The sequence below is a fragment of the Lynx rufus genome, unplaced genomic scaffold (genome assembly GCF_022079265.1).
Source record: "Lynx rufus isolate CCGP_SWC_20201006 ecotype Redwood Valley unplaced genomic scaffold, mLynRuf1.p SCAF_10, whole genome shotgun sequence".
NCBI lineage: Eukaryota > Metazoa > Chordata > Mammalia > Carnivora > Felidae > Lynx > Lynx rufus.
The window spans coordinates 40,038,288-40,326,645 of record NW_025814824.1 but is presented as its reverse complement, the minus strand read 5'-3'; the positions used below and the strand labels follow the sequence as shown (position 1 = coordinate 40,326,645).

The 288,358-nt window shown below is 41.4% G+C and overlaps 2 protein-coding genes across 2 annotated transcripts; both read left to right on the top strand.

Moving 5' to 3' along the window:
• The first annotated feature begins 116,923 nt into the window (after nt 1–116,923).
• Nucleotides 116,924–254,142, top strand: FREM1 (FRAS1 related extracellular matrix 1). The gene is made up of 36 exons (XM_047098120.1): nt 116,924–117,199; nt 121,796–121,890; nt 124,022–124,323; nt 125,695–125,891; nt 132,833–133,156; nt 135,838–135,946; nt 139,283–139,414; nt 141,660–142,004; nt 142,624–142,766; nt 151,046–151,239; nt 151,934–152,024; nt 155,045–155,212; nt 159,969–160,177; nt 163,132–163,225; nt 166,132–166,384; nt 171,565–171,759; nt 172,858–173,043; nt 179,779–179,975; nt 184,256–184,478; nt 188,966–189,110; nt 192,965–193,106; nt 195,459–195,654; nt 200,477–200,741; nt 208,230–208,644; nt 214,848–215,049; nt 215,775–215,919; nt 226,213–226,342; nt 229,479–229,551; nt 236,377–236,526; nt 238,275–238,513; nt 239,566–239,613; nt 239,897–240,061; nt 240,246–240,398; nt 240,806–240,921; nt 252,032–252,117; nt 253,937–254,142. Exons 1-36 carry the CDS (start codon nt 116,924–116,926, stop codon nt 254,140–254,142), a joined length of 6,609 nt encoding a protein of 2,202 aa, XP_046954076.1.
• An 18,352-nt stretch (nt 254,143–272,494) lies between these two features.
• CER1 (cerberus 1, DAN family BMP antagonist) lies at nt 272,495–275,252 on the top strand. Its single transcript, XM_047098106.1, has 2 exons — nt 272,495–272,992; nt 274,938–275,252. Exons 1-2 carry the CDS (start codon nt 272,495–272,497, stop codon nt 275,250–275,252), a joined length of 813 nt encoding a protein of 270 aa, XP_046954062.1.
• Nucleotides 275,253–288,358: the final 13,106 nt, after the last annotated feature.

Sequence of the window (288,358 nt, the reverse complement as noted above, 5' to 3'; positions counted from 1 at the left end):
CCCCGGTTTGTTATCCTTTAAAGGATGCTTTGTAAAATGCCTGTCGCTGACTACCTGATAATGACTTATTTTTCTACTTGCTCATTGTCATTGTCCTGCTCTCCAACCTGCAAATTCTGGGCTGGGTACCTTTGGGCCCTGCTTCTGGGTTCTGAGTTCTTTGTTCTTCTGATGTTGCACCAGTGGTATTGCATGGTAGTGACAGATGTTGCTTGGGTGATTTCTATGCCTTTTGGTATAAAGAATAACTTCTTAGCTAGAAATGATTTTCCCAGAAGCATAGACAACATTAAACATCACCTTAGACTTGAGCAGGTCTGCAGGATTTTTCCTACTTTCACAGAGTCTGCGTATGCATATTCCCTGTTGTAAGCAATGTGTGTAACTCACATCAACTAGAGCCCTTGTTCCTTTCATATCTAGTAAGTTTACTTGAGTGCCTTGAAACCATGGTCTGTAGAAATCTATCACCAGCAAGATTTCTGAAAATTCACAAGGAGCTTGCATTTGGAAGGTCTCTGACAACTGCATCTGTGTTTTTCTTCTGGCTACGTTGCTACAGCCTAGATGTGAATTGAGACCTCTCCAAATTCCAAAGCACCACCCTCACTCAAAGCATCTGTAAGTATTGAATTGAAAAGGGTTTTCACTGAGTAGAGAGTGACTTGAGAATAATTTGATTTGGGGAGAGGTTGAGTGGAGAAAAGTTTGAATTGTACAGAGATTAAGTTTCATTAAGATTGAGTTCTGCAGAGAACTAATTGAATAGCATGGTAGTGGATTTGAGTAACATATGGTTGGATTAAGGGTCATATTTCACATAGTAGAGTAAACAAACAAAAGTCCACAATAAATTCTCCAGAATCCTTTTGGGCCCCTCCTTTTTTGGCTGGCAGGGGGCTTTCTGTGTCTTTCTAAAGGGAAAAGGGGGAAGGGCTTTATCACAAGTATTCTCCTTGCTCTCTTTCTTTTCCCTTTCTTTTTCTCCTCTGCCCCCTCCACTCATTCTTTTTTCTCTTTCTTTTCCTTTTCCTTTTCCTTTTCCTTTTCCTTTTCCTTTTTCTTTTTCAGAGAGAGATAGAGGGGGGAGGGACACAGAGAGAGGGAACAGAGGATCCAAAGCTGGTTCTGAGCTGACAGCAGAGAGCCCGATTTGGGGCTTGAACTCCTGAACCTTGAGATGAACCATGAGGTCGTGACCTGAGCCAAAGTTGGAGGCTTAACCAACTGAGCCACCCAGGTGCCCTTCCTCCACTCATTCTAAAACAACAAAGAAACTCCTTTCCTTGTTTCTCTTACAGCAATTTCAAGCTCTTCTTGGACAGCCATATCCTTACTGTTTGAATTGATACTGTGAGTGCTCATCAAAGTGTTTCTCAGAGACTATTCCATTTCTAGGAGGGTATGATAAAAGCTGCTACAATGATACTTTTTTCCTACCCTGTTACATTAAAGTTAACTAGTGATAAATTACTCTCCCTTCTTTCTTTCTGGAGTTCATTGAACAGAATGCCAGGAGTGTATTAGTCAATATTGACGTGGAGGACAAAAAAGAAAGGTCAACGTGTGCTCTTTGGAGAACACTAAGGCAGATATACTTGTCTGTCAGCCTGTATTGGTATAGTCCTCTGTGGTTCCAATCAGTGAACTGGTCAAAATAACAATGGTAGTTTTTTGTTTTTGTTTTTAATGGAAATATAATGAAAAGATGCTGCAATACTTTACTGTCACTATACCACACATGTAAGCCTCTGCATATGTATTTATGGAGTTATAAAATCCCCCTGGGTAAGCCGGCAAGTAGCTGAAGTAACAGTTCCCACATTAGATCTAAAATTCCAAAGCAAATTAATGTAACAGGCAATGAATGTTTACTAGGTGCTTAGCACTGTGCTGGATAGAAAAGATGTATGAGTCCCAGTTCTTTCCTTCAGGGAATTTCAGAATCTTACTAGTGGAGTAAGACATAAGCAGAACTAATTTTAGATAATATGCAAGAGCATAAACTTAAGGGTAAAATCGTGGGGGTAAAGCTCTATGTTATGGGACTTTGGAGAAGGGTTGTTATGGTTTCCTCAAACTGAAAGCCTGTGGGAGGGAAGTGGGGCTTCAGCTGTGCCTCAGTGAGAGGTGATGGGCGTATCAGGAGAGGACAGGGTTTGCACAGAGCTAGGTTTGGGGGGATGGTTGAAAGAGGGTGAGGAACAGTTAAGAAGATGAGATCTGTGGGGGAGGAGTATTTCTTGGGGAGCACTAATGGTTGAGGTCAGCTAGGTCAGGGGAGCATTGACCGGGTTCTAGGGCAAAGAGACGGCATTGTCACACAGAGAGGAAGAAGCCGCCAGGATCGGACTATACAGGAAGAACAAGCAATGATGAAATTAACTGTATAGATACATTTCCCAGTGTTGCGCAACTCTGTTTGATTCCACAATGCTTACAGGTCTTCCTCAGCAGAAGGAGGGAGAAGGAACTTTTCCTTTCTCAGCAAGAAGGATGTGAAAGGAAAACATTTTTTTAAGAACTTAAATTAATTTGTTTTGCATAATGATGTGGATTAAAATAAAAAATTGCTGTTGACTCTGTGCCAACTGTGCCTGCCTGTGTCTGTTGAGTTGTCAGTCCACCTTGCAATGAAATCCATTTAAAAACTTATTTTCTCTTCAAGAGGAGCGGGCTCGTGAGGCTTATTCTGCGATGCTGATGAAGTCTCCAGGGAGGTGCTCGTGCCATCGGAGACCAGCAGCAATTAGTCCCTCAGAGTGAGGAAGTTTCTCCTGTTCGCTCTATTCTTTGTGTATATTCTAATAGTTCTTTAACAAAAGGCTTATCTTGTTTTGTTTTTTTGAAGGACTGAAGTGTATTTACAATTGCATTTCAGTCTTTTCAGATGAGTCTGGCAGACTGAGGAGGCTGGAGATGGTCGGAGGAACCTGGCTGCAGGGATGAAAGGCCAGTTTTGACCTTCAGAGGCTCTCAGAGCTCTTATTTTTTAAGAACCCATCCCAAGTCATTCTGACACGTGAAAATGCACCCGTGTCCTACGATACATTTCCTTAATGTGGAAATATTATTTGAGCTGATGTAATGTTACATTTGGTAAACATTTTATTTGAGTTTATAGATTTTAATTTTGCAGGTTTGAAAAAATTTTGGAACAAATACCTTTAAAAAAAAATTTTTTTTTTAATTTATTTTTGGGAGAGAGAGAGAGAGCGTGAGCAGGGGAGGGGCAGAGAGAGACGGAAACACAGAATGTGAATCAGGCTCCAGGCCCTGAGCTGTCAAGACACAGCCCGTCACGGGGCTCGAACTTGTAAAGCTGCAAGATCATGATGTGAGCCGAAGTCGGCCGCTTAACCGACTGAGCCACCCAGGCACCCCCGGAACAAATACTTTTTTTTTTTGTCTGTGCTAGGTCTCAATATTTGCAGAGGCTATTGGCCAGATAGCTGGAAGGCCATGGGCACTGTGTTTCTAATGCCCAGTGGCTAAAAAGCCCTGCAGGGAGGGCCCTTTGCGAGAGTTTTCTGTGGAGGAGGAGGAGAGGGCTGCCATCCCAACGCAGACGCTAGTAGTGGGCATGAGGACCCTGGGGCTGGCACTTGTACCCCTCCCCTCCCAGCACCACCTCCCTGAGTTCCCATGGGCTCAGGGAGAAAGAGGAGAAGTGGCTTCTGTGTGTGTTCCCTGAGAAACCCGTTTCAGCTCTCTGACTCTTCAGCCCGCACCCCCCACCCTCAGCCCCAACCCACTTCCTAGAGTTGCACATGGTGGACACAGAGCTTGCTTCTCCCTCCTCACTTCTGTATTCCTGTATTCCTGCAGCCAGAATCAAGAGTCTGTGCTGGGCAGATCCTCAGGGATCTGGGCCCGGGCGGAGGGGCTGTTCCCAGTGCCATGGTGTGGCTGCCGAGGCAAAAGTATCACAGGGGAAGGAGTGGGCTTAGATTTAGCAAGGAGGAGGAGAGGCGGTGGTCAGAACGGACTTGAGAGCATGCGAGAGCCCCTCTGGAGAAGCGCAGAAAGAATTCAGAGGAACTTTGTGAGGGATTGGATTCCTGCCCAAGTGGTATGGAGAGGCTAACAAGCCTATCACCTCTTGACACTGAGATGTGAATGTTGGTGAGATCTCATCTGTAGCCATTGGCTGGGGAGATTGGGGGCACGCTCTGGGCCCATTTCTACTGGCCTGCTTTCTTGACGTCTTTCCTTCTAGCACTTGGGGCTCATTCATTCATTGAACATGCTTCAAATTACATGTTAGATGCACAGATGAATAGTCTGTATGCCTCGCTTTTAAATTATTCTTGAATTCACGGGCAGGGATCTGGGAATGTAAGTCTGTGCTTGGAAATTGTTGGCAGAGTAGCTCCAAACACTGCCTGGGGCAGGAAATAATGGCTAAAGGATTTTAGGGGAGTTTTGAGTTAGCTCTTAAAGGAAGGATAGGAGCTCAACAAGTTCTTGGGTGGGGTACATTGTACCCAGGAGCACAGGTTCATCTCCATAGCAACCATAGTAACAAGCATGTATTGAAAATTTAGTAGGTGCCTGGCATCTTCCTAAACCCTTTACAGACATTATTTCATTTACTCTATCAGAATTCATAGACTGGAAGGTACTTTGCAAGTAAATGTTGACTGAGATGATAGATATTTTCTCTAACTTTTTAAAAAATGTTTTATTTATTTTTGAGAGAGAAAGAGAGAGACAGAGTGCGAGTGCAAGAGGGGCAGAGAGAGAGGGAGACACAGAATCCAAAACGGGCTCCAGGCTCTGAACTGTCAGCACAGAGCCTGACACGGGGATAGAACTCGTGAACCGCGAGATCATGATGTGACCCGAAGTCAGACACTTGACTGACTGAGCCATCCAGGTGCCCCTCTAACTTTGCTTTTGAACCCTTTAAATGGCTTAACCAAGCCATTACTTTTTCTGTTACCTGCCTGTAGCATTGCATTTTATTCGTTTTCTTACCAACATACTTACACATCTGTGTTTTATCCATTACTGTCTAGCCCACTCCGCTGGCAATTAGCCACACTCTCTCTTGGCACCTCTCTTGGATGGTGGAATTTGTCAAGTGTATGTCTCTTCCCTGCAGTAAGACCATAGGTTCCTTCCTTTGTGACCCCAATTAGAGTCACATCCAAAGTAGGTATTTTTTTTTTTTTAGGACTTCTTACCACTTTGTCAAATTTTGTCTAAAAACTGTAAAGCAAAGGAGTGTGATTTTTTTTTAAGACACAGAACAAAAACTTCACATGTCTTGCACGGCAGCCATGTGGTGTACATCCAGTGCCCAGTTTACAAACTCTAATATAGAACATATTTGAAAAGGCTCCCAGCTAATCCACACTGAGAATATCTATGCGCTTTTAGGGGGATTTTGGCAAGGGTGTTTCTTTTCCGGAACAGGTGGTGAAGCTAAATTTGTGTGGTGTGCCTGACATACTTGGAGCCTGATATTAAAAGACTTCAGTGGCTGTAATGAACAGTTCTTCCCTTCTTTGTTTACAGGGAATCGGGACTTTCTCTGGGGTGTTGGGTTTCTGTTTCTGCCCACGGGCTGGCTGGAAACTGTTCTCGGCCTTACATTCTTCCACAGGGACAAACAGCTGGGCTGATGGCGTTGGGAAGCCTTGCTGCTTGGCTGTGACACGTGATCCTTAGTTCTGACATTGGGGTCAGACTTGATTTCAGTGATTCCTTCAGGTCCACAGGAACAAGAGAAATTTCTGTAATTTCTCCCAGATCCCCCTGTTTATGTTAGAGTGCTTCCGCACAGTGTTCCAGGGTGGCAAGGTGTCAGGGAAGGGGGTGAGGGTGCAGGCAGGGCATCAGTTAAAACAGGGGAAGAGTGCTTACTTGGCTGGATTTGAAAATCTTTCAGGGCTTTGTTTGTTTCCGCTAAAGCAAACTAACGCCCCCAATTCCACTCATGATGGAAAGTGAGGCTTTCCTGCTGACGAGTGCTGCTTATAAGGACTCAGGTCCTTGAAGCAAGCCAGATTTGGTTCTTTCAAAGTGTAGATTTTAGACAGGCTTCCTTCCAAGGTCAGGCTCCAGGGTGCTACTGGGAACCGGGTGGTAGCAATGCCTTTGGTGAGTGGGATGAGAGGTACCCACAGTCCCGGTGCTGCCTCTTGGGACTTCAGCTGGGAAGTGTCAGAGACACAGTGTTATCTCCATGGGCTATTGACAGTGAGTGGTTGCTTCCCACGGCAAACCTGAGTCCAGCTCTGATCTGCAACTGTCAGAATCGTGCTTGCATAAGAGGGGTTTGTGGGATGCCTCTCTGTCCTTCTAGCTGTTTATTGGCTTTTAATTCAAGACCAGGAGGCCTGAGCTTTCAGCATGACGTGGCACAGGTTTCTTCTAGGCATTGAAGAGTGAACATTCGTTTGCGTTTAGCACTCTCTGGACGCCAGCCTGACCTCCTTCTGATACACTTTCTCCTTTTGGTTTTTGTGGGCGGCACCGTGTGGTCCATAAGTACCTGGGCTTTAGATCCATACAGATTGGGGTTCACGTAATGGACTCTGGTATTTCATGATGTGACCGGATCACGAATTAGTTGTGATACAGATTCAGCTGTTGTAGCAAAGGACACAGTAAGGTGGCTTCAACAGGATAGAAGCTTGTGTCCCTTCTGCATAACAGAGTACGTGCTTCAGGGTTGATGAGACAACTTTATGGCATCTCCTTTCTTGTTGTTCTATCAGCTTCTATTTTCTGGTCCAAGACATTGCTCCAGCTCCCACTGCCAAATCTGCGTCCCAGACAGTAGGGAGGGTTGAGTGGTTGTGAATCGCAGAGTCAGGAGATGGATGCTAGAACATCTAAGAAGAAAGGGGCTCCCGGCACCCTTTGAGGGTGTTGTGGCCTTCAGCAATCAGTGAGGGACACTGACGTTTGGTATGTGATAAAGCTAGAAGTCTTCTACTTCTGAGTTGCTCTGATTTTTAGAACAAACTAATTTTGTTGCATCTGAGACCTTGATGTGAAATCTATGCCTCTTTCCTGACGGTTTTCATTATTCTGGTTGATTACAGTTGCCATCCATTCTCACTGCGTAAGTTTCGTCTTTAATAATTAAAGGTTTATTGTCATTGCATGGCCTAGAACCATAAGCCAGACTGCAACACTGGTCTGGGGTGCCAAATATTGCCTGGATCTGTGGCCTAAGGAAACACGGGCACAGCAGTGAGACCACACAGAATGAAAGCATCCTCCACAGACGTGCCCACATGGGGAGGGGCAGCGGAGGGTCAAGGAAGGTCTCCCTAACCCCTGAAAGGTATGGGAGCTGACGGCCTCTGAGGCTGCCACGCAGCTTGGAGCCAGTTCAGATCCTGCCCGGCTGAGTTGTTTTCCGCATCTTATATGGTGAAATAATTTGATGACTTGTAATGAACATTCTTTAAAAATGGAAATAGAATAGAAAACACCAGAGTGCATCATAGATAGTAAGAGAAATGTGTGGTATTTATTTTTATTATATATCTCTATATGTGTGTGTGTGCTGAGTCATGAGGGAAATGTTTTTCTTATCATGGGTCATGGTCAAAAGAAGTAGGAAAGCTCTTGCTCTAGCCTACGATGTACCATGTTATCACTGCAGAGCCGTTTTTCTGTGGTTTGTTTTAATTTTTCTCTGATCCATATAAGACTCTGATGATGGGGAGGTAGGCATTTCTGAGTTTTGTCATCTGTATCTGCCTCTTTTCACAAGATGGGCTGATGTCACCATAAAGGCTGGATAACACAACCAGCTGCATGCCACAAATAATTGTTGAGCATGAATTGCACGCAGACACTGTGCTTGGTGGTAAGGGAGGTGCCTAAAACCCTGTGCTTCCCTCCAGAGACTCAGAAACTAGTGATGGTGGCAATGGAGAATTCAACCACAAGACTCACCCAAGTAGAAAATATAATTAAACGTTGATCTAATTGTCATGACTTCGCTTTCACATTTTAGTTTAGAATTAAAAATTCAGTTAAATGAAAATTTTAATTCAGGTAATTAAAATATTCTTATTGCCAAGATATCAATTATTTTTATCAGATACTCTTTCAATTTGAAAAGGTTTGAAATTTGGCGTGGGCAGAGGTTTGGTACGGTAGGTACTTATGCATTGCCGATGGGGATATAAGCTGGTATTGTCCTTTTGGAGAGCAATTAATGGACAATAATTGGCTTAAAAATACAGTCTTTGTAGTAATTCCATTTCTAGTTTTCTGTTAAAAAAATCAGATATTTGGGGGCGCCTGGGTGGCTCAGTTGGTTGAGCGTCCGACTTCAGCTCAGGTCACGATCTCGCGGTCCGCGAGTTCGAGCCCCGCGTCGGGCTCTGGGCTGATGGCTCAGAGCCTGGAGCCTGCTTCCGATTCTGTGTCTCCCTCTCTCTCTCTGCCCCTCCCCCGTTCATGCTCTGTCTCTCTCTGTCTCAAAAATAAATAAACGTTAAAAAAATTAAAAAAAAATCAGATATTTGGATAAAAATTAATATGTAAATATATTTATTGAAGCTGTTTTTTACAGTAAAAAATTAAAAACAACCAATGATTCATAAAGGGAATTTAAGTTAAGAGATACCACGTATTGCTAAAGTCATATTTTCAAAAAGTGTGTAAAGATACTGGTGTTTACATGTAATATAAATGGCAAAAGTAGGGTCAAATACTAAACAGGCCGTATGATCACAGTTCTGAAAACCAAATAAAAAACAACTCTATTTGTGCACAGGAAAAAACCAGAAAGCCCATCAACATGTTAGGTGTTTAGCCTCCACAGATTGTAGGGTTTGGGTGATTTCTGTTATCTTCCTTCAAAGTTTAATACATTTTATGCAGTATACACTTTTTCATTTTATAATCATAAATAAATAGTATTTTACAAAAAACTACAAAATTACATCAATGCTAACATGCTAAGTCAAGTATATTAATTTTAGAAGAGCCTTCCAAGGACTATAATACATCTTTTTGGATTTCGTGGGTAGCCCTAATATTTGCCTCCTTCCTTCACCTTGCCATTGGGGAGATGTTTGCCATGGCAAGAGAGATGGTTAGGACAGTCACTTGTTTCCTTTTCTAAATTTAGCTTTTAAGAAGAATAGAATGTGAAATGTCTGCTAAGCAGTTGGCCCCATCTGTATACCTACTTACATTTCTTGGAATCCATTGGACTTGGATGGCTAGACCAGGACTAACCTTCACATGTCATGGGACCTTCACATGTCATGGGACAAAAACAAGCACTGGGACCAAGCACGTGTATAGATTATTTAATTACTCTCCACCCAGGGCAACTTTGACCCAAGAAAGGCTAAATTGCCTTTGAAAGAAGATTACATATATACAATATATACATGATATCTGTCTATCTATCTAGATATATGACATATGTAATATATGTTATATATTTTTGGCAAACTCTCTAAAGACAGAAAATGACAACTTCTAACAGTGATTAAGCACTTCTTTAAGGTCAATACCCTAATAGTTCAACTAAATTCACTTGTATTACCTCATTTAATTCTCACAGCATCTAATATCTAAAGAAGCTAAGTAACTTATCCAGAGTCCTATGAACAGCAGGTTCCAGAGCCAGGCCCAGGCCCAAGGGAGGCTAGAGTCCAAGTTCTTGGACTCTGCTGTTCAGCATTCCTGTGTGTGCCCTCTTATGCCCACTGAGACCCACGGCAACATTTGCATATGGGCTAGGTAATCGTTTTTAAGAATTTCAGTGTCAGAAGAGACTTTCTATCATGAGACTATTGCTATTATGACTAAATTATTCTGAATTGATTAGTAATGCCAGATGCCTTCAGGTTCATTCTATTAAAATTAGCTTTGCATATTTCTGCCCTATACTCAGTGAAACTCCTGTTTTAATCTCCTTTCAAATCCAGAAAGAAAAAAAAAAAAGCAAAATCATTTTATTGCCAGTAAAAATCTTCTAGGTTTAGTCAAAGCAAGTTATAATTTCTGGTGCTCCTGGGCTCATTAGTTCTTCCAGATGGTGCATGTAAACATGGCAGGAGCTGCAAATTGTGTGGAGGCCGAAATGTAAATCAAGAAATAAGTATTCATTATAATTTGTATGACAAATGGAAAGGCTATAAAGCGAAACAGTGCATTGCTCAATGAATTTCATTCCATTACTTTTGGGATCCTCCAGAGACTATTTTTGGAAATGGACTTCCCTGATTTTGTCAAGGTCAATTGTCATTATAGTGTTTAGAGGAGTCCTAACCATAGTTCAGATATATTTGGGATATTGTAGTTGCTTTTTTTTTTTTTTCCTGCTCTTGATGGTCGATGGGCTGATTATAGTTCTATGAGAAGAAAAGGGAGAGAGGAAATGTTACCCTAAAATTTTGAGGGTTGTTTGAAAAGAAATAGGAGGCTAGTTGCAAATGTTTCCAAGCCCACTGCAGCGGAAGTGATGGTGTCCTGCCCAGAATCCCCCCTCCCTAGAACAGAGGTTCTCATTCCACTGTCCTGCTGGGAGTATTGATGGCTGGCAATTCTCAACCGAGGCCCTGAAGAGTTCTTCCTAGTCCAAGGTCACGTGTCTTCTAGGCAGCTCATATCTATTGATATGGAAGATAGGGGTCTAGGCTACCTATCTCACCCTCCACCCCTGCCTCCAGTGAGGACAACTATGAATGGTGACCCTGGTTCCAGAGTTCCTTACAGGGTTTGGCCGAGGCCTTTGTTGCAACTGAATCACAGTTCCACTTTCTTCCCAATTTTTAATAACATTTTATCCTCCAACATAAGCAAGAACATGAGGTGGTAGAAAGGGCACCAGACCAGGAATCAATCAGGAGACACTGAGTGTAATGCAAGCCTTGCCACTGTTAAGTGTTAAGATCTTGGACAAGTAATTTGTCTTTTTTTAAATGTTTATTTATGTTGAGACAGAGTGAGAAAGAGAGAGAGTGTGCAGGGCAGGGGCAGAGAGAGAGAGAGGGAGAGAGAGAATCTTAAGCAGGCTCTGTGCTGTCAGCATAGAACCCAGTGGGGGGCTTGATCTCATGAAGTGTGAGATCATGACCTAAGCTGAAATCAAAAGCCGGACACTTAACCAACTAAGCTACCCAGGCACCCCAGTAATTTGTCTTTATGTTTCTTATTTTTCTTACCTCTCAGGGGTAAAGCTTGGCCTGGATTAACATTCTTACCCATAGGACTTCCCCCAGTGGGTGTCCTTTGACTCTGAAATTTTACATGTAAGATCTATACATTTTTTTTTTTTTTCTGGCGAGAGGAGCCATAGCTTTCATGCATTTCTGAAAGGGCTCCACAGACGTTTAAGAACAAAAGCCTTAGGTGATTATTGAATCATCCCTGACTCTAGCTAAAAACTGATGCCTCTATGCACAGTATGTGAGTCAAGATGAAAAGTATTCAGCATCAGTGTTTCTGTGTAGAATCTGTAGCAAAGAGGAACCTTTACTGACTTTGGCTCTGAGATAGCAGGACTAAGGAGATGTAGACAAGAAATTTCAGGGTAGGGAGAGTGGGAGCAGCTACAGAAATAGGCAGTATTTTTGTACTTCACGGAGGGCATTTGTAGAGAAAGCTTCAGAGACCTCTTTCATTTGATTCTCGGGAGGTGGGGATTGCGAAGCTCTGCTTTAGCAATCTGAGCGTTATCTGCCTGCATCTCAAAAATCATACCTGTAACGACAGCAAGCTGGCCTCCAGCCTAGGGGATTTGAAGAGTACCTCTTTACTTGGTAGCTTATAGAGAGAAGAAATATTCCTCAGAAAGTAGTATTGTAAGGGATAGGACTTATTCTACAAAAGGGAAAATGTGAAAGGATGCCTCAGAATGTAGCATGGGTAGGATTGTTTCCCACCCTTGGAAGTGGTAACCAGAGGCAGAGAAATCACTCGACGAGGATGTGGGAGGGATTCCTGCCCTAACCCATGGTGGGACTAGGCTATCTTACGGTTGTCTGGGTCTGGGTTTTTCTGAACCTGGTGAAGGATTCTGGTCCATGATCGTTGCATGCACAAGCTAAAATCAATAGAAGGGCGACAACATTTAAATGCCATGCAACAATGAAAAAGAGATAATGAAACTAGTCAAGAAATAATATCCAATGTCCTCATGTGGAAACATCTGTCTGTGTCTGTATGACACAAATCTGACAGATCCAGCTGAAATAGAGTTTTTCTGTTCATTTGTGTTTTTTTGTTGTTGTTTTTGGTATACATCAATACCTTGTGAAGAAATGTTTTGGTGCACACCCAGAGGTGGCTGACATATCTTACTGAAAAGCAGGAGGCATGGGGCAAAATAGATAGGAGAATAACTTTTTTTTTTTCCTGCATAAATAACACTGAGCGCTGTATGCCGATGAGCAAGCACCGAGATGAAGCTGTCTTGCTTTATGTTAGAGAAACATTTCTTGCCAATGTGTACCATGTTGCAGTGTTCGTGATCTCTGCCAATCTCCCAGTGACTTCTTCACTTACCTTGAACAATACAGTGAGCCTACTGAGTTTGTAGGAACTCGTTTCTCCAACTGGAGGTGTGGGGTGCCTGGGTGGCCCAGTTGGTTAAGCGTCCGACTTTGGCACAGGTTATGATCTCGTGGTTCGTGGGTTTGAGCCCCGCGTCAGGCTCTGTGCTGACAGCCCAGAGCCTGAGCCTGCTTCAGATTCTGCATCTCCCTTTCTCTCTGTCCCTCCCTCACTCATACTCTGTCTCTTTCTAAAAAATAAATAAACATAGAAAGATATTTAAAAAAATAAAACTGGTGGTTTGGTTTTAGGGGCCCAGTATTGATACCTTGGTACAATATTGATACCTTGGTACATTGATCCCCTTGGTACATGGTCTTAGATCTCTTGGGGTCTCTCTGAGGCATTGTATTAGGCTTTCTACTTGTGTCAATTATACCTAATTGCTGGTATTTCACTGAAATCAAACTGTCTTTTTATTTTTTATGAATTTCCAATACTTCTGTCCATTAACCTTCTGTTAGCAAATTCATCTAAGAGCAGGCACGAATGGTTTTCCTTTTCTTTTTTTAAAGTTTATTTACTTATTTTCAGAGAGAGAGAGTGCGCAAGGGGGGAAGGGGCAGAGAGAGGGAGAGAGACAGAATCCCAAGCAGGCTCCATGCTGTCAGTGGGGGTTGAATTTACAAATCATGAGATCATGACCTGAGCCAAGATCAAGAGTTAGATGCCCAACTGACTGAGCCATCCAGGCGCCCCCCTTTTCTTATTTTTGAAATGAGGTCTACAAGAATCTCTAGAAGCACATCATTTATTTTTACTGAACCTGATTCTTTTAGCCCTGGGTATTACTTTATAGTAGCTTAAGTTAATGAAACTGTCTTTAAAAATTTTTTTAATGTTTATTTATTTTTGAGAGAGAGAGAGAGAGAGAAAGAGCATGAGCAGGGGAAGAGCAGAGAGTGGGGGGAGACACAGAATCTGAAGCAGGTTCCAGGCCCTGAGCTGTCAGCATAGGACCTGACGCGGGGCTTGAACCCACAAACCGTGAGCCCATGACCTGAGGCCAAGTTGAATGCTTAACCGACTGAGCCACCCAGGCACCCTGAAATTGTCTTTAAAAGCAAGTAGTTCTCAATAGAATGTGTTTCTTCTAAATTATGAAGTCATTATGAATATCACATCATCATATATAAGGAGATGGGCTTGCTGACAGATTTGGAAAAGAGTTTCTTCCTGAAATATTCATTAGATCAATTCCTATTTTTGTAACTTTTTTTTGCAGGATACCTCAAAATGCATCAAGCAATACTGGAATAGAAAGTGACTGGGAAACTGCCTGCAGAACCAAAGACATCAAAATGTAGCTATCATAACTCAAGTTAGCTCTTACACTGACCCTGGTTACTGGCAGCAATGGAGGCCTGTTCTTTATATGTATCAACTCGTTGGATTCTCACAACTTCCTCCTGAGGTATTTGTCCCATTTTATGCACAGTAACCATTCCATGAATATTTGCATAAATCTGGTGATTCTTTTTTTCTTTTGCCATCAGTCACCTCCGAAACATCATGGTGAGGCCCTTCTCTCCTGTCTCTCTGTCTTTTATCACCTCCTCACCATCTTCATGGCCTAGGTCCGGCCTGCATTACTGAGGTGGCCTCTGAAATGGTATGTCATTCTCTACCCTGCAGTTGGCTTGGTTTTTCTAACTCCCAATAATGCTCCTACGTTAGTCAGGTTTTTTGTTTGTTTGCGGGCGAGTGAAACTTAAACTATATTAAGCAAATCAGGAAATTTGTTGGCGCATCTCACTGGGAAATCCAAAGATAGGAGTTTGGTGGGAGCTCTGGCTGGACCTAGAGTTTCAGATATACCCACTGCTGGGTATGTTGGTCACTGGCAGGCCAGGACTCAGATTCTACCAGCGGCATGACCAGGCAGAAACAGAACATCTTCCCACACGGTTTTGGCAACATGGTCCCAAGGAAGACCACAGGCCTATCCATGACTCAATCACTCATGCCGCAGTCACGGGGGCCTTTCGTTGGGCTGACCTGGGTTACCCATCCATCCCTGTGGTGTGGAGGATGGAGTCAGCCCCACCCAAACCCCGTGAATGGGTTCCCTTGTTAGCCAGAGAGGAAAAGGGAGCCTTGGCAGGCAAACACAACAGATGTCCATGACATTCCGTGTTTAAAGTCTCGCACCAGCTTCCAAATGTCTTTGGATAATCACCAAACTCCTTAGCATGCCATATAGCCTTGTCTACCTGTACGGTTTTATTTCTGCCTCTCTTTTCCTTGACATCTTTCCTAAGGGTCAATTTAAGCAGCCTATCACAACTTCCTTCTAGCCTGTGATACCTTGTCTGTGATTCTGTAGCATCCTAAACCTCGGTATCCTAGCCCTGAACACACTTTTTTTGTGTAATCACTGTTTATCCGCCCTGAATTTACTAGCGAATTCTCTGCCCAAGAGCTTAAACTATACTTATGCCCTAACCCTACCCTAGTTCAAGTCCATCAGATTCATGGGGGTGGGGAATGGGAGGAATGTCTGTCTGTCTGTGTGTCTATGTGTCTATGTATCTATCTCACTCTTCCTAATCTCTTCAGGTAATTTTGAGATGCAAGTAGGCTTGAGAACCACTGAATTATACCATTAATGTTCTATTTAGATCTAATATTCTGTGATTCTAGCCCAAGATTTGGTAGGATTAGGTCTTCTGCTTTCCTCTTTTCTCCCTTCCTCTTTCTATTTCTGGCCATTGCATTTAGAGAGGTCAAAGCCATAGTTCTATTTAAAAAAATCAATACAAAATGGCCTCATTTTAATTTTAATTTACCTTCGGTGCTTTGAAGCTGTCTCAGTGACACTGAGATTATCTGAGGTATTCAAGAATGAGTTACTTTGTCAGCTGCCCCTTTATACTAGCTCAGCCCAGCCTCTGCTCGTATGGGGCCCAGCTCTGGAGCTGTGCCTGTGGGCCCTTTATAATTATGTCTCAACAGCATGGCCAGTCAGACCTACAGTGAACAGAGTCATTCAAGGCGCTTCCTGTAATGTTTCAAACTGTTGTGTTGTTGACATTCAGTGCATGTGTTTGTCATTGACACATAGGCTCTCATTCCAGCTGGAAAGCCTTGCCTTTCATGTAGAAGCTGTTTAAAGGAAATGTTTCTACTTATCTCAAAGCCAGAGAGAGAGTGGATGGGAGGGAGGAGTTGTTTGCCCACATCTTCAAACACACTGCATTTTGGGGATGCCAACAGAACTGTTTTAATTTGCTCCCCACAAAGGCAGACTTCTGCTTTTCCTGAGATCCTGACAGAAGAGTGTTTGTCTTTAATGTCACAAGACGAGATAGTGCAGCTGTGTTTATGGTGGGAGTTACCTGTAATTTATGTTCTAACTGAAACATTTAAGAAGATTAGCTGTTTCCTTTCATTTAAAGACCTGAAATCTGTTCTTCCCTTCCCTTCCCTTCCCTTCCCTTCCCTTCCCTTCCCTTCCCTTCCCTTTCTTTTTTAAGCTCAACACTCCTACAAATATTTAACCACCAGCAAGGTGGTTAGAAAATCAGGACTTTGGTTCTCTGGCACAGAGTTGGAATTATTAAAATGGCAGCATTTCAGAAGGTAAACATATACTTGTACTTAGTTTCAATCTAGAAAAGTATAAGCAAATGAGGCAAAGCTAACCATACTGGCTATCTAAATGAGAGGAGGACATTTTTTTAGGTTTCTGAGACCCAAGCTGATCACATCACGTGCCTCTCTTCTCCCTTATTCATGTCCCTTACTATCTTGTTATAGTTCAGATCATACTAAATCTTATTATCCTGAAAAATTGACTTTTCCAAGGATGTTAGGGACAGTGAGCTGGGTTAACACCTCCCAGGGTTTGGGATTTAGAAAAGGGGTGCAAGTAATTGTGGACTGATTGACTATACTGGAACCCCAAGTGTTTGTTTTATAAGCACTAACAGATTCCTCCCCTCATCTGACCCAGTCTGAAATATATTTTTTTCTCATCTAGGAACTAGAGAGGAAAACTCAATTTCCCCTTCCACTACTAAAGGAAATCAGAGCCCTTTGTTCACAATTATCTTTTAGGACCTTTTCTCTAAAACTCACCTTCCATTGAAGCGTTTACTAGAATTGCCAACAAAAATTAATATGTAGCATCATTTACTCATTAACTTAGCAAGCATTTATGGAGTACCTACTGTATCTGCACATTGTGTAAGGAATAAAAAGATGAGAGTGGGCTATGTTGACACAAATACATTTAATAAATTATAAATGCTTTAATAAGTCAATGAGCAAATTTGCTGCTGGTCACAGATATAAAGAAAGACAAAATTCTTCGATGAGATCTAGATTTAGTGTAACTGATAGTTTCTTGTTCTATGACTCCTGAGGCCCTCTGTCAAAAATCAAAGAGGTTTATCTGGACTGATTCATTTTTGTTAGCCCATGTTGTCTTACAGTGGTGTTATCTTTGTAAATAAAATTGTCCAAATTCTCAGCGATAGTCAATTCTAGAATTTTCCTGGGCATCGGTTGTCAATTTCACTGGTTTGTACTTTTCCAAATCTTTATCTGAACATTGTTTGATCATTTATGTTTCCCCAACTTTCCTCTACAGGCAGCAACACCGACAATATGACTATTTTATAATGAAGCCATCAGCAGTATGGGAGTTCACGGCCTTACACTAGTGTGGACAACGTCAATATGACCATTGGGTTACTGAGCATGTCAGAAGTGCACTTCATCCACACTCTTCCCACAAAAATGATCCAGAATTGGTAGGTAGATTCCCCTTGGCCATTTAGAAATCTCTAACCAAAACGCCTTTCTAGGCACTAGAAATTTAGTCTGAATTTGCTTTTTTTTTTAAGTTTATTTTTGAGAAAGAGACAGAGAGAGAGTGAAGGGCAGAGAGGGAGGAGACCGAGAATACCAAGTGTGCTCCGTATTGTTAGCACAGAGCACAAACTCGTGAACCAGAACCATAAGATTGTGTGACCTGAGCCAAAATCAAGAGTTGAGTGCTTAACCGAATGAACCACCCAGACACCCCCGGAATTTGTTTCAAAGTTATTATAAAGACCTCTTTGTTCTGTTAAACAATTTTTTGGTAAGTCTAAAATTATTTCAAAGGAAAAAGTTAAAGATAATATAATTTATTCAGTTCATTCGTCACTGATTATTGGACATTTAAATTGTTTCTAAATATTATTTTCTTTTAAAATTTATTTACTTTGAGGGAGAGAGAGAATAAGCAGGGGAGGGGCAGAGAGAGAGGGAGAGAGAATCCCAAGCAGGCATCGTGCTGTCAGTACCAAGCATGATGTGGGGCTTGATCTCATGAACTGTGAGATCATGACCTGAGCCGAAATCAAGAGTTGGATGCTTAACGAACTGAGCCACCTGGGAGCCCTATAAATTTTCTTTTTTGAAAAAATACTTTTGGAGTGAATATCTTTGCCATAAATTTTTATGTATATCCTTATTAGTTTCCTTATAATACATTCCTAGAAGTGAAATTGTTGGGTCAAAGTGTATGCATTTTTTACACCTATTATCAAACTATTCTGTAAATTTCCCTTAATACTACCATTGGCTCTTATAATTTTTAAAGTATTTTTCAATTTCATAGAAAAAACAGTGGTACTTCACTGTTTTTGTTTGTTTGTTTGTTTGTTTATTTGGAGGGGGGGGGAGAGAGAGAGAGAGAGAGAGAGAGAGAGAGAGAGAGAGAGAGAATCCCAAGCAGGCTCCATCCTGTCAGCATAGAGCCTGGTGCAGGGCTTGAACTTACAAACTGTGAGATCATGACCTGACCAAAACAAAGAGTTAAACACTTAACTGATAGCCACCCAGACACCTCTATTGTTTTAATTTACATTTCTTCTATTACTGAGGAAAATCCTAATCTTTTTATGTTTATTACACATTTATACTTTGTGTGTGTGTGTGTGTGTGTGTGTGTGTGTGTGTGTGTGTAAATTACCTGTTCAGGACTTCTACATGTTTTACTTTTGGAAGTGTTCCCATTTATCATAGTGATTTGTATTAAGTCATTGATGTAGTTCCAACGTTTGCCCTTATGTTGAGAAACTCTCCCAGTTGACAACCTTGGAGATTTTCTGCTTAATTTGTTAAGATAGTGTGAGAGTTTTATTTGTCTTTAAAAAAAAAAATAAACATCTCTTCAGGAATTGAAAGAATAACAATGTATGAGCCACAGGATCCAAGTAACATCCAAAAATCAGTTTGCTCCACTGGTAATCACGCTTTATTTTTAGATTTTCACTTCTTTTGATCAGAGGGAGAGTTTCTGGTCAATACTGCTCTCTCAGGCAGTGGAAGGGCATGAGAATGAAACATGCCATCTATGATCTACTAGCTCATGTCCCCATGAGGACTCTTCTGTCTTGCCAGCCCCCCTTTTCTCTCACCCATGGCTTTCTGGGAATTCAAATAAGACCTTTCATCTTTCTTCCTATCAGTCCTCCTCATATATGGACACCTCCCAGGGGTCAGGCTCCTTTTTGTCCCTGCATCTTTTCTCTAAGAACCCTGTGTCATTTCCACCACCCCCGCCACCTTCAGTTAATTTGTCCAGAAAAGTCTCCCATGCTCCCAGCCCAACTTATCCACTTAGAAAGTTCCTACTCATTTTTAGGACTTAGGCTAAAGGCCCAACTGTAGTCATGCTGAGAGGTGATGTGATTGCCAGGGGGGTGCACAGAGTGCTTAGATATGGCACTGGTAGATTTTAAGTCCCTTATAAGTAGAACTGTGACTTACATACAGCCCATAGTTTATGCAGCTGATTTTTGTTACTTTTGACACTTCTCTCATATTATAGTTATAATCTGTTTTTTCCTGTGAGAAGTTGGGGGACATGTTTCCTGATCCCTGTGCCTCACACTTCCGTCCACTTCAGTGTGGATTCTTCTCTTGCTTCCTGGGCAGGCTCCAGTCTCTGGTGGCCTCGTATAACATTGTATGCGTGTCTCTCTTAAAATACTCCCTTGATGTCTTGACACTTCTCCCTTTATACTATTTCCCCTGCCTATTAAAATGTAAGATCTGTCAGAGCTTGCTGTATGTCTTATTCATGTTTATGTTTTCCTCAACCCAGGTGGTGCCTGATAAATGGAATGTGTTCCGTGAAAGTTTAGCATTGTTAGCATTGTGTCTATCTCTATAGAAATGATTATGTTTGTTGCATGCAGCAATTGAGAAATGTGAATTTTACTTTAATCCCATAGTTTGTGAACCACACAATACATATATATTATGGAGAAAGTAGGAAGTGCTGTTAAATGAAAAGAAGAAAAGGAAGCTCTTCTTCTGTGATTATACCTTCTAGAGAGTACCACTGTTAATATTTGGGCATCTATTCCCCCAGAATTTGAAGATGATGATAATGAAGATGATGAAGGTAATTTTTTTGAGTACTTCCTGTGTGCCGGGTATTACACAGATTTTCTCACCAAATCCACATGTTAACAGTATGTGACAGGGTGGCTACTGTTTTCTGCATTTCAGAATGGAAGATGTGAAGGCTTAGGGAGGTTAAATAACGTGCTCAAGATCCTATGACTGACAAATAGCTTAGCCTGGACTTGAACTCACACAGTATGAGCCTAAGCACACGTGAGTCAAGATAGCACGTTGTTCAAACTGCACATCTCCAGAGCCAAACTTCCTGGGTTTAAATCCCAACAAGCTGTGTGGTTTTAGGCAAGCTAATTAATCTCTCTGTGCCTCAATCCTCATTCTCTTGTTTTAAAAATGGACTTAATATGATATTAACCCCAAGCTCCGCACAAAGTTGGACTGAGGATAAGAGAAAATCATTTATGTGAAGTATTTAGAACCTATAGTAAAATTCGAATAATTTTTCTGTAACCACAACTTTGATACCAAGAATTCTCACAAATAATTGTTACCTCGTATGTTACTATATATATTAAATAAAAATCATCACATTGTAATCCTCTGTTATCTATGTATTTACTATGCTATGAATGTCGCTTTAATTAATAAATATATTTGTACCACATCATTAATAGGATCATACAGTATTCTACTCTTTGAATACACCATAATTTATGTAACCAATTTCCTATTCCTCTAGGATGAGAGCTTCATGAGATGGGGACTGTTCTAAGCCCTGTCCTGTGGTTTTCCTGTGCCTAGAACAGAGCTAGCACAAGGTAGGCACTTATTGAGTGAATGAATGAATACTCTTGAAGTTATTTTCAATTTTTCACTATTAATAATATTTTAAAAAATTTATTTACTTCTAGGAGGTTTTGAAGTTTTAAAATTTTCTTGTAGTGTAATATACAACCTTCTGGTTACTGCTTAAGAACCAAAATGTCATTCCCACAGTGATGTAAAAACATGTTGTGTCTAAGGATGCCCATTTGGTTGAAGAGCAAAAATACTGAAGCTGAAGTAAAGATGCATGGTTATGTTTAAAATAATAACTTTAAAAAGTCTCTTTCATGAGATTGTTTTCAAAGAGTGCTTTACCATGTGGGCAAATTTTAACAAAAATTGCTCAAATTAGCTCCAAGTACAATGACATGCATAATGCTTTGATTACACATATGAAATTCATTTAGTCAAAAGAGACTTTGAGTAGGAAAAATGCAACTTTGTAAGAAAAAAAAAAAAACAAACCCATTACTATAATGATAGAGTAGCTCCCCCAAGATCTAATCACATGCACATTTAGAAGAAAGCATTTTATAGTCTCTGTAACAGTAACATCTGGTGACTTCCTGACTGTTCCACAACATCTCGACTCTGCTTTCAAAATTCCATTTTGTGTCATACAAATCTGTAAACTTGCCTGCAGAGATGTACTTGGACTGAATTTTCCACTGAACTTAAAAAGTGTGCTACTATTCCTCAGTACCTTGAGTTAGGGTGGAATATAGTAATGAATGGGAAGCCAAGATGAATGAGGCTAGGAGAGCCATGTTGCTGTTGTGATGTAGTTAACATCTTGGAGATGTTAAGGAGGTGGTGAGACTGGCCAAAAGAACTTACCGAGCAGAGAAGGAAGATAAATAGACTCTGACTAGCTTGAGGAACAGACGTAGCAAAGGGAGGAAGTCTAGAATCCAGCCAAGAGTATGCCTTTATGTGAGAATGCGTCACAAGTATATTATGCTTCTTGATGGCTTTAACTTAATTTTATTTTTTGGCATTGAACCGAAGTGTGAACCGTGTAATCCAGTTCGCTTCCTCACATAGTATTGAAGTTGCTTCAGACTTGGTCAGTTTGTCTTTCATTTTGATTTTGTTCAGTATGAAAATGATAGTCCCTGGCTCCCTGCAAGTGGTCGGAACAATATTTTTTCCAAATAGCTGCTGTAGTTAGATCAGTTGGTGCCAAGACTCTGAAAACGTAATAAGAGACATTAGAGACCTGTGAACAATGGTTAAGCAGTTAACGAGGCATTGTAGAAGGAAATAAGCCATTGACATTTTGGCCTAAAGTTGCACTCACAAGCTAACTGAACAGCAGAGTGTGAAGTAAAAATAATCTTACTATGGTGTTCTGGTGCACTTGGGTGGCTCAATCAGTTACATGTCTGACTCTTGGTTTCGGCTCAGGTTATGATCTCATGGTTCGTGAGTTGGAGCCCCGCGTCTGGCTGTGTGCTGGTGGCGCGGAACATGCTTGCGATTCTTTCTCTCTCCTTCTCTCTCTGCCCCTCACCTGCTCACTCTCTCTCTCTCTCCTACAATAAAAAAAAATAAACTTAAAAAAAAAATCTTACCATGGTTTCCTTTCCTTTGTCTTTTCTCTTCATTAGTTTGCTTCTCCATTTTTCCTCCCGTTCTCTCCTTCTGAGTCTTTCTCTCTTCCTTTCTCCCCTTTAAATGTGTTTCTCCTTTATTCCTATATTCTCCTTACTCCCGCCTCTCCACTGCTGTACCCTTGCATCGCTTTTATTATTTTCACTTTCTTCACCCACCCCTCCACACAGTTTTTTAACTGCCCATAGAGCTAAAGAATTAGTGAAATAGAGGTTTATGGTTTGTAATTTAAAAAAATAGTTTGAGGAGAGTGTTTACTTTTCCAAGGAAAAAATTGTGCTTCGCTTTTTTCTGATCTTCGTTTTATTCCCTAATGGAAAGCACTGGAATAAAATCTGGCACAGAAGAACCAGTACCTTAAATCTTAGCAATTAGTATTCCCTTGATTCAGTTTTCCCCTTTGGATCAGTTGACCTTGAAAGAAGAAAGATCTCCTGTGTCTTCTCTAAACAACTAAAGATGGGCAGTTGCTGTTGCCTCTATAGGTGCTCTTAAAGATGGAGTGTCGCTGGTTTCCCAGCTCCCTGTTTCAGTGTGTCGTTATTATCATGTCTACCCAAATTTTCTTGCTGTGTAGTTTGCGCTCACGTTCTTTTGTCTGAGCCTTAGCAGAAAGAGCAAAGGGACAATGACCTCCCAGAGGTAACAGTTCAAGTTCTAGAAAATGGCTTCAAGATCACCTTTGGATCTTTTATAGCACAGTCCATGGACAGAGCATGGGCTCTGGAGCCTGACACTTGGGTCCCTGGGCGAGGCATTTACACCCTCTCTGCATCCGATTCCTCAACTATTAGAGAACATTCAGGGGACTGTTGTGATAACGAAAGGTATGTAAACTGTCGGAACACTTAGCATGGCGCCCACATGTGGTGAGATACTGAGAAATGGGGGCAGACACCTCTGGAACCCCCACAGTAGGAGGCTCTGGAATGCTCCAGATTGTCCCTCCTACCTCTACATGACCCATAAACAGTGAGTGTGATCTGAGAATATTAAAATCAGAGAGATCAAAGAGCATTAGATATTGAGAGGAAGGGAGAAGCAGAGATAGCCAATTGGCCTCCATACCTCGTGCCTCTGTGCATAGGGACCAGCCCCCCTTTTTGGTAGATGTGTGACTACACTTGGGAGCTTCCCAATATGGATGTAGGAGAAATGGTGGACCTGTCATTTGCCGAATTAACTTTTTTCAAAAGAACTATGGAAGAAGGCCTGCCCCTGGAGTTGCCCCTCCTCTGCCCCCCCCCCACCCCGAGGCATGGCACAAATATCTGGTTGGTGAAGAAGCCAAGCAAATGTGATAAACTGACTCTCTCGCAGTTTGTGGTTTCGGCCTGTGTCAGATTCTGTGCTGACAGCTCAGAGTCTAGAGCCTGCTTTGGATTCTGTGTATCCCTCTCTCTCTGCCTGCTCGTGCTGTCTCTCTCTCTCTCTCTCTCTCTCAGAAATGAATAAACGTTAGGGGTGCCTGGGTGGCTCAGTTGATTAAGCATCCGACTTCAGCTCAGGTCGTGATCTCATGGTCTGTGAGTTCGAGCCCCACGTCAGGCTCTGTGCTGACAGCTCGGAGCCTGGAGCCTGCTTGAGATTCTGTGTCTCTGTCTCTCTCTGCCCCTCCCCCACTCACGATCTGTCTCTCAAAAATGAATAAATGTTTAAAAAATGAAAAAAAATGAATTAACATTAAAAAAATAACAAAAAGAAGAAAAGAAAAAAAACCTGACTCTCTTTCAAGTATAAGAGTTACACAAGACAATGTTCTGTGTGTTTGTGTGGTTGTGCATGTGGGTGTGTGTCATAAAGCTCATAGAATCAAATTCTTCTCTTAGCAATACTTGAAATGCTTCTAAGAGTTAAAAAATCTCAATTACAGTTTCTTGGTGCTTTCATTAAATTAACCTTAAAATAGACTGAAACCAATGCAGTCAGGAAATGTTTTTATGGAAATTTATGTTGGCTAAACTCTGAAGGTTTCAGTAGGTCTTTTTTTTTTTTTAATATTTATTTTTGAGAGAGTGCATGTGCGTGCAAACGGGGGGAGAGGCGGAGGGAGGGGGGGACATAGGATCCAAAGCAGGCTCTTTACTGACAACGGAGAGCCCAGTGCGGTACTGGAACCCATGAACTGTGAGATCATGACCTGAGCCAAAGTCAAGCACTTAATCAACTGAGCCACCCAAGGGTCCCGAAAGCGATTTACTTTCTAACCAAATAAATGGGAATGAATTCAAAAATTTCTCTATAATGACATCACTTTTACTTGCTTTTATTATGCTTTCCTGGGTAAAGGAAGGAGAGTTGTATTATGACTGGTGGCTGGGAATTTCCCCTGACCCAAGATTTGAACATTATTGGTCACAGCTATTGTGAGCACTTTCTATGAAGACAAAACTGCAGAAAATGGAACGCATTAGGCCAGTGTTGTTTCCAAAGTAGAGCCATAATGCTTTCATAAATCGATGTTCTGTTTGCTGAAATTCATCTCTCTCAGAAATGCTGATGGATGTAGGGTCTCGATGAGTGACAGAGTGAGAAAATGGATCTTTTGAGGGATCTGTATATGGTGTAGTACAAGATCATTCCAGTGCTGTCAAGACAACAAGGAGATAGAAGTTAGACACCAAAGTGGGGGGGGGGGATATTAAAGCCGTAGACAGCTAGTCTTTAAGGAAACCAAGAGAGGATGATACTGGTCCTCAGAATCCGAAATGGTATAAGAAACTGAGTTTGAGGGGCTGTCTTCAGGCCATAGACCTTAAAGATGTGATGAGCTAGGCTGGGGGAAGGGTCTGAGTCCATTCAGTGGTATTTCCTTTGCCTCACAGTTTTAGGAGAGGAAGGAGGGTTAGGTAAGAGAATGGGATAGTGAGAGGAAATAATGGGAGACATAGTGTCCGTAGTTATCCTATACTCCTAAACATCTTGCTGAGTAGCCCGAGAACGCAAGGCCAACATCACTTTATACCCAGGCCATTTCTCAGGACTGTGTTTGCACTCAGCAGCCTTGAGAGATAAGTAATGTCTGCCTCTGGGACAGAGTGGAGGCTTGCTTCCAATGGAATGATGAGTTCCACAAGTTCTGTGTTCCTTGCCTTTAGTGCCACCAATGTGTGCAGAAGTCCCTCTGGGACCTCTGTCCCTCTGTAGGATTTGGAAGACAAGTGACTAGTGCCAAATACTAATGCTCATACTGCATGCTTTGCCATGAGTAAAGTCCTTTGTCTCTAACCTAGAGATCTCGTATCTTCTTCCAGCATCCTGGAAACAGTAATGAGCTTATTTATTATTTTGTAGATATGTTGAAATCAAGCCTCAGACCTAATGGAAAGGAATACAAATGTTTACAGAAAGGTTTTTTAATTCTTTTTAATGTTTATTTATATGAGAGAGAGAGAGAAGCAGAGTGTGAATAGGAGAGGGTCAGAGAGAGAGGGAGACACAGAATCCAAAGGAGGCTCCAGGCTCTGAGCTGTCAGCACAGAGCCCAATATGGGGCTCGAACTCACGGCCTGTGAGAACATGATCTGAGCCGAAGTTGGATGCTTAACCAACTGAGCCACCCAGGTGCCCCTCCAGAAAAGTTTTGGAAGAACTTGAGTCTTCACTAGTGTATTCTCTTTTTCTCTGTCCCTCATGAAGTTGTTCAACCATCTTTAAAATCATTCATAAACTCTGAGGTTCTTGGCAATGCTATAGATAGAATTCTTGGACTCCTTAATTTTGACCTCCAAAGTCACTGAACTTCCTGAATTCTTCTGAGGCACATGAAAGACTTGATGAGAGCACTGATGTTTTTGATACTAGACTGATGGGGTCTTGGAGGTGGTCCAGCTATTCTTGCCTTTAGGCTATACTGAAATCCGGCTGTTTTTCCAATATCTCCACAGAATGAGTGAATTTAGCCACATACCTTCAGGATTTTTTCCCTCTTAGGACATTTTTTCTACTTTATAATTTAAATAGAATAAAAAGAATGAAATGACTTATCATTTAAAAATTTTCCTTTTGTGGCCTTCTGTGGGTATTTAGAAACGGATCATACCCTGAGAGAAAAAAAAAAAAAAATCTTGAAGTTCACTGTCATTGTCTTTTCTCAAGGCTGAATGGTGTTCCAATTTTCTTTAAAAATCTTTCACTGTGAATCTCATTCCTGTAACTATTTTCTGCTGGGTTCCTCAGGGAAAATGGGAAAAGAGCTTTACTTGTATATGCTCAAGATCTTTTGATCTTGCTTAACCCTTACATACATTTTCGTTCTGCCAGAGACTTCTGTGAGTACCATTTTCTAGGGGTTGTATTAAGCTGATTCTTCAGTGGGGTCATTGAGATGATTAAGTTCTAAGACTACTTCCAATGTAAGGTTTTTGAATTTATATTATTTGGGGATCCTATATCCCCAGTGCGTGTACACTTCTGTAGAGTATCATCATCCTCTATGACCAATTTACCATGACCAATTTGCATGACTAATTTGCCATGGTTTGTCTAAAAGACAAAGTGCTTCCAAAGATGCACTTGAACAGGAGACCCCGCCATTTCTACAAGCTTCCCTTATAGATAAGCCTTGTCTTGTGCTTCAGTTTCTGGTAAACTCGTTACGATTGATATTGTTGCAGTTAAGAAAAATCAGTTTTTATTTTAAAGGTCAAAACAGGAGCTCCTGTGTGGCTTAGTCAGTTAAGCGTCCCACTCTCGGTTTTGGCTCAGGTCATGATGATCTCATGCTTCATGAGATCGAGCCCTACATCGAGCCCCACATGCTGTCAGCGTGGAGCCTGCTTGGGATTCTCTCTCTCTCTCTCTCTCTCTCTCTCTCTCTCTGTTTCTCTCCCCCTACCCTGCTCATGTGAATTCTCTAAATAAACAAACAAACAAACATTTAAAAATATATTAAAAAATAAAGTTCAAAACGGAGCACATATGTATAGGGTCCCATGTATTAACTTTCCACCATAGTCTGATAGAGAAATACTGAAATCGAATTCTTTTCTCTCCTTTTCCCTTGAATTTTTCAAGCTGTGCAGCCAAAAACAGGTCATGGTTTTCCTTTTGACTTTCTCAGTCATTCACTCATCAGTCAACAAATGTTTATTTGAGACTTAGCTCGCGCAGGCAGCTGAGATTTAATCATCTGACTGAGTATAGTAACTGATCGTGTCGCTGTTTGCCATCAATTCTTTATTTTTTCCCTTTCATTCCTTAGTGACCTTTCTGTGGTATAGGATTTCTTGGGTTAGTGTGGAGTTAACATGAATAATTATGCAAGCATGGCCTTTGAGACTATCTTGAGAGAAGATCATTAAAACTCTGCTCAATTAGCTACTTAGTCGGGAAGTTTTTTTTTTTTTTTCTATGAATTTTATTTCTGCTCTTAGAAACATTACTTTGGCTGTTACTGTAATCAACAGTTTTAAGAGTTATAGCTAGCAATCTACTGACCATTAAAGCACTGTATTTTGCCTGCAAATCATATTTAGCCAAACTTTAATAGCTTAAATGGAGTCAGAAAAATGATGTTGTAGAATGGCTTTTATTTATATGAAAAGATATTTACCAGTGATGATTTTCATTTTCTTCCTCTGGCTCATATTAATTTTCTAATTGTTTTATTGTTAATGCCTATGAAACTGATGTGGAATCTATTGCTTAGAGTTATGGGTTTTTTAAAAAAAAATTTTAATGTTTATTCATTTTCAAGAAAGAGAGAGACAGAGACAGAGCATGAGTTGGGGAGAGGCAGAGAGAGAGAGGGAGACACAGAATCTGAAGCAGATTCCAGGCTCTGAGCTGTCAGCACAGAGCCCGGTGCGGGACTCAAACCCATGAACTGTCAGATCATGACCTGAGCCGAAGTCTGATCCTTAACCAACTGAGCCACCCAGGTGTCCCTAGAGTTACAGTTTTTAATTGTTGAAAGGGTCAATACAATCCGATAAGGCTTCCTGTGATCTTGCCATATTTTGAAAAAACCCAGTGTCACTGATGTTAATATTGGAGTATGTGAAAAAACCACATTCTTGTTTATACTTTAAATCTTCTTGGCCTCCATGGCCACTGTAGAATCAGATGACCAGATGTGTGTGGACTTCGACCAGCTTCCTGCAGGTACAGTCTGACTGCACCTCACCCAGGCCCTGTGCCACATGCCTCTCACTCTCTACCCCAGAGATTCTCTGAGACTGCAGGCTGAAACACTTAGCAGAAGCCCGCTGGGCATTCATGTGTATGTATGGTATCTGGGTGAGGGAACTGTTGCCCCTAGAAATGTGACCCAAGGTTGATCCAATTGGGCATGGTAGCCTAGGACTTTGACTCTTTCTTTTTCCCCAAGTAAGTAGATCTCATTATTTATTTAATTTATTTTATTGAGGTATAGTTGACCTACAATATTACATTATTTTCACGTATACAGCATAATGATTCAACAAGTCTCTACGTTATGCTGTGCTCATCACAAGTGTACTACCCTCTGTTACCACACAGTGATATTACCATTGCATTGACCGTATGTCGTCTGCTGTACCTTTTATCATCATGACTTACTCATTACACAACTGCAGGACTGTGTCTCCCACTCTCCTTCACCCGTTTTGCCAATCCGTCTCACCCCGCTCCCCTCTGATAATCATTAGTTTGTTCTCTGTATTTATAGGTCTGTTTCTGCTTTTGTTTTTTTATTTGTTTTATTTTTTTGATTCCTCATATAACTGAAGTCATTTGGTATTTGTCTTTCTCTGGCTTATTTCACTTAGCATTATACACTCTAGGTCCATCCACATTATAGCATATGGCAAGATCTCATTCTTTTTTATGGCTGAGTAATAGTCCATTATCTATCTATGTATCGATCGATCTATCACTATCTATTTATATCTATATCATCTATATCTATATCTCGTATTTTCTTCATCCAATCCCTTATGAATGGATACTTGTGTTACTTCTATAGATTGGCTATTGTAAATAATGCTGCAATAAATGTAGGAGTTATATATCTTTTCAAATTCGTGTTTTCATCTTCTTCGGGTAAATGCCCAGTAGTTAAATTACTGGATCATATGATATTTCTATTTTTAATTTCTTGAGGAACTCTCATACTGTTTTTCATAGTGGTGACACCATTAGGGTTTCTTTTTCTCCATATCCTATGTTTTCTTCTAGGAGTTTTATGGTTTTGTGTCTTACCTTTAGGTCTTTAATCTGTTTTGAGTTTCTTATTGTGTATGACAAAAGGGGGGGGGTACAGTTTCACCCTTTTTTGCATGTAGCTGCCCAGTTTTCCCGGCAGCATTTATTGAAGAAACTGTCTTTTTCCTGTTGCATATTCTTGTCTCCTTTGTCAGAGGTTAATTGACCGTAGGACTTTGACTCTTGAAGGCATGGTAGAGAGATGCCAGGATAGCCAGTGATTATTTATGTGATGGTGGATGTAAGAGTCCAGTGGTGTTAACGATGAGTCTCCAGTGTTGGTGCCCCCAGTGGCAGAGTCCAAAACCGTTCCCACGGAATGATTTTGATCATCTCTCAACTGGTTACTCCCTTGGTTCCTGCCCGTATTGTCAGTTTTGCTTTTCACTCTTCATCTTAATTCTGTGAGCTATCCAATAGCTTTCCAGAAAACAACTTTTCTGCTTAAATAGTTTCTACTGTTTGCAACCATGAACTCTAACTTTGTGAAATGAGAGAGTTGGGCTAAAAATGACCTCTACACGATTGCCTTCTTTTCCACTCTATTATTACGTCGCTTCTGTTTCATCAATGTGTGTACTGTTGTGAAGTTTTTATTCTTCTTAATAAATAAAAGCAATGTGATATTCAGCTTAAATTTTTAGTTTTTCTTGGGGTTGTCTTTTGGAAAGATGAGTGTCAAGGGCAGAGAACCGTTAAGTATCAGTATGATACCGTTCTAGGATTTGATGCTTAACGGCCATGGGGCTATTTTATGGGTGTTTTGAATTAATTGTATGAACTAAAACTCAACTGGGTGATTTATGATAAAGCTACTGGAGTGCCTTTCTTTCTGTCCCTTCCTGTGGGTCAGTTAGTTCTGGGTGTTAATGATCACAAAGGCGGAATGTAAAAATTTCCGTATGTGAACAAAAAAAAAGGAAGATTTTGTTGCTGTTTTTGTTGTTATATACTATTGACTCAGTTCACACACGGCGGCAGAAGGATCTGATATTTGCTGGTCTTTCCCAGACTGGAAGACAGCAGGAAGGATCTGGATGGATCTAAATGTGTCTGGTTAAAAGATACAGGGAGACCCAAAGGAAAGACCCACGGCCAGGTACTGCAGTCTGAGACTGGAAGTCTACGTCAGGAAGGCTAGAGAGGTGACCTTTGGATGGGAGCTCAGGATGAATTTTGGAGAAATGGAGATGTGTAATGGGGATTTTTGGAGAGAAATACTTTGTGTGTGATAGAAACCGTCTCCATCTCCCCCAAGACATCACAAAATCCATATTGCTTCTTGATGCCTATGGGGTAGATAATCTCTTCATCGTGGAGGAGGTGAAGTATAGGGTGAACAGGGAGACAGCATGTAAAGACAGTCAACACTTGGATGATAGAAATCAGTTTTGTAAAATCTTATAAATGTTATTTTTTACTGTCCTTAACTGGGCTCAGTTTGAGCTGAAAAAGATTCATGCCTGAAGGCTCTTTTCTTATGTTAGATCTATTTTCACATATATTTAGTTTATTTCCATTAAGGGAGGACTAGCATTTCCTAAGGACCTACTGTGCTCCAGTCACTAAGCCAAGTACATACCATGGTGGGGGAGTGGCTCAGTGGGAGTTCCCTACCCTGGTGGGAGAAGTACTGGGTAAGTGGGTTCATTTAGAATCGTCTGTGGATTGTACTAACAAAAGACAAGTTGACTTTTAGTCAGTTTTATTATTGTTTCTAAATTCTCTACGGTAGTGTATCAACTTTTTACCTATACCTGGGTGAACATCTCCTTTCAGTACCCACCCTGGTATGCCACTGCTTTGAACTTTTCATATATTATCTATTTTACTTCTTTTTTTTTAAATGTTTATTTTATTTTTTGAGAGAGAGAGAGAGAGAGAGCGAGCAGTTGAGCAGGGGAGAAGCAGAGAGAGAGGAGGACAGAAGATCCAAAGTGAGCTCTGTGCTGACAGCAGTGAATCTGATGTGGGGCTTGAACTCACGAACTGTGAGATTATGACCTGAGCTGAAGTCAGATGCTCAACCGACTGAGCCACCCAGGCGCCCCTACTTCTTTTTTTTATTATTTTATTTTTTTAATTTTAGACACAGAGAGAGAGCACAAGTTGGGGAGAGTGGCGGGGGGGGGGGGTGGGGAGAGAGGGAGAGAGAGAGAGAGAGAGAAAGAGAATCCCAAGCAGGCTCCACACTCAGCACAGAGCCCGACCCAGGGCTCATTCCCATGACTCTGTGATCATGACCTGAACAGAAATCAAGAGTTGGGTGCTCAACTGACTGAACTACCCAGGTGCCCTTATATATTATCTGTTTCACCACTTAGAAGGATCCTACAAGGTGTTATCACCCACATACTATAGATGAGCCTTGAAGGACACTCAAGGCTCACTCAAAGACATTGATGGACAAGAGCAGAGAGTCAGTATTTCAGCATATTAGGCGTGCAAACCTGTGCTGTCCCCACTACATTGTCCTGTCTCCTCAAGGCAGCCTGGGAAATACATCACGATGCAAGTTTTTTTCTGTTCTAGGATTTGGCAGATTACCTCTGCTCTCACTTCAGCTTCTCCCCTCATGGAGGGTAGTGTACCACTTTGGGCAGTGTCCCTGATGACAAAATACTTTGGTTGTCTTTGGTGTATAAAGCTCTTATGATGTCAGCTTTGATTGTGAAAAGAACCACATACAAGCCTTCACTAAATTCAGAACTACAAGACAGTACAGCTGTCCTACTTCCCTAATGTGCTTGGCTCACCCTCAGGAAGCAAACATAAATAGCATTGTGGCTGCTTTGTGATTAAAGGCAAGTCTCTTGCATGAAAAAATTTATCTCTTAAAAAGTAGCTTGAAGTAATCTAAGTATCATGATGAAGTATCAAAACTAATTTACTCTTAATTACAATGTGTCCTTTTTACATGCCATAGTGAAAGGATGTGTGCACAAGAGCAGTAAATTAAGAGTTCAAAGCCGTTGAGAATGTTTGCTTTGGATGGAATTAAACATTCTGCAGCTATAGAAAGATCTGTCTTGACTGCTTTTGAATTGCAACATTGTTTTTCTGTTTAGCCCCCTGTCTTCAATTCTGAATATCTGTTGTTAAAATATATTTACCAAAGGTAGATTTGTTTCTCTTTGCTGTTTTTACAGTAAAAAAGGTTTTTCTTGCTTCTGTATTAACGCTAAAAACATTTTTGACACAAGTCTAAACAAGACAAATGTATGGATTAGATTTGTTCTGAAATAAACATGGCTTTAAAGCTTGTCTGTGGTAGTGGTAGCATAGGGAGAGGGAGAGAAAAAGGCATTTTGGCCTTTTCTAACATCCAAACACTTAGAAATATTTCTGGGTCAATCACACACTCCTCCCCCCCCCCTCCCCCGCCCCCGCCCCCAGCGGTACAGATATCCTCCTTCTTTGAACAATCCTGCCATTCATCTGGAATCCTACAACTCTTGTGAGTTGGTGGGGGAGGGCGGAAGAGGCTGGTGAAAACTTTCCTGTTTGCTTTCCATCTCCCTCCCACTCTCTGGCCCTCCATAGTTTGGGATGCAAGTTGGCTATGGGCTATCACCCTCTTAATCTAAATTTTTTTTTTTTTTTTTTTTTTTTTGCCAATTAAATTATGCCGCTGCCCTTAGTTTCATTTTTGTCCAAGTTTGGGCCATAGACCACCTGTGCAGGCATGACCCAAGGTGCTTATTAGAAATACAGAGCCTTTATGAATCCATATCTTCATGGGCACAGCGGAGGGATCTGCACTTTGGCAAAATTTGCAAGCGCACTGAAGTTTGAAGTCTTTGTGACCACTCAGCATTAACTAAAGGTTTAGCCATGTTGAATTGTTAGGTGACGACATCTTGGAGCTATATTTAGGTAATAATAATTTTAGCACTGGCTTAAAGTTTCAGTTCCACTAGGATTTATTGATTCCTTATATTTGTGCCAGGCTTCTTCATGTACATCCTTTCACATGACAGTCCTAACTTGTGTGGTGAGGTGAGTATTTTATCCCATGAGTAAAGATGAAGGAATTGAGATTCCCAGATATTAAGTGACTTGACCACCCAAGTTTATACAAGTGGTTAATGGTGAAACTAGGATTTGGATCAGGTTTCTGACTCCATAACCCAACCTCTTACCTTTCTCCCATGGTTGTTCTTTTGCTGAATTACAGGTGTTTATTGAGCTTCTACCATAGGACAGACACTGTTCTGAGTGAAAGGGGATGAAAACTGTTTCCCCAGATCACATCTGAAAGGGAAAAGATAGATAATAACAGCTCAAACAGCAGTACCCATATTAAAGCAAATGCAATAAATGAAGATTCTAAACCAGAAAAATGACATTCTTACAATCTTTATTGTTCCATAAAATGAAATTCAGACATTATTAGTCTTAAGGGCTAACAACGTCCTCAGTTATATCTAGCAGAATGTGAGAATTGTCCATAAAATATTAATTACTAAGGATTGTAACAAGGAAATACGTCCTCTGGAAATTCAATTCTATCTCATAAATAGTCTTGGCTATGAACAACGGGTCAGATGGGAAAGAATTTTGAAGCTTTTTAAGCACTTAACCATGAGACACATTAAGCAAACATTCTTCACCTATCACCCTGAGCATCTCATTCTCCAGATACATACAATGGATTCGGAAGAGAACAGAAGTCATTGTCTCCACTCTTGGCTTAGGTGATGGGGCTACACAGGCCTACTGCTCAGTATATTTTGAAACAAATGTCTTTCTGACATTCGCCAGAGAGCATATTTATTTATTTATTTTACTTCGTTGGTGGTTCTGGCCCCTCCTGGAAGCAGAATTAAAATGAGTGACTAGTGTGAAAAAAAAGAGAGACCGAAGTTTCTAGAACCCCCATGTCTTCCCTCAAATCCAGTGAGGTTACTTGAAAGTAATGCTTGAAAACAATGCACTTAAATTTCCTTCACTTAGTTCCCCGTAGAAATACCTCCTTTGGGATTCACCTCTGGAGGCTTTTGAGGGAGTCGATGAAAGAACCAATCATGTGAGGATTATTTCTGCATCCTCTCCACATGGCTTTAGCATCACTGTTCCTACTCTCCTAAGCTGTTCTGAGAGTTATTTACACCTAATGTTTGAGTGGTTTTGTTCTCCTGACCGACTCTGCCTGGAATGTCTTTCTCTCTGGGAATGCCCCGTTGACCCTCTGTGCATTTAGTTCAGATGTCGCTACTTTCTGGCCCCCTTCATTCCTGTCCCCCTTCTAACGAGCTAACCATTCTGTCTCCCCTGCCCAAGCTCTGCGTCTCGAACCTAGCTTCCGCAGCTGAATTTTGTACTCTTTCCTTGTCTGCTGCTTTTGAGTTATCCTGAGTTATCATGAAGGTAATATTCATGACTTAGCCATCTCTTAGTCCTTGCATTTGTCACAAGTGGGAACCACGTATAACATTTTTTAAATTCAGTCCAAACTGGTGTAAGTTTGAGATCAGTAGCAGGAGTATAGGGAATAGAATTAAGCCTTTAATGCTGAAAGGGGGTTGTTCTAATCCCTGAAAGTGACTAGGAAGGTATGGAATCTGTCCTGGATGTCACTAAGGGATGTACCACTCAGTGTCAAGGGGGCTCACCAGAATTGGAGGCATCTACTGAAAGAAATCAATCTATTTCTTGCTTATACTGCCAAAGCAGTGGTAAATTCATCCAGGTACAATTAAACAGTCTCTTTATGCCTGGGTCTATTTATAACCTCTCACTGACACCCTACCCCATGCCCCTTTTTTCCTACACTATGGTCAAGATGATGTATAGCTGAAGGTTAAGGCTCATCTCTGGACCACGACTTCACCAATACAATGCTAGACTAAGATGGGTCACCAGCTCCAATGTTTTGGATGTTTCCGAAGTCACCTCATCTTCGAGGTAGCTAGTGGAAGAGGAAAAGATATCTGGAGCTTAACCTTCTTGCTTTACCTGAGTTTTCCCTTCTGTTCTAGCCCTTCATCTAGGAAGGACAGATATTTCTATGCCCCTCCCCCCCCGACTGGTTGGGACTTTGTCTCTGTCATTTTCTCCTCCTTCCCAGCCTCATGGTTTATTTACCTTTTATGATAAAAAGGGATCAGGAAGAAAAACTAGCTTCTCCATTAAGGAACAAAATTAGACAATTAAAAGTATTTGCTATATTTGTCCCTGCTTATGAGGCAGAAGCCCCTAGAATAGGTAGCATATCAAGTCACATCATTAATTTTCACCTTAGCAGGAGCAAATGAACAAAAAATTCTTTTTTTTGAGGGTTGGTTTTGATGCAAGGAGGGGAAAAGAAACGTTGAAATCAAAAGTATCTCTGACCAAGAAAGGTACAAGCAAAACGGTAGGGAGATAAACATCACCCACTTCCCATGAAGATACTGAATGGGCCTGATTGACTGGTAAACCTATTCTTTTCACCTTGAGATTCAGACACAATGTGGGACCAACCTTCTTCATTTATTGACTTATGACGGTGCTCCATCCTGGTATTTGGAGCTAAGTCAGGAGATTTTATTCATCCCCTAACATGTCATTGATAAGAACATTTTGTTTTCCTGATACTGGTTTTCACAGACATTTCCATGCTGTGCATCGCCTGGTCTGGCTTTTGTCAAGAAAAGACAGTCCACTCCAGCCCTTGCCAAATGTAAGATAACGATGGATGACCTTCTTTATGCTCCTGGGGGCTTGCACTTTGAGAAGAACTCCTGGGGGAGGCATGGTGTGTGTGTGTGTGTGTGTGTGTGTGTGTGTGTGTGTGTGCGCGCGCGCGCGCGCGCGCGCGTGCGCGCCCACATACACGTGGTCACACATGTGAGGTCTTTGGTTTCTGCATTCTTTAAATCTCATAGTAATACTGTGGTTGGGGAATGAGTGTGGGACTTACCTGGTCATCCGTAGGAAGGGCGAGGAGGCTGGAAAAGTAGTCTTCGTGTGCGTGGGAACAAATAAAGGTCTGGCAGCTCTTCGTGCACTTAGCGGTGGGTTGTTTTTTCTGACTGGGAACACCGCTACTGGTGGAAAAAGCCCTTGTCTTACCAGTGGGTAAAAGCCATCTTTCTCTGGGAGGGAAAGGGAATAATGAATTGCTTTGAAAAATGTGGGGTCATGGCTATTTCTTGTCAGAGGAAAAAGGCGTAGTCTTTGTGGTCAGACCTAGATCTCAATCCAGGCTCCGTTCCATACTAGCTGCGTGATTTGGGGCAAATAACTCACCTCCTCCGAGCTTCAGTTTCTTCATGAGCACAAAGGCAAAAATAATACATACCTCGCAGAGTTGTAAAATAAAGGGGGAGGTAGTTACGGAGCCTAGTACGTATAAGGCGTTCAGTGAGCTCCCTTTCTCCTGTAGATGTTGCTTTTACATCCAGAAAATTAGTAAAGACAAACTCACAAGAGCTGATTTTTCTCTTACTAAGCACCCACAGCAAATGGCAGGTGACTATTTTCGCAAAGTAAGGAAGTTTGTTTTATGAACTCCCCTCCTAAATAATCTTAAGTGGTCTGTCCAAACATTTGGTGGGACACTTCATATCTCATAGAAGCTAGTTTTAGCAAAATGCCAAAAGTTACAGCTTGTATTAAAAAGGAATAAAATGCGGGGCATCTGGGTGGCCCAGTCGGTTAAGTTTCAGACTTCGGTTCGGGTCATGATCTTGCAGTTCGTGGTTTTGAGCCCCACATCAGGCTCTGTGCTGACGGCCAGAGCCAGGAGCCTGCTTCAGATTCTGTCTGTCTGTCTGTCTGTCTGTCTCTGCCCCTTCCCTGCTTGTGCTCGGTCTCTTTCTCTCAAAAAATGAATAAACATTAATTTTTTTTTTAAAAAAGGAAGGCAATGAGAAGCACTGGCATATACATAAACATGGTGTCTTAGTTCAGGCTGCTATAACAAGATACCATAGACTGGGTGGCTTATAAATGGCAGAAATTTATTTCTCACAGTTTTGGAAGCTAGAAATCTGCAATCAGTGTGCCAACATTGTTGGGTCACTGGGAGACCCCTTTTCCCGGTTGCAGACTTTCATTTTCTACTTCTATCTTTACATGGTGGAAAGAGAGCAGAAGAACTCTCTGGGGCACCTTTTATATGCACTAATCCTATTCATGAAGGTTCTGCCATGGTGGCCTCGTTACTTCCCAAAGGTTCTACCTCCTGGTACCATCACATTGGGGGTTAGGATTTCAACATGTGAATTTGGCAGGGGGCGGAAAACACAAACATTCAGTCCATAACAAGTGGTGATTTCATAACAAATTTGTCCAGATATAGTCATTTCTCCTTGGAAAGGAAACCACCAATAACAGAACATCTACTACATGCTACGTATTTTCATATACATACCTTCTAATCTATATGAAATCCATACAATAATTAAAAAAAATTTTTTTTCAACGTTTTTTATTAATTTTGGGGACAGAGAGAGACAGAGCATGAACGGGGGAGGGGCAGAGAGAGAGGGAGACACAGAATCAGAAACAGGCTCCAGGCTCCGAGCCATCAGCCCAGAGCCTGACGCGGGGCTGGAACTCACGGACCGCGAGATCGTGACCTGGCTGAAGTCGGACGCTCAACCGACTGCGCCACCCAGGCGCCCCTCCATACAATAATTTTTTAAGCCTTGCCTGTGATCTTTAACCAGAAATACATTTTAATTATGTCTGTGTATATACTTGTATGTAATATACATAGATAACGTAATTATACGCATATATAAAATGGAAGAAAAATTCATGAAACAATGCTTATCTTATGAATCTTGTGATGGACCCTTGATATTTTCTATTCTATACTCTTTCATTTTGTTAAAATGTCGAGTGTACCTCAAAATGATGTTATGACCTGCTAATGTATAACAACTTGCATTTTGAAAAATTCTGTCCTACCTTCTAGGTACTGTTATCTACATTTTGTTTTTTACATCGGAACTGGACATTCAAAGAGCATGTGACATGTATCCAAGGCCATATAGCCAGGAAGTGTTGGGTTACGGATTTGAACATAGCGTTTTGATTCTGAAATCTGTTTTGCTTCCGTCACACTCCGTGGCCTTTTGTGAAACTTTCCTGTCTTCTTTTTGTGTGTGTGTATCTGTCTCCCAAACATTCTTAGCTGTACAGAGGCCATGAAACCATTAGCTAGGGCAATCCTGGAAGCAGTTAAAATAATTGCACCAGACACGAAAGGTATAGCCTCTAGAACCCTCTTCTTTGCCGGGTTCTCGCTGAGTGCGCCCTGCATGCAGAAAACCTGGTCTCTTTATTCAGATGTTTTAAAATATCATTTTGTTTTTCCTTTCCAAAGGGAGGCACAAGCTGCTGGTTGAAACTGAGGAGAAAAATACCTATTTACTGTTTGGCTTTCCAGTTTGCACCCACTTGGCCTAGAGAATGAACAAAATGAAGGCAACATAAAGAAGGCAATGTTGCACCCCTGGGTTCATTTTGACGATTTTTTACCAACACCTTAAAGCAGACCAGAGAATGTGACACAACCATGTTTTATAGTCTATCTTGTTTTTCCTGTGACATGTTGCTTTCCGGAATTCTTAAAAATAATAAGCTTTGCAAATCCAATGTAAAAAATAGCTAGAGTGTTTAAAAAAATCTTTTTTTTTAAGAGGGGGGTGGTGGAGAGGGGCAGAGGGAGAGAGAGAGAGAGAGAGAGAGAATCTTAAGCAGCCTCCACGCCCAGTGCAGAGCCCAATGTGGGGCTCAATTCCATGATCCTGGGATACTGACCTGAGCCCAAATTACGAGTTTGAAGTTCATCCAACCCAACCAAAGGTTTGACGCCCCTATTTTAAAAAATCTTTTATTCAGAGAGTCTGGAAAGACCGTTACATGGCCTTGCCCCCATTTGCAGTTAAATGGAGAGAATTACCTTATCTGTGAGATTTTTCACTGAAGAACTCCAAGAGTCTGACAAGCCAAAGCCTGCCGATGCCTCAGACAGCAACTGCTTAGAAGCTCAGTTAAGTCCAGGCCAGAGTTAAGCCTGGTTAAGTCAGGCATATATTTTGACATTCTAATACTAAGCCTTCTTATTCAAATTGCCAGAATGTATAAGTGATTACTACAAAATTCTGTAGTTTTGTTTTCTTCTTAAAGAACAGAAAAAGAAAGGAAGAAAGAGATTGCGGGCATTGATAGAACTCAACAGCCACTAAGGATTGGACGACTGTCCAGAAGACCAGAAAAATCTCTATTTTGACCGGTAAAATCTCTATTTTGACCGGTCATGCCTTCAATCAATAAATACGTATCAGGTAGTTACTGTGCACTGGATACAAAGGCAAGCTGTTTTTCTCAGGAAGTGCACTCATTGCAAAATTAATTTCTTTATATGTCCTCTGTTCCGGAAAGCGTTTGGGTGACTGGGCGCTTCTTCTGAGCCAAGTTTCTGGTTCCGGTGCTCTGTGTAATGGCATCTCACGGAAGGTCACTGGAGGCCGAGTTGCGGGGATGGCAAGAACTGGGGTTGAGTGGTCGGACGGGACTTTGTTTAATGGGTAGTTCTTGGGGTTATGGAGACACACCTAGTTTCCTCCCTGCATGTTGCTGAGAACAGTGACTATACAATTGACTTTGTTCTGTAGAATAAGAGCCCTTTTCTTAGACTTATAGAACTCAAAGAGGGTTTGGGATTATGGTGATAAACTAAAGGTGATCATTTATGGCCTGTGTGTGTGTGTGTGTGTGTTCGTTTATTTATTTAAAAAAAAAAAGCATTCACTTACTTATTAAAAAGAAGAAGCATAAAGCTGAAAACCAAAACAAAATATCCTTGCCGTCAAGGAACATCCATTCACTTTTGACACATTAGTGCCTAATCCAGGGTCTATGTTCCTTGAGAAGATTAATTATTTCCTAGGCTTCTTTATAGACTTGGTTTCTCTAGAATGAAGGATTCCAGAGAACTGTGGGCTCCATGTAAGAGAGCCCAGTGGGGCTTTTTAACGGTCCACTGGACTAGCCTTTGTGTTGCAAGTGAGTTTGGGGGCCAGGATCAAGAACTCTTCTTTTAAATAAAAATTTTGGGGGCGCCTGGGTGGCGCAGTCGGTTAAGCGTCCGACTTCAGCCAGGTCACGATCTCGCGGTCCGTGAGTTTGAGCCCCGCGTCGGGCTCTGGGCTGATGGCTCAGAGCCTGGAGCCTGTTTCCGATTCTGTGTCTCCCTCTCTCTCTGCCCCTCCCCCGTTCATGCTCTGTCTCTCTCTGTCCCAAAAATAAATAAAAACATTGGAAAAAAAAAATTAAAAAAAAAAATTTTGTTGAGCACTTGCTTTGTCTGAAACAGACTCTACAAGGGCATTGTACCTGGAATACCACAGAAGCCCAGTGAATATATTTTGAAAAAACGTAGGGATGGTTAATTCTTGGACCCCATCTCAGTGAAACTTGAAATCTAGTGTTGTAAGCAGACACTGATTTTCAGCGAATCGTTTATTCAGCAAATATCTATTAAGTGTCTGCTACTTTACAGGCACTCTCTGGGCTCTAGACAACAAGATCGTGGTAACAGTGAGAAAAGTATTGCCAAGTTGAACCCTCAGTGTCAGAGTAATGATAGTAATAGATGACTACTATTCAGTGCTTATTATGTACCAGCTACCATGCTAAGTGTTTTGCATAATTATCTTACTGAATCCCCCATGATACCCTTGGGTGGTATAGTTATACTATTTTCATTATTGCCTTATGTTTGCAGTTAAGAAAACAGAGGCTGGGAGAGGTGAAGGAACTTGCCCAAAGTCATAAAGCAAAGAAGCAGCACAGCCAGGATTTCAGTCTTTGTGGGGCTCTCATCCCTCTGGCTTTTCACCTAAAAGTTTAACAATAACCCTTTGTCGTTAAAAAAAGTAGCCCAGTATTCTTTTACTGGAAGGATTTCGTAGGAGGAATGAGCCACACATCAGTTGATGGTTTATCTTGCCCAGGCTTATTTAATATGTGGGATTCCTGTTCAGGCCAGTGCCCACATTCAGAGACCTTGGGTAATAAGTACTGTGTGTTTTATTAATGACTGTTCTTTACTTAACCCTTAGGAGTCTGTATAAATCTCATCCTGAATGAGACCTGTTCTGAAATATTTCGTGTTTTTTATGGTACTTAAAGGCTTTTCCTGCCAAATCTAGAGCTTTTAATTAAAAGTGCAGTGCCTCGGAAAGGATGAATGCTCTCCCTGGCCCTGCTCAGACCCACTGTTTACCCTCTGGGTGGAGGAGAGGGCAGCCACACAGCTGTCACAAGAGTCACTGCTGATCAGAGAGAAATGGCTTTCGTTTCCTTCATTTCCTACTCCTCCAGTCCTCGAGCACACACTTCCACTGCTGTGGTGGCTACAAAGCACTGCTGGGGTTGAGTTTACTCAATGGTGGGGGCTGATAAGGGAGGCCGGTCTAACAAGTGGGCACAGTATTGGGACCTGCAGTGGTCTTCCTTCTTGAGAAGCAGAGCAAGTGGATTACTAATGCTTATCATCCTCTGTGCTGAGCTGATAATTATTTCCTGGGTCAGACTCTCGGAAGCCACTTCCTCTACCTCAATCCTTCGTTTCCCTGTCAAACGTCGAAAAAGAGAGAAAGGTCCCACTGAGTTTTCATTTGGGATTGGTCAGAATGCTTCTTGTCTCCGTCTTCTGTCTCTCTGCCTCTAACAGTTACTCCACCGGTCTCTTGCCCCCACCCAGTCAGAGCAAAACCTTTCTTTGTTCAGTGCTCATGTCTTGTCTGTGTAAGTATCCACCTCATGCAGCTGCCATGAGAATGAAATGAAATAAATTAAATAATAAGGGAAGAACTTTATAACAGTTCTGTGGGCGTCACTTCTAGGACTGATGTTGTGGGTGTACGACCTGAGCCTCTGTGCAGGGACCTGTGCTTAGAAGAGCCTGCACTTGCTTTAATGCCCTGCTGTCACTCTCTGGAAATTATGTTTTTTAATTTTTATTTAAAAAAATTTTTTTTTACATTTATTTATTTCTGAGAGACAGAGTGAGACAAAGTGAGAGTGGGGGAGGGACAGAGAGAGAGGGAGACACAGGATCGGAAGCAGGCTCCAGGCGCTGAGCTGTCAGCACAGAGCCCGACGTGGGGCTCGAACCCACAGACCGTGAGATCATGACCTGAGCTGAAGTCGGACGCTCAACCGACTGAGCCACCCAGGCGCCCCTCTCAGGAAACTCTTAATAATTCCTGAACAGGGGGATCCTCATTTTCATTTGGCACTGGGTCCCCCATATTCTGTATTGGTTCCTGCTTAAGCTGCAAAGAGGCAAGACCATGCTTTTCCCTAGTACTGTCCTTCAGCACGATCTTTGTTGCTGACGATAACATGGGCACTTAATATCCTAAAGATATACCTTTGGGAACATATGTTAGGATGCCAAGCTTTGTTTCCCTCTGTTGCCCCGATAAGAAAGCTAAAAAGTAGTTGCCAGCTGGTATGCTTAAGACATAGCTGGCTTTCCCATACCACAAAGAAGTGTGAGCTCCTTTAAAAATCAAAGGATCAACGTTATTAGGGGATTTACAGCATTTTCAGAAAGCATGCCACCAATGTTCACCTGCTTTTCTGATTCCTGGGGCAAAGGAAATTCTGGAGAGAAGCAGTGAGATACTGTGCTCTCACATTTCAAAAAGAACTATTGTAGAGTGTCATTTTTTAATTTTTTTTATTTATTTATTTTTTAAATGTTTATTTATTCTTGAGACAGAGAGAGACAGAGCATGAACAGGGGAGGGTCAGAGAGAGAGAGACAGACAGACAGAATACGAAGCAGGCTCCAGGCTCTGAGCTGTCAGCACAGAGCCCGATGTGGGGCTCGAACTCACAGACCCGCAAGATCATGACCTGAGCCGAAGTAGGACGCTCAACCGACTGAGCCACCCAGGCGCCCCGAGTGTCATTTTTTTTAAAGTTTATTTATTTACTTTGAGAGAGAGACAGCATGAGCAGGGTGTAGGGTCAGAGAGTGGAGTGGGGAGACAGAGATAATCGCAAGCAGGCTCCACACTGTCAGCACGGAGCCCAACGTGGGGCTCAAACTCATGAAATGGCAAGATTGTGACCTGAGCCAAAATCGAGAGTTGGACACTTAACTGACTAAGCCACCCAGGTGCACCTGGAGTGTCATCTTTATTCATGAATCCGTAAATCCCACAACTATGTCCACGGTGCCTATGAGGGTCTAGACACTCTCTTGCTCACCATGAACATCACAAACCTGGCCTTTGCCCTCCTTAAGCTCCTGGTCTGGAGGGAGAGATCACATGTTATAAGAGGTGCTGTGTGGGGCGCCTGGGTGGCTCAGTCGGTTAAGCGTCCGACTTCGGCTCAGGTCACGATCTCACGGTCCATGAGTTCGAGCCCCGCGGCCGGCTCTGGGCTGACGGCTCAGAGCCTGGAGCCTGCTTCCGATTCTGTGTCTCCCTCTCTCTCTGCCCCTCCCCCGTTCATGCTCTGCCTCTCTCTGTCTCAAAAATAAATAAAAACGTTAAAAAAAATAAAAAAAAAAGAAGTGCTGTGTACTGAGTACTGTATAGGCTCATCAGGGAGCATAATGCAAATTGGGAATCAAGGGGGATTCTGGAGGAGAGGACTTCTGAGTTGATGCCTGAAGAATAAAAGGAAAAGAGGAATATGATCTCTTTAGCTGACTTTTGTGAGGGGTGGCCTACGGGTGTGAGAGACTTTGACTAGAGCTACACTAAGGATAGCTTTTAGGTCAGGTTGACCTGAGTTTGGATATTATTTGTGTTGCTAACTAGCTGTGTGACCTCAGAAAAGTTCCTTAACTTCTCTGAGCCTCTAGTTTTCATCTGTGGAATGGGGATGATTATGAGTCCTACTTCACCTGGCTGTGGTCAAGATGGAGGAGTTGATTTCTCCCAAATCTAGCACAGTGCTTGACAAGGGGTAAGTGTGAAATGAATATTGGCTGTAATATTTCAAGACATAGTAGCCATTTTCTCATTTAAGACATGACATTCTGGGGCGCCTGGGTGGCTCAGTGGGTTAAGCTTCTGACTTCGGCTCAGGTCATGATCTCGCGATCCGTGGTTTCGAGCCCTGCGTCGGGCTTGGTGCTGACAGCTCAGAGCCTGGAGCCTGCCTTGGATTCTGTGTCTCCCTCTCTCTCTCTCTCTCTCTCTCTCTCTCTCACCACCCCCCCACCCCAAAATAAATAAAGATTAAAAAAAATAGACATGATATTCTGAAGCAATCCTGCAGAGACTGATTTAATAATAAGCTTGGTTTCTTGTCACTTATAGTTTGGCCAGACATTCACTGCTCTTTAGTGCCTCATCGTATCTGAGCAGCCTTTCTACTCAGGACGGGAAGCAGTTCTCACTTGTCGTCAATGTGGGAACAAAGCAGCCAGGTACCTCAGTGAGAGGGTCAGTGAGGACGTGAGATTTGCTGTGATGAATCCCATCCATTGTGTTCAGTTGAGCTGCCAAGAGGAAATGATGTGGTCAATCTCATAGGATTAAAACCAGAGATCCTTATTAATATGGATATTCAAGAAGTTGAAGTCATAGCCCCGAGGAAGGAACTGGGGACCCTTGTAATTGGTTATATGCAATATTTTTGTGATCATAGCCGATAGCATCTAGAAGATGCTAAAAACATAAACCCCAGGGCTCACCCCTACCACTTGTCTCCTAATTACTGCCATCTGTTCTCACCACTGAGTTCCCTGTGACACGGTCATACTTGCTCCATGATGGCCTAACCAGGTCAGCCTGCACAACAGCAAAATCCGTGACTGTTGTTTGTGGCGCTTTGCCTAACAGTCTGCCGATCGGAGAGTCGATTTCCTCTCAGAAATAGGACGCAGGACTGTTTGGTTTTTCTGGCCTAAAGTTTAAAGATGTTCTGAGCATGGGGCCAGGGGCCTTGGCTCTGATCTGGATCATCAACTTTGCAGAATTCATTCTGAAATAACGCTTTCTTGAAGCCCTCTGGACTTCTGCCCATAGCTTTGTTTGCCTCTCTGATCTATCCATGGATAAGTAATCAAAACCGGTGCCCAAAGCACTCTAGAAAAAGGTGGCTCTAGTCCCTGCAATCAGGGGAGTTACAATGTGATTGCAGAGCTGCGGCAAGCTCATTCGAGAGCTAGATTTGTGTGTCCGTGCCTGGTATGTGGGACGTCAAACCTCTGTGAGTAAAATGGAGGACGGCATTCAGGCTGCAGCTTTGATTACCATAGGCAGTCCTCAGGTATCAATGGTCTAGAAGCCAAGAGTCTTATGGAAAAGCATGATTCGCCATTTGCTGAGTCAGAGTGAGTGCTCACCAGTGGCGATGATGGTGGTGATGCTGTGTAGGGTCCGCTTGTTACCAGTGCGCATCTCAGAACTTATACATGTCATCTTCCCGACAACACACACATACGTTATTGTTCCTTTTCACTGACGAAGAAACCATCTCGGAGAGATTGAATGATTCACCCAAGGTCACACAGCCGGAAAGTGGCAAACGCGGTGTTGGAATTCATGACTACCAGTCGGCGATTTGCGGAATGTGTTGCTTCCTCTCTGTGTGATATTGCACGTGTTGCAGACATCTTAAAGCCTGTGTTTCCTTTTCTATAATATGGGATAAGATGATAGGGTTGTTACAAGGATTAAAGGAGAATTAATAGATCAAAAAGGGCTTGGAAAACTGTAGAGTACTATTAATGCGTATTTTGATAGGATAAAGAAAACTTACAGATAATTTTCCAAACTTGTCTTGGGCTGTTTTATGCCAAAGCAGGCCTGGGATCCCTATATTAGAACTTGCTGGTGATACAGCTCTCCACACATCCAAGTTTTGTTATTTTTTTTAATTTAGTTTAAAAAAATTTTTTTTAACATTTATTTATTTTTGGGAGACCAAGTGAGACAGAGCGTGAGCAGGGGAGGGGCAGAGAGAGAGGGTGACACAGAATCCGAAGCAGGCTCCAGGCTCTGAGCTGTCAGCACAGAGCCTGACGCGGGGCTTGAACCCACAAACCGTGAGACCATGACCTGAGCTGAAGTCAGACACTTAACCAACTGAGCCACCCAGGCGCCCCTTCTTTTGTTATTTTTACCACCAGTTGACTAGGTCACTCGTTTAAAAAACATTTATTGAGCTCATTTGTGTATCAGGCAAAATGCTGGGTCCTCCCTATATGACAGGACATATGTCATCATGACTGCCACCTCATGGAAGTCACAGCTCTAGGGGGAGACTAGGATGAAATACATAAACAAACAAAAAAATATATAATTGAAAATTTTGATGCATGCTCTAAGAGGGAATAATGTTATGAGAGAAAACCAAGAGTGTAGGCATAATTAAAATGGGCCAGGAAATAACTTTTGAGGAAATGATTTGTAAACTGAAGGATGAGTAGGAGTTAATTGGGTGCGCAGGCAGAATGCTCCAGGCATAAGAAAGAGCAAATTTTAAGGCCCAGAGTAAGGAAATAATAATACTTAATTATAGTAATTATAAAAGCTAACATCTAGTGAACTCTTATGTGCCAGCAACTATATCAAATGTTTCACCAGTATTACCTCATTTTATCCTCAAATGCCCTCTGAGGTAGATGCTATTTTTATTCCTAATCTACAAATGAGAAAATTGAAGCTAGGGAGATTAAGTAACTTTACTAAGGTCATGTAGCAGCATGTGAGTGCTGGAACAGGGGTTTAAATCCAGCCAGGATGATTAAAAACTCACATTCTGAACTCAATCTTGGTTCAGCTAAGTAACTAAAAGTTGGTCAGTCCATCTGTTAGGGTTCAGTTGCCAACAACAGAAACCTCCTTAGCTAGTTTAAGGAAGAAGCGGTTTATCAGGTACTCAGCAGTTTACAAAATGATGTTCGGGCATACAGTCCAGGAAGAGCCTCTAGGGACAACATCTGGCTCCCAGAACCACGTTGTTTCTTCTGTGGCTGGGAAACTACTGTTGATTGCAGGAAACCACCAAATCTGGAAGCCAGCGACTGTAGAACCACACCAGTTCTGGCCCAGTCTGCACCAGCAAAATGGATGTTTCATCCTCTGTCTCTCCCCTCCTTTAAAAAAAAAATTATTTATTAAAAAAATTTTTTTAAATGTTTATTTAATTTTGAGAGAGAGAGAGAGAGAGAGTCAGAGAGAGAGGGAGACACAGAATCGGAAGCAGCCTCCAGGCTCTGAGCCATCAGCACAGAGCCTGATGTGGGGTTTGAACTCACAAACAGTGAGATCAGACCTGAGCTGAAGTCGGACACCTACCCAACTGAACCACCCAGGTGCCCCCAAAATAAGTTTATTTATTTTGAGAGAGAGAACCAGTGGGGGAGGGGCAGTGAGAGACGGGGACAGAGGATCCAAAGAGGGCTCTGCTCTGACAGCAGACAGCCTGATGTGGGACTTGAACTCATGAACCATGAGATCATGACCTGAGCCAAGGTTGGACGCTCAACCGACTGAGCCACCCAGGTGCCCCCAATCCCGTCCCTAACTGAGGTCCAAAGTCAAGTGCTTATGATTAGCAGGAGGAAACCACATGCTGGTCTCTAGTCACGAGGGGCATCTGGGAAATGTAATTCTTAGCTTTCCTGCTTTGCAAGGGAGTAGATGAGCATGGGTAGACGGTCCACAGGCTCCACATCATGCAGTGGGACTAGAGTGCAGATAGAGATAGGTGGGGGGGAGATGTAGTCAGGACCAGATCTGGAAGGTCTTTGGACCATGTTAGGGAATTTATTTTCTATACGGAATACAATGGGAAGGAGGGCACTAGCATACTCAGATATTTTTAAAAGAAGATCAGCCCTGGGGCACCTGGGTGGGTCAGTCGGTTAAGCATCTGACTCTTGGTTTTGGCTCAGGTCATGATCTCATGGTTTGTGGGATCAAGTCCCGTGTTGGGCTCTGTGACAGCACGGAATCTGCTTGGAATTCTCTCTCTCTGCCCCTCCCCAGCTCTCTCTCTCTCTCAAAATAAATAAACAAACATTAAAAGAAATAAAAGAAGATCAACCTAGCTGATGTGTGGGAAGTAGATTGGAAAAGACAGGAATGGATACAGGAAGACCATTTAAAGTCTATAAGATATAAAGAACTTGAAAGATTTAAATATGTTTTGGATATTTAATCAATAGGATATGGCATTGTGTTATGGGAATTCGGGAAGGAAAGATGTCAAGGATGACTCAGGTTCAGGCTTGAGAAACTGGGAAGATGGGGAAGAATTTACCAACGCAGAAAAGTTTGGGGAGTGACTTGGTTGGGTGGGTGGGGAAGAAGTGGAAAATTATGAGTTCTGTTTTGTAGATCTCAAGTTTGAGCTATCTCTTAGACATGCCAGTGGGTGTGGTAAGTGGGCAGTTGTAGATGACTCTGGAGAAATATAGGAGTCATCCGCAGATTTATTTAAAGTCAAGAGACTGGGTGGGATCACCCCTGCACAGGGTGCAGTGTAGGAAGAGAAGGGGGCTTGCCCTGAGCCCTGAGCCGCTCCAACCAGTAGAGCTTGGCTAGAGCAGGTGGGCAAAGGAGAGTGAGAAAGAACCAGAATGGCAGGAGAGAAACACAAGCGAGTATGAAGAAGCAAGGGAGAGTATTTCATGAAGGAGAGTGTGGTCTTTTTAAGATAATGGTTTACTAGACTAGGCAGGATGGACACTTTGGTAACTTGGTGTTTTGGAGAGGGCTGAAGTGCAGAAAAGGTCTGCAGGCAACATTTCTGAGTCTTGGCTCAGAAGGAGAACAGCTGATGTCCGTAGGGGACTGTGACATCAAGGGAGGGGAGGTTGTGTTGTATGTGTTTTCAACCAGATGATACCAGAGCCTATAGAAGGTTTCTGAGAATGGCCAGATGAGGAGCAGCCAAGTGAAGGACTGAAGTTCCTGAGAGGGACAGAGGGGACAGGGTCCTGGCCCATAGTGCAAAGTGATCTTGGACACTCTCTCTTACCAGGAATGAGTTAACAAAGGGGAGCCACAGCCACAGACAGCCTGGGGATTCGGTGGTGAGAGCATGTTGGAAGGCTTGTCTGTTGGTTTCTGTTTTCCCACCGAAGCACGAGGCAAGGCTGGGGTTTCAGTGACTGGGAAGAATCATGGTGCATCTGTCCAAAGAGTCAGAGCCTGGGGTCTGGCACAGTCCCAGGGGCTGCTTACATCTTCCCAGCCGGAACAACGTGCATCCCTTTGTGTAATGTTTAGGTAACTAATGGACCATTCTGGTGCCTTGTCCCCTGTAAAAGGATTGCTATATCAACATGAGTTGTCCTTTCCATCTTTGGACACCAAAATCACCCAGCAAAACCCAAATAGTCATTTCCTTGCCATAATAAAAGAATATAGGTTCTTTTCATCAGACACACCGGTCTACACGTGACATGTATTTACTGCGGACACTGAGTTCTCCCATTTGGGTGGGGAGAAACAGGAATAAATAGAAGAGTACAATACAGAATGAGAGGTCCTGAAGCAGGAGGGGGTGAACGTCAGGCATCCAGAGAACAAGGAAGAAGCCCAGCCCATTTATTCGCAAGCATATTTTGGCCCCCAGTTTCTGTGTTCTTTGTAAAATCTCCAGCTGCATTATTCACAGCTTCCTTCTGCTTTCCTGCTGGGTAGAGATACTTGCTAATGAGAAATACTAGAATATTCAGAGCAGAAGGCGAGCATTACAGAGAATCTCCTGGCAGTGGGTCCTAATAGATGGCATGCAGTGTCTCGAAGTGGAGCATACAAATATCACATCATTGGAGGTATTTCAAAGGAAACAGAGCAAGTAGCTAGACTATATAGGATGGGGGCACCCTTGTCTGGCCCCAGACACGATGTCCAAAGGACTGTTTCTGATTGGAAGTTTCCAAGACACTGATTTAGCGCCTGTTAAAGGGCCCATGTGAGTGTGATTGAATATGAGATGGGACACATGGTTTGCTTTATAATCCATTTGAAGCCCTTACAAAGGCCAAATGTTTTGGAGGATGGTTAATGTTCTGGCGAAGGTCACAAAGCTTTAATGGACAGGAAGTTCAGGCAAACTTTATTAAAAGAGCTGTTCTTGTTTCATTCCCTGAACGAAACTGCGGGAGCAAGAATTGGAGGAACCCAGGTAATTATATTTCATTGCTTTTTCCGTTCTCTTCCTTTGATTTAGTCATATTTTTTAGACATTGCTTCTGCTATTATGTTAGCAGTTGGCTTGTCCCCTTAGCAACTGGTAGTGGAAGACATCTCACCTAAGGCTGTCTCACTCTGGATAGTTTCGTGTTTTTTTTCCCTCCCCTGCAACATTTGGCATCGACTTCTTTGCCACTTTTCAGAAGATGTGTCATTGTTTGGTATGTGGGTTTGAAAAAAAAATTCCTTTTGCTTTTTTTTTTTTTTTAGTCTTTATTTATTTTTGAGAGAGAGACAGCATGTGAGCAGGGGAGGAGCAGAGAGGGAGACACAGAATCCGAAGCAGGCTCCAGGCTCTGAGCGGTCAGCACAGAACCCGATACAGGGCTCAAACCCAAGAACCATGAGACCGTGACCTGAGCTGAAGTCAGACGCTCAACCGACTGAGCCACCCGGGAGCCCCATGAAAAAAAATTCCTTTTACTTTTAAGTGTTCCTTCTGTGTCTCTAATTATTGCTGTCGGATATCTCTATGGGATTCCTAGTTTTGCATGTTCCCCCTTTACAATTCATCTTGTGTAGGTTTCCGTTGAGCTGAAATCCCCAGAAACTGGAGTAGAAGAAGATTGCTTTTTTGCTCTTCTTTTCAAGGCCACTACTTTGTCCTTCTTTGAGCTTGTTCTAATCAGTCCAACTTTATTTCAAATACTCCGAACATTTCGTAAGCGGTATATCGGCCACTTTTTGCCATCAACTGAATTTGTTTTAGCACCAAGAACCAAGGGGCTTTGATTATCAAGGTATTGTCCATCTGTATAGATATTACCTTTTTTGAGCCAAGGAACTTTCTAGAATTCTCCTAGAAGGTTAATCAGGACTTTAACTTGGGACAGGGCACTTTGTAGAGTCTCTGTGGGGAGAGGATACCCTTTTCCAAGGTACTCCTTCAGCAAGGAGAATTTATGGTTGAGTTCAGAGTTTGCTTCACAACCTTGTTTCCAGGCCTTGCTATGTCCATCCCAGGGTCCTGCTCGATGATATTCCTCAAATCCCTTCCCTGCAAAAGCTCCCCCAGCTCTGCGTCCAATGGAAAGACGCTATGTTTTGTAACATGCAAAAAGGTACTGTTGTAAGGAAAATATTCTTTCCCATGATCCTTCCAGATATGAGCTGTCTTCTGGCAGATGAGAGGAGGGACAAGGTGACCCAGGCCATAAGACATTCTTCTGTCCCTGTCTTTGAACCCAGTTCTCCTGTTGTGGCAGGAGAGTAGCCTGAGTGCCATTTGAAGATCCATGGAGACTTCCTTGCTGAGCTGTAAATAGCATGTGCCCCTTCTACTCCAGGTTTGCCCTGCCTTCCCTGTCTTGAGGGCAGGTAGAAGTTCTCCACCCACTCAGGGCAGTTGGAGGTTTCTCCTTACTCTTCTGAACTCCGGCCCTCCGAATTCCCAAACCTCCAGTTTTGTTTTTAGGGTATGGGAGGTTCTCTGGGGCTAAGAGGGTAATTCTTGGCCCTTTGTTGCCTGTATAACCACGCCCACTGCACCCCATAGCTGTGTGACGTTCAAGACAATGAGGGAGCAAAGGAATGACTGATTGTTCTAGGTCTTGGGGTCTGGTCTTCATTGACTTTTCCCATTGCTTAAAACTGTGAATGTTTAGGGGCGCCTGGGTGGCGCAGTCGGTTAAGCGTCCGACTTCAGCCAGGTCACGATCTTGCGGTCTGTGAGTTCGAGCCCCGCGTCGGGCTCTGGGCTGATGGCTCAGAGCCTGGAGCCTGTTTCCGATTCTGTGTCTCCCTCTCTCTCTGCCCCTCGCCCGTTCATGCTCTGTCTCTCTCTGTCCCAAAAATAAATAAACGTTGAAAAAAAATTTAAAAAAAAAAACTGTGAATGTTTATAAAGTAGGGTGTTGGTGCACATGCATATGTTTTTATAATAGCAGTACTAAAATTACCAATTTTGAAAATGGGGTATCTCCACAGTTACAAATGAAGGTCACATATGCTGTGCCACTGTCAGACTTCCTCTTGGGCCCTGTTCACTTTCAGGAAGCCAAGGCTGCCTCTCAGAGCTGAAATAAAACCCTTGTTTTCTCTAAGCCTGAGCTCCTGGAGCTCCTAAACCTTCCCCCAAACACACCAGGACAGAAGAAACAAGTAACTAACAATGGCCTGAGAATAAACACTGCTGGACAGGGGAAACACGGACCATCCTCTTCAGAGGATGTGGTAATGGGAGAACGAATTTATTTTCTCTAATTGCATTTTTTTGAGAAAAAAATTTGCTGGAGGTAGAATATGGAGGAGAATTTTCTGGCTGACTAGAAGAAACATACCCCCAGAGACAGAGTTTAGCATGCTGGTGAATATGGCCTGATGGCTGGGGTGTCCTTGGTCTGAGCTTTCAAGGCCTAGCTGGGGACATAAGCTCCTGGGGAGTGTGGAAAGGGGTTGCCTCAAACACAGTTGCTTGTCTGGAATTGTGCAGTTGTTTTGTTTTGTTTTTTTTTCTCTGTGACCTGCATATTAATGCTTAGGGCGTTCAGAGCGGTAGGTTCTGCTCGAAGGCTGTGGGATGTAGTCCTCAGCCCTACCTTTACTCAGGGAAGAAAGGATCCCTGTCATTACAGGAATTTGTATATTTGGCTTTTCTGGGTCCTTGAGTTCCTCCTCTAGTGGACTCTCTTTGCGTGAGCTCCACACACAAGCCCCAGTTTCTTTCTTGGGATCTGGCCCGTGATGGACTTGTTCTTTGGGAGTTTCAATATTCTCTTTGCCCACAGAGGCAACTCTAATACGTGGAGGGCTTGGGCTCTGCACAGAGGCGGACACTCTTTAGGCTTGGAGCTGTAGATCTTTTTGTCTTTTCTCTCTTTTCCAAGGATGAAGCGTCTACAGCAGCTGCCTCCTGCTGTTTTAAAATTTGTTCTTTGATAGAGCCTCTGGAAGGACCTGGGCATCAGGTTGGGCTTTCCTTACTACATGGCTCTCCTTGAAGGCCTCTGCTTTCTGAGGATGGCCTAGGAACTGGCGTCCTTTGTCCTGGTGGCCCTGGGACCTCATGGTGGAGAGATATAAGTTAACCCTTTTGGAACTGGGGGTTGAAGAGCAGAATCTTTCCTTTTCAAGCTCCCATTTTGTTCTTCCTGCCTCTAACATTGATGCTGAGAGACAAGAAGAATGAAAATCTGGGACCCATTTTTCCCTCTCCTCTTTCTAAGCAAGTTGAAGATATTCATTATTGAATGAATTCTGTGACTTTCTGCATTGATTTAATTGTGACTTATTCTTTCCATGTTATTCGTTGTTAAAGTGGATGGATGTATTTTCTACTGATCCTTCCTCGAAAACTCAAAGACGTTTTCTGTATGTGATCATCATTGGTATTTCAGACAGCAGTCCTCTACTGAAGAAGGACACAGAATCTCAGATATTTAAGAACATCTGTGCTCCATTCTATAGGATTCTGCTTTCTTAGGACAGATGCAGTAATATCTGATTAGAAGCTTTCAGGGGCTCAGCATTTCTTACAGATCAGTCCTAACAAAATGGGAAGGCTTGGCTTAGTGACACCTGAGATGGGAACACAGCTGATGAGTGATGTTGAGGACCTGTTTGCTTCAAGTGTTCCAGATTCTCCTAATAAGTCAAACTGAATCATGGTGTTTGGGGTTATTGAGAAGCCCTCTACCAGGTAGTCCTCTCACAGGGAGATGGTCTGTAAGCTTTGGAAAGAAGTCCTCATCACCCTTGCCCTGCCCAAGAGGCTCTCCTAGTTTAGCTGTCCTGATCTTTCCCTGGAGTTTCCATTCCAGGTGTCTGTCTGTTTCAATAATTGATTTAGAGAAATGGGAAGGAAGAGAAAAAGAAAAAACAAGAGTCAATCACTTTTGTGAGCTGGGCCTAGAATTCCCCTACTAGATTGGTGTCATGGTCTTTTTCAAATTTTGGACTCCACTGGAGGCAGTAACAAGACAGAAATAAGAGGCCAATTCCACACAAATTGTAGAAGGTAGAACCAAAGACCCAGGACCCACTAAAAGGCAGAAGAAATCAGCCAGGGTTCTCTACCGTCTGAAACATACTTATGTCTTGGGCAGTGGGGCCACAAGTTTCCAGGCTCCTCATCAGAGGGTTATGGGGCAGCCACAAAGGGCTCTTGAGTACAGATGAGGGACAAAAAGGAGAAGAGTGAACCTGCGACCTCTCTCCACCCAAGCAGGATCTACCACCTGCTCATGGCCACTAGATCTCTCCCCTCCCATGGTCTTTCTTGCTTTCGGTATATCATATATCAGTATATCATATATATGTATACACCTTTAGTGTAATTTTCTCCCTACCTCTCCCCCCTATAACTCAGATGTTAGCTGGTTCCCCTTTACTCTGTAGAGATACAGACTTGGACAGTACCACTTCCATAGCCTTTGGTGGTCTGAAGTTCTGTCTGGAATTTTTACCAATTCCCAGCGACTATTGTCTTTAATAGTTGTGATCCAATCATGTATAGAATCTATAGTGCATTTACTTGGAAATTGATCCTAACCATTAAATTTGAAAGGGTCTTGTATCCATCTTAATAATGACTCTTTTTAATTTCCCAATTTCTTCAAAAGTTTTTTTCTTTAACATCTCCAACACTCCCCACCTCTCCAGACTTTTCCATGATATGCATTTCTTTAATTAGAAAGACAAAACATTTTCTTCCAAGATAGTAAGTTTCCAGAAGATTTAGATATTATTGTTACATTTCCCTGGGTTGGGGATAGAAGTAAATATTTGCAGGTTGTGGAAGGAACTAGGAACAAATTGCTTTGTACAGATGGAGAAATGTCAAGGATGCATTCAATTCTTTCTGGAAGAAGGTGGACGCGCATATGCACATACATAAATACATATTGAGTGAAGTGGGGATATATGGCAAGTCGACATTTTCCTTTCCATGTTTTCTAACAATGTTAGTTCACAGACTCTGTTTTGTAATGAAAAGTATCCACCCAGATCCCATCAGAAACTAGCAGTTCTGAGTGCTCCCCAAACTCGTTACTACATGAAATCTTATGGGATGGGAAAGACTGGATTGTTCTCATTCAGGTGTTCACATGGTGTACCTTTGGTTTCTTTCTTTTTTTAGATGGTACCTTTTATCACTGAAAGACAAAACAATTAGGAGAATATAAGTTCCTAGAAACAGGGAAACCCTGTATATCATGAAAAGGACTATGAGCCAAGATCACATCCATCATCGTGAGTAAAATGTCTTTGATACTGTCTGCGTAATTACGCACATGACTCGGGTTTATGATATTTAGAGATCAAATTACAGTCCTTGGCTACCCCCTTAATAGAGTTTTTGTCGTTGGCCCCACCAGAAAGAAAGTTTAAAGTTCGCGACTTGAATGCGACGTATTTCATAAATTCCACTAGTGATTTTTTTGTCAGTTTGGGTGCAGACCCAACTCTCACTGACTGAACAGGTTGTTCTACTTCTGTTTCTTTGTATTTGTTGGAATAGGCAATGGCTACTAACTTCGCTCCAAGAAGAGTAATCTCAGTTGTAATTGCAGGAAAAATATTGACTGGTTTCTCGTTTTATTATGGTGTGCTTTCCAGTAAAAATTATTAAAACATGTAGATAATGCTTACCAGTGCTAACTCAGTAAGTGGAAAGTAACTGTTATGATTATCATTAAGCGAGGCATCTCCTAGTTTATTGAGCAGTTTTGGAGGCGGAGGCACTTTTCCATCTGTAACACCAGAAGCTATCTGGCCAATCAGGGGTAGATATAGCCCTGTAATGGACTGGGGATGCAGCAAAGGGTTTGTGCAAAATTGTCTGAAAGGATAACATAAAGGGCAGGTGAAAGCCCAGAAAGTCAGCAGGGCTCTGATGAACCCACAAAAATTGTGTTGGCTTTTTCAGGGCTTCTTCTATTGATGACATTTATATCAAGAAAAAAGAAACACGCCAACAAAACAAACAGACCACCAAAGAAGAAACAAAAATAATAAAAAAAAAAAGAACCTACCCACACACATCCCTGCCTCCAACGGGGACGAGGCACTCCTTGGCTTGTGGCCACCAGATTCTGGTGTCTGCCTCTGGTCTCAGTGCCTGTTCCTCTTGTGTGTCTAATCTCCCTTTGTCTCCCTTTTTATAAGAGCATTTGTGATTGCATTTAGGACCCACCTGGATGATCCGGATAAAATAATCTATTTAAGAATTCTTAATTTAATGGCACTTGCAAAGTCCCTGTTCCCGTATAAGGCAACATTCATGGCTTCCAGGAATTAGGATGTGGATATCTTTGTGGGTCAGTATTCAGTCTGTCCCTCTACCTTTGTTCTCTCTTTCTCAAATACCGAGGAGTTGGATCAACTCTCGATTTTTCTTACGTTCTCTCTCCTATTTTCCTCATCTGTCTTTGTGTCCTGCCTTCTGTATTTTTCACTCCTCAGTTATATTTTCTAAACCTTCCTTTTGAATTTTTAATATCTCCTGCCATATATTTAATTTCTAAACATCATTTCTTGCTTTCTTAATACTCTGCAAAATATAGCATTTTGTTCTTATTTCATGGGTATATAATTTCCTCCAACGTCTTGTGGTTCCTGGCTATCCATTTCATTCATTTTTAGGAGTGAGGTGTTTAAAGATCTCTTATGTGTAGGCCTTGTTGCCAGGGAGGAATGTGCTAAGACTTTATGGATAGTTTTTCTTCAGCTGTTAATTTTCCCTGGAGAAGAAACCTCCAATAAGCCACGTGTAAGTTTCATTTACTCTGCTCTGTGAGTCAGCTGCCATTTTCCCATTTGTTTGCCATCTTCTAAATTTTGTATTCATCTCTCATCTGGTGTTGTCACTTAAAAAAATCGAGATAAAATTCACATAATATGAAATTAACCGTTGAAAATGTATAATTCCGTGACATTCAGGACACTCACAATGTTGTGCCCCATCTAGTTCTGAATCATTCTCATCATCCCCCACAAAACCTCATACCCCTTAAGCAGTCACTCCCTATCTGTCCCCCACCCCAGCCACTGGCAACCACTAATATGCTTGCTGTCACGATGGGTTTACCTCTTCTGGCGCGCTCTGATAAATAGAGTCATAAAATATGTGACCTTTGTGACTGGCTTCTGTCACTTAACATAATGTTTTCAAAGGTCTTCCACATTATAGCATGTATTAGCATTTCATTTGTTTTTATGGCTGAGTAATACTCGATTGTATGGATGTGGCACATTTTGTTAATCCATTCATCAGTTGACAGGCTCAGCTGCTCTTGTCTTACTGATCTGGTTGAACAGACTTGTACCATTTTCTTCTTTTATTGACATTTTTGTCAGATTTGGGAGAGAAGCAGAGAAAAATATATGTGTTCAATCTGCCATATTTAACTGAAAGTGTATGCCTTTGTTTTAAATTGATAATGTAAATATATTTCGTTTCTCTTGGCTAACATGTATGTAAAAAAAAAAATTGAGCATGTACATAACAAATTAGAACTGACCTTACCCTCTAACAGCAATAAATAATTAAAAGCAATAAATAATTACTCATAGCGATTCCTTATTAAAAATTCATTTTCGTGTATTCTTTAATGTACTAAAGTTGGCTTTCCAAATGGCCCCTTTTAAATATTTGATTCTTATTTCTTTATTTGTACTATTTAATTTTCTTTAATTGCATATTATGTCTTGATTAACTCTCGAATTAGAGAGAATTGCCTCTAAAATTGGTCCTATCGAAGGAACTTCATGTACTAGAAGTATCAGAGGCTAATTTAAGAGCCCTGCTTCCCCTTCGGCATAATTCTAGATGGTTTAATAGGGTAGGTTCTAGATAGAACCTCTTAGGTTCATTTCACTAGGAATACAACATTGGGTGACCTTAAAGATTTCATACTTATTGAGTCCTTTGTAATCTATTGTCAAGATAATATTGTAACAATAATGGAACTTCTGGAATACCAAAAAAAAAAAAAAAAAAAAAGCCATCCACAATCACTCAATTGAAACTAAGGAGTTTTTTTTAAATTTTTTTTTTTTCAACGTTTATTTATTTTTGGGACAGAGAGAGACAGAGCATGAATGGGGGAGGGGCAGAGAGAGAGAGAGACACAGAATCGGAAACAGGCTCCAGGCTCTGAGCCATCAGCCCAGAGCCTGACGCGGGGCTCGAACTCACGCACCGCAAGATCGTGACCTGGCTGAAGTCGGACGCTTAACCGACTGCGCCACCCAGGCGCCCCAAAACTAAGGAGTTTTTAAATGCTGTTATCTAGTCCTTACATGTTTGCATTCCTGATGCTTACATAGTTACAATCATTTAGATAGGTACAATTCAATATTCTGCTTTATTTCACATACATTAGATTAGAAGCATTTGTTTTTATTGCTTTAAAATCTTCATAATCATCATTTAGTGGCTGAATTATAGTTCCTTGTGTGGGCACACCATAATTTACCTAATCGTTCTCCTAAGGTTAAGGTTAAGCATTTGGACCGTTTTCAGTTTGTGGAGTCACTGTGATACTTGAATGGGGATACTTAATACACATTTAGGGAGAAAATGGCCCTATTTTATAGATCATAGGCTTTGTCTCAGACAAGCCTGGGTTCTGTTGTGTTGACTCAACTCTAAGCTTTGTGGCCTTGAGTCAGATTCCTCCTATTTATTTTTTAATCACAATACTTGATTGAGATCTCTTTTACATGTAATAAAATGCACAGATCTCAAATGCATAACAGTGGATTTTTACATATGTATACATCTATGTGACTGTATACCTGCCTCTTCTTCCCCTTAGGTATAACCACTATTCTGATTTCTAGCACAGGGATTAATCTTGTCTTTCAAAATTCATATAATGGAATCTTACAGTATGCACTCTTTTGTGTCTGTCTTGTTCAATGAAATGTTTTTGAAATTCACCCATGTTGTATGTATCAGTTTGGGAGTTTGTTCTTCTTAATAGCTGAGTGGAATTGCGTGGTGTGGGTATCTCACAATTTGTTTATCCTTTGTGTTGTTTCTATTTTGGGGCTATTATGAATCGAATTGCTGCAGTTGCTATGAATAATTTGTACAAGTCTTTTTTAGATGTAGGCACTCACTTCTCTTGGGAGTATATCTCAGAGTAGAATTGACTTTACTTATTATCAAGTAAGCGTAATTGGTGAGGTTGATAAATGTGAACAATGTGGTGCATTCATGGGGTGGAAAGTATGTCAAGACCTGACTTGAGTAAATCTTTGAATTTTTCTGAACCTAGTGTCATGAATCTAAAGTAGAAATAATAATACCTACCCTGAAGAGTTGCTGTAAAGATTAGAATATGTTAAAGTATAAAGTGCCTGGCATAGGATCTGGGGCATAGTAGAGTATTCACTAAATGGGAGCTATTATGATGGTGGTGGTGAGAAGGTGATGGTAATATAATCTCTTTATATGCTCTGATGGGCTGACTTGTTGAGTTAAAATATAAGCCTAACCTCTTTCTTTTATCCTTGGAAGAATATTTGAAAACGTCCAGGAAGGTCCTTCTTAGATGCTGTAGACCTATGCTTCCCAAAAGGATTCCAGCATCCCGTCCCTGAAATTCTGATTTAATTTTCCAAGGGTGGGGACCCAGGCATCTATTTGCTTTAGATGTTCCTCTGGTGATGTTAATCTGTCGGGGTTGAGAGCCACTGCTCAGCAGAAGAATCCACTTACCTCTTGCCTCCTCAGACTTTGCCATTCTTCAGTTGTCTCAGGGTGCACATTGGTTGCATTCCTTGTACATTCTTCTCTGTGCTGAGAACTTCACCTTAGACCCTGAATCCATCTCTGAGATTTCCGTCTTACTGGTGAGCACCCTCCCCTCCTTTCCTCTTGTTTCTCTGACGAATCTCAAGCCATTGATTGTAGAGCCTGTGCCTCCCATTTGCTGCTTGGTTTCAGTGTGCAAATTCGCCTTATCAATAGTTTCTTCTTGTATCTCCCTCTGTTGTTACTTTTTTTATTTAAAATAAATACAAATATGGCAAACTCCTACAGCCTCTGACAGCTAGCAGCCTACATGCTTGGCTGTTTCTACCTTCAAGGTGCAGATTACTCTGGCAGACTGTTGAAAGTTGTGATTTAGGGAGAAGCTGGCTTTTCTTTTCTTTTTTTTCTTTTCTTTTCTTTTCTTTTCTTTTCTTTTCTTTTCTTTTCTTTCCTTCCTTCCTTTCTTCCTTTCTTCATTTTAATTTTAGTGCATTTTCTCTCTTAATTATCTAGGTAATATATGTTTCCTGTGGCAGAAGATTTGAAGAGTTAAGTCTAAAGCTCCAAACACAAAAACATAATTTTTTTGGCGCAATTTTCTCCTCATATGATCGGTTTCCAGTTTCAGCTCCAACAATTCCTACATGTATATCCTTGGGTTATTTCATTTCCCGGAGTCTGTTGTCTCATATGTTAAAGAGGGATGATAACAAAAACTGGATGGAACAGTGAGCAAAAGACATGAAAGGTAACTCACCAGGAAAAGATTTAAATGGCCACTAAGCATATTAAAAACATAAGAAAAGCAATCTGCTTTACTCAGTCTGCTAATTTAAATGTTAACTACATCCAAAACACCCTCATGGAAATATCCAGAATAATGTTTAACCAAATGTGTAGGCACCCCGTGGCTCGTCAAGTTGACCTGTAAAATCGACCATCACTGGGCCTATGAATAAAATAGGAATTGTAAGTTGATAGTGATAATAAATAAAGAAACGAATAGATAAGTAAGTAAAAAAAACTCTTCCTTAAAGGAGAAAGCCAGGAATGATAGAGGTCACCATTTTATGACCATTATAGTAATAGCCAATTCAGAACAACTATCTGTAAATGGTACAATAGTAGATGAAAGAAAGTTGGATGAAGTGATGCATACATACACACTTTTTTTAATTTAATTTTTTAAAATTTACATCCAAATTAGTTAGCATATAGTGAAACAGTGATTTCAGGAGTAGATTCCTTAATGCCCCTTACCCATTTAGCCCATCCCCCCTCCCAAAACCCCTCTAGTAACCCTCTGTCCTCCGTAATTATGAGTCACTTATGCTGTGTCTCCCTCCCTGTTTTTATATTATTTTTATTTCCCTTCCCTTATGTTCATCTGTTTTGTCTCTTAAAGTCCTCATGAATGAAGTCATCTGATATTTGTCCTTCTCTGACTAATTTCACTTAGTATAATACCCTCCAGTTCCATCCACGTAATTGCAAATGGCAAGATTTCATTCTTTTTGATTGCTGAGTAATACTCCATTGTGTATATATACCACATTTTCTTTATCCATTCACCCATCAATGGACATTTGAGCTCTGTCCAGACTTTGGCTATTGTCGATAGTGCTGCTACAAACATGGGGGTGCATGTGTCCCTTTGAAACAGCACACCTGTATCCCTTCGATAAATACCTAGTAGTGCAATTGCTGGGTCATAGTGTAGTTCTATTTTTAGTTTTTTGAGGAACCTCTATACTGTTTTCCAGAGTGGCTGCACCAGTTTGCATTCCCACTGACAAGGCAAAAGAGATCCTCTTTCTCTGCATCCTCGCCAACATCTGTTGTCGACCGAGTTGTTAATGTTGGCCATTCTGACAGGTGTAAGGTGGTATCTCATGGTGGTTTTGATTTGCATTTCCCTGATGATGAGTGATGTTGAGTATTTTTTCATGCGTCGGTTGGCCATCTGGATGTCTTCTTTGGAGAAGTGTCTATTCATGTCTTTTGCCCATTTCTTCACTGGATTATTTGTTTTTTGGGTGTTGAGTTTGATAAGTTCTTTATAGATTTTGGATACTAACCCTTTATTTGATATGTCGTTTGCAAGTATCTTCTCCAATTCTGTTGGTTGCTTTTAGTTTTGCTGAATGTTTTCTTTGCTGTGCAGAAGCTTTTTATTTTGATGAGGTCCCAGTAGTTCATCTTTGCTTTTGTTTTCCCTTGCCTCCGGAGACATGTTGAGTAAGAAGTTGCTGTGGCCAAGGTCAAAGAAGTTTTTGCCTGCTTTCTCCTCGAGGCTTTTGATGGCTTCCTGTCTTACATTGAGGTCTTTCATCCACTTTGAGTTTATTTTTGTGTATGGTGTAAGAAAGTGGTCCAGGTTCATTCTTCTGCATGTTGCTGTCCAGTTTTCCCAGCACCACTTGCTGAAGAGACTGTCTTTATTCCACTGAATATTCTTTCCTGCTTTGTCAAAGATTAGTTTGCCATATGTTTGTGGGTCCATTTCTGGGTTCTCTATTCTATTCCATTGATCTGAGTGTCTGTTCTTGTGCCAGTACCATACTGTCTTGATGATTACAGCTTTGTAGTATAGCTTGAAGTCTGGGATTGTGATGCCTCCTGCTTTGGTTTTCTTTTTCAAGAATGCTTTTGCTCTTCAGGGTCTTTTCTGGTTCCATACAAATTTTAGGATTATTTGTTCTAGATCTATGAAGAATGCTGGTGTTATTTTGATAGGGATTGCATTTAATTTGTAGATTGCTTTGGGTAGTATCGACATTTAACAATATTTGTTCTTCCTATCCAGGAGCATGGAATCTTTTTCCATTTTTTTGTGTTTTCTTCAATTTCTTTCATAAGCTTTCTATCGTTTTCAGTGTATAGATTTTTCACCTCTTTGGTTAGATTATTCCTAGGTATTCTATGGGTTTTGATGCAACTGTAAATGAGATCGATTCCTTGGTTTCTCTTTCTGTCACTTCATTGTTGGTGTATAGGAATGCAACCGATTTCTGTGCATTTATTTTATATCCTGCAACTTTGCTGAATTCATGGATCAGTTCTAGCAGTTTTTTGGTGGAATCTTTAGGGTTTTCCATATAGAATATCATGTCATCTGCATAGAGTGAAAGTTTGACCTCCTCCTGGCTGATTTGGATGCCTTTTATATGTTTGTGTTGTCTGATTGCAGAGGCTAAGACTTCCAATACTATGTTGAACAACAGTGGTGAGAGTGGACATCCCTGTCTTGTTCCTGACCTTAGGAGGAAAACTCTCAGTTTTTCCCCATTGAGGATGATATTAGCGTTGGGTCTTTCATATATGGCTTTTATGATCTCAAGGTATGATCCTTCTATCCCTACTTTCATGAGGGTTTTTATCAAGGAAGGATGTTGTATTTTGTCCAATGCTTTCTTTGCATCTATTGAGAGGATCATATGGTTCTTGTCCTTTCTTTTATTGATGTGATGAATCACATTGATTGTTTTGTGGATATTGAACCAGCCCTGCATTCCAGGTATTCCAAATCCCACTTGGTCGTGGTGAATAATTTTTTTAGTGTATTGTTGGAGTCAGTTGGCTAATATCTTATTGAGGATTTTTGCATCCATGTTCATCAGAGAAATTTGTCTATAGTTCTCCATTTTTGTGGGGTCTCTGTCTGGTTTTGAAATCAAGGTAATGCTGGCTTCATAGAATGAGTTTAGAAGTTTTCCTTCCATTTCTATTTTTTGGAACAACTTCAAGAGAATAGGTTTTAACTCTTCCTTAAATGTTTAATAGAATTCCCCTGGAAAGCCATCTGGCCCTGGACTCTTGTTTTTTGGGCGAGAGTTTTGATTACTAATTTGATTTCTTTACTGGTTATGGGGTTGTTCAAATTTTCTATTTCTTCCTGTTTCAGTTTTGGTAGTGTATATGTTTCTAGGAATTTATCCATTTCTTTCAGATTGCCCATTTTATTGACATATAATTGCTCATAACATTCTCTTATTATTGTTTTTATTTCTGCTGTGCTGGCTGTGATCTCTCCTCTTTCATTCTTGATTTTATTTATTTGGGTCCTTTTCTTTTTCTTTTTGATCAAACTGCCTAGTGGTTTATCAATTTTGTTAATTCTTTCAAAGAACCAGCTTCTGGTTTCATTGATCTGTTCTACTGGGTTTTGTTGTTGTTGTTGTTGTTGTTGTTGTTTTTTTTTTTTTTTTTGGTTTTGATAGCATTAACTTCTGCTCTGATCTTTGTTATTTCCTGTCTTCTGCTGGTTTTGGGTATTATTTGCTGTTGTTTTTCCAGCTTTTAAGGTGTAAGGTTAGGTTGTGTATCTGAGATCTTTCTTCCTTCTTTAGGAAGGCCTGGATTGCTGTATACTTCCTTCTTATGACTGCCTTTGCTGTGTCCCAGAGGTTTTGGGTTGTGGTGTTATCATTTTGATTGGCTTCCATATACTTTTTAATTTCTTCTTTAACTTCTTGGTTAGCCCATTAATTCTTTAGTAGGATGTTCTTCAGTCTCCAAGTATTTGTTACCTTTCCAAATTTTTTCTTGTAGTTGATTTCGATTTCATAGCGTTGTGTTCTGAAAATATGCACGGTATGTTCTGGATCTTTTTGTACTTGCTGAGGGCTGATTTGTATCCCAGTATGTGGTCTATTCTAGAGAACATTCCATGTGCACTGGAGAAGAATGTATATTCCGCTGCTTTAGGATGAAATGTTTTGAATATATCTGTTAAGTCCATCTGGCCCAGTGTGTCATTCAAAACCATTTTTTCCTTGTTGATTTTTTGATTAGATGACCTGTCCATTGCTGTGAGTGGAGTGTTGAAGTCTCTTACTATTTATAGTATTACTATCAATGAGTTTCTTTATGTTTGTGATTAATTGATTTATTTATTTGGGTACTTCCACATTTGGCACATAAATGTTTACAATTGTTAGGTCTTCTTGGTGGATAGACCCCTTGATTATGATAATGCCCTTCTTCATCTCTTGATACAGTCTTTAAAGTGTAGATTGTCTAATATGAGTATGGCTACTCTGGCTTTCTTTTGTTGACAATTAGCATGATAGATGGTTCTCCATCTCCATCTCAATCTGAAGGTGTCTTTAGGTCTAAAGTGGGTCTCTTATAAACAGCATATAGATGGGTCTTGTTTTCTTATCCATTCTGTTACTTACGTCTTTTGATTGAAGCATTGAGTCCATTGACATTTAGAGTGAGTACTGAAAGATATGAATTTATTGCCATTATGTTACTTGTAGAGTTGGGAGTTTCTGGTGGTGTTCTCTGGTCCTTTCTAATCTTTGTTGCTTTTGGTATGTATGTATGTATGTATGCATGTATGTATATTTTCATCTTTTATCCCCTCAGAGAGTGCCCCTTAAAATTTCTTGCAGGGCTGGTTTAGTGATCACAAACTCCTTTAATTTTTGTTTGTCTGGGAAACTTTTTATCTCTCCTTCTATTTTGAATGACAGCCTTGCTGGATAAAGAATTCTTGGCTGCATATTTTTCTGATTCAGCACATTGAGTATATCCTGCCACTCCTTTCTGGCCTGCCAAGTTTCTGTGGATAGGTCTGCTGCAAACCTGATCTGTCTTCCCTTGTAGGTTAAGGACTTTTTTCCCTTGCTGTTTTCATGATTCTCTCCTTGCCTGAGTATTTTGTGAATTTGACTATGATATGCCTTGTTGATGGTCGGTTTTTGTTGAATCTAGGGGATTGTTACTTGCTCTTAGTTGTTGTGACTTTGGTTATTTTATTACCCTACTTGTAGTAATATTTTGTACCCTCCACCGGATGTGCTTTGGTTTGTTCCTTTGAGTAGTCCTATCTTTTTTCCAGCTTTCCCATTTTCTTCCTAGTAGATTCAGTCTCTTTTCCACCCAGGCTTTGGTGTTCAAAGTCCTTTGGCTTCTACACTTCTTTGTTTGAGAGACATGGGACATACGGATCCTCCTACTTCTCTGCCATGTTGGCCCTCTTCAGAAAGCAACAATAATCTTAATGATACTATAGTGATAATTTCATGTAAATATCCTCAGGTACTTTGAAATTTTTAATTTAACTCACCCCCTGTCCTCCCTCTCATCTCTTGCGACTTCTTCAGTTGATTACATTCACTTTCCTCCTGTCTGGCTCCAGCTCCAGGGGCTCCGTCGTGGTCACCTGGCATCTGCTGCCATCGCTTGTACCCAACCCCACGTGCGGGCACATAGGAGCGCAGTCACACGTGGCCGAAGGCGGGGCACTGAAGGCGTGCAGCTGTGAGAAGCTGCCGACACTGTTGCTCCAGCTCTTCTGGAAGCGCCCCTCCGGTTTTTGTTGAATCTAATGGGAGTCCTCTGTGCTTCCTGGATTTTGATGTCTGTGTCTTTCCCCAGCTTAGGAAAGTTTTCTGCTATGATTTACTGACATAACCCTTCTACCCCTATTTCTTTCTCTTCCTCTTCTGGGACCCCTATGATTCTGATGTTGTTCCTTTTTAATGAGTCACTGATTTCTCTGATTCTTTTTTTTTTTTTTTTTTAATTTTTTTTTTCAACGTTTATTTATTTTTGGGACAGAGAGAGACAGAGCATGAACGGGGGAGGGGCAGAGAGAGAGGGAGACACAGAATCGGAAACAGGCTCCAGGCTCCGAGCCATCAGCCCAGAGCCTGACGCGGGGCTCGAACTCACAGACCGCGAGATCGTGACCTGGCTGAAGTCGGACGCTTAACCGACTGCGCCACCCAGGCGCCCCAATTTCTCTGATTCTTAAATAGTGCTCTTTTGCCTTAATCTTCCTCCTTTTTTCCTGCTTTGTTATTCTCCATAAGTTTGTCCTCTATATCACTGATTCTCTGTTCTGCCTTATCCATCCTTGCTGCTGCAGCATCCATTCATGATTGCAGCTCAGTTATAGCATTTTTTAATTTCATCTGGACTAGTTTTTACTTCTTTTATCTCTGCAGAAAGGTATTCTAATCTATTTTCAACTCCAGCTAGTATTCTTATTTTCGTGATTCTAAATTCTGGTTCAGACATCTTGCTTGTATCTGTGTTGGTTAAGTCCTTGGCTGTCGTTTCTTCGTGCTCTTTCTTTTGGGGTGAATTCCTTCCTTTTTTCATTTTGAAGGGAGAAAAGGAATTAATGAGGTAGAAAAATTAAAATTCAAAAATTAAAATTAAAAAAATATTAAAAGTAAAAAATTAAAAACACACACACACAAAAATCAAATAAATGATGCTAGATCCTAGGTGTGTTTTTTCTGGGTGTTGAAAGTGGCTTGATATATTAGAGAAAAAAAGGGAAAGAAGAAAAAAAAGAAAGGAAATCATTTGAAAATTTGAAAAAATGAATACACTGAAGTAGACTAAAATGAAATGATGGAAGTAAAGTAGAATTTGAAAAAATTTACACAAAAGTAAAAAATTAGTGGAAAAAAATTAAAGAAAAATATTTTTAATAAAAATGAAAAATAAAAATGAGTTTTTCTCTTTCTGTAGTCAAGAAAAAGAAAAGAAATGAAAAAGAGAAAAAAGAAAAAAAAGGAAATCATTTGAAAATTTGAAAAATGAATACACTGAAGTAGACTGAAATAAAATGATGGAAGTAAAATAGAATTTGAAAAAATTTACACAAAAGTAAAAAATATAGTAGAAAAAAATTAAAGAAAAATATTTTTAATAAAAATTAAAAATAAAAATGAATTTTTTCTTTCTGTATTCATGAGAGAGAAATGAAAAAGAGAAAAAAAAGAAAAAAAAGAAAGAAAGAAAAATGAATAGATGGACCAGCTAACAGACTGAAATATGACTGAAATTACTTCGTTTTCCCCTAAAAGTCAGACTATGAAGCGCTTTATAGTGCATAAACTAAGCAGGCGGTGAGACTTCTGTTCTTGAAGAGCGAGGTTGGCCCAGTTGGGCAGGACTTAGTGTAACGGCTCCATTCTCCACTAGATAGCACTGCTAACCTAATGGGGTGGATTGTTGTGGCGCTTGTAGGTGCATATGCACATGCGCGGAAGCGGTGAAAATGGCGTCACCCAGCTACCCAGTCTCTAGTATTGGAACTCTGTTCTCCCCGATCAGCAATCGTGCACCTGTCCTTTGTCTTCAGCTTTCGTCCACTCACTGCTTTTACACTGTCCGTGACCTAGGCCCAGGTAATACCTCTCTCCCGAGTTTTTTCTCAGATGTGGCTGTTTTCCTGGCCCCTTACTCTTGAGGGACTGTGCCGTCCCTGTGCCGTCCCTCTGCGGAGGGTCTTACCGAGAAATGGCCCAGTGCCGGCCCCATCCAGGAACGTTCGCAGGACCATGCTGCTGCCAATGCCTAGAGACTGCGGCCAGGTGCCAGCCCACTCCAGAACAAGTTCTCGAGATAGTGTGGCAGCAGTGTTTCAGGGATTATGGAAAATCACAACACACATCTGGCACCAGTCTTCACCCTTACCGACTTTGTCCCAGCACGAGCGTATGTGCCTGTTCTCTGGAGTCTGCTGGGCCCCAGTTGTCTCACAGCCTCTACCAAATGTCCTTCCAGCAGTGGAACCGCTTGTCCCTGTGTGGCCGGACAAACTCCCGGACCCCATTCTGCTCCTGGGGATTCGCCCTTGCCAGCAGAGCACCGCCAGGTATTGAGCTGCAAGACTGTGAGCTCCCCCTGTTTACAGTCTTAATGGAATTTAAACTCTCTCCTTTCTCCTTTCTCCTTTCTATCTCCTTTCCCCCTTTTTAGTTCAATCCCTGCGGCTGTTTCCAATTTTCCACTTTCACTCCAGCTGCTTTTGGGGAGGGGTGCTTTTCCTGTATTCTCCCCACTGTCTCCATCCTCTCTCCGTACGCAAAAGCACCTCCCTGCCCTCCACAGCTTCTCTCTCCCCAAGTTCACCTCTCCATGCCGCGTACCTGCTGGATTCTGTGGTTCATGTTGTGCAGATTGTTATGTTAATCCTCAGATCAGTTTTCTAGGTGTGCAGGATGGTTTAGCTGGTTGGTCTGGCTGTATTTCATGGACGCAAGACACACAAAAAACTTCCATGCTGTTCTGCCATCTTGGCTCCCTCTCCATGTATACATACTTTTAAGGAATCCAATCAACCAGTGAATTAATTAATCAATAAGTAAACAGGAAAGGTAACTCCACAGTGGAGAAACCTGACATCACCTCATGGCTTCGGCCACATTTAACATACCAATAATGTGATAAGTCGACATCATGTATCTACTGATATGGTGCACTGAGAAAGACACGATATCACCTATATAGTGTTCCATCAAAAGTGAAGACAAACACAAATTGAAGGGAAATCTACAAAATGCATGGCTTGTTCACTTAAAAAATGTCAATGTCATGGAAAATAAAGGCTGAGGAACTGTTTCAGATTAAAGGAAACTAAAGAGACATAACATCTGAATGCAGTGAATGATCCTGGATTCTGAAAAAAGTGGCTATGTAGGACATTACTGGGACAATACAGTCTATAACATATTGTACAAGCATAAAATTTCCTGATTTGATCATTATACTGTGCTTATATAACAGAATGCCCTTGTTCTGAGGAAACACACAGTGAAGCACTTAGTAGTAAAGAGTCATGATGTACACAGTTTACTCAAGTTGTTCAGAAAATATGTATGTGTGTTGGGAGAGAGACAGACAAAAAGAAAGAGAGAGAAAGATAAAGTAAATGTGGCCAAATGTTGATTGGTAAATCCATGTGATAGTAGAGAAGAATTCTTTGTAGTATTCTTGCAAGTTTTCTGTAAGTGAGAAGTTATGTCAAATAGTTTAAAAGTTAAAATAAAGAGGGGAACCTGGCTGGTTCAGTCAGTAGAGCATAGATCTGACCCTTGATCTCGGGGTCATGAGTTTGAGCCCCACATTGGGTATAGAGGTTACTTAAAAAAAAAGTTAAAGAAGCAATAAAGCCCTTAAGTTATTGTCATGAGAACTAAATTAACCCCTAAAAAGATTTTAGTATAGGGCCTGACATAGAAGGGAAAACTTAATTCATTGTTAATATTATGAAACTAATATGAGTGTAATATTAGCATATTAACATTTGATCAATATCAATTGATAATTACTTCAAAGCCTTAATATCAACATATATCAAAATATTTGCTATCAATATTATATTAATATTTGATCAATATATTATATTTACTATATTGACAATAGCATTGCTACGTTAATATTAATTACTAATATTCATACTAATATCAGTATGCTAATAATTATTGCAGTAAATAATTTTATTAAAATAGCAATAATGATAATTATTATATTGTGGCTTGCTTTTTTCAGTTAAAGTATATTATAAGTAGCTTGGTTTTTAATGATGTGTGATATTTTATTGTTTGTATATACCACAATTTAAATTTTTTCTGGTTTTGAGTGATTGTTTTTCTTTTTCTGTTTTATTCTTTTTTTTTTTTTTTTTTCAATGTTTATTTTATTTTTGGGACAGAGAGAGACAGAGCATGAATGGGGGAGGGGCAGAGAGAGAGGGAGACACAGAATCGGAAACAGGCTCCAGGCTCTGAGCAGTCAGCACAGAGCCCGACGCGGGGCTCGAACTCACGGACCGCGAGATCGTGACCTGGCTGAAGTCGGACGCTTAACCGACTGCGCCACCCAGGCGCCCCATGTTTTATTCTTTTATAAATAAGATCTTGTTTATAAATTTATAAAATGATTTATAAAAATTATGAATTTCTGTCTCCTTTCCTGATTGTGTAAGACTGTGTCCTTGAAGTAATATTGCAAAGTCAAAGGGACAGACATTTTAAAACCTTTAGCTGCCAAGTGGCTTTCCAGAAAGACTTTCCCCAATTTCTTTTGCTAGCAGGATATGAATGTGTCTGCCTTATCTCTCCCCACCAACATTTCATATTATCAATTATTCTACTGTTGAGAAAGGGCTAATTTTTAGGAATTAAACTGTGTGGTAGAACTTTGTTATATTTCTGCATTGTACTTTTGTTTATTGCTTGATATTTTCCTAAGAATTACAAAAGAAAAACAGTGAAATAATTCTTTAAGAAAAAAAGAGATGATTTAGTTGCCCAAAGTAATAAAGGCACCTGTGTAGGTTGTATGGTTTCCATGTACAGAAGGAAAATCATGCTGTCACCCAGGAAATTTATTTTTATTGTGTGGCTAGACCTGAGATAGATTTCCCTTGAGGAAAACTGGTTTTGGGCATCAGGCAGACCTGGGTTCAAGTCTTTGTTCTTTCATCTCCTTGCTTCTGACCTTGGACAAGTTATTGAACCTTTGTAAGCCTTTTTTTCTACTGGCAAATGAGAATAAAAGTGCTTTCCTTTTGGTGTTGTTAGGAGGCTTAACTGAGGTAATGCTGGAAGAGTGCTTGGTAACTTACTATGTACTTTCTAAATATTTTAAAAATTCATCATGCAATTAACTATGTTGTCAATTATGATCTTTTAAAAAAATTTTTTTAATGTTTATTTATTTTTGAGACGGAGAGAGAGCATGAATGGGGGAGGGTCAGAGAGAGGGAGACACAGAATCTGAAACAGGCTCCAGGCTCTGAGCTGTCAGCACAGAGCCCGACGTGGGGCTCAAACTCATGGACTGCGAGATCATGACCTGAGCCGAAGTCGGATGCTTAACCGACTGAGCCACCTACGCGCCCCAGTTATGATCTTATAATAAATAGAATAATGGGTATTGTATGCTTATGCAGTGCCCTTTTATCTAAGTCAGGAGGAGAATATTGACAAAGAGCAATCCATAGAAAGCAAATTATCTGGGAGGCTAAAAGTTGTCCTGGGTTTAGGATCTATGACTCCAGTGACTCTAGCTTAGTAATGAACTGAACCAAGGGTCTGCATGTCAAGTGACCACATCCTAAATGTTTGATTATGTTCCTACACTTTTCCAGAAGGCCACCAAAGAACAGCTTCCTGCTAATTAGATGTGGAGCTAAGACTTTTAGATAGGAGAGCCTTCATTTGGTTTGATTCTGAAAGTAACAAAACCAAGTTTTGTTTGTATATAAAAATGCTGTAAAATGGTGTTTAGATTATTGAGAAATCAGACATGTTTGAAAAGATGTGGCCATTTCAAGTTTCTTTAAATCAGTTTTGCCTTGGGGGCAGATTGAAAAAAATATGTAATATATACTGCCACCAAAAGACCTTTTAACAGGGCAGTCCTCTACTTTTGAGTGGATGTAAAGGAAATAACATTTCCCCCAGTGGTAGGTGGTTATCATTGTAAAACCAGATCATTAGTTGTGAAAATGCTGTTAATTTAAGGTTTAAAGGAATGGACATTGAAAAATTAAGTTTTTCCCCCTTATTTATCTCTCCAGGAAATAGTCATCATAAAATGCATTCCCTTGCCTCTTGATAGTTAGCAGATGCTACTATATCCCCACAAAACAGAGCCCAAGACGTCTAAGCCTATGTGGCAGAATCTGCCATAAATCTCTAAAGTTATTTACTTGGCCAAGACTTGAGTTACACATTGAAATTAAGTCTAATCTTAAAAGAAGTAATCCATATATTAATATTTAGGCTTACTAATGAATAACTTGAAAACATGGGCTACAAATTCCTACTATAGAGTGGTAAGACAATGTGCTAAAATTATGCATTGATACATAGAAATAGAGCTTGGATGGAAGAAAGAAGAAATTCCAACCCTATTTGTTTGTTTGTTTTAAGTTTATTTATTTATTTTGAGAGAGCAAGAAAAAGTGCATGTGAAGAAGGGGCAGAGAGAGGGAGAGAGAGAATCCCAAGCAGGCTCCACGCTGTCAGGGCAGAGTCCGACGTGGGGCTTGAACTCATGAACCTGTGAGATCATGACCTGTGCCAAGATCAAGAGTCAGACGCTTAACCAACTGAGCCACTCAGGTGCCCCCAGCCATCTTTGGATTTACCTTTTCTCTAAATTCCCTTTTCAATCTGTGGAGTGTAGGGGACATTAGTTTACATTGAAGATAACTTTTTATTGCCGAGATAAACTCGGTGATGTCTGAGAATAACAATATGAAGGGTCTTCCTTTGCACGAGTCTATGAAAAGGGATGGGGAGTTTTTTCAGCTTGTGCAGTGAAATTGTTTTTTCTCACCCTTTAGCTGTCCGGGAGTGCTTTATTGTGGCAGTAGTTTTGGGAGTGTTTGGAAGCACTGTAGGTCACATTTTCAAAGCTTGCTTTATCTTTCAATTTTTTTGATGATCAAATGGTCCAGTCTGTGACTGTCGTGGTTTATGATTACTCTTGCTAAAGCTAAATTGTTGCTGGTATTTCATAACTTGCTTAGGCAAAAGTCCAATGTGGTGTTGAGTTGCCATTCCCTCGCCATCTACGGGCACTCCACTTAGAGACTGAGGGATTTCCCCCTTCCTATTCTCTTATTTTGTTCTATCATTCTGTTATAAAAACAGCTCCAAAGCATCAGCATTTGGCCAATTGTGATCTTCTCTTTTCATCATTATGTGGTGGCTTAATCCAGGATTCCCTAGTCAAGTTTAAGAAGATGGTTTCAAAAGAAAAATGATCTCACTCTCCATTCTAGCCCACAAACCCTGCCCCTTTTCCCTAATTCCACATAGTTTTCATTGTAATAAAATGACAAATATGATCTGAATTTTTTCAAATGTAAAAGTTGGAAACTCACACTTCAAGTGTCTGAGATTTCTTTGGAAGAGTCAAGAAAGCTCCTTGTTAGTCCAAGGTGTTGACGTATTTTTAAAGTATTTGCTTATTAATTAATATTAATATTCTCTCATATTTATGAATATTCACAGTCTTCCTAACAACCATGCTGTTCACCTATGTTAAAGATGCTTCTAATTACTTGGTTCAGTCACTTTAATTTATTGGTGCTTCTGTGAATATAGAAATAACAGAACTTGTTTTCATGATTTAAATCTCTCTTTTAGCTACTCCCAAATTAAAACTAAGATCCTTGTCTGCTTAAAACCAGATCACTTTACTCAGCAAAGAGAATTAAAATTTTACATCTGTATGCCATTTTTAACTGATTCCTTAAATTAAAAGTTAGCATGCCATTTATTTCAAGCAGAAATGGAAATATCAGGCATCATTTCACCATCCATGTAAGAAATGATTCAAGTCGTGGGGAAAACCCATCAAATTGTGCAGAAAAATATAAAGTTATCAGTAAATCACAAAATAACCATTCAACATCTGATCTTAGGAAATGATGACAAAAATGTGTCTTTCCTTTTTTTAATTTAAAAACTCGGGGATGCCTGGCTGGCCCAGTTGATGGAGTGTGTTTGAGCCTCATGTTGGGTGTAGAGATTACTTAAAAATAAAATCTTCAAGAATGAATGAATAAATAAATAATAAAAACTCACTTGGTTCTCATAAGGTATTTAGTATCAGTTTGTTGTGTTGAAGACAGCTTCCAATCCTTTTGTGGGTTACATAAGCTGACCTCTTAGTTCTGTCCCAGCAGATAATTTTCTAACCTAAATCAGACCATGCTTACTTTTAATGAATGCAAAGACAAAATGGATGTCTGACTTTTTTATCCTTGAAAGGTAAACTTACTTCCAGAAATTTAGCTTCTCTTAAGTTACTTTCAGGTTTAGTGAGAATAAGTTTTAGAGAAAAGATGATCTTGACTTTTTTTTTTAAATTCTTTTTTTTTAATTTTAAGTTTATTTATTTTTGAGAGAGAGACAGAGAGACAGAGAGAGTGAGCAGGGGAGGGGCAGAGAGAGAGAGGGAGAGACAGAATCCCAAGCAGGCTCCACACTGTCAGCATGGAGCCTGATGCGGGGCTCGAACTCATGCACCGTGAGATCATGACCTGAGCTGAAACCAAGAGTCGGAGGCCTAACCGACTGAACCACCCAGGCGCCCCTGGTCTTGACTTTTTTGAAGGAAAAAATGCCAGGGAAATCATAACATTATGAATCATGGGGTTATAAAATACTCAGATTGAAAGTTAATTTGGAGATTATTTAGATTCAGTGCTTCCATTCTGCTCCATGGAAAGCACACCAGACAGGAAGTTAGAAACATCTATGTTTCAATCCTAGTCCAGCGAGTTGGACTTGTGGTCATGGATCAACCACATAACTTCTTTATGTCAGTTTCTTCATCTGTAGAATCTGAAGGATAATGCCTTTACTATTTGTCTCAGAGTTGTGAGAATTAAATAAAACTCTTCATGTAAATGCAGAATCATGAACTGTGACACTGTTTGTGCAAACATAATAAATATATGCCTAGAGGCACCTGGGTGGCTCCATCCATTAAGCGTCCAACTCTTGATTTTGACTCAGGTCATGATTTCCTGGTCTGTGAGATTGAACCCTGTGTCGGACTTGCCACTGACAGCATGGAGCCTGCTTGGGATTCTCCCTCTGCCCGCCCCCCCCCCCTCTGCCCACCCCCTACTGCACACACATGTACAGTAGGTGTTTCTCTTGCAAAGGAAATAAACATTAAAAAAGAAAACAAAACAAATAGGGTCACCTGGGTGTTTCAGTTGGTTAAGTGTCCAACTTTGGCTGAAGTCATGATCTCATGGTTCATGAGTTTGAGCCCCACATCAGCCTCTGCTGTCAGTGTGGAGCCTGCTTCGGATCCTCTGCCTCCCTCTCTATCTGCCCCTCTCCTACTAGTGTGCGCTCTCTCGCTCTCTCTCTCTCTCAAAAATAAATAAAAACATGTTTAAAAACCCCAAATACATGCCCAATGCTCTTTGAGGAGAAAGTATAAGCCCTACATTCTATAATTCAGTTTTTGGCTTTTATAAGCCCTATTTTCTTCAATTCAGTCTTGGGCTAATATAATCATGGCTAAAGCCAGACTATTGTTCCAGGATTTGTTACACAAGAGGATTGAGAATGTCTCCAAGACATTTGCTTAGATCAGTGATTCTCAAACTTTTTGGTTTCAGAGTTGCTTCGCACTCTCAAAAGATTACTGAAGACTCTAAAAAGCTTTTGTTTACTTGAGTTACATTTTTCTATCTGTAGCGTATTAGAAATTGAAACCGAGAAATGTTAAACTATTTATTAATTTATTTCAAAGGAGCAACAATACATTTATACGTGTTAAAATAAATATGTTGATGAAAAATAACCATTGTTTTGAAAACAAAAAATAATTTTAAAAGTGGTGTTGTTTTACATTTTTGCAAATCTCTTTAATGTCTGACTAAATGGAAAACAGCTGGATTTTCACATCTGCTTCTGCATTCAGTCTCTTGAAATACCACACATCATGCAACCTCTGAAAGACTACCTTCTGTACTCAGGAGAGGATATGAATAAATAAGAGAAAAAATATTAATATTATTATAAAAATAATTTTGACCTCCTGGAGCCCCTGAAATGGTCTTGGGGCCCCCAGGTATTCCTGATTACTTTGAGGACTGCTAGCTTAGAAGATACTGAAAACATACACTGTATCCTGTGTTGTGATCCTACCCTGTACCTGATAGGATGAGGTACATCCTATCAGAATGACAACTGAATCTGATTTAGCAATCATAAAAATCTAGGCTGTTGTTTAAAGACTTGATGAGTTAACGATAATCTCCTATGAACTTAACAATCATTCTTTTTGAAAAAAATGTGCTATAATTGAGATACAACGTTGTGTGAGTTTAAGGTGTACAACCTGTTGATTTGATATGTATTGTGACCTGATTACCACCATAGTGTTAGCTAACAAACACTTAACAGTTATTACAGCTAAACATCCTAATTTGTTTTCAGGGGAACTGAGTTTTCTGTACTTCCCTTGTATAGGAAGGAATTAAAGTATCTTTTTGTAGTCAAAAAAGAAACAGGGCTCCTCCTCTGACTTGCTTCTCTACTGGCTTGTTTGTATGAGGGGTGCCTAGATTACAAACTTATTTCTTTAGACAACTTAAGAGGAACAATTTAGTTTGGCACAAGTGTAAAATGGTATTATTATTGCAGGGGAGACCCAGGAAGGTAAGAAATTCGTCTTAGGTCATACAGTTGCCTGATGGGAAAATTGCAAACAGAACCCAATCTTTTGACTCCTTAGTAAGGCTTTTATCACAACTCATTTTCGACCCCTGGTTATATGCTCCCATAGGGACCTGAATGTCTCCTTCATAATACTTATCATGCTCTAATTTCTACTTCCATGTCTGCCAGCCACCAGAAGGTCAGTTTCATGAAGACAGGGTTCACATCTGCCTTGTTTGTTACTGTATTCCTGATACATTGCAGACGCTAAATAATTCTTTATCGTGTGAATGGCATTGTAATGAATCTGCAGAATTAGAGCAGGCTAGGTTTGGCCGGACTTGGAAGTTACTGTTAGTGTTTGGAATCGCGCTTCAAAATGGTGTAGCTAAAATATACACTTCTTTATGACCCAGCAATCTCACACTTGAAATACACCCAAGAGAAATTAGTCTATGGGCGCACCCAAAGACGTGTATTGGAGCATTCAAAGCAACTTTATTCATAATGGCCCCAACCTGGAAACAACTCACATGTCCATCAACAGAGAAATAGACAAATAGATAACTGATTGTTCACACAGTATTATATTTCACAGAAATGAAAAAAGAGAAATTGTTGGTGCATGAAAAACATGAATAAATATCACAGAACTTACATTGAGGGAAATAAGCCAGATACAAGATAACGTATACTATACGATTCCATGTCTACAAGAGCAAGCAAAACCCATCTATAGTGTGGAGGCCAGAATCGGGGTCATCGCTGAGTGGCTGAGGAGGGTGTTGTCTTGGCAGGGAAATGAGGGAACTTTGGGACGCTGAAAATGTTTTACACCTTGATCTGAGTGGTAGTTACGCGAGTGTATACGAGTGTAAATTCGTCAAGCTCTACACGGAAGATTTATGTACTTTATGCTCTTTACTGTGTACATATTTTACCTCAAAATATGTTTTTAAGATATTCTAAAGCAAGTACTTTTTCTAGAAAACATTGTGAATCTGCCTTGTGGAGGAAAATTTACTACCCTCCTTTTTTTAAGTGTCTTGTTTTCTACATAGATGATAGGATTAATATTGATAGTTAACATTTATGGCAGATTTCTTCTGCTGTACTTAGCATGTGAGTGCTTTACATGCATTAGCTAATCTGATGGCATTTGCTCGTCACTTCAGAGGTTACAGAGGACTTTTTGAACACATTGTTCCGTTCGCCATTCATGTCAACTCCTGGAGGTGTCTAAAGGGTTCATCCTCATTTTGTACACCAGGTAATTGACGTTCTAAAAGATGAGGCCACTTCTCCAAGGTCACAATACTCATAAATGCCAAAGTTGTCCTGCTATCAGTAACTCGGTACATGGCTAAGCTACTCTGTTGTTCTTTCATTTCCACCATTAGTTCTGGAAACTTGGGCGTATCCCTGGGTTTTGAAATTCTCTTCTGTAAAATGAATACCACCACCAGTTCATTTCTGTCATCCCTTGAAACTCTGTAAATACACTCTGTGACTAGAAGCCTCAGAGATAGCCTCTTGCTACAGAAGCATAGCTGAAAGTCATTGCTTTTTCTGTCTGTGAGATGGACAGAATAATGTCAAAACTACAGTGATTGACATGATCAAACAAGTTAATGTCTATGAAATAGCTTTGGAACCGGAAGAAGCCTTTAGAACATTATATTGTGTGTATTATTTGCAATATTCACTTAGAGTAATTAATGCTTATCTGAAGTCAGCCACATTGGGGTAAGTTAGAACATTCACATCTTTTTTTCTCTTCACGTGCTAAGTTAAAAGTGATGCCCATTGGATGCTGCTGTTTATGCATTTAAAATCCTAAGTAAGTGTCACTATAAGAACCCAGGTTATAATACACTTGATACAATACACTTTCTATTAAAGATGGTGAAGAACGGGATGCCTGGGTGTCTCAGTTGGTTAAGTGTTTGACTCTTGGTTTTGGCTCAGGTCAGGATCTCCTGGTTTGTGGGTTCAGGCCCCACATCAGGATTCTCTCTCTCCCTTTCTCCCTGGCTCTCCCCTGCTTGTGTGCACGTGCATTCTCTTTCTCTTAAAATAAATAAATAAACTTAAAAAAAAAGGTGGTGAAGAATCAATTCTAGAGATGTCACTGTTTAATAAGATGAAAACACTTGACAAATACCCCTTGGTTCTAAGGTGCTTTTGGAGAAGTTGAGCTAGATAACAGATCAGTGGAAGGGCATGGGCCAGATAGCTGATAAATTCCTACTCCATTCACTATGGCAATGAGCTCTGGTTTTGCTGATGTGTGGCTGGTCAGACGTTTCATGAAAAGAGTGCCTTAAAGAATAAATTTAGGTTTTGGGGCACCTTGCTGGCTCATTCGGTTAAGTGTCCGACTTCCTCCACTCAGGTCGTGATCTCACGGTTGGTGAGTTCGAGCCCCTGTCAGGCTCTCTGCTGTCAGTACAGAGTAAACTTCAGATCCTCTGTACCCCCCTCTCTCTGCCCCTCCTCCTGTCTCTCTCTTTCTCAAAATAAATAAATCAAAACAAAAAAAAAAACAATAAATTTAGGTTTTGAGGTTTTCTGAGATGGAGTTTCTGGGATCCATTCAGATCTTTTTGATCCCTGGTAATCATCATTGTGCAGATCTAGGTGCCATTTGTAGCATTGGAAGATGATAAAGTATCAAGAGTGTGTTTTAGGTTCAAACAATTTCCGGATGTTGTGTGGCTTAAATGTCCCGCCACCTCAAAGTCCAAGAATTCTAAAAAGACTTGCATTCCCATCCCTCATAAATAAATGATTAAAAATTTTATCATACAAATAAATGACAAAAACTTATTTTTCATCCATGGTTAGAAACTATTGTTAGTATTTGTCCCAGGCATCCAGTGCCTCCATCAACAACACTGATGCTAAAATGCTCTGGAGGGACCACAGTAAGAGACACAGAAGATGTCAGGAAATTCTCTGTCATTTTTCAGTGATAACATTTGTCAGAGGAGGATATTAGAGGATAGGGAAATACTGAACTGGATGCCTTTATCACTGACTGTTAAAACCCAAGGGAACAAGATAAAAGTACTCAGAGGCTGATAAGTAGGCTGCAAGAAACAAAAAGGGTGCCTGCTGGAGCCCGGGGCGGAATGTGAGAGTGACAGCACATTTCCCAGGACTGAGAAGAGCGGGCAGCCCCCCCTTGGATTATCAAAGAAACATTCCCAAGGGTGGTTGATGGCGGCCACACATACTGGGTGTTTGTAGTATGTGATCAGGGATTGGAGGGGACTACTGAGGGCCTGCCATATCATACCAAAATCACAACAATGAGCCAGAGACAAGGACTCCCTTTGGTTTGGAGTGATCAATTGAATGCAAATCCAAGATTTGTTTAAACTGTCCAGTGGCTTTCCAATGCCTACAGCACAAAACCCATGCTCCTTGGCAAGACATTAAAGACTCTCGGAACTGTAAGCATTGCTTCCTACCTCAGCATGAGCTCCAATTACCCTTGGCCTCATGCTTAAGCTGCCAGTGACACCCAACTTTGTGTAGTTTTCTACTTGCAGCAAATGACTCTCATCTCCATGCCTTTGGTCTTGCAGAGACTTCTTGGTAAAATGATGGCTACCTCTTTCTATATCTGCCTTTTCCTTTTCATCCTTTTAGAGTCAGCCCTGGAATGAGGTCCTCTGAGAATGCTTTTCTGAATGTTCTTCTTGCACATCCTGGTTCAGAGCACGTCCTTGATTCTCCTGTAGTATCTTGGATACGCATACTATCGTTTTACCTGCCATCTTTTAATAATTATTATTATTTTTACATTTGTAGTCCCTCTTTTAGATCCTAAGCTTCTTGAGAGTAAGGACTGTATTTTGGGGGAGAGACTTCTCCGTGAGTGTCTTGTGTTTCTGCATGTCTCATGAGCAAACGTATTGAGTGTCTTTATTTTGTACTACCCTTTCAAGGTTGTTTGAGCAAATACCTTGCAAGGTAGACATAGCATCTCCTTCCAGAGCAGAAGGTAGAATTGTTTTTTTGTCCAGTATAATAAAGATATTGTCTTCTTCCAGGACAAAGGGCAGGCAGGTTTACTGCCCATAATAAAATATTCAGGTTCCCTAAACTGAAGGTTCCTCTTTTATAATGTAGATCACTACAGATGCAAGTACCCATATGACTTTCTTTACATCGTCTTGTGGGAGCTGAGTTTCAGGGAAGCAGTAAAAATGTTCATACACTGGCTATAGCTATTGTTATGAGTAATAAACTATCCTTTGTCTCAGACCCATGAGTGTTATGACTTCTACCAATATCCATGAAATTGTGGTAGGCTAACTTGTTAGTTGTCAAGGAGGATAGTATCCCAGACTGTTCATAATTCTTTACATGTATTATACTCATTGTTATACTTCCAGCACTGAGATAATGCCCAATATATGTAAGTGCTTAGTAAGTGTTGAATGAATGAAGGAACTGACCTCATGCTAGAGAAAAAAAACAAAACAGGGTAGCACAAGGTGATCATTCCACTCAGATATCTTTGTAACTGCATCTCTGCTTTCTGCTAGCCACCTCCATTAAGTCTACAATGGACTTCCAACATGGCGCCCAGAATCTGTTGGTTTCCTAACTACATTTTTGTTAATGTGAGGAGAGAGGGTCAGACCCTTCTGTGACATTGTTTTGGAGCATGTTCCCAAGTCATCATTGTCATCAATGCCATTTCGTACATGCTTACTGGGGCAAGATCCAGTGATAAGTTTCATATAATTGAAGCTACATAATTTGTATAATCCCTTTGAATTATCAGCCTTAAAAGTAGACAATATCAAAAGCAATGTGTATTAAATATGCTCTGCAAGCCAGAGAATTGTACAGTGCAGGGATTCAACTACGGAAAGACCATGCTGAAATACTCGTAGCCTGTGAACGAGGCTTGATGTGTGTAATTTATGTTGGATATCCTGGAAGGGCTTTCTGAAATTGTGTAGTCTTACCTCATTCCCACATAGTATGGAAAATTTAGTCAAGAAGGTGAAAGAAAATGCATAGGGGCAAGTGCTCATAGCTAAGGAACCAGAGAAATTGTTGGTAGAAAAGCTAACTTGTAATTTTTTTTCAGTGTATGTTTGTGTGTTTGTTTATTTATTTATGAGAGAGAGAGAGAGACAGACAGACAGACAGACAGAAAATCCCTAGCAGGCTCCACACTGTCAGTGCAGAGCCTGGTGCCGTGCTCGATCCTATGAGCCACCCTGGTGCCCCAGAAAAGCTAACTTACAAATTTTTTGTGTCTTACATAAAGCCAAGTTTATTTTATGTGCTTGAATATCACATTTGCTCTTAAATATTACAGGCTATCAAGTTACTACTTTATGTACGAAATTTTTGAGGAGTGTGTTGACCTTATTTCAGAGAAGACCTCCAAAAGATTCCTAGACATGGGGCAGTGTTGCCAATTATTGAGAAAACAATTAATTTTAGAAAAATTTTAAATAAGTGCTCTTAGTTCTAAGATTCAGAAGTAGTAAGAGATAATTTGAAACTTTGAACCAAAGGAAACTTTAAGAAAAACAACTTTTCATTATATCCTTTGCCCCCATCTCAAACGATTTGGTTGGGTGAGTTGATTGTAAGCAGGTTGGGAACCTGTAATTGTACTTGTCAGTAAAGATGTGAGGTTTTTTTTCCCCTAAACAATAATAAAGAATGGTCATTGCATGATTAACCATTCTTCAAATTATGCCAGATCCTTAGTGATTTTAGGCTTGTGGGTTAAGAGTTCCTAGTGGATTTTCGTTTTTATTTACTTTAATGCTTTATTTATTCTTCAGAGAGACAGAGCATGAGCTGGGGAGTGGCAGAGAGAAGGAGACACAGAATCCAAAGCAGTATCCAAGCTCTGAGGTGTCAGCACAGAGCTCAATGCGGGGCTCGAACCCACAAGCCATGAGATCATGACCTGAGCTGAAATCGGACGCTTAACTAACTGAGCCACCAGTAGGTCTTTTTTTTTTTTTTTTCCAATCTGTGAAGAGTTATTCTTTTTTTAAAAAAATCATCTTAAGTCATTTTTGAGTATACAGTTCAGTAGTGCTAAATATATTCACATTGTTGTGAAACAGATCTTCAGAACTTTTTCTTCTTACATATGTGAATCTCTTTCCCCACTAGATAGCAACTCCTCTCTTCCTCCTTCCTCCAGTCCTTGGCAACTACTTTTCTACTATGTGCTTTTATGAATGTGACTTCTTTGGTTAACCTCATATAAGTAGAATGATACAGTATTTGTCTTTTTGTGACTGGCTTATTTAACTTAGCATAACATCCTCAATTTCATATATGTTGTAGTCTGTGACGGGATTTCCTTCTTTTTTAAGGCTGAATAATAGTCCATTGTATGCATACAGCACATTTTGTTTACCCATTCATCTGTTGTTGAACATTTTGGCCGTTTCCACCTTCTGGGAACTGTGATAGGAAATATGTGGGTGCAGATATAGTTTCAAGACCCTGCTTTCAATTCTTTTGGATATATATGCCTTGAAGTGGGATTCCTGGATCGTATGTTAATACTATGTTTAGTTTTCATGAGGAAATTCGATACTGTTTTCTATAGTGGCTGCACCGTTTTCTGATTCCCACTGACAGTGCATAAGGGTCTCAGTTTCTCCATGTGCAATTCTTAACGACTATCTTTCCTCCTTGAGAGATTCTCTGAGGATTGTGATCAGAGGTATCATTGCTTTTTTTTTTTTAACTTTTGAGTTAAAAAAAAACATTTATTAGACTTTACTTTTTAGGTTCACAGTAAAATTGAATGGAAGGATACAGAGATTTCCCTCATACCCCCTACCTCCATATAGGTATAGCCTCCCCATTATCAATATCTCCCACCAGAGTGTTGCATTTGTTAAAACTGATGAACCTATATCGGCACATCAGTATCACCAGAATCTATGGTCTATATTAAATTTTAGTTTTAGAGTTGTACATTCTGAGTATTGGACAAATTTATAAAGATATGTATTTACCATTAAAGTTTCATACAGTGTGGTTTTAATGCTCTAAAAATTCTCTGTGCTACATCTATTCATTTCTCCCTACCCCCAACTTCTGATCTTTTACTGTCTTTATATTTCTAGAATGTCATATAGCTTGTATTAGTATAGTATGTAGCCTTCTCAGAATGGCTTCTTTGGCTTAGTAATATGTACTTAAATTTCCTCCATGTCTTTTCCTGGCTTGATATCTCACCTCTTTTTTAAGCCCTAGAGATCTTAGAGCAGTTATAGACAATATTCTATTATAATCATCGAACTTGCTAAGAGACCAGAACTTAATTATTCCAAACCTCCAAAAGGAAGGATAATTATGTAACATAGTAGAGGTGTTAATTATCACTACAATGGCAATCATATTGCAATATATAAATGCATCAAATCAACATGCTGTGCACCTTAAATTTACACAGTGTTTCATGGCAAATATATTCAATTAAAAAACAACTTCCAGGGGCTCCCTACTGCTTCAAAGATCGAACTAGACCTCTCTCATGGTGCCTGCCTGTCCTGCCCAGCTGCTTCCCCATCCTCATCCCCGTGTTCCCATTTGGAAAAATGTCCCCTCACTCCACATTGTCCTGATGTGTCAACATCTAAAACTCCCACTTCTTCCCCAGTCACCCTAGGATTTTTCTGCTAAAACTGATATGGAAAATTACTCTCTTCCTTTTGGATTCCAAGCCGTAGGAATGCAGGCCTGGGCCGCTGGCTGTCTTCTTTCTCATGAAAAAGCCTGCACAACTACACGGATCAGGGTGAGCATTTCATAATATGTACATAAATGTTGACTCACTGTCTTGTACACCTGAAACTAATATTACATGTCCACTCTGCTTCGGCTAAAACAAATAAATAAATAGAAAAAGAAAAAGCTTGTATGAACCAGGAGAAAATAAGGTTAATATACTGAGTGAAGCAAACCAGAGCTGGTCAACGGAAGGAGACGGAACTGATGTAGTTTGAGCCCCTGGATCCACTCAAGGTATTAGAGTTGTCAGGATTAAATGAGTTAATAACTGCTTATATGTAAACATGTACAGAAGGGGGTACATGTTCAATAATTGTTAGCTGTCTTTAATCACATCCCATTATACAGTATTTCCCTATATTGCATTATAAGATTTTTGAGAGCAGGCACTAGGTCTTACCCATCTCTGTCCCCCCCATGATCTGCACACAACCTAGCTTATACTAAACTTCAGTAATCCTTGGTGCAGATAATTTAATCGATCAGCTCATTCTGATTCATCTGAGACACATTCAGTGTGTGACTTCAGCCTCATCTTTCTAAAAAGTCTGGGATTTTGTTAGATTTGCGCCATTTACTTCTACGATGTGAGAAGCATCTTTTGCCTGTGGGTTTGTTGCTACTTTCAGAGCACAGACAGTATTCTGACTTGGGCTAGGTTGCGTGAGTTTTGTTTTGTTTTGTTTTGTTTTGTTTTAATGTAACAACTCTTTTTATTTTGATTCTTTATGATGCAAAATTCATCATCTTTTGAGAGAGCTGGAATTAGGAGGGTTTTTTTCAGAGTCAATAAGAGAAGACTCCCAACTCCTTATGTTATGCTTGGAAAGAGAAGATTGTTCCTGGTGCTAAGCTCTGAAGGACCAAATCGCTCCCAAATCTCACAAAGATAGCTGAAAAGCAACACCTCTTAAAATTAAATTGCTTATGTTGCCTTTGGTGCATTTTCCATTTTCCTATAAAAGTTGGACATAACAAGGATTCCTGATGATCTTTTCATGTTTTTAACGTGTGTGAGAAAATCCTAATCTCGGTTGACTTTAATGCTAGCATTTGAAGCTGTGTTCAAGTTAATTATTAACGAGAAAAATGCATTGCCTATTTGATTTTCAGTTGTGAGGCCACAGTGGAATGGAATGAGTCAGTTTATTCTGATTTCCTGCAGGAATTTGGTGGGCAAATGTGATAGACTCAGTAAAGCACGTGGTTTGAGTACCGGCGTTCATAAAATGAAAGGACCGAGATCATTAATTCTTTCAGATCTCCAGTGGGACTGTGGGCTCCAGACATAAAGTGCTGGGAGAAGGATTCCTTTGTTAACAGGTGGATTACTTAGTATGTGCTTGGGAAAGTCTGTCCCTTCAGTGTCTCTCCCCTTGGGGTCACCCTCTTCCAGCACCCTCATTCAGAAGATCTTTAATAGATATTTTATAAGGAGACTCATATCTTTGACAAATAATACGGTTATTTTCTTCCTTGCCAATCCTCATGCCTTATTTTTCATTCTTGACTTACTGTATTGGTTAGGATTTCCTACCCAGTGTTGGATGGTGGGGAACGTAGCAGGCATTTTTGTCCTGCTCCTTCTCTAGTGGTTACAAAATTTTTACCACGAGGCATAAGATTTCTCTAGATGTCTTTGATCATGTGAAAAGACTTCCATTCTATTCCTAGTTGGCTAATTATGGCTTTGGTTGTTGTTTGTTTTTTAGTGAATGAGCGTTGAATTTTACCGAGTTCCACTCTTCCGCATTTATTAAGACAATAGTGTGGTCTTTTCCTTTAATGTTATGAAACTACTAGATGTGTTCATTTTGAACCATCCTTGCAACGCTGAAAGGAACCATATTGGTTAGAATATCTTTCAAAAGACTTAGCTAGGCTAAATTCGTAAAATATGTTATTTAGGATTTTGTACTTACTCTTTTAAATGTTTATTTATTTTTGAGAGAGGGAGAGAGAGACAGAGCGTGAGCGGGGGAGGGAGACACAGAATCGGAAGCAGGCTCCCGGCTCTGAACTGTCAGCACAGAGCCTGATGCGGGGCTTGAACTCCCAGACCGCGAGATCATGGCCTGAGCTGAAGTCAGCTGCTTAACCGACTGAGCCACCCAGGCGCCCCAGGCACTTATATTTAAGAATGATATCGGTCTACGTTTTTCTGATTTCGTGGCTCTCCTGCTCTTCTTGCCTCGCTGAGGGGTTATTTCATTCCCCTTTTCAGTTTTGAACCCTGAGCTCAGCAAGCTGCTGCCTCAAACACCCTTGCTGGGTGGTGTTTCTGTTCTCTCCTGCAGTACAGGGTATTTTATTTTGCTTTGATTTTGTTTACGTGTTTGGTTTTAGGTTGATCTGTTTAAAGCGTGACCCTTCGACCCCGGGACTAAAAGTCTCGTTGCAGCTCTGCTCCCCATGGTCAGCGAGTTTTATAGACTCAAGGGAAAACCATTGTCCCAGGCAAGGTGCTTGGTGCCGTCGGGCAATGTTTAATAGCCAGACTCCTAATTCTCTTATGTGAGTTGTTGGTGCGGATGTTTGCATTCGTCTCAGAGAATGCTATATTCTAAACAGTTCAGCCAAAATTATACATGGTACAGTCCAAAAGGGTGTGCTAGTCTCCAACACGAGCTCATCTCCAAGGCACTTTATGTTTTTCACGTCACTCCAGCCCTAAGGGTAGAAATAGAATGAATTCTTTAAAATGCATTTTGTTTCAGCACAACAGCACATGCTTTTAGAAGAGTTCTTTGTTGTTCCTTTGCCTGTTCTTTTTAAACCTTTGGCTTTGCGTTTCAACACGTTTGAAGAGTACTTCATTAAAGTTGATAATGGTATTATTTTAGCAGCCCCTATCCATTTGTGGGAGATTTGAGAGAAAGAGTGACTTACATGTATAAGCAAGCACTTCAGATTTCAAGATATTTGGCTAGCCTAACTCTATCTCTGTCTATTCTAGAAGAAGTTCAGCATAAAGTTAGGCCAAGCATCATCTGTATACTACTTAAACCTAAAGAAAATTGCATTTCCTGCAGACATTTTGAAATGCGTTTCCATCTAAGTTTGCTTGTTAGTTTTTGCTTAGAATGCTGCAGGTATTTTCTCCCCATCGGAGTGATGTAAAGCATGGATTTCTGTTTCTAGACTAATCTGTAAACTTTATTTAGCCCAGACATTAGGAGAAGCATATGCACGCAACTACCTACTGCCATTCCTGTACCAAATGGATTTCGTGTCTCAATGAATAGTGTTTAGGATCATCTTCATTTCTTTGCAGTTAAGATATTCACAAGCTGGTACATTTTTAAATTCAATCTGAGAACCAAATTGTCTATCACACCGTGTTTCCTAACCGTCATCATTAATAAGGCATTTTATCTTGCCCTTTCAGGATTAGTACACGAGTCATACATTGTCACTATATTTTGTTTACTGATGGTGTTTAGCAAACACTGTTTACTTATATAGAGTTTAGTGTTTCTTCAAGAAGCTTCACCCATTTATTATCAGAGCAAATGGGATGAATCAAGAGACTTTTGAAGATTTTCAATTTCTAGTGACTTCAAACAAGTATATACGTATCCATAAAGTCTATGTAAAAGAAAAGAATTGTTTTTCCGTCTTTTGCATTTTTTCCTTCCACTCTTTCCTTCCTCGTGGAGTTTTCTTTCCTTCCATTTCAATTTCCTTCTCTCTTCTTATTGTTCCCAAGGAAGGAGGCACGGTGTGGTGACCTTGTTAAGGGGAACCACAATCTAGGTTGGACTGGATTTATAGGGCCGTGTGCTTTTGGCTAAAGTTTAGAATATCCAGACATGTCTCAATATAAACATTACCCCCAAAGTGAGATACTACTTCAACGTCTCTATTTATGGTCAATTTAAAAGTTAGGACAGATGGTATGCCATTACTTTTTTTTTCTGGTGGAGATGAAATACAGGAACGCACTTTATTATGCAGTTGTTAGGGAACAAATTTCCACCCACCCACGGAACCCTGGCAGCTTTAATGAGATGAATTTCTGAGGGACATTTCTTGACCTGGGATACAGCTGAATCGGTGGGGTCATGAACTCTCCGTAAATGAGATGAGGTTAATGGAATTTTGGTGAATCTTGAAAAAGAATCAAACACGTGAAAAGCCTTGTAGGCTGATGAACTAAGGTGGTGCTTCAAAACTGAAGCTCCTCTTTTTCTTTAAAGGCTGTGGCAAAAGTTAAAGGCCCCCCCCTTCCCCCCCCTCCGTTCCCCTGCCTCCTCCTCTCTGAATGCTGAGCATCTTGTCTGACTTTGAATAAAAACCTTTCCGAAGGATTTGTTTGAAGAAAAGGGATTCAGGAAAAAACAAAAAGTGTCTGAAGAGTTTGAAGGGCCGGGGAGAAAAGTGTAGGAGGTTGCATGTGGTGGGTGTTAGCATGTGTGCGTGTGTCAATATGCGTGGGGGTGGGTCTTAGCCTGTGTGTGTGTGTGACATGTGTAAGTAGGCACACACACGTGTGTGAGGGTGTGTGAATATGTGTGCATGGACGTGAATGTGTCGGTGTGTGGGGATGTGTGTGGGCAGCCTGGGTGCGCCCGGGTGAGGTGTGTTTTGGGCGACGGGGTACATGTCGTGTGTGTGTGTGTGTGTGTGTGTGTGTGTGTCCGTGCGTGTGCTGCATGTGTGTGAGCGGGTGTGCCTGTGTGCTGCGGGCGGGAGAGGCGGCTTGGGCTCAGCCAGTGGCGGAGCAGTTAGTACAGAACTAATAGTGGAAGGGGACGCTGGGGAGAGGGTAGGCAGAGGAGCAAGCGACCTGATTCACAAAAGCGCAGTTTTGTCCCCGCGGGGCCCCGACCAGCAGAAGGGACTGGAGAGCCGTGGCTCTCCGCCAGGGAGGTCGGGCTCCCCGCAGGCACGGCAGGCATCCTTTATCATGCCCTTCGCAGGGGGAGTCCTGAGGCTGGGCAGTCGGGAAGTTTCCGTAGCAGCAGCAGCAGCAGCCTTGGAGAGGACCAGCAAAGACGGTGGAGTGAGTATGTGAACTTCAAGTCTCTATTTTCCTGTGGGGTGGGTTCATGGATTTTTAGCACAAAGAAAGCTCAAACTCAGCTGACCTGAAAGACTGGAATTTCAGCTCTTTCCTTTCCTGGGTTGTTGTCCTCCGCCCCCCCCCCCAAAAACCCTTTAAACCAGAGATTACTAGGTCAGTGACTCTTACCGCCCGCCGGGGTTCGGGTTGGAGGGTTTCTAGCTTTTTAGCTTGGAAAGGAAAACCACTACCTGTAAGTATCTGCTTTATGTACTTCCTCTCATCCTGACTGTGAATGTTCTGGTAGCAGAATGCCCCAGAGGTTGTTTGCCTGGTGGCAATCCCTTCCAGTAACCATGCGAGAAGTATGCAGAGTCGGCTTGCAAAAGTTTAATTCTCATGGAAACTCAGAAGGTGGCAGTTTGTACTGTTACAAAGCCATATGCTCAAGATGGGACTCTCTTTATTATGTAACATGGTTTATAACTCTCTCCTGAATCCATCCCAATGGCACTCACCAATGAAATCACCATTTTAAATTTTGTAATCCAGCCCCACCCCCCCATCAGAATGTTTCTTCTCAGCTAAATGAAATGGCAAAGGGAAATGATGAAAAAATTAACACTGCAGATAATATCCTCATGGTATAAAGAGATAGAAATTTGCATGAGATGATTTTTGGATACCTTGCTTTAGTTTAGTTATAGTTGCATATATATTTTTAAAAGCATGGTTTCTATTTTTATGAGGATGAGAGGGAGTGTTGGAGAGGCAAAGAAATCATATTGTCCCGAAGTTTTGGACTGATTTTTAAGTTCTTTCTGCTCATTACCCAGATTTGGTCCAGAGACTTTCGTGCTATAGTGAATAGCTTCTTGTAGTTTTCATCTGGGTCACAGAAATAACTTTCCAGGCACTTAATTTTCCTTTCTGCTTTTTTTTTTTTTTTTTTTTTTTTTTTTTTTTTTTTTTTTAACTCTTGTGCTCAGTCTTGTTGCCTGGTGTGAATTACAAAGCTTCAAAAGAGCATTTCCGGGGCTGGTTGGAGTTTATGGCCTGGGAATCTTGCTGGAGAGATTAACCTCTTCAGGGCTGCTTCAAAGACCAGACCTAGTGACCCAAATGCTCCTCGGGTTTCTGCTCTGGAAAACTGACACCACCATTCCTAGCTTTAGTTAAAGCTTGAAGAATTGCTTCCCAGTCCCCTGCCTGTGCTTGGTAAACGTGCCTTCAGTCCGATTCTAGGAAAATGTTAACCACCTTTGCTCTTTCTCTCCGCCAGGGATTCTCAGAGCTCAGAGTGCCACTTGGGTGCTTGCTGAAGGGCAGGTGCCTGGGCCACGCCCCCAGAGGATTTTTGGCCTGGGGAGGGGCTGGGAATTCACCTGGGTGATTCTGCAGTAGGTGAGATCATACTTGGAGAAGCGCTGGTCTGTGTTGTCCTTGGCAATTAAATTCTTGCCACGTACTTGGTTAATATTAAACCTCATAGCTAAATACTAAACTTGAGTTTCAGCTGATGTTGAATGTAAGCTATATGCAACATGGCTTTGCATGCTTGGCCGGTAAACCAGGGCTTTTAACCAGCCTTCCCACCACCGTCATCTTTGTTTCCTTGCTCCTCTTTCCATCCTTGCCTTTCCGTTCCCGTGAGTGAGGAAGGGAGTTGGGCAAAGGCGCCTGCATGCCATGTTCCCCGCCTCCATGTGTTGGGATGTGTGGTCTGACCTGACCCCACATGGCCAAGCAGTGTTTGTCTTAGAAACTTTCAACCCAGTGCTGTTTTTTAATTCTTCTTCTTCTTTTTTTTTTTTATTTTAATGTTTATTTATTTTTTAGAGAGAGGGAGAATCCACATGTGAGAGGGGGAAGGGCAGAGAGACAGGGAGACCGTAGATCTGAAGCGGGCTTTGTGCTGACAGCAGAGAGCCCAACATGGGCTCGAACCCACAAACCTGATCATGACCTGAGCCAAGGTCGGACTGAGCCACCCAGGCGCCCCTCTTCTTAATTCTTTACCAGCCTCCCAGGATGCTTTGCTTCTGGGGATGGGCTAAGCTGACTCAAGCTGAACTGAGCTGGGTTATTTCTTGGGACTGGTCAGGAGCAGTCTAATTCCTGGAAACTGAGTTTAGATTAGACCAACCAACAGGGATTGGGAGAAACAGGAAGCGATTCCTCATTCATGCAAAAGTCCTCATTTGACAACATCTGAAAGTGAGAACTCAGCCCCATCCTCTTCCCCAGCGACATTTTATGCCATTGTATGTTTGTAGTAAAAAGGAAATAGGACGTGGCCATCAGCATCCCTTCCTTTTTTCCTCCCCTCTCACTCCAAATGTTTGCGGGTGCCTGCTTAGTGTCAGGTGCCCTGCTACTTTCCAGGGACTCCAAAAAGATCAATGCATGAACAGAGCCCTTGTCCTCATGGTGATTCGAGTGTTAGCTGTTGCTAGCCAGTCTTGGATGAGCCATCTAATCTCTCTAACCTTCACTCCCTCCATCAATATAACGAAAGCGTTGAACTAAATGGATTTGAGTATCTTCCCAGCTCTGATAGTCTGACATTGGTGGATATGTCTCTGCCTTCTAAACACAGGTAAGGGAGGAAGGACATTTGCTTTGAAAATAGGCCCAAAGATTTGGCTTCCTGCTTCTCTTAAAATTCTTCAAAAATATCTTGTAAGTTTTCTTTCTCTCATAAGAAACCAAGACCGCCGGTGTAGTATGTTAGACAAATTTTACCTTTTCGGAGCGTGCAGCCCGTTCCTCACAATGGGGTCCTGTAACGCTCCAGAGAGGCTGTTTCCCTGGCCAGGTTACATGGGACAGCAGCCTCTTATCTTGTCTGAATCTGGTGTTGCTACCCTTTGGAGAGCTGGGTGGTCTGAACAGGGCTTGCCCGCTTTCATACTTGCACAGCTAGTAACCTGACCCTTTCATTCAAGTGATTTAATAGCTTTTGTGCTACCAGGCCAGAGAGGCTCAAACAGAGACCTTTGAGGGGCTGGGAAAAAAAACAACAACTCCCTAATGAAATCTGCATTTTGTCTCTACTATAGTTTCTCTTACTGCCATAACTGCAACGTTTCAAAGGGTTCTCAAAGTTGGCCATCAAGATAAGAAAATATAGCTGTGATCTGTGTGTTTTTCTGATAAATGTAGCGTCCAGCTGTCTGAAGATACTATGTTTGGGTGGGAAACTACTCGCTGGAGGACAGAGTACAGGGATTTTGCAGAGTTGGGATATTTTCGTCATAAGTTCTTGGCCTCTTTGTTGGTGGGTTTAAAGGAGATGGCAAGATAGCTTTTGGTGTCACTCTTACCCCTCCCTATTTCTGGGGCTGCGTTTAGGATGTCAAAAATACTCCTTTTCTGCATCACGCAAATGCTTCTAAGACCGTATGTCACTCTTCACTCTCAGTTTTATCCTTGAAACTTTTCTATCAGTTAGAGGCCCGTGCAGATAACACTCTAGGACCCACTACACTCCATGTCCTTCTATTGGTGTCCCACATCCCTGGGAACCCATCTCTGCATTGTGTCAAGTGTTATCAGCTGCTCAGGACTTACAAATGCTCCCTAAATTCTTCTTCAAAGAAATGTGCCAGGACTTTGTCTCGTGAGGTCACACGGAGGGCCATGGGATTTTCATTCCAGGGTCTACATTTCCTGTTAGCACAAAAATTCCTCATTCAGTAAATTATGAGCCAAAACCATCGTGAGCCTAGGAGGATTTCAGAAAGGATGGTCGTTGCCAGATGAGAGTTTATCCCAATGTTTAAAAAGTTGCTAGGGGTGTCCTATCAAACCCCTTTTGTAGCCTGGATTTGTTTTTGCTGTTAAAGTGATTCTCCTCCTTGGGAAGACAACACCGTGGCACACAACAACGACACTTTAATTCTGTTTTCTGTAAATCTTCCTCTTTGTTTTAACATGGTAGGATGATTCTATTTTATCCAATAAGCATCGGTGATTGTTCTGAAACCAAAAGGTAGTATTAAGAGAAGAACCCAGAGTGGTGTAATAGAAAAAAAAGAATGACCTTTGGGGCGCCTGGGTGGCTCAGTCGGTTGAGCATCCATCCGACCTCGGTTCAGGCCTTGATCTCACGGTTCGTGAGTTTGAGCCCCACATTGGATCCTCTGTCCCCTCTGTCTCTGTCCGTTCCCCACTTGCACTCTCTCAATGGTAAACATTAAAAAAGGAGGGTATGGACACTTACCGAATGTTCTTAAGGGCTAAAGGGCACTTGGAAGGCACCTAGCATGGTCCACAATGTACGATAAGTGCTCAATGAGTATTTCTTCCTTGGAAGAGGGCTAACACAGGTGTGAAGTCCGGAAAGAATCAAACGTGTCAAGCCACTCAGTTTATAGGTGCAGAGAAAAGAGAAATGGGAAACCAAGCTCTCTTCCAGATTTCGTTGCCTAAGCATAATAGATCTCAACCCACCACTTCTCTGGCCTTGGGTGTCTCATCCCAGCCTACTTCTCACTTGATTCCTCCTCCAGGATGGTATAGACCCATGGAACAGACCCACGAGCTCCCACACTGTCAAAGCGATTAGTACAGAGAGAGCAAGAGCGACGTAAAAATCATTCTGTCTTCATTTCTTCCCGACCCTCCAGAAGTGAAGACTTTTATAGCCGTTTATGATAAATACATAAGGAAAGAAATCATTTTATTGTTTTGGCTGGGGGGAATTTGCTCCATTGTAGCAGGCGGTCCGACATCTGGGGAAATGTTTGTTTGAGAATTTGAAACTCTGGGATTGCACCACGGTCAGCCTGTGAACTATCACCAAATGGAACGCCACAGCCGTTCAAGCATGCAGTGCTCCCCCCCCCTCACCCTGCCCCCACCCCTACCCCCAGCCCCCAGATCTTTCTCTTTCTTCCACCAGTTTTTTCTTATCGGCCCAGTGTTTGCATTGTGATAAGTGAGTCACTCAGCTAATATTTACTGAGCTTCTCTGTGCCAGAGAAGATGACCAGGACTGGAGGGACTTCAGTGAGCAGAACAATCATGGTTGTTATCTTCAAGAAGCCTACAGACTAGAGTAAAAGGTGGGCTTTTAATGAAATGACTGCGAATACACAATTAAATGCCTGCAGGTGTACAGCGTGCGGTAAGGGCATTGCAGGGCTCTGGAAGCAGATAACACTGGGCTGGGAGGCCGAGATCTGAAGGATGGATAGAATTTCGCCAGGCAAAAGGGCGTTTGGAAGAGGTGGGGAGACGGCATTCATGGCAGATGGAGCGTCATGGGTAAAACATATAAAGGCTCTGGGTTGGCAGCCCAGTGAGTCTAAGCAAGGAAGAGGGACTGGGTGACTAGCCTGTCAGTGGCAGGGAGGAGAATCGTGTGAGAAGAGGCCGGAGAGATGGGCAGAGGACAATCACGCCGGGAAATCCGGTCTCACAGTTGCAGGGGACCTCGGAAAGCACCGAATCCCACCCCCTCCCTAGGACAAGGATCCCTTTCTCTGGCAATCCCTCAGCTCTTGCCATTATTGGACAACTCTGAAGGAAAGTTCTTTCTAAAAGTAGGTTGCCATTCTACCCGTCGTCCCTGGTTCTGCACCCTGCAACCAGAAAATAAAGTCAATCCTCTTTCAAATAGTTTGAAGACAGACTTTTTTTTTTTTTTTCCATAAATCTCTGCCAGAGGAGGTCTGCACTTTCCCGTTCATATGCACTTGATTTGGGGGGATGTAGTTTTACATTTGTGCTGCTGAAAGCGAACTTCCTGGCTTCCGTCCATGATCCTAGCCTCCGATTATTGAGACCGTGGGTTTTGATTGTGCCCTCAGTGATAACAGTCAACTTTTTTGGGATTTGCACTGTCTGTGAACTGGATAAGCTTGTCTTATATATCTTTGTTTAGCAATTTGGAAAATTATTTAATCAGAGGAATGGAGCTATGGGCACCACTCAAGCAAGATGTTTCTCATAAGAGAAAGGGTGCCCCAACCTCTTTTTTTTTTCTTTAAAAAAATTTTTTAAAATGTTTATTTATCTTCAAGAGAGAGGGAGAGACAGAGCTCAAGCAGGGGAGGGGCAGAGGGAGAAGGAGACACAGAATCTGAAGCGGGCTCCAGGCTCCGAGCTGTCAGCACAGAGCCCAACATGGGGCTCGAACTCACGAACTCGCAAGATCATGACCTGAGCTGAAGTTGGATTCTCAACCGACTGAGCCACCCAGGCGCCCCGCCTTTTTTTTTTTCTTTTTAGAGAGTGACCTAGGCACAATATCTCCATGACCCAGACTCATAGGAGTGTTCAAGTTTACATGAGAAGAGCTCAAAGAAGTCAATGTGTGCTGGTGTTCTTGTTTTGACAAGAATGCTGAAGGCACAGTTCAATTCTATTTTCTGATTTCATTTATTGATACATGTGTTGAATGCATATCACTTGCAATACACAGTTTTGTTCTCCTTCCTTCTAAACACATAGATAAACAGCTATGCCAACAGGTAGGCCCGGTGACAGGTTTAAATAAAATGTGATTCTTCTCCATTAGCAGGAAGGAAATCTTCCAAATGGAACGATCATGTCTTAAGGCATCTTGAAGGAAGCATTTCACGAGGTCTCAATACATAGGAATTTTAATAAGGATGGAAACAAAGACATTCCAAGCAAGGGGCAGACATGAACAGGAGAACAGAGATGGGAAGGGTCCAGCAGGTCCTTGTGAGTGTGCAACTAGAAGCTATGGGAGAGGGTAGGGCTGTGGTTTGGGAATACATAAGCCTAGAGGTGTTAGCCAAAGGCTGTGGAAATGGATGTGTTGTGAGAAGCCAGCTGAGGTCACAGTTTTCAGAAGTGCCACATTTTTAGCAGTGGAACATGGCCCAGAGAAGATAAAAAAAAAAAAAAGACAATAGAAAGCAAAGGAAGAACAAATAAAAGAGAAGGAAGCAGTGGTTTGGGAGAGAAACAGTACCGGGAGTACATTGCGTTTACATAGCCCAGGAGAGAGGCAGTTTTGCAGAAAGTGTGGGCGGAGGGCACTGCTGGGTGCTGTTAAGGCCAGAGAGGATCGCTGGAGAAACATTTAAGTTGATCTATCAATTAGCAAGTCACTGGCAGCCTCTGGGAGCCATTTCAGTGGACTGGTGGCAGTCAACATCAAGCTGTCCTCTTGGGGAATGCAAGATGGTCGGGGGTGGATGGAGACAACTTTTCAAGGAGGTAGGCTGGTTGGTCCATATGAAGCATAGGATGGGAAAGGGGAAAAGAAAATGTCCGATGAGTAGTAGGAGTAATAGTCACAGCACTAGTCGTTGTGAGAACACTAACATTTATTGAGCACACACACTGTGCTAGATGGCCACACAGGTTTTTTTTCATTTGATTCGCACAACACGACTACGCGTTGGTGTTTCAACCCCTTGTTACTGGTAAGGAAACTGAGGCTAAGAGAGCTTAATTTGGCCTAGATGATGTCACCAGGAGGCGAAGGGACCAGCCTTCAAGTCTAAGGTCACCGTGTCCTCAAGTCTCACTGGGGTGGGAGCCTCTCTGTTTCAGGCTTGGTTTCTTCCACGGGGAGGGCCGCTGGTCTGCCGATCAAAGCCAATTTATCAAAGTAATAATGAAAAAAAAAGCAAACAAGGATGGGGATCAAAAGGGCAAATGCCCCTGAAGAACTGATTTCTACCAAGTATGGGCTACATCTCTAGCTCATTTCCAAAATATAAAATAACAGTTTTTCACATAAAGTCATTGTCATTTAATATGCAGGACGTAGTCGTGGTGTGGTGACTGGGTGTTCCAGGGCACCCGCAGTTCATTGCAAATTCCAGACCCAATAGCCTTTTCTCTTCCTTTCCTCTCCTTGCACTCTCCTTACTTTCTTCTTTTCTTGCGATAGTTGCCTCATCTGAAAAAAAATCAGACTCCTGCTAGCCACACGTCATGGCTCAGGAACTTTGATCTCCTCCCCAACTGTGGCCCCTGCTAAGATCCACGGACGTTCATACAGTAGAGCAGAAGGAAACACCACAGCATTTTATAAAAATGATTTTGCTCAAATGTTGCAAAATGGTTGGCACCTTAAGCTCTTAGAATTCTTGAAACAATTAAAAATAGCTGCTGCTGGAGGTACTGATTGGTGGTTAAGAGGTCACTGGAGGGTGACTAATCAGTAGGAAAGGAACAGGAGTTGAGGGGCCGTAGGACTGGTCTTTCATGTTGGTTTTTATAGCCTCTTCAACTCTTGTTTACTATATGTATTAATTTGGAAATGCTGTCGTAACAATAGACTACAAACTTGGAGGCCTAAACAACAGAAATTTACTTTCTCACAATTCTGGAGGCTAGAAGTCCAAGATCAAGGTGTCAGCAGGGTTGATTCCTCCTGAGACCTCTCTCCTTGGTTTGTAGAAGGTTATCTTCTCCCTGTGTCTTCACATGGTCTTCCCTCTGTACCCTTCTGTGTCCTCTAAATTTTTATTTTTATAAGGACACTACTTATATTAGATTAAGGTCTACCCTAATGACCTCATTTTAACTTAATTGCCTCTTTATTTTTGGGAGAGCACAAGCGGGGGAAGGGCAAAAGAGGAGGACAGAGGATCCAAAGTGGACTCTGTGCTGACAGGCTGACAGCAGCTACAACTGCTGGGGCTCGAACTCACGAACCATGAGATCATGACCTGAGCCGGAGTCGGATGTTCAACTACTGAGCCATCCAGACGCCCCAACTTAAATGCCTCTTTAAAGGCTCTATCTCTAGGGGTGCCTGAGTGGCTCAGTGGCATCTTCGGCTCAGGTCATGATCTCATGGTTCATGAGTTCAAGCCCCGCTTCGGGCTCTGTGCTGACAGCTCAGAGCCTGGAGCCCGCTTCAGATTCTGTGTCTCCCTCTGTCTGCCCCTCCACTGCTTGCACTGTCTCTCGCCTTGTCTCAAAAATAAATAAACATTAAAAAAAAATTTTTTTTTTAAAGGCTCTGTCTCTACATACAGTCACCTTCTGAGGTACTGGGGGCTAGGACTTAAATATATGAATTTGGGGGAACCAAATTCACCCCATAAACCTTATGCCACCACGTCAATCAAGGTCTCCTCCTGGAGGAGGAGGAGATCTTCCAAATTCTGAAGACATAACAACAGCAGAAAGAAAGAAGACCAAACCTGTGGTTTGATCACCCTGAGAAATCCATTTGTCACGCACTCTGGATTTAGAGCGTGGCCTCAGGGTGAGGTGACAAGGACATTTCCTCAGGCAGGACTAGCTTGGCGCTTTCAAAACTTCTAGATGGAACCCACCTTATTTTTCTCTTCGGTCTAAAAAGGCTGCGTAGTGCCAATTTAACGCTTCAGGTTAGGAGGGGGAAACGTGCTGTGTGTACCATTTTGCACTCCAGATGCTATGAGGCCTCGTACGTTGACTGTTGCTGGATTGCTTTACTGGGAACTACCGGTCTTTATTTACTCCCCAAGAAAGAGACATTTCCTGGGCTGGAGCTTTAGAAGTCACTCCGGTGCTAGGCTCCTTGTAGTGCATGGGCATCACAGGCTATGGGATTCATTGGTAGGAAGACGCAGGTCCTTATGCATCCATTCCCCCACTGATGTGGCAAATGTTGACAGCCACTCGAGCTAATAGAGACGTATTCGGAGATCGTATGGTGTCGCGCAGCAGGCAGAACCTGAAGATCGAAGACTTCAAACTTTTAAGACCTAGACTCTTCAGACTTTCGAAGACCAAGGCTGAAGACTTTAAGACAATGCCATGATACAGAGCACACGTGCCCATGATGTGAGGGCAGTTGAATTTGTTAACAACAACGACAGGGGCGCCTGGGTGGCTCAGTCCGTTAAGCGTCTGACTCTCGATTTCAGCTCAGGGCGTGACCTCGCGGTTCGTGGGTTCAAATCCTGCGCTGGGCTTCATGCTGACAGTGCAGAGCCTGCTTGGGATTCTCACTCTCCCTCTTTCTCTGCCCCTTCCCCACTTTCTCTCTCAGAATAAATGTCATTAAAAAAAAGAACGACAACAGCAAATGCAATCTTTACAACAACCTTGTGAAATCGATATTATGGATTCGCCCTGTACAGATGGTGCCAGCAAGTCTGAGAAGGTTTATGTAACATTTATTCTGTATGTTGAGGTTTTTCTTGGAACACTAAGTTGTTCAAAGAGTGAATGGTTTGGTCAGAGGGCTTATCCTTAGTTCAAAGGCTTAATTGAGGTCTGCCTACAAAGAGGTGTGTGAGCTGAAGAATATGAGGTAAACGTGCAGTATTATCTGGCTTTTTCTGTATATGAAAAGAAAAAAGGCTCTATTTCCTTCAAAGGATCGATCTTTGTGTTTTCTTACTGAGTAGAAAAAGCCAAATTGTTTATCCTAACCAGAAGGCTGGAGATAGTGAGATGGGCTTCAGCAGACAAGGTCAAGGTTCACAACTGTGTTAATAAATATTGTAGGAGGCATGAAATAATGGCCATTGTTTCACGGAATCACTGACAAGAAGAAACTGGTACATTAGGAACACAAAAGGGAATTAGTCTTTGGAGTCACGTGAGACATTTTTAATTTACAGACCAGAAGGTCTGAATGTTTGTGCTTTGCGGCAGATGATTAACCAGATAGCCTCGGATTCCCTTCTCATCTGATCGATAATGACTTTGCAGGTAATGATTTTAGGGAGACCTATTACTTCCTGCCTAAAGCCAAAGAATTGTTTCTATCACAATATGAAATATACCGTGGGGGAAAAATCGTGGATAAATATTAGCCTTGTGGGTAAGAAAATGTATTATCGCAATACATGTATTTCACTGTGTCTTTAAAGACTCACAGCAAGGGAAAAGTTGGAATGCAATGGAAACTAGTCCTAGCACAAAATCTTACTGGTTCAACTTTATGTTAATTTCTTTTATTTTAGACTGTTTCCTTTCTAAGGAGTTTGCTAATTTGGGAAACCACTGCCTCATGTCTATACTTCTCATGCATGTGACTAGCTTCCTAGGAATGGTCTCCCAGTTAGGCTGTTGGGAAAGGTTCCTTCATTTCTTCTGGGGCCATCCTGTCTCCCTCTCTTCTTCCCCATTGGTCCCCAGTCACCTTCAAACTGGATCTTGCCTTCAGCCTCTTCCAGGTGCTGGTCTTCTAGGTGGCACTCCAGCCCTCGTCCCACCACCCCACTCCACCCTGATGGTTTTCAGACATGCCAAAGGACCTACCTTCAGTCCTTGGGCACTAAAGCGCCCTTTACCTCTTCTACTCATAGGAGAAGAAAATCAAGTGTAGTTGTTTGCAGCAGTGATTCTCAATCCTGGTTGCTCATTAGAATCACCAGAGAACTTTTGATTTCAGATGGCTGGACCCCACCCAGATGAGTTAAATCTGAGATTGGAGATGATGCATGAGTGATCTTGATGTGAAGCCAGAGATGGGACCCCGCTGGTTTAGGAGAGACATTAGGGCAACTCTTCCACCTTGGTGTGTTTCTGGAACGTTGTCAGTGATGAAGACCATCGTCAGCCCTCACAAAGGCTGTTTGCCTCCTTCCAGCAGTGAAATTTGGCTAAAGCCATGAGAAGGAAGTCTCTTTTGTAGCCAGTACTTTCCCTCAGGCCTCAGGAGACTTCGGGGTCAACCACCACACTGCGTAGCTCCGGGGGCCCCGTTTACTTTGTGGTCAGTGAAAACAGCACCACTGGGACCCCCGGAGCATGGTTACAACACAGATAGTGCCCTGGACTTTGGCGTACTAAACTGAGAAAAACCAAATAAGCGAGTCTCAACTCCTTTGGCCAACACTTCAAAGGGCAGGTGTGTTAGTGTGATTTCCCCAGAAATATCTTCCACCATGAGGAGTTTATGTAGTGCTCCGGGACATCACGGTGTGAACCGCATTTGTCAACTAGTCTGGACACGGTGCCTCTGGTAAATAGGTTCTAGACAAATGATTTGCAAGCCAACTTTTAAACATTAGTCTATTTGTGTCTTGGAGACTCCAAGAAAGTGTTTTAGCCAAGAGCCTTGTTTGCCCCATATTTGTGTCTTTTGAAACGTCTCCCTGACTTGATGTGGCTTGGTAATTGTTATACGATGCCATTCTTCCGCAGTGCTGTGTTCTTTTGCACCATGTATTCAGCAATAGGTCATCTAATCAGACGTTCAGATACTTTGTTTGCAGCCCGTGATGTTTATGGAGACTTTTGTTTTGGACCAGTACGGAAGCTTTTTCACTCTCACTGTCTGAGAGCACTCTCCCACCCTCCCACTCACCAAAGCCCACCCCAAAGTCTGCCAAAGTAAGCGGATTAACTTTCTACTCTTCTTAACGCAATTAAGCTCAGCAGAACACGGACGCGTTAGGGACTCATGCATGTGTTGGAGGACTAATACTAGCACTGGGCTCATAGGTGGGGCGTCAGTGTGGGAGTGTCCTGTGGCCAGCAAGGCCTGATGGCGCTTGAGTAGCTGGATGTATGCAGATCAGGGAGGACAGAGCTCTACAGCATGGAGAGAATCACCCTCAGTCCTGAACACCAGGAGGTGAGATGAGCAAGAAGTCACTGTGGTTTGCCTTGCTGGTTTTTCGTTGTGAAGAGCCCTGCACTGCTCTATAGAAAAATTTCTAGACCTGTGGGTGTTACTGGAGAGTCGATTCAACCTAATCATGGAACATGTCAAAGGATAGCTCAACTAGTAATTGTTTTACTGTTTATTTATTATTTTTGAGAGGGAGGGAATGAGCGTGCACGTGCGAGTGGGAGAGAGGCAGAGAGAGAGGGAGACAGAGGATCTGAAGTGGGTTCTGCTCTGACAGCAGAGAGCCCAATGCAGGGCTGGAACCCAGGAGCTGCAAGGTCATGACCTGAGCCAAAGCCGGTCACTTGACTGACTGTGCCACCAAGGCGCCTCTAATAATGTTTTTTAATTAATAAACTCTAGTTTCTGAGCTGATTTCGATTTACAGGAAAATTGAACAAGGTTCTCACATACACCCCACCCCCTAGGTTTCTCCAATCATTAACACTTTGTATTATCATGGTGTAGTTGTTAACAATTGATGAACCAATTATGATTATCTAAAGCCCATAGTTTCATTAGGGTTCACTTGAGATGTTGTACATTCTATGGGTGTTGATGTATGTTTAATGACCTGTATCCATTACAGTGGTAATTTTTTCAATAAGTTTTAGAAAAAAACTCTGGTTGGCCTGGGGCAGAAAGGGTAAGAAAGGGGACTGAGTTTCTTTGAGCCTTGCTCTGTGTGTGTGTGCGCGCACGTGTGTGTGTGTGTGTGTGTGCATGTGACTGGGGGCTTTGGTTGGGCCATAGTACATTTACATACATTACCACATTTAACTATTTTAATGATCCTGAAAGGTATCAATTATTGTATAGGTGAGGAAACAGGCAAAGGAAGAATACGGACCTTGTTCAAGGAAGAAGTGGAACTAGGAGAAATCTGGTGGATCTGACTTATAGTTTGGCTTCTGTGGTTATCACTATTGCATTTCCTTTCGTTTCAGCTGTAATCCTAGAGCAAAGCATTAAGCCCTCCCTGCCCCCTTCCTTCTCCTCCTTCTCTTGTCCTATATTTACACAGTCATTTACAAAAAACAAATATGTGTGAAAAAAACCCCAAATATTTGTAAAAAAAAAAAAAGTGATATATAGATCATGGCTTAACGTGCAGATTGTGCCAAGATCCTCAGCAGAGAAGAAAGGCAAGACTCATTAGAGTCCTGTGAAGTTTAATTATTTGTTGGTTTTAAGAATTGCACGTTCATTTTCTTGTAATGACCCCCATCTCCCAGAAGGACGGGTGCAGGTAGCTAGGCGATGGCAAGAGATGTTCACTTGAAGACCTTGTCCTGACTGAAGGCTTTGCCCACATGCTGGAAGGCCCCATCCCAGGGAAAGTACTCTCGAACCAGCGTCTGGATCTTCTAGCTGCCTGGATCTATGTATATCAGGAACATGGGCTTTGGAGCCTGTCTGCTGGGTTTGGAATGCCAGCTCAATCATTTATTAGCATTTGCCTTGGACAAATTACTTATCTGTTTCCTTAGAATCAGAATCCTTAGAATAGAATCCGCTCCATAGTTGGTTGTGAAAATTAGATCCACTGAAACAGTGTCAGATGCCAAGTTAATGCCTAACACTTGATGGTGATCATGTTGGCAAGTAAAATTTGGAAGGAGAAGCTCCTTCCAACCCTAGAAGTCTATGACTTTTGATGTAGTGGGACTTAGGCTCAAACGACATTACATCTTTTTTTTATCACTCATCACCTAGTTTCTGAGGTCATCGAAAACATTTCCATTTCAGCAGATCTTTTAACAAGACTATTTGTGATAGTTGGCCTCTTTTGTGCACCAGACATCCGTAAGTTTGGATTTTATCATTAGCAATGGCACGCAGAGAGGACGATCAAGGTTATTGTAGTACAGCACAAGGAGCGATGCTGGGTAGTCATTTTCTGAATGTCTGGGCAATCCTTTTCATGATGAAGTATTTCATCTCGAATAGTACAAGTTCTTTAAGTGTAACCTGCTGTGTGTGATAAACTCATGAGAGCATTTTGCTCACACGCTATTGTAGCAATATCATTTTGTAGGGTAAAGTACTTGATTATAAATCTCTCTCCTGCAGACCTCCGTTTCTCAAAGGTAGGGGTTATATCTCAGTTAAGTGTTAGGTGTCTGTTGCCTCTCCATTCATTTACACAACCGTGTTTCCGACATAACATCTACTTGGTGATTCTTTGACCGTGCCACATTCTTTCTCTTCATCTTCCAACATGCCCCTTTCACCTTTCTAAGTCCTATTTGTTCTTTCTAATTTAGCTCCCTCCCTTTGTAGACCTCCCCTAGCCCCAGTCCCAAATGCCGCCCTCCTACTTATTCCTGTAGCACACAATGCATGCCACCATTATAGCATTTACCATTCTTTTTGAATTCATAATTTATATGTCTGTCTCTCTCTATTACACTATAAACTCCCAAAGAGCAAGAGTTTTTTGTTTGTTTGTTTGTTTTTGTCTTTGTAATCCTTAGTTTAGCCCTTGTCACAAATTGGGTATTGGACAATTGCTTGTACTATGAATGAAGAAATGAATTTGTCCTATTGAAACAGAGAACCAGGATGTATTTTTAAAAAGGGAATTGTTCTCAGAAGATGACTTCTGAACGTGACTAAATGTGAATTTAAACAGAATCTTACTTTTGGGGGGCGCCTGGGTGGCTCAGCCGGTTAAGCGTCCGACTTCAGCTCAAGTCATGATCTCACGGTTCATGGTTCCAGCCCCGTATCAGGCTCTGTGCTGTCAGCCTAGAGCCTGGAGCCTGCTCTTGATTCTGTGTCTCCTTCTCTCTCTCTCTATCCCTCCCTCTCTCTCTCTCTCTGTCTCAAAAATAAATAAACATTAGGAGCACCTGGGTGGCTCAGTCGGATAAACGTCCGACTTCAGCTCAGGTCATGATCTCACAGTTTGTGAATGAGAGCCCCACGTCCAGCTCTGTGCTGACAGCTCAGAGCCTAGAGATTGCTTTGGATTCTGTGTCTCTGGCTCTTCTCCGCCCCTCCCCCCCCCACTTGTACTCTATCTCTTTCCCTCTCTCAAAAATAAATTAACATTAAAATAAATAAACATTTAAAAAAAAAATCTTACTTTTGCACAACTGGGTGGTTCATTGTGAATTAGAAGATCCAGAATTCACTCAGGAAGAGGAAAACCAATTTCAGTCCTGTGCACTCAGGTTGAGAAGGTCCTAGGAGTGAGTTTGGGTGGGTATACTGGTTAATCCCAGGTGAGGAACAGGTATAGTCAACCACAGTGAAGGTGTTTTTCCTTCTGTTTAAGTTATTCAATTAAAACAAGCTGTTGTGAAAATTTGCATGATACAGCCCTCTGGCTAAAAGCAAAGTGAATATAAATTATGGCCACTTCCTAATTTTCAAGGAAGTGCCTTTGATGGTTTAAGAAACTTTGATAGTCATTAAAAACAACTGTAAATCAAGAGCACAAAACCTTTTCCCTCTGCCATCCATTTTCTCCAGCTTTGAAGGTAGTTTTAGTGGAAGGTCTTTGTAGAGAAAGGCCAGATGTCTGGTTTCCAAAGAGTGGCCTGGAATTTGGATTTCTGATGTAGATTCATTAAGTATGGATTTATCGGGTATGACCAGAAATTTTGGAGATACCATGTGGCCATTCTATATTTCAGTCTTTTTAATTCTCTAGCCTAGTGTTTCTTGAGTGATTTCTTAAAGAACCTGGGTTTTGTATGGGGGCAGGGAGGGTTTTCTATGTTTGCAGACTTTGTGCTTAAAGTTTTTTTTTTCTCTCCCCTCAGGACTTCTTAGAGCCTCTGATATGTTCATATTACATTGTGAATCTTAAAACACACACACACACACACACACACACACACACACAAACTTTAGCATTCTGTGCTTCAGATATATTTGGATATAGAAGACTTTTTTTGTGAAAAACTTTTAACATCTCCAAAATGTGTATTTTGAGAAACACAGTTTGCAAATGTGGCCTTTATTGGTGGGGTAGACAGTGAACTGTTGAAAAATCTGAGAATGGAAACCTAATGAGTTTGTGTGGTAGTCAAAGATCTATCTTTGCAACCTTGGTCTTGACAGCATAGCCTGAGGGAAGGCTTTCTCTCCACAGTTCTGGGAGTCTGTCAGGGTGTGCTGAGTTCTGGGAAGAAAGTACTGAAAGGGATATTTCTGGACTGAGCATCTGTGATTTAAGCGAGCTGCATGGGATAGTGGACATTGCTGTGGTCTGGGTGTTAGCATGAAGATTCCAATCCAGGCTTGGTCTCCATCCAGATACCTGTGTAACCTTGGCATTGAAAACTGATGAAAGGAGACGGTTTAGGTGATAGGAAACGAGCTTTATTTAACGCGCTATGAGGTGGACAGTCTTCTTTCAGAGAACTGCAAAATGGGGCAGAAGGCAAGACGCTTTCGTAGGATAAAGAATAGAGAACAAGAAGAAACACTTAGAAAATATCTGATTGCCTGGGCCACGTAGTCCGCCTCAATTAGGGTGAAGGCTCAGAATTGGCTTGGCCTTTGGGGGTTGGGGTGACTGACTATACTGCGTTTCTGGTCAAGCAGAGCATTTACAGGGACGCAAAAATTCTCTTAAGTTTCGGTTTGCTGACGTGGCATCCTGGGTAGCAGAGGCTCCATCTTGTGCCTAGAAATTTATTTCAACATTGGTAAAGTCACTTCTGCCACGGGACTTTCTTCTGTAAAATGAAGGGGCTCCGAGAAGAGAACATCCAACTGGTTAATGGGCATTAAAAAGAAAGAAATAAAAAGCAAAATCTCAAGTAAGCAAAGGAATGCAAGTTACATAGTGACAGGATCCCACATTTCACTTGGGAGGCGAGCACAGATTAAAGGGATGAAACGGATTGTGGGCAAGACTGGTAAGGGTATCAGATTAACACCATCTTTCTAGGAAGCATGCACATCAGGAACTTCAAAATACATTTACACCCTTTGAGCTTTTAATTCCACTACTAGAAAACTATCAAAAGGAAAGAACCAGAAAAATAAACGAATTTGTAATTAAGGATTTTTCATCACAACCTACTGACATGGTAACTTCTTCAGCATAACAGTGGAATGACGGTAGAAATCATAGTATATCCATGGCCTGGATATGGTGCACAGATGAAAAGTAAGATCACAAAGAATGTTTAATAATATGGAAAATGCTTAGACTAGAATGTTATGTTAATAGGAAAGGATGGGCCACGCTTTTTAGGGTATGATTTGAATTAAGTTTAAAAATTATATGTATATAGACATATATCTGAAAACCTAAGGATGTTTTCTTTGGGTGTTGGGAAAGTGAATTTTTTCCTTTTCTTTGTATTTCTGTGTTTTAATCCTTTAGCTAATACATATCTTTTATATTAATGGAAGGAGGTTATGTTCTTTCTTTGAAAAAAATGCTTATTTTTGAGAGAGAGCGTGAGCGGGGGAGGTGCAGATAGAGAAGGGGACAGAGGATCTGAAGTGGGCTTTGTGCTGATAGCAGAGAGCCTGACGTGAGGCTTGAACTCACGAACCTCGAGATCATGACCTGAGCCAGTCAGATGCTTAACTGACTGAGCCACCCAGGCTCCCCAAAAGGAGGTTATTAAAAAAAAAAAGCAAATAAAATAAAGAAACTGAAGGATATGGACTTTTTGATTTCTCAAGTTTCTGCTAAACCATACATTCTGTGATTTAGATTATATTTTAGAAAAAACTGCAAAGTGGAGGAAGCAGAATGTTATAAACAGAATCAACACATACTTTATTGATGTAATAGACTGGAATTTCGAGGAGGCCTATTTGCCTTGAGGTCTTCAAATTGTGCTCAAAGCGATAGGAGTTGGAGCACTAAGATGCTGGGAGACTGCACTCATTATCTGCTCTTAAAGTCACAGCTACTTCTTTGAGAGAACCGTTGCCTCCAGTGAAAGGCTAACTCGGGCAACAATCAATTGCTGTCGGGAACCATAAAGAAAATTGTTAAGGGTTTGCTTGCTGTAAGAAAAAGACCCTGGGGGAGGGGTGAAGCAATTGCAAGGAATGTAAGATTTTGTTGTGATGTATAACAGTTGTTAAGCACATAGGTCAAACTAGGTTATAGTCACAAAGACACAGACTCAAGCCCATGATCTTGGGCAAGTTACTTAACCTCTTTGCACCTCCTTTCCCAAATCTGTAAAATCACTGTCTACTTCCAAAAAATGGTTGCGGAATTAAACAAAGATATATGTATTACTTTGAACAATGCCTAGCCCTTAATAAGCACTTAATCACTGTTAGTTCTTATTATGATTATTATGTCACTTCTGTAAGTTATTGTCTATGCAATCAGAAAGTCAAAAGTGCTTTGTAGGATTTTGTGCGAAATACGTGAAAACATACATATGTAAAGAATATAGCTTAGTGCCTGTATATAGTAGGTAATCAAAAAATGAGAAAAGGAAGATAAAAATTTGTTAAAGAAAAACAATCGTAGAAGCCACAAGCTATTTCTTTCTACTGCATGAGTCTGTTCTCCTTCTTGGAGAGAATTCTCTCTGGAAATCCTGAGTTGGACAAGATTGCCAAGGAGTTTTCACTCTCGTGGGGTCGTTGAACAATTTAGAGCTCCATCAGAGTTCATGAGCTTCTCAGAAGAACCGTTCTTAAGTCTGTGTCTTCCCAGCGCTTCTTTTGTGGTATGAGTCCACTGCTCTCTGTTGGAGAGAATAGGACGAGCTGGCCATGCACTGGAGGAAAGAGCCCTTCGCCAAGGACTCCAAGGGCTGATTCCCCCAGGCTCTCCTGCTTCCTTTATGACCTCAGGCAAACTCCTGGTTGCCTGTAACCAGAAGCAATTAGACTTGTCTCCCTCTCCCAGAGGGTGCTCAGGTCAGAGGAAGCAGTGGATCTGAAGACTTTGGTGAAGTCTGTGTAAGTCTTAATTTCCTCAACCAAAACGCAAAACAGCTGGTTGTTCTCTGTGGCCACAGTTCTCCTGACTGCCAGTTCATTGCTCCTCAGTGAAATTACTTTCTGTCACGTATGATTTGGATTCAATTCAGTTGTCCTATGGATAATTATATCCAGCCTCAAGTTTTCACTTGAAACTTTTACATTCGATTTATATGGACTACTTTGAAAATTGATGTGGGTGAAAATAGTGATGATTAAAAAAAATCAATCATTAAAATTCCATGATGGCTTCTAAGTTCATTCTGACTGGTATTTTCAAGATTGTAATATGAAGTAGAAGCTAGAAAAATCTCCTTGGCTTTCTTCCCCATGCTACATCTCTCTATGTTTGGGTGGGTGGGAATGGGTTGATTCTGAACTGGCTATTTTTAACTTAAATCCACGTTAATAGTTTTCATTTTGCACTCAGTTTCGTTATTTATTTAATTTGAAATTGAAGTGTAATTAACATAGAACATCATTTTAGTTTCAGATGTACAATATAATAATTCAACATTTCTGTTGCTCATCACAATACGTATGTTCTTAATCCCCTTTACCTGTTTTACCCATCCCCCCACTGATTTCTCCTCTGGCAACCACCAGTTTTCTGTGTTTAAGAGTCTGTTTTTTATTTGTTTATCTTTTTTTTTCTTTGTTCTTTTGTTTCTTAAATTCTACATCTGAGCAAAATCATATGATATTTGTCTCTCCCTGATTGACTTATTTCATTTAGTATTGTATCCTCTACTTCCATCCATGTTGTTGCAAATGGCAAAATCTCATTCCTTTTTTATAGCTGAGTAATATTCCATTGTGTGTGTGTGTGTGTGTGTGTGTGTGTATAATATATATATATTATATATATTATATATAATATATATATAAATTATATATATAATATATACATATAAATTATATATATAATATATATAAATTATATATATAATATATATAAATTATATATATAATATATATATAAATTATATATATTATATATATATATACCACGTCTTTATCCATTCATCTATCAATGGACATTTGGATTGTTTCCATACCTTGGCTATTGTAAATAATGCTGCAGTAATCATGGGGTACATATATCTTTTTGAATTAGCGTTTTCATTTTCTTTGGGCTTTTTGGGTTCTGTTCTTTCAGGTTTATTTTAATTTTTAAAGACTTGAGGGTACTTGTAAAAGCTAAAGCTGTGAATCAGGAGGTAATAGCCTCAAGTATGGGGAAGGCAAAGGTTCCATTGTTTACATCATCTTCCCTTAATTGGTAACACTTACCTGGGTCACTGAGAAGAGTATCAGGTTACACATAGGAGTCCCGCAAACAGCAAAGCAAGCAAAGAAACACCTATGATGGAGTCTTGTGCCGGTGCAAGAGGAGGGAGGTACATCCCTTACCTTGTGTAGCTACGATTGCAACATTTTAAAGAGGAGCAGTGGTAAATATGATTCTTTTCAGGCACATCATTGTCACTGACCACTGAGAATTTCCATTGCAGAGAGAGCCGGGGAATACAGGTAGGATCCATTCTTCTCTTGATGTGCACGGAATACCTTAGATAAGTGACAGGAGCATCCTGTTTTTTATTAACATAAAGAATACGTGCTCCTCAGGTTAAACCCAAGGTGTGATTATGAAGTAAATACTAGCTCACATTCCTTACCCCCCTCCACCAGGAAATGTTACTAAATTACTTTCTTCTGTTCAGGAAATTTACCAAGAAAGAAAGTTTGATTACAGAAACAGTTTTGAATTTTTATAAGGAAGCACTCAAAGCCAAGTGGTGCACCACTTTTCAGAACCTCTTTTCACTCCTTTTTATTGGCTCGTACAGATATTGCTTAGAATACCTGATTTCCGCAAAAAGGAAAAAGGCAATGGTGGGACACGGTCTGTAGGAACAGACTGGCTTTGCAGCCATGACATCAGGAGTTTGAAATGCTGAGAAGCAGCTGAACCACACAAACCAGATGAGACAGGATTTGTTGCTATTGCAGGGTGAAATTAAATCTAAACTGGCTAAAAGTCAGTTTACAAGCTCCCTGGAAGAATTTAGCCACCTTTCTGCCTCTACTTTCGAGTGTTCCGATGGATTCCGATGGATTCTCCTGCCCCAAGTGGGTGCTCATATCAGCCGTCTGAGCAGGCTGCAGGCAGATGCAATCTCAGGATCGGACTTGGCCCTATGCTGGGACCAGAAAATGGGGTTCTCAAGAAGAGCTATGTCAGGGTTTTGTCAAGTAAATGTTGGTTACCTCTGGATGTTGGAATTTTGTATCAGAGACAAGATAATTACTGCCAGCTAATTTGGGGGGAGATTAAAGACCCCGCATCATCTGGGAAACCTTGTGTGATTCGGAGCCTTGGTTTCTTTTAATTTTTTTTTTTTTACCTTTATTTATTTTTGATAGAGAGAGACACAGCATAAGTGGGGGAGGGGCAGAGAGAGAGGGAGACACAGGATCGGAAGCAGGCTCCAGGCTCCGAGCTGTCAGCACAGAGCCCGATGCGGGGCTCTAACCCACAAACCGCGAGATCATGCCCTGAGCCGAAGTCGGACGCTCAACCGACTGAGCCACCCAGGCGCCCCTAGAGCCTTGGTTTCTTCTGTAATTGTTCTATGGCTTTTGTTTGGTTGTTTGCTCTTTTCTTCTCCATCTGTTTATCAGAATCCTCTCTCTCCCCTCCTCTGCTGCCTTCTTCAAGTGAAAAATCAGAGCCGTATTTTGCACGGAATGTCCACGTGTTTGGTTTTCCCCAACCCCAAGAGAAAAATACAAGAGCAAAATTCAAATGTAAATAAAACATCAATACAGCATGCTCTTTTTGATCTTCATTGAGCCTAATTTTGCAAACTTCATCCAGGCCCCTTTGATTGAGGGATGTTTGGTTTTGAGCTTGGAAATTATCACTCTTGCACCCTTCATTTCCTCCCAGCTGTGTTGCTTCAGGTTGTTTCCGAAATATTGGAATTCAGTTTTTACTACTAGAGCGTGTCTTAAGATTACGAGGAAGAAAAAGAATAAACGAGAATGTGAGTAGAGCATACTCTGTTTGGCTTGTGCTGAGCCTGATTCTGCTGTCTTCACCAAGGCCCAAGTCCTGCCATTCTGTTTTTCTCCAGACAAGCTTTACTCTTATTCCTTTGATATACTTTGTAAAAACAATGCTACATTTGTATGGGGCTTAATAACTAGAACATTTCCACGTGGATTATTTCGTTTGGTCTCACTGGGAAACCGGAAACGAGAGGACGGATAGCTCCATTTTTCAAAGAGGAAACCGATGTTCATGAGGATCCAGCTTTGGGGGCATCTGCATGGCACAATCGGTTGAGCGTCTGCCTCTTGATTACCGCTCAGATCATGATCCCGGGGTTGTGAGATCGAGCCCCACATCTGGCTCCGTGCTGAGCGTGGAGCCTGTTTAGGATTCTCTCTCTTCCTCTCTCTCTGCCCCTTTCTCCCACTCGCACTCTCTCTCTCCCTAAAAAATAAAAAAAAAAAGAAATAGTAAGAAAAAAATAACAGGATCAAGATTCGCATCTGTATTTTTGGAATTCAGGTCTACTATTTCCATATCATTGTGGCTCAGGGAACCACAGAAACAGATATCCTCCTCTTTCTCTTATCTCTTCCTTATGGATAAACATTAGGATCTTGGTCTGTGTACTTAATATGATATAATTAGAATAAGCTATGGTCCCATATGCTATTAGGTGAGAAGACACAATATTTAGCTGATGAGTGACTAAGTTAAATTAATAGAAAAACTTGAAGACTCAGGTAGGTGATTGACAGTTCAGTCATGAGTACCAAAATAAACCCCAAATAACAGTCGGTTAAACAAGAAAGAAGTTTACATTCTCTGCCATGTAAAATTCTGGAAGAATGGGCTGGTCTGGTGACTCTACTTTGCAAATGTCCCAGAGACCCAGGCCCCTTCTAGTCCACAGCTCTGCTAGCCTATGGTGTGGCCCTACTTCTTGTGTGCAAGGAAGCATCCTCAAATCTGGGCAGCAGGATGGAGTGAATCATAAAAATAGATCCATAAATAAAGATAAACATTCTCACCTTCATGAGGGAGACAGTAACAAAAAATACAAACAAGCAAATGAATTGTTAGTTGGTTAGGAGGGCTAAGGTTAAAAACATAGCAGAAAAGGATGCTGGGGGTGGGAGTGTCATCATACTAAGGGGTGGTTAGGTGTGGTACAGTGCAAATGTGACATTTGATGGAAAACTGGAAGGCGGTGAGGTGGGAAGAAGGATATCTGAGGGAAGAATGTTCCAGAGGGAACAGCAAATGGGAGGGGTCTGGATGGGAGCAAGAGGAAAAGGCTAATCTTAATTTATTTGAGGAAAAGCAAAGATACTAGTGTGGCCAAAGCAGAAGAAGTGATGGGAAGACAAGATGAGAAGAGAGGAGTAAGGGAGAAACGTTATATACATTGTTGCCTCATGGCTTTTATTTGAAGATGAGAAGCCATTGGATGTTTGGGGTGTGGAAATGACCCAAATAATATTTAATAGGACCCATGGCTGCCACGATATGTTTTGGAGATGAGTGCATTCAATTTATATTGTGGTGTAAACAAATTCCTACAAATGCAATGGCTTAAAACAACACAGATTTCTTATGTCACAGTTTACATTGGTCAGGAGTCTGGTCACAGCTTACCTGGGTTCCCTGCTTCAGGCTGCATTCAAGGCGTCCACTGGATGCCAGTCTTTTTTTTTTTTTTTAATGTTTATTTATTTATTTTGAGAGAGAGAAAGAGAGAGAGCATGAGCACGAGCGAGCAAGGGGCCAAGAGAGAAAGGGAGAGAGGATCCCAAGCAGGCTCCACGCTGTCAGCCCAGACCCCCATTTGGGGCTTAATCTCATTAATGGTGAGATAATTACCTGAGCTGAAATCAAGAATCTGATCCGGCCACCCCTGGGCACCAGTCTTATTTGGAGGCTTGATTTGGGATGAATCTTCTTCCTAGCTAATTCAAGCTGTTAGCAGAATCCATTTCCTTCTGACACAGGAGCTCACGGAGGCTTGCTTCTTCAAGTTCAACAGGAGAGCCTCTAGCCCCAGTCTGCGGAGATTCTTACATTATATAGTGTAACCATGGGAATGACATCCCATCACCTGTGCCTTATTCTGTTGATTGGAAGCCTCACAGGTTCTGCTGTCACTCAAGGGAAGGGAGCTTCTGGATGTTAGGAGGCTGGGATTATTGGAGGTCACCCTAAGGCGTGTTCACTGCGATGACTATAGGACTTTGTTACTATTGTTTGGATGTAGACCTAACACAGAGACAAAGGAGAGAAGAACTGAGAAAGTTGGATGCCATTAACTGAGATCTGGGAGAGGGAGGGAGGGAGGGAAAACCAAGAGCACACATTTGGCGACACAAAGAATGAGATACCCGTTAAACGTCCCTAGGGAGATGTCGTATAGACAGTGGCATATGGAATCCAGAATTAAGGGAGGAGATTAGAGATATAAATTTGGGACTCATTAGCATATAAGAGGTATTTAAAGCCAAGGAATGAGATCACTAGGGTGTGAAGGTAGGTAAAAAACATGTCCAAGGACTGGACCCTAAGCTCCCTCCATTAAAAGTCAGGGGATCAGGGAAGAAGCAGTAAAGGAGAAGGGAGGTAGGTAATAGTGAGATAAGAGGGGTGCACAGAGCATGGCATCTCCCTCTTCTCTCTGAACGTGCTGCATTTTTTGAGTAGTCTTGGTTGCCGAAGGCGCATTGAAACCGGGGTTGACTTTGTAATGAAGGTTCAACAACCGGGTTTGCGTTTGTGCCCAAATAAGCCAACCTAATTCAGCCGGAGTGTGGCCAACACTGTCAGTGGGAGTGTGGGAACTGTTTGAGTCAGTTTGAGACTGACACCATAAAAAAAAAAAAAAAAGCTGCTCTATAAAGTGTACACCCCCCTCAGATATCAGGTGACACATGTCACGTGCTACCTCAAAAGTGAAAGGTTTCAAACAATGACAAGGGAACGAGTCTTCCCTTGATGTATTAGATGTGAATTTTTGTGTACGCCTTTTGATCAGACATTTATTTCAGTATCCATGGGTTCTGTACAGAAATTGATTGACATCATTAAAACGTAAAGACCCCCTACGGGCATAAGAAACCACCATTGGTTCACCCAATCATACCCTGAACTTAAGGATATATTGCAATACATTGTACTTGGTAGAGTCTTGTCTGTTGTTAGGGAACACAGAGAAATAATCTTGAAATTCTAAAGCGGTTGAAGTAGAAACAAAGACCCCCTTTGTGCAAATTCAGTACGTTATAATGTAATTAGCATCATAGATAATACGAATATGCATGTATACACCGAGTTAGCTGTATCTATTGAAGCTATGTAACTTGATCCCTACTCCCTTTTACATGTAAACAGAAGTCCAAATGTTCACTTAGAAGATCGAATCTGTTCTCCAATTTCCACCCAAGTGTTTCTCAGGTGTCTCCTTGCCCAGCAAAGTCATAACTGTGGCAGGCGACAGATTAGGAGGCTTGTTTCTTACCTGGATAGAGATGATTTAGAATTATTCAGCTTTTAAAACAGTGTGCAAATAACCGACAGCTCCCTTGTACAAATTAGGCTGTAGTTCTCATTGAACTGACGAGGAAACAGAGCAGAGCTCAACTCCCTCTGAACGCGGTGACCAAACACTGCACTTGGGCAGTGAGGCTGGCTAGCTCCTGTTGGACCACACAAGTGACATCCCAACTGGGGCATGTCGAGCTTGGAAGCGGGAGTTACAGGCAGCGTAATGAAACGGCGGCCTCCTTGCCTTTCAGATGGGCTGGAGGTCAAGTTCGTTTATTTGTTTTTAATTTAGCTGAACTTAGAGGCGGGTTGAAAGATGCCTTTGCCGGCAGGGATCTTTTGAATAGCTGCACAAACCTTTTGGTCTCTCTGTCGCTTCCCTCCAACCTCTCCTCTCGTTTGCAGGATTAGAAAAGCACTTGGGAGGCACATTCATCTTGCCGGCGTTGTCAGGAGTGATCAGCGAGTTTTATTAAAAGCCCCGGGACTGCCTGAAAAGCCTCCTTGTCTGAGTTTGAAATGAAAGGGGCATGTTAAGATCTTGGGGCACACTGTCGGGACCCCTTGCCCTGCCCCTTGGACTATGAGCTAACATCCCTGGGGGAAGCACAGAAGCCCTCCTTTGTTGAAGGGATTTCGCCGGTGGACAAATGGAGCTGGCCCCTGACAGCATGAGCTCTCGGAGTTGGGGAGGGCCCCGTGCCCTGCCGCCGCCGCTGCTGCTGCTGCTGCTGTTGCTGCTGCCGGGCTGGGCCAGCCCCACCTTCATCAGTGTTAACCGTGGGGTCAGGGTGATGAAGGGCAGCTCTGCCTTCCTGTTGGGGGATGACCTGAAGTTTGCCATCCCCAAGGAGAAAGATGCTTGCAAAGTAGAAGTCGTGATGAACGAGCCAATGACCCAGAGGGTTGGGAAACTCACTCCACAGGTAGGTTGTACCTGAGATTTTCTATTGAGTGTGTGTGTGTGTGCGTGTGTGTGTGTGTGTGTGAGAGAGAGAGAGAGAGAGACAGAGACAGAGACAGAGACAGAGACAGAAAACAAAGCAGTGACAGCCTTCCAAGGGCTGGAGTGGACAGTCTCTTGTGCGGTGTGATATGGTCAGTCTTTATGGGATTATTCCTGCCCCAAGTGACTTCATCCATTGCTAGTCAGGGTGCCTTTGGATAAGACATCAGGATTTCAAGATGCGTTTTAGGCCACACTTGTGACCGCAGGATAGCAAAAGTAAAACGTGAAGACATTTTCATCTCTGTCCATCACTTGAACGTTCCCTTAAGTAGGAGGACAGACATGGAAAAAAGAGGTGAAAATACTTCACTTTAAATATTCACTATTCTTCAAAGTGCATGGGTGGCTCAGCCAGTTAAGTGTCCGACTTCAGGTCATGATCTCACGGTTCGCTTACAGCCCTGGTTTGCGAGTCTGAGCCCCTTATCTGGGCTCTGTGCTGGAAGCTCAGAGCTTGGAACCTGCTTCGGATTCTGTGTCTCCCTCTCTCTGCCCCTACCCAACTCATGCTCTGTCTCTCTCTCTCTCTCTCTCAAAATAATGAATAAGCATTTAAAAAATTAAAAAAAATAGATATTCATTGTTCTTTAAAAATGTCTGTCAAAAAAAATATTTCCCTTTAGTCAAGACCTTGGAGACCTTGTCATTTAAGAGTACTCTATGCACAGTCCTTTTGTAGGATGAAGAGTTACTTTCTAATCCATTGGATTTTAAAAAGTCTGTGCTATATTGTATTTGCTTAAAGTAGGAGTTTATCTCTGTACAAAATAGGAAATTGCTTCTGGTTTCCTTACTTGTTCCTACTGTGGTTTAACTTCCATTGCAGACAAGTTTGAGAATATTCAGCACCGGCTGCTGCTGCTGCTTCTGGAAAAATACCCATTATTTGTGAACTGTGAACATGAATCTTCTTCTCCATTTGGCTAAAGAATCATATTGCAGGAAGTTATTCAACAGTGGTACTAGATGTTGTAGAGATGGGCTGGCGAGACTTAGATAGATGCTAACTCAAATGGACATCTTTACTGCACTCAGAGTACAGTCCGATTCAGAAACCTATCAGAATTCTATGGAGGGTTCTCACTTAGGGAGTATTCCTGAAGTGATAGCAACCAAATGTCTCTCTCCAATTTCCCAGGAGATTTTCTTTTTTAAGTCCGAGCATCCAATGGGCACCTGAAACCCGTCGGTACACAATAATGGCCCTCGCTCCGCAGGGGTTGTATTCCCAAGTGTTTGGTAATTGCAACATGACTTGCACTGTGGAAGTGTGTTTGATTGGAACTTACCAGTCGGGGAAGGAAGAGAGACCTGGGATAGCTCATATCCAGAGCCCAGATGTGCTTAATGCAATGAGTGGGTGACATGAATAAGTCAGCTGCAGAAAACGGAGTCCCAATTTCCGGAGTTAAAAGAACCTCCTTGGAGTTGTGGAGAGTAATGTAGGACCCTAATCCTAGAGCTGCACGGATATATGTGGGTGCCTTATAAAGACTGATGAACTCATAATTTGGAACCCTTCCAATCAACATATTTTTAAAAACTGTTCAACATTTATTTAGAAGTGAGGCTGAATATCTTGTGGGGGAAGAGAAAACAATTCTTCCTGGTGCCCACTGGGGCAACCTGTGGTCCATCTGTATTCAGCTCTGGCCCCAAGCATGGCAATTTGGGGAGAATATACCGTTACTTAAGCCAGTCTCTGAGACGTATCCTCTCCCAGTCCCAAATAGCCTGTGACTTATACACACACATATAGTACTTTCTCTGAAAGGAACGAAACTGTCTCCATTATTTATTTTTGGTGCCATTTTAACGGTCTTCACTGTTTGGCCGGCTCTGCGATACCAGAGGGCAAAAGGGGATCTAAGTTACTACAACTAGGTGAAACGCTTATTTTCTCATAAGGATCGGAATAGTTCTCCAAGTCATCTCCATTCCAAACATTCTCAGATTTTAAGGCAAAAATCCAGTTACTAGGAAGAATATGGAGCAGAAACAACATGCCTGCCTGGTTGAGGCAAGTCTGGATGGGTAGGCTGGGGACGGGACTCCGAAAAGTCCCAGGTTGTCCCCTCGTGTGCTGTGGCTTAGTGTAAGAAAATGTTCCGTGAGTGCATTTCCATAGGTAAACCTGGCGTCTCAAATGGATTTAAATGGTCTACAGAAAATGTGTGACTTACAGCTTCTAGAATTTATTGTGTGAAAAAAAAGAGGCCATTGAACTGTGGAACTTTATTATATTTCTGCCAAATACTAGAATTTTGTACCATAAGGAAACCTATATATCCAGAAAACTTTGTTTCTCAAATTGCCAGGTGATCTTCCCCGTTTGTGATGACACTTTCAACAGAAACCAGATTCCTAAGTAAAGTCTGGCTTTTTTTTTTTTTTTTTTTTTGGAATGTGTGCTTATTTTCAGTGCAGCCCTCCCCAGGGATTTATTTCTTATGGCGTTTTTGAAATTAAGCATAGCCAAATGCGTGTGCACACACACAAAGCCTAAACATTATTCTTTAATAGCACTTACCAGTAAGTCGAAAGCAAGGCTTATGTGAACCCATTTCTAGCAAGATGACTATATTAACAACACCCCACTGTGTAATGAACGGTTTTATTTGATTTGCAGAGAAAATGTTTTGTTTAACATCTGTTCAATTAGTGTTTTCATTTCATTACTGAAGTTTGTCTTAGGACCAACAGGTTCATTTTCCTATTGGATATTTGGAAAGGGATTTCAACTGGCGCATGCTAGTACCTTCTGTTTAGATAACCCTCTTGATATAGTCAATTAGATAAGGTCGGTGGCAATATGTTTTCCTCATGTTTTAGGATGAGACTGCCTCACGCACAGCACTTCTCACACCTGTTTCAAAGCAAGAAATTTCCTGGGTGGAAAGCACCTCAGTGTAGAGCTGAGTTTGCTTTTTTGACTAGGAAATACAGCAGTAAGAGAACATCTCTAGTTTAAACCAGTTTACTGTCATTAAAGTGAGTAATGAGTTAGGAATGTGTGACAATTTAATTATAAATTGTAATTGAAAAGCAGTTGAAGTGGAAAAAACCAAGGCTAGACAGTAATTAGAAAAGGATTTAGCTCTCCTTTGTTTTAGTTGGTAAATTTATGGACAATTATGGTTGTCGCCTTTTATAAAAGGAAAACATATTACGAAACATAAAACAGATGTTTCTTTTAACAAAGCAGATTGTCCCTTTATCACCATGACTATTTGTCAATGATATGGGGAAGGTCTTTCCTTTATCTCCTTCCTTGTTGTCAGTTAAAAAGAGGAACCAATGATGTCTGTGGGAAAAGAAGATCATGGTATTAGTAATAAAGTCTTCTCAGGGAGGATGATGTCTGTAAATGATTGAGCCTGTGACAAAGTATGAGCTAAACACCGTGAACTCAACAGTGATGGTGTGTAAATGCCTCAAGGGTATTTCTTAATCCTCTACCAAATGAGATTGGGCAGAGCAAGAGTCATGGTGTGATGGGGATAGAAAATTCTTCTTTTAAAAATTAGGTTTCCCCAAACACAACAGTGAGCAATTTCCTTAATGGTTCTGAGTGAGGTGATACAATTAATTATAATTTTATTTAATACAAGAAATTACCTTTAGTTTGCTCTGTGTCTCATCAACAATTTCCGCTATTATGTAACCAATAACACAGCCTTTTGCAAGTGTATGAGAAACACGTGTGGGTCGTGTTTGGCCCCGATCAACCCCAATGCTGTCCATAGTCAGTGGTTCCAATTTTGAATATGAAAGTGCTCTCTGGAAAAGAAAGAAATGAAAGGAAAAGAAAAACTGCATAATATTTATAATACAGTGTGTTTGAGGGGTAACGCATGCCTTTTCATGCATACACCCAGGTAGACCTCTCTAACTCAATTGTTATGAACCCCTGAACATTGTGGGTGTATAATATTTTGATAAATGGAACCATATTTAAATTTTTTTAAAGCTTATTTCCTTATTTCGAGAGAGAGAGAGGACGGGCAGGGGAGGGACAGAGAGAGAAGAGAAAGAGAATCCCAAGCAGGCTCTGGACTGTCAGCGCGGAGCCCGACGCAGGGCCGGGACTCGCAAACCGGGAGATCATGATCTGAGCCGAAACCAAGAGTCAGACACTCAACTGGGCCACCCAGGCACCCCAAATGGAACCATATGTTAAGTGTATTATAGACTATAAAAATCATTGTATCAAGAGATAATTACTTCTTAATGTATCTGCTTGATCTGCTTAGATTTTCATGATTTCGATATTCTCAAAATAAGACACATCTGTATGAAAGCAGGATGGTGAGCGGGCACAGGGGCGGGTAGAGGGGCACAGTGGGTGGTGGTGGTTACAACGTGCACACACGCACACACACGCACACACACACACATGTGCATACCCCACTCACAGGCCATAATTTCCCCAGGCAGTATTCCACTGCCAGAAAAATCAAATCTTGTACCATTTTTTTTCACAAATATTTATCCATTTTTTCACATGAACTAGGTCTTTGACTGCCATTTCCTTCCTAATGAAGTAAAGTATATTCACAATGGTTGCCCGATTCTTGATGAAGACACAGTGAAGCTTAGACTTTACAGGTAAGCAGCACACATAACCATTCTGTGTACTTCTTAAGGCTTTATTTCTATAGATAGATATTGTCATGAGGCTAGTTACTAGATTCCAAAGAAGACAGTCATCAGTAGAAATTGAGGACCTAAGTAGATGAGGCAAGAATTATAGCTGACTTTCAATTACCTTGATTTGTATCATCTTCCTGGCGGCTTTTCTGTAGCAAATTTCTGTCCTGCTTCCCTTCAGGGGATCACCTCCGGTGATTCACCTTCTTACTTCTGACAGGAAGTGAAAATTGCAAAATACAGATTCCTAATGAGAAGTACGAGAATATATTCCAAAGCTGAATGGTATTCTTCATTCTGATTATCAGCTGCTTAGTTCGTAAGTAGTACAGTAGCTTCTAATTTTAAACGTACTAAATGATAGAAGTGTTAAGAAAATCAATTATAAAGTTAAGTACAGAGTGACCATGTGACCCAGCAGTTCTACTCCTAAATGTATAATGAGAGGAATAAAAACCTATATTTTCACTTGTCCACAAATCTTCACTGTAGCATTATTCGTGATATCTGAAAAGTTGAAATCCTAACTGATGAATGTATAAGCCAAATGTGGCATATCCATACACTGGAATGGTATTCAGCCATACAACGGAATGACGATCTGATTCAGGCTACAGCATGGATGGACCTTGAACCCATCATGCTCAATGAAAGAAACCAGACACAAAAGGTCATATACCTTTTCATTTATATGCAGCATCCAGAAAACACAAATCCAAAAACACAGAAAGATTAGTGGTCGCCAGGGGCTGGGGAAGGGCACATGGGGAGTGACTGTTAATGGCTACGAATTTCTTTTTGGCGTGATAAAAACGGTCTGGAATTAGATAGTTGTGATGGTTGCACAACCTTGTGAATATACTAAAAACCACTGAGTTGTATGCTTTAAAAAGGTGCATTTGAGGGTATATGAATTATAGCTCAGTAAAAAATTAACTTAAAAAGGAAGCTCATGGTTATGGTATTACTCACTTCATAGAGGTGACTGACAATTCAGTAGATGGGATAGGCTTTTAGATAGTTTTTTACTTATTTTTGTTGCTGTTATGAATATTTGGCTAAAATACCCTAGTGTGTATTTCCCTGAAGTACTACCGTAACACAAAGCGTTTTGTAGAGGACGCTGGAACAGTGAATCATCCTATAGACACTTATGATCACCTGCTATAGCTCACGGCCCTGCGCTGGGCATAGGAAACCCGAAGGTGAGGATACATGGACTTTACGTGCTCCTAGGCTGACCCAAAATAAGGGTAGGTACTTGTAATGCAAAACAAGTCTTGAAAGAGAGGCTGGAACAAAATGCTGTGCTCAAAAAAAGAAACAATACCCGAGGATTCCTTATAACCAGCACACTGGGTGGTGGTTTGATCTTTCTACGACTGCAGAGTTAGAAAACGAACTTCGGACAGCTTGCCTGGAAGGGCTGGAGAAGCTGATGAGTTCCGACTGCTCCCACTCCTGGAGTTTCCAAGGGGCGGAGAGGGTGCAGGAGCAGGGCCGGAGAAGGGCTGAGGCAGAGGAGCTGCTCTTCTTGGTCTCGAGGACATTCGAAATAGAATATTCAGAGGAGGTGGAGGCAGAAAAATCAGAGAACATGCTTGTTCCCTCCTCACCTCCTCTTCGGCCCCTTTGGCAAGCTACGTGGCCTTTGTGCCTCGCTGTCCTCACCTGTAAATGGAATTGACAGTGCCTCTCGTGGGTTTCTGAAGAGCAACAAGATGTTGATGCTGCAGAAACTCCTCACCCTTTCACTCCTGAATCACGATTCGGTCCATAAACTGCACGAGCTTGATACTCTTAAATGATACATGTGCTGGGAGTGAGATTCCGAGCTCCCAGAAGTCATTACGTATCAGTACGGATGACGGGTTTGAGAGAAGGTGTTGAAAGAAAGATCCTGGGGATGGAGATGGCGGGAAAGGGAGTCGACACCAAGCTAAGGAGATGAACGGACAAGGACAGAGATTGGGAGTAGAAATCCAAACTCTTGTAAAGGCAATCTTTAAGCTTCAAAGCAAGTCAGTTCACAGATACCAGAAGTATCTGAGCACCAGTACATATTGCCTTTGCTCCGTTCTCTCCACAGATTTACTGAGACAGATACCTTCATGGAAACCTTTATCCTGCGGGTCTATCTCCTGGAACCAGACTGTAACATCATCCGTATGAGTAACAACGTACTGGAGGTGTCCGAATTCTATGGCCTGTCCCGAGCCATTGATAAGAACGTGCTCAGATTTGACTACGAGGGGGCGGCCGGCCTGGAGTGCACAGTCAGGCTGGATCCTATGGGAAGCCGGCTGCCAGCCCACGGTCAGGTGGTCCTGCTGGAGCCTCGGCCAGAAAAACCTCGTGGAGATCAGCCGCACAGTTTTTTCCCTGAATCTCGTATGTATGTTTGAATACCTATCTGAACGTTACGAGAACTGATGTATCTGGAAATAGTCATTTTCCACTGGGACAAAAAGTTGGACTTGATCTAAGAACGTGTTGCTGGTTGAAACATGTCAGTTAGTGGGGAAGAGTACGCACTTGGGGATCCATACGACCTGGGTTTGAAAACTGCCTCTGCTATTTATTTCCTGGGTGATTTTAGGTAAGTTACTTAACTGCATCAAGCCCCTGTAAAAGGAGTAAGGAGAGTAGCTGCCTCACAGGGTTGTGGAAAGCTGGAGTACATGAGATCCCGTGCACAAAGTGTGGTTCACACCGTGTCTGGCTCATAGCAAGTGCTCCGTAATTGTCAGCTGTTATTATTCATGGTAGCAATGGCAGGGGTCGTGAGAGTAGTTGGTGTATTTATTAAATACTGTTTGATTATGAATAAGTCTGAGGTAGAGCATAGCGGTAGCCGTGGTTTAAATCAGGAAGAGTTGATGGACAATGTTCCTTCTGTTATTCATTTCATCAGTATATTTTGGGCACCTCCTATATGCACAATAGTATTCTAGGCATTATGGGAAGGCCAAGAAATAGAAGGGATAATCACGATCACAGTAATGCCTTGAATTTGGGCCTCAATTTACAGCTAAAGGCAGGCTAGCACACGAAGTGCTCTTGTTCAGGGTTCACAACCATCTGGTTAAGAAGTAGAATACTCATTTTGTACGTCAGGGGAATGTACAGAAGGCCACTGGAAACGCGAGTGGCCTGTGTGTGTCATTTACCCCACAAGAGTGAACTATGAAGCCGGGCAGAGACAGAGAGACTATGGCAGAGATGATTATGGTTTTTAGTGGGAGAGATCGGGTTGGTTGAGGTGGTTACAGAGTATTTAAAGGGGGGTTAAGAAAAGGACTCAGCGGACCTGGAAGGGTGTCTGGACTTGAGGGTGTGACGAGCACAGCAGGGAGAGAATTTCAGCGAGTAGAACAGCCTCAGAGAGACCACATGAAGAAGCCATGGAAGTGGATGCAGTGAAGGAAGGCCTCTGCTGGACGATGGGAGGCAGTCGTGACCCAGAGGCCTATCTGTCAAGGATATTCAAGCACCAGAACATGCATTTTATGTGTTTTTTTCTCTCAGTGTGACTTTTGGTGGGCAAGGATCTCAGGAGACAACTGGTCAACTATTCTTTTCAGTAAAAGAAACAACAGGGTTCTAGAGCAATGCCAGCCCTCTCCATGAATGACTAGAGGGTATGTGAGGGTGTTCGTGAGGCAGTGAGAGGGAATAAGTATCCATGGGAGGGAGGATTAGTTTTTTACATTTCACAGTCATGCTCAAGTGACTCTCTTAATTCAGTGCTGTCCATTCTAGAACTGGGAACAGACCTGAAGTGTCCAGGTGGAAGCTGTAGCCTGGGCCTGAAGAAAGCAGGAAGTTTCAAAGTGAGCTGTGAGGAGTTCCTGCTGATGGGGCTTCGTTACCAACACACGGACCCCCCTTCTCCCAACGTTGATTACATCTCCATCCGGCTGGACCTCACAGATGGCAGGAGTAAAATCGTATACAAGGTAGAGTTCGGGGTTCTGTGTCTGTCCCCCACCGCAGCAAGAGAGCCACCTCCATGCAGCTGCTCGTGCTGACTGCCATGCCGGGACAGACAGCTCCTGGGCCATTGCGGGTGGGACTGCCCAGTGACGCATGAGAACTGCAGGCTTGTTGGGGCGCCTGGGTGGCTCAGTCGGTTAAGCGTCCGACTTCGGCTCAGGTCATGATCTCGCGGTCCGTGAGTTCGAGCCCCGCGTCAGGCTCTATGCCGACAGCTCAGAGCCTGGAGCCTGCTTCGGATTCTGTGTCTCTCTCTCTGTCTCCCCTACTCACATTCTGTCTCCCTCCCTCCCTCTCTCTCTCTCAGAAATAAATAAAGCTTAAAAAAATTAAAAAAAAAAAGAACTATAGGCTTGTTCTGCCAGTGAGTGCTTAAAATTGGATGGAGCCTTTGTGCAGACTGTCAGTCTATAATTTCTCCTCCCCGACTCTCCTAACTCTGCCACCACTAAGGCAATGGAGGAAGGACTGGGGCCAGTTACATGCTCCCCTTCTTCTTCCTCCTCCCCCTTCAGTATTCTTCAGCTTGTCATTTGATCTTTTGTAGCACCCTCTCTTTGAGGTTTCATTTCCCCCTTCTTTTATAGAACCTCTTTTCCCCCATTAGAGGAAATGAGGGGGCGCACACATCCACTAGGTAAGTCCATGGGAAACTAGGAAGAAGGGGAAACCTAGTCCCATTTTTATGAGTATAGTGGATTATATCCTTTCCATTCTTTCAGACTTTGAGATGGAGGACTAGGTCATCAAAGAGACAGGCAGTCCCCCGAAGCCTCTTCCATCGTTCAGTCTCTTTTAAATCTCCCGCCCTTCCCTTCTGTTGACCTCACACTGACATGAAGGTAGAAGATGAAATCAATTTATATGAAATATTGAACATGCTACTCCACTGATTCATATACTCTAGAATTGGTTTATTTGGTTAGCTGAGCAACTGTGCATCAGCTAAAACAGCTCAGACTTCATGCTGACGTAAGATGATCCACGGTAGCATTCATGAAAGACCTCCATCTTTCAGACTTTGACTTCTTATTAGGATTCCTCCTAAGAAACTCAGATATTGAACATTATTATCCACCCCCCCCCCACCGCCAAGGAATTGATAAGACAAGAAATGATAAGAAAATAATAAAGTAAGATCACAGAATTTTAGAATTGAGATAGATGGTCTGGTCAAATTGATTAGGTAAATAACGTGGAGAATCTTAAAGGATAGATTTCTGAGCCTCACGGTAGCGAAGAACATGAACACTGGGCCCAGTTTGCCTGGGTTCAAATGTCTATTTAACTAGCTCTCTGACTTTGGATTTTATGCCTCAGGTTTTAAAACCTGAAAACGGGGATAAGAGAACCTACTTCTGAGAGTAAGCGAGAGAAATAAACAAGATGATACTTACAAAGCACCTGGCACATAGTAAGCACCATGCATGTTTTGCCAGTTAAAGAAGCTACCCAGGAAAAAATGGGTCATCAGCTACGTTTGGGAACGACTGGTGTAGCCCAACCCCTTGTAGGGTGGTGGCCAGAGAAATTGCATGCCTTGTCCATACATATGTGGCCTTATGACTGAGCCAAGACTAAATTCTAGGCCTCCTATTTGTAGATGTCTTTTTGTCTTTTTGACACAAAGCTTTCACTTCTATTGATTTCTTATCTCCATTAAAAAAATTAGACCCATTTTTCTTCCTGACTGATTTTTCTTCCTTTAAAAAAATTTTAAAAAATATTTCTTTATTTTTGAGAGAGAGAGAGAGAGAGAGAGAGAGAACGAACGAACCAGCAGGGCAGGGGCAGAAAGAGAGGAAAACACAGAATCCAAAGCAGGCCTCAGGCTGTGAGCTGTCAGCACAGAGCCCGATGCGGGGCTTGAACTCATGGACCATGATGAGATCATGACCTGAGCCGAAGTTGGACACTTAACCGACTAAGCCACCTAGGTGGGTCCCCTGACTGATTTTTCTTTTTTTTTTTTACATCTCTATATTGAGTTAGGACTTTGTTTGTTTATATTTTCAGATCAGTTTGATTGGGATTTTACCCCTTTAAATGACCTTCTTGTTTTGTTAATTAACTTACTCCATAGGCAATTTGGCATGTCATAAAACACATTCTTTTATGAATATCAAAACAATATGCTCACTGCAGAGTAATTTTTAAAAACCTCATAGAAAGCACAATAAGAAAGCAGAACGAGTTATGTTTCAACCCTTTTATACACACACACACACACACACACACACTTATACACATGGTAAGGAGACAGGTACAACAGTGTTGATTCTGTTTCATGCAACTGAATTTATACTATATTTGAAGTTTTAAAATCTTGTTATTTTATCATTTTTATGCCTGTACAGTCCATTCTCATCAAGTAACTAAATGACTCTTCACCCATAATTTCTTCTAGATTTTTAAGGATTTCTTGCTTACATTTGTTTTTGTAATCTACCCAAAATGAATTCTATAATATTGCGAAACACAGGAACAGTTTTTTTCCCAAGTAGCCCAGATTTCAGCACTTGGTATTGAAGAACTAACCTGTTTCTCATTGATTTTTGATGCTGCTTCTATTGCATAGAAAATATTATGTATATGACTTCAAGGCTAGTTCTTTTGTTCCTTAGATTTGCCTACTTATTCTTGTGCCAGTATCATTCATTCTAAATATAAAAGGGCTGGGGCGCCTGGGTGGCGCAGTCGGTTAAGCGTCCGACTTCAGCCAGGTCACGATCTCGCGGTCCGTGAGTTCGAGCCCCGCGTCAGGCTCTGGGCTGATGGCTCGGAGCCTGGAGCCTGTTTCTGATTCTGTGTCTCCCTCTCTCTCTGCCCCTCCCCCGTTCATGCTGTGTCTCTCTCTGTCCCAAAAATAAATAAACGTTGAAAAAAAAAATTAAAAAAAAAAATAAATATAAAAGGGCAATGATACACTTCAGTATTTTACAGACAAGTTCTTCCTTATCACTTGTCTTCAAAGTTTCCTAACCCATTCTCACCTATACGTAGTTCTCAAGCCCTAAGTAGTTTTATCGGGATTGGATTAAAACCGTATGCTATTTTGGAAGTAATTGGAATATTAGAACATTTAGCATACTGAGCCTTCTTATCCAGAAATGAGGGATCTCGCTTCATCTAGGCAAATGTTCTTTGATGTGTTTCTGTAAAATTTGCAGTTTTCTTCATGTAAGTTGAGCATACTTATTAAGGCCTGTCCAAGGCAGTGTGCTTTTGGGAAATTACTATGAATAGGCACTTTCCCCTCCATTATGTCTTCTCATTGGTTACTGATGATAAATAGGAAAGCTATTTTTTGGTATAATTTTCTTTTATCTGGCTTCTTTCTTGAATTCAATTATTCCAAGAATTTTTAAATTCTTTGGGCTTTTGAAGACCATAATTATATCTTTCACTAATGATGATAATTTTGTCCTTTCTTTTTCAGTAATTATTCCTCTTATTTTTGCTATGTTCTCCACTGGTTTGGCCAGAATAATATTAAATATAATGATTCCTATAAGAATCCTTGTCTTGTCTATTTTATCAATATCAACTGCCCACGCTGTCCTTTTTTAATGCCTTTTGCCTTGATTCGTCTTTCTTTGAAAGTAATATGACCACTTCTGCTTTTTTCTTTACATGGTAACTTTGGATTGTCCCTTTACTTTTAATCTTTGTATGCAATTTTATTCTAAATGCCTCTCCTATAAGGCATAAGTAATTAGCTATTTAATTTCAGAATATTTGTCTTGAACATGGGAATATAAGCTATGGTTTTATAATAATGGGCATATATTTTTTCTATCATCTTGTTTCATGTTCTCTTGCTAACTAAAAAAAAATTTGTCTTGTAATATAGATTATATTTTCTATGCCTTTTTCTTCACTTATTTGAAAGTCGTTTATCTGACCTTATGTTTTACTGGGATTTAGTTCTAAAATTGAAAACATTGTTTAACTTAATATTTTAAGTTTTTAATATTTAAGACAAAAAATGAAATGAGTCTTTTGGCTCCTTCCTATATGTGATGAGGATCGGTCCTATTTATCCTTTCTCCTAGTGATTGCCCATCTCCCCACCTTTGTTTATGCAATCTGAAATTTTAGTTGTCTCCTCAGTGGCTCAGTCAGTTGAGCCTCTGACTCTTGGTTTCAGCTCAGGTTCAAGTTCTGTGTTGGGCACGGCAGTCACAGCGCACGGAGCCTGCTTGGGAGTCTCTCTCCTCTCTCTCTCTGCCCCTCCTCTGCTCTCACACACTCCTGTGCACTCGCTCTTTCTTCTGATGACAATAAACATTTAAAAAAAATAAACATTTAAACATTTATAAGTAAACATTTAAAAAAATAAAATTTTAGTTCTAGCATTCAGTTATTTGTTATTTCTTATATCGTCTATCTTTTATTTCAAGTAAGCTCTTTTTGATGTTTATATCCATTGTGTTAACATGTCTAAAATAACATATTTATTTAGGCTTAACCCTAGGCTTAGATGGTCTTATTGTTCAGCACCAGTCCTTTTATGTTGTGATTTTCCCATTCTTGAATTTTCCAATTATGACTCTATTTTTTAACGGCATGTGAAAAATAGATACTCTAAACCCTGAGATGTCTCAGCGTATCATTAATTCGTCTTCATAAAGCATGCAGCGGGAGGGGAGAGGGGTGACTGTCTCCTCTTTCTCTATTGTACTTCTCTCTTAGGAGTTTTGCTGGCTAGTTTCAGGACTTCTGACCTGGGGGGGGGCCAGTTTTTGGGGAGCGGTGGGGAGAGCGTTGAATGAGACACTGATAGAATATGACTTCATGCCCCCTAAGTCTGGCAAATGTTTCAAGCTGCTTCTTTGTCCCCAGGGCAGTTTCCTGCTTTCTCTGGGGATCCCCGGTCCTGGACGTCTCCTACTGGTGGATCTCATCTCCAGAGGAGGCGTTTCTGAGTATTCACTTGCAAGTCCTCCCATAGCTCCTAGGATGATTCCCACCTCCAGCTGCCTATGGCAGGGATTCTTTGCCTTCTCGCAGAAGCACCCAAAAGGTCAGGGTCCAGGATGACCCCACACCAATCCTCTGTCCCACTTGGCCCATATCTGGAGCACTCAGGTATTTTTCTCTGCTGCAAACAAGGACTACAGGCAGATCCCAGAACAGACACCATTATTCTTCTGCGTCTGGCTGCTTAGTTCCTCCTGTATGAGCATCAGTCCTTTGTGTCCTTACCTGTAAAAGATACATTTTAAGGCTGGTCTCAAGGAAACTTCTCTCTGGACACTGGATACCAGAGACAAATATAGCATTGCCCACTTTTCCGCTTCACGGAGGTGTGTGGGCTTGGGGACCAAAGGAGTGACTCAGCACAGCAATGCACTCTTCTCTACGAAGAAAACTTTCTCTTCCCCTCGCAACCCTTCTCTATTCTTGTAGCGAGTGAGAGGGTTCTAGAGTCTGGAACTGGTTCTAGACAATCTGCTTTGTAAATTCTGCCTATAGTATTGGTATCACATTCACTTTGAAATCTGTTGTCACTTTCATTGGAACTTTAGTTCAGCCTGAGCCAAAAAGAATTCCATTTTTAACATTTTGTTGCATACAGATTACAACTTCTAGTCCAATATCCAGTGTTCAGCATACTGAATGTGACTTATTTGGGGGTCCAGTATTTCCATTTCACAAATGGGTGGAGGGGGGAAAGATCTAGGAATTAAATAGCTTGATTAAAATCGTAAGTGCTGGACATAGAATCAAAAGGACATTTCCTTCTGATGCCAAAACTATTGTCCCTTTTCAACCCCGGCTACATGTTAGAGTCACCAGAGAGCTTTAAAAATACCAGTTTTTTCAGAATGCAAGCTGGTGCAGTCACTCTGGAAAACAGTATAGAGGTTCCTCAAAAAACTAAAAATAGAACTACACTACGACCCAGCAATCGCACTACTAGGCATTTATTCACGGGATACAGATGTGCTGTTTCAAAGGGACACATGCACCCCCATGTTTGTAGCAGCACTATCAACAATAGCCAAAGTATGGAAAGAGCCCAAATGTCCGTCGATGGATGAATGCATAAAGAAGATGTGGTATATATATACAATGGAGTATTACTCGGCAATCAAAAAGAATGAAATCTTGCCATTTGCAACTACGTGGATGGAACTGGAGGGTATTATGCTAAGTGAAATTAGAGAAAAACAAATATCATATGACCTCACTCATATGAGGACTTTAAGAGACAGATGAACGTAAGGGAAGGGAAACAAAAGTAATATAAAAACAGGGAGGGGGACAAAACAGAAGAGACTCATAAATATGGAGAACAAACTGAGGGTTACCGGAGGGGTTGTGGGATGGGGGATGGGCTAAATGGGTAAGGGGCACGGAAGAATCTACTCCTGAAATCATTGTTGCACTAGATGCTAACTAACTTGGATGTAAATTAAATAAATAAATAAATAAAATTTTAAAAAAACACCAGTTTTCTGGACATCTGGGTGGCTCAGTCAGTTGAGCTTCCGACTCCGGCCCAGGTCATGATCTCGCAGTTCGTGGGTTTGAGCCCCGCATCAGGCTCTGTGCTGACAGCTCAGAGCCTGCAGCCTGCTTCGGATTCTGTATCTCCCTTTCTCTGTCCCTACTCCGCTTGTGCTCTGTTTCTCTCTCTCTATCTCTCAAAAATAAATAAACATTAAATTTAAAAAAAAAATGCCAGTTTTCTTGTCCCTTTTTTGGAACAACTAAATTAGAACCCATGGAGATAGGGCTTGGGCATTTAGTGTATGTTTAAAACTCTCCAGTGATTCTCATGTGCAGCCAGGTTTCAGGTCACTAAAGGACACTCCGTCTACCATCCTGGGAACCAGATACGTGATAGCTTTACTTATGTTGTTTCTTCCCTCCTATTTTCTTTCCCCTCCAAAAGTCAGAGAGTGCGTGGTTGCCCGTCTATATCAGAGCCGGCATTCCTAATCAGATTCCAAGGGCTGCGTTCATGGCCATGTTCATTCTGGAAGTGGATCAGTTCATCCTGACCTCTTTGACCACAGCCGTTCTGGACTGTGAAGAGGATGAGACGCCCAAGCCCTTGCTGGTGTTCAACGTTACTAAGGCCCCACCCCAGGGCTACATGACTCATCTGTGGGATCACACCAGACCCGTCTCCTCGTTCACCTGGAAAGATCTAAGCGACATGCAGATAGCCTATCAGCCGCCAAACAGCAGCCATTCTGTGAGGAGACATTACGAGGTAAGAAGAAAGGGAGACAGAGCTTCCAGCCTGTTTGGTATTTACAGAGTGCTCAGAGAGGCCACTTCCCTTAACCTTCAGGTGAGTTTGTTTGTACAGTCATTGCCTCAAAGGAGAATCCATCACGGTAAATCTGGAGGCAGATTCAGATGCCTAGAGGAGCCTGGCAGGTGATCCAAAGAGCAAATCTGGCTGGGGTGGGGGGGGGGCAGGGGGAGGGACACTGCAGGGACTGAAAAGAGCTGGCCGTTTAGAAGGCACAGGTGCACCGGGGCTCCGATGACTGCTGCCCTGTAAGAATACAGGCAAACAGACATACCGGATAGCTATAACTCTTGTCCTGCAGAGACATTGGAAATCTGTAAGTTTGTAAAAATGTTTCAGTTTTTTAAGTGTATTTATTTTGAGGGAGAGACAGAGAGAGTGAACAGGGAAGGGGCAGAGAGAGAATCCCAAGCAGGCTCTGCATTGCCAGCACGGAGCCGGATGCAGGGCTCGAACTCACGAACCGTGAGATCATGACCCGAGCTGAAACCAAGAGACGCCAACCAGGCGCCCCTCAGTGTTTCGATTTTTAAATATATAATACATATTTAAAAAAATAATAAATAAATACTACATACTAAGAGTTTTAAAAGTTTTAAAATTGTGCCAGCTACAAAATATTTCTGAGGACCACTTGTGGCCCAGAGCTCACCAGTTTGAGCTGGCATCCTTGAAAGCCTTCCTGCATTGCAGAGACCATTGGAGTTAGAGATGACTTTGTCTACAATCCTTTCATTAATGCATTCTATTATTCCTTCTTGTTTCGGGGGGGAGTGTTTTACTGGGATCCTTACTTTTAATGAATAGCACTGACTCAGGATAGAAGACTTTATAGTCTCACTGGACGACTAATTTCCCTGCCAAACACTTTCTGTCAGGGAAGTCCTCTGCCTAATCTAAGTACCGTCTGCTACGATTCCAGCCTCTTTCCTCGTGTTTGGTTTCGGATGGGAGTTGAGAGCCGCTGGTTACAGTCTTGCAATAATAATGCTTAACCAACCTGTAGACCTACCAGTGAGTTGATTCAAACAGGATGGAAATTTTAAATGAGCGGGTTGACACAGACTTGAGTTCAGCCTTATTAAGGAAAATGAGTGGCCCTGGGATTCCAAATTGTCCTCCGCTGAATTTAGGCATTTTCTGCATTTAGCCTCCAGGGCAGGCAAAAGACTTCAGGCTACAAACGGTCGTCCTTTTCTTTTCTTCATTTCCTAAGAGTAAATGGTGGCTGTTTTTTTCATGCTTGCCCTTACCTCTCGTTCCTTCTGTATGATGAAGTAATTTCTCATCAGACGTCTGCTTTTACCTCGAGCTCATAAACAAAGCACAGCTACTCTGGCTGCTTCACGTATGCGTTTTCTGACATCGTACAATGTAACCTTAAAGCAGAACCTGTCCAAATGTGTGTTTCTGTTGTTGCTGTTAGAAGGTGACTCTCAGTTTTCTCAGTGGGGATGAGGCGCTTTGTAGACCCTGTGGGCTGGAAGCCCTGGGGTCATTCAGCCACCTGGGATGGGGCCCCCGAGAGCACAACCATGGCCAATGCTTCTGGAGCTAACCGCCCCTTCCCTGGACTGTGACGCCAAGGAGGTCCATTCTTTCAGCCATGAAAATTCAAGCTCATTTTATGAAGTGTGTGTTCGTTTGAGAAGAGTGTTTCTTAGTGAGCATGTAACATACCATTTCATAGGGCTCAACCTAATAAACATTTATGTTACACCTACAAGAGGTATCCCCACCTCCCTTATAATTCCACTTTTAGTCCGTTAATTTTGGCAGCCTTGAACCTGTTCCTTTTGTTACTGTGGTAGTTGCTGACGTGTTGCTGTTTGAGCATTTATCCTCTCAAATGAACCAAATGGACAATCGGTGTCAATGGACATTCTTCAACAATAGGCGTGTGCCTCCTATTTCTGTATTATACCTTGTCCTTTTCTGTCAACCCCTGGTGCGATACATGAACGACACATAATAAGGCTCAACACATATCCTATAACCCCATTTATTAGCTATGGGTTTCATGGATGCAAATAAAATCTGGATATTTAAAAATATGTCTGGAGAGATATATGCCTCTAGACCAGGGTCTTTTAAAAGCAGCACCCTTGACATTTTGCACTAGATAATTCTTTGTCGTGGGGGCTGTCCTGTGCATGATAGTATGTGGCAGCATCCCTGGCCTCTGTCCACCGAATGCCGGTAGGACCCCTCATCACACACACACACATTTGTGAGCCCAAAAATGTCTCCAGACATTCCCACATGTCCCCTGGGGGAACAAAGTCTCCCTCATTTAAAATCTACAGCTCTAGACCCTGTGCCTTTGAGAGAAGCTCGAGTGTTCTCATGCTGCTCTGACATGGTCTCCTGATCAAATGCAGGGACGCTTCTCCAGTGTATCTGCTTGCTTCCGGTTACGAACTTGTTGTATGGAGACGAAAATTTTAAAATACTGTTAACTGAGGAACAAGATCTAGAGCCTGAAAAAGTGAGATGAGGTTGTCAAAAAATGAGATCAGGCGACGGCTGAACCTATATCTGTTTTGCCTCCAGGTGTGATGTATACCCCGGGAATTATGGTATTTTGTAGCTATAAATTATCAACGTGTGATTCCTATGCAACTGTTTGTTTACAGGTGGAGGTGGAGGCTTACGACTTCTTCTTTGAGAGGAGCGCACCCATTACAGTCCACATCTCCATCAGAACAGCGGATACGAATGCCCCGCGAGTGTCCTGGAACACAGGTGAAGTTCAGTGTAAGGCATTAAGCAGCACAGCCCTGAAGGGAAGACAGGAAAGTGCATGGGTCGGGAAAGAAAGGTCGTTTTCTTCCCATTTCACACATGAGGCAACCGAAACCCAGCCAAGTTAACGGTATCAGATAGTTGTTTTTGTTTTGTTTGTTTTTCCTGCCTGCGGGGTGAGAAATTTGAAACCAGGACTCCTGTGCTGTGAAGCCACGTTTTTTTTTTCCTCTGTAGGAAATAAGCCAAAAGGACACCTTTCAACTGAATGTGGCAAGAAAGTAACTATTTGTGATACTGAGCTACAGTTGGACTGAGAAGGAAAAGGTCTCTAATTCGAACCGTTCAGAGAAAGGGAAGGAAAATGGAGACCAATTCATTGTCCTGTTGTGGGGACATGCAGGGAAGCCATAATACACGAATAAGAGCTTAAACTGCTTTATTTGTTTTAAAAGAAGGTCACTTCCGAGTGGTCTTATGATGCAAGGTATATATTTAGATCAGATGTAAATGTGGAAGGTGAATGAAGATTTTCCCCTTTCCCGCTGATTCCATTGATAGCAGTCAAGACCTACTTATAAGCAGTGGTGGTAGGCTCTGTGAAGGGGAAAATATTTCTGTCTGATTTAAATCCTCAGGTGGTGGCTTATACTGTGTGTGTGTGTGTGTGTGTGTGTGTGTGTGTGTGCGCGCACGTCTTTGCGTGCAGGTACACACACACACGTGTTTGTATGTGTGTGAGTTTGGGTCATGATGGAGAACATTGGGAGATGTCCCACTCTACCTCTGCTAGAGGGATAATAAAAGAAAAGAAAGAATTGGCAACCTGAACTTTAGTAAAAATCATATACTAAGTGGATTATGGCTTGAGCACAGATTATTCATAGTCTGTGTGATCTGTGAAATCCAGGCTTGTTAAGAGAGCTCCAAATCTGGTTTTGGCTACTTTGGACATCAGAATCTTTTTTTTAAATGGAATTTTACTTATTAAGGCTTAATATATGTTCATCATTGAAAACTTGGAAAGTGTATCAGACAGAATAAATTGAATTAATGGATAATAATAATAATAATAATAATAGGGAATGGATAGAAATGAATGAAATCATAATGGATGAATGAATGAAATAGTAATGAATGAATGAAATCATTCATTACTCCACCGCAAAGACAGATCACTGTTAATATCTTGTTATAATACACTTCTCTTCTTGCTTGCTCTGTGTCCCGTGATGCCTTGTCCTACGTGTAGCACACACTCTGGGCTTCAAAACCCTTTTATGAGTCGCAGAGATTATATGTGCTTGTCCTCCCTCCCTCCTTCCCTCCCTTCTTTCTTCTCCCTCTGCCCCCTCCTCCCTTTCTACCCTCCCCCTCTCTTTCTTTCTTTCTTTCTTTCTTTCTTTCTTTCTTTCTTTCTTTTTTTCTTTCTTTCTCTCATCTTCCTCCCTCCCTCCCTTCTTTCTTTCTTTACTTCCTTCCTTCCTTCCTTCCATCCTTCCATCCATCCATCCTTTCATCATAGTGTATGTCCTATTCCAGGTTCCCTAGCAAACAGCCCCTGAGGCAGGTCATAGGCATTAACCCTATACTGAAAACAGGAATAACAGGGAAAGGAAGTTGTGGGGGAACAAATAAAAAGGGAGGGTGACTGAGTTTATCAGAAAATGAAGTTGTTTGTTCAGTCAGGCTGGTGTTTCCAGGAGAAAATGGAAGCACCGTGTGTGGGAAGGGCCAGAGGTAGGCTGGAGAAAGGGTGAGTAGTCTCTCTCTCAGCTCCTCCCCATCTCCTGTCTCACTGTGGTCAGTTTGCCTCACTGGATGTCAACTCCCCACATGTCCACGATGTGCTGCCTGGTCCTTCTTTGTAGCTGCTACAAACTTCCGGGGTCCCACGGTATAGGACCCGGCCACGGTCACAAGGGAGGTCATGCCAAAACCTGGCCCTTGCCCAAGAGGACGATTGACGTAACCAGCCTTATCAGAAGATGAGACAGTGGTGGCAGCCGGGACTTTACAATTGCGGGGACCCTTATGGGCTGCTGCGGCGAGAAGGCAGGCACACGGTCATAGCCAGGGAGGCAGGGGAAGCTGGGCAGGTTTAAGGGGAAATGTAAGTGGGTCTGCCAGGACATCGCCTTTAAGTTTTATCAACTTAAAAACCTAAAAAGCTTTGTTCCCTTTCAAGATTCTTGGGAATCTGTCAGCTCTTGGATCCACTGAGTAATGGGAACGTTTGATGATGCTCAGCTCCCTGTTTCTAACTGGAGTGTTCCACCCCGAATCTGTATCTCGCTGCTCTAAGCAGCGCTTAACCCCCTCTCCCCAGATTTCCTCCAGCACACTGGGTCCAAGGAGAAGGTTTTATTTCAGTTCCTTTAGTTACAGAAGTTCCTTCTTTCCTCGAGCCTGGAATAAAATTCAGCCCTCATTTCGAAGTGTCAGACATTTCATGTTCAAGACCATTAACCACTCCCCTAACACCGTAGCTCTGTATTTGCGCACGTAGCCATGTTACATTCTCTGTCCTGTGGGCTACTGTTGCACTCATAGCTTATATGGAAAAGCTCTTCTGATTCCCTTGCCCACTTCAGATATCTGGATGTCACCTTTGAAAAATGCCTTGTGGACATTTTTGAACGAGAGACCCCTGTGAGCATAACACCTATTCTTTTCTTTTTTTTTCTGTCCTGTGGGCTACTGTTGCACTCATAGCTTATATGGAAAAGCTCTTCTGATTCCCTTGCCCACTTCAGATATCTGGATGTCACCTTTGAAAAATGCCTTGTGGACATTTTTGAACGAGAGACCCCTGTGAGCATAACACCTATTCTTTTCTTTTTTTTTTAATTTTTTTTTCAACGTTTTTATTTATTTTTGGGACAGAGAGAGACAGAGCATGAACGGGGGAGGGGCAGAGAGAGAGGGAGACACAGAATCGGAAACAGGCTCCAGGCTCCGAGCCATCAGCCCAGAGCCTCACGCGGGGCTCGAACTCACGGACCGCGAGATCGTGACCTGGCTGAAGTCGGACGCTTAACCGACTGCGCCACCCAGGCGCCCCAACACCTATTCTTTTCTTACGGGTTTCTTTCCTGGCACCACCGTGCCTCCAACTGATATATATCACAAGGAACCAGTTATCAGACTGGGGTTAATAGTATTAGATGCGGAAATGTTACTAAAAATAAAAGCTAAACTCCAGTTTCTTAAAAAGCTTTCAAAGATATAATTTTCAGCTAGTTTTGTGAGTGAAAATTCATTAATCTTGTCTTCAAGTGGGCAGGTTGGCACGTCATAGAACTTTCCAGGACACTTTTCTGTTTTCTCTTGTAGGTCTGAATCTTCTGGAGGGGCAGTCTCGGGCCATCACTTGGGAACAGTTTCAGATTGTTGACAATGATGACATCCGTGCTGTCCAGCTGGTCACCGTGGGTGGCCTGCAGCATGGACAGCTTACAGTAAGAGGTGAAAGATCAACCTCTGACCTAGAAGAGAACCCAAGAGTCTTTTCTCCAAAAGCAGATCATATTTAACAGGATACACATAGCATCTCTTGGGCCCCATTTCTTTTTTAAAATTTTTTTAAAAATACTTATTTACTTCATTTTTGAGGCAGGGAGAGAGACAGAGCGTGAGCGAGGGAGGGGCAGAGAGAGAGGGAGACACAGAATCCGAAGCAGGCTCCGGGCTCTGAGCCGTCAGCCCAGAGCCCGACGTGGGGCTCGAACCCATGAACTATGAGATCATGAATTGGGACCAATACCGGACACTTAACTGACTGAGCCACCCAGGTGCCCCTCCTGGGCCTCATTTCTAAGCGAATTGTCATATCCGGAAAGTGTGGAGTTCTTGAAACCATTCGTTTTTGTGTTAGGGTGCTCCCATCAGTGGATGACAATTCACAAGCAGCATCTTGTGCTTGGCTCATTATTTAAATCTCACATGCCATGTAGGACTCCTTCTAAACATACTCTTTAACTGATGAGCTTATCCCAGTGGGAAGACAAAATATCTCCCTCTCGTTTCTCTGATTCAGAGGAATGTATTAAAGAACAGAAAAACTTAGTTTTTTAAATACTTGGTAATCATTATGTTATTAGTATAATTATGTTATTATGTTAATTATAGTATAACTGTAAGAGGAGTAGTTAACAAGGTAATATCCCTAATAAAAATAATCCTGCTATCACATAACATAGTCCATTCCGTATAATGAGCTCAGAGGATTTAATTCAATTATCCTCTTGGTGTTCCTAACTATAAAGCAGAAAGAGAGCTCTTTTTTTATTATCATTTATGATTAGGAATTCTGAACTGAAAAGTGAAGTCATCCTAGGAGAGTAGGAGATCAGCTTAGGGGGATGTTCAGCTGCATGTAAGGAAAACCCAACTACAGTGACTTAGAAACTCAAGAGTAATTTTCCTCACGTGATAAGTTGCCCAGAGGTAGGCATTCCAGATCCATGATACCAGTAGCTCATTCTGTCCTGACAGTGGTCTCACGATAGCACCTACACCTTCAGACTTCCGGTCTGCATCCCGGGAAGGAAGAAAGAGAAGGGGTGATGAAAAAAGTTACGTCGCCTCATTTGTTTTCTTTAACAACTTTCGCCAGGAACCTGATACAGTGGGTTCCACTTAAATCCACAAGTCACATACTACCCCCTGGATGCAGTGGGGTCTGGGAAACTGAGTATTTTCAAATGGTCATATTACCATTCCAAATAACACTAGGATTCTGGTACTGGCGAAGAAGCAGAAAGTGGCTATTGGGCGAGTAAACTGTGATGTCCATTGTACAAATGTTTAATCACTTACTCCAGTGGGCTTTGATAGAGCCATAGTGTGGGGAGAGTACAGGGAAATCGGCCATCAAGAATCGTAATCGCTTATACAGAGTGAAGCAATGTGGAAATCAAGAGAAGAGTGATAGCCCATAATGACGTTCTAGTGCGGAGGAGGTAGAAAATCGTAGCATTTATGATTTGTACCAGATACTGTACAAAGCTTTCTACATTATATCAGCTTTATGAAATGTAGTACTATTATTATTCCCACTTTACAAATGGGGAACCTGGGATTTAGAGAAGTTGACTTGTGTATGTACCTAGAAAGTGGCCGAACTGGGATTTGAACCTAGGCCATTTGGTAGCAGAGCTGTAGCTCTTGGGCAATAAGCCAGTGATTCTCGAACTTTAGCGTGTGTTAGACTCTCCTGGAGGTTTGATAAAACACAGATTGCTGGGTCTCACCTCCAGGACTTCTACTCAGTGGGTCTGGGGGGTGGGCCAGAGAACTTGCATTTCCAATGACTTCACAAGTGGTACTGATGCTCCTGGCTCAAGCCTGCTCCTCAGGGAAGTGCTGCCATGTTGAATGGTAATTAACACTTTTTGTCAGCTTACTGTTCTTTACGTTCTCTCATCCTTCCTAGGGAATATGAGGTGGGTCTTATTATCCCTGTTTTATAGATGAGTCTCAAATGAATTAAGTGCCTTGCCCAAGTCCACACAGCCAGTAAGTGTTACAGCCCCTATTCAAAACCAGTTCTGTGGTGGCCCAGAGCCCACTAAACAAGATTGTTTGTCTAGGTGAGGCAGGTATCAGCTGGCCCATTTCCTTCATGCCCTTTCTTCTACGGCTGCTTTTGCTGCAGCTGCTCCCTCTGCACCCCTCGTTCAGTCAGCCCCATCTCTGTTCTCTCCATCAGGGGGGAAAGGATTTCTCTTCACTGTGGCTGACCTTCAGGCTGGAGTTGTTCGCTATCATCATGACGACAGTGACTCCACCAAAGACTTTGTGGTCTTCAGGATATTCGATGGCCATCACAGCATCCGCCATAAGTTTCCCATCAACATTTTGCCCAAAGATGACAGTCCCCCGTTCCTCATAAACAATGTAGTAATTGAACTGGAGGAGGGACAGACCATACTGATCCAGGGTTCCATGCTGAGAGCATCAGATATGGACTCCAGTGATGACTACATCTTCTTTAATATCACAAAACCCCCTCAGGCCGGAGAGATCATGAAAAAACCAGGGCCGGGGCTGATAGGTAAGTTCTGAATAGTTATGATCGCTGATGTCAGAATTTGTGCAAGGGTGGACATCAAGTTTATGAGGTGAGATACTATTATTCCCATTTTGTGGATGGGAAGCCTGACACTTAGAAGAGTTAAACTAATCTATCCAAGATCGTGCAAGTAAAAAATTCCAGAGCTCTGTGTCAAGGTAACCATTACATTATGAAAAATTATGTCGGCCAAGCAGGATGAAAGAACAAGTAAGTTTGAAGAGGAATATTTGGCCTAAGGCTAAATTGTTTATAAAGTAATTTCATGAATGACGTTTGTTTATGCTTTATGAAAATAATTTCATAACTATTTCTTAAAGTAGTCAGGAGTAACAAAAGAGGGAACAAGCAGTTTAGTTAAGACTATGTGTCTTAAAGATATTTTTGTAATGCTCATTTTTCTACATATGGTAAGACAGGTGTAGCAACTTAAAATTTTCTGCTTATTATTTATAAGCTTTGATGAAAGTATCTAATGAAGACTCCTTGGCTGCATACAATATACTAGGCAGAGAATACTTTGGAGATAAGTCCAATATCTTTATACCCCAACACTTGGAAGATTGTTACAAAAGTATGTGGTATTTTGTGGACCCAACAGGCTATCCTGTCCCTGGCTTCCTTCAGAGGGATCTGTTTAATGGCATCATTCACTATCGTCACTTTGGTGGAGAGATCTTTGAAGACTCTTTTGAATTTGTCCTGTGGGATAGCCATGAACCTCCAAATCTCTCAGTGCCACAGGTAAGAGACCATCTCTGAATACTTTTGCCAAGTCTTGTCCACAGATACTGGTTCTGGGTGGTGTTGTAAGAAAATACATGAAAACAGGTTTTAAGATCGAAAGTTTGAGAAGCAAAGGATTTAGCAAAATTAAGTCAACTTGTTTGCAACATGCCTTCTCTGCCATTTACTTTGCTGATAAGTTTTATAAATTTCTGTGTATGTAGCATTTCCAAGGTCATTTAACCATGGGTCCTTTTATATAAAACGCCTCCCCAAATTGCTGACTTCATAACACTCAAGAGAACACTGACTTTTATGTATGGCAGTTGAGGTATGGTCTCTGAAGCTACATTGCTTTATGTTTCTCTCCTGTCCTTGACCCTAACTGATTGACCTGTGCCTCAGTTTCCTTATCTGTAAAATAGATAATAATACAACTTCCTTATAGAGAAATTGTGAGGGTAAGTGAGATAATTACATAACTACATAAACAAACTACTGAGAACTTTCTGGCACATGGTAAGTACTCAGTAGATAAATTAGCTATTATTTATTATTGGTTTTGAAGAACTAAGAGTTTTACTACCACTCGAGTGTATCATTTAAGGATATAGGATGAAGAAATAGGTTTTCTTTTTTTTAATTTTTTTTTTCAACGTTTATTTATTTTTGGGACAGAGAGAGACAGAGCATGAAGGGGGGAGGGGCAGAGAGAGAGGGAGACACAGAATCGGAAGCAGGCTCCAGGCTCTGAGCCATCAGCCCAGAGCCTGACGCGGGGCTCGAACTCACGGAGCACGAGATCGTGACCTGGCTGAAGTCGGACGCTTAACCGACTGCGCCACCCAGGCGCCCCAAGAAATAGGTTTAAGGAGGCATTCTCATAAAGAAATTACAGAAAATGGAGTTAGTGTAGGATCTGAACAACTATAAAGTATAGTTTATAGGGTAGACTCCATGCAAGGAGAGGATGGTTGATGGTAGGGGTAGAAAAAGACAGCTGAAAATAAGAGATCACTTACTATACATGGTTCTTTTTGATGAGTATTTTCTCCTTATTATCTTGGAAGGTAGCATGTGTAGAGACCTAGCTAATCTGGAACCAGCTCTAGAATGATTTCTTAAAGGGGCACCTGGGTGGCTCAGTCGGTTAGGCATCCGACTTCTGCCCAGTTCATGATCTCATGGTTTGTGAGTTCGAGCCCCGCATCAGGCTCTGTGCTTGGAGCCTGGAGCCTGGAGCCTGCTTTGGATTCTGTGTCTCCCTGTCTCTCTCTGTACCTCCCCAGCTCATGCTTGCACTCTGTCAAAAGTAAATAAAGAAGGGGCGCCTGGGTGGTTCAGTCGGTTGGGCGGCTGACTTCGGCTCAGGTCATGATCTCGTGGTCCGTGAGTTCGAGCCCCGCGTCGGGCTCTGGGCTGACAGCTCAGAGCCTGGAGCCTGTTTCAGATTCTGTGTCTCCCTCTCTCTGACCCTCCCCCGCTCATGCTCTGTCTCTCTCTGTCTCAAAAATAGATAGACGTTAAAAAAAAATTAAAAAAAATAAAGAAAATTTTTAGAATGATTTCTTAAAGCGTGTGTCCCTATTGGTTATATAATGTGTTCTTGTAATGCCACAGTCACTTACACTAGCCACTGCATAGGTGATTGAGCTATTCATCTGTTTGTAACAAAAATGGATAATCAAGAAGAATGATGTCAGAGAGCCCAGAAACTGAAGGAAGTAGGTGACCCCTGTTAAGAGGGAATGGAAAATGAATGAGAAATTTTCTTTCTTTCTTTCTTTCTTTCTTTCTTTCTTTCTTTCTTTCTGGTTTTTTTTTAGAAATTTCCTAATTCATCTGCTTATTGAATAAGAAATCAATTCCCTTAAACATAGCAACACTCTCTTTTCATCAATGTATTATATGCCATTTCTAGTTTACTATTTTGCTTGAGACCTTGGCTGACTTGATAATCTGAAATGGCAATTACTAATAGGGTTTGCTTTAAATCTTCTGTTGTATCTATTCAAACTGACCTGTTTCTGAGTAGAACACCATACCACTTTTAGCAGATTATGTGTTTGTTTTTGAAATCAAAAGCTCAGAACTTCTGCTATTACGTATTTTATACATCATAGATATAGATTTATTGATATTCATAGATTTAGATAGAGATCAAATGGAGATGTGAGATCGCTCTGTAATAAGGAAATGAAAACTACTGAAACAGAATTATTTGTGAATCTTGGCAAATAACTCAGACTAAACTCTGTAGATCCAGTTATAAGTTTATTCCCTGGGATGGATAGATTTCGAAAGAAGAGGTCATAATTATGTTTTTCTTTGCTTTCATCTTCCTAATCTATGTTGAGAAAGAGAGAGAGAGACCAACTCTATAAATTTGCTGTGTTTTCACGTACCACTTATTCTTTGGCTCCTAAATATTCTCCAGCTCAACCTTAAGTGCCCACCTCTGTACCTGACATCACTACATATGTGTGTCTCAGCATTTTATTTATTTATTTATTTATTTATTTATTTATTTATTTATTTATTTATAATTGGAGAGAGTGAGAGAGCATGTACTCATGAGTAGGGGAGAGGCAAAGAGAGAGAATCACAAGCCCCCTCCATACTCCATGCAGAGCCCGACACGGGGCTTGATCCCATGACCCTGGGATCATGACCTGAGGCAAAATCAAGAGTCAGATGCTCACCCGACTGAGCCACCCAGGCACCCCCCATCAGCATTTTCAAGTCCCCATGTCCACAATCCATAAGACATTTGGAATATTTCCTCCCAGACTTTCACAAAACCACTTTAATTAGAATCTCTGAAGTCATCCCCAGCCCTTTTTTTCCCGTCTCATGTCTGCAGAACCCATCAGTCAACAGGTCTTACTGTGAATCTACTTGATAGATTTCTCTCATCCATCTCTACCTCTCCACCCACTGCCAGTGTGTTAGTTCCAATTTTCATCTTTTGGGGAAGGGGTTATTATCAGAATCCCTCACATGGTCCTTTAAGAATAGAAGAGATCGGGTCACCTGGCCACCTCAGTTGGTAAAGCATGTGACTCCTGACCTCAGAGTTGTGAGTTTGGGACTCACATTGGGCATGGAGCCTACGGAAAATAAAGATCAAAACAAAAGAATAGAGGACATCAGCCACATCCCTGTAATTGAGGACAATTAAAATCCATTAATACAGTGTCAGGGTGTTTGGTAGCATTCATCTAGCCCCAGTTTTTCCCCACTTCTGAGTATTGGCAGCTTTAGCTTCATCCATTTCTAGATGGACCTACTCTCAGCTCTAACGTCACCTGCTCCAGCAGTCCTTCCCTGATGCCCTCATTCCACACCTCCTCCAGGCTGAGTCAACTTGTCCTTTGATGTTATCTGATATCAAATAACTATAACGTGAGGCCATTATTTGTTTTATGGGATCAACTATAAGCTCACTGATGGGAGGAATCCCAAATGATTTATCTCTGTGTCTTCAGATATTGGTACCAGACTCAAAGTAGAACCTCAAGAACTGTTTTTTTGTTTGTTTGTTTTGTTTTGTTTTGTTTTGTTTTGTTGTCCCAAAATGAACTCTGATTTTTCAACCTTTTTTTTTTTTTTTTTTTAAATTTTTTTTTTTTCAACGTTTATTTATTTTTGGGACAGAGAGAGACAGAGCATGAACGGGGGAGGGGCAGAGAGAGAGGGAGACACAGAATCAGAAACAGGCTCCAGGCTCTGAGCCATCAGCCCAGAGCCCGACGCGGGGCTCGAACTCACGGACCGCGAGATCGTGACCTGGCTGAAGTCGGACGCTTAACCGACTGCGCCACCCAGGCGCCCCTGATTTTTCAACCTTTATTGGAAGTAAGAGGAAACAAGACTGAGACATTTGGTAGGAACTGGGGAAGGAGTGACATGGGGGAGGAATGAATGTAAAGCTTTATTCCTCAGAGTTTCTAGGAATTGGTGTGCGCATAACAGCAAAACAAGTATTTTGTGTGTGTGTGCGCTGGTAAGCGTTTTTGTGTTGTGAGCCCCCAATAGCATCATTGAAACTTGAATTTTTAAGGAACTTGCACGATCATTTAGTCTCCTTGATGATTGCACCTTCAATTTGGGTAAGTATCTAGTCATGTTTTACAGATGAAAATTCAACAAAATTTGTAAAATAGTCAAAAATATCTGCAGCCTTCCACCATCCACTGAGAGTCTAGGGGCACCTGGGTGGCTCAGTCGGTTAAGTGTCCGACTTTGACTGAGGTCATGATCTTGTGGTTTGCGAGTTCGAGCCCCACGTCGGGCTCTGTGCTGTCAGCTCGGAGTCTGGAGCCTGCTTCGGATTCTGTGTCTTCCTCAATCTCTGCCTCTCCCCACTCATTCTCTCTCTCTCTCTCAAAAATAAATAATAAAAACATTTGAAAATAAAGAAAAAAGAAAGTCTAGATAAGAAGGTTGGTTGACGGGAGCTTTTGTGATCAGAAGTTTCCACAGTGACTAAAAATTAACTCAGGCACAAGATTGCTTAGGCCACATTGTTGGAAAACTTCCTTTCATAGAGACAGAAAGCAAGGACCTCCTCAGATGAGACACAATGTGCTTAAATCAGGAAAGAAGTTACATAGCAGGGGTGCCCCTTTCCTCCTCTCCCCCTTCTCCACTGAACGCTCCTCTGAGAGGTCAGCCAACACACCAACACGTGTCTGCACATCTGCACAGCAGCAAGAAACACCCTCCCTCTTTCTTTCTTGGTTGCCATTACCGTCATCAAATAAAACCTTACCCACTTGATGTGCTTTTGGTGAAATGGGTGATGGAGATTAAGGAATGCACTTGTCGTAGTGAGCATGGGGTGATTAAAATAAAAACTAAGAAAGAAAGAAAGAAAGAAAGAAAGAAAGAAAGAAAGAAAGAAAACAGAGAATGAAAAATAAGGTTAGATGAGAAAAGCAGAAAGAGGACTAAGGAAGAAGAAAGGAAGCAGGTACCACAAAGACCTGTGAGTCAAGTGGAAGGGAGGGACTTCTTATAGAGGTTCCTGGATCTGAGAAGTCACACTGGCTAATCTCAAAAGAAGATGCAAGATAAAGAATCAGGCAGAGCCCAAGCTTAGGCAGAGAAAGGATCAAGAAGCCAGGCTTGAAAGAAAGTCAAATACTAGCCATCAGAGTATCAAATAGCGAACCCGAGTCTGAGGGTCAAGGTCAGGCTTTGCCCTTCGCCATTTTGTGTACTGAGTTATCACTTTATGTTCAGATTTTCTCCAAGTCTGTTTGCAGGTGCTTGTGGCCATAAGTAGACTGGAGGGATGTAGGGGAATTCAGCCGCAACAGCTTAATGATTGGGCACTAGCTTTTCACTGTCTGGGAATGGGTATTCAATAATGTCATTTTTACAACCAAATTTCAGTACAATGAAAATTCTTTATTTCTCTATGGAGCTTGTTAAAATAGGATTTTTCTTACCCACAGACACACACACAATAATGGTTTAAACATGCATAAATATGTAAAGATGCACCAACTTAAATGATCATAAAGCATGTTGAAAAATGTGCCCACCAAGAATTACTACAGGCATATAAAAAAGCATACTTGTACATTCTTTTTACACAAAGAACACATTGGAGAATAAATTAGCATGGAAAATGGTCTCTTTGAAGGCACAATAACTATTGTTTCCGTATTAAATCCAGTTTTTCAATTAAGTGGAGCCTCACTGATCCACGCTATGGCTGGGAGGTCCCGTAGAGAATTTCTGAACTTTGTAGATTAGCGAAAAACTGTAATTGGGAAAAAAAATTGTGACACAGACTCCAGGAGACTGGAGAAATGGATTTTATTGTGTTCTTTTATTTTGATAACTGGCTTTAGTTTTTAATTATTGAAATGCTTCATAATGGAGTAGTACCTATGTCGGGTGCTTTTGTAACTGTAATGAAGGATGGAGACAGGGAATTAATTAATTGAGCATCTACTACCAGGTACTCCCTGTGCTACTAGACAGAAAAACTGAGCCCCAAAGGGGTTAGATTATTTGCCCAGGGAGCATAGCTTGTAGGTGACTGAGCTGACATTCCCAGTCTTGGTCATAGTAAAGCTTACCCATGTTTTAGTTTTTGCTTTGTATGCCAATTTAATGTTTATTTTTGAGAGAGAGAAAGAGAGACAGAGAGAGAGATAGAGAGAGACAGAGTGCGAGTTGGGGAGGGACAGAAAGAGAGGGAGACACAGACTCCAAGGCAGGCTCCAGGCTCTGAGCTGTCAGCACAGAGCCCGATGCGGGGCTTGAACTTGCGAACCACGAGATCATGACCTGACCTGAAGTCGGACGCTTAACCCACTGAGCCACTCAGGTGCCCCTGTATGCCAATTTAAAAAGGACTTTTTTCCATTTTCAAACTAAGTATTATGGACACCATTACTGTAGGCAAAACTAGCACTGCTGATCTGTGCTTCAGGAACAATATTAAAAGGAATAAAACCGGGGTAAGAATACTCACTCTCCTGCATCAAGCTGTGTAAAGACCATGGTGATAAATATTCCATTTCAAGAGAGAGTAATTGCTTTCTCGCAACCAATCATGGATTATTGTAAAACAATAGATGTCGTGATAAAGCTGTTTGGCAAAGCCTCCCTGCCCTCTTGCATGGTTCCAAACCAGTGAGTATGACTTTAAGAATTTTTTAAATCACAGGGGTGCCTGGGTGGCTCAGTCAGTTAAGCCTCTGACTTCAGCTCAGGTCATGATCTCCCAGTTTGTGGGTTTGAGCCCCGCGTCGGGTCTGTGCTGACATCTCAGAGCCTGGAGCCTGCTTCCGATTCTGTGTCTCCCTTTCTCTCTCTGCCCTTACCTCACTCACGCTCTGTCTCTCTCTCTCTCTCAAAAATGAATAAGTGTTAAAACAAATTGTTAAAGAAGAGTTTTTTAAATCACAAATAGGGCATGTTGACTGAGTTAGCAAATGCTGAAGAAGTGCCTCCTACCTACAAATACCATGCCAGATGTCGTAGAGCTACAGAAGTGAACATAGTATTGACTGAGCACCTACTACGTGCCAGACATTTTATCTACATAGTGATATTTGATCCTCATAACAACTCTGTGAGGTTGTTGGTGCTACCCTTAACCGATCAGTAAATTTGACGCTCAAGAAAGTTGAGTGAGATGTTCAAGATTAATAATAGCCACTAAGTGGTATACTTTGCATTTCAACTGTCTGTCCACTGACAAATTCCACGTGGTTTGTTCGTGATACTACAATTCTCCCCTTGTGGACCTTTCAGTCTAGGAGAGACTGACATGTAAACTACCAGCTAATAACACAAGGCGATGAGATAATATTGTTTGTTGAGGGATAAGCACAGTTCAGAAACAGTTCATTCCAACTGAGAAATTGGGCGAAGTTTTCAGAGGAGCCCTCAAGGGTGAGAAAGCCTCAGGTTGCTGGAGAGAACAGGAGAAAAGCACTGCAGATTGAAGGAACAACGTGATCCAGACCGCAGACACCAGCTTGAGAACTATAGCCCGGTACCGCGTGTACCTGGAGTCCCGGGTTCCCGTCGAAAGGTGGTAAAAGACAGAGTTGAAAAATTAGGTGTGTCTAAACCATGGAGGTCTTGCGTGCCGTGGTGAGGAGCTGGAATAATTTAATCCCTCCCGAGTGGTTGTTTAGATTTTTGAGGCAATGCATGACTGATTTGACTTGCATTTTTTTAAAGAGAACACCAGAGGTATGTAACATCTAGATTGGGTATTGGAGTTGGGGCTAACAGGAAACAGTTGCAATAATGTAGGGAAGAAGTTGAAAGAGCTGGTGCTAGACCAGTAAGAATGGGATGGGGGTGGGGTGTGGTCACAGCGCAGGGAATTTTGTAAGTGGAGACTCTGGGACTTGGAGACGTGTTATGTGTCGGTGGAGAAGGAGGAACCAAAGTCATGACAAGGTTTCTAGGAGTGATGACTGAGTGGAAAGAGGTGGTGAAGAAAAGCACAGGGTGTTGGTGGAAGGGAGAAGCGGGAACAAAATCAGGAACATATTTTGTGTATTATGTGCCTGCTCTACAGCATTCATGACTGCATTAACTAGAATTGTGATAATTATATTCTTAAAATACAGCATAACATGGGTAAGAATGTTCCATTTTGGGCTCACGTTCTTGATAGCTCCTGAATCATTTCGATGGAAGTATATTGCAAGTGGCAGTTTTTGAAAAGCAGCTTAATCGTGACTAGGTGATGGTGGGGCGTTTTCTTTGGTATCTCTTGGTATTTCAAATTAATGGCACAGGTCATTTCTTTCCAGATGGTGACCATCCACATTACTCCAGTGGACGACCAGCTTCCAAAGGAGGCTCCTGGAGTTTCTCGGCATTTGGTTGTCAAGGAAACTGAGGTGGCCTACATAACTAAGAAGCATCTATATTTTATAGATACAGAATATGACAGGGATCTCGTCTACACAGTGACAACACCCCCATCTTTCTCTTTCAGCCACAGGTATCTCTATGAGAAGTCATCACCTGGGCTCTTTGTAGAGGGTTGTGTTCAAGGATTGAGTTGCAAGTGTCCATATGCATATACTGCGGTTCAGCTGCTTTGTTGGTCAGACCTGAACTTGTATTCAATTCCACATTTACTTTAATGTCAAACTTATCCCTTCAAAAGCTGTATTAATTGGTCAGTGACCTGCCATTTGTAGTATCTTCAGCGTAGGTAAACTTAAAATGGTCTTTAATCTTCTTTTCATACAACACTTCTTTTTTCTAAAGGGAATGTTATTTTTGTCTTTTCAATAAAATTTATTGAGTCTTCACGTTAGTTTTAGATGTTGCAGGCCACAAAATGGTCATATTCTATGATCCCAATCAGAAAAGTGACATGAACATACCTGAGGCTTGTGTCATATACACGATAGCAAGGAAATGTTTTTTTAGGATGAGAAGAACGATTCCCTTCCATGAGGTCAATGTAGAAAATTCTGTACGGGCTTTCTGTAGTCATGAGAATGGCACTGATGATTCTGGACTGAAGACTAGAACCCCCCGACAGAAAGAGAAAATATAAAGATGGAACATTTGATTTCTTCTTACCATGAGCTTTTTTAGCTTTAGAAAATTCGGTTGTGGGCTATCTGATTTAATGTTTCTTGCCTGGGAAATTAGCTGATGTATTCTCCTGTGTCTCTCGTTAGGCATCTGGATGCTGGGAAATTATTTATGGTGGATAGTATTCCAAAGCTAACCAAAAACCCTGCAGCCCCGGGGCTGAGATCATTCACTCAGGTATGATGCTATGCTAAAATATTGATAAATGTGATGTAAGGGTCTTCTTTTTTTCCCCTTCCCCCTCCCTCTGTAAGTATCTTCTGAAAAGGAATGGCACTCCTAGTGTTGCACTTGACAATGTTGGCCTTTGACTTCTGTCAAAAGCATCAAATGTTTGATGTTTACGTTCTTTCTGCTTCCACGCTTTTATTAAGCATGTGACATCTATTTGAAAATGTTTCCTTGAGGCGCCTGGGTGGCTCAGTCGGTTAAGCGCTGACTTTGTCTCAGGTCGTGATCTCGCGGTTCATGAGTTCAAGCCCCGCGTTGGGCTCCGTGCTGACAGCTCAGAGCCTGGAACCTGCTTCGGATTCTGCATCTCCCTCTCTCTCTCTCTCTGCCCCTCCCCTGCTCATGCTCTGTCTCTCTCTCTCCAGAATAAACATTAAAAAAATTAAAAAAAAAAAAAGAAAATGCTTCCTTGAGCTGGATATGATTTCAAAATCCTGTTATTATTCAACACAGCCTTTTGCACTGGGTTCTGATTTACAGACCTGGGTGCCTATGGTTCTATTCCAATAAATTCAGGTCACTCAATACCCTACTGTATTAGTTTCCTAGGGCTGCCGTGGGTACCACAAACTGGGTGGCTTCAAACAACAGAGATTTCCTGTCCCAAAGTTCTGGAGCTGGAAGTCTGAAATCAAGCTGTCTGCAGGGTCATGCTTCTTTGAGAACCTGTAGGGAAGCCTTCCTTGCCTCCTCCTCGCTTCTAGAGGTTTTCTGGCACTCTTTTGCATTCCTTGGCTTGTAGATCATCACTACAGTCTCTGCATCTATCATCTGATGGTCATCTTCTCCCTGTGTGTCTCTCTTTTCTCATGAGGACAGAAGTTCTATTTGATTAAGGGCCCGCCCTTCCATATGACCACACTTCATCTTAGTTTAATACAGCTACAACAACCCCATTCCCAAATAAGGTCATATTCTGAGATCCTAGAGGTTAGGACTTCAACATATCTTTTTTTTTTTTTTTTTTTTTTTTTTGGTGGTGGTGGGGAGGGGAACACATGCGATTCATAATATCTGCTACCTTCCAAAATCTTTCACCAACCTTCTCCCTCTTCCTCTGGACTCTACCTCTGAAAATCACACTAATGGTGATGAATACTTAGGCAGCGGCCGGACTCCAGCTCTGGCCGGTCCAGGGGTTCCCGAAGGATGAACGGCGTCGTGAAAATAACAAACGGACCCAGACCACAGCCGTGTGTTAGACTGGCCGCTTTATTGTGGCAAGCGTGGCATTATATTTGTTAGCAATTTCCTTATAACGTGTGTCATCTATGTTTTCTGGCATTACCTGATTCTAAAGATGTTCCTGTGTGTAATCACCCATTAAGGAACAACATAGTTATTTTCTTGTAACGTTCCCTCCTGCCCTTTCAAGGTCATCTAGCTCTCAACACCTCAAGGGGAACGTTTACAGGGACGTGACTCCTTAATTGTTCCTTTGAACCATTTGCGGTGCAAGGAACAAAAGTATTCGCTTTGGTCTGGGGTGCAGGGAGGGAGCCAAGAGGGCCCTGGGAACCCACGCTTTATGTGCTCCCAGAGAGACAATGTATACCTAGGAACTAATGAACCATTCTGTACCTTAACCCACCAGGTCCAGTTATCATCTGGAATGCCTCCTGGGGGCCAAATGGACCTAGGGGTTGGAGTAACTTGTATCCGTATATACATTCCTTTGTTGCCAGAGTGGGGATTTCGAACCCATTTGTCCCCCTCCTTGGCTGGGAAATATATGGGGCTGTCCTTCCTTTTTTTTTTTTTTTTTTTTTTAAATTTTAATGTTTATTTCTGAGACAGAGAGAGACAGAGCACGAGTGGGGGAGGGGCAGAGAGAAAGGGAGACACAGAATCCGAAACAGGCTCCAGGCTCCGAGCCATCAGCCCAGAGCCTGACGCGGGGCTCGAACTCACGGACCGCGAGATCGTGACCTGGCTGAAGTCGGACGCTTAACCGACTGCGCCACCCAGGCGCCCCATGGGGCTGTCCTTCCTTTAGGGAGAGGAGTCTTTATAGGGGGTGGCAAGGGCTGGCTGCATGATTTCCTTGCGGAATCTTCTTTCTTTCCCCAGTGGTTCTTTTCCCGGGGGGCCTGTCATGGGCACTTCCCCAACCGACAAATCCCCAGGTGCTTTCACTGGGAGGGGGGCTGCCCTGACCAGCGCTAAGGCCAAATTACATAAAAGCAGGAGTACGAGAAGCTTCACTTTCGGTGGGCCGCCATGCAGTGCCGATCCGTCCACCGCCCGGGCCCTGCCATCAGGCTGGTTGGAGAGCTTGGCTTCCGACAGGCAGCAGCTACCCCCGTCCTTAGAGCTAATTCTGCCTTATCTCACTGCAGTTGGATGTTGCAGATGAATATGTAAACCCCATGTGCTAGGTACTATTATTTTGTTATTTGATTTTGGTGATAAGGAAACAGAGGCCTTGCAAGTTTAAGTAACTGGACCAATATCGCACAGCTAATTGATGGTGGAGCTGCCTTGAAATTAGAGCTTGCTTGCTTGCTTTCTTTTTTAAAATTTTTAATGTTTATTTATTTCTGAGAGAGACAGAGCGTGAGCGGGGGAGGGGCAGAGAGAGAGGGAGACACAGAATCTGAAACAGGCTCCAGGCTGTCAGCACAGAGCCGGACGCGGGGCTCGAACTCACGGACCGCGAGATCATGACCTGAGCTGAAGTCGGACGCTCAACCGACTGAGCCACCCAGGCGCCCCAGAGCTTTCTTTCTTTCATAGAGTTGGATGGCTTCAAGCCCTTGATAAATTTCCTTAATTTCTTTGTTCCTTTCCCTCCTGGTTTTAGAAAATGTGATTTATGAAATAGAGCTTTTTGGAATCTTCAAACTGATGATGTGGGCATTTGCACTTGTTGACGTCCACACGATGGTTTGTGAAGACCTAGCTCTCTGAAAGTCTCTGATTCTTACCGATGGGTACCCACATGTCCGTGTCAATTTGCCTTGTAGCATGCTGTGAGCTACATGAAAGTGGCCTACATGCCACCCATGCAAGACATAGGCCTCCATCCGGGACACGTCCAGTTTGCACTTTCTGTCAGTAACCAGCACGGGGGCACTTTGCATGGGATCTGCTTTAACATCACGGTTCTTCCAGTGGATAATCAAGTTCCTGAGGTAGGTACGATATTTGATAGGAAAGATGAAAAGGAAGAAAGACCTAATGAAGGAGAGGAAAGCCTTGAAGACTTACTGGAAATGATAACTTTTCTTTGGGTTATTGTATAGAACTTTAAAACAATTTTTTCAAATATTTATTTGTTTTTTGAGAGAGAGGGGGAGAGAGAGAGCGCGAGCGGGGAAGAGGCAGAGAGAGAGGGAGACATAGAATCCCAAGCAGCCTCCGGGCTCCGAGCTGTCAGCACAGAGCCCGACATGGGGCCCGAACTCACCAATTGCGAGATCGTGACCTGAGCCAAAGCATCGGACGCTTCACCCGCTGAGCCACCCAGGCGCCCCTATTTTATAGAACTTAAACTTTTTCACCTACAGTGTAGGAAAAAAAAAAAGCACGGGGAAGGGAGTCTTTCACCTCCCATGAGACTTTCTAAAAGGTGAGATTTTTCCAGTTGCTGAATTTGGCATTATTTTTAAAGCTTTATCAAAATCCTTTTCATTTCCTTTCCTTTCCGCTGAGTTTCACATGTTGATCAGGGAAGGGGATTAAGTTTTGGGTCTCTCAGCAACCAGAAGGGCTTATTTGCTCTCACTGCGGGCCAACTATATGCGTGCTAATCTAAATAAGCCTTTTAATTTTTCAAATGAATTAAGATGGGTTCTTCCATTCTCTCCTGCCCCCACCCCAGTGTTGACGTAACCGTGCAAGCACTTGTGTCTCTCATTAAAACTGAACTACGAAGGCGATGCCACCTTGTACATCTTATCTGTGAGGCTGGGCTTCATGCTGAAGGTTTGTTCCAAACCCCATCGGAGGGCTAGACTTAATTAGTGTGGCTCTTCTTGGGCTCATTTTCCCCTCAAAAGTGAAAGACAAAGTAGGATTACCTAATCATTAGGAACCAAAATGGACGAGAACCATGCCTAAAGAAACACGTCACCTTCCAGGTACCCGTGAGCCTCCTCACCATCTCTACATCTAGCCCAAGTTGGGGGGCAGAGGTCTCACTGTGAGGGACCAAGGGGCTTACCCAACCCCCAGAACTGTTCTGATAGATCCAAACCATACTTTTAATTAATGAGTTGACCAAATTTAAACATCAGGAAGTTTCATACCGACTCTAGATTTCTGGCTTCTCTTGAAAATTTGGAAATTCGAGGAATAGTGAATTCACTTATCCCCAGCAGCAGTTGGACAGGGCCTGGTCTCCAGTCTCCAGAGGCCCCACCCAGCTCAGTACACTCATTTACATCGCTGGCCTGACCCCTCAGGCCTCTGAACTTGCAGTTTTTGGTAGAAGTGCACCACAGAGCTCACACAAAAGGCAAAAGAATCTGAACTATATTCTTTGATCCCTTCCCTGTCAGGGACCGCATCACGTTCCCCGTGAAGAAAATAGTTTTGAATGTCTGGTAATCTGATTAGATTTTATTCACACCTTTCTTTCCTGTGTATGAGATACATGCCTGAAATAGGCCAGCATTTAAGAAGCCAAAGCTTTTTCTAAAACAATCGGGGAGGGAAATAGTGTTTTATGCAAAGCAATCCAAACCTCTTGCTAGAGAAGAATGATCTGTGGAGAAAACTGAAAACGGTGAAGTGAACAGTTACTTCTCTCATTTGAAGGTAGATGGAATAGTTATCCTCATAACTAACGTGGCCTAGTGGCTTCTGTCTTTTTTCTATAGTGTATGGGGCAAGTGAAATAGTCCCTTAGAGAACTGAGACTATCAGAAATAAAATTAAATGAATAGCTCCAGTGAAACCAGTCACACGAGTGGTGAAAATACCAGAGAGCTGGGTTGAATGATAACCACGAGGGGATCTTAATATGATGCTGATGAGAAGACCCCAAAACCTCAGCACTGGGTTTCGGCAGAGACTGAAACATTAGTGATGAATGAGTCTGGGCAAATTAGCCTTATGCTTTTACTTTTTTGAAAGTTGCCCTAAAATACATATATATTTTAAAACCATATAGTGTAGCAAAGTATATCCCTGGAAACATTAGCATCTTGGGGTATCAACTGATACAACTCAGGAATCAATGAGGCTGGAAGACATGGACCTTGTTTCAAAAATAATACTCCTCTTTCCTCCTCTTTCTTTCTTTCTTTCTTTCTTTCTTTCTTTCTTTCTTCCGTCTATCTATCTATCTATCTATCTATCTATCTATCTATCTTTAAGTAGGCTCCACACTCTGTGGAGTCCAGTGCGGGGCTTGAACCCACCATCAAGACCTGAGCTGAGATCAAGAGTCAGACACTTAACTGACTGAGCCACTCAGGTGCCCCAATATTCATCTTTTAATAAGAACTCCCTTTATTTCTTTCTCCTACAAACAGTAAAAATGTGGTTTCGACCACATGGAAGTATGGCATGTGGGAAGGATGGGGGTGAGTGGTTGTAGGGAGAAAAGTCTCTTGTTGGACGTTTTCCTTTCCTGGCGGCAGTAGTGTATTGAAGAATAGGAGGCAGCTATCTCAGGATGGTTGGTCTCTAACTTCCAGGATCCAGGGGGCTGCCTTGGGACAGCTGTGCCTGCTGGGCATAGGGATAGAGCAGGGCTCCGAGTGGAGGCCGTGACTTCTTGCTCACTTCCCTTTCCTCTGCCCATCCCCCCAGCCCCCACTGCTCCCTTTACCAACTTTTTCCTCAGGAACATTCTCCTTTCAGGGAGCAGCAGCTGCTCTGAAGAGAGTGGCTGTTTCCTTGGAGAACACTGTATCCTCACATGGGTAGGGCACTCAGCTCAGACCTTCTGCAGGGGACCGTCAGAGCCCTTGACTTGGTGCCCCAACTCTATCTGCTTGCTTTTACCTCCATGAATAATGTAAATTTGGGAGAATGATGGGTTAAACAAGGTTCACCTATTTTCCTACTGCGGGATCTCAGAACATTGAATATGCTTATGTGCCTTATAAATCTCCAAGGTGAAGATTGACCTTGACTGTTTTTGAGACTTATTTGACCATAGAACACTTCTTGCCAAGTACCAATGTGGTAATAAAACATCCCAAGCCTTTCTAACTTGCTTTTTACTTTAAAAAAAATTTAATCGTTATTTATTCTTGAGAGAGAAACAGAGAACAAGCATGGGAAGGGCAGTGAGAGAGGGAGACACAGAACTGGAAACAGGCTCCAGGCTCTGAGCTGACAGCACAGAGTCTGACACGGGGCTTGAACTCACAAACTGTGAGATCATGACCTGAGCCAAAGTCAGACACTTAACTGACTGAGCCACCCAGGTGCCCCTAACTTGCTTTTTGCTTTTAAGTGAGTTGTGAATTGAACAGTAGCTTTTTCTATCATCAAAAGTTATCTTTCTGGCTTAATTATTTGTCTAATGTTAGTACAAATATATTTCTTGTGGAATCTTCAATTTCTAATCTTGAATTTCCTGCTCTACTTCTGTCTCTAAAATACTCGTTACCACTGACACTTAAAAACTCTAACCAATTTCCGAAGTCTTTAAGAGTTTTTAGGGTGAAAAGGAGACGAATTCTTTTCTCTAGGGGAATTTGATAGAATTGTTGTTCATTTTCTAGATAAAGGTGTGTGTATATATATATATATATATATATATATATATATATATATCTCATATGGGGGGTAACTATGGAGACGATCGTCATGGTGGCAGAGGAGGCTATGATCGGGGCAGCTACCGAGGCCCAGGTGGGACCATGGAGGCTTCCGAGGGGGCCGGGGTGGTGGGGACAGAGGTGGCTTTGGCCCTGGCAAGATGGACTCCAGGGGTGAGCACAGACAGGATCGCAGGGAGAGGCCGTATTAGCGTGGCTCCTGAGGTTCTGCAACAGCTTTTCTTGTACCCAGTGTTACCCTCATTATTTTGTAATATAATATTTTGTAAATCAGGAGTTGGAACTCCTGATCACTCATGGGTTTTTTGTGTCGGACTATGTAATTGTAACCGTACCTCTGGTTCCCATTAAAACCATCGTTTTAGTTAAAAAAAAAAAAAAAAGAAGCATGGGATATATAGATATATATATCGACATAGATATATATAGATAGATATGGATATAGATAGATATAGATATAGATATAGATATAGATATAGATATAGATATAGATATAGATATAGATAGATACATATATATAGATATATATAAAGATAGATAGATAGATCCAGCAATGGTGGGTGTGAATTTGGTGATGTATATTATTATTTTCTCCATTTAGTACCACCAACAGTAACCAATTTGATTGCTGCTTCCACTCTTTAGGGACCGAGGTAAATGAAATGTAGACAGTTTTAGGTTTATGAATCTGCCTTGCTTCTTTGTCTATATCAGTGCTTAGAATTGGAAAAAATTGGTAAAAAATAGTTTTCATCCAGTATGTTTAGCTATGAACTTGTCCCCTTTACCACGTTATTTTTTTTAAATTTTTTAAATGTTTATTCATTTTTTGAAAGACAGAGACAGAGCGTTAGTGGGGGAGGGGTGGGGGTGGGGGACACAGAATCCTAAGCAAGTTTCAGCTGTCAGCACAGAGCCTGACAGGAGCTGGAACCCAGAGATCGTGAGATCATGACCTGAGCTGAAGTCGGATTCTCAATGGACTGAGCCACCCAGGCACCCCTGCCCCTGCCCCCGGCCCTACCATATTCTTGAAAAAATTAATCGACCTGTGAAGGTGGTACTGGAAGTTTTCTATTTATTTAATGAGCTCTGTCTTCAGGGCTATCTCATGGAACAAGGCTTCGAATGTTTTCTTCCTTCGTTTTAGGTATTTACCAACCCCCTGAGAGTGGCTGAGGGAGGTCACTGCGTCATCAGCACAGAGAACATTCTGGTTTCTGATGTGGATACCCAACTGGACAACATCTACCTCTCCCTACAGAGACTGCCTCAGCATGGAAGGGTGGAGTTGGATGGGTTTCCTCTAAATCCAGGAGGCACATTTTCTTGGGGAGAACTCCATGCCTTAAAAGTTAGGTTAGAACATTTCCTGGATTTTTTTTTTTCTTTACATGCTTTGGCCTTCATCTGGATCAGTTGTGAGGCAGAGTAAGAGGAAGAAGTTTTCTAATTTTTTGTGGGGGGTGGGGTACCAGCATGCCAGTGAATACTTTCAAGGGTCAGTTGAAAGCGAGAAATGACAAATTTTAATTTCCCTCCAGACATTTTCTTTCCATCTGGCTTGCTGTACCGGTGGGAATGACTTTATGGATATTTGAGACACAGAAATTAGTTACCATGAATATTAAATTTGCTGCAACTGTACATATCACAAGAGGTGGTAGCCAAACTGGATGAGTATAGACTGAAATAATCTATATGGCCAAACTACATAGTTGAACTTGGCTTTAAGGAGTGTCAGTTTCATAAGACTGGAAACTCTGGGATAGAATTCTGTTGATCAGTATCTTCAGTGTAAATTTTTATTTCATTGCAGTCAAATATGTGGGATACACCAGGGAGGCAGGGCATGGAGTGATCCTTGGGTCTCTGACAGTTAGGGATAGAGCAGCTTGTGTCTTTCTTTCTTTCTTTCTTTCTTTCTTTCTTTCTTTCTTTCTTTCTTTCTTTCTTGTTTTGAATTTATTTATTTTTTATTTAAATCCAAGTTAGTTAACATACAATGTAATAATGGTTTCAGAAGTAGAATTTAGTGATTCATCACTTACATATAACACCCAGTGTTCATCCCAACAGGTGCCCTCCTTAATGTTCATCACCCATGTAGCCCATCCCCCCCATCCAACACCCTGCCAACAACCCTCAGTTTGTTCTCTGTATTTAAGAGTCTCTTACAGTTTGTCTCTCTCTCTCTGTTCTTATCTGATTGTTGCTTCCCTTCCCCTATGTTTGTCTGTTTTGTTGCTTAAATTCCACATGTTAGTGAAATCGTGTGATATTTGTCTTTCTCTGACTGACTTATTTCACTTAGCATGATACACTCTAGTTTCATCCACGTAGTTGCAATTGGCAAGATTTCATTCTTTTTGATTGCCAAGTAATATTCCATTGTACACGTCTTTATCCATTCATCCGTCAGTGGATATTTGGGCTCTTTCCATACTTTGGCTATTGTCGATAGCGCTGCTGTAAACATTGGGGTGCATGTGACCCTTTGAACCAGCATTTTTGTGTCCTTTGGATAAATTAGAGTGGTTCATTCCTTACGGTCCTACAGCAGTTCCTTGCCCCTTGAGGTCTTTCATTTTTTCTACCTAGTGTAGTTTTGTAAGAAACTTTCCTACAAAGTTTGGTAAAAATGCCTTCTTTGTAAAATAATGCAAGACACTGAAAAGCAAGGGTCAGGTAGACAGACATACGAGTTGACTTATCACTTATAAGTTCAAGTTGTAAATGGGAATTTTGACCTTTTAGAGGGTATTAGGCATCAAATGCATAATTTCACACTTGGAAGTTGCTAGGAACTAGGATTTGTGCAAAGGAAGATCAACTTTTATCCGAAGTTTAGTTTAGTTAAATTGTTTATTCACAGCCTCCAATATCCCGACCTCTTTCCACTACTCACTCTTATCCTCATTGAAATTTCCCTTTTTTAGACATCTCAGTTCTTAGCTAAATGTTAGAACAAGACCTCTGTTTAGGTAATTGTTACTAGGGAATGCGTGATGGATAGGAAAAAAAGTACTAATATTTGCAGCACATGTAATTCAAGGGCTCTTCTATAGACTTGGCAATTATGTTTTTTTCCTATTTAATCTTCACAGCAATAAAGCCTGATAAGGTAGACGGCTGTATTCTCATATTATAGTTGAAGAAACTAAGGCAGAAAGAGGTTGAGGTCACTCAGCTAGTATATGGAGGAGTCTGATTTTGAAAGAAGTTTTGTTTGACTCCACAACCATGCCTTTGGATGTGCGCTCCTAGATCTACCTGGCCCTGGGTTTCAGCATGATAAGATAGGATTAGTACATTTTCACGTATCTATTTTTGTTGAAATTATCAGGGAGCGTAGGAGACAGGGTGTGGAAGGGATACCGAGGGCAGGAGGTGGACCTTCTTCACCATTAGAATAGAATCCCCAACCTGAGTCCCTAGCCAGTGTATGGGTGAGACTAGTCCTGAGTTAAATATCTTTTAGTCCTGGGATTTTTTTTCATATGTAAATGTTATAAATGTTCGATTTACTATTTTATGCAACTTTTCATTTCATTTCCTAAGACTTGTTTCCTATCTTGAACAAATCATTGGAAAGCTAAAAATTTGGCTCAATTCGATAGCTGTTTAGAATTTGTGGTAAGTAATAAGTAAGTAATAGATACTTGTGGTAAGTGTCACTACAATGGCTGCAGAGTAAATGGAAAGTCTTGAATTAGACGATTCTGTTACAAAACTTGACTGAGAATTAAAGAAAAGTAGGGCCACGTCTAGACCCCTAAAAATATTTTTAAGTCTGGAGAGATTCGAAAATCTTTATAGGTGAAATGGAAGAGAGCTATTAAGTAGAAAAGGGTAAATGGCAGGAGAGAGGCAATAAGTAATTCATAGATCAGAGTTTTAGAGAAGAGCTGAACAGATCAAAAGCACAGGCAGAAAGAATAGGGGAAGAAAGGGATCATCAAAATGCACACAGTGTCCTGCTTTTACCTGTCTACTGCTGTCTCAGTAATGCCCATGGCTCCAGCCTTGTTTCAGGTAAGTAAGCAGAACTACACCAGATGGTTCCCATTGCCATGGTGGCAACTTGGAGGGCTGCGTTTTGATTTGGGGGCAAATGATGAAAGCATATACCACATATATGCAACTTTTGCATTCAGGGACCCTTGAGTAGTTGAGTATGTGACTTCATGATTATGCTATGTTTTTTGTTATTTATTGACTATGTGGCAAAAGCCATGGACGAGCTCTTGTGTCAGGCATCTCCTACTGTCACGGTGGCCTTGAGGGGCTAGTGGCAAATATCATCCCCACAGATATCGACATGATGGATCTGAGATACTACAGGATAATATATTCTTGGAGGTCACAGATGGCACGAATTCAGCAGACTTTGTTCTACGTGTTGAGGTAGGTAGAAAGTTTGCTCCCTGGTTCATATGGGAATAAAACATCCAGTTTGGAAGCCTCTGAAGAGTTCCTGATAGAACTTGAAACATGTGGACTCCAAAGCAAGGGGATACCAGCTAATGTCTGAAGGTAATAGGCAAGAGACAGCAAAGTTATATTGGTGAGATGGGCATACTGCTTTCTCTTTCCAATCTGTTTAAAGATTGAACTGTTCTGACCTCAAATCCAGATACTTAATTTAAAAACCAATTCATTCTGTGTATAAATTGATTCTAACATTTTTGAGCTTTAACACTCAGAAATATTTATATAGCACCTATCCAGGTTAGGCTAGTGTCACTGGCCTTTTCCTTCTCGAATGGAAGAAATCATGTCTTCATGTGTGTGGTGCCTCTTTGTGACTTCCTGTACTATATACTCCTTTCTTATATCTGTTTGAAATAATTATTTTTCCCCTTTTGACAAATTATGAAAAATCTGCGCATAAAGGTTAATGGGAACCCCTGAATTTCTCTGTTGATGGACCACTTAAGTCCACAGCAAAACCCATAGGATTTATAGGAATTTATAGTTAGTGACAAAGGAAGGTCTAGAGAAAGAATTATGTTCTTCATTACTTTTATCTACCAAATTCTATTTCTGTTTGAATTTTGTCAGATCTTTGTGATATGAAATTATTATTAGTGGTAACAATGTGTTTGTCAGCTATTTTTACAGTTAGTAATTAAGAATGATTACATCTATCCAGCATTTTAAAGAAGTAGACAGAGAGGGAATTATCTCCATTTTATAGGCAAGGAAACTTAGGTTCAAGAAGTTTCCGTGACTTGCCCCAAATCATTCATGTGACTGTGTAAATAGTCTGTTTTATTGCTACGTTTTGGACAAAAGCCCATGGCTTGTGGAAGCCAGTCAGAAGTACAGGTCATTTTTGGACAATTATGGGTGATTATTTTCTGTCCAGGAAGAATGTTTTAAATTCTGTTGCCTTTGGGCTTTATTATCCATTTGAAAGCCGGGCCATTTTGTATTTTGTCAGGTGGTCATCATGGATATATTGGTGACATTCATCAGATCGAGTGAAGAACAATAATAAGAAAGGTCTTTAATGAATCCACTCAGAGAACTTGAACAAAGATATTGTTTCCTGATAAGCTTCGGCCCAGGTCATGATCTCACGGCTCATGAGTTTGAGCCCCGCATCCGGCTCTGGGCTGACAGCTCGGAGCCTGGAGCCTGCTTTGGATTCTGTGTCTCCCTCTCTCTCTGCTCCTCTCCCACTCACGCTCTGTCTGTCTCTCTCTCAAAAATAAATAAACATTAAAAAAAACCCAAGTACCTTCTACATGCCAGTTCCTATGCTAGATGCTTGGGGTATGATGATGAACATGGCAAAGAATGCCTCTGGACTGTTAGAGTTTATAGGCAGGGGATGAAGGCAGACATTAACGATTATCACAGAAATAATTAATTAGTTAAAAACTGGATGTATGCTACAAATAAATGGGATGCTGAAAGAGAGTAAATGGTGGAAGTCTCTCAGTGAATCTGAGTTGTTCAAGAAGTTTTCCCTGAAGAATCCACATGCACCCTGGAGGACAGGGTAGCCAAGCAAAGCACTGGGGCAGAGCCTACCCAGTCACGGGGCAGAGAGAGCATGCAGAGATGATGCAAAGACCAGCGATGGGAGCAAAGGCACCCTCGTGCATGAAACGGGGCCTAAGGCATCCTAGGAGCAGTGCTAGGAAGCCATTGAAGGTCCCTATAAGGGGACCTGATGAAAACCACATTTTAATTTATTTATTTATTGTTTATTTATTTTGAGAGAAAGAGAGAGCACGAGCAGGTGAGAAGAGAGAGGGAGAGAGAGAGAATCTGAGGCAGGCTCTGCACTGTCAGCACAGAGCCCGACGCGGTGCTCGAACCCACAAACCATGAGATCATGATCTGAGCCAAAACCAAGAGTTGGACGCTTAATGGACTGGGCCACCCAGGAGCCCTGAAAGCCACATTTTAAAAGGAGAGAGATTTACAATCCGAAGAGAAACCAGAGTGATGAAAGCCACGTTTAAAAAAGATCACCCTGGTGGAAAGGAGGGGAGGAGGAAATGTGGCCTTGACAAGTATCGACAGGCTGGACTTGTAAACTAAATGTGCACTGCACACACCAAGTTGTGACTGTGAACTTTGAGGCAGGGTGTCCTTCGTTCTGATTTAAAAGGCTTGCCTTTTCGAGTGTCTGCATCATCCTGTTAGATTCAGAGAGCCAGAGTGATCCCACATTGTTCTTCTTTCCTTTCGACTTGGAGGTTGTTGTTCACGATGATGAGAGAAAAACGTTTTGTCTAGTTGAATCCTGGGATTGATTTAATGGTTATGGAGTTTCAGAGTTAACTCAAAATGTTCGAAATGCAGCTGCTGCTTATTGTAAGTTTAGGGAAACTTCCTGGGTGGCAGGGAGTTGTTGGTGGAGGAAAGCTTTGTAATCGCCACATAATTTGAAATATAAATAACTTTGATGTGGTAAGTGTAAATGCATCAGACCACAAGGACCAAATTTCCTCTAGAATATGTGTGAATTTAACAAAAGAGGATAGGGACTTTAGTGAAGACTGCTGTGTATTACATTTATATTTTGTCTGTCTGGAGACAAATGAGAGCTTTGAGTCCCAAACCATAACCATACTCTTCCATTCCTACCTAAAATGTCTCCCATGTTGGCCATTTCTTGCAAGATGGTTCATATGGGGGAAAGACACAGGCTGCTTGGCCAAATTCCATGGCTATTGTTTCGTGTGTCTGAAAGATCGAAAATGCCTGTCATTCCGACTATGAGCTATGGTTTGCTGGCTGGGCAATTTGTCATTGCCGCCTTTTTCTTGAAAACGTGTGTTGTTTCCCCCTAGGTATTCCCTGTAAATGATGAGCCACCACTCCTCAAGGCTGACCTCATCCCCATGATGCATTGCTCAGAGGGCGAAGAGGTGGTCATCACCTCTGAACACATTTCTGCTACTGATGTGGACGGTGATGACTTGAGACTGATGTTTGTGATCGCCCGAGCACCTCAGCACGGGCTGGTGAGGAAAGCTGGAGTCGCAGTGGATCAGTTCTCTCAGGGAGATGTCATCTCGGGGGCTGTGACATACAAACACACGGGTGAGTGACCGCACGGTGACCAGTGTGACTGGGGGGATGCAACAACTGAACGGAGTCTTAATGCCACTCCTTGCCAGGGGCTCTGATAGCCTTATAGTCTCCGTGTTTGCTCTCATTAAAAAAGAAACAGCAGCAGAAGCAGGTGCGCCTGGGTGGCTCAGTGGGTTGAGCGTCTGACTTCGGCTCAGGTCGTGATCTCACAGTTTGTGAGTTCAAGCCCTGTGTTGGGCTCTGGGCTGACAGCTTGGAGCCTGGAGCCTGCTTCGGATTCTGGGTCTCCCTCTCTCTGCCCCTTCCCTGCTCATGCTCTGTCTCTCTCTGTCTCTCAAAAATGAATAAACGTTAAAAAAGAAATTTAAAAAGAAGCAGCAGTAAGAGCAGCTCGTATCCCATTTTTTTAAAAGTAGAGTCACCATATTTAGAAGGATTTCTGATCTCAGTTATACGATCAATTTCAAAGAGTGGAGGAGGAGCCTGTATTATTGCTGCTTTGTTCTTGATGCTTCCAACAGACCTTCAATTCACCCTGGGGTTGTCCGCATTCCCTCTTTGGTCCATCTGTAGAAGATTTTCTTTGACCATCACATCTTTGGGACCCATAAATCATAACAGAAATGCCTGAAGGAAGCTCCCTAAGAAAATTATATTATTAATTTTAAAAGTTTACTCGATCACCAGCTAGTCCTAAGAAGTAACTTTTCTGCCTTTTGAGTTCCTGAAAAGCCAAGGTGATATCTTACGCTTTGTGTGACACCCACAGCACTACGGAGTGACGGACCCAAATTAGTGATGCAGTAAACGCTCGTTTATTAGCCTCGTGCTTTCATTTCCGGCATCACATTATATTGTTACCCAGGTAGCATTTGTTCCTCATGTACAATGTTCAAATGGAGAAACTATGAATTCAGTGTCTGTTATCTGCAAGGCATGGTGCTAGGCATTTTGGGCTACAAAGCAGTATAATCCAGACTCAGCTGTGAAGGACTTTTAATTTAAATAGATAGACAGACCCACTCACGTGCAAAGAAGATAGTGTCACATATCGGTACCTCATTAGTCATTGCCCCTAGCATGTCTTCTGATCCCTGGGTTGAGGGCACCTCCTCAGTAATAATACTGCATATTTCCTCTGGTTGCCTTTTATCGCACTCTGCTACAATTTCACGTGTACTCATCCATACGCCACTGTCATCTGTGAATTCCATGGGGAAGCATGATGGGTAGATAAGGCCAGGTGAGTGGTAGAGGGAATAAGAAGTATCAGGATTCAGATCATTTTCTTATTTGAAAGAACATGGGGAATACAAGCAACGCGTGGGAGTGGGAACTTGGGGTGGGGGGATTGAGATAGGTAAGGATTCATTTGGAAGTGGGGGAATATTGTGAAATAATATTTAAAAAAATTTTTTTAATGTTTTATTTATTCTGGGGAGAGAGAGAGAGACAAAGTGTGAGCAGGGCAGAGGCAGAGAGAGAGGGAGACAGAATCCGAAGCAGGCTCCAGGCTCTGAGTTGCCAGCCCAGGGTCTGATGAGGGGCTCGAACTCCCGAACCGTGAGATCATGACATGAGCCAAAGTCAGATGCTTAGCCATCCAGGAGCCCCCAGACATCTTTTTAAAAAATGGTATCTCTTTATCTTCTTCTTTTTTTAATGTTCACTTATCTTTGAGAAAGCAAGAGAGAGAGAGAGAGAGAGAGAGAGACAGAGTACAAGCAGGGGAAAGGCAGAGAAAGAGGGAGACACAGAATCTAAAGCAAGCTCCAGGCTCTGAGCTGTCAGCACGGAGCCCGACATAGGGCTCAAACCCACAAACCATGAGATCATGACCTGAACCAGAGTCAGGTGCTTAACAGACTGAGCTACCTGGGCACTCCTCTCCTTATCTTCTTAAGTGTGTTTAGTCTTGGGAAGGGTTTCACTGGTCATATCCTTGTCCTGGGGAACATAGTCCACATGTTCGATGTCTCTCAAGAGTCCACAGGTAGGTGCTTCATTTTGATTTCCCCAATAGATCTCATATAGATGGGCAGAAAAGGGGCCAAAGCCCAACGTCTATTGAGTTTCACATAATTTTAACATTTATGGCAGGCTCATGCATACATAAATTAGGGGTGCTATGAATCTGTCTTTTCTGCCAGTGCCTTGCTCTAAATGCTGAACAACAGTTTACGTATTTATAAATCTCTTCTGGTATGATGGCCACGTAAGGGACTGTGAACTAATTTTTTTTCATGAGACCTACTAGGGCACTAGGCAAATTACTAAAGATAGATGTCTTTTGTTGTTGTATTGGGGTTATGTTACTAAATTAGGAGAAATACTGCCAATTCAAAAGATGGTTGATTATTTGAATGATGTTTCTTTGTAATGTTCACCCAATTATTCAATTGATAGTAATTTAGCACTGCGTGGGAAAGACTACAGGACCTGAAATTTCTGTGTTCTGTGCTTGCCTCTATATGTTGATTATAAAGGCCACCTGAAGATAATCTTGTCACCAATATTATTTGCTCTCCATGAGTATGAAAATAATACTACATGCTCATTTCAAAAAACTTGGAAAGTATGGAAAAGCATAATGAGGTTTTGAAAAATCTCCTATTTACCTCTCAGAGATGATCACTGTTAACATTTCAGTACTTTGTTTTCTTTTTTCTAATCATAATTTTTAACATAGTTGCAATCATGTGTGTGTAGTTTTATTGATTACATTTTTCATTGAGATTATCAGCTAACATGTTTATTAAAATATTTATTAAATGTTATAAAGTTATTGTAAATGTAAGTTTTAGTAATTGAATAATATCTTATGATGTAAAATTACATGATTAATTTACTATTCTCCCAACATTAAACATGAAGTCTTTAAAACAATTTTTTTAGGGCTGCCTGGGTGGTGCAGTTAAGCATCCGGCTCTTGATCTCTGCTCAGGTCATGGTTTGTGAGTTCAAGCCCCGCATGGGGTTCTGCGCTGGTGGTAGAGAGCCTTCTTGGGATTCTGTCTCTCCTTCTCTCTGCCCCTCCCTCACTTGTGCATATTTCTCTCTTTCTCAAAATGAATAAACGGACTTAAAATGTTTTTTTGAATAACGCCACAGTTAACAGTTCGAAGTATAAATCCTGTCCTTAGACTGTACTCCATTCAAAGTAGAGACTTGGCCATCCATGTTGTAGCCTTTTTTGTGCCTAGATGCTCAGTCTGCTTTTTCAGCTTTTCTGTAAATGTACCTAAGCTTCCACTATATCGAAATTACAGTTATGGAAGGTACCATGTTTCCTTTTTTTTTTTTTTTAAGCTCTCTACTCTTCCTAGAACGATTTTTCCACTTCTCTTCCTGCAGGTTCTCATTCCCCCATCTCAATTCTTTGCCTCATCTGCCTGGTAAAGTAATTATCATTTAATGCGTGGTATAAAGCCAGCAGAGCCATCTGGAACAACTTCCCTGACTTTCCTTGCCATGTGTGCCTTGCCCCCATGCTACTGTCAGCCAATACTTTCATCTTCTTCTCTCTCAGCCCCCCATACATATTCAGGCTGAGATACGTGAATTTTCCATTTAATTGGACTTAATAGTGGCGATTTCATATGGCTCCTCTTAATACATATACACATCAATGATCAACTACATTTCTTTCTCTACCATTAGATTGTGTCAGTGCCTGACCCATAAAAGGTCTTTTGACATTTGACATTCTTTTGAACTGCCTGACATTTTCCAAATGTCTGCCTGATTCTCTGCTGGAGCACCCAGCCTACTAATTGTCAGATACCAGGCACTAAATATATATTTATCAAGTGAATGAAGAATAGATAAGCTTTATGCCCATTTATGTTTTTATAAATATGAATATATGAGAGGCATCTTAATTTTTGCTGCTTCTAAAGTTAAAGCTGATTATTTAATTCTAATTCTCTCAAGTTCAACTCTGTTTTTTCTTCTAAGCCTAGCTGTCTCATCCTTTAATCATTTGGTGGCTCAAAAATATCATCTCTTGATTTTCCTTTCATTATTTTAAGCAGGTAGAATAATGCCAAGCACAGTATTGTGTAAATTTGACCAATATGTCTTGTGAAAATAGACGATGTCCCTGATCTTTTGTGTGCCAGTCTCATTAAAACTTCCGACGTTTGCGTCCCTCATGGCACTTTCAGTGTGAAGCATGAGAATTACCAAAAGCACTTCTGCAGAACTTTTCTGTCCCCTGGATAGTGAGTGCTTCTATCTTTGTGCTGTTAGTTAGTAACCCAAGAGCAGATTGGCTGGTTTACTGATAAACTATCAAATCCTGATGTTTTTTTCCTTCTTTCTCCCACTGCTTATGTTGGGGGCCATTTTGTTTACCTTTCAATTTTTATTAATTTTTTATTGAGAGAGAGAGCATGCACACACGTGAGCAGGGGAGGGGCAGAAGGAGAGGGAAAGAGAGACTCTTAAGCAGGCTCCACGCCCAGTGCCCATGACCGTGAGATCATGACCTGAGCCAAAATCCAGAGTCAGATGCTTAATCAACTGGGACACCCAGGTGCCCCAAGTTGGGGCCATTTTAAATCCCATGAGCATAAGCCCTAAAGAGTAAAAGGGGAAACAAAAATAAATGCAACTTCTATGCCATGTTACGTTGCTATTTTGTTAGCACCTTGGCTATTATATGATGGGGAAAATACTAAAACGACAAAAATGTGGATTATCTTTCTATTTCGCCTTCCCAGCTTCTGTTTCTCATAACTGTGGTGTGGGTGATGTGTGTTCACTTAAGGTAGTTAATGTAAATGGGAAGACAATGCATTTGGAAGGACGGGGGTGCCTTCTACTCTCCCTGAGGTGGGTCCTATCGCTAAACACTTATGAAAGGAAGAATGAAACCTTCCCTAGTCAAGCTTTGTGCCTCTCCCATGTTCCTTTGTGAACGGTCAGACCCTTGTGAGCCCCTTTTTGCCCCTCCATATGGTGATAGAGGGCTGGCAGAGATTTCACTAGAGGCAACAGATGGGCAAGCATTTTTTCATTATTTTCACGACTATTTAATTTCCTAGTGATAAAATTGGGTTTTATATTGTAGCCACATAAGCTCCTTTCTTCGCCATTCTATGCTTGTGGAAGAGGTGTAGGTCGATTTCATCTTAGTATTCTGTGTTTTTTACAAAGTCAGGTTTCAGCGACGGTGTGTTTTCCAGGTGGTGAGATTGGCCTGGTGCCTTGTTATGATACCATTACATTGGTGGTTTCGGATGGAGAAGCTGGTCCTTATGTGAATGGCTGTTGCTACAATGGGCCTCATCCATCTGTTCCTCTTCATGAGTCCTTTCCAGTGTATGACCTCAACATCACAGTACACCCAGTGGACAACCAATCACCTTCAATTGCAATAGGTGACAATGTTTTCTTCTATTAAAGTTCTAACATCTCACCTAGTGTCATAACGGTGGTTTAGTGAAATACTATGCACTTGAATTATAGTTAAAATAAACTACAGAATTGCCTATGATAATTGCCTCAATGCAAATTTGTGGAAAACTCAAAGCATATAAAAGATTGCAGGGCAAAGGAATTTATTTGTTTCAAAAATGAGGTAATTCTGTATGGAGAGAGAGTGCAAGTATGTTTGTGAGTGTGTGTGTGTGTGTGTGTGTGTGTGTGTGTGTGTGTGTTATGGGATCAGGACAACATTGGAATCCTCAAATATTCTGGCTGTATTTCATATGGGGAAATATCATTTGTCTGCTGGAGAGAGAGTAATTTATTTTCTCCATAATAATTTCTATTAGAACAGAATGAAAATACCAGAGAGACCATTTATATACATTTAACCTTATTTGCTTTTTAGAAAGTCATCGCTTCATAGACATTATGTATATGTTCTGTTGCTTAGAAAAAAAATACGAGCATATGTATGGATGTTATTGTAATTTGCAAACTATCTCCCAAGCAATGTTCTGGAAAGGAAGCTTTATCCCTGCAGAATAATTAAGCACCAAGGCATGGAAAAAATGTTCGTTATGAGTAATTCATAATAGCTTGCAGGCAATTAACGCTCTGACAAACAGAGGTACCAACTGATCTTGAAGAGTACATAAACTACATTTAGTGGCTTATCATTAAAACAGTTTGGCAATTCTTATTTTCATTTGTCACTTCTATAGAGACACAAGGGAAATCAGAGTTCCTTGAGAATGACTAAAGGGCTGTACTAGAGCATTTAGTATTTCTGCTGTCTTTCCATTATTGTCTGGCTTGCTTGTACAAGAAAAAAATAGAATTCCATAAGTCAAATTAAATTCCACCCATTACCCCTGAATATTTTCACTGTAAGGAGAAATTATGCCAGAGGAAATGAACATCTCCCATGGAAGCGTATTTGCACATGGGAGGCTTCTCTGAATTGGAATTACAATCACTCCCTTTTGTCTTCACTATTCTGATTAGGGGATTTCACACTAAGTCATAATTGTGTTATTATTTGTATGCAGGTACCATGTTCGTTGTAGATGAGGGTTTCTCAGCAGCCATTACCATTAACCATTTGTCCGCCACTGACCCTGACACTGCAGCGGATGACTTGGAAGTTGTTTTGGTTTCTCTTCCCCAGTTTGGCTACCTTGAAAACACTCTTCCTTCTGCAGGTTTTGAAAAAAGCAATATGGGCATAAGCATAGGTAAGTCATGGCTTCGTGGCTAGCAGTCACTTGCCTATGTCTATGTATCTGACTCGCCAAATCATGCTTAATGACTGCGTAAGGACTTCAACATTGTTCAAAGCACTGTATACGTTCAAGGAATTATTATTATAGCTGATATTTTTGAAAATTATTCTTTTTATCTTAATTTTCTGTTTTGAATTTCCTTACGTATGGGAGTTTACTTCAAAGTAAGTGGAAATGTCACATCGGAAAACTATAAGAATAAATACTGAAGAAGGAATGTTTTAAATTTTTTTTTAATGTTTATTTATTTTTGAGACAGAGAGAGACAGAGCATGAATGGGGGAGGGGCAGAGAGAGAGGGAGACACAGAATCGAAAGCAGGCTCCAGGCTCTGAGCCATCAGCCCAGAGCACGACGCGGGGCTCGAACTCACGGACCGCGAGATCGTGACCTGAGCTGAAGTCGGATGCTCAACCGACTGAGCCACCCAGGCGCCCCAGAAGGAATGTTTTAAAAGACCTTCATAGCAACCCAGAATACTGTGATATCATAAATCTGGTGGAGCTCACAGGTCTCATTCTCCTAACCTTTTAGCACTTTTAAAAGACAATGGCAGAAAAGATCAGGACACGTATCATGGGTGTAACAGAGAGAGAGAGTGAGCCTGAGATGTTGAAGGTGAGGACTTTAATTTTGAAAACGGAATGTATCTCAGATATTTAAATAGCTCTTGTATTTCAGACAATAACAACTAAAACAAAAACATTAATAGTGACTGAATGGATAGAAAAAAACAAGACCCAACTACATGCCACTTGCAAGAGGCTAAGTTCAGCTTCAAGGACACATATAGGCTCAAAACGAAGGGATGAACAAAGATATCCCATGCAAATGGAAACCAAAAGACAGCAGGGGTACTTACAACAGATAAAATAGACTTTAAATCCAAACTGTAGCAAGAGACAAAGAAGGTCACTGTAAAATGATAATAGGGTAAATTCATCAGGAGAATATAACAATTATAAATTTATATGCATACAACGTTGGAGCACCTAAATATATTGAGCAAATACTAACAGATCTGAAGGAAGTAATGACAACAATACAATAATAATACTTGGGTACTGAAGTCCCCCACTTTCAACAATGGATAGATCACCTGGATGAAAAATCAACAAGGACACAGTAGACTTAAACTGTACATTAGAGCAAATGAACCCAATAGACATACACGGTATATTCTATCACCCGATGTGTCACAAAACAACTCTTAGACAATTTTGAAAGACTGAAGTCATACCAAGTATCTTTTCTGACCACAGTGGTATGAAATTAAAATCAGTAACAGGAGGAAAACTAGAAAATTCACAAATATGTGTAAATTAAGACACTCCTGAACAACCAATTGTTCAAGGATACAATTTTTTAAAAATCCTGGGGTGTCTGTGTGGCTCAGTCAGTTACACATCTGACTCCTGATTGCAACTCAGCTTGTGATCTTACAGTTTTGTGAGCTCAAGCCCCATGATGGGCTCTGAGCACTGATTGAACCTGCTTGGGATTTTTTTTTCTCTCTCTCTCTCCCTCTCTCTCTCTCTCTCTCTCTCTCTGCCCCTCCCCCACTTGTGCTCATTCTGTCTGTCTCAAATAAATACATAAATAAGCTTCAGAAAAAGTAAAAGTAAAAAATCCTACGATTTCTCATCATAAGGAAAATTTTTTCCCTTTCTTTTCTCTTTTTTTGAAGGATTTTATTTTTAAGTAATCTCTACACCCCAAGTGGGGCTCAAACTTACAACCCCAAGATCAAGAGTCTCATAATGTACCAATGGAGCCAGCCAGGTGCCCCTTTTTCTTTCTTTCTGTTAAAACTGTATCTATATGAAGAGATGAATGTTAGCTGAACCTATTGAGGTAATCATTTCACAATATATGTAAATCAAACCATCGTGCTCTACACCTTAAATTTATACAGTGATGTATGTCAACTATTTTGCAATACAACTGGAAGAAGAAGAAATTTAAAAAATCTTGAAACAACAATGGAAACACAACATACCAGAATATATGAGATGCAGCGAAAGCACTGCAAAGAAGAAAATTTATAGTGATAGGGCTTACATTAAAACATTATCTCAAATAAACAACATAACTTTATAACTCATGGAACTAGAAAAACAAGAACAAAAGAAACCCAATTAGCAAGGGGCGCCTGGGTGGCTCAGTCGGTTGGGCGCCCGACTTCAGCTCAGGTCACGATCTTGCGGTCCGTGAGTTCGAGCCCCGCGTCCTGCTCTGGGCTGATGGCTCAGAGCCTGGAGCCTGCTTCTGATTCTGTGTCTCCCTCTCTCTCTGCCCCTCCCCCGTTCATGCTCTGTCTCTCTGTCTCAAAAATAAATAAATGTTAAAAAAAATTAAAAAAAAAAAGAAGCCCAATTAGCAAAAAGGAGATAGCAAAGAAGGAGATAGAAGGAGATAGTAGAAATAAATGAAATCGAGACCAGAAAAACAATAGAAACAATACATTAATGAAACTAGGGTATGGTCTTTTAAAAAGATAAACAAAATTGGCAAATCTTTACCTAGACTTGCCCTGAAAAAGAGAGGACTCAAAATTTGAAATGAAAGAAGAGATATTACAACTGATACCACAGTTATACAGAGGATCAGAAGAGGCTACTAGGAACAACCATACATCAACAAATTAGACAATCTGAGAGAAATGGATAAATTCCTAGAAACATACAACTTACCAAATCTCAGTCATGATGAACTAGAAACCCTGAAGAGACCTATAATAAGTAAGGAGATTTAATCAGTAATCCAAAACCTCCTGAGAAAGAAAAGACCAGGACCAGATGTTTTTGCAGGTTCTATCGAACTTTTAAAGAAGAATTAACACTATTTCTTCCCACACTCTTGCAAAACATTGAATATGAGGAAAAACTCCCCAACTCATTTTATAAGACCAGCATTACCTTGATACCAAAGCCAGGTAAGGATACTGTGAGAAAACCATAGACCAATCCCTGAAGAATGTAGATGCAAAAATTCATCAGAAAATATTAACAAACTGAATTCAATGGTACATTAAAAGGATCATACACCTTACATTAAATGGTACATTAAAAGGATCAAGTGGGAATTCTACCTGGGATGCAAGGATGGTCAGCATATGTAAATCAATAAATGTGATACACCAAATTGATAGACTAAAAGTCTATGATCATCTCTATAGATACAGAAAAAGCATTTGACAAAATTCAACAATATTTATGATAAAAACTGTCAACAAATTTGGTATAGAAGGTATATACCCCAATGTAATAAAGGTCATATATGACAAATTCACAAGTGGCATCATACTGTAAATGGTTAAAAGCTTTGCTTCCAAGATGAGGACAAAAACAAGTATGCCCAGTCTTATCATTCTTATTCAACATAGTACTGAAAGTCCTAGCCAGGATAATGAGACAAGAAAAGGAAATAAAAGGTATCCAAGTAAGAAGGAAGAAGTAAAATTGTCTCTTTTTGCAGATTATATGATATTACATGTAGAAATTTCTCAAGATTTTACTAAGGGGTGCCTGGGTGGCTCAGTGGATTTCAGCTCATGTCATGATCTCACAGTTAATCGTTTCAAGCCCTATGACAGGCTCTGCATTGACAGTGTGGAGCCTGCTTGGGATTTTCTCTCTCTGTCTCTCCTTCTGCCTCTCCCCTACTCTTGCATGGGGGCTCTCTGTCTGTCTGTCTCTTTCAAAAATGAATAATTAATCTTGAAAAAAATTAAAAAAAAAGATTTCACCAAAAAACTATTAGAACAAGTCAACAAAATAAGTCAAGTTTTAAGATACAAAAACAACATTAAAAAATCGGTTGTATTTCTATATACTAATGATGAACTATTGAAAAAGCAAACAATTTCATTCACAATAGAATTGAAAACAATGAAATACTTAAGAATAAAATCAAACAAGGAAGTGAAAAATTTATATACCAAAAACTATAAGACATAGAATTGATGTCTTGATGGAAGAAATTGAAAAAGACATAAGCAAATGGAAAGATATATTCATGGATCAAAAGTGTTAATGTTGTTAAAATGTCGGTACTACCCAAAGCCATCTATAGCTTTGAAGGCAGTCACTATCAAAATTTAAATGGCATTTTTCACAGAGACAGAACAAACAATCCTAAAATTTCTATGGGAGCACAAAAGACCTTGAATTCCGAAAGCAATCTTGAGAAAGAATAAAGCTGGATGCATTATGTTCTCTAATTTAAAAGTATATTGCAAAGCTCTAATAATCAAAATGCTATGGTGTTAAAACAGTATGGCATAAAAATAGGCATATAGATCAGTAGAACAGAATGAAAGAGCTCAGAAGTAAGACCATGCAGGGGCGCCTGGGTGGCTTAGTTGGTTAGGCATCCAACCTCGGCTCAAGTCATGATCTCATGGTTCGTAGGTTTGAGCCCTGTGTTGGGCTCTGTGCTGACAGTTCAGAGCCTGGAGCCTGCTTTGGATTCTGTATCTCCCTCTCTCTCTTCCCCTCCCCTGCTTGTGTTCTCTCTCTCTCTCAAAAATGAATAAACATAAAAAAATTTTTTTTGAAGAAGTAAGTCCATGCATATGTGGTCATTTAATTTATGACAAAGGAGCCAAGAATATACACTGAGAAAAGGACAATAAATGGTGTTGGGAAAACTGGACAGCCTCATGCAAAAGAATGAAAATGAACCACTGTCTTATGCCATGCAACAAACAAACAAACAAACAACAACAAAAAACAAAAAACTCAAAATAGATTAAATACTTGGATGTAAAACCTTAAATCATACAGCTCCTAGAAGGAAACATAGGTGGTGAACTCTTGACATTGATCTTGGCAGTGGTTTTTTGGATTTGACACCAAAAGCAAAGGTAAGAAATGCAAAAATCAAGAAAGTAAGACTACATCAAACTAAAAAGCTTCTGCAGAAGAAGCAGTCAACAAAATGGAAAGACAACCTGCAGGATGGAAGGAAATATTTATAAACCATATATCTGATAAGGGATCAATATCTAAAATGTGTAAAGGACTCACTGATATAACTCAGCAGCAAAGAAGCCCAAACAATCTGATTTAAAAATGGACAGAAGGCTTGAATAGATAGTTCTCCAAAGAAGACATACAAATGGCCAATAGGTACATGAAAAGTGCTCGACATCACCCATCACTAGGGAAATTCCAGTCTAAACCACAATGAGATATCACTGCCCCCCCTGTTAGAATAGCTCTTATCAAAAAGACAAGAGATAACAAATGCTGGTGAGGATGTGGAAAAAAGGTAACCCTTTGGGCATTGTTGGTGGGAATGTAAGTTGGTATAGCTACTGTGGAGATTCTTCACAAAATTAAAAATAGAAGTGTCATATGATCCAGCAATTCTGCTTCTAGGTATATATTCAAATGAATGAAAACAGGATATCAAAGAGATGTCTATATTCTGATGTTCATTGTGCCATTATTGACAATAGCCCAACACATGGTAACAACCTACATGTCCGTTGATGGATGAATGGATAAAGCAAATGTGATACAAATACATGATAGAATATTATTCAACCACAACAAGAAGGAAATCCTGCCATTTGCAATATATATATATATATATATATATATATATATATATGGACTTTGAGAGCATTATGTTAAGTGAAATACATTAGAGAAAGACAAATACCATATGATCTCACTTATATGTGGAATCTGAAACAGTTGTACTCATAGAAACAGAGTAGAATAGTGGTTACTAGGGGCTGGAGGGTGGGACAAGTGGAGAGATGTTGGTTGAAGGGTGCAAACTTTCAGTTATAAAATGAATAATTTCCAGGGATCTAAGGTATAGCATGGTGACTCTAGTTAATACTGTATCGTACGCTTGAAAGTTGATTTGAGAGTAAAGCGTAATGTTCTCACTGTAACAACAAAATGGTAATCACATGAAGTGAATGATGTGCTAACAAACATTATTGTGGTAACATTTTACAACGTATGTGTGTACCAAATCATCACATGGGAAAACTTAAACTTATGGTGTTATATGTCAATTATATCTCAATAAAGCTGGGGGAAAAAGATTTATTGCCCTAAAGGTACGCATTTGGCCTGTGACTTAATGCTCAACATAGAGCATTAGAGAGAGAGAGAATCCCACGAGGAACAGCGACAGGAAAGGAGAGAGAATCCTGAAGTGGGGCTTGAGCTCACCCGATGCGGGGCTCAAGCTCACCCAAAGCGGGGCTCAAGCTCATGAACCATGAGACCATGACCCAAGCTAAAGTCAGAGGCTTAATCAACTGAGCCACCCAGCACCCCGAGATAGTCTTTTTCTTATCCAAGCATAATAAGAACTGTTTATAGGAGCAGTGGTTTTTATCAAGGGAAGGTCTCTCTTAACATTCATTCTAACCATATAAAGAATAGTCATGAAGTCCCTACACATCCTGGTTAGCAGTTATCAACTTTCTGTTCTCCATGCAGATTTTAATCCTTCCTTATGATTTATGGATATCTGTTTTTAGTTGATGGCTGACAGATATTACAGCAGCCCCCGATAGCTGATTCTTGGGTCAACTGCAATGATCTCTTATTTGCTTTTCTTTGAAATAAGCTATTGTGTTAAGGATTAAGGATCAGTAGCTTGGGGAAAAAAAAAAAAGTTTTTCTAATTTACCTGCTCCGTGTTGGTATGCTCTAGCTTCGTTCCAGTGGAAAGACATGAAGGCTTTACACATTAACTATGTGCAATCCAGACATCTGAGGATGGAACCGACGGCTGACCAGTTCATGGTGTATGTCACAGATGGGAAGCGACGCTCCTTGGAGATACCGTTTCACGTTATCATCAACCCCACAAATGATGAAGCTCCTGACTTTGTAGTGCAGAATATTACTGTAAGAAAGATACCAGAATTTTCCATTTCTTTTTTTTTTTTTATCATTTTCTGATTTTGTTTTCACCTAGCTCATTTACATTGGTCCAAGTGTCCTTAATACATTAAGTTGACTAGAAATGGGGAGAACACTAACTAGATTATATAATGCAATTACTTGAAAAACATGGGTCTAATAATAATGATGGTGATGATAGTAATAATTGCTAACATACAGAATCGCATCAATGCGATTACAGTTGCATATATATTATATATATATATTATATATATATTATATATATATATATAATATATATATATTAGATGGAGTTCTTACTGGGTTGTAGGTACTATTTCAAGTCCTTTACATGTGTTCATATTGAATACTCACAATAGGCTTTTAGGGTGATGCTATTGTTATTGCTATTGAGTAACTGAAAAAATGAGGCATAAAGAGGTTAGCTTAGTGGCCCAAGATCCCAGGGCTTGGAAGTAAGTGGCATAAGGAGTGGTACATGGGAAATTTGCACCCAGGCAGTTTGATTTCCATAGCATGTCCTCTTAACTAATACTGTAATGACAAGGACTCTTAATTCACATATATTAAGGCATCTTTTTATATAACTATTTATAAAGGTATATGAAATGAAAAAACTATAATTTGAATCATGCTTTTTATGTAGTTTAAAAAATATTTTTATGTGAAAATGTTTGTTAGTTTTATTTAAAAATTCAGATATATAGTTAAAATGGCCATGATATCACTCCACAGATAACACCTCTTGTCTTTAAAAACATGATAATAAAAATATAATTATACAAGTTAGAATATTAAGAAATATACACAATGAAATGTGACAGTCTCTCTCTTCAACAGCCCCTACCCAAAGCCACTCCCCATTGACTGCATTTTTAGTAATCCCCCAAAAATAATTTGTGCACATGCCAGTGATGTGTGTGTATGTGTGTATGTATGTATGTATATATATATAATATATGTGCAATTTTTCTATATGTTTTACTTATAAATCAGGGATCGTATTATACCTACAAATCTCTACTTTAAAAAAAACCTACCTATGTATATTGGGAAACTTTTCATATTAGCATATAATCTTTTAAAACAATTCTATTGTTTATATATTATTATTTAATTCAGACATACGTATAGCAAATCTTGATTAAATGGATGAGCACAGGCTTTGAAATAAGACGAACTTGGGTGTTGCTGTTTACTAGTTGTGGGGTTCTGGACAAGTTATTTTTCTTTATGCTTCTCTTTCCTTATCTGCAAAATGTGCATCAAATCCTTAAGGGGTAGCCATGATGATCAAGGTGGCCAGGCACATACTAGACCCTTAGTAAACAGGTGCCATTTGTATTATTGTTATTATGTTTGTCATCTTTTTTTCAGACATTTCCCAAAGCAAATATGATCTATTTTGAAACCATTATCTAGCCTTATTTGTCACTAAAAATTATCAAATTCTGAATACAAAAGTCTTTATTTGATATGCATTTTCTTTTTTTTTTACATTTATTTATTTTTGAGAGAGAGAGACAGAGCACAAGTGGGGGAGGGGCAGAAAGAGAGGGAGACACAGAATCCGTAGCAGACTCCAGGCTCTGAGCTGTAAGCACAGAGCCCGACGCGGGGCTCGAAATCACAAACCATGAGATCGTGACCTGAACCAAAGTTGGATGCTTAACCAGTGGAGCCACCCAGGTGCCCCATGGATATGAATTTTCTACTGATTGTTCACAGTATATGAGAGTCACCTCACAATGAGATTTGAGAGCCAGCTCCTGCCCTTCCTCTTCTATTGGCCCATGGGTTTCTCTGGAGAGTACTTCGGTAATTATGAGAGAGAGGAAAAACTGTATAAATGATTCCTTCTGTACTTAACTCTATTGTTTTGTATCTATCTAGGGTTGGAGTTTCTGAAATAATTAAGCCATTGGGAAATTGTCCCTTGCTCTTCTCCAAAAGTAATCATGCTTCTTACCTGTGTACTCCTTAGAGAAGCTGTTGAAGAGTAACAAATACAGACCTCCATTGTTATTGGCAAAGCTGGCTTTAAGCTTCAAGTGATTTTGTTTTTTTTTTTTTAATGGTTTTTTTTAATGTTTATTTATTTTTGAGAGACAGAGAGAGACAGAGCGTGAGAGGCGGAGGGGCAGAAAGAGAGGGAGTCACAGAATCCGAAGCAGGCTTCAGTCTCTGAGCTGTCAGCACAGAGCCCGACACAGGGCTCGAACTCACGGGCTGAGAGATCATGACCTGAGCTGAAGTTAGACGCTTAACCGACTGAGCCACCCAGGCACCCCCAAGTGATTTTTTAAAATAGTCATATTTATTTTGCTTTCTTGTGGAAAAGTATTTCTCTTGTAGACAGTCAAGCTTGATCAAGTCAGGATGCAACTTGCAAAAAAAAAAAATGAGGTTTTAGTTTAAGATATGATAATCCGTTTCAAAACTGCTCTGCTAGTAAGCTTCTGCATTTTGTGTATATTGATCTAAACCTTTTATTTACAATCTCAGCCAATGAAGTGTACAAAAAAGAATCCCAAATGTTTTCAATGGGATTTTTCAGTCATGTTGTAAAGTAATTTATCATTTTATAAATGAGAAACGTTGCCATATAGTGAGTCAAGAGTCTTAAGCTTTATGAAGAAGGGTAATTAGAACATATTTTAGGTTGCTTTATTAAAATTCTTGGAGAAAAACACAAGTTATCATCAAAGATAATTTCATAATTGTATCATTGCACATTAAATTATGATGCCATCTTAGTCCTTAATAAGTAAGACCAGGGGTGCCTGGGTGGCTCAGTCAGTTGAGTGTCCAACTCTTGATTTGGGCTCATGACATAATCCCAGGGTCATGGGATGAAGCCCCACGTTGGGCTCCACACTGAGCATGGAGCCTGCTTTAGATTCTGTCTCTTTCTCTCTCCCTCTCTCTCTGTCTCTAAAATAATCAAATCAAGTCAAATAAAAAATAAAATAAAATAATGTAAGGCCAGGTACAAGCAAATCAGCATCATTTTAGCCCAAGTATCAGAATGGCAAATGATTCTTCTTCATCCAAGTGCCGTGGAGACTTGTGGCAGGAAGGCTCTCTCAGTAAGAGAGGCTGAAGAGAAAGGACATTTTCACAAATCTAAACCATATGTATCCTTCATGGCTAACATGCCCACCCGGCCATGAAGACATTCCTGGTCTCCTCCACCCTTTTACACCTCTTGTTTAACCATATTTAGTAGCACTAGATATTTTCTTCCTTGCAGTATAATTATGGATGGAGCAGCCTTCACAGTCTCATCTACCTTTAATTTTTTAGCATATTCATATCCTCACAGCATGAAGCACAGTGCATCGCAGATTCCCGATAGACTTCTGTTAAATGTATATGTTCCTCTTATTTATATCTTGCTTTATTTCAAAATAGGAAACAAATATTTCTTTTTTCTCTTTATTCTCACTATGGGAAAAAGATCAAGACAGCTAAGTACCATGTCAAGTTCTAAATGGCTGGATCCCACCTGAAATGAAAAACATTCAGTTCTCTTTGTCCTTAAAGAATTATTAAACCTGAAGTGGGAGGTGGGTGTGGGGGAGGGAGTTTAGGAAAATTAGAGGCATGAGGATTGGGGAGAGATGAGGGGCCCAGAATTAAAATAAACACCATTATGCTTCCAGAAGCATCCTTCTCAATTGTTGTTGATTGCAATTGAAATACAGAAGGTCTTCCCATAATGACCAAAATTAGAAACCTAGCCACCCCCTCCCGTGTGAATAGCTGATATTTGTACTGTTTCTAAAGCAGAAACTTAAGAAATATGAAAGCAACGAGGTCCAGGAGGTTAAAATAACAGATTAGGTTCTGAAGGTGAAGGGTCTACAGTTACTTTTACAACTGAACTCTGTAAATTCCAGAAAGCAAACATTCCTTTGATTGCTTTTTCCCTGACCTTTGAATTATGCGGGGAAAAATTGTGTGTGTGTGTGTGTGTGTGTGTGTGTGTGTGTGTGTGTGTGTGTATCCTCTGTCCTTTATGGAAATGAATAAAATGCTTTGAAGTAAGTCTTCAGAGAAAACCAGAGAGGGATGAATAAATGTATTCTTTTCTTCCAAAGTCATGTTAAACAAGCCATTTCTTTTTAGGACTCATTACACACAAATTTCGTAGAAATGTTTCAATAGAGTATCTTAAAATTAGTTCTTTTGGGCAATTTCCTAGCAGAAAGACAAATTTTATTTCTACACACCTGAGCTTTTGACTTGTTTTTGTTCAGGTGTGTGAGGGTCAGAGGAAAGAGTTGGATACTTCCATCATCAATGCTGCTGATCTAGACGTTCCCAAGGACTCCTTGCTGTTCAGCATCACTCATAAACCGCGCCATGGCTTCCTCACCAACAGGATGCTTAGCAAAGAGTTTCCTCCAAATAAGCAGCCTGCCAACCCCAGCCAGAGGCATGAACTTATTCACAGCTTTTCCTTGGAACTTCTCAAGAATGGTATATCACGTTCCACTTCGTTTCATTTGTTCTTGTTGATTTCCTAATTTAGCCCAGAAAAGATAATAATAACTCACAGGAGTAAGAAGTGAAGAAATGGCCTTCAACTACTGTATTCATTTATCTCTCAAGGGTTTTCTCTGGGCTCTGGATTAATGTAGGGCATGAAGCCTCGGCTAGAGAGAATGGGTAGTTGAAAAGGAAATAAAATGTCTTCTTTCACTTTGGGAGCATCAATAAAAATGATACTTGTGATTTGGGGTATTTTAGCTCCAACTTTTTCATGTCATAATGAAAAATTCCTTTTTAAAACTACTGAGATCATGGACCTAAATTTGAAGAGATTTGTCTGCCAAAATTTCTATGTTTGAAACGAATATAGAACCACATATAATAACTCATTATTCTCCGTGGAGATAATTTGTTCTTTAAGGAAATGACACGTTGGAATAGCAGCCTGAATTATTTTTTAATTGCTCTTTCTAAAAAATCAATTTTATCCCATTTTCTGAATATAAACACACTTTTGAATATTGGAGAAAAAGATGGTTCTAGAATCACTGCCTATTCTCACTCTCCTTCCTGCCTTCACATGTTGTTTCCCCAACCTGAACCCCCTTTGCTGGGCTAGCCAACACTGTGCCTTCAGAACCAGGTTACCTCTGACCTCCCCGTGGAGCACCCCCTCCAGGACTCCAAACTCTTCCCTTCCTGTGCTGGTTTCATATCTGGGCCGGTTCAACAGTTATTCTGTCTGAATTTTTCCCTTCCCCAACCAGGATAAGTGCTCTGCCTCCAAGTTTATTATGCAATAGTTGTTCAATGTCACATTTGAACTTGAAAAGCTAATTCATATATTTCTTAGTTTCTATCAATTGCAAAGAATGAACTCCCGGCACTTAAGTTGATGATATGACCGAGTTAATAACCATGTGTATCAAATAATACAGTATGTTGTGACAATAGTTTTTTTCAAATATAAGACAAAGGAAAAGAAGTAATTATTCAAATTTTGCTCTCAAGAAAGTCTGTTTTCTAATTAGGTTAAATATTATTATTTATTATATTCTTAGGTTAAATAAGTAGGCATATTGTGTAAGTTCGCACTTACGCAATGATTTTGAAGAAAAAATAAAAGCAGTTTACATGAATTAATCCTTTGGTTAAAAGCTTGGTGGCCTTCTCAGAGACTGGATTTTCATCTTTATTCTTGATTCAGTTAGGGCTACAATTGGTTTAAACTTTAGTATATTCTCACACACATCCCCCACCCCAAACATACAGAACTTCTAAAACTGCTACCACCTTATGTAATCTGAGGTTTTTTCTTATCAATTATGAGAAACTTCTTAGTTTTTATTTATTTATTTTTTAAAAGCCCTTGACTTTTTATTTTCTTTAATTAAAATTTTAAAAAAATTTTAATGTTTATTTTGAGAGAGAGAGAGAGAGAGGGAGGGAGGGGGGAGGAGGGAGAGACAGTACGAGCAGTGGAGAAGGAGAAAGAAAGAGAGGGAGCGAGAGAATCCCAAGCAGGCTCTGTGCTTTGAGCGCAGAGCCCCATGTGAGGCTCTCTCTCATCAACCGTAACATCATCACCTGAGTGGAAATCAAGAGTTAGACGCTTAACTGACTGAGCCGCCCAGGTGCCCCTAAATTTCTTATTTTTCAAATGTTAATTGAAAAACATGGTTTGTGATAACTCCAGCTTTTCGTTGTATGGATTTACTGTCCTCTCCTTTCGTACAACTATCTTCCATTTTTAAATATGCAGATAGCCTTTCATTTCTTGAATTTACAAACTACACCTAAACATATCTGATGTCTATTTTTGTAACATAAATCTCAGTCCACATCTCATAGAATTTTTTCACATAAAATTTTATAGTGAGATTATTTGGTAAAAAGAGGTGAGCATTTATAATACTTTGAGGGAAAAAATTGCCGTTGCATGATACGCACGAACATGCCTATTTTCCTAATCAAGAATGAATAGGTTTTTTTTTAATTTTTTTTTTTAACATTTATTTATTTTTGAGACAGAGAGAGACAGAGCATGAACGGGGGAGGGTCAGAGAGAGGGAGACACAGAATCTGAAACAGGCTCCAGGCTCCGAGCTGTCAGCACAGAGCCCGACGCGGGGCTCGAACTCACGGACCGCGAGATCGTGACCTGAGCCGAAGTCGGCCGCTTAACCGACTGAGCCACCCAGGCGCCCCTAGAATGAATAGTTTTAATAACTTGTGCAAATGTGGTAGTTGATAACAGTCTCTTATCATGATCTTATTTTGAAATTCTCAGATTATGAGTAATTTACCATAGTTTCATGTCCATTAACCATATATGTTTCAACTTTTGGAAACTGCTTGATAGTGTCCTTTGCCCATTTTTCCATTGATTTATATTAACTTATAAGAGATCATTAAATATTTGATATGTCACATTTTTGTCACACGTTACAGACAAGTTTTTCTAGATTTTATTTGCCTTGTAATTCATGTTTTTTAAGTACAGAAATCACAAACTGTAAGTAGTGAAATTTATCATTATTTTCCTTTACATTTTCTTTCTTTTGTTTTTATAATAGGAAGACATTCGGCATTCAGAAATAAGATATAATTCACATGCCATAATATCTATCCATTTAATTAAGCCTAGAATTCAGAGGTCCTTAGTATATTCATCATCAGGATCAATTTTAGAACACTTTATCATCTCCTAAAAGAAATACCATACTCATTAGCAGTCATTCTCACTCCTTTCTTCCTCAGCCCTTGGCAACCAGTAACCTATTTTTTGTCTCTAAAGCTTTGTCTATTCTGACATGTCGGAACCATATAAGTGGAATGTATGATCTTTTGTAACTGGTTTTTTTTTATCTAACATAATGTTTTCAAGATTCGTCCATATTGTAGCACAAGCCAGAACAACTCCATTCCTTTTCATTGTCAAATAATATCCCATTGTATAGACATGCCACATTTACTTGATCCATTCATCAGTTGATGGGTATTTGGGTCACTTTCACTTTTGACTGTGAACATTCGTGTATGTATAAGTTTTTGTATGGATAGATACTATCATTCCCCTTGGGTTTGTATCTGGAGTGGAATTGCTGCGTCATGTGATAACTGTGTTTAATATGCTGAGGAACTGCCAAACTGTTTTCCAAAGTAGCTGCATCATTTTATATTCCTACCAGTAATGTGAGAGTTCCGATTTCTCTGCATCCTCACCAACGTTTGTTATTGTCTATCTTTTTATCATAGCCGTCCTGGTGGGTGTGAAATAGTACATCATTGTGATTTTGATTTCATTGCCCTAATTGTTGATAGCATTGAACGTCTTTTCATGAGTTTGTTGGCTATTTGTCTATACTCTTACATCTTCTTCGGAAAAATGTCTACTCAGATCCTTTGCCAGTTTTGTAATTGGGTTGTCTTTTATTATTGAGTTGTAAAAGTTCTTATTATATTTGGAATACTAGACCCTCCCTTATCAGATATATGATTTGGAAATATTTTCTCCAGTTCTGTGGGCTGTTTTGTGCTTCCTTGATAGTATCATTTTTAGCCTCAAATTTTTAATTTTGTTAAGATCTAAATTATCCACCGTTTTTGTTTTGTTTTGTTTTGGTCACTTGTGCTTTTGGTCTCTTATCTAAGAAACCATTACCTAACTCAAAGTCACAAAGATTCATTGTTATATTTTGTTCTAACAGTTTTTCTAGGTTAGCTCTTACATTTAGGTCTATTATCTATTTTGAGCTAATTTTTGTATGTAGTGTGAGGTAGGGATCCAACTTCATTCTATTGCCTGTGGCTGTTCAGTTATCCCAGTAACATTTATTGAAAAGACTATTCTTTCCCCATTGAATAGGTTTTGTTCCCCTGATGGGATTCAGTTGATTGTAAATGCATGAGCTCATTTCTGGACTCTCCTCTATTAGATTAATCTATACGTCTATTCTATAACAGTTACACATTGTCTTGATTACTGTAGTTTTGTAGTAAGTTTTGAAAATGGGAAATGTGAGTCTCCAACTTTGTTCTTTTTTAAGATTGTTTTGGCTGTTCTGGTCTCTTGCATTTTCATATGAATTCTATGTAGGTTTTTTAAAAAATAGTTTTATATTTAAGTTTTGATTCATCTAGAATTTATTTTGGTTATTGGCTTGAGGTAGGTATCTAACTATAATTTTCTCCAAGTAATGAACCATTGTTTTCATTCAGTTTATTAAATAGTATATCCTTTCCTCACTGATTTCTAAATAAGAGCCTTATCAAATACTAAAGTATTTAAATACAATTTTTTAACAAACTAAGAGGGCAATCTTACTTTATAAAGCAGTTTAATTTCACCCTATGTAGTGATTAATGAACTCTTGCTGATACCAATACCTTGGAAATTAAAAGAGATTATGTGTGTTTCAGAATGGCTTAATCATAAGAAAGATTTACTTTTTCTCTTTTTCCCCTTCTTCCAGGAATGAAGTTGATGTATGTGCATGATGACTCAGAGAGCCTTGCTGATGACTTTACAATCCAATTGTCAGATGGGAAACATAAGATATTAAAAACGATTTCAGTAGAAATCACCCCAGTTAATGATGAGAAACCAATGCTGAGCAAGTAAGCTACCTGAAGAATCCTTTTCAGATGCTCTAGAAAATTCTGAAGTCTGGAAGATTAGGTGCAAATGTAATGTGTGTCTTCCAGACAGAAATGAGTCTTTGACAACTCCTGTCTTTCACAACTTGTCCCAACTACTCAGAAACCTAGAACCATGACTGCAAATGTTAGTTAATACAACATCTCCCTAACAATTCTTAGGTACACCCTTTAATTATTTGATTTCCATCTAAAAGTTCTACTTAGTTGTAAATAATTAAGAATGACTGAACCTACAATATGGAATGAACGGTGTACCAAGTATTTGAACACATGTATATATACACGCACCTGCATGCGCACACACATACCAAAGTGCAATAGATGTGTAGATTTAACTAGAATGTGGTCATATTAACTGCAGACAGTCCTCCCTGTGAAATTGATCAAACTTTTACCTAAGAGTGGCTGAGGGAAATATATACATGCCATTTCTATCATCATCTTGGTATTTCAGTATCCACCAGTCCCCTGTGTTCCATATGGATCAACTCTCCCCTGCTACCTGATATCAAAATGATCACTTAAATGATCATTTAAAAATTCTGCGCTGATATTAATTGCAGACTGTCTCAGTATCTCCCTCTGCAGTTGATCAGTTTGAAAATAGGGTACAGAGGCTTCATCAATTATATTTCTATAGTTCTGGTCATTTCTCTTATTACCAGCACTGTACAAGGGTAAAACTTTAGAAGGCTCAACTTTCTCTAATGCTGGTTGCGGAGAAGTGTCTGCTTCTTGGGACCTCTTTGACCACTTCACCCCAGTATTCAATGGTGCAGCAGTGAGAGGCATTGTGTAGACAGTCCTAGCTTTTCGCAGGAAGTGAATAACTTCCTAAAAATGTGTAAACCCCCAAAGTCTCCTCCACTTTGCAGAAATGAGGACCTCAAACAAGTCCCTTCTCTAGCCTGCCATTCCTTCATGGGCCATCAGTAAGGTCCTTGAAAGTCATTATGGGAAAAACTGATGATAGTTTTTTGGAGGGTTGCATCTCGGACGTGAGTTTAACTAAAAGTATTCAGAAGAAATTTTCATTTTCTATTATATAGGTGGAATGTTGGACTGGCATGACCTTGATTTATAAAAGTGAAAATATGAAGGGTATTGCAGTAATATGAATCCTCTGTCTGATGACCTGACTGCATCTGAGAGGAAGAAAGAGAGATAAAAACTAGTGTTTATTAAGTGCTTACTATGTGACAGACACTGTACTGGATCCTTTTACAGAATGTATTTCCTTAAATCCTCGCCAGAATTATGGGAAGTAGGTATCATTATCCTTACTAAGAAAACTGAGACCAGACTAGTAAAATAACAGGACACTCACTCACCTCTGTCTGACTTACTATTTCCTGCTATGTTCTTGCCAATAAACTGCCTGGGAGAGTTCATCTACAGAATTGCCAAATCTCCTTCAACTCTCTTCCCAGTCTCTTCTTTTTCTTTCTTTTCTTTTCTTTTTTCCTTTTCTCCTGCGGAGCGGTAGTTATATTCCCCCTTCTTTCCCTTCCTTGTGTATCCTTGGGTGGATCACCTTTTGCCTCCTCCCAGAATGTGCTCCGTTATTTTTTTCTCTCACGTCGTTAGTCTCTCCCTTTCCGTTCCTTCTGCTAACAAGGATGGGATGTAGTTAGTGGTTAAGAGAGCAGATTCTGCAGCCAGACTGCCTTGGTTCAGCCGCTGACCAGTTGTGTGGCCTCGAACTTGTCACTTAACCTCTCCCGGCCTCTTTGTCAGCCTCTTTGTAAGCGGGGATAATAACAGCATCCTTTCCACAGGGTTGTAGCAAGGCTTAAGTGAATTAAAAGACGCAAAGGCGCTTGAAAGACTGGCCAGTACCTAGTGAATGCTCCTGAGTGTTAATTATTACCATTATTGCAAGCAGGTATTCTCATCCTAAAAAACTAAAACTGCGAAGATGACCCAGTTCCTCATTTATTTCAGTGCCAAACTATTTGGAGGAATCAGCTTGTGCTTGCTTCGGCCATTTCTGCCCAACCTCCCCCACTTTATTAAAGCTGCTCCCTTAAAAGTTACCCTGGGCTTTCCCAACGGAACGAATGGCTCGTCTTACCTTGCTGGACCTCGTTAGAGCATTTGGCACCATTTCTTTGGTAATTCCTTTTAGATGCTGTGGTAGATACTTTTGGTTCTCTGGGTCATGCTCTCTTGGCCCCCCGACCCCTCCCCCCGCTCTGATTATAGTCGCTCTTGTGGCAGAATGTGCCACACACACTGTCGGGGCTGCTTTACAAGTGCCCTCAGTGTGTCACCTCACTTGCTGGGTGGCACAGGGATTCTCCGAAGCAGCACTGGCTCATTCCGCCCATGTCCAGACACCGCAGAAAGCACTCTGATGGTAGCTCGTAACCTGTGGGAGCTAGTGGATGAAATAAATGTCCCACACTTCCATCCTTCAGCAGTACAATTTGAAGCATATTCTGCATGATTCTTCAAAGGACCCTCAGGAGCACTGAGCCCCATTGCTGGAAAAACAGCTTTTGTTGCCTTTCCCTCCTGCCCTGTCTCACTCCTCGCCTCTTTCTCTTGCTTCCTGGGATCACTTCCCAAATAAATTACCTGCACCGCAGTCCTTGTCCCACACTCCCTTTCAGGGTAACTCACACTATGACATAATTTCTTCTCCTTTGGCCCCTCTGGCATTTAATTCTGACACTTTCTTCCTGCCAAACTGCTTACCTTCTTCATCACATTGGCTTCCTTCCTGCATTGATTAATCTGTTTCTGTCAATGGCACCACTAATCTCCATAAGCAACCAGTCAACTGATTCGTGAGGCTTCTAGGAGTAATGGGATTAATATTCTCTAGGAAAGAGGTGAGTAAAAATCCCTTGCTACTGCCAGGGAAGATGTCAGTCCTGGAGAGGGTAAGAAAGGCACCAAGTAAGAGTGGTTAGAAGTGAGGTGTCTGGGCTCTGGCTTCTCAGCAGGGACGCAGAAGGCGGTTGGAATGCTGGCTGGTCCTTTATCTGCATCCCAAGGAAACGTCCGGTTTTTATTGGAAACCAATCTGTCAAGTTGGACAGAGTTTGGCCAAAAGCTAGAAACACAGGTGGAAAGAAATCCCTTCCTCACTTTGGTGAGACCGGGGCAAATGGCTATGTCGGCCGTGGAAAGAATAGCACCAGAGAGGACCTGAGAACCACAGTAGAGGCATTTATGGTGGACACAGCAGCCACCTTCTCTTCAGGACACCACGGGCTAACCTGGCCGCTGGAGCACTTGGAAACGATCCGTCGCTGTGAAGAGAAAGCTAGCTACTCAGAACGTCACCAGGGGATGGGGGAGTGATGTCCAGGGCCGTGGATGGCCCAAGTGTCACCCAACTCATACTGGTATTTCATAGAGGGTACCAGAACACCCGTGGATAAGCCATTTAATCTCTTTACGTAAGTTTTTGTTGGTGAAATTAGAATGACAATACCTTGGCTACTTAGGTCCTGAAGCTGTTGTGGTAGCAGATGAAATATTGGAAACTAACCCACTTTATAAGAGAAATTACAACATAAAGTTGTGAAGTTCAATGCAGGTTAACTGTTAGAAGGATTTAATTACCTCATACCATCTTCCTCGTTGCCGACTGATTGTCTTTTTAGGACGTTCAAGTGTAAAGGGAAATGAGAGCCCGTTTCACAAGTCTGACTCATCACTGGATGAGTCCACATACGTGGGATGTGGAACATCATCCCCCAATTGTTGAAGATTGGGAACCGTAATAGTCATTCTGAATGACCCCTGTGAAAACAATGCCTTCTATTTTCCTGTCGACCTCGACATCTTCCTTTTTACAGGAAGGCTGAACTTACAGTGAAAATGGGTGAAGCTCGAATTGTTTCTAGTGCCATTCTTTCGGCCATAGATGAAGACTCACCCAGGGAGAAGATTTACTATTTATTTGAAAGGCTTCCCCAAAATGGGCAACTTCAACTTAAGGTTAGTGGCCTTTTTACTTTTGTTTTTCAAAACTAATGTGACAGGTATAACTTTTCTTAATACACAGATTTCTGTAACTGAATTTATTCTCTCACAGCCATCTTTTGCCCAGAGGTAGAGAATTTAATTTTCTTGGTTTGGGGTGAGCTCACACTCTACTCAGTTTTCTTTACTCAACTAAGGGTATATTCAACCAGTAATAAGGTTCTTTATTGTTCCCTGTCCCCTGGGATTGTACCTAAATTTTGGGAGAGGGGGTTACTGGGGTAAATCAAATTGTCTAACTTCTGGCGAGAGCCAGGCATCCTTTGAGATATCTTAATTCCCACCACATTAAAAACGTTTGTAATAGACTACTCTGAAGAGCAGTTGTTGTGGATATTTACAATCTGATTCTAAAGTTCATATGGAGAGGCAAAATACCCAAAATAGTGAGCAAAAAGGAGTGCACAATTAATCACATTACCTGACTTCAAGACTTACGATAAAGCTGCATTAATTCAGTTAGGGTGGGTTCGGTGAAAGAACAGACAAACAGATCAGTGGAACCGAATAGAGAGTCCAGAAGTAGACCCTCCCAAAAATACAGTCAGCGGATCTTTGGCAAAGGAGCAGAGGCAAGACAGTAGAGAAAAGATACTCTTTTAACAAATGGCGCTGCTCCCCAGTCTGATTCAGACTGTGTGCGTGACAACCACGGAGTAGCCCGACACAAATTATGGATCGGTCACTTGAAAAGGTCACTTGAGTAATCCATCAAAACGTTTATTTGAATGATGGATTAAAGCCAGCAACAATAAACCACCAGCCATCCCCAATGTGATTATTTGACTGAGCGCTTAACTTATAATAGTCCTTAGAAGAGCAGCGAGGATTCATTCTTCGTGGAACAGCTTGATTGTCTTAGATTGTAGGCACCATAGAGAATCAGAATAAAGAGCGATCGCTGATTCACATTGAGGTACAGCTGTGTCCTTATTTCATTTCAAAGAGTAATGAAGCAGAAATGCAGTGAGAGCTCACACATTTGGGTAGTATGGGAACTGAAGTGTTTTGGGTGTGTGAAAATCCAGATGGGTCCAGGTTCCCGGTACGGCACCACCGAGTCTCCCAGCTCCCTTGGGGTGTTCCAAGTCTCTCCAAGACCCGGGACCAGGACTCTAGGATTCCTGGACTTTCTCAAGGGTTCTTCTATTCTGGTTGACTTTCCTTAGTTGGCCCCACCTTAAGCCTGACTCTCTTCCTCTTTGGGGGCTTGCAAAGATTTTCGTCAAATCAGAGCTGGCATTTGGGAGTGCAGATGGGGAATTGTATGGAGATGGGAGATAGCAAAAGATATCTTCTGTATTTGCTTTCTCAGAAAAGATTACAAGAGAGAAAGGTTAAATAGAATTGCAGGCTGTCCAGTTTAAAACTCCAAGGAGACTTTTAAAAAATGAAACTTGCAAACAGATCTTAGGTGGAAACACATAATGAGCTTGATTGTTACAAAATAACTAACTTTCACCCAGTGAGCACTAGGACAGAACATAACCTCTGTAGAAACATCAGATGAGCAGAAATATTAAAGAGGAGGAAACTTGATCAAATAGGGTAGAAAGGGAAGGGGTAACACGATGAAGGGAGGGCAGGACAAAGCATTTTTTGCTAGGAATTTAGAATCTGTGGAATGACGTGCCAAAGGAAAGAAAAAAAACAAACAAACAAGGTTTCACATTTTTATTTTAATCTCTTAAACCAGACAAGGAAAAGCATGAGATAATATGGTAGAGTAAATTTGTAAGATGACATTTTTCTTGAATTATGCCAAGTAACTTTTATGAGCTATTGTTAGGGAAAGCTAACTGGGAGTAAATACATCCATTCTATTTTTTTTTCTATTTCAGATTAGTCCAGTGATAAACAAGTTTGAAAAAAAAAATAGGTTTGATTAATTGTACAATGATAGGACCTAGGAAAAAAAAAAGGAAACCTCAAATGAAACACATTTAATTTTTAAAGAATCAATTTCAGAAGCTCGATTACCCACCTGCTCTCATTCATTGGAATATTCAATCAGCTATGATTGCTTATGATAAATACCTTGGAAGTGGCACTGCTGTTGAATTGCCACACGACTGTCAAAAATCCTTTAGTTGAAGGTAGTTCTTTCCCCAAGGTCTTAATTTGTTTTAATATATTTCTTTGAAAGGAAAAAAAATAAGGTAAAATGGCAAAAAAAAAAAAATTGCATCTGGAGATTCCCTGAAATATCATTTATATTGGAGGTTTACAGGGGACATGGAAAATGTCCACTAACACAGCTTGGAAGGAAAACACCACGGGCGGCTGACTAACTCTGGCACCTTTCAGCTAGGGAGGGACTGGGTCCCTCTCCACCCTGGCATGAAGTGCACTCAGGAGGACGTCGATCTGAACTTGCTGAGATACACACACACCGGGGCAATGGACTCCCAGAACCGAGACAGCTTTACCTTCTACCTCTGGGATGGTGACAACAGGTCACCGGCATTTGACTGTCACATCACCATCAAGGATATGGGAAAAGGTAAAAAAGCATCTCTATCAGGGTTATTGGTCCGAACTGAGCTGCTGGAAGCACTGAAAGGTTTTCAACTACCTTCCTTCTTTCCTTCCTTCTCCCTCCTTCTGTCTTCCTCCCTCTCTCCTTGCCTTTTTGCCTTCTGTCCTTTGTACCTAAAATTCCATCATTTATGATTTGCTTCTTTGACTCCTCACCCGCTTTGCCTGGGAGCTACGGGGTTCATGACAGAAGTCCTTCTGTTTGTTATTTTTAGTTATTTTAAAGAGCCTATTGGGAATCCAACCTTGCCCACAAGATGGCTGCACAGGCTGCTTAGAACAGTCAGGGTTTTCTGCTATAAGTGAAAGTTTACCAACTCCATGTGATAACTCTAATTTTTTTTTTTTCAACGTTTATTTATTTTGGGGACAGAGAGAGACAGAGCATGAACAGGGGAGGGGCAGAGAGAGAGGGAGACACAGAATCGGAAACAGGCTCCAGGCTCTGAGCCATCAGCCCAGAGCCTGACGCGGGGCTCGAACTCCCGGACCGCGAGATCGTGACCTGGCTGAAGTCGGACGCTTAACCGACTGCGCCACCCAGGCGCCCCATGATAACTCTAATTTTATCGCCCAGAAGTGAATTATTACTTGAAAATGAAGTTTCATGGGAAAAACATTTCCAATATAATAATAAAAAAGGAACTATAAATATATTTTAAGATTGAAAAATTATAAAAAGGAACTTTGCCATCGAAAAGGTTAGGCTGTTGCTCTTTTGGCCTTGAAAGTGCTGATACAGACTCTTTTAGGGGCAAGGGAGAGCATGATGAGATACTAAGCTTCTCTTGAATTAAGCAACCATTTGTATAATAGGACTCAGCAGTGTATAAATGGTAGCAGGAGGAAGGTGAAAAAAATACTGGAAAGGAAGTTCAACAGGGCAAAGTGTAAGCCCTTCGTGCCTAGCTGTCACTACCCCATAATTTTGCTTAGAGTTTACGTGAAGACGGTAAGTCCATTTCTTGTTCCTCTGTATAGTCCCAGGATCTCTGTATTTCTAGGACCAAGCATATTCTCGAATCTCCAGTACGTTCTTGAGTGACTGAATGCTTCCTTTTTTGCCTTGCTGCCAGGAAGCTCTGAGTACGGTGTAAACCTTACATCGTGTGTGTGATAGAATTACAATTGCCCTGAATCTTTTCTCTTTTTAATTTCAGTCAGCTTGATTGATTTTAAGAAGTTTATTTGGGGGGCACCTGGGTGGCTCAGTCGGTTGAGCGTCCGACTTCGGCTCAGGTCATGATCTCATGGTCCATGAGTTCCAGCCCCGCGTCGGGCTCTGTGCTGATGGCTCAGAGCCTGGAGCCTGTTTCAGATTCTGTGTCTCCCTCTCTCTCTGACCCTCCCCCGTTCATGCTCTGTCTCTCTCTGTCTCAAAAATAAATAAACGTTAAAAAAAATTAAAAAAAAAAAAAAGAAAAGAAGTTTATTTGGGAATATAAAATAACATATTTCATTTGCTTGTTTCCTGATCATAAAAGATGTTCCTTGAAGACGTCCAGTAGGTAACCCTCAGATAAGCTAGACACATTTCTTTCTCTCTGCAAAAGTAAGGCTACTGCGTTAATCATAAATATATGTCCAGGCAAAATATAATGCAAGTGCTCTATCAGCGCAGACAGCTAACGTATTAGGACAGCCTGCCCTTGGCTAAGCACGGCACATTCGTGAGGGCGGAGGACGGTTCTGTCCTACCCAGCCACCTAGGGGTTTTTTCCAACTGGAGATTCCTTCATCTCTGAAGCCCTCGGAATCCCTCTGGAAGTGAAACATGGAGGGAAATGAGAGGTTGCCTGTCCTAGGCGTGGAAGTACCTGTCTTCGACACATCCCAGGGGTGGAATCACAGTCATGCATCACATTAAGAGAGGCCGGGCAGTAGAAACTCTAAGTGATGTGCCCAGGATGGAGAGGAAATGAGGCTGGTGAGCCCCTGGTCAGTCTCTGCTATGACTGACATGGGATTCTCTCATCTTTTTTTAAGTTTACTTTATGTATTTTGTGGGGGGGTGGGGCAAGAGAGACTGACTCTCAAGCAGGCTCCACACTCAGTACAGTGCCCCAGGTGGGGCTTAATCCCATGAGATCACAACCTGAACCGAGATCAGGAGTTGGACGCTTAACCAACTGAGCCACCCAGCTGCCAATGTGGGATTATTTTCTTTCTTCTTTTTAAAAAAAATTTTTTTTTTTAACATTTGTTTATTGTTGAGAGACAGAGAGACACAGAGCATGAACAGGGGAGGGGCCGAGAGATGGAGAGACACAAAAATCCGAAGCAGGCTCCATGCTCTGAGCTGTCAGCACAGAACCTGATGTGGGGCTTGAACCCACAAACCGCGAGATCATGACCTGAGCCGAAGTTGGACGTTTAACTGACTGAGCCACCCAGGTGCCCCGGGATTATTTTCTAAAAGGATTTGTGAACACTTATATCAAACAGATACATTACCCTATCAGCATTTGCCAAAGTTCCGAATTTCTTCTCTTTGTTTTTTTTTTTTAACATCATGATATGTTTTATATCTACACAGTGTTGTATTCTTATTTTATTTATTTATTTATTTATTTATTTATTTATTTATTTATTTATTTATTTTTACCTAGTGTGAGTTTCCTCAAGTTGTTAGCATAACTTTATGACCCTAATTGTTCATCTCTAGAGAAAACTATACTGAATAATCACACGAAGCCATAAATCTGATATTGAGCATTTGGGTTATCTCCACTGGGGAGCGACTGTAAATAACATCAGGCCTTCCATTGGTTCTGTGTCTTGTGGTTCGCACACTGGCAAAAGTGATGTGGAGATCTCTGAGAGAAACTTAAAGGGACATGGTCTGTAGTTGGCCCCAAACCACACTCTGCCATCAGAGTGCTGAAAACCTGTAATGAGGGTAAGCCCAGATGCTCTTTCTCCCTTCAGATCCACCTTCCGCTTCTAGTCCTTGGGTCATTTTTGTGTCCTCAGCTATGTTCATTCTTCTGCTCCCTTGATATATTCTTCTTGACCCCCATGGGACAAGCCTCATCTGGGACTCAGGTTTCGATTTACAGTTAGGATGGGTTTTGATTCTCCATTGCACTTATGTTGGATAGCACTTTGAGTTAAAAGCACAATAATATACCAAAAGACCAATTTTATCATCTGAAACAGAGTTTCTCAGTCTTAGCGCTATTGACATTTGGGGATAGATAATTCTTTATTGTAATGGACCTTCTTGGGCATTATAGGAAGTTTAGAAGCATCTCTGGCATCTACCTATTAGAAGCCCATAGAAACCCCCAGTTATAACCACCACAACTGTCTCTAGACATTGCCAAATGTCCCCTTGAGGCCTAAACTGCCACTCATTGAGAACCACTAGTCTAGTTGTACCTCCTTGATATTTTATTTTTTTTTGTTTCCTCATGGGACTGAATGTCTTTTCAAATTTTATTGACAATTGTGTTTTTAAATTTAGAAATGGCTTGGCATTTACTTCACGCGTACATCCTTTTGGACATTCATTCTTTTCGTGCTGATATTTAAGAGCTGCGATATCGTACAGAAAAGCAGCAAAATAATCTAGGGTTCAAGTTTGTGTTCTTGAGTCAGATGGCTCGAGCATAAATTCTATCTCTATCTCTTATTACATGCATCATTGTTAGCAAGTTGGTTAGCATTTCTATACCTTAGTTTCCTCATTTAGAACCTGGGGAATATTATAATACGCTACGTCGCAGTTGATGTGAAGGTGAAAAAGCCTTACCCCTGTGCCTGGCACAAAGTAGAAAGCTCAATATCTGTGTTGTGATCATTTTTTAAATGAATGAGGTGAACCAAACTGGATTATAATCCTTAGTTGGTAAAGCGGCACCATTAGTCCCCATGTGACCCTCTTCTACGTCACTCATTTATACAATTCGTTCGCTTATTCATTTATTCTCTTTGAAATACATAATACGCTCCTGTGCAACCACCATACAATTCAAGGACTGGAACATTAACAGTAAGAAACACCTACCTATGTGCTCTTCCCACCCTCCAGAGAGAACCATCCTCCTGAATTCTGTGTCCATATTCTGACTTTTGTGTATCGTTTTCTGGGATGTGCTCAGGCAGCTAACCATCGTCAGCAAGCTACGTCTGTGCTGTTGCATGTAGCGGTAGTTCACTCATTTTGCTACCATACACGATTCAGCTGTCTGATTAGACTCTGGTTTGTTTACAGATTTACCTTTTGCAAAGGCATTTGGGTTGTCCCCAGCACTTTCCATTGCGGCAGGGTTGCCCTGGCTGTCCTGGTCCACGTCTCCTGGGTGCCAGAGCACGCATTTCTCTCCAGGACACAGCTGGAGTGGAATCAGGGGGTCAAGATGTCTGTGACTATTCTACTCTTTACAAAATAATGCCAAACGTGTGCCAATTTACATTCCTACCAGAATCGTGTGCAAGATTCTACATCCTCTTCAACGCTTGGTATCATCAGAATCCTAAATGTTTGCGAATCAGGGAGTTACGAGATGGTTGTAACTGACTGTGATCTTGATTTGTATTTCCACAATTATTTATGAGACCGACCTTCTTCTTTGCGTCTTTATTTGGCCATGTGTGTTTCCCCTTCTGTGTCCTATCTGCCCTTGTCTTTTGCCTCATTCTTTCATTACTCGTGATTATATAAACCTTTCTATGCCATATTAGTTTTGATTTCTGCCATTTGGCCTTTGCTTTTTACCTTTACCTTGGACGTTTTTTTTTTTTTTTTAATTTGGGTCTTGACTGCAAGCTCTTCTGCTCTGCAGGCGACATTGTCATCCTTGCAAAACCGCTTGTGGTGTCTAAAGGCGAGCGAGGTTTCTTGACGACCACCACTCTCCTTGCGGTAGATGGAACAGACAAACCCGAGGAACTGCTCTACATCATCACTTCCGCTCCGCGGTATGGCCAGATCGAATATGTCCGCTATCCTGGAGTCCCCATTGCAAGCTTCAGCCAAATGGACATAGCAGGACAGACAGTCTGTTATGTACATAAGAGCAAGGCGGCTGTCTCCCATGATACCTTCAGGTGAGCCCCAAGGAAACTTTTCAGAACCCCTTCCCTGGGTTAATGCTTAGAAAGACAAAAGGTGGCAGAAAATAAGTTCTCTTCCAACTCTGGTGTTGCGCTGGTCTTCTACTGCCGAGATGCATGAAAATATGCAATTAAAAGGACAACGGCAAAGCAAGATATTAGGGCTGTCGTTTAAAAATAAGGCACATCTAAATGCCAGCTGTTCTAGGAGGAATGTGAAGACCGGAGATCCCAGCTAAGGAGAGACATAGAAAACTAATTTACTGCTTTTTTTGGAGTATCTTTTTCTATCTGAGGAAAGGTATTTAGTAAACATTTGGCAAAAGCAGACACTGCCTTTTGACACGATGTGTTCCAGGAACTATATCATAAATCATGTTGTCATAAAGTGGATTATGTTTCCCCATAGAAACAGTGTTATAAGGCGGGGGGGGGGGGGGTGCTGCTGTGTACCCGTTCAAGAATTCTGTATCAAACACATCATTGGAGTGAAAAACAATCTGGTGCAAAGACAAACATCCAACATTAATGAAAGTCTGCACTCATTTAAAATATTGAAATCTGTTTCCAGTCACATAAAGCAAGACAAACTCTAGAGAATTTAGCAGTTCTCAAAGCTGGCTGAACTCAAGGTCCTTGATAGAAATCCAGATGCCCAGGCCTGGGATGAGAGTCTAGAAATCTTGGACTAGCCTTTGGGGGAATCATGCTACATAGGCATTCCTGAGTTTTACCAATTAAAATGGAGGCCCTGAGGGCATTTGCCCATATATGAAGAGCTTCTGACACCCGGTACAATTTTCACCAAGTCAGAATACAGCCTTCAGTGGGGCGCCTCGCTGTCTTCAGTCAGAAGAGCATGTGACTCTTGATCTTGGGGTCATGAGTTCGAGCCCCACGTTGAGTGTAGAGATTGCATAAAAATAAAATCTTAAAAAACAAAAAGGATACACCCTTCAAAAGAGCACTATCACTCATGTGAATGTAACATACTCCCATGTTATTCGTTGGGTTCCCGTCAGTTATCAAGTGCACTGATACACGCATGCTCAAACACTACTCTCCTCTGTCATACATTCTCTCTAAATTCAATATGTCTGCTATACTAAACATTGTTTCAATGCCAGTAAAGATGACTTTGCTTGAGATGACTGGGATAGTCAGCTGTTAAAAAATTGGGGGAAGTTTGAACTAACAGAATCTTTTTTTTTTTTTCTTTTGACAAATGTCCTTAACAAGCAGATAATCGTTTGGTTGATCAATTTCTAAATAACAGTTCCGTGTTTGAGTGTTGCTAGGCACTAGCCAAAGCATCATATGTGTGGATTCCTTTTTATGCCGGTTCTTTTGCTCCGGAAGTGGTATAGTTTTAAGACCACTCTGTGGTCAACTCACACATCCTCCAGTGCTCTGGTGTCCTTTTTGTGAAAGGGACTGATGTGCATAGTACGTGTTTCATGGGAGTGGTGGGAGGTTTCAGTGAGTTTATGCACGTAAAGTACTTATAAAAATATGTGGCACACAGGAAGAATTAAATAAGTATTAGCTGCTCTTATGGTTATTATTATTATTGTTATTGCTACTGTTATCATTATTTACTATATTCTTTCCTTGGCTCCCTTTTTCTGCCAGTCTTTACAATACCAAGCTTATTCTTGAAGGAGGAAAGAAATGACAAAGAAGAACAATGATTGTTCTTTTTTTCCTGGTTACGTATAGAGGTGGGGCGCTTCTTGGCTTAATTCATGTATAGCAGATTCAGGGCCTATAATTTTACACCCATTTCTGGAACGGCTTGCTCCTTTCCATTCCCACTTTCCCCAGTCAGGACTCATGGGACAGTTTGCTGAAGACATTAATGACTCTTTGGAGAAACCAGTGACCCTGCGGGAGAAGCCAATGAGTGAATGCATCTAGATGTCCAGAAATCAAGCTTAGGTATTAATCAGATAGTGGTGATGAGCTGCAAACGAAAAAAAAAAAATCTGTATGGGAGGATTGATGATACTCTAAAATTTTCCTAATTCACAGCCATAGAAAGTCATACTAGATGACATTTTAGAAATCATTTATCCTAGGGATTTTTAAAATGTCTAGATCTTCAAGAGATTTACCAGGAGGATTGATAAAAACACATTCTTGGCTCTCACTCCAGAGAGGTGACTTTGCTAAATCCAGTCTTGGGTCAGGAATCTGTAATTTTAAAAGCATTGGGGGTGGTGGGGGGCACCTGGGTGGCTCAGTCTGTTAAGCATCCAACTCTTGATTTCAGCTCAGTTTCATGATCTTGTGGTTCGTGGGTTTGAGTCCCGTGTCTCAACAGTTTTTAACTGTTCCCCCGTGTTTTTAACAGTTCTTCAGTATTAACTGCTTTCCTTTTCAGCAGACAGTACTGGTTAAAAGGGGTCCTTTTAAATACACTTACTTAAATACAAGAGCGACTGATACAAAGCAAAACAGTTAAGTCATACGCGTACAGGTACTACAAGAATATGGCAAAAAGGTGTTGTTTGAATGACTCAAGACTAGGAGAGAAGGGTTGGAAAACATTGAGGTGTAGGAAAGCTAGTATCGCTTGAATACCCGCAATACGTCAGGCAGGGTACTAGACTCTTTTTTGTCTCTCCTATCCTTTAAGCCTTACGCCACCGTCTCGAGATCTCAGGATGATTTGTTCCCATTTTTGGCATGAGAAAACCAAGGTTCCAAGAGGCATAGAGAGTCATAGAGGCATAGAGAGGCATAGAGAGTCATAGATGCATAGAGGCATAGAGAGGCATAGAGAGTCATCTACATGGACATAAATGAGTATCAGAGCTGAATCTGGCCTCAGATCTCGTTTTGAAGAGATTTCTCCATTGTACCAAAACTTCATGGAGAATATGCACCTGTGGGAAGAAATCTCCTCCATGTGTCGTTCTGATGTTTGGCCAGCAGTCTTACATATTTATGATGGAAGAGCCTAGCATCTGCCGAAGACCCGTGTTTTAATCTTGTCGTTTCACCAGCCCGGCCATGGGCTGCTGTGGTGTTTGTCAAGTGGAGCTAAACCAAAGCCGAAAGTCCGTTTTAATGAAAGTGTGACTGTGGCGCTTTTTAAAATATGAAACACACGCAGCCAATCTGATCACCTAAATTTGCGTTGCTTGCTGTTGAACTTGGCAAGGAATTTGGCTGGGTAGAAGAGGGAAATTCTGCGGCAGAGGATTTTTCCTTTCCCCCTTCTCTTTTTAATGGAAGATACGGCAGGATTAATGAAATGGGGGAGTTTAATGGTCAGGTTTTACCTTCTGCAAAAGTATTTTGTGAATCATAAATTTCTCCTGCATTGTTTGGTGCTGCTGGCCTGGAAGAAAGATATGGCAGCACATGTTAGGACAGATGACACCAAGTGATTAGCAAGCTGACTTCAGCTGCTGGCAGTCGGGTGCTGAAAGAACATGCTAATGTCCTCCATTTTGACATGCTGGCTGGACTTTTTTTTTTTTTTTTTTTCCTCCTTCGGAACTGGCTCTATTTATGATTCCATTTTTATCTTTTAAATGCCATGACAGATGGCAGATTCTTCAGCCAACTCGAGTGCCAGGAAATGCAGAAAGCCTGAAAGCACCCTGGTAATGGTGAAATCAGACCAGGCAGGCACCCCCAGACAAATCGGAGAGCCATTCCCCAAATTTCACGAGAACCGTGGTCATCCTGGCTGCGTCTCTTCTCAGGGGGGCCTAATAAAGGAAGTTCAACAAAACGGATCCACAGAAGGAGCTGCTGCCTTGATATCACCAGCTTCTTAACCTTGGGACGGATGCCATCATAGCCATGGCACGGTTGTTTGCAAACTTGAAAATGTATTTGGGAGGTTTCTTTGGTGGGGGTGGGGGTGGGGGAGAGCATTTGGAAGATCATCTGGTCAACCTTGGCAGACATGAACAGCACTGACCTTGTTGCCCTTGTTCTGCTAGGCTTATTGTGACTGGGAAGCCAACCATGACCGTTCACCCTGTCTCCCTCTGACAACGTTTCTCTGCCCGTGACTAGTTTGCGTTGTTACTCGTGAAAGTGGCATGATGTGCTTGACCCAGTCAGGGTCAGAAATGTCATCCTTTTCACCACTGGCTTATTAGCTTTCGGTCAGCACAGACAGCTGCCTCAGTGTCCCAGCTGGGAACACTGGCCTCGGTCAACATATTTCTTACTCTTATATGGTCCCTGGCTTGCTTGCCGTCATTCCCATCTGTCTGATGGCAGGCTGCCGATTTCCGACATGGTCAGATCCCCATCATCAAGCAGGGAGGAGTCTGACATGGACAGCCTGAACCGCAAGACAACGTCAGTGTCCTCACACAGGTCATGCGTTTGTAGATAACCGCGGCTGTCCTGAGACTGAGCTTTGAGGTGTTTTCAGAATTCACTCTCCAGGGAGGAAAGTCAGAATGCCCCCCTGTGACTCACTCGAGTCCCCTTTGAACTCCCTTTCTACTGATCCCCATCTCTCCCCTCCTTTCCCCTTTCTTCTCCCCCCATCTCTGACAGGGTGCTTTTAATGGGTCACAAATTCTTTAATTCCACTATTTATACGAAAAACGCACGTCCTTTGGCTTAAATTTGTGCTAAACCATAAACAGCTGACTTAAAACTTCCCAGAAGAGTGTATTTTTGCGATAGGGATCGGGTAGGGAATAGAGAGCCACTTTATTTGAAATGGGAGGCATGAAACATATTTCTGGAGGGGGAGAGTGGAAAAAAGACAAATTGGAGGCCCAGAGGGAATTACGGCCACCTTGCTTGACTTGGGGTCGGATGATAGGCTCCAGGGAGGAAACCTGAAAAAGTAACAGGTAAACAGTGGAATAAAAGCAGAATTCCAAGAAAGGCTTTCCCTGAGAAACAGATCGTGATTTTTATCTTAAAAACGCGTATCACTTGACACCTGAAACTGTCAAGGTGACTACAAAGTACAAGCTGAAGAGCACACAGATAGTTTTCCGGGTGCGTTTCTGTTTGCCTTTTCAAAAATAACGAATTTTGCAAACACTCATGAGCCAGCAGTGACATTGCCCTATTGGCTTAGAACACATTTAGCAAACGTTTAGCTTTGCACAAGAAAAGCTGCTTGTTTTATTTTAAGGAAAACTAGGCAATTTTACTCAATCTGCAATTCTAAAGTTATGGTCTTTATTCAGACTGTAAAAATAATGCTATGGAGAAAAAAAAACCAGGTTATATTCTTTGCAAATCGAGGTGTGTGAAATGTCAAAAGTCTGCTTTATTTGTAATATTCCACTTGGCAATTTCACTTAGCAAAACGGGATAGATCCTTTTCCTGTGCATCATGTCATATTTTCTTGGGAGGCAGGCTTATCAACTAGATAATTAGAAAGCTCAAAATTTGAGCTTAGCCTTCAGAGTAAAATCTGTGCTCAGCCAAACCTCTCTTCTTTTCCTTTTCGTCCAGCTGCTCCTTTTGCTGAACCCTTTGCCTCAGGCAGGCTGAGGCTGTTGTGCTCCTACAACCTGGTTTCAGGTTCTTTCCTATTCAGAAGCAAAGCAAACTGAAAATAAACTGAGGGTCGATGGGGGGTGGGAGGGAGGGGAGGGTGGGTGAGGGGCATTGAGGAGGGCACCTGTTGGGATGAGCACTGGGTGTTGTATGGAAACCAATTTGACAATAAATTTCATATTAAAAAAAAATAATAAAAATAATGGAAAAAAAAGCAAAGCATCAACCCTTAAGCCCTGAAGGACAAGACACATTTTTACAAAGAATAAAGAACTTATGAGTCAAATTCGTCAGATTAGTAAAATAAATAGAAACCTCATATCTTCTCTCATTAAAAAGAAACCTCCAAAGAAAATTCTTATATAATTTAAGGTTATATTCTGCTAAAACATTCTTTTTAGAGATTTTTACATCCGTGGAATGCAAGAGTGTCTCCTCCATGAATATTTCTAGCAACCACGGCACATGGAGAAAAATTGATAGCTACAACTCCGTGATTATTTCGCAGTATATTTCCTGGGTCTGTGGTGCATTTGTGAGTTACATTTGAGAGTAGTGGTTTCCTCATATTTTGGAGTTGCCACAGCGTGTTCGCTCTGCTTAATTTCATGATACTCTCCGTCGCCCTCCAAATCAAACTTACACATCGACACATGCTGAAGATCACTTCCGTCAGTTTTATTTTGACTTTGGCAGTGGTGGGTGGAATGTGGTTTAGTGATCAATAAAATCAGAAGCACATTAGGGTATCATACGTCCAAGGTCATGTGAGAGATTTTGCTCACTTTGAATTGATATCATTTGAGCTTTCTCTTCATCATTCTGCAGTGGAACTCAGGTACACCAGTCTGGTTTTGTGGTCTATTAAACTGGCCCGTATGAAAAACTCTGCAAGAGCAGAAGGTGTGGGGTCCGACGACCTGGTTCTAATCCCAGCTCTGCCTCCTACCTGCCTTACGATCTCCCACTACATTCTTTACTTTCTGCTATAAATTTTTTTCTTTAAATCAGGAAGGTAATTTTTGTCTAGCATAACTCCCATACATACCGTAAGGGGAAAATGTAGACGCACGAGAAAAAAGGTAAGGGATTAGAACACCGCATGATATTTCAGAGCGGGATGGTCCTTTGCAATCATCTGGTCCATCTTTTAGTTTACAGAAGAGTGAAGATGAGGCCCAGGAAGGGGAGAGGGGTTACGCTCATAGCTGACTCATGTGACTTGCCCCTGAGAAATTTACCATGAAAATACATGAATAAAATGAAACAGCCAAAATGAGCCACTGGATTGGCCCCCCAATTATCAGTCTTAAAAGCTTGGCCCATTAAATGCCTACAAGTAAAGTACAGTTGCAAAATTATGAATATGTAAAATGGGTCTACTCTTCAGACTCATGCAGTGGGTCTACTGGTATGTGAAGTTCCTATGTAGGGCAAGGAATTCTGCTAAATACTGACTACACTGAATCCTGATGAGCCTGAGGAATACCGTTGGCAGAATTAGCCTACTCTATCACATGAGTCTGCCACCAATGATTTTTTTTAAGTTTATTTTGAGAGAGAGAGGGAAGGGAGAACACATGTGAGTGGGGAATGGGCAGAGAGAGAGGGAGAGAGAGAATCCCAAGCAGGCTCCACACTGTCAGCACAGAGCCTGACCCAGGGATCCATCTGAGAAACTGTGAGATCACGACCTGAGTCAAAAATCAAGAGTCAGATGCTTAACTAACTGAGCCACCCAGGTGCCCCTGCCACCGACATTGTTGAGAGAATACGTTTGGATGTAGTATGTACGTAGTTTATGTATTACCTAGTGATTGGTTTAATGGCTAAAACGGCATCCTTCTGAAAGATCTGCCCTTGAGTTTTCATTTGAGCCCTGACAGAACATGTCCTTGAGTAAAGGTGTGAATTGTTATCATTTCATTCCGGTAGATGGTGACACAAGATCCCATGCTGAAGGCTGCCTTGCCTCTCTTTGCCAGATTCATTGTCAGCAATGGGCTGCAGACCAAACAGGGGGTGTTTGAGATCACACTGGAGACCGTGGACAGAGCCTTACCCGTGGTGACCAGGAACAGGGGGCTGAGACTGGCCGAGGGGGCCACGGGCCTGCTTTCCCCTGACCTCCTCCAGCTGACCGACCCTGACACCCCAGCGGAGAACCTCACCTTCGTGTTGGTCCGGCTCCCACAACATGGCCAGCTTTACCTGCGGGGGACAATGTTGCTTCGGCACAACTTTACTCAGCAGGACGTGGACAGCAGGAATGTGGCCTACAGGCACTTGGGAGGGGACTCCCAGGTTGACTGCTTTACTTTTGTGGCCACAGATAGGACAAACCAAGGCTTTGTTGTGGATGGGAGAGTGGGACAAGAACCTGTTACATTCACCATCCAGGCAAGTATGACAAATCCCCGGTTCATTGCCACAGGTGTAGAGAAAACAACTTTGGGAAGAATTATTTCCTCCTTCCCTTCCTTCTTTTATTCACCTGTGTACCGTGCAGTGTGTTTACAGCATGCCAGGCACTAAGCAAGGCACCAGGCGTATTAATACGGACAAGACAGATGTGGTCCCCGCCTGCCAGCTAACGACCAAGAGTCCGTGGTAGGACAGAAAGGAGCAGGAAACATGGGCTTTGGAGTCAGACTTGACTGGGTTGGAATTTCTATTTGCCATTTATTAGCCGTGTGACCTTACGAGAGTCTTTTAACTCTTGGAACTCAGCCTTTCTTCTTTGAAAACCATGCCTTACAGCATCGTGGTATCCAAGGCGCTAGTATATTGCCTGAAATACATTAGATACTCAATATCTTGTAACTAGTGTTGTAATATCTACCTGTACTATTACGGTGATGCTTATTGGTCCACATCAGCTGCTGGCATTTTAACGGTTTTCGATTAAACATACGAAAACATACAAGGCAGCATCGATAGGACACATGAAATGATGATGAGAGACATAATTGCAGCAGTTACAAGTTCTGGAGTGTTAACTGTAGGGCAGGCCCACTTTACATAAATCTCATTTCCTTCTCATGAAAGGGGAAATTTTATCGTTTCCATTTAATAGGTGTTCGGAAATTCACAAGTTAAATACCTTGACCGAAACCAAATGAGGACCTCTAGTCTTTCTGATCCCAAATTCGGTGTCCTTTCTCTGGCACTACTCTGCCACATTTATGTTGCCTATCAGGATGATTTTGGGAGGGCATCATGTGTTTTTCTGTTTTTACTCAAAACACATCAAGCATGTTCTGTTTCTTAAACCCTTGAATCCACTCTCTTGGGATATAGTTTATCCTGTTCTACACACTTCCACCCACTGTAAGAAAGCTAAATCTGTGTGTTACTTCAGGATACCTTCTGATTATGCAAAATAATAATTTTCCCTTGCTCTTTAGTCCCTGTGTTGGTCAGGATTTCCCAGAGAAATAGCGCAGACAGGATGTATTATATAGAGAAAAGGAGAGAAAAAAGAAAGAGAAAAAGATTTGTTTTTGGAAATTGGCTCACAATTGTGGGGTCTGACATGTCCAAAATCTGCAAGGCAGGCCGGGAGGATGGACACTTCATCAGGAATTGATGTTGTGGTCTCCGTCCCAAAGGCAGTCTGGAAGGCAGAATTGCTTCGTATCTAGGGGACCTCAGTCTTGTCTCTTTAGGTCTTCACCAGATTGGATAAGTCCTACCCACACTATGGAGGGTAATCTGCTTTACTCAAAGTCAACAGACTGAAATGTCAACCACAACTAAAAAATACCTTCACGGCAACATCTCGCCTGCTGTTTGACCAAACGAGCATCGTAGCTAGCAACCTTGACGTATAAAATTAACCATCGCAGTCTCTATCTAAGGTGGGATTTGAGTAGAAAGGTGGTGAGCCATGATGATGTGGAGTGGTGGCTGGATAAGTCTTTGTCTCTAGGGAGGTCCAGAAAATGTCCTGAAATTATGATGCACTGGGAGAAGAGAGAAGGTACTGATATCATTGACACAGCGTGAAAGAAGTACTTTCTATGTAGTAACATTATGGGTTTTTTTTTAAATGATATGTTTTAATTGTTATTTGTCTCATCCCACTCTCCAGTCTATTAATATATTTTTTCCTGACCCCTGACTCCCGACTCCCCGCACTAGGTAGAGGAATGTCATTGTGCTGTCCAATCAGTAATATTTTTCCGGGTCTATTTGGCTGCAAATTTGCAGGAGTTATACATTCTAAGTACAGGCGTCAGAGTTCCTTCCTACCCCCAGAGTAGAGAAGGAATAGGTAGTAGAATTTAGAAAAGCTATCAGAATTTAAGTCAGTCCAGTCCCAACAACAACACTCATCTTACAGTACATGGTTATTATAAGAGGGTGATCTCTTGAAAGTTGCAGAATTTACTGATAGGAAAATGTTGGATATACGCTGTGAAGGTTCTTTTTCATCCAAAGGACAAGGTTTTCTTTGCCAAAAAATACTATTATGTGTAGACAAGGAAAGCCTCAAACTTTCTCCCATAATTCTCCCGAATGTTCTGGTCTTTCTGAGCAGAGGGGTCAAGCAGTTTAGGAAGTAAGTGACTGATGCCCCTCAGGCTCTTGCCTTTAAGAGCTTTTTTGGTAAGACAAACTAACGTCAACTACCACTGAGGCATGAGTTGGTCCAGATCAGTCCCCCAAGTGTGGGTATACTACCCTTAGGCTCCCAACCTGGGTAAGTGAGGGCAAAGCCACTGGGCTTCACAAGTGCAAAACAGGTGCGTTTCACTGATATCAGCGTGCACAACCTGAACTTCACATTGTAGGAAATCATGTCAGTAACCAAGATACTGCAATCTTGCTTCAGTATTTCTTGTACTCTTCCCTAAATGGGGACACACCCGGCGGTGAGTGGGAAAGGACCAGTGTTGCTGCTTTCCGTGGTTTATGCGTGTCTGAGATGATTTTTAGTGAATCCAAGACAAGTTATCAAAGGATGTAGCCTTCTTTTCTTTAAAAAAAAAATGTCTTGGGCTCCAATATTTTAAAATACTTCTGGTATGCTAAGCCAGAAGACCTGTTTTTGAAGAAACCAGAAGTTTAATGAGATTAGGGCAAGTAGGACCCAATACACAATAGGGGACCATGTAACCAGAGATTACTTTTTTTTTTTATTTGAGAGAGAAAGTGAGTTGGGGAGAGGGGCAGAAGGAGAGAGAGAATCCCAAGAAGGTTCTCCACTCAGCTTGAAGTCTGACATAGGGCTCAATCTCCCTACTGTGAGATCATGACCTGAGCCCAAATCAAGAGTTGGACACTCAACTGAATGAATCTCTGAGGTGCCCCCCAGAGCTTAAATATTAATGTGTATTTTTTTTAAGTTTATTTATTTACTTTGAAAGAGACAGAGAGAGAGAGCTAGGTGGGGGGGACAGAGAGAGGGAGAGAGAATACCAAGCAGGTTCCACACTGCCAACGTGGAGCCCATTGTGGGGCTCAGACTCACAACTGTGAGACCATGACCTGAGCCAAAATCTAGAATCGGATGCTTGACCAACTGAGCCACCCAGGCTCCCCAAATATTAATATATTTTTTAAAAACAAATGATCACAACAGGCATTTATTCCTTTTGTAACACCTCTGTTTTTACAGAAAATATATTAAAAAAAAAAAAACCACATCTACACTCAGCTGGTTATAATGTTGAGGATTTCTTACATGGCTTCAAGTATTTTTATTTTCCTCGTCTGCCATTGACCGTCCCTCCCACTGGCCATCCTCGTTATAGGAGTTTCTCCCCCCAAAAGGCCATGATCATGATTTGACCCGCCCACCTCCCACCCAAGTGCATAACTCTGAGGTTGTTGTCCGCACTTTTTAGGAGAAGGGAATGACTGTAACTTTTGGAAATTGTTGTTGCTTTTTTTGTTTATAAAGTAATTGTTTATTATAAAGAATTCATGAGCTGCAGAAAGGGACAAAAAAAAAAAATCCTTCACAATCATACCACTCAAAGATAACTAATTTTATGAGGCACCTGGGTGGCTCAGTCAGTTGAGTGTCTGACTCTTGATTTCCGCTCAGGTCATGATCCCAGGGTCGTGGGATTGAGCCCTGCATCAGGCTCCATGCTGAGCGGGGGGGGGGGGGGGGTCTGCTTAGGACTCTTTCTCTCTCCCTCTGCCCCTCCCCCGCTTGTGCACTTTTTCTCTGAAGGATACTGTATTTCCTGTCAAGCATGTTGCCTGTTTCCACTCTTCCTTATGTTACAAAAATTTCCTAATGTTATTAGATCTTTCTCGAAAACATAATTTTTAAAGGTTGAATAGCACTCAGTGACAGGTAGAGATGGTTTATAAATCTTCTGTTGGACTGCTATTTTGTGGATTTTCAAAATTGCTACTAAAAATTATATTTTAGTGAATATGTACACACATTTTTGTATAAATCTAATCATTTCTACAGGACATACTCAAGAAAGTGAAAGTTTTGGGTCAAAGTATATAAACATTTTTAATATATACATACGCCAAATTTCTCTACAGAAAATTTTCACTAATTTGCACCACTACCCGCAAAATACAAAAATGACTGTTTCCCCAAGTAGTTACCAACATGATGTATGATTATTTTTTGAAGAATGTTTAATGTTTATTTATTTTTGAGAGAGAGACAGAGAGAGACAGAGACAGAGTGCGAGCGGGGGAGGAGCAGAGAGAGACAAAGACACAGAATCCGAAGCAGACTCCAGCTTTCTGAAGGTGCCAGCACAGAGCCCGACCTGGGGCTCAAACCCACAAACTGTGACATCACGACCTGAGCTGAAGTCGGAGGCTTAACCAACTGAGCTACCCCGGTGCCCCTGATTATTTTTGTTAAAAAAAAAAAAAAAAAACAAAAAACAAACCTTGCCAACCTGAGAGGAAAAAAAATACTTGATTGTTACAAAACTCCATGTAGAAATACACCATGAAGCATGGTATTTCCCCCACCCAATTTAAAAAAAACATGTTTTGGGGTGCCTGGGTGGCTCAGTCGGTTAAGCGTCCAACTTCAGCTCAGGTCACGATCTCGCGGTCCGTGAGTTCGAGCCCCGCGTCGGGCTCTGGGCTGATGGCTCAGAGCCTGGAGCCTGCTTCCGATAATGTGTCTCCGTCTCTCTCTGTCCCTCCCCCATTCATGCTCTGTCTCTCTCTGTCTCAAAAATAAATAAACGTTAAAAAAAATGTTTAAAACAGGTTTGTACAAGTAAATGCTTACCGAATTTTGTCTATGTCTGTATGAACATATACGTGAACAAAAATGGTACTACAGTCATCTCTTATTCTGCAACTTACTGGTTTTTTGTTTGTTTACCAGTTGACACTAAGTTGTGGAAATTGCTTATTATCAGTTCCTTCTACCTCTGTTTTTTAAAATAGCTGAATGATAGCTTATTATGTCATACTGAACACAAAATAGAGAGTCTTGTCACAGCATTTATTCTTTACTTTGCTAGGGTGAACCAAGATTTACAATAGTATCCTTATTGGGTAAGTGAAGTTGATAATTCACTGGCTAGGAGATTGTGTTCCTGTACCTGTCGTTTGGTATCAGCGGTGAACTGTGCTAATTGCTTCGAACTTGCTCCTTCCCTAACCTACAACGGTCGTTTGCAAGAGGGTCCGAGCTTCATTCCATACCTGAAGGAGTGTTTGAACCTATCCGCCTCTTTCACTCGTAGGTCATTGCCCCTTCGCTATCTTCCCAAATGGAGTCTACCTGTTCAGTTGCCTGGTTCTCATCCTCGGTGGAACAAATATGCAAATGCCTATAAATAAGCACCTTTCAGAGTGCCTGCGTGGCTCAGTCAGTGAAGCGTCTGGCTTTGGCTCAGGTCACGGTGTCACAGTTCATGAGTTCAAGCCCTGCGTTGGGCTCTGTGCTGACAGCTCAGAGCCTGGAGCCTGCTTCAGATTCTGTGTCTCCCACCCTCCCCTGCTCGCACTCTGTGTGTCTCTCTCAAAAATAAATAAACATTAATTATAACAATCACCTTTCATTTTTTTCTAAGTATTTCTAGTTTTCACACCACATTTTTGCCATTTGAACAAAGATGTGCCCCCCAAAAATGTTCAATGCATTCGTGATGCATATCCTTATGCGTATCTTTATAACTTTATTTCTGTATATCACCAAGCGCTGGGAAAATTCAAAATTCCTCCTGTGGAGCTAACTTTACGTTTGCAATACAATTCTTGGGTCAATTTTCACGTATTCAGTCAACAAATATTCCTTGAGCTGCTGTCATGGTTCAGGCACTGTGCCAGGTGCAGGGAATGCAGGGGGTGCGGGTATGGGTGGAGACATAACGTCTGCCGTCAGGGAGCGTGTGTCCTAATAGGAGAGTCAGATAGTGGACAATTCACAAAGCTGAGTCAAAGTTTATAATGGAAAGTTAGCCTCTGCTCCAGGCACTATGATATTTACTGAGGATATTGTGAACAAGCCAGCCTTTAGCAGAAATGAACAAATGAGGAGGATAAATCATCTGAAATTTGGGGTAGATTATCATTGTTGACTATTAAGATCCTATGTTGCTTGGAGATGAGAAACCTTTGTCTAAAAGCGTATGTAATTATTGACTATCCAGGTTGACCAGTTGGACAAAACAGCCCCCCATATCACACACTTGCACTCCCCTTCTCAAGTGGGGCTCCTGAAAAATGGCTGTTATGGGATTTACCTCACTTCCCATGTGTTGAAGGCAACAGACCCTGACACTGATGACGATCTGATCATCTTTAAAATTCTACGAGGCCCCCAACACGGACATCTGGAGGACACAACAACAGGTACTGCCTTCCTTGATCCTTGTAATCGCTCCTCTTAAAATACCCAGTAGCTGGCAACGCGAGAGAGTAATTTAATTACGTGTCGGCCCATTTGGTAAACACTCCCCAGGGCTTACTGATAGATGCAGTTTGTAAATCAATATCGGTGCTAAAGAGGGTTTGAGGCTGAGCTTCCCTAAATTCATCTTGAGTGGGAGAACCAAGTACTGATACGCAGCTGTTTATTGCTTATAATTCTTTCTATCAGCCAGATTGTAATATAGTCAGAGGAACACAGAGTGTCAGGACCAAATTCATATTTGTGAGTAATTTTTTTTAATCGGGAGTTCTAAATGATATCAGTTCACGAAACAAAGAAATAAAATTGGGAGGGGGCAGGATGGTTTCTCCAGGATTGTATTTTATTTTGCTTCATGAAGACAATGATCAAAATGTGTCACTAAAAATAATGGCACAGAATTTGAGATTTTATTGCTGTATCTTCCTACTCTCCCCTATTTTTTGTATTTTCTTTAAGACAATATTTCTGAGCCAAAGTAAAATGTAAAGCCTAATATAATTTTATTGCATATGAGTTTTAAGATACTTGCCGTAATGTTCATTTCTTTAAAAATGTATACTTTGGCTGTTTTTAAAGCTGTGCTTAAAATGGGCATACAATTTATCAACTTTTATTTAACGTTTTGTTTGAATCCCTGTGAAATGTATTCATTTCTTTTTTATAGGTGAATTTATCCACGAGAAATTTATCCAAAAGGACTTAAACAGTAAGACCATTCTTTACATCCTAAACCCATCTTTGGAAGTTAATTCAGATATCCTGGAATTTCAAATCATGGACCCCACAGGGAACTCTGCCGCTCCTCAAATGTAAATTATTTTGCTTGTTCAGTGGTCCTGTATATAATGTCCAGAATGTATCTGATTATGAATGTGAAATATTCTTTTTCAAACAAAATATGAAGATCAATGGACAGGCCATTTTAGAAGCCCACAGAATTTATTTTGGAGAAAGAATTTTCTTTCTCATGGGTGATAATAGGAAAGCCAGTAGTCTTATAGAATATGAGAATATTAGAAATTTAAGTTATATAGTGATGGCTCATTCATGTGACTCATGTAAATGCTTACACTTCTACCTACACACACACACACACACACACACACACACACACACACAGAAGTTTCTGTCTTGACAATTCACTGACATTCAGGACTGAGTTTGCAGGCTCATGTACAAATCGTGCAGCAAGAGGTCACTCTAGGACTGCGTTAGTAACCAGAGTCTTTTAAAATACCTACAGCAGGAAGAATGGGGTAGTCAGGAAGTGTTAGCAAAACGTCTCTTCCCTTCCAAAGAAACGAAAAATCCAAATGATTACTTGTGACTGCATCTTTAAGCTAATAAACCTATCGCAGGTAAGATGAAGACAGCGTAAAGGGGAAAATAGACAAGTAGTGACGCTTAGAAAAGTACAGAATGTACAACCATCAGAGTAACAAATCCTCACAATTACAAGATGAATGACTATTGTAATATTTCTGACGGGGCCCCTGTTCTAAACTTCTCTTGAGTGTAGACCTTGAATAGCTTACCAGCTAGCAGAAAATCACAGAAAGGTTAATTATAGTCCAATTCTCCTTGTGCTGTGTTTTTCTTTTGAATTTTGACACTCTTCCCAGTCACCTTACAGAAAAGTCGCTTATTTATCCTAGTTTCTGTATTTGCTGCCATCTAATCAAACTACATGTCATAAGCTGGTACAGCCCCCTTATGGGCTTTTTATGTCAGAATATAGACAGAGAAAGAAAACAAATTCGCCTCTCTGGTTTCCATTCTTACTTTTTCTGACCCTGGATTGTAGTTCCAATTGTTGCCAGCAGAGGTCTCTATAGTCATTGTTAGAAAAACGCATTCCCTTAACAAAATTCATTCCCAGAGTCCCACCTGCATGGATTTACAACCTTCCCAGATTTTTATTGAGTGGCTATTATATGCCAGGTTCACAGTAGCAGAAGCTTGGAAATAGGCATGAAGAAGGAAAACGTGGGCCCTGACATGAAAATATAATCATGAGGTTATAAACTTCAAATGGATGACCACCACCCATTAAACTGATCTTGTCCGAAAGAAACAATTCCTTGGCATTACCATCCTTATAGAAAATATATTACCTAATTGCAATTTCAGACAAATGTCTTCCAATTCTCAAGAAAATGAAAAAAAAAAACAAACCCTGTTCCAAAATCATTAATAAATTGATTACATTTGCTTTTATTTAAAAAAAAATATTTATTTACTTAAGTACTCTATACACCCAACATGGAGCTTAAACTCAAGACCCTGAAATCAAGAGTCACACGTTCTTCCGGCTGAGTCAGCCAGGGGCTCCTATATTTGCTTTTTATTATATTTTTATTTTCTTTATTTTTTAAAGCACACACTTTTTAAAAATTTATTATTATTATTTTTTAATGTTTTTTTTTGAGGGGTGGGGGAGGGGCAGAGACAGAGAGAGACACAGAATCCGAAGCAGGCTCCAGGCTCTGAGCTGTTGGCATACAGCTCGAAGCGGGGCTCGAACTCAGGCCACCCCAGCGCCCTGCCTGCTTTTTAATAGTATGACTAAAGAACAGGAGTATTGATCAGACTTGCTGTTGACCGAATGCTGACCCCTATTCCTCCACCTGTTAGCATAGCATGGCTGACGATTTTTTTTTCTCCCAAAGTGGTGCTAGATTGATATTGTTTCAACTACGCGCCCTTTTCATTCCTCAAGGTTACTAAGGACATTGCTTTTGAAGATGATTTGTGTTTTAAAATAATTCTCAAATTCATAGGAGAATCACAGAAGAATTTATAATCTTAATCGAGGCTATTTTAGGTAGATTCCTGCTTCTATGATATGTTTTCATGTACCTTGCTGAAGATATTTCTATTTCAGCTTGAAATGATGGGAACCAGCGGAACAAGATGATATAAAATGTGCCTACCAAGGGTGAACCCAGAAGTAATTTTGATTTGCTTTTGACACATATCACATTGATTTCTTTAGAGTGGTAGGGAAGGGTAGAAATTACTGCGAATTTATGCTCATAATTTGTGAATGGCATAGCTGTCCCTTACCTCATTTGGAAGTAGATGTTTTTGGAACAAGAAGCATATTATTCCAGTAAGAAACAATTTTGCGAGTAGTTATCTGTCTTTCCAAAGCAGCCTGCAAGAACATAGTTACATGTACAATGTATGTTATAGGCATTTGCAATACAGTTGTTTTCTGCTCTATTCCCTTACTCTTCATTTTAACGTCACAACCACCTAGGAGTTAGGTACCATCATAATCCAGAATCAATAGGCGTGAAAACTAAAGCACGTTGATGGGAGGTGACTTTTCAAAGCTCATGTAACTAATTAGTGAAGGAGCTGGGATTCAGACCCAGGAAGGATGCTCTAGAGTCCATGGTTTCCTTCATTGTACTAAAGAACTTCTGGCCCACTCTTTAATTTTTCTTTAACATTTATTCATTTTTGAAAGACAGAACGCAGGCAGGGGAGGGGCAGAGAGAGAGGGGGACACGGAATCGGAAGCAGGCTCCAGGCTCTGAGCTATCAGCACAGAGCCTGATGTGGGGCTTGAACTCATGAACCCCAAGATCATCACCTGAGCCGAGGTCAGACGCTTAACCGCCTGAGCCACCCAGGCACCCCACTTCTTCCCCACTCTTAACAAGTCTGCTAAACTGGCCTATTGGGAAAGGAGCAGCAGATTTGTCTTCCTTCTTTCTCTCTAGTCATTGGCCACCCAGGCGATAAGAAGGAAGTAATACTTACTCGTTAAGGACTTTAAGTTTTAGCTTTTTTTAAAAAATAAATTACAGCTATTAATATTAATGTGCAGTCCATGTCCAACCCAATGGGAATTACGATATAGATAACAAACAATAAGGCACCACACTTGGAGCCAAAGAACAAAACAACAGGGCTTGAGCTTTGGCTATGCCATTGACCTAGGTGATCGTGCAAGCCTTAGTTATCTCATCTGTCAAATGAGGGCCAATACCACAATTTATTTAGAGAAACAAATGAGATAAAGCATGTGAGAGCATCTTGCATCTTTAAAGTCCTTGACAAACGTGACTTGCAGTGGTGATTGCTGTTGTTCATTCATATGAGTACGAGATTGATTGTTTGAAGAAGTATCATGATTCACAAAGTAAACAGTCAATATGCTTATGAATGACTAAGCTAAGTCTTGTGTAATTTCATGTTCTTGTTTGGCTGAGACAGGATTAATAGATTAATATTCCATGCATTTGGAGGGGGTGAAAACCTTCTGTAATAAAGCTAAAGGGACCACTGGTGCAATCTGGAGCAGAAAGGAGGCTCTTTTACAAAAACCAAGAAGGACCCATGTTCAGTGGGATTGTTCAGGATCTTGACTGCTAGTAAGTTTTTTGCTATTGCAACATATCTATAGAATATCAATAATGAAGGGTCATTAGATATTCCATTAGAGAAGGTGTTAGGATGGGGCGCCTGGGTGGCTCAGGCAGTTAAGCGCCTGACTCGGTTTCAGCTCAGGTCACGATCTCATGGGTTTTGGGATCAGCTCCGCATTGAGCCCCACATAGGACTCTGGACTGACAGAGTGGAGCCTGCTTGGGATTCTTTCCCTCCCTCTCTCTCTGCCCCTCCCCTGCTTGCATGCACATGCTTGCTCTAAATAAATAAATAAAATAAATAAGTAAATAAACAAACTTAAAAAAAAATAAGGTGAAAATGCAATTTAAAAAAAGGCATTAGGACGTCTTGATCAAGTTGTGGCTAGCTGGCTAGCTAGTTTGTATGCTGTTTAACTGCATCACAACCTAGAATTGCGGAGATGCTTGTATGGAGTGGGAGTCTCCGAGACAGGGAAATATTATACAGCATATCTCCACCTGATTTGACTCTAGAACTACCACCACCCCACCCCAGAATAGCTCACGGAACAAATTTCGCATGGGATACAATTGGGAGACATTTTATCGTAAATAGCAATTATTTCATAACACTAAAACCCATGGAAATTTGCATAAAGATTTCGATTTGGCTAAGCGCCTAAATTTCAGGCACAGTGCTAGGTGCTTTCCCATATGTTGTCTGATTTAATCTGCAAAATACAGTCCTCTGAGGGTGATAAGGAAATTAGGCTCCACGCATTTAAGTAATTGGCCACAAGTCGCTAAATGAATGAGCGGCAGAGCTGAAAGTGAACCCTGACCTCATGACCTCAAAGTGAGTGCCCATCTCATTGGCTCGTGCCTTGGCATGACTCACACGTCATACCTGTCTTCTAGCCCTGCCCCAATCTCAGGATGGTCTGCAGAGCTCCCAAGCTCAGCTAACAAGGCCTCGCTCTGTTCCTCAAAAACACCTTTGCAGCCCACAGGTGCAGCCAACTGCTGACCGAGGCAGTTTCTTAACACATCTTCTACATTGACCTCTTTCATGTGCCCACTGGGGGGAAAAAAAAGTGAACTTAAAAAGAAAAGTTGACCCAGGCTGAAGTTCGGCATAACTCTGGGCTGCTTCTCCAGCTGCTGCATGATTCCAAGGACGGATTCTTCTCCTCCCTCTGGCTACCCTTATTCATTCTTGGCTTCAAAAGAGAAAGGACAAAGAGATCAAACCGAAAAAGAATTTCTAACAGGCGCACCCTGCAACGTTTTAGCAACTTTTATGAAACACCTTGCGGGGGAAGAGGTTGAAACTATGTGCTAGGTAAAGATTTCACATTATACCCCCAAGCCAGGAGTTAAAGTATTTGTCTCCCGGTAGATCTAAGAACGCGCAGAGGAAGGGAAGGGAAAAAAAATGGCACTTATTAAGCACCCACTGTGTACAGGTGCTTTATACATACTAATGAATTTTAATTTTCATCATTTCACAGGAGTATCATTCTCCTTGTTTTAAACGGATTACAAATGGAGGCCTAGAGAGACTGGGTAACTGACCATAATCACACACTAATAAGTGGTTGCAAGATGTGTCTGACTCCGAAGCACTGGTTTAGGGTACTCACTATCCCGCCTCCTGGCTAAACACCGTTTTCCCATTACCACGAGAGAAAGACAGCATCAGAAACACAGGTGTTCATAGCATTAGATTATGGAGATTAATAGCATCCTCTTTGAATTGATAAGCCTTAGAACACTTGGAAAAATATTTTTTAACCTTTCAGTTTTCTTAAGTCATATGCTACTTGATTATAAATGAAGAGCTAGTCGTAAGAATAATTTACTCACAATTTTCGCTTCTGTAAAACCTTTCACTGAGAAACTCAAAATACTTAATGAGTATCCATTAAGGCTCATTTAACCCCTTTGAAGTACAGACTCATCATTATTTACTTTGGGAAGTGAGGAAACTGAGGCATAGAGCAGCTAAGTACCTTTTTCCCACACTCTTGTTAACCTAGATTAATGTCCCAGATCCCAAACTGGGGTTTTAATCCCAAGTGGTTCTTGCAGTTCATTGTTCCTTCATGTAAATGAGTCAAGTAGCCGCAAAATAAGATATCAGAAAATATATATATATTTTTACTTTACTGCAACACTATCGAGAATTTGGGTAAGATAATTCTTTGCCATGGAGTAGGGGAGAGGTGCGGGCAGGCAGGGTGTCCTGTGTATTTTAGGATGTTTACAGGATCCTTGGTCTCTACCCACTAAACACCACCATCACCCCCTTCCCAGTTGTGACAATCAAAGCTGTCTCCAGACATTGCCAAATGTTGAGAATCATGCACATACCTTAGATACTGTAGATGTGTGTTAAGCAATCATTCTTTACGATAGAATGTTCTTTTATCAACGCTATCTTTCTCAATACCCTTATAAAATACAAGAATAGCTAAAGAATCCAGAGTAAGGGCCAGAAAGAACATGTGAGGATCATCTATCCTAGGTTTTTTTTTTTCAAATTTTATGATTTAACATCAGTTAATAGGGCTGGGGAGAAAAAAGGTTTCAGCGGTCAACTTGGCCTGGGAAACAGTGGGTAAAAAAATTCCTTCCTTCATTTAACAAATATCTATTGAGCACTTACTATTTTCTGGTCATTCTCCAGGGGACTTGGGACTGTATCAGTGAACCAGAGGCCTCTGTTTACTTAGGCACATACTTCATATCTAAATAAATTAGGTAGTATGTGGCCTGTATGATACTACTTTGGAAAATGACTACTTTGGAAAATTGGTCAGGATAAGGGGGATCGTAGATGCCAGACTTTGGGGATGGATTGACTTTAAACTGGGTGTTTAATCTCAATTTTTCAAGAGTCTCTTAAACTGAGGGTTGATGGGGGGTGGGAGGGAGGGGAAAGTGGGTGATGGCATTGAGGAGGGCACCTGTTGGGATGAACACTGGGTGTTGCATGGAAACCAATTTGACAATAAATTTCACATTTAAAAAAATAAAATAAAATGCTAACTATCTGAAAAAAAAATAAGTTGGGTGCTTAAATGGCTTTTCTGGTATTCATACCAAAAATTGGTGAAAAATCAACAAAAATGTTATCTGAGAATCAACTATGTGAGATCTATAATTAAAAGTATAGTATATCTAATATTATTATCTAATACTCTTACTTATAAATTATGTCCTATACATCCTTAAATCAGTATTATACTACACACACACACACACACACACACACACATCCCTCTTCCCTCTGGAGAGGCCATTGTTAAGATATTTATAACCATATCACTGCTTATATGTGTATGTAAAATATAACAAGGCAATATGTAAATTTAAAGTATGTGCCAAAGTAAAACAAAAGAAGAGGCGTAAGAATGGAGATGGGAACCTCAACAAAGCAAGACAGCTGTCTCATGCTGCACTTCAAGATCCCGTTGTGCACGGTAGAGGGACCAGAAGCCTCATGACTTATAATCTGGTTTAATCTCTACTGTTGCATCCTCTGTCTTCCACTCACAGTAGTGGTTGTTGGAAATTCAAATTCAGTTTCCACGTTATATCAAATTTCTTATTGTGATAAGTACCCCACAATCACTGAGGGGAGTGTTTCTCAACTGAGGATGATTTACCCCTAAGGGACATTTGGAAATTTCTGGAAACAGTTTTGATTGGAGGGGCCGATGTGACTGCATCTAGCAGGCAGAGGTCAGGGGTGATTCTAACCATCGTACAATGCACAGAACAACCTCAGTTACTATCTGGTCCCAATGTCAATGGTCTCCAAGTTGAGAAACCATGACCTAGGGAATTAAGGAATTCTCACTTCTTGCTAACTGACTTGAAATGATTGCCATATGGTCTCACATAAAGTGAGTCCATAAACTTCATTTCTGACCTTAGATTGAGCTTTGCCCAATGGCAATAGGAGAAGGGAGGGATCGTTAAAATGTGAAGATCCGACCCAACTCTTGTCTACATAACACCTACACATCCAGAGCTTTCCAAATTTCTCTCGTGGGCTCCTGCATCTGGTTATCTACATGATGCCCAGCATACAGCTATGTGGCTTCTCACAGGGAGAATTCCTAAGTGATTGACTGCGTCTCTTTTCTTTTAGGTGTTTGTGTAGAATTTAAGCAAGTCTCAGCAATAGAAAGATCTTCAAAGTCAGTACTGCAAAAACCAAACACATTCAAAACATGTGTTGCACATATCCTGTAGGTATGCATGTGCTTTGTGATTTAAATATTTTTCTGGAAGGCATATAGCGTGGCTTACATTTCATGGCTTTTCAATGGGTCTTGATTATTTATAGTGAGGAAAATAAAACTAGAACCGTGTGTGATGACAACGTTATCCTGTAAGCAGTGTGCAACTTTCTAATGGTGCATCAGGGAAATGTGCACACTTTCCCAAACACCAAAGCCCTTCGTGCATTGAAGCTGAACAGCACTCTTTGTGGTCCCTTTACGGATCTAGATCAGCAATCAAAATTGCATTTAGCTTTAGGCCTTGAGGTCGCCTGGATCTGCAGAGTGACATTGATGAATTTTTGCTTGTCGTGGTTCGTGTTAGCAGTAGATGGATTCTCTGAAGATTGGACGTTGAAACTCATTTAAACCTTATTGAGACTTAGCTGAAATTCATTGTATTTATCTATTTCACTCATTCCCATTGCTTTTCTTCCCTTCCTGTTTCATCTTTCTGTCCTTTCCTTCAATCCATCTTGTTGATTTTCCCCCCTTCTCATTTAGCGGGGTCCTTAAGGATTCTTGGCAATATGTGATTTTTATGGCATTTGTCATATTCTTGTCACTTGTTATCTTCTGGTTCTTTTATTTTTATTTTTTAATGTAATTTATTGTCAAATTGGTTTCCATACAACACCCAGGGCTCATTCCAACAAGTGCCCTCCTCAATGCCCATCACCCACTTTTCCCTCTCCCCACCCCCCAATCTTGTGATTCTTTAAGCATAGCCATTTATTTCTTTACTTCTTGACCATTCCATGCCAGATTTGAAATCAGTTACATCAAAAACCCATGAAGATCCCAAATATTTCTAATATGAAGATTCTGTTTTCACGTCAAAATTTTATGAAGACCAGCAAGCCAGTGACAATAAATTTATGTACTGACTGAATAAACATGTATGTTCATATAGATTTATGAACCTCTCCCATAATTCCATGCTCCCACACTACCTTGTCCCACTGGCCCCTTGTCCTTGGAGTAAGAGACAGTGCTATTGAATTTATCTTGCTGGTTCACTTAGAGTATGTAACTGTGACACATGATTGGTGCAAAGACATGAAGAGGTTATGAGGGGATACACTTACTCTTTAATATGAATGGTCCCCAGGAAAGCCTGAAGAACTCTGTGGAATTTGGAGACTCCATGCCCTACATGGTGGCACCCAGGATTTCTAGTTCTGCAGGAAAAAATTAAAAAAAAAATACATTTAGAAATCTAGAATAAAGAGCATACATCTAGTTGGAAGATTGAGAATACAGTAAGGCAACCACTGAGGGTTTTGAAAATGTATAATGAAAGGGAAAAGAAAGAAACAAAGGTAATGAAGTGTGTTAAATGATGATAGTGAAGATTGCTTGTGTCTTATATTGCTGAAGGTTGCAGGGGTGCAAAAGGTAAGAACACGTTTGGAGAGAAATGTTTAGGTAACCAACTTCACATCTTCTCACCTCAAAAAGGGAAATGTAGGGATAAAATTGTATTCCTCTGCTTGAGCTCAAGCAACAGGAGTCATGAAGGACTTCAACTGGGAAGAAGAGTGGTACAGAAGGAATGGAACATTTGGCTTCAGATGTAGGCTGGAGATTTCAACTCTGCCATCTATTAGCTTTGTCATAGCTTTTTAACTTTAAGCTGATTATTTAACCTCTCTTAAGCTTGGTTTTCTTTTCTGAAAAAAAGAAAAAAAGAAAAGAAAAAAATTCTCTATGTATTATGAGGAGTAAAGTAGACAGCTCCCATCCAATGTTGGGATCACTAAATCTCTTGTGGGAAAAAAGACCACCCCTGGTTATCAGGTTTATTCAGTTGCATCCAAGCTACATGTCAGTCAGCCCTTTTATGTGCACAGAAGAAGGAATAGATAGTGGTTATAAAACCCATGCACATTTTAATTCCTGGGCACATCCTGAAAGATAACAGGTTATTAAACTGAACCTAAGTTCAGAGATATGCATCTGGAGCAGTTCTTGATGTACTAATGAGGGCCAAAAAGTAAGAGAGAAGATTTCCTAACAGTGGCCTTTCCTAAAAAAAAAAAAAAAAAAAAAGAATGTCTCCTTGAACTTCACAACTGCTGGTTTATTTCCCTTCAGAGCACTCAGGTTTGAGTCCCTTTCTTGTCATTAATAACTGGGGGACCTTTGACAGCTTCTTAACCTTAGTTTCTGCATTTGTAAAATAGAATTCTAACATTTACTCTTTCTGCCTCATGGCATTTGTTGTAAGCATCAGATGAGATTGTTAGTGAAATTTCTTTTTGAACTAAAAGGTATCAAGTAAGTGTAAGGAATTTTTAACACTGTTATACGTTGATGAACCACGTCTGTCACCATGAGAGGAACCTCCCACCATGAGTTCCATCTCCTACCAATCAGAGGATCCCTACTGGCATTTACTATGCATTTTTAAAAATTATTTTCTCTTTTCTTTTCCTTTCATGTACAGCTTGGAACTGAAGTGGTCTCATATTGAATGGTCACAGGCTGAATATGAGGTCTGTGAGACTGTGGGCATATTATCCTTAGAAATTACCAGAAGGGGATATTCCATGGACTCAGCCTTCGTGAGTGTAAAGGTAACAAGTCTAAAATATAAACTTCCAGGCTAAAACTTGGGTTGCTGGTTGGTGCCTTTCATGATTTTCTTAAAGAGAAAACCAGAGTAACCAAGGAGATTTCAAATTGCAGGATTGCCACGTTTATTTTGGAGATTCTACATCAAACATCTCCTTGTCCTTCCACCTTTTATCTAACTTCATTAGCTCCTGGATAAGGAATTTCTAACTCACTTTTAATTTTTAAATCTGGTTACTAAGACCTGAAGTTTGATTTTACGGGGAGATGGATCCAACCTAGTGAACCCTGGCCAAGCTCTGCTTTGGAAAAGAAACCCTGCATGTAAGACATTCAATGAGGTCTCCAGACCACATTTCAGCCCCCAAATGGCTTTCTCTTAGTATGCACCAGGATCGCTTCGTGTGGTCTCAGTGGATGAGGAAAATCAAGGGACAAACTTAAGAGTCACCCAGGTTGGGGCGCCTAGGTGGCTCAGTCAGTTGAGCATCCGGCTCTTGATTTCAGTTCAGGTCATGATCCCAAGGTCATGGGATCGAGCCCACGTTAACCTCCATGCTGAGCATGGAGCCTGCTTGGCATGTCTCCCTCTCTCCTTCTCTCCCTCTCTCTCTCTCTCTCTCTCTCTTTCTCTCTCTCCTCCTGGGCCCTTCTCCTGCACTTGCATGAGCTTTTCTCTCTCAAAAATAAAAAAGAGTCACCCAAGTCAAAATTAAGAGAACATTTATCAATCCAGGCCTCTGAGATATAAAGGATACTCAGTAATCACTTTTTTTATTTTTTTTATTTTTTTTATTTTTAAAATTTTTTTTTCAACGTTTTTTATTTATTTTGGGGACAGAGAGAGACAGAGCATGAACGGGGGAGAGGCAGAGAGAGAGGGAGACACAGAATCGGAAACAGGCTCCAGGCTCCGAGCCATCAGCCCAGAGCCCGACGCGGGGCTCGAACTCACGGACCGCGAGATCGTGACCTGGCTGAAGTCGGACGCTTAACCGACTGCGCCACCCAGGCGCCCCAGTAATCACTTTTAGATTGATTAGTCAACTTGCTATTGCTTTCCATAGACACGGACCATGGAGCACAACCGAAGACGTCTAGAATTGAAGGAATTTTTTTTTTTTAGGAGTTGCCATCACAATACCACTTCAAGAGAATGACAGCTTGAAAAGCTTTCACAAACTAACAATGGCAAATGAGCTTTGAATACTGCTCCTCAATCTCCTGAAAAGGGCAGTGAGTGATATTAGCTTTTGGGGAAAAAAAAAATGGTCATCTCAGTTAAATCTCAATTATAATAATCAATTCAAATCACCCTCAGAACCTTGTGCACCTGAATTCTACCATATCCACATTTGGTATTTATCTTTCCAGATTGTTCACACAAAAAGAAATCTGTCCGAACGGTTTTCTAATAACGCTTTGGTCTTCTACAGACAACACCATATGCTCGAGTCTAGAGTTTTGGGCCATATACCATTCACCTTGCCAGGTAGAAAGAACATATGTGGTGTGACAGGGAACCTTTTGTCTCCCGAAGCTGAATGCACACTGTGAGCCTGCCAGCTGAGTGGCCAGGCCTTCATCAAACACAGCCCTGAGCCTCCAGGGACAGCTCTACCTAGAGCCCAGGTGCTTACTGGCGTCTTGACCAGAAGCAGAGAAAGAGAAAGCGCTCTCCCCTGTGTTGTTTGCGCTGGTTCGAATTGTGCACCTTCACCGAGATCATTGCTCCGACCACCTTGCCTCAGACCATTCCTTTTCCCACATCGGATTCTGCAAACCCAGTGGTGGTAAATACTAAGTACTTGCACGTGCACGGAAATGTAGCTTCCAGCATATGGTGGATACAGGAGAACGATGGGCTGCCTTTTCGCAACGAAAGGTGGTTCAGGAAGAGCCATGGCATCGTAGGCCAAGAACAAATGGAAGCCTGGGAGGAAGTACCCTCTTCAGCAAAACGTTTCCGCTGCAGACCCATTAGCAGATCTCGGGGCCTTTGATTATAAATGGAGGTAGGATCTAAAGCCAGAAAAAATGGGAACTGTTAAGTTTGCAATTGTGCACTTGATTTCTTTGTTGGAAAGTGAGGAAATATAGTAACTCCCTTTCTGGGCCATCTTAGATGTCTAAAAGAGTGCAAGGTAACAGCTGCTTGTTGTGCTTACGCAGGGTTCCCATCCGATGACCTTTTTCAAACTCGCCAAGGACACTCTTCTTAACAGTATTTAGGCTCCCTCTGGGGGAAGATAAGGTCGTGACTTGAGAGCCCTAAATCCCCTCTGGTTTTTAGCCCTACGAGTGGGGAACAGGAGATCAGTAAATCGTCTCTTTAGAGCAATTTTTGTTGTTGTTGTTGTTAACAACTTACTTGATGGAGCCTTGAAAACCCTCAGTCCTGCGTGCGGATTGATTTTGCGTGGCTGTTCACCAGGTCTGTCATCCCCATGGAGCTTTCATTCACTTCTGTGAAGTGAGATGGTTTCACCCAGACAGGAGAATGGACGAGGCCTGTTTCGGTTCAACCTGTCAAAGTCACTCAGTGCCCTGGAGCTCGTAGGGTACCTCACAGCTACTTGTCTGGTGCTACTTCTCCTCCCCCACTCCCTTCCCTCCCAGACACTATTTCAAAGCCAGGTTGGGGTAGGAGGAAGGTAAGGTAATAAATGGATACTCATAACAAAGAGAAAAATATTGTTTAAAATTTATGTTGCTTTCTCCAAAGACCAAATCGTTTAGAAAGAAGCGAGAAGAAAAAAAGAAAAAAAAAAAAAAAAAGCTTTACTTTTACTTCCGTTGATATTAGTCTAAGAAAAAAGTTAACTTTAAAGAAGATCCATGGAGCCTAGATCTAAAATGGTTGATTATAATTTTTAAAAAGCTCTTATGTTAAAAACAGACTTAAGAGCATGAATTTAAGGGCACCCGGCTGGCTCAGTCAGTAGAGCATGCGACTCTTGATCCTGGGGTCATGAGTTCAAGCCCCAGGTTGGGCATAGAGCCTCCCTAAAAAAAAAAAAAAAAAAAAAAAAAAAAAAAAAAGCATGAATTTAATCTGTTATGATACTAGACTCGATGTTTCTCTATTAAAATAATATTTATTTTTCTTAAAAAGGATATTTTCTTTTCCCTCTTAAGGTCAAGCAAGTGTCCGCTACAGTTGGAAAAGACTTCACTCTGACTCCATCTAAACTGATTCAGTTTGACCCAGGTACATTTCGTGTCTATAGTTTGTTTCCTGTTTTTTGTAAGAATGTGTGGAGATTATGGGGACTCACTTCAGCCCCTGCAAGAGAGATCAGTTTGGCCTTGAGGTTTTGCCCTTCGTGTTTCACTTAATCACAAGTGAATATTCGTTTAAAATGAGAAGAAAACTCATAACGAATACAAAGAAAATATCCAGGCAAATATCCAAAAAATCCAGAAAATCATTAAAAAAATTATTTAGAGTCCTAACCCAAAGCTGAAATAGCCTCATATTGTGATGGAAATTTTCAGAATGTCATATTCACATGAGGCCATTTCTACATGATTTCTCTTGGAATAGGTTGCTTTGAGGAGATTGCGGGGAAGATTCATTAGATAGCACATGCTTTGAAACAAACAAATCTGTGGAAAAATTTTGCTAGGTGCAAAAGAGGATATAAAAATATGGTGCCGACTCTTAAAGGCATTCTATTGTGTGGGAAATAGAGCCGTGAAAACAACTCCCTGATAGTACATTGGGACCCAAAGGAGGAGCCATTGTTCTGGTTGAGGGGAATCCTGGAAGACTTCCCAGAGGAGGTGGTATTCTGAGCAAGTAGAAGAAGGAGGAGAAGGGGACTTCAGGGTGAGCTGTGCCTAAAGCACTAAAGCTGGACCAACACCTTCCTTCCCTGGCCTCTGCAGAAGGGGCGGGTAACTCTCCTTCACTGTACCGCATGGTTCTCTCTCTTTCCCTCTCGTCTGGGATGGGCATGCATCACCTGTCCAGGGGCAAATGGAAAGGGCCTTGAGAAGCAGCCAGGGCTCGTGGCTTGGTGCTCTCCTGCAGAGAAGGTGTTCTGCCCTCCGAGAACATTCCACCAAGTCAAGACCCTTGCCATTATCTTGCCACTGACACATACTGTTTCAAGAAAAGGCAGAACAAAATGGCCTGAATATCATCCCTGCTCCAAAACTGACCACCTTAATAGTAAACATCGAAAAGAAATGCCTTTCTGCAGTTCACCACAAGTAGCATGATGGTTTGTGACTAGTTTGCTAAGGCTGCCCTTACTAAGTATCACAAACATGGTAACTTAAAAACAGAAATTTATTTTCTCACAGTTCTGGAGGCTATAAATTCAAGAACAAGTTGTCAGTGGGGTTGATTCCTTCTGGGGGCTGTGAGAGAGAATCTGCCCCGTGCCTGTCTTCCATGCTCTGGTGACTTGCTGGTCATTGGCATTCCTTGGCTTCTGCGGCATCCATACCAATCTCTGCCCTTGTCCCCAACATGGCGTCCTCGTGTATGTGTCTGTGTCCAAATTTCCCCTCTTTATAGGGAAATCAATCACAATGGATTAGAGGCCCACTCTAGTGTGACTTTATCTTGACAGTTACATCTGTAATGAGCTTTTTTCCAAATAAGGTCACATTCTAAAGTACTAGGAATTAGGATTTCAACATACAGATTTTGAGCGACCCAACTCAACCTATAGCAATGAACCTTAAATTTGACATGAAACAACCCAGATATCGCGTTGGCCTCCTTCCTGTGATATTTAAGTTTGACTTGCGTAAGTTTGTTCTTCAAGTGACCTACTTTGTAGAAGAGCTGTTTCCATTATGTATCTGATGTTTAACCACAGGTGGCCACAGGCTCTTAGGTTCTGGTCAACCCTAAGATGAAAGGATTTGGGGCAATTGCTCTGTGTATTCCCATTTTGTACTTCATGTTAAGGGAGTTCCAGCCTTTCCACTAAAAAAAAAAAAAAAAAGATTTATTTATTTTGAGAGAGAAAAAAAAGTGTGGGGGCAGGGGTGGGCAGGCGGCAGGTGGCAGAGAGGGAGAGAGAGAATCTCAAGCAGACTCCACTCTCGAGCCTGGTATGGGACTTGATCCTACAACTCTGGGATCATGACCTGAGCCAAAATCAAGAATGGGATGCTTAACCCAATGAGCTACCCAGGCACCCTACAACCTTTCCACTTTTTGAGAGCCAAGAGTCGTTGTTATATGTCATCTTTATTATTTGAGGTCCGTTTGTCACAAGATCTGGAGTGATTCTGGCTTTTAGTAGAGTTTGAGTAGCCTTGCCGGGTACTCTGTTGCGATTGATAGGAACTAAAAAGTATCACGTTTAGGGGAACCTCTCAGAGGTTCCACTGGATAAGACAAATACTGATTTGTCTAGAAGAGTTTACATGCTTTTGTGAGTAGATACTAGACTTCTGGAGCATCTAACTGGTCGATTATTTGGGGATTATTTAGACATTTTAAGAAAAAAAAATCTTGTAAGTTAGAAAGAAACAATCTTTGCCTGTTCATTGTTTTAGAATTTATCAGCCAGAAATGGTTTCATAAATTGAAGGCTTGCTTTAGAACATTTCAAAGTTCCCTATGTTCACAGGTCCTAGAAATGTTTATATACTCCCATATTGGTTTTTTCTTTAATTTTTTTTAATGTTTATTTATTTTGAGAGAGAGACAGAGTGTGAACAGGGGAAGGACAGAGGGAGGGGGAGACACAGAATCTGAAGCAGGCTCCTGGCTCTGAGCTGTCAGCACAGAGCCTGATGCGGGGCTCGAACTCACGAGCGGTGAGATCATGGCCTGAGCTGAGGTCAGGCGCACAACCGAATGAGCCACCCAGGCTCCCCCACTCCCATATTGTTAATCCTTGCCTCTTCTGGGTCTGGTGTCCCCATCCCCATTCCCCACCCCCATGCCCAAAGCAATCTGCTTGTTTGCTTAAAAACAGCAGCCTCTATGAAGGGCGAAGAAACAGAGAGCGAGAAATCAAAATTGGTGGGCTATTGGAAGGTTTGAGAATTTTTAGGAGGGGGTGGAGAGAAACGGGGTCATTGTTGAGACTGGTGAGCTATGCCTTGCTGCCATTGTGCTGAACCCAAAGCTAATTCTGCTGATTTAGCATTCAGCTATTGTGGCTGATCCTGATTAGAAGCGTAAATACTCTTAAGGAAAAGATTGTTTTCCTTTCAAGTGTGTGCTCTTGAAAGGTTTGCCGCTTTCCTGATTGAATGACTATGTCATTCCTAAGAGTCAAAATGTTTTCCAAAGGGACAGATCTCTAACATGGCATTTACTAAAAAACATTGAGCAAATGTCTTTCCATCGTAAAATCCGCTTTGCAGGCAAGTATCCAGTAATGGGCCTACTCTGTAAAGTGTGTGTCTGCATAAAATGACACCTTTTCTTCAACGCCTTTTGTTTTATGGGAACAGGAGGCCGGTTCAAGCCTTCTGAAATTGCTTATAATCTCCGTGATTTAACAACTACTTTGCACCTTGAAAATGGGAGAGGAAGGAAAAAGAAAAACCCAGAAAGTTCTTACTTCCAATCTCATTAACCTGGAAAAGTTGGTTCTACGTGCACACCTGGTAGGCATAGAAACAAAATTGAAATGCAAGCAAACCAATCAGAAAGTACTTAAATGAAATTTGGAATAGATTTTCCCTAACCATCTGGTTCTACTCCATAAGGTCATAGAACAATGTTAAGGTTTTTGTGTGGGGGTGGGGGAGGGGGGGAGGTAAAAGGGGTACTATAATGTTTTTCTTTTTTTCTTTTTTTATTTTTTTTAAATGTTTATTTATTTTTGAGACAGAGAGAGACAGAGCATGAACAGGGGAGGGGCAGAGAGAGAGGGAGACACAGAATCGGAAACAGGCTCCAGGCTCTGAGCCATCAGCACAGAGCCTGATGCGGGGCTCGAACTCACGGACCGCGAGATCGTGACCTGGCTGAAGTCGGACGCTTAACCGACTGCGCCACCCAGGCGCCCCTACTATAATGTTTTTAAAACATGATTCTTTTTTTTTTTTAATTTTTTTTTTCAACGTTTTATTTATTTTTGGGACAGAGAGAGACAGAGCATGAACGGGGGAGGGGCAGAGAGAGAGGGAGACACAGAATCGGAAACAGGCTCCAGGCTCTGAGCCATCAGCCCAGAGCCCGATGCGGGGCTCGAACTCACGGACCGCGAGATCGTGACCTGGCTGAAGTCGGACGCTTAACCGACTGCGCCACCCAGGCGCCCCTACTATAATGTTTTTAAAACATGATTCTTTTTTTTTTTTAATTTTTTTTTCAACGTTTTATTTATTTTTGGGACAGAGAGAGACAGAGCATGAACGGGGGAGGGGCAGAGAGAGAGGGAGACACAGAATCGGAAACAGGCTCCAGGCTCTGAGCCATCAGCCCAGAGCCCGACGCGGGGCTCGAACTCACGGACCGCGAGATCGTGACCTGGCTGAAGTCGGACGCTTAACCGACTGCGCCACCCAGGCGCCCCTTAAAACATGATTCTTAAAACAAGAGGTAATTGGTTGGGACTTGGAATACTTCGTTGTTGTTATTGGACTTTTATTTGAATAATGCTTGACTTTTGGGGTTTTGAGAGTCAAAACAGTTCTTTGAATATTAAAATTCTCAGTATTTATATACTTTCTTCACTGTCTGGTCTCTTATCCCTTCATGCCAGGTTTATGACAACAGCTGCCTCTGTGGTCTCCCCACTTCTAGCCTCTTTGCCCGTCTTCCTGGGCTCCTAAATCTTTTTGTGTAACACTCGGATTCATTTTTCTAAGACATTCGTTTTCAAGGGCCTTCCCTGTTGCCTATGGCTGAAAGTCTGAATCCAGCCACCTGGTGTCCAGGGCTCTCTGCCTTCTGGCTACATCCCGCCGTTGCTGCCCTCCTACCTCCTAGTGCCTGGCGTGACCTCCCTTCCAGCCAGCTAATTTGCTCAGCCTTCCCCGTTCAAGGCCTTTGCTACCCTCCTGACTTTGCTTGCGCTGTTTTCCCACTTCTCCCTCCCAAACCTACCAACTCGGGAGCCCACATGCATTTAGTATTTACCATCCATCCTGTATCTTTTGGCCGCTAATCATACATAGCCTTGAACAATGGACTTTCCTGACATTTACATCTGGTCTCTTCAAAGAGATTTTAATCCTTTATGTCAGGGCTTGCCGATGTTGTACCTCTGGTATTCTCCATAGCAGCTAAAGCAAAGGTAAGTACACGATAGAGACAAAAATGTATATTGTGACAGGTTGATTTAATCCGTCCATGAGGTGGGAATTACATAGTATTTTAGGTTAGGTGTTTCAACTTCTGTTTTTGCAAAGATCGCGAAAGTAATTGATTTATGAATCAGTTGGTATGGAAAACTGAAATTAGCTGTCAGCTTGGGTTTTTTTTTTTTAAATAAAATTATTTCAAATACACTTAATTCTTTCCCCCCCTCTAAGGCAGCCAAGAGTAGGATGGGTGATCAGTTTCCTCTTTCCATTGAATTCTGCTGGGGGATTGAGGAAACTTTGATTAGATCCTTAAATCTGTAGGTGACACGACCTTCAAACAGGTGGCTGTCATATAGATGGACCAAACGAGAGGCATAAATCTGCAGCAAACCATCTACAGGAAGACAAGAATCCAGATTTTCAGAAGAAAAGGCTAGGAAAAAAAAAAAAAGTTTGACTGCTTATATAGATGGGTTTATAGGAATAAGAGTCCTCACGTAGCCAATGAGTAAATGCCACAGAGTCAAGTTTTCAAAACTTAGTCCTGGAAGGTTAAACCATAAATTTGTTATCTTTTTTTCCCCTTAACCTTTAGCCTCCTTTCTCTACTGAACAGTACTTTTTTTTTTGTTAACTCCTCCCATTCATTTTTTCTTCTTTTTTTTTTTATTTTTAAAAATTTTTTTTTTGTTTAACGTTTATTTATTTATTTTTTGAGATAGAGAGAGACAGAGCATGAATGGGGGAGGGTCAGAGAGAGAGGGAGACGCAGAATCAGAAGCAGGCTAAAGGCTCTGAGCTGTCAGCACAGAGCCCGACGCGGGGCTCGATCTCACGGACTGTGAGATCATGACCTGAGCCGAAGTCGGACGCTTAACCGACTGAGCCACCCAGGCGCCCCACCATTTTTTCTTCTAAATAAACTAAAGGGGGAGACCCTGTAACCCATGTCATGGAAACTGGTCAGGATTAGACAGTCTCACAAGATTCTTCCAGCTTTCGTATTTTGTGTTTCTGGGGCTCCTTTGCATCCCACCTTAGCGGTGACAGAATGGCTGGGGATATGTTTGTAAGTTCCAAACGGTTTGGGATTAAGTTCACAAAGTTACCGTGAACCGAGCTTGATTGTAACTCCATGAGGAGAGGCAGACAGAAAGGGAAAACAACAACAACAACAACAACAACATTGGCTCTATTTCTAAAACCCCCAGCCCATAAATACTCTCTAGGAGGATATCAAATACTGAGTATTACATCATTAGAAAAAGCATTTGTGGGCTAGAAGGACCTCAGGAAGTGGAGCAGCCGATAGAGGCAGCTGTCTTCAGAAATCAATCATTTCAAGGGTTCCGTGAATAGTGTGAAGTACCATCCAATAATCACTTTTAACTGTCTGTACCAACCTCTTAAGATTTTTGGAACTATTAAGGTTTTAAGATTGCAGTGCTTGTTTATTCCTAAGAAGAGAAGGGGCAGGTCGGGGGGGGGGGGGGAGAAAAATAAGCCTTGGATCTCATCGACTAACCATTTTTTTTGTTGTTGTTGTTCATCCCTTGCCTAACGCGGCTCACTTTTTTTGTTACAGTGTTTGCATTGAAACGGAATCATCATTGTCCAGGAACAAATGTGGTCTTTTAATATTATTTGGGAGAACAGCAGGACCTCAGTGTGTCGGGAGCAGTACAATAGCTCACTCGGGCTACTGCAGCCTCGCTGTAGACATGTTAATTAATATATTTCTCTGACACCTAGGTGATTGAAATAGCAATTAAAGAGTAATTAAAATGTTTACTTCTTGTAGGAATGTCAACTAAGATGTGGAATATAGCAATTACCTATGACGGATTAGAGGAAGATGATGAGGTCTTTGAAGTAATTCTCAACTCCCCTGTGAATGCAGTTCTTGGCATAAAGACAAAAGCGGCAGTGAAAATTTTGGACTCAAAAGGAGGTATTCTTTTGATCCTCATCTCAAAATCAGGAGCGGTCCTGGCGCTCTGGCTGCTGGCTTTCAACAAACAGTGTGCCTGATAACGCCTTCAAATCAGAATGCTTAATTTCTTGTCAAGAAAGCAACCTCAGTCGTGTTGCAGGCCCTTTATTCTGCTTTCTGCTTCATGTGGTTTTCGTCCCGCTAAGAACTCTCGTTTGAGAAAGGCAACAAGTCAGTGCCGTAGTTGTTGTTGTTTTTTTTTTTTTTTTCTCCTACCCGTTTGTTGTTCTCACCGAGGGGGAAACAATGTTGGTGAGAATCTATCGACAATTATTTTCCCCCAGAGTTTGTAGGGCTGTAATTATCTTCCTCTGTGAAAGAGAGCTCTTAATGCCTAAAATCTGAGCCCCCACTGTAGTGTGACCAGGAAAATTCTAAGAGAGGAAGGAATTGGAGAAAAATAGACGTGAAAGGTGCAGCTGGCTAGGGGATTCAGGAGCAGCTGGAGAATATTAATGAACAACCTTGGAGTGCAGAGCCAAAATAGGTCCTGGATAGTATATGCAAAAGAACGACCTGTGAACTAGATAAAATAAAGACCAAGCACAGTCCTTGCTGCTCTGATTTTTTTCTTCCTGCCAAACCCTTTCTACTTACGTGTCTATTTAGCATTTGACAAGTGTCCAGTTACCATGCGCAGACTTAGACCCCTGATTTTACACCTGTCATGCCCCATGGTATGTTTTCCTTACCTGAAATCCGCTCTCTCCTGTTCTTTCTCTCATCCTATAATAAAATATAGACATTATCCTCTTCCCTTTATAATACTCATGTTTCCACAACATCTTTTCCCACCATCTTCATTGCCAAATTCACTTGTTTTTCAATAGAATTTTCTGTTCACAGGAAGTACATACAATACGTGAACTCCACGCTTTAGACATGAAGTATAAAATATCCACATGAGGGTTCTGGGTTTAGGTTTTTGTCATACTTATTGGGAATGTTTCCCATAGAAGTAGCTCCAATAAGATTTATTGGATATTTGTTCCGTGACAGTTGAATGCTCATTTTTATTTATTGTATTATTTTTAAAAATTTTTAATGTTTATTTTCTTTTTGAGAGACAGGGAGAGAGCATGAGCGGGAGAGGGGCAGAGAGAGAGGGAATCACAGAATCTGAAGCAGGTTCCGGGCTCTGAGCTGTCAGCACAAAGCCCAACGCAGGACTTGAACTCACGAACCATGATATCATGACCCAAGCTGAAGTCGGACGCTCGACCGACTGAGCCACCCAGGTGCCCCTGAGTGCTAATTTTTAGAACTGTTACTTGATTGCACTTTTCCAACAGTTCCAGTTTCTACCTCTAGGAGACTGGGGAAAGGATGAACCCTTGGAAGTGTTTACGGAGTGATACTTGGTCAGTGAAATAAACCTGATCTATTGAGGAATGCTGGAACACGCAGTGAGGCCGTTTCTCAAGTATGTGGCATGATTATAAAATCGTGACAATGGTTTCCGTTTGTGGTTTGTGAAATCATCGTCCTGACTTTATAATCGCCCTGTAGATGTGCAGAAGGGCACGGCTCTCCTGCACGGAAACTGATGAAGAGTAGAGGAGTTTCTGGCAAATGGCAAAAAGGCAACATCTGGTGGGAACACCATCCATCTCAGTTCAATGACAAGCTGCCCCGGGGGCTGTGTCGACGTGATCACTTATCTGTTTGTGTACAATGAACTGACCTGCTATCTTTCATGCCTCCAGGACAGTGCTATCCTTCATATTCCTTCAACCCAAACAAGCACAGTGCGTGGGAGAAGGGCCTTTGGCGCCCGCTGTCCCCAGGGTCTTCCTCACCCGCCACTTCTGGTTCCTTTCATCTGGAAAGAAGACCCCTTCCATCTTCCAAGCGGCCAGCAGTCACCAGGGGAGACACTCTCCAGGGCTTTGCTTCCACAGATCTTTCTCGTATGAAGCTGAGGACCCAAGGGAAAGGCAAAACAGTAAGGATGGGGAGCTTCGGGGATGTGACGTGTGGAGTACATTGTGAAAGAGTCAAACAATACTAATGAGCGTTCCCCAACGCTGAAAAAGCTGTTTGCTTCTCATAATGAGTGGGAGCCATGGTTCCGTGACCAATCAGGCAGTGTCTTTTGTATACAGATATCAGAATGCTGCCGCACTTCCTTAATGGTACTACTCGAGGTGATGGATATGCTGACTCATCCATATGGTTTCTGCTTTGGTTCCTTTTGTGATCAAAACAGATAGGGAATGACCAGTGACCCTGGAACAGAACGAGATTGTGTGATCTACTCGGGTGTGGAAACTGTGATGTTGACCTTATTAGCCCAGAATTATAATCAGGCAAACACTCATGAGTGTATGTGCATTCCTGTGTGTGTGTATGTGTATGTTTTCTTAGACCGCTGTGTACTATTGACATATCACCAAAGTAAGGATGTCTTTTCTCCATAACTGAAGCTATGAATGTCCGAATCAACACTGATAAGTTGTGAATAGGTCCAGTGATTTTAAAAATTCTAATGATTCGATCATGGAAAGTTTTTTTTTAATTTTTAATGTTTATTTATTTTTGAGAGAGAGAGAGAATGTGGGGGGAGGGACAGAGAGAGAGAGGAAGAGGCTCTCCACTGACAGCAGAGAGCCCCATGTGGGGCTCAAACTCAGACCACAAGATCATGACCTAAGCTGAAGTCAGTGCTTAACCAACTGAGCCACTCAGGCGCCCCTGGGTATGGAACGTCTTAAGAAACATACGTGTTTTGTTTCTTTCTTCTTCTTCTCCTTCTTCTTCTTCATTTATTTTTTGGGGGAGAGAGAGCCCGACGTGGGGCTCGAACTCACGGACTGCAAGATCGTGACCTGAGCCAAAGTTGGGCACTTAACCGACTGAGCCACCCAGGCGCCCCTTAGGAAACATATGTTTTAAAAATTTTTAGACACTAACAAGATCTTACTGGAAGGGTTTTACCCCATTGCTAGTTATTTTTCAAGCCAAGTTTATTCATATTTTGTACTTTGTTGATTTCAGGTTCTTCCATCCTCTGTTTATAGAAATGGAACAGACATCATCTATAATGTAAGCACGGTTTGAGAGAATTACTAAATTTCTTGTATTTATGGATGCAAAACATTTAGTGAAATTATTTTTCTTCTGCATTTATGTATTTCTCTTAAAAGCCTGTTTTGAAATTTGTTTCAGAGGCTTGGATGGCCAGGAAAGAAAAAAAAAAAAAACACCACAAACTTTTATCTTTTTTGCTTTAATCCAATTTTTGAGTTGCTCATTTTCCCGACAAATGTTTTTGTTTGCTACCTGGGTGTTCATGTTTTCTGTATTGTTGCTTTCTGATTTCCTCAAGTATCATGGAATGGTTTCCCTGCAACTACAGGATGATGGTTCCCCATCTCACCAAAGGAAGGCCAACATGTCCAGTATTGATGAGCCACAGAAGACAAGCCAAGGGGCAGAATTGCCTCAGGCAGATAAGGCGGAATCCACAACTGGCTCGCACTTCTCCAGACAGGTAGGAAAATCTTTTTACTTCCTATTCACCTGAGAGCCAGCTGTTTGCTGGGCCATAAAACTGCCTTCTAGCTTGGGGACTGATTGCTCAACACAAATGCTACCTAACAAATGAAAACCTAAAGAAGGTGGGTGTGTGCTTAGCTTACATGAAGTCAAGTCTACATCACCTCTCCTTCCCACAGGCCCGGTTGCCCTCGTTTCCAAAGAACTGCACACCGGAATTAAAGGGACTCTTCCACTTCCAAGAAAGCCTCCGAAAGCTGTACAAGTGTGATGGGATTACCTGGAGAGTGTGGAGCCCCCAAACCGAGGTGGGACCCGGGATGAACAGCAAGGTAGCTTTGCTGGCCGTATGCTCTGTGATAAGCTAATAGCAGGTGATCTGACGCTTCGTCCACCTGCCCTTGTCACACTTGGAAGGTGAAGAGGAAAATAGGGCCCAGGTGGTGTTTTACAAATCACAAAGCACATTAGGTAATCGATGCAATTGAAGAAGGTGTTTACTCGTGTTGTTTAATCGTCAGAGTGTCAAGGGTGTAAAATCGAAACGGTGTGGACTTCGGTGGTGTTTTCTGTAGAGAGCCATCACATCTCTCAAGGTGGAGAATTGGGATAAGGGCCGACCTCCTTTCTGGTGACAAAATGACTCTGTTCAAGATAGGGGACTCATAGATTCTTTGTGCAGAGAGCAGGCTGCAGATTTTAAAGACTTACCATGTCAACATGGACAACTGTATTTCAGGAGGTGGAAGGTGGATCCTGCCCGGCTGGGTGGCACCGTCACTCAGGCTACTGCCACTCCGTGATCACGGAACAGAAAGGCACCTGGGACACAGCAGCCCGAGCTTGCCAAGAACAGTAAGAAACCCTATTTCCCGTTAATTAATGTTTTCTTTCATACCGTTTCTCTTTTTTCTCATGCAACTTCGGGGTCGCTTCTTTCACTCAAGCGTCGAGTGTCTGATATCTACTTGGTTTTGTTTTAGGAACCCCAGGAGAGTTCTGTAGTTCAGGATGGATTTGACATTGACCTTGATAATGTGTTTTGACTTACCGCTTGTATGTGAAAAATGTGCCGTTGCCGAAGTTCTATTTTTTAGCTTTTCTTGATCTTTTGGAGAAAGTCAGAAGGAGCTTTTCTGAGTCCGCAGCACTGTAGTTTCTATCATTTTATTATTAGTAGTATTAAGTAAGGGTTCCTGCCCACGAATTTGAAAATACATGGCAATGAAAGGATCAGACCTATGACAATGCAAGAGACATTGATGATTGTGAAGCCAGACAAGTTGGACAAAGGGTCAGTGGGTCTGTGGGCAATGGGACACAAGATGACTTGTGGTCAAATAATGACAACAAAATTTATCTATTCCAGAAAGACTTTTTTTTTTTTTAAACTAAGTCTTCATCTGTGTTTTATTTTTTTTTATTTATTTTTTTTAATTTTTTTATATTTTTTTTTTTAATTTTTTTTCAATGTTTTTTATTTATTTTTGGGACAGAGAGAGACAGAGCACGAACGGGGGAGGGGCAGAGAGAGAGGGAGACACAGACTCGGAAACAGGCTCCAGGCTCCGAGCCATCAGCCCAGAGCCTGACGCGGGGCTCGAACTCACGGACCGCGAGATCATGACCTGGCTGAAGTCGGACGCTTAACCGACTGCGCCACCCAGGCGCCCCCAGAAAGACTTTAAAAGTGCATATGTGCCTATCCCTGACCCCCCCCCCCTTTTTGTCTACCTGGATATTATTCGGCTAATATGCCCCAGCCGCTGGAAACTGAGACTAGAGAAGTCTCTGGTGAATAACGGTCAGATTTTGCACTTCATCAAATTCAAAAAGTTATGCTCCTCTAAAAACACTATTAAGAGGGGCACCTGGATGGGTCACTCGGTTAAACGTCTGATGTCGGCTCAGGTCACGATCTCATGGTCTGTGAGTTGGAGCCCCGCGTCAGGTTCTGTGCTGACAACTCAGAGCCTGGAGTCTGCTTCAGATTGTGTCTCTCTTTCTGCCCCTCCCTCACATACACACACACACACACACACACACACACAATCTCTCTCTCTCTCTCTTGAAAATAAACATTAAAAAAGATTTAAAAATAAATAAATAAAAACACTATTAAGAAAATGAAAGAGCAGGGTGCCTGGGTGGCTCAGTCGGTTGAGCGACCGACTTCGGCTCAGGTCATGATCTCACCACTCGTGAGTTCGAGCCCCGCATCAGGCTCTGTGCTGACAGCTCAGGGCCTGGAGCCTGCTTCGGATTCTGTGTCTCCCTCACTCTCTGCTCCTCCTCTCTTCACACTCTGTCTCTCTCTCTCAAAAATAAATAAAGATTTAAAAAAAATTAAAAAGAAAAAAAGAAAATGAAAGAGCAAACCACATTTGGGAAAGCCAATCTCAAATCGTATATCTACCTAGGTCTCAAATCCAGAAAACGCAGACAATTCCTATAGATCAATAACAAGAAGACAACCTGATTAAAAACATAGCAAATGACTTGGAGGCTTCACAAGAAAAGATATACAATTGGTCAATAAGTACATGAAAAGATGTACCACCATTAGACGTCAGGGAAACGCAGATGAAAACCACGGTGAAACACCATTTCACACCCACTGTAAAATCACCAAGACTGCCAACGTCAGATGGTGCAGAGCCAATGGAATTCTCACGTGTGTTGGTGGAACGGTAAAATGGTACCACCGCTTTGTAGAACCGTCTGGCACTTTCTTATGTTTACACGCATTTACCCTGTGACCTAACGTCTGTACTCCTAGGTGGAGAAATAAAAGTAGATGCTGAAAAAAAAAAAAAAAAGGAGGGGGGCATTCGCAAGAATTTCATGGCAACTTTTTCCATAATAATAATGGTTCGGGTCTGGGGCACCTGGGTGGCTCAGCTCTTGATCTCAGGGTCGTGGGTTCAGGCCCCACCCTGGGCTCTGTGCCAGCAGTGAAGCCTACTTGAAAAAATTAGCTTAGTTGATTTATAGGGGTGGTTTATGTTTTCTCCATCAACAAGGAAATAGATAATTTTTCTTTTTTGATCATTTATTTTATAAACGATAAAATGGAATGAACTAAAACCTGCAACCATGTGGATAAATCTCAAAAACACGTAGAGAGGAAGCAGCCCATCATAAAAGAGTAGAAAATATATGATTTTTTGATACGAATAGGAAAAACTAATTTATTACTTGGTGTTAGAAATAAAAAAAAAAAACCTGTTATCTCTGGCAGGGATTGTATAGGGTGACTAAAAAACCATGAGGTAGTAGCATGAGGTAATATTCTAGAGTGATGGAAATGTTCTATGTCTTGCTCTGGATCATTGTTACCGGAATACAACTGTTAAAGTTCATTGAATTGAATACTTAAACATTTGTGCGTTTGATTCTATGTAGGTTATAACTAGTTTTTAAAAGGCTAATAAAATATTGTAAAAGTCTATTTTTTATTTTTTTAAATTTCTCATTCTTTTTAAAAAATTTGTTAAATTTTTATTTATTTATTTTTGAGAGAGGAAGAGAGAGAGAGAGAAAGCACAAGTGGGACAGGGCAGAGAGAGAAGGAGACACAGAATCTGAAGCAGGCTCCAGGCTCTGAGCTGTCAGCACAGGGCCCCACGCAGGTCTTGAACCTACAAACCGTGAGATCATGACCCGAGCTGAAGTCGGACACTCAACTGACTGAGCCACCCAGGTGCCCCTAAAAGTCTACTTAAAAACTGGTCAAATTGGGGCACTTGGGTGGCTCAGTCGGTTAAGCATCCGACTTGAGCTCAGGTCATGATCTCGTGGTTCACAAGGTCAAGTCCTGAATTTGGCTCTGTGCTGAAAGCTCAGAGCCTGGAGCCTGTTTCAGATTCTGTGTCTCCCTCTCTCTCTGCCCCTTCCCTGCTCTCACTCTATCTCTCACTCTCGAAAATAAATAAATGTTAAAAAAACAAAAACTGGTCAAGTCAACCACCATTTTCTTCACTAACGTATTTCATGTCTTAAGTATAAGTATGGGTACCATAGAGGTTAAACAGTGGCCTTCGGGCTTCTGTTGGTGAGTGGGTGGTATAGGATAAATTAAACTATTTTTTAAAATTGTATAAATAATTATTGTCTAAATGCATATATTCCCATCATGTTATATGTTAGGAAGAGTTATGACATCCTGTCATCCAAATAACTGGTGTCTTACTTTTATTTAAAGTTTGTCTTAATGCTTTGAAAGCTTGGGTAGGAAGACTGGCATAGGTCTTTCTCCCCCCCCCCCCCACCTTGAGGAAAAAGCTTTGGTGTGGAATCAGAACCTCTCTGAATTAGCAATGAGAAGATTGCAACATGCTACGAAGGGAAGGATATGGTTTCTTTCCTGATGAAAGTGAAAGCAAGTACAGAAATACAGTTATGCTGCAGCCAGGGTTATCAAGATCAAGTTGCTGTGGGGATTTGTTGGTAAAATATAGATGAAAAGCAACAGAACCCCCACACCTCAAGTCTGAAAGCAGCCTTATTGTTTATTTTCCACTGTTACTCAAATAGCAGTGCAAGTAACTCCGTTGGCCTATAATGAGCTTTAACTGGTCCTTCATGTTATGAGAAAAATAAGGACGTGTATTGAGCGACATCTTTCCATCCATCCATCAATGTTGGCATAAGGGCACCAAGTATTTTTACTTAGAAGGACTGTGTTCTTTACTCTGATATTATGATCGTCTAGCTTTTTGGTGTCAAAACTCATTTCTTTTGAAATAATGGCAATTTACGGTAACATTGATACCTTCATGGTGACTAACCTACATGAATCCCCCAATATATATATTTTTTACTTTATTGATCCATCTCATTGCAGCTAGGTTTTAATGGTGAGTGCAAAAAGTGGAAAGACTGGAAATGCAAATTGGTGCAGCCACTCTGGAAAACAGTGTGGAGGTTCCTCAAAAAATTAAAAATAGACCTACCCTATGACCCAGCAATAGCACTGCTAGGAATTTACCCAAGGGATACAGGAGGGCTGATGCATAGGGGCACTTGTACCCCAATGTTTACAGCAGCACTCTCAACAATAGCTAAATTATGGAAAGAGCCTAAATGTCCATCAACTGATGAATGGATAACGAAATTGTGGTTTATATACACAATGGAGTACTACATGGCAATGAGAAAGAACGAAATATGGCCTTTTGTAGCAACGTGGATGGAACTGGAGAGTGTGATGCTAAGTGAAATAAGCCATACAGAGAAAGACAGATACCATATGGTTTCACTCTTATGTGGATCCTGAGAAACTTAACAGGAACCCATGGGGGAGGGGAAGGGAAAAAAAAAAGAGTTAGAGAGGGAAGGAGGCAAACCATGAGAGACTCTTAAAAACTGGGAATATGGGGCGCCTGGGTGGCGCAGTCGGTTAAGCGTCCGACTTCAGCCAGGTCACGATCTCGCGGTCCGTGAGTTCGAGCCCCGCGTCAGGCTCTGGGCTGATGGCTCGGAGCCTGGAGCCTGTTTCCGATTCTGTGTCTCCCTCTCTCTCTGCCCCTCCCCCATTCATGCTCTGTCTCTCTCTGTCCCAAAAATAAGTGTTGAAAAAAAATTTTAAAAACTGGGAATAAACTGAGGGTTGATGGGGGGTGGGAGGGAGGGAGGGGAGGGTGGGTGATGGGTATTGAGGAGGGCACCTTTTGGGATGAGTACTGGGTGTTGTATGGAAACCAATTTGACAATAAATTTCATAAAAAAAAAAGAAAAAAAAACCAAAAGTGGAAAGACTAGTTACACATCTATTAATCTAGTCATACATCTATTAATTTTATACATCTGCTCATCCCAATAATAAACTTAAGGCCCAAATTATTTTAAAAGCCTAGCTACTTCCTCATGCATTTGACCTAAGATTTCATCTGCAACTTGGGTCGAAGCATTGTACCCTGACCCTGTTACGGCAGCCTGACCTTGCCGGTGATGCCTTCCTTTGATATTACCCCTTATTGTTTACAGAATTCTTTCACATGTAGTAACTGATCTGATCCTCTCATCACTTCTGCAGTATTATTGTCTCCACTCTGCAGATAAAACAGAAGACATTTGGGGAAGCAAAATCACTTGCTCGTGATCACATAGGCGAGTAAGTGGAAGCGACAGGACTCTCATTTTCTATGACACTCTCCAAAACAGCTCCATAAACATAGGGACTCTCTCATCTCAGGTGAATCGACAGCACAGCTATGTTGAACTAACCTAAAGCAGGTTTCCAAATGGAGTATTAATATTTTGTATCTTTCGCGGCAACAAACGTGTTACGATTTTTATTAAATTATGGAGTCTAAATTTCCTTTGGATTGGAATCAAAGTTACCTTTCACAGCAAACCTAAGGTACAATCAGGTTCTCAGTTTAATTCACTGCATTCAACAAATATTTGGGTACTTACCATACTAGAAATATCTAGACAAGACTGCACTAAAAACTTTTTAAAAAATGTTTATTTACTTTTGAGAGAGAGACAGAGAGACAGAGAGAGAGAGAGAGAGAGAGCGAGCGCAGATGAAAGGCAGAGAGAGGGAGACAGAGAATCTGAAGCAGGCTCCAGGCTCTGAGCTGTCAGCACAGAGCCCAACGCAGTGTTCGAACTCACAAACTGTGAGATCATGACCTGAGAGGAAGCTGGACACTTACCCAACTGAGCCACCCAGGCGTTCCCAGACTGCATTTTTTTAAAAAAAATTTTTAACGTTTGTTTTTTATTTTTGGGACAGAGACAGAGCATGAGTGGGGGGAGGGTCAGAGAGAGAGGGAGACACAGAATCTGAAACGGGCTCCAGGCTCTGAGCTGTCAGCACAGAGCCCGACATGGGGCTCGATCTCACGGACCGTGAGATCATGACCTGGACCGAAGTCGGATGCTTAACCAACTGAGCTACCCAGGTGCCCCCAGACTGCATTTTAAAGTCTTATCCCCCAGTATTGGCCCCACAAGCCAATAACTAAATCATTCTTCATTCATCAATGAGCTTCGTAGAAATTGACAGCATCTTTCTCCAGATACGGCTGTCCTTATGGCAAGTCTTTAAACGCTGCATTTTACATCAGTAGGGTGTTTCATACAATCCTGACAATTCCTTCCCACATCTCCTTCTCAGAAAGCTCTATTAAGAATGTGAAAGTCACTAAATTTAAATGGTAGCATTTAGCTTTCACTGAGTTCATGTCTTACTGTAGATCTAGTTAAGAAGTTCTCTGGATCTCAGTGCAACAATGTGAGTTACAAGCAGTATTTGTTGATTGCATATATGAGAACATAAATGGTATTTAGAAATAGTATAAATAGGAGGATAGTTTGTGCTAGAATAACTATTATAACATCTATTATAGTAGTGATGGAAAATTTCCATCTCTCTTATTAATTCAAGGATATTAAAGATCATATCTAGTAGATCAAACATGATGTTATAAGCAGGTTCAGAAGTAATTTGTTCAATTATTTTTGAAGTTATTTTGATAAATGCTGGTCTCAGGGAATTGTTTTAAGCTCTAAAACTGTGATTTCTTTATAGATATTAAACTGAGAAAGCTTTCAGGACAAAAATAATTAAGGACAATTGGAGTTTTTCCATCATATTTTAGAAAGAAACTAATTATGTATCAGTAATATAAACTCTTTCAAACTGCACATTATCTATTTGCCAGAATGGTCCAGAACTTAAAACGTCTATCAAATACCATTTCTGATGGTATCCCAGAATGTGTTAAGAGAGGTAAAGAAACTGCGTGTGTGTGAGATTTTTAAAATATCACGAAAAGCTTTTCATTTTGAAACTTTATTTGGAAAAGATGAGTATGAATATGTGATCTGATTGTATGACACTTCAATATGCATTGCATCGCAAAAGGACAAGAATGATTACCCCCGGGAACGGTTGATAACTAGTTACGTTTCACAAAATGTACATTGATAACTAGTTACATTTCACAAAATGTCTAGCGGCGAGTGGAAAGCAAAACTGAAAAGGAAAACGAAAAGATCTCCATAGTCCTTTGGTTTGGTCCTTCTGCAAGGGACATTTTTGGGCAGGAGGGCCCCCTCCTCAGGGTAATTTTTCTCTGAACCCCGAGACCTCCTCTACCAGTCATTGTGTTTTTGTTCACCTATTGGGCCTCCGTGCCTCCCTTCACCTATTCCCTTTCAGGGTCATTTTGTTTTGTTCTTCACCACCTTTGTCTTGAACACCAGATACTCTTCACTGTATCATACACCTGAATCTAATATAACACTGTCCGTTAACAATACTGGAATTAAGATAAAAAAACTTAATTAAAAATATGTATATAAAAGAAAGAAAAACAGATATTCTGGGAATCATCAATTCCTTCTGTGCTATAAAACTTACAGTTTTAACATTTCGCAACCTGGATATTTGCCTTCCTATGACTTAATTTTAGGAGAGGTTTTTACAGTTTAAAATTAGAGTTACTATTAATATTAGTATGTTTTTGATTTGGTATCAGGAATCATTATTCAATTCTGGGCTGCGTTTCCTGGGGCTCCCTCCCTTCCCTGAAGATCCTTTACTAAGGGTCGTTTACAGCACCCATGTTTCAGGAAGAACAACAAATTTGGCTTTGCTCCTTGTCCCTAATCAGATTGCTAACTCAACTCAATCTTTATCTCCCATCTCCTTTCCTCTCCATTGGTGTTTTATTATTTTTCCAACTCAGAGGAGCCAGACTCCTAGATTAGGTATTTCTTGAATTTACATACTGTAATCTCCTCTGCTCCTTAGGCAGTCATTGTACATTGGTAATTCTCTTATTATAAATCATTATCTATGAAACCAGTTTGTTTTCTCACAGGACTGTCTGGAACCCCTGCTGGCCTCTCCTTAAAGAGTTACTCTGAAGTCCATCTGTACTTACTCAAAACATTTCAAAGGAGTAGATGTGTATTTCTTTACCTAGGCAAATCAAAGTTCCTGGTTTTTTTTAAATTTTATTTATTTACTTATTTATTTTGGTAAACAATATAATTACATTTTATTTTGTTATTTTTTTTAACTTTTCTTTCTTTTTTTCTTCAATATATGAAATTTAAAGTTTCTGTTTTTAACACTGTACTTTGAATGCCTTCAAATTGCAGAGCTGTCAAAAGGTTTTTATTTATGTGTCTCTCTTTTTTTTCATTTGTTTATATACATATCTATAGAAGTAACGTTCATGCTGTTTCGTGTGGATACGGAATAAAGAAGAAAAGGAATGGTTTTGTAAAATAATCAACATACCGGTGCCTAAATGTTCATTTGATAAATGACTGTGGTCTAACACTTTACCTGTCCTAAACACAGCTGTTTTCCCATCTTGCTCTTTTGGGACTTTTTGCTTCTTGGAGAGACACACACACACACAAAAATCAAACTTGTACCTGGCCAGTGAAAATGGATTTTACAAAGTCTGCTGTAACGATAGTTTCAAGAATCTTAAAGCAAGAGGAGACGGTAAATATCCTTGAATGAGACCTGTTACTGCCTGATGATGAAGGCTCCAGTTATATCCGTAAAGGAATTAGAGGCAGAGCGGGAAGAGAACGCAGGTCTCCCACACTCTGTTCAGTACACCATGTTGAGTGAGGCAGCCCCGTGAGCCTTCCCTTGGCCTACATTTAACACACATTTGATACTCTGGGTTCTAAACCCTCAACACGTTAGAATTACCATGTTGGATGTGAGAGGAAGGGAAGAAGTTGTGCCGTCAAATCTGCTGTAACTGTCAGACAGGAGATGACAGTAAATAATGAGGTCAGAGCCCAGTCACCAAAACCCAAATCCAGCAGGCTGAGGCCACTAGGAGAAGGGTAAAGAGAGAGGCTTATATGTATCTCAGAAGTCCTAGAATTTACCACTGCATTATAGAACAGTAAAGTACTGGTTTTAGTGGGGAAAAAATCATTAAGAAATGGATAAATTATGTTCACCATAGGTGATCTGGAAAAGCAGAGAAATGCCTCTGAAGTTTGGAAAGACAGGCAAAATGAATAAAATTCAATTCAACAGTTTTCTAAACGGGTACAAGTATTACCAGTTTTGTTTCCTACTTTTAAAAACGTCAGTGGATATTAACCAGACAAGAACGTGGTGGCTTTGTTTCTTGTTTGAAATTTTCTGTATTAAAAAAAAAAAAAAAGAACAAAAGAAAAAAATAATTACAAGCCTTTTACTGAAGGCATTTTAAAAGAGCTTTTAATGAGCACTGTTGGAGAATTAGAAACAATCAAATATTGCTTTATAGGAATAATTCAGCTAGCTACAAAAATAGTTCATAAAGAATTCTCATGCCAGTTATAATGTCTATCATCAAAAAGATAGGAGATAACAATTGCTGGTGAGGATGTGGAGAAAAAAAAACCCCGCCGTGTACTAGTGATGAGATTGCAAATTGGTGCAGACACTGTGGAAAACAGTATGGAGTATCCTCAAAAGATTCTAGACAGAACTACCTTGGGGCGCCTGGTTCGCTCAGCCAATGGAGTGTCCGACTCTGGGTTGTGGCTCAGGTCATGATCAAGCCCTGAGTTGGGCTCTGAGCTGAGTGTGGAGCCTGCTTAAGATCCTCTCTCTCTTTCCCTCTGCCCCTCTCTTCTGCTCATGCTCCCTCGCTCTCTCTCGATCTCTCTCTCTCTCTAAAAAGAAAAAAAGAACTACCAGATGATCCAGAAATTCCACTTCTGGGATTATATCTGAAGGAAATCAAAATAGAATGTTGTGGAGATATCTGCATCCCCATGTTATAGCATGTTTATTATTTATAATAGCTGAGGCATTGAAATAACCTAAGCTTCCATCGACAGACGAATGAATAAAGAAGTTGTGATACACATACACACACCCAGGAATATTATTCAGCCATAAAAAAGAAGGAAATCCTACCATTTGTAACAACATAATATGCATCGAGAGTATTATGCAAAGTGAAATGAATCTGATAGAGAAAGACAAATACTATACGATCTCACTGATATGTAGAATCTTAAAACAAAACAAAACAACAAACTCACAGGAAAAACGATCAGATGTGAGTGGCAGAGGCCAGGGATATGGGGTGAAGTAATTGGATGAAGGTGGTCAAAAGGTACAGACTTTCATTTATAAGATGATTAAGTACTGGGATATCACATACAATATGAGGAATGTAGCTGACACTGATATATGATATTATATGATATTATATGATATATGATATATGAGAGTTATTAAGAGAGTAAATCCCAAGAGTTCTCACCACAAGGAAATAATTTTGTTTTTCCTGTTTTTTTCTATCTATATGAGCCGATGGATGCTACCTAAACTCATTATGGTAATCATTTCACAATGCATATGAGTCAAGTCATTATGCTATACACCTTAAACATAAAAACAATTCTATTTGGGAGGAAAATATGTATGACTATAGGACTATGTGCTTTAACTTTTTTACAACCTATGAACATTTCATGCTCATTTCACTGAGTATGATCAAAGGGTCACAATTATTGGGATATTTGATTAAACATACCAAGCGCAAAATGTCGGCCTCGAGTAATTTTATCTGAATAGTCTGGGTTATCTTACTGGTCAAATTAACTGGATACTTGCCAAATTTATGCCATTTAGAGATAGACCCTCTGCGAGAGGAGTAATATTTTGGCATTAATTTTTGTAAGTAGGTAGTTGCTGATTTTTCTAAAAATATTTAAAAACTGTTGTATTTATACCTAGATAGTATAAAAAAATATCCCTTTCTTTGCTGTTACCTATCCCACTTTACAGATAGTCATTAAAATACAAAAATGAAAGAGTATAAAAATCTTGGAAAATTTTCCGTGTGTGTGTGTGTGTGTGTGTATACACTTTTCTATTTTGAACAGATTTGATTTCTGTTCTGCATTCCATATCAACAGGAGTGTTGGAGTCCCTGTCACCAATGCTTTCCTTTTTGTTTGTTTGCAGTCACCTGGGCAGCCTCGTCACCGTTCTCTCCAGGCAGCATATGCGGTGGCTGTGGGACATCAGCGGACGGAAGCCATTTTGGATAGGCAAGTGTCTGCGCTGAGGAGGGAGGCAGGAACATGAAGGAGGCGTCTCCCTCCCATGGGCCAAATAATTGTGGTTTGCAGTAACAGGCAACAGTTCCATGATTGGACAGTCTATTTTTTCTTTTTTGGAGGGGGCACCCAGTGGATGGTCTGCCTTTTAAAACTCATTTTAGTTACACAATGCTTTCATTTTTGGAGATCTATCTCAAAGAAATAATAAGGGATGTGGCTTCGATTATAGGTAAGACAATTCAACAAATGGTATTTCTAAAAGTAAAAAATTAGAAGCACTTGTCAATAGGGGATGGTTAAATAAATTATAGTATAGCCACAAGAAGGAATATTTAATATTTAATGCTTTTGTAAGGCATAAAATATTAAAGACATAACAAAGTGCTTTATGTTTATTATTTCATTCAAGAAATACACGTTGGAAGCATATTATATATAAAATACATAACGTATTGCATTTGTGGCAGGTGCTAAGTAAAAAAGCAGAGTCCACAGCGATATGAAGCAGAAAATAATTATGAGAAAAAATTTATATACATGTGATATATATATGCATATGGTATATACATATGCATATATAAAGAAATACGTTAAAGAATTAGAAATGTTTGCAGCTATTGACAAGTATAGGCGATCTTAATTTTATCCCTTGTTTTCTGAAGTTTTAACATCTTCAATTTTAACAAGAATACAAATCTCTTCAGATTCTATTTTTAGAAGTAGAATTCTCAGGGCGCTTCAAAGTCAGTATTTCCACCGTCTGACCTTGAAGGTATTGGATTTCAGGGAACTGTACTAAACCCAATCTTGGCTTCTCCGAATCTCTGTAATACTTAGTACATCTCGAAATTCTGAAATTTTCTGAGAGTCTGAAGCTAAAGCTAGAGGAGACATTTTCTTCACTTCCACAATGACTGATTTCAAGGCTCTGTTCCCACAGAATACTTAGGCATAGCACCTTCTGATCAACGATGCAAGGAAACAATCCGGAAGGAGATAGTTCATTTTATTCTACCCCAAAATATTGAGGGAGGCTCACTCAGGAGGTTATAGGTTATGCAGCTAAGACTATTTTCATGGTTAAATTTGGTTGGGAGATGTCAGATCATGCTGTTACAGGGGATTCTTTTCTGATTTTATTCTCTTTATTTCTATTATGAAGGAGAGTGAGGAGGAGGAATGTGTCTTTAAGAAAAATTACAAAAGCTTTGCAACACTGAAGTGTAATTTGTAAAATTGCCAGTGGGAGTAGAGAGGCAAGTTGAGAAAAGCTGCTTTTTGTTGGAATTATAGCCGACTGAAAAAAAAATCTTACGTTCCAGACTAAAAATAATATCTAGTTAAGCTACTTTCGAATATGAAAACCAAGAGATTTAAATAGCAAAGAAGAAGAACTATAGACAAGAGTGTAACCTGTTTCCCTGGGATAGGAGTTCTGCCTGTGAAATAATACGAATAATAATTGCCATTTATTAGACATGCATGCGTGCTGTGAAACGTACATGCATTATCTTTTTTCATACTGAAAATGGCCCTCGATATACTATTTTTATTCCCATTTCTTAGATGAGGAAACTAAAACTCAAAGTGGTTAAGTAACCTGCCCGAAGATGCTCAACTAGCGAGGATTTGGATTCGGATCGGCCAAATGTTCTCAACTGTGTCTTAGGATTCCCAGATCCTATTCTGTGTTTCAGAACATAGGCTCATGTTTGTACATGATTGCTGAGATTAGAGCAAGAGACTGATGTGATACCCAAGCATAAATGTAATAAAATAATTTGGCACATTCTTTGGTTCACATCAGGTTTGAATGACCAAGCGCATGCTGGCCACTGGGAGTGGATTGGTGGTGAACCTGTCGTCTTCACCAACTGGAGGAAAGGCCCCCCTCAACGTTCAAAGCCTGGGAAGAACTGTGTTTTGGCTCAAAGACAAGGGAAATGGCAAACGCAGGACTGTAGCAAGAGCAAACCTCACAGTTACGTGTGCTCCAGGAAACTCGAAAAGTAACTAGCCTTACAGGTGCCCACTTGGAATTTCTCACCTATTTATTTACAGGATTTGTACATGTTGTTCAATAGAAGACAAGGTGTCATGATTGACTTGGTACGTTTTTTTTTTTAATCATAGTTTATGAGTGATTCTATCTGGTAAAAAAGGAACATAGAAGAAGAGTTCCAGGAAGATCGATCAATGAATATTTCTTTAGGGAAGACAGACAATTCTTGGATTTCAATACATTTCAGAATAAATGCCTGAAGTATTAGATGGTCCAAGATTTGCTGATTCCAGGAGACTCCCACCCTGACCCCACTCCATATCTGAGTCAGTACCAATTTCATGGTCCTTGGATTTTTTTTTAATCCCAATATCTCAAATGAGCCCATTCCAAAATCTGTATTGCTGGTGCTTCTCCCACTTCAGTCTGAGTAAAAGAAATTCTATCAGTTCCTTAAATCACAGTTGAGGTGCCATCATTGCTTTGTCCCTTTGGAGTTCTTTCACATGTGAAACCTAAGATAAGAGGCTGTGGATAAAAAGGAGTATTGTCCGTGGTGGAAAAGGAAGGCTTTACATGGGCGAATCTCACAGATGGAAACTCATTTGCAAAGCTCTAGTTCAAGTGAGAATTCAGAGGCTACCTGTACCCTAGAGGTCTACCCATCACCACTCGTGAGACAGATTGCTTTTTTCAATGAAAATGTTGGCCTTGTACCATTCCAAAGCCAATCGTTCCATTTCCCTGGCCTTATAGATTCATGAGAAATCTGAAGCCACACGAACCTCTCTTTTCATTTGTGTGTGTAGTACGCAGTGACATTTGTCAAGGACGTTTGAAACAGAGTATATGTGAACGAGGGTTACAAGTTGGAAGAAAAACGCTGCTTCTTCAGAAGTGTCCCAATGAACTATGTTGATGAACAAAGAAAAATAATACTGAAAACAGAGCCCTTGAAAACCTATATTCTCAGGAAGGATTTTGATATAATTTTGAGCCCTGAAGTCTTTAATATTTGTAGAAATGGCACGCTAACTTGATTCGCTAACATAAAGCTACCTTATTAATTTATAATATCAGCAGAACAAAACATTTTTGTACCAGTGAGACGTGTTGCAGCCTTACAAGAACTCCCATCTGAAATCAAGGTTTAATTACAGGAAATTAGAAATTTACTTCTGAAGCATGCGCTCTAAATTTTCCTCTTTTCATAATCACTGAAAAGAACGGTTGTGCCAAATGTAACTTGCTCTCTGAGCGCCGGTGTAATTTCAGCATCAAAATGGGGTTCCCAAGTAGACGAAAGCTTTGGTGCAGGTTTTATTATAATAACATGTTCAGTAAAACTAAAATAAACTGAAGAGATTCAGTCCGGTTTCTGGATATAACACATGACCAGCTTGTTTTATTTCTGCTCATTTATCAAGATTTTAGTTATTAGAAGTATTTACAAAGAGCAGCTGGGATAAAGTTTAGGCATTAATGGCATCGCGGAATCGGAAGGCTCCTTACCTTAGGTATCACGAGTAGTCTGGACTGATACAACATCCAGATCTCTTGTAGGACACAAGCATTCTCTGGTATTTAACCAAAAGATGCAAAACCCACCCTCCATACCAGCTCCGATCCTTTCTGGTCCACGGGCCTCTGCAGTGTGGGCAGGTGAGATGCCAGTTAAAGAAACGATGAGTTGTTTACCTAAAGAGGTCCATCTGAGGAGGGAAAGTAAAAATTCAAGAAATGGAGAACTCAGGGGCCACTTCTTCCTACTAAAACCCTAGGACTATGTTAACTAGTTAAAACTGGGAATCCAGAACCATGGCTGTTAAGTAGAGCCTGGTCAGTGCGGTAGATTTTATCATACTTTTCTGAAATGACAATGATATGTAAGTGTAATTGCAAATGTTAGCACAAGGAGTGGGTGTTTTGATTCGTGTAGTGGCTAGAAATACGAGAATAATATTTTTAAGCATTCCTGCTTGTGAAGGCAGCAATCAGGTTGTAATAGCCAAGTAATTGAAAGAAGATAACAAACAAGCACTCGGACAAGTTGGGGAGCTGGGCAATATTTATCATGAACTTATTCCTTTCTCATATTCCTTTCTCCATTCCCCTTTGACTCAGGGGGGAAAAAGAAGTAAGTGATTGTTATCTGAAAAATAAACACACACACACACACACACACACACACACACACACAAGCAAAAAAAGGAGCAGGGGCACCTAACTGGCTCAGTCGATGGAATGTGCAACACTTCATCTTGGTGTTGTGAGTTTGAGCCCCAGGTCGGATGTAGAGACTACGTAAAATCTTAAAAAAAATTTTTTTTTAATGTTTAATTTTGAGAGAGAGAGAGAGCACGAGTGAGGGAGAGGCAGAGAGAGAGGGAGACACAGAATCTGAAGCAGGCTCCAGGTTCTGAGCTGTCAGCCCAGAGCCCAACACGGGGCTCAAACCCACAAACTGCGAGATCATGACCTGAGCTAAAGTGGATGCTGAATCGACTGAGCCACCCAGGTACCCCAAAAAATAAAAGCTTAAAAAAAAGTAAATTATCGTCATGTTCTCTCTGCCAAGATCGGTCATTGTCACCTGTCAGGTTCTGGTGGGAGCAGGAAGGAAGGAAATGGGGTAATGGTAGAACAGGAAGGGGAGATTATAGGAGAGAGGAGAGAAGGGTTGAGCAGAAGAGATGGGACAGGTGGTAGCTAAGAAGGAGAGCATCAGAAAGAAAGACTTACGTGCCACCCAGCTCTTCTCCCCAGACTCGAGTACCTTAGGAAAAGTCCCCTCTATCCAAGAGCATCAACCCAGCTAAACAGTGTGTAGCTTTTCAGTATCCTGTGATCTTTGCTTTTTAACCAAAGCGTACATATATATATGTATGGCATATATTTTGCTAAACATAAACTTAAAAACAGATGATAATTATTTCATCTCCTTCCAAGGAATGGTAAACATGAACCAGGTGACCTTTATTTACATTTCCATTTTTGTATATTTTTAATACAGTCAAAAAGAACACGCACATGTTTTTTCATGAACACTATGGTTCTGTATAATTCAAACCAAGAACTGGTGCTGATTAATTTTTGCAACCAAGCCGCATGTTCAATGTACTGTTTCTAGCGTTGTATCAAAATTAATAAAATGATCTTATTTCTACTTCTGAACCACTGTTGCTTTAGTTTTTAATATTTTATATTTATCATTTCTTTAAGTTTATTTATTTTGGGAAAGACAGAGGAAGTGTGAGTAGGGGAGTGGCAGACAAAGCGGGGAGAGAGAAAATCCTAAGCAGGCTTTGCATGGTCAGCACAGAGCCCGAGGCTGGGCTCAACTCACAAAACTGAGATCATGACCTGAACCGAAATTCACTCAGACGCTTAACTGACTGAACCACCCAGGCACCCCTAACGTTTTGTATTTACTCTATCCACGGTAAGAAGGGATGGGAAAGAAAACTCAACACGTCTTTTTTATCCTTACTGTTTAAAGCAACCTTTAGTTACATGGTTTTCATCCATCTACTCAGCCACCCATCCACTCATCCATCTACCATTTATTCAACAAATATGGACTATTACGTGCCAATCCTACTAGAGATATTATTGTGAATGAGATAGGAAAATAAAAATATAAAAGTATAGCGTATACATGCAAATTTCTTTTTTTTTTTTAAGCGTGAAACTTTTTTATCAGGGAGGAAGTCACAGTGAAAACCATTGATTACATTATCCCTTTTCAGAATTGAAGGGAAACACACCCCCATATGGAGAGTTCAGGCTGTCTTTTGTAATATTTCTCTCCTGATTAAGAAATTGGTATTACTTCCTGAGCTTATAATCAGGTCAAAGTGTTACGGAGAGTAGCTGTCCCAAATTTCCTGCCTCCAGATCAAGTTAGGAACTAAAGTTTTCAAATCTAGCCGATTGATCTTTGCAACAAGACAAGCAGTATGTGTCTCTGTGTCTTTAAGTTACTCAGAGGAACAGGATAAAGAGAGAACAATCATATCATCTCACCTAGTATCTTTATTGTAGAGCAGAGAACACTGAAGCCTTCAGAACTTAAAGTGAGAGGGGCGCCTGGATGGCTTCCTCCGTTGAGCATCTGACTTTGGCTCAGGTCTTGATCTCGTGGTTTGTGTGTTCGCGTCAGGCTCACTTTGGATCCTCTGTCCCCCTCTCGCGCTCTCTCAAAAATAAATAAAAGCATTATTTAAAAAAAAAAAAGTTGTGAAGTGGGGAGAGATTAGCACTAGAACTAGAGATTTGCAAATTGTAGGCTGAATCTCTTCCAATTATGCAACCTATTCTAATTATTGCCACTCTGAACAAATGGTTTACTTAAATTCAAGTACAATACCTTTGAATGATGAGTATTTTTGACATATGCTTGACAACATAACTTTAAGTAAAAGAAGATGGACAGGAAAGGTCTGTGTACTGCGTGATCCATTCATATGACATGTCCAAAGTAGGCATATTTATAAAGACAGAAAAGGAGCTTCGTGGTTGCTCGGGGGTGGGGGAGGGGGAAACTGAAACTAACTGCTGATGGGTACACAGGCTCTTTTTGAGGGTATGGAATGATCTGGAATTAGTGGTGGTGGTTGCAGAACATAGTGAATATGCTAAAAACCACTCAAGCGTGCACTTTAAAATGTTGAGTGTTATGTTATAGGAAGTATATCTCTCAAGAACAGTGCTATTAAAGTCACCATGTAAAAATTTATTTTAGAAAGCTATAAAGGGGTTGATATATTTGCTGTGTGTTTATCTGATTCATCCAAGATACTTTTTCCAGTCTTTGCCTCATGTCTCACCCAGTTTTTTGTTTATTTATATAGTTGGTTAAGGGGAAGAGAATGTTGATTGGACATACTTTGTAACTTACAGTACGGCTTTATTGATCTTCCTCCTTTCTCTCCATTAATCACGGAGGGCTGTTACTGATGGCGGAGTGTGTCTGGATATGTGTAATGTCCAGAATGCCCTGATTTTCTAAAAATAATTCTACAAGTCTTTAGAACAGGATCATGCAGGAAATGAATATACCCTCCTCGTAACTTACACACATAACTGTTCATTTTGAACAGTTTTTATAGGTCTTATAGTCTCCTAGGCAATAAAGCCTAGTTTATCTTAAGACAGAAAGGAACAAAAATCAACCAACACTTCCATTAAGGGCCTTATGGTAACCCGCAATACTTTTTCCAAGCAATGAAGTATGAGTTCACCTTTTGCTTCTATCCCCATCTGTATTTTTGCTTCCCAAAGGCAATCAATCCCAACTTACTCTACAGAAGAGAAATGAAAAAATATATACTATCCCAAAACTAGTCAAAAGCAAGCTGAAGCAGATATATTAATATCAGAGTAGATTTTAGAGCAGAATATCATCAAAGTTAAAGGAGCCTATTTTATCATTTAAGGGGTTAATACATCAAGAGGACATAATAATTCTAAATATTTATGCATCTAATAACCATGCTTAAAAATACACAAACAAAAACTGATAGAAATAAAAAATCTATAATTATATTAAAAATGTTAATACCCTTCTCAATAATTAATAGAACAAGTAGGCAGGAAATCAGTAAAGATTGAGAAATGTGGATACTGTTAACCAAATTAATCTAACTGATGTTGCTAGAACATTCCACCCAACAGCAGCAGAATAGATATTTTTTTCAAGTGCACAGGAAACATTGCTGGGATGAACCATATTCTGGGACATAAAATGAGTCTCAATAAATTTAAAAGGATTTAAGTTATACAAAATATGTTCTCTGATCATAATGGAGTTAAATTAAAAATCAATAACAAAGATATCCCTGGAAAACCCCTATGTGTTTGGAAACTAAAGTAGAAACTTCTTCAACTCATGGGTTAAAGAAGAAATCAAAGGGAAGATTAAAAAGTATGGTGAACTGAATAAAAATGAAAACACAGCATATCAAAGATTGTGGGATGCATTGCTCAAGGCATTACTTAGGAGGAAATTTTATCACACTAGATGTATTGGAAAGAAGAAAGGTCTTAACTTTAGCTTCCACCTTAAGAAAGTAGAAAAAGAAGAGAGCAGAAATAAGGAAATAGAAAATATCAGAGTGGAAATCAATGAAATGGAAAAAAGAAACACAATAGAGGAAATCAATGAAACCAAAAGCTTTTTGTTTTCAGAATATTGATAAAATTGACAAATCTCTACCTGGACCAATCAGAAAAAAATGAGAGAGAACACAGATTACTAAGGAAGGCTCAGATAGCTTCACTATTGAATTTTACAAGTATTTAAGGAAGAAATGGCACCAAGTCTACAAAACTCATCCAGAAAATCGCAAAAGAATACTTTCTGACTCGTTCATTATGAGGCCAGGATTGCTCTGATACCAAACCATTAAAAATATTATAAGAAAACTACAGACCAATATCCCCCATGAATATAGATAGAAAACCTTTAAACAAAAATTTACCAATTCAAAGCCAACAATATATACGAAAGGATAATACATCTTGATCAAGCCACGGTTAAGAAAAGACAGGCCACAGTCTGGGAGAAAATATTTACTATGCATTTCTCTGATAAAGAACTTATATCCAGATTATATAAAAGAAACCCTCGGGGCGCCTGGGTGGCGCAGTCGGTTAAGCGTCCGACTTCAGCCAGGTCACGATCTCGCGGTCCGTGAGTTCGAGCCCCGCGTCAGGCTCTGGGCGGATGGCTCGGAGCCTGGAGCCTGTTTCCGATTCTGTGTCTCCCTCTCTCTCTGCCCGTCCCCCGTTCATGCTCTGTCTCTCTCTGTCCCAAAAATAAATAAAAACGTTGAAAAAAAAATTAAAAAAAAAAATAAAAATAAAAGAAACCCTCAAAAATCAATAAGAATTTTATTTTATTAATTAATTAATTTATAATGATTTTTAAAGTTTCTTTACTAATTTTGAGAGAGAACTTGAGCAGGGGAGGGGTAGTCTCTCTCCTTGTCAGCACAGAGCCTGATGGGGACCTTGAACCCACAAGCCGTGAGATCATGACCTGAGCTGAAATCAAGAGTTGGATGCTTAGGGGCGCCTGGGTGGCTCAGTCGGTTGAGCGTCCGACTTCAGCTCAGGTCACGATCTCGCGGTCCGTGAGTTCGAGCCCCGCGTCGGGCTCTGGGCTGATGGCTCGGAGCCTGGAGCCTGTTTCCGATTCTGTGTCTCCCTCTCTCTCTGCCCCTCCCCCGTTCATGCTCTGTCTCTCTCTGTCTCAAAAATAAATAAACATAAAAAAAAAAAAAGAGTTGGATGCTTAAAGTGAGCCGCTCAGGTGCCCCCACTAATAAACAAATTTTTAAATGGGCAGAAGATTTGAACGGATACATTACAAGAAGATCTATATAGATGGCAAATAAGTAAATGCAAATATGTCACCATATTAGTCATTAGTCATTAGGAATTGTAAATTAGGACACCTGGGTGGCACGGTTGGTTAAGCATCTTGACTTTGGCTCAGGTCATGATCTCACAGTTTGTGGACTCTGGCCCCATGTTGGGCTCTGCACTGACGGTGTAGAGCCTGCTTGCGATTCTTTCTGTCCCAACCGTGCTTGTGTGTTCTCTCTCAAAATAAATAAAAATAAGACTTTAAAAAAAAAGAAATTGTAAATTAAAGCCACAGTGAGATACACACCTGTTAGAATGACTCAAATTATGAAGACTGACCATACCAAGTGTTGGGGAGGATGTGAAGAAATTACAACTGTTATGCACGCTGGTGAAATATAAAATAGTCCAACCACACTGGAAAACAAGTTGGTAATTTCTTAAAAAGTTGAACACATGCCTACCATGTGATCCAGCCATTTCACTCTTAGATATTTACCCAAGAGAATGGAGTGAATATTACCATTCACAGAATTATCTATGAATGTTCATAGCGTCTTTATTTGTAACAGTCAAATAATGTCCATTATTGTGTGAGTGTGCAAACAAATTATAGTATATCCTTGCAATGAAATCTCTCTCGAAATAAAAACAAATGAGATATTGCTACAACAACATAGATGATTCTCAAAATAATTATGCTGAGTGAAAGAGATTGACAAGAAAGAACACATAGTGTATATGTACTTCATTTATAGAAATTTCTAGAAAGTGCAGACTTTATAGTACAGGAAGCAAATCAGATGTTACCTGGGAATGGGAGAGGAGGATAGGAAAAGGCGGGGGAAAGGACTGGAAGGGGACACAAGAAAACTTTTAGGGGCGATGGACATATTCACTATCTTTTTTTTTTTTTTTAGAGAGAAAATAAGCAGGTGACAGGGGCAGAAGGAGACAGGGAGTGAGAGAGAGAGAGAGAGAGAGAGAGAGAGAAAGAGAGAGAATCTCAAGCAGGCTCCCACGCTCAGCATGGAGCCTGATGACCCAGGGCTCAATCCCACAACCCTGGGATCATGACCTCAACCGAAATCAAGAATCAGATACTCAACCGACTGAGCCACCCAGGTGCACCCATATTCACCATCTCAATTATAGTAATAATTTCACAGATATACATATATATGTCTAAATCTATCAAATTGTACACTTTACATGTTTATTGTATGTCAATTACATTTCAATAAAGCTGTTTAAAGAAAGAAACAGTAATTTCTACCACGTGGAAATTTTTCAAAAGGAAAGAGAGCTATAAACATAACGATATCTTTCTTTCAGGGCAATAAAATATTAGAGTAAAATTATATGACTTAAATATCCAATGACAGAAGAATGCTTAATGGAAGAGTATATTGTCTCCATTAAAGTGATAATTCTATCGCATAATGTTACTTTAAAGTAGCAGAATATAAAATAATGTGGGCACCATTTTAATGGCTGCATTGAAAAAAGCAAGCTGACATGAAGGAAAAACATGAGGTGGGTTTATATCATAGTTCTATCATTTACTTGCTATGTACCTGAAATTCTTTAAACTTAGATTTCTCATCTATAAAATGGGGACAGGGTCACCTGGGTGGCTCAGTTTTGGCTGAGGTCATGATCTTACAGTTTTGTGAGTTCGATCTCTGCATCGGGCTCTGTGCTGATGGTGCGGAGCCTGCTTGGGATTCTCTGTCTCTCCCTCTCTCTGCCCCTCCCCAGCTTGTGCTGTCTATGTCTCTCTCAAAAATAAATAACTTAGGAAAAAATGGGGGGGGGCACCTGGGTGGCTCAGTCAGTTAAGCGTCCGACTTCGGCTCAGGTCCTGATCTGTCAGTCTGTGGGTTCGAGCCCCGTGCCGGGCTCTGTGCTGACAGCTCAGAGCCTGGAGCCTGCTTCGGATTCTGTGTCTCCCTCTCCCTCTCTGCTCCCCTGCTCACACTCTCTCAAAAATAAATAAACATAAAAATTAAAAAAAAAAAAAGATAAAATGGGACAACAATAACTTCCTGGAAAAATTGTTGGGAGAGAGAGAGAAAGAGAGAGAGATTCAAAGTACCTGGGAGAGAGACTATTTTAAGCAGTGCTTGTGCTTACCAGTAAACAGGGAAGGAGGATCTGGGGGTGGGAAACTTGGGGTTTTAAAGTTCCATATGACAAGTGAGAACTCTCCCACATGTTAGGACATTTGTGTTGAACATGGAAATGTTTCCAGTTTTTGGAGAAATCCAGATGACCAGGGAAGCCCTTTTTAAAACCCCAATATGCTTTGCTTTCAGACATGATCTATGATACACAAATCTCACTATAAAGAGCGACACGTTAGCAGATGGTTTTTCGCATGACAGGAAGAATTGTTTGTTGCTAAGGACTTGAGGGATAGTTATTTTCTAAGAATGGCTCCTCCATTGGAGCCACATTTTCAAAATTTCCTTTTGCATTCAGCATTTAAGGAACACACTTGTTGTACGTATGGAGGACCCATCATGCCTCCCAAAGAACACATGAAAAATTAAATGGTGCTGAATGGAGAGAAAGGTGGTTCAGGTCATATGGGAGTCAGGAAGGATTTGGACCGGAAGTTAACGGACAGAAAAAAAACCAGCAGAAACTGGCTCCCCTCCCAGGAAATCTCCTTGCCTACAGATTCCCTACCCACCAGAATCCTTGGGTCATTTTAGTGGCCAGCCTCAAATAACAAGCTTCCTAGGGTTTCAGATTTGAACGGAGGATTGAACTTCCGCAGTTGTGACTAAGGCCCGCCCAGCTCTATGGCCAAGTTGGGCCCAGGGTCATGTATGCCAGAGAAAGCAAGTCTTACTGGAGAGTTCTGCTTTGCCTTTGCATTTTATTGTCATGATTTTTCACAGTTTGTCTCATGTCACCTTGTTGCTTAATTCCCACACCTCGAAGGGAAAAATGTGTAATATTCTAATATTTATGTTACAGATACTTAACATTATGTTTCCGCATAGGTATTGCCAAGATAGTCAAGCCAACCTTTATTTATGGAGGGTAGAAAATATAAATCTGTCTAAAATCTTTCACAAAATGAAGGTCTTAATATTTCCAGAGTTGATTTTGGTGCCTACTCTTGGAGAGTCTTAGGAAAGGGTTGTCAATACAAGGTGTCATTGTTTTAGGTTTCCTATCCACGAGTTGCTTTTTTTCCCCCCAACTTCCCTCCCTTTTGGCAACTTCTCCTAGCATTCTGTCCCGCATTTGGCCCCGAGTCAGTTGAAAGCTTTGCAAGTTGATTTTCCATTCCCATCTGAATTTTAGCTTAGCTGTGGAACTGTTTTCCATGTGTTTTTAATCATTTGTCCATGTGTTATGAGCTTATAGGGACAATATGGTTCCCCCAAGCTGCCTGCATTGTATAAGCAGAAACTGGCAAGGTAGCCAGGAGGGAAACGGTTTTCAACAGATGCCCCCTACACTCATTTCTGTTGGTGACATACCACCCCCATCTTCCAACTGGAGGAAAACAATTTACAAGCTGCGTAAGTCACCTAACACAGAGCTCTGGCATGAGCTACCTTTTCTGGGAGTGTCATTATCCTCCAGGAGAAACTTGCCGGGAAAGTATGGCTGGTATGATGAAGTTCAAAGGCCTCCTCAGAGGCTGTGGCCAGGCTGGGAAATCAAGAAAGTTTTCTTCTGAGTCTTCCCAGATTCAGTGGAAATTTGATTTTAAAATAGAGTCCGAGTGCAGAGAATGAAGGATAAGTTCTCCAGGACAAAGAGATACCTCTGAGAAAGTAAAGCCCAGCAAGGTCCTGTGTCAGAAGGCTCTGTCCACCTTTTTATTGGATTCGGTACATTAAAACAAACATCCATTAACCTCTTAGGTGTAGAACGAGGGGCCAGGAACAGAAAGGAAACAGAAAAACGCATTTAGCAAAATCCCTGTTCCCAAAGTCGCCATCTCAATGCCATCTCCAGCAAACATAGACCTTGCCTCCGAGGAACCTTCTCTCCCTGGCTAGGACACACGTGCACCCAAATCAAGCCAGGTCTGAAGAACCGCTAAATGGCCGAGTAAAGAAGCGACCTGGCTTCCAGAATCCCAAAGAAAGTCTGGTGGTCTGGATGAGATGGCTTTTTGTCAATGTTCCACCCCCCAGGGAGCTGGGTAGCCACTGGATGGCAGTTCTATTCTGACGGCTTAAAGCTTCAGGATTTTCATAGCTGCTTTGCCCGCGCTGACCTCCCTTTCTCCATTTTATTTAGGACCAAATTTATGAGAAAGAGCTAAATGTTGCAGAGAATTTCGACAGCTGTGAGGAGGCCTGGGTGATCCTGGAAAGGAGGATTTAAGGATGTGCTGAATCAAAAGTCTGACTACAGCAGCTTGACGTGCAAGGGGACGTGAGAACGTGGAGACTGGGTTTGCACACTTCTTTCCCAAATTTGCCTGTGAAGGCAGGAGACAGCACCGAAGTGCAGAACCTGAAAACTTTTAAGAAACCAAGGGACGCTTTTAAAAGATTCAAAATAAGCAAAGATTGTATAAATGCAAGTGGGAGGCGGTCGGTGGAGTAGAGGAAGGTTGATGATAGAGGGGGAGAATCTTCACTACAGTGGGTTGGAAAGAACGACATCCATGAGCAGGGTGGAAAGGAGGAATGAATCGTAATGGTACAGAGGGCAGATGGGAGGGAACGCCCCTACCTGGTGGCGGAAGAAGGGCTGAGATCATTTGCTGAAAATGATGGAAGAGGTAGAGCCATCAGAGGCTTGAGATAATTAGGGAAATTTTTAAGGAATCTATAGGGAAAATGAAGGCAGAGTTGAGTAATAAAAGAGATTGCTGGGCATAATTGAGGGTTCGGAAGGGAGGTAGTTACCGTCCAAGGAATCAACATTTGCTGCCACTCTGTCATGGTTTCTGCCAGCATTCCACAACCCAAATGTGCCCCGGGGAAGGTGACAGCTGGATGTTTCCAGAGTTGGAACGTTACTAGATAGGTATAAGAGGACAGAGGGGCTGGGAGGTTGGGAATATTGCAAAAGTTTGAAGTGATGAGCCGTGAATCCAACCTGGATAGGGAAGGAAGTGAAGACCAGAGAGCTTAGAGATAGTCATTCATTCATTTTTCTTTTAAGTTTATTTACTTTTGAGAGAGAGCAAGAGACAGCACAAGCAGGAGAGGGGCAGAGAGAGAGGGAAACAGAGAATCCCGGGTAGGCTCTGAGCTGTCAGCACAGAGCCAGACACGGGGCTCGAACTCACAAAACCGCGAGATCATGACCTGAGCCGAAACCAAGAGTCTGACGCTTAACCAACTGAGCCACCCAGGAGCCCCTCATTCATTCATTTTTACACCAGTATTTTTGAGCACCTACCATGTGGAAGGAACTGTTCTAAGGCCTGAGATGGTGATTACAAAAGACCTAGCCCTACTTTCATGGGCTTTAAAATCTAAAGTGGAGACAAATGTTAAACAAAATGGTCACAGAAGTCATCATTTAACTACAACTGTGGTGGTACCATCATGAAGACAAAGAAGAAAACAGGGAACAACTGTGTAGACCGGAAACAACAGAATGTTGTCATGAGAGTGGAATGTGAAATTCACCATCCCTGATCATAACAGCAGTCAACATGTAAGGGGGATGGGGAAGCCAGTCGAACTGGGGTCATCAGATATCAGTCCGGGTATTGAATGGGACATCATATAATGCCAATGTCCTGTTGTTGGTCAGATGCGTCCACATGGACACTGAAGTTACCCACGGTGAAAAGAAAGACAATGAACCAGATGAGGAAGGAAGGGCTTTGCCCATGGCAAGGTTTAGGAACCTGGAGGACCTGAGATCCTGGAGCTTACAAGCTGTAAGGCAGAATCAGGAATCAGATAAAGGTTTTCTGGCTTCCGGTCCAGAGTAACTTCTGCTTCTGTTACTCTCTGAGAGCAGCTCTCTGCAGAAGGAAAAGTGATCAAGGTAAATTCTAAGGATGGGGAAGAGGAGAGCGACAGAGGCTTAGCATCAGTGAAGGTATCCTGGCCTGGCCGGCAGTGGGGACGGGTGGGTGGGGGATGGGGGGGGTGGGGGGGCACACGGTGAAGTTGCCTCAGCCCCCTTGACCTCCTTCTAGATTTGCAGGTGTTCTGTCTACAATCTTGGTAAGTGGATGATCACTCACATTGTCTATGACTTGTGCACAGTGATAGTTGCATCCCCGGTTGCAAAATAAATTTAAAAAATGCTCTTTCATGGGGGCAGGAGTATTTGGGACAGAGAGCAACAGATCACTGAAACTGCAAACGGAATAACCTGACCCTAAAAAGTAACTCGGGATCAGTGGGAAGGGGGAATTTTTGTGGCACGTGACATCATTTGATATTTACCCTTTCGTATTGGCTACACGTTTCGTTCTCTTTGAATGTTGTATTAGTTTGCTGGGGGGGGGGGGAGGGGTACATAACGAAGTTCCACAGACTGGGTGGCTTAAACAACAGAGACTTATTTTCTCACAGTTCTGGAGGCTGGAAGTTCCAAATCCGGATGTTGGTAAACCTGTTTCCTTCTGGGCGTTCTCTCCTCGGCTTGCAGAGCGTTATCTCTATGTGTCTTTGCCTTCATCTCCTTTTCTTACGAGGACACCGGTCTTATTGGATTAGGGCCCACACCCTAATGGCTTCATTTTAAAATGGCTTCATTTTGAAAGCCTTATCTTCAAATATGGTCATCTTCTGAGGTACAGGGGCATTGAGTCTGTAGCATGTAAATTTGGGGGCAGGGGCCTCAATTCAGCCCATAACAGATGACATTTTATTTTATGTTTTAAAAAATATTTATTTATTGAGAAAAAGAGAGAGAGAGAGAGACCATAAAAGCACTCCACTGAGAGCACGGAGTCTGTAGCGGGGCTCGATCTCACGAACTGTGAGATCATAACCTGAGCTGAAATCAGTAGTCAGAAGCTTAACTGACTGAGCCACCCAGGCACCCCAACAGGTGACAATTTTAGAAGATGCAATATAGATAAGTTGCACACAGTGATTGCCTCTGTGGCAGGACAGGAAGCCTGGGAAGGCATGGGAAGATCTCTCTGTAGTTGTACAATTTTTTGTATAATTTGAGTGTTGTTACTACAGATATTCGTGACGTCATCAGAAACAAAAGAGAACGAGTGCGCGTGTATTGCACATCCTTGCACTCCGCACCTATTTGTTGACTAAAATGAACATAAACACCGTGTGCCCGTCCACGGTGCCTTTGGAATTTGGATCCACTTGAAAGTCCTTGATTAGAACAGGAGTGGTGCCTGCCAAGGTTTTCCTTCTGTAACTTATCTTGATAAGCTAGTCTTTCCCCAACAGATTGCAAACTCCAGTGGGCCTGGGCAAGGACACCCTCACCATTTTATCCCCAGGACCTCGTGCAGACTTGGTGCTCAAAAAATACGCCGTATGAATGAATGCATCAGTGACTCCAATGAGCAGAGCATCTTCGGGGAATGAGGTTCTTTCCACAGAGAGTGGCAGGGAGGGGCGTGCAGGGCGGGGCGGGGGGGGAGGTCTATGCTTTGAATAATTTACTGAACTATAAATCAAGATAAGGTTTAAGCAGAAGCCACTTACCCTAATTTTCCCTATTCCCTGTTCTTTGGGGAAGAAAAGAGGAAGATTCTGCCTTGTTTTGGGTTCTTTGAAAATAACCCCCCGCAACCCTATTGCTTTTCCATATTTTGGAAAGAGAGGTAGCTAGGAGACAGTGGCATGCACCCTAAGCAGATTTCTTTCTCTGATCCATCCACCCAAATTCCCTTTTCTGCCTCCCGGTTTACCTCCAATGCCCATCTGTGACCCAGCACTGCCTCTCACCTCTTGTTGTAGGTCTGGGGTTTTCAGGCAAGAACTTAGCCTCTTTGTTTCCTCTCAGAGGGCGCTAGACCGCTCTCCCGTCTGAGAGTCTGTAAGAGGGACAGAAAAACGTGGCTGCTGTGTCCTCTCAGGCACGCTGGGATCTCCACCTTCCTGAAGGCATCGTAGTGCCCAGGAAGACTAGGTCAAGTTGAAAGCAGAGTTCAGATGATGTTGAGCGCTGAGCTGCGAATTAGAACGAATGAATGATGAGATTAGCCTCTCTGGCTCTCAGGCGGGCCTGAGGTTGTCCCTGGAAGTGGACTTCGCAGGCGGGGGCCCCTGTAAGCTCAGGCCTGCCTCTCACTGCGGCCTTTGGTACAAAGTACACCAACCACCTCTGGTGCTCTCTCCGCATTACTGCTTCCTGCTGAGTCTGGAGGCCCCCTCCGGACCTACCTCCACTTGGCTCCATCCAGACTGGGAGGTGACCAGATGCCTGTATCACTGAATCCCCACAGAGGTGGTATATTTTTGTTAAAAGCTACAAAATGTTTATGGTCTCAAGAGTGAGCTACAGTGTATCACATACGCAGTTTTAGAATTGACGGAAGGACACAGAGGTCAAAGGCGAATATCATCTCTGCCCTTAGCTGTGAAAGATAGGAGTTGACAGACTTATGTTCTCACCGCAGAAGGCTTTATTTTGCGAGCTTTATCCTTCAAGATATGTGTACATCTTCTCAACAGGTATGACAGAACAGCAAAAGCAAATTCTGCATGAGTACTATTCAAATGACCGAATACCAAAATTAGGACCAGAAGAAGAGGGGGTTAGGAATACAGGAAGGTTAAATATGGATAACTGACATCACTACAGCTAATGTAATTAGATTACAGAATGCACAATACCACTAGACTCTCCTACCTGCTTGAAGGCAGGAACCAAGTTCTTATCACTTTGTTTTCTGCTCGTATCTAACGTGATGTTTAGCCCGTAAAGTAAATCTTCCACAAATTTTTTTTTAACGTTTATTTATTTTTGAGATGGAGAGAGACAGAGTACGAACAGGGGAGGGTCAGAGAGAGAGGGAGACACAGAATCTGAAACAGGCTCCAGGCTCTGAGCTGTCAGCACAGAGCCCGCCGCGGGGCTCGAACCCATGGACCGTGAGATCATGACCTGAGCCGAAGTCAGCCACTCAACCGACTGAGCCACCCAGGCGCCCTGAATCTTCCACAAATTTTAATGGAATTGTAATCATGTGAATTGTATCCTACGTGCAGAGCTGGGCAGTCTGAGATCTCTGAGTGTGATCTCTGACCTCTGTTTGGGGAAATGCCAGCCACTGTGATGGCCTTGGAACTTCAGGAGCCAAAAAGTAAAGTTTAAAAGAAATCAGGAAACATAGTTGGCTTCCAGACTATATTTATAATCGGGGCCGAGTGGCTAGCTCTGGAAAGTCTATTTCATTGGATAGCTGAGGGGAATCAAGAAATTCAAACGGCAGGCAACTTTTAAAAATACTTTAAAAGAAATGGCAAATACCAATGTTCATTTAGTATGGATCAGTTGTACCTTAATTCCTACTAGCCCAGTGGAGGTTTGGTATAGGCAAGAGATATCTCTTCTGAGAGAATTCGGAAAAATGATGGTCCATTTAAAAATAGTTCATTATTGTGAATAAAAGAACTTCCTTCAGGCTTTACGTCACAGAAATCAGGCATGGCTATTAAAAGGAACACAAATGTCTGGAAAAAAGATCCTAACGGGTCACTTCTTGGAAACAAAGCTTCATCAGTACGGAAATGGGGACAATGTTCCAGGATTAGGTGTGTTACTAAAAGCAAGGAATATAGTAATTAAGTTAAAAGGGAAGAAATATAAGCAAGTATGGGATTCATTTCCGATGGAAATACTGTTCAAATGGTGCGCAGGGTCAACTGGATTCAATTTTGGGCTTCAGTGTTGTGGATCTGTTTCTTTCCCACACCCTTGCGTGATTCATACAAGTTTTGAATGATAGGCATACAAGTTTTCCTTTGATTCCTGAAGATGCGTGTTTGTCTCCATCTGCATTTTACCTGCTCGTCAATTACTGTAGCATAAGGAAGACGATGTGGATTCTGTAAAGTAAAGAAGTGACGAGCCAGCTTCAGGCCCAGAGCTATCAAACCTGGTTCTCAGAATCCACGTTCTCAAGTCTGGCTCTTTGTTTAGCGAAAGAAAAACAATCAATGGGGTGGCTGGAGGGAGACACTTCCCCGTCTTCACTGAAGACTGGTGAGCAGTCAGGCTATTCCAGTGGACCCTGTTGAGAAGTTTGTGAACAACTGAAAAGTTTATCTGACGGCTGACCCGTTGTGACATTTGGCATCGAGTGTCTGATTCTGCAAGTGAGGGGATTAATTTGGGAGCTGTGAGTTTCCTCGTGTGGAAAAGGAGCATGTGTTCCTTCTACTCGGTTATTATATGAAAATCAATAACCCCAACCACATCTAAATCAGAGGGAGAGTCCTCTGCTCAACAAAGTTAACATCTTTCTTTCTTCCTTTTCCTTCCTTATAATTTTGCTATACTTCTTTGGTTGCCTGTGTGTGTGTGTGTGTGTGTGTGTGTGTGTGCGTGTGTGTGCGCGAAGCCTAAAGGCTTGGGCTTTTACTAAATGTATGCCTTTAATTTTTATCTGATATACTTCTGTCATAAAACCATGTCTTGTCCTCTCTGTCCCTGTACAAAGCAGATGCACCACAGATGTTCATCGACTCTGGTCCTTCTTCTAATAACAGTGATGGGAAATCCGGCGGGGTTGGGGAGGGGGGTTGGGGAAAGAATGTGTTGTTTTCAGGAATAACTGCTCTGTAAATCAAGTGCCAGCTAATTACCCCCTGGGTCCCAGGCTTTCACTGGGGCCTTCTAAAACACACACAACTAAAGAGAAGGCAGGACACCATTAGCACTACATAATTCGAGCAAACAGTAAATGTGTTTACCCTGCCTGGCTCCTGACCACCTGCCTTTCCATCCCACAAGGCAGGTATCTATATATAGGCTCTCCTTGTTTGTTCCTGCAGAGAGTGAACCTTTCCTTTAGACCTCACCATCTGCGAATCTGAGAGAAGCTTGGGCCCTCCCAGCATGGGTCTCCTGTTCCTTCGGCTGCTGGTGCTCCTGCCTCTAGGGAAGGCTGCGCCGCACCGGGATGGCCGCCAGAGTCAGACTTCTGTTTCCCCCGCCCTCCTAGAAAGGAGTCGCAGAGAGCTCCCCGTGGGCAACCACGAGGAAGCTGAGGAGAAGCCGGATCTTTTCGTTGCAGTGCCGCACCTGATAGGTGCCGGGGAAGGCCAGAGGCAGAGGGAGAAGATGCTGTCCAGGTTTGGCAGGTTCTGGAAGAAGCCCGAGCGAGAAGCGCCCCCATCCCGGGACTCGGTCAGTGGGCCCTTCCTGTCTGGGACCCAGGCCCTCGCCCAGCCCAGAGACGGGATGCAAATGGAGAAATCTCCTCTTCGGGAAGAAGCCAAGAGATTCTGGCACCACTTCATGTTCAGAACGGGCCCAGCTTCTCAGGGGATCATCCTGCCCATCAAAAGCCATGAAGTACATCAGGAGACGTGTAGGACAGTGCCCTTCAGCCAGGTATCTGTTCTGGAGGGGTGGGGGGTGGGGGGGAGGATCGGAGCTTGCAAGAAAGGGGCAGGCAACTGGGACAGGTGGAAAGGAGGAGGGAAGGCTGCCAGGGCGTCACCTGACTCCCAGATTTGGCCCTTGGGCATTCATCAGAGGTATTGGCAAAGTATGATCGTGCTCCCCAGATTTCCTTCCAACTTGCCATGGTTTCTTGGTATTCTGGAAACTCTGTAAGAATGACACGATGGTGTTGCCAATCTCAGTAACCATTCATATTGATCGCACAGACCTTTGTTTTATGGGCTCTTTATTTTTATGCTGGCGGGGATCAATCCAGGGAGATAAGTAGGACTGGACCCTCGGTTAGGAAAAGTGGGAACTTAGAGAAGTAACCAGAGCTGGTCTCCAGCTGTTCCCCTAACACTCTTTTGGGATGCAGATGAGCTGCTCAACTCCGCCCACAGATAAGGTGGGAAACACTGGACTCCTCCCCAAACCCTCTCATTCATACTATCTCAGTCTTAATCCCCGTATTTCACACCAAACTACTTGATAGGCAGTCAGGCAGAAGTGGCCACATGGTTTCTAACGTTACCGCAGCAAAAAATGATTTAACTTATTTTCTCATAAGCTTTCAAACAACCGATATCAGCGTGAAGTCACATTTGCTGCCCTCAGAAGCAACACCTCCTGCTTCGTGTTGTTTTGGCTGATTTGTGGTTATTATGATTGATTCTGCACTGTTGAGACAAAGGGGCATTCTCCTTATCCGCTGCTTCCGGTCAGTCCTGGCAAGCCCCACACTCCAAATGTTACATGAAATCGAGAAACTGCATCAAGCCCTTAAACATGATGATACTGCACCAAAAGCAACGCAGGGTAGAGTAAAATTTTACGGTCCAATAATGCTACCCAATTAAGCAGGCAGTATTATAAGGTAATTGACTGTGTCAGGCAGTTAAGTATTCTGTAGCAGTAAGTCCATTATCAGATAATAACGACGGCTTTGTTGGCCACGTGCAATTACAAAATTGCTCCTAAGAATTGTGCAGTCAGATTTCCTTTGAAACTCTCATTTTAAATTCTAGGGCTAATTAAATTAAAATTCAGGTGTTTGACCCGTATACCTTAAAGGGCACATAAAGCCAGGCGAATGGGGTTAGAGGAGGCAAAGGTGATGTTAGATGGGGTTAGAGGAGGCAAAGGATGATTTGCAGACATAGATGCCATCATGAGGCCACGTGCAACTTCGTAGGTTTGAATGTACCACAGGCACTGCAAAATAGAATAGAATTAATGATGTTCTGGTCTGTTCTATGAACAACCGAACCAACACGGATGGAGAGTCTATTGGGCGTAATGCATTGTGAGAAGTAGAAAGATAAGGCACATTGCTTATATAGGAAGTTAGCCATTAGAGTTTTTTCAACTGGTAACATCCAATTAGACAAAATTCCTTAAAGTTTGACATTTAAGATGCAAAGCATTTTCTTTTTAACTTAGGGATTTCCTAAAGGCTAATGTATCAGTATACTCAACACAAGAAATTTAGTTACGGTGGCTTTATACTTTTGTAGATTTTTTAATGTTTATTTTTGAGAGGGAGAGAAAGAGAGAGAGAGAGAGATTGAGAGTGGGGGAAGGACTGAGAAAGGGAGGCAGAGGATCTGAAGGAGGCTCTGTGCTGACAGCAGAGAGCCTGATGCAGGGGTCGAACTCACAGACTGTAAGATCATGACCTGAGCCGGAGTCAGAACGCTTAACTGACTGAGGCACCCGGGTGCCCCTGCCCTTATAGATTAACCATCACTTGGATATTGTAAAATATCCAAAATTGGAAAGTTTTGGACATTTTAGTCTGAATTATCTTCAGGCTTACAGTCTATCGCTTCTGTATCACGGATGTTAATGAGATGACTCATGATAACTTAATGGAGATGTGTTTGCCTTTTAGACGATCACCCATGAAGACTGTGAGAAAGTAGTCGTACAGAACAACCTCTGCTTTGGGAAATGTGGGTCTGTTCGTTTTCCTGGAGCTGCACAGCACCCCCACACGTTCTGTTCCCACTGCTCACCTGCCAAGTTCACCACGATGCACTTGCAGCTGAACTGCACTGGCCTTTCCCCCGTGGTCAAGGTGGTGATGCTGGTGGAGGAGTGCCAGTGCAAGACAAAGACCGAGCATGAGCATGAACCCCTCCTCCAGGCAGGCTCTCAGGCGGAGTTCCATGCGCAGGATCCCTTCATCCCAGGATTTTCCACTTAAAAAGAGATCCCACTAGGACCTTTGAAAAGCAAAACCACGATAGTAAAGGTGCTGGTTATTCAGTTTGCAACTGGTTAGTGGGTGCATACTATTTTAAGGGAAAGGAGGTTTAAAAAGTAGTGAGATAGAACAATCTCGAGGAACTGGTATTCATCTAGTTATTGGTACCTATTCGGGTTCTAGTCTTGGCTCTGCCACGCTGGCAGGAGGGTGGTAAGGACTTGTAGAAGCTTTCTGCACCTTGAGGGCTTCATCTCTATATGACGGACTTGAACCGTCCATTCAAGAGGTTTGCCAGAGGCCTTTCCTCTACTGAGAGTCCACGATCTTGTGTCTTCCAGTTCTGGTGAAAGCCCTCCATCCGAAGTAGGAAAAGAAAGAAGGTAGACCCTAAAAATTGGCTTCTTGAATAGCTTGTCAAAGCACCACCAGAAACACGTACGTAGTGTTTGTGGGAAGGATTCTTCATACTTGTAGGCAGATTTTGCATCTCAGACGGTGTTTTATTTGTCTTCTTCTATCAAATGCATATTTTAGTTCCATAGATTTAAGGAGTAGCTTGCTTGGCTGCCTCTTTATTTTCGATACTCCCCATACGAAGTTCTTAATGTCAGGTCTCTGGCTTTGAAGAAGGAAGAGCAATGTTACTTTTAGTGGTTTACGTAGGGACATGGAACAATCATTGGTAGCTATGCAAGTACCTAAATTACGGGGAAATAAAAATATACAACCAGTACCAGGCTTAAAGGTCAATCCAGAGATGCTAATGAAAGTAACCAAGGAATTCCAGTAGACGGCAAATTAAATAAACAGCAAAGGATTAAAAATGGAAACAGTTTACTGGTGAAATCCTTTATCTACATGCATTTAGGATTAGGTAGTAAGTTAAAGTTCTGTGTCTGGACGACTGTTTTGTTTTGTTTTGTTTTGTTTTGTTTTTGGGGGGTTTTTGCTGCTGTATAAAAACTCCGTATTATAGATTTTGTTCTGTAAATGCCACACTTGCAATTTCTGAAAATATTCTGAGTATTTTGATGTATTAAATTTTAGTGTGTGAAGCATTCTGGGAAAGCTCGTGGCATTCAATCATCTTAAATGTTATCCTTAATGGTTTTTTTTCTGTCCCATTATTTAAGGGTGCTATCTGGAGATTACCTGCATAGGAGCATTTCTGAAATGGCGTCAGGGGCTAATGACAATGGCTCAAGCGTTTTTTCTGACACTTAGTGATTCCATTTCTCCTTCGGTATTTATTTGTATACATACCGTGTACGGACCTGGCATTCCCTAGTCGTACTTCTTTTCCTATAATCATTCTTTTAAAAACTCATCTTCAAATTATTTCAATTATTTGAATCCTATTACTTTCAGTACACACACAAAAAAGCGTTTCCTAGAATATTGATTTTTTAAAAGAAACCAATCTACATTTTAATTCTAGTTCTCTGTAGTCACACCATCTAACCTGGTGTTTCAAAGACGCGGATGCATTTGTATTTAGTGTATATTCTACATTAAAGTGGTAGAATATGTGTTATACGGATACACATGTGGCATTTACATCAGAATATATTACACCCTTCGGTGGTCAAAGACAGCCTAATTGGCCAAGATATGGTCATAAGGATGAAACTGTTAAGCATTAATGATATCCCAGCTGGTCAATATATTTTTGGTGCCAAAAGTTATTGAGCAGCTGTCTGGTTTGCAATTGCCTAACCCTGATTATGTAAACCTATCTCTGCCAATTGGACTGTCCTTCTCCTCCTTACTCGCTTGCAAATCCCTTTTATTTATCCTTGCAAATAGACTCTCAAGCCCGGGCCCCAAACAATCATCAGTCTTATTCAAACTCTGCTCTGCTCTTCCCTCGTGTGAATTCAAGATGAGACAGCGGATAGTGGTATCAGAGCTTACGTTCAGAGTCATAGTGTGAATCTCATGAAGTTGGCCGCATTCGTCCATTTTTACTGGCAAAAACGAAACAAAACAATGCAGTTCTCAGTGGTTCAACAGAACACATGGGAGCATAGGCAACCCAGAGGAAACACACAAATATCGAACATCTTAAGTGCCAGATACTATGCTGGGTCTCTTGCATAAATTATAAATTATGCAATTTATGTAATACGTAGATACATGTATTATACAATCCTCACAAAAATCTTATGAGATGGCTAAATACCCTATTTTACAGGTAAGGAAAATAAGCCTTAAAAAGTTGAAGCAACTAGGGGCGCCTGGGGGCTCAGTCGGTTAAGTTTCCGACTTCAGCCTAGGTCATGATCTCATGGTTTGTGGGTTCGAGCCCACGTCAGGCTCTGGGCTGACAGCTCAGAGCCTGGAGGCTGCCTCGGATTCTGTGTCTCCCTCTCTCTCTCTCTGCTCCTCCCCCACACGCTCTCCCTCTCTCTCTCTCACAAATAAACATTAAAAATTTTTTTTTAAAAAATTGAAGCGACTAGCTTAAGGTCATTCGGATCATATTCTCTATTTGTATTAAAATATGATTAAAATATGTACTCATTCATTGCCCATCAGTTTAGATTGATCTCTTTGAGGGCTCTTGCCTATAGGCGCCACAGCTCATTTCTTTTACCTCTTGCCCAGCTCTCATATTTGAAGGACATTGATGTTACCACTTGAGAGAGAAATCATCCCTAGATCAGGTTCTCAGCCAAGCACTGCCCTAACTTGAGAGGTGGTCATGGTAACTCCCTCCTCAATCTTGGTTTCATTTTCTGCCCAGAAAAAATGAGGGTGATGATAGTTACTTCATAATTATTGTGATGATCAAGTGTAGGTAGCAACACATCACAGAGCTTTAGGTCCTGTAAAACTCTAAGGGTTTAGTTCACTCTTCTCCATTCAGATGTTCTTTCTTTCTTTCTTCCTTTTTTTTTCTTTCTTTCCTTCTTTCTTTCTAATTGTTTTGAGAAATTTAAACACATAGAAAAGCACAAAGAATATTACAGCAAGCACTCAAATTCTCACCACCAGAATATTTAACATTTTGCCATCTCATGCTTGTTTATTTTTGCTAAAGAAGTAAACCATTTCACATATAAGTGTCCCCCCCCCACCACCATGCTGTCTTATCCGCCACACCCCTGACTCCTCAAGAACCACCCCCCCCAAGATTCTCATTTCTACTTCTAATATCCTGTTCTATTTTTGCAAAGGTACATATACATCCATAAATAATAAATAGCATTATTTTTCTATATATGTTCCTTTATTCAGCAGGTATGTATGTGTCTACCAGCTGTATGCAAGATACAGGTCTGAGTGCTGTGACTGTAGCAAGAAAATAAGTCAGACAAGATCCCTGCTCCCGTAGAGCTTGTAGTCTAGTTGAGGGAGACAAGTAGCTTGAGAATCAGGCAGTTCATTAGCGAATCAACCACGAGGCAAAATATCAGGTGGCTGTAAGTGGTAGGCAAAGAATTAACATAGGGAACTGTGCTAGAGGTTAGCTACCTTAGGCTGCATAGCCCCTGAAAGGGTGCCATGAAAGCTGTGAGGTTTTTTTTTTTTAATTTTTTTTTTTCAACGTTTATTTATTTTCGGGACAGAGAGAGACAGAGCATGAACGGGGGAGGGGCAGAGAGACAGGGAGACACAGAATCGGAAACAGGCTCCAGGCTCTGAGCCATCAGCCCAGAGCCTGACGCGGGGCTCGAACTCCCGGACCGCGAGATCGTGACCTGGCTGAAGTCGGACGCTTAACCGACTGCGCCACCCAGGCGCCCCGAAAGCTGTGAGGTTTTAATTACACGTGCGGTATCCTGTATGAATTGTTCTACAGCGACTTTTCCTCCATACAGGGTTCTGCCTGGTTTTCACAACCGTTTTTAAAGGTTTTTTTTTTTTTTTTTTTTTTTTTTAATGTGTATCTTATGTTGATTCTAGAAACTTGGCATTAAGTATCCCCTAAAGAGAGTGGTTAACGTAGCTGGGATAACTTATTTTTTCAAGGTACATAGTCTCTTTAAACTGTCAACGTAACTCCTGGTTAAGGAAGTCGTGCATCTTCTTAATTTTTATAAGGAATTTATTCTATGCAAGACCCCGAGATAAGCAAAGATAAAATAAGACACTTTTCCCATTGCCCTGGAGCTTACGACATAGTAGCAGGGATAATATATGTAAATTATAAAGCAATAATGATAGTAATGATAATAAGAGCTACATATTATTGAGCCCTTACTATGTGTTCAAGTGCTTTCTATCCCTTATCTCCCTGAAATAGACATTTTGTACACACTTTTTTTTTTTTTTTTTGACAAGGAGAGCGTCAGAAAGCTTCATTCATTCAATCCACCAACATTTATAGTTGTCTGTGATGACCCTGGTCACTGTGCTGGGTACAAAGAAAATGAATAAAGGAATGCATGATTATGTGACTATGATTCCTGACCTTAAAAAGTTTACAGTCCGGGAACAAGTAAATGAATGCATTTGCTTCTGCAGAGCTAGAGTAATGATCTTCCTACCACGTCCCCACCCCCAAATTGAAACTCCACATTCTCGGTGAAGCCTTCCTTAAGCCCTAGACAAAGTCAGCTTTGCCTCTTGCACAATCGCACGGTGCCTTATACCTTCACGTCTCAGCACGTGTTTCAGTTTATAATTATACCATTGTGTCATCATTAGTCATAAGCTCCATGAGAACAGCGATCATACTGGGTTTCTTTTACCATTATAATCAATGCCTAGGAAAAGTATCCAGCACATAGTAGGTGCTCAATAAATATTTTTTTTTGTCTGCAGAAAAGACACATTATCAATAGATGCCATATGTTGAAGGTATATCATGTATCAGACACGGGGCCAACCACTTCATATATATCCTTTCATTTAACCCTCATGAAACTCTACGAAGTAGGGAGTACTGTATCATGTTGTGAATGAAGATGCTGAGGCTCATATAAGTAACTCTCCCAAAGCAGCCCTACTGAAGAGTAGCAGAAGGTGAACGACTCCAAAGTCCCAGATCTTTCCTACCATGCTATGGTGTCTCAAGGTAACAAAGATCAAAAACAAAACATTTGTGTATTTATATATGCACATATATACACATGCATATATATACACATATACATATATACATGTATGCATAGACTATATATGCATATATATGTGTATATATATACACATACACATACATACCGAGTTAAATTCCTGATTCATCCACTAGTCTATTCCTTTTCTGATTCCCAGAGCCCATTATCCATGCCTGTCTTAAGACACTTAATCAATGAGGATGCTTTCAACTCAGGTACCAGAAAATACAACTCAGAATGTATTAAATTATAAAGGGATTTAGTATTTCACTAACGAGAAGCATGGAAGGCAGCTAGTTTCCTGGTCGGTCAAGTTGGAAAGTCTACCATTCCGTCAAGGACGTGGATTCCTTCCATTTTTCTGCTCTGTCACCCTTAGTGTGTCCTCCACAAGCTAAGACTATTCTCAGTCACGACATGGCTGCTGCAGTTCCAGACATCACGTTTCATCACTCACGCACCAATGTCTATAGTAGAAAAAAGGGACTATGTCCCACTTTGCATCCCTTCCAAGCTGAATAAAATCGGTTACACTGAGGATATTTAAACAATGGAATAAAACCTTTGCTCTGACAGCAAGGAATAAAGAGAAAATGACCCTCAAGTAGACAGCAGTGTCTGCCACAGCCTTTTGCCACTTTTTAACTTATGTTGTAATTATTTACTTACTTATCCTTACTTCTAAATTGTAAACTCCCTAATAACAAGTTATGTATATTTTACATCTTTGTTACCCCTCTGTTTCTGATATAATGTTCTATGTTTAATATAGTATATTATTTTAATATATTTTAAATACGTTGAGAAACTATTTTATATATATTACATACTTATATTTTAGTATTTGTATAAGTGCATATACATATAAACATGAGCATATACATACAAGTAAAGTGTATAATTTTAATCTTTTATGTGAGATAAATGCTCAGTACATGTTAGCTAGAGGAATAGATTTTGGGAGCTGCTCTTGAAAAAATATGTAGGTATAGATACTGTGGGGAGTTCTAATGACAGCTAACAAGTTTTAAGAACATATATGGCAGGCAATAGGGAGTTTTTGAAGGATTCTTATGGGTTTAAAATAGTCACTCCAGAGGGGCTCATGAGCCCCCTGAAATGTGGTAGCCATGGACATTCTTCAGGGGAGAAGGTCCAGAATTCCAATGAGCTTTCCAAAGAGTTCCATGAGCCAGAAACCTTCACGGTGGGTATGACGAAGTGGAATGGAGAGAAAGCACGGAGGGCTTCTAGAAACGCTGGACAAGAAACCGTGGGAAGCATGTGCACAAACCTCATCCAACTAGAACTCAGGAAAGTCAGGTTTCCATCTTAAGGACAGAGGATGAATCTTAAATACACATCAGTGGGTCCTCCTCACCTGGCTTCAGAGAAAGCTCAGATTCAGGAGCTTGCAGTGGTGACATGTGTGACTAATAATACCTTAGCAATGGCACGGACTTTCCTGTAATACTAGTTTTCCAAAGCCAGGCCCCAATTATCCACCCACATTTCCAGGAGACAGCTCAGATTGTCATTTAGTCCCTGCCTCCCCCTGACTCGTTTTGTTCCTATTCCTTTCCTCCAAAAGAAACAATCACCACTGATCCACCTGTGGGTGGAGACTCGGGTTAATATTTTTCAAAGAAACGATCACAACTTCCTCTCGTCTACCAGCTAAGGGAAACACACCCCTTTACGTCCAATATTTAAAGAACAAGAATTTCGAGTAAGCACTGTTTTGTAAGTCACAATTCTATTACTAAAAGGAACCCTGCATCCTGCCCAAACCTCAGGCAAGAAATAGGTGAAAATTGAAATGGATAGACAGATTTCACATCTTGCACCAGCTCAAGTAAGACACTCAAATGATGCCCTCTTCGGGGGGCCTGGGATCCACAGGATTTAGTAGTGTCTTTGCATATAAGGGAATAATATTCTGGAGATTTTCAGGACTATAGGAACACAGCGAGAACCTATAAATGAAGAGGTTCCTGAATATGTAGATATCACACAAAGAGACTGTCTTCCCCCATTCTTCTGCTTGTCTGCAAATGAGCTTATAAGCCCAGACACAGCTCTAAGGAAAACTGGAAAACAGGTGGAATTTTCTTTGGTGTCTACTTTTCCTCCTTTCTGCCTATGATCTCTCTTTCTCTCTCTCTCTCTCTCTCTCTCTCATCTTCACATCAGGGTATTCAAATTATCTACAATTGACCAGAGCTCCTAATTCATGTCCATTCATCCATCGAGGCTGTCAATGTATTCATCCAACTAACATCTATTTAGAACCTATTAAGTGTAGGGCACTCTGCTGACCCCCCAGGGTATCAAGATGGCTATGAGAGTTTCCTGCACTTGAGACAGAATTTACCTGGCTGGAGAGTTTGGGCTTCAGCTTAACTTTGGCTTGTGTGTTACAAGGATCTATGAACTTCTAAAATATAGAAATTCTGTTCCAGTGGGTGGTGGTAGGGGTCGGGAACAGCAGGCAATAGTTGATATATATAAAAGTATATTTATTCATTTTGAAAGAGAGAATATGAGTGGGGGGGAGGGCAGAGAGAGAGAGGGAGAGAGAGAATCCCAAGCAGGCTCACGCTGTCAGTGCAGAGCCCAGAGTGGGGCTGGAACTCATGAACCGGGAGATCATGACCTGAGCCGAAACCAAGAGTCGGATGCTCAACTGACTGAGCCACCCAGGGGCCCCACTGGTTGCTACAAATATTTTTAAAGCTCCACAGTGGTTTTGCCAGCAGGCCAGATCATGACGAGGTGGGAGTCACTGAAGAATTCTGGTCACAGGAAGTCTGAGCATTTGCTCAGATCTCTTCCAGACGGAGAACATTACGCTGTCCTCCCAGCCCTTCTTCTAAGTTCTTTAAATTTCATTTCTGTGCAACTCATGAGTCATATGGCTCTGGTCCAGTTAGCAAAGTCTCATTTGTTGCTCAGAGGAAATAGAGGTGTTTAACTGAGTTGGTTTTTCTCCCCCCAAATAAATTGCTCTTTTTATCACATACCTATTGTACTTCTTCCTTCCTTAGCATTTCGCACTATAATTCGATAACTCCTACATATCAGAACTTACTTCTGGTGCTCACAGGCAATGCTTCCTTGGTTCCACACCTAAGGAGTAGGATTCATTGGATTTGAGATAATATCGGAAATCTGCATTTTAACATTTTTTCGTTACAAAAATTTCAGGAGTTCAAACATACAGAAACGTTGAAAAAGTACCAAGAATACCTCCATCACTTCCACTTTAACTCAACAGTTGTTGACGTTTTTGTCTTATTTGTTTTACCTTTCAGTTTGTACAGATGTGTGTGTATGTGTATTCACTCCATAGTTTTAGACCGTTGGACCATATGAAAGTAAATTGCAGATATTATGACCCTTCCCCCTTTGTACTTCAGCATGTATCCCTTAAGAATGAGGATATTCCAGGGTGCCTGTGTGGCTCACTTGGTTAAGTGTCTGACTTTGGCTCAGGCCATGATCTCACGGTTGGTGAGTTCGAGCCCTGCATTGGGTTCTCTGCTGTCAGCGCAGAGCCTGCTCGGGATCCTCTGTCTCCCTCCCTCTCTCTGCCCCTCCCCCATGCCTTTCTCTCACTCTCTCTTTCTCTCTCAGAAACAAAATAAACATTAAAAAAAAAAAAAGGAGAATGAGCATATTCCTACACAGTAAGGAGAATATCATCACTGCTAAGAAAATTAACAGTATTTTCAAAATATCACCCAGTCGTTTGTACTTTAACAAACACCTTCCGGATGTAGTTCTCTGTGTCAAAATTATAGACGTGGAAGCTTCAGACATTACGGTAGGCTAACAGAGGATGCCTTTGGGGAGCAAGCAGGACTTATGGGACATGCAAATAAGTCTGGAGTTAGTTCTGAGAGTTCACAAATCAGGGCAGACAAAAATGTCTTATCTTGCCAGGATGTTTATTCTACTAGACACAGAGTCTACGAGAAGCCAGACAGGTCATACAGCTGCGGGAATGAACCTCCACACACTAATTTTAACTATAAGGAAGCTGAAATATTCTTTCCTGCCCTGGGAAACTGCAAAAAAAAAAAAAAGAAAAAAAAAAAGAAAAATTCCTCTTGCTCTCGTTTTTACAATAGATAGTTGCATGGCAAGTGTACAAAAAGGCATCTAAAGCATTAATGACGCACCTAGTTTAGAGGATAAGTTTTGCCTCAGTGGAAATGATCAGCTGAATGATTCCCTGCTGTGACTAAAGAGTTAAAATTGTGGCCCTGCGTCCTGCTTCGGGAGAGGATCATGGGAGTTGTAGTGTGATACTTTTCCGTGCTTTCCAACACTGTCTCCGTGAAACAGCATCAGCTGCGGCAGCACACGGTGTCATTTTAACATGATCTTTGAATATTTACACGGTGCCTGTAAAAGACTTCATGATGACAGTTGGTGATTCCCGTGGCAATTAATGAATGACAGCACAGACATGATCAGATTGCTTTAGAAAAGAGTCTCTCAGAAGGCTGGCTTTCACAGATCCAGGCCTGGATCCCAAGTATGAGCTTGGGAGTGACATTTTTCCTTGTTAGGGTTACAGTGAAAGGTACTCCTTGACTGGGCACCTGGGTAGCTCAGTCCGACTTCAGCTCAGGTCATGATCTCAGGGTTCCTGAGTTCGAGCCCCACACCGGGCTCTGCACTGACAGCACGGAGCCTGCTTCAGATCCTCTGTCTCCGTCTCTGCCCCTCCCCAGCTCACACATGCTCTGCCTCAAAAATCAATATTTTTTAAAAGGTTACTTTTTTTAAAAAAAAGAGAGCAAAGAAACAAAGATATCAAGAGAAATTAAGTGTGTGTGTGTGTGTGTGTGTGTGTGTCTTTGAGTTTGGTAGGCATCGCTATGCAAAGCAGCACAGGTATTTAATAAACTCAAGAGGTGGCTAGTGCATTCTAAGTAGCTGGTCAATTTTTCATCATTGCTTCCAGTGAATTCCTCAGTTATGTGTTTGCTTCCCCCATGCTGTTCTTCATCATGACCCTCTGAGCCTGTGGAATTTTCTCAGGCATCTTTATTTAGTGTTGCCAACCTCATTTTTACCAGCGAAGCCTGAGGAGGCTTCCTGCTGGGGCACCACAGGGTGTCAAAGGATGAGATGTCAAGTGGCCTCCTTTTTTTTTCATCTACTGCATGGAGACACCATGAACCCAAAGCAGATCTGTTGAGTTAGCATATTCAGAAACCAACTCAAGTTAATTCTCCATAGTATTTTAGAGCCCTAAGGTATAGCAGAAAGTGCTATTTTTATTACCTCTGGTACCTGGGTTTTTCGAGAAGGACTCAGGTTATTTTATTTCACTGGTCAACGTTACCACCACATGAGCCATGTGGACTGTCTCTTTCAGAGTCTTCGTCTCCTTTCCTGGTGCTGAACGTGCCCCTCTGTCCTTTCCCTTTCTGAGAGCTCAGCACCTCTTGAAGCTGGAGGCCGCTGAATTTTGCTTCCCAGTTTCCCTTCTCTCCCCTTCAAAATATCCCTTTTGCGGGGTGCCTGGGTGGCTCAGTTGGTTAAGCATCCGACTCTTTGATTTCAGCGCAGGTCATGATCTCACGGTTTGTGAGTTCAAGCCATGTGCTGTCAGCTTAGAGCTTGCTTGGGGTTCTCTCTCTCTCTCTCTCTCTCTTTCTTTTTCAAAATAAATAAAATTTTAAAAATGCTGCAAAATATCCCACCGTTTCTGACTTTGAGAATTAAGTAACTATTTCTTCTCCTACCAAAGAGAAATCTATTTAGACTCTTGATTTTACTGGCACCCCAGCCCCACACTTTATTTAAGCTCTAAATCCTTTTATTTTTCATTTTTTTCATTTTGTTTATTTAGTAATCTCTACACCCAATGTGGGGCTCGAACTCATGACCTTGGGATCAAGAGTCACATGTTCTTTTGACTGAACCAACCAGGCGCCCCTAAACTCTGAATTCTAACTTGTCTTCTTCTTCTCTATTCTTATGTCTTGGAGACAAACCCAGTTTCCTGCCCCCCTCCACCCATCTCTTTTGCTCTTGTCTTTATAATAATAAAATCTCTCAATGAAAATCTCAATCCCCCGTCTTCATGCAATGAGGTCAGCATCATCAAAATGACCCTATTTTTAATATGCTCTTTACATTGAACTAGGGCAGAACTTCTCATCACCTTTCTAGACCCGTTTTACTTCTCTCTTGGATCTCTGTTAAGCCCAGTTACCTTAGCTGTTTTCTAAAAAAACACACTACTCACAAAAATGGATTTTAAAAGCACATTCTCCTTCTGCTTTCTACCTCAGTCCACGTTTCTCTGAAAGATGAGGGATCAGGGTGACCCACTCAAAGCACCACTTCCCCTCGTGTTGGAAGAATCCACGTGTGAAACTGCTGAGTCTCGTTGCTGACAATGGCAGCTATTTGACTGCCATTGACACAGAAAAGGAGACCTCTTTCCTGAAGAGCCCTGACTTTTGAGCTCTGACAATGGACAGCTTTCATTATCAAATGGGTTGAATCTGAATCTGAAACTGAATCAGCTCAAGACTGCCAGGGACAAGCCCGTAGCCTGACAAAAATCAGATTTCTTGCCTTTCCAGGAGGGAGGGCCCTTCAAAGAAGTGCCACTAGACAAGTAGGAGGGGCGAGCTCAGTGTCAGTGGGTTTTCACTGGAGGATTTTGAAGATGGTCTAAGGGAAGCAGGGATCAGTTTGAGATTGGTTTTTGTTTTGAGGTGGGATTAGGAAAAGAGGGAATTCATTAGGAATTGGGTGCTGTCATGAGGTGAAGGTGGCCAAGAAATTGGGTGTCTCTAATAATAGACGAAAATAGCAAGTGGTCTGGGGCATTACTGGTCAGTAATCACCCAAAGAGGGGATCATTATAGTAATTTGCATCCACCGCATGACCTTGGCAGAAACGGTGTTTGTTATTAACTTTGCAGCTGGCTTTACCTGTGTCTCTCCTCCCAGCTTAATTAGTGGCTGGGCTTCTTCTCTCTTGTCAGGCCAAGTTGATTTTCATTCTTTTAAGTCCAAATACATTTTAACTCTTGCAGCGTCCTGGATTCTAAATTCACTGAACCTTCACCAGGATACGTTTTCACACTGGCACTTAACCAACTGTAAGAATTTCGAGTTCATCTTGATTTAACGTAACAGAAACCTCTAGCACGAACACCAAGTGACCCTAAAAAGTTGAGATGAAGCCATGTGGCTTCGCTAATAGGTTCCAGTTTGGGACGTGTAGAACTTTTTCGAATGTCCTACCATTCTGCATTTTGATGATGCCACGGCACTCACGAATAAAGTCTGTTCAGGTTATCTTACTCCAAAAGCTTATTGGCTTCTCGTTGGAAACAGCATGGAATTTGAAGCTCACCATGATTTGACTGTTCTACCTTTCCATTCTCTTCTCTATCTTTCCATGCGTTTTACGTTTGAGCCACACCAGATGGATCACTGTACTTTCGCATCTCCGCGCCTTTGCATACACTTTCCCTTTCAACGGAGGGATCCTTTGTCCTGGTCGAAATCCTATTCTTATTTGGTTGATATAAGAACCTTTTTCCATGAAGCCACTCCTAAGCCACTTTGTTGACACTACCAGCTGCTTCTTTAGCATTCCCGTAGCACTTTGCTTGTAACTCTGCTTGGCATTGCTTTTGTTCTATCTCCTAAGCACGTGATGGTTTTTAGAGTTATCTTTGATACTTGAAAAAAAAAAAGAGTTTATTTTACCTACTCTCTGTATCCTACAGCAAATTCTTAACTTGGTTTTCGTGACTTCACTGGAGGTATGGGAAGGTGGGACAGCTTCTGGAACTTTATTTATAAATATATATGTACATGTTTCTATAATTACGTGTGTGTGTGTGGGCACGCACTCTGTTGGGAAGAGGGTCCATAGCTTTCATTAGATGCTCAAAGGGATGTGTAACCCAAAAGAGGTGAAGAACAACTATTCGAATATTAGACTATTCTGGAATGGGCACCGTGCCACTCAAACAGATGGGGGAGATGACTATA

Excerpts from the sequence above, each read along its gene's own strand:
- FREM1 (XM_047098120.1), top strand. The coding sequence starts at position 116,924 with ATGGAGCTGGCCCCTGACAGCATGAGCTCTCGGAGTTGGGGAGGGCCC. Across the intron at positions 142,005-142,623 it reads ACCAGGGCCGGGGCTGATAG|GCTATCCTGTCCCTGGCTTC; the intron begins GTAAGTTCTGAA and ends TGGACCCAACAG. Across the intron at positions 208,645-214,847 it reads CTGTTACATTCACCATCCAG|GTTGACCAGTTGGACAAAAC; the intron begins GCAAGTATGACA and ends TTGACTATCCAG.
- CER1 (XM_047098106.1), top strand. The coding sequence starts at position 272,495 with ATGGGTCTCCTGTTCCTTCGGCTGCTGGTGCTCCTGCCTCTAGGGAAG. Across the intron at positions 272,993-274,937 it reads GGACAGTGCCCTTCAGCCAG|ACGATCACCCATGAAGACTG; the intron begins GTATCTGTTCTG and ends TTTGCCTTTTAG.